The sequence below is a fragment of the Mesocricetus auratus genome, unplaced genomic scaffold (genome assembly GCF_017639785.1).
Source record: "Mesocricetus auratus isolate SY011 unplaced genomic scaffold, BCM_Maur_2.0 Super-Scaffold_100714, whole genome shotgun sequence".
NCBI lineage: Eukaryota > Metazoa > Chordata > Mammalia > Rodentia > Cricetidae > Mesocricetus > Mesocricetus auratus.
Genome location: NW_024429270.1, coordinates 8,478,758 through 8,767,115, shown reverse-complemented (window position 1 = coordinate 8,767,115; position 288,358 = coordinate 8,478,758). Strand labels below are relative to the sequence as shown.

At 38.6% G+C, this 288,358-nt stretch overlaps 1 protein-coding gene and 1 long non-coding RNA gene across 9 annotated transcripts; both read left to right on the top strand.

Moving 5' to 3' along the window:
• Positions 1–106,108: 106,108 nt before the first annotated feature.
• Positions 106,109–111,049, top strand: LOC121137896. Its single transcript, XR_005875162.1, has 3 exons — positions 106,109–106,368; positions 108,207–108,498; positions 110,822–111,049. It is a non-coding gene; the product is annotated as an uncharacterized LOC121137896 (long non-coding RNA).
• A 5,841-nt stretch (positions 111,050–116,890) lies between these two features.
• Cdh11 (cadherin 11) lies at positions 116,891–275,168 on the top strand. Of its 8 annotated transcripts, XM_040740751.1 has the most exons (15): positions 116,894–117,611; positions 118,595–118,733; positions 183,890–184,017; positions 199,158–199,340; positions 230,907–231,306; positions 235,340–235,634; positions 238,555–238,674; positions 240,338–240,505; positions 243,590–243,777; positions 249,658–249,911; positions 257,002–257,138; positions 259,516–259,649; positions 259,896–260,013; positions 271,542–271,793; positions 273,847–275,168. In XM_040740751.1, exons 5-15 carry the CDS (start codon positions 231,079–231,081, stop codon positions 274,341–274,343), a joined length of 2,391 nt encoding a protein of 796 aa, XP_040596685.1. In that variant the 5' UTR covers positions 116,894–117,611; positions 118,595–118,733; positions 183,890–184,017; positions 199,158–199,340; positions 230,907–231,078; the 3' UTR covers positions 274,344–275,168. The 8 variants fall into 8 exon arrangements, with proteins under 8 accessions (XP_040596688.1, XP_040596685.1, XP_012974945.1 ...); XM_013119491.3 differs by lacking the exon at positions 199,158–199,340; XM_040740754.1 differs by lacking the exons at positions 199,158–199,340; positions 271,542–271,793; positions 273,847–275,168 and adding an exon at positions 264,913–268,351 and having other exon boundaries at positions 116,891–117,611.
• The last annotated feature ends 13,190 nt before the right edge of the window (positions 275,169–288,358 follow it).

Here is a 288,358-nt window from a genome sequence, read left to right as displayed (position 1 = left end):
GGTTGATATGGGTCATTGTTACTTACTTGTTTTAGAATACCTTGCCTTTTCCTCCCCAGTATGATATATAGCAAGTACACAACTGAGGGACTTGTTCATTTAGTTGATTCTGTAAGTGGGGATCTTCATAAAGTAGTGGGGTTTATGCATGGTACTGGGATATGGTTCCGGACTCAGGAATGACTGAATTAATCTGACAGTATTGCTGTGCACACAAGTTGATGTATGCTGTGTGCTGTGAGACTTTATGAATTAGTCATGCCACCTTAAGAATACAAGAGCATCAAGGACTAAGACCCCCAAGCTACAGTAACAAGTTGAGATTTCAGGTGATGAACAAGAATTAGAACCAGAGAAATGCTATGCAAACATGTCATTGTGACATATTTGGGGCTTCTGCAAAGTGCATTCACTGAGGCAGGGTTAAGATGCCTTATAATCCATTCTCTTGCCGTTTCTGGCTATCGGTGAAGTTGAAATTGTGTCTGGAATTCTATGAGACCATGAATTCCTCTCCCAGAATCAAAATGTGTACAATTGTAACTGATGTTTTAAAATAACTTCTGAAATTACTATGGACAAAACTTTCAAGGTATAAACTATATATTCCTAAATAACACATAATATTCATTTACTTACATCAACCCAAATGTGGAGGTAAATGAAAGGCATTTTATCACTGAATAACCCATGAGCATAAGAACCTTTGGGGAAATAGAACAACATAGAACCCTAATAGCTAGACTTGTCATTGATCTCTGATAAATGGGAGACTCATGGGGAAATTGTCATTAATACTCAAGAGAGCAAACAACATCCATCATGTCTGTCTCATTTAAAAATATTCAAATATTAGACGTTTCCTGGATAAAATATTTGAATTGGATAAAAAAATGTAAAATTGAAAAATAATATGCTGCTTTGTTGGGGTATGAGGAGCCACAGATTCCCTGCCAATTCTTTCATTGTTGGACACACAGAATCTAACAGGATCCAAACAACTTTAATTTTAACCAACATTAGTAGGAATGTAGAGTGTGATTCAGTCAAGGAAGATCCTTGTGGCAGTGACTGAATGAGGGATAAGGAGGCTGCTGGTAAAGAAATGCGGGTCTTCCTCAGGGAGAGCTCATCATCTCCCCCTAGGACTTGAATTGTATATGATTTTCATATTTTACCCCAAAAGTAGATAGGAAAAGGCTTTGTAAAGAAAACTCTATGACTATATAAGGGAGAAGAGATATGGTGTTGTTGGGAGGAAAACAGTATATAGGGTCAGCAATAGTCCTAGTGGATTCAACAACAGATATGAGGACCTGACAAGTTTCATGGCTGCAAAGCTGGAGAGGCTCCTTAGAGGTCTGCTCAGGACCTCCTTCCAATTATACATAGGAACTTAAAGTTAAGAGGGAACAAAGGGTTACTAGAAGATGCCAAAGATACAAACAGAAAACCAATCAAGAGTTTAAATAGTGTACTTTTCGGTCTTACAAAATGAAACATAAATATAGAAGTCTGCCAAAGCCATTCACAGACCAGTGGTTCTGGAGTTTATGTAAATCTTAACACTACGCTAAGGCATATTATCATATTAATGTTCTCACATAATCTAAGAGTAGGCCCAGCACAGAAAAACAAAAACAATACACTTTTCCTGAACTGTGTCTTTAATGTAAGCACATGCACTTATTGAGAGGAGAGAAAGGTAAGTTGCTAAAGCCAGCCTAATTAACAACTTCTAAATGCTCTTCACGTTGTGCTTATTTATTTAATGTGCATTTGCAGGGGCGGTTCCAGCAGCCTATAGAAGAGCAGTTTGCAGAATATTAAAACACAAGTCATCTCATTGCCAAAAGAAATGTCATATGCACAGACAGGTACCTAAGAGGAGAGTGATATTTGGCTTAAATCCACACTTCAAATTAGTCTGTGCAAAGAAGTTTTAAAGATTTGCATCTGGCAGTGGAAAGATCCAGAGACCAGAGAATCTGGAATTCTTGTTTTTAGAAATTGGGGTTGGGCCTCAGAGAGATGGCTAGATGGTGGCTTAGACCGGCAGAGCATGGCAGCTGGAGGCAAGACTTCCCGAGTGTCATTGAAAAGGGAGGTCGCTGTTATCATTGTTTTTTAAAAGATTTTTTTATTTTTAAATACAAATTGGAAACAAGGTTGATTCACATGTCAATCCCAGCTCCCTCTCTCTCTCCCTCCCCCCCACACACCATCCCACCAAACCTCCCTCCCCCCTCCCCCAATCCTTTATCTCTGTTTCCTTCTTCTCTGCTTTCTCGAGCCAAGATCTCTCTGTGTGGCACAGATTAATATCAAACTTTCAACTCTCCTGCCTAGTCTCTCCAGTACTGAAATAAAAGATACGCATCATCATAGCCATCAAAAGGGCATATTTTATTATAAATGAGCCATGAAACTGGGATTAAAAATGAGAATGACAGGTAGAAGCCACCCATTGCAGCACCAATTAGCACAGGGTAGCATCCACTCAGAATATACAGAAAGGAATCCTCACAAGGAGAAGGATTAGCAATTAGTATCAGGAACCCTCAGGATGCTGCCTGGAGAGGGCTGTTCATAATTATGCTTCCATTAAGTATATTAAATAGTGCTTGGTTCTCATCCTCTGTAGCTCAATTATTTTCAGATATCCCCAGTCTCTTTAAGTCTTGCACTAAAGGCTCCCTCCACATATCACCACAGACAAGGAGGTAAGCAGAGTGGACCTCACCTGACCATGAAAGCCAAGAATTCTAGATGCAAGCTAGCTATGTTCCTAACTCCTTATCATTCCTAAATGCTTATTATTATAACCCAGTCCTTAATAGTAGGTAAATCAGCAGATAAAACACTGAGACTAAAACCAGAAGGAATCAGTAAAAATGATCCATTCTGTTCTCTTGTAATTTTTTCAGAGTAAAAAGTTACTGTCACCCTGTACTAGCTTCTGCATTACAGGACCATGGACATTCACAAGAGAGCATAGCAGAGTTTTCTGCTATGAACACCCACTTCCTGCTGTGACACCCTACATTTCCTGTCCATCTTATTTTCTACTTACCTAGAACCCCCTGCCTTTACCCTGGCTTGCCTTCCCAAACGCTGTGGCCTCCAAATGAACCTGACTCTGCTGAGACAAGATCCCTTTCGTGCTTCCTAAGAAATAACTAGGCCACCTATTACCTTTGTAGGTAATTCCTGTACAAACAGTTGACTGAGGAGAAGCTCTGAGACCACACTAGATGAGGTATCGTCGCTTTAAGGCTTGGTGTAATGAGAGGGGCAGATTAAGAAGAGGAGATCAGCATTGTGAAGTGTGCTGAGGTTGACTACAAAGATCGTGTCAGTGACCTCTAATAGCTGACAAACAATGATATCTGGAGCCAATTTTGGTACTATAATTTTGCCTCGGGCTCTGTAGGAAGCTGCAGTGGAAGCCACATACTCCTAAAGTCACTATCTGGCCTCAGGAAAAGTTTTCCCAGCCAAGTTTAAACCCCTGGAGACTAGGGGTGTATAATTTAAGCACTAATATAAGCTAAGAGGGAAAGCAACAATACTAGCACTCCCGTAATGGAAAGATCATTATTTTTAGTTTGTATAGAAAGCAGAGCTGGCAGCTGTGAAGAAAAATGTGCCCTTTGAAAAGAACCTACCATTGTTATATTTAAGCTGTTGGGATACAGCCTTAGACTCTGAGGCAATTGTCATATGCTCAAAATTACCCCTTGTACAGTCGCTGGCTTAATGATTTTGAAAGTAGCAATATACAAGTAAAGAAAGTGAGGGGCTGGGGCTGAGAAGTGTTTTATGGCCCATTATTTCCTTTGCCTGCTGAAGAATTTGTGACCATATTAGGGGGTTAATAATGACACCCTTTAACTCTCTTTTTTCTCTCCTTTCTTATTCCTCCTCTCTCTTCTTTTTTATAAATATGCACCAATCTTCACTTAGGTAGAATAACAGAGAAGTTAAGAACTTGATTAAATAGGTTTAATTCAAAAACTTGTTTTCCCACTGACTGTGTGAACATGCTTAAATTACTAGGTGCTCTTTTGTTTTCAGTTTTTTGCAAAATAGATAAAATTGAGGCAAGGGTAGCCTTGGTCTCAGAAGGACAATGTGTCATGTTTCATTTGTTTTGTACATATTTACCCCTCCAATTTTATTAGTAACTATCCTGGATCTGTTAATGTGTTGAGTTGTAGGAATATATCAGAGAATGAGACACGGAGATCACTGGTTTGTGGGAGCTTGATAGTGTCATAAATCACAGAAGATAATGCAGCTGTGTATCTTAGCAGGGGACCAACTATAAAGTTGGCACTTTTGAAATGTTTGCCTTTATTCCATGGCAGCATCCCACTGCATAGGCAACTAGATTGAGGAAACGGGATGATCACACCTTTGAGGCCACTTCTACCAAAGAGGATAATTTAGACAGGGTAGGGAATTTAACCTACTGAGTTTATTTCCTTGCCCATGGGAGGAGATTTGTAATAGTATTTACCTCCCAGGGTTGTGACAAGGGTGAGTGGCTCCTGGCATTTGGGGAGGGTTGTGAATCAGGAAACTTTGAAATATTGACAAATTGGTAATGACAAGTAATGAGTTTAATGCTAGATGAATTGAAAAGGCAAGGAAAACAGCTGGCAATATATCTGGTCTCAGTCTGACTTAATGGTCCCTTATTAGCATCTGACATATTCCAGGTACAATTCAGGAAGCTGCAAGGGATACAAAAGTGGAAAGTGCCTTTCTAAGGTCTGGGGTCAGAACTTTCTCCAGACAGAAAAGGTTGGGACTAACTATGGAAGTGGGAGACTCAGTAGGAGCAGTGTAGGAGACAATGTGGGCCACTAGGGACCAGCTCTCACCACACCTCAGCCTTACATCAGTCCAGTGAAGGAGATGCTATTATACTCCAATTTTAAAATGAAGAAACTGGGGTTTAAGGGTCTAATTCATTGGAACAAGACCTCATCATCAGTAAAAAGCAATGCTTTGTTTGCTAATGTCTATGATATCTGTTCCCACAATGCCACAATGTTTCTTGATAGTCACATTCCAGTTTTCCTAGAGGGGAAAAAGTAAGTCAGGGGAAGTATAAACAATTCAATAAATCGATTCCAAGTGCCATCCAAATGAAATGCACTATTATTGTCAAAGGTCAGAAAGAAACACTACATTTATCCAGGCAGAGTAATTTACCAAGGAAAGTGAGGTCACCTTTAGGTCCAGTACTGAAGTCATTTTTGTTTGTTGATACTGCCAAGTCCCTTTAAAGGACATAATCGAGTGTGACCATTAAGCTAGATTTCAAAAGGCAGGAATATGAAACTTGATGTGGAGTATGTATCCAGGATATAATCTTGAGATCAATTTTGTATTTAATGAGCATAATGAAATGTTAATATCATCCAGACACATCTGTGAATTGTAATATAATTGTGCCAGTTGATAGATATTTAAGGACATGTGGATCTATTGCAATTCAAATTCAGGAATAAATGTGTGTAGATTTTCAGTCAAGGCTTAGCATGATGCAAAAGAATTCTGCAGGTTGACCAATGACATCATTAAATCTCATGAATGAATATGTTAAGAAAGGATAAATGTGTAGGTGGAGAGTTCAGCATCTAAGGAGAATAAAGGAAGAATATTATTTTCATTTTTATTGGCTCAATGTTTTCTAGTACAAATTCTTTTCTCTGCTTGCTTCAACTGCCTAAAGAATAATGTGTTTTGTTATTGTTCATTGCTCCTTAACCAATTTGATGCTCATATTAGAATAATTAATATTCAAATGTAGATTATTTGGAATTACATATTTACAGATGCACACATTCATATCCATCTCTTAATAGCTAAAAGACATAGCCTGTAATTATTTAATTATGAATTAACTTATAAGCCCTGTGTCTACACTTTTCGCTCTTGTGATTTTGGTCACTGTGGGTCAGTTCAAGTGGCTGCTGATGACTGAGGGCCTGACAGTTTTTCTGATCTCTTGACACCCAGGCACATCCTTCATCAAAAAGGCAGAAGGAAGAAAGCAATCTTGGAATATCTAGACATCTGGTAGCATCTTCTATTGACATTCAGTTACAACACTCACACATTTTGAAATAACTTGTTTTGTAGAATTTTTTCCAGAACATTTTCTCATAATCTCCCCAGGACTTTTCCCCCTAGTTTAACTTGCTACACTAAGATAGATGCATGGTAAATGATGAATGTGAGAAATCATCAAGGGCTGGAAAAGAGGGAAAAGTAAAAGACCCGAATAGTTAGAGAAATCCAGCCTGAGCCAAGCTGCAGTAACATGAGAGTGAACCTGGCTGGGAGTAATTGAAAAGCACTAGAGAAGACACAATTTAAGAACAAATGGAATAGCTGAAACCAAAAAACCTAAAGAGGAGGCAGAGGCTAGCAAAGGAAATATGTGGAGTAACAGGGTTTTAAAAGTCCCTCTTTTTAAAAGTTTCTTTCACTTGAGTTTATAATTACATTTTCCCTTCTCTAATCATCTTCTAAACCCTCCTATTTACCTCTTGCGGTAGTTTTAAATTAATTGGACTCAATAATTTCATAGTGAGTGGCACTATTAGGAGGTGTGGTTTTGTTGGAATAGGTATGGTCTTGTTGAGTGAGGTGTGTCACTGTGCGGATGGGCTTTGAGGTTTCCTATGCTCAGGACACTGCCCAGTGTCTCCGTAAACTTCCTTTTGCCTGCAAGATGTAGGACTCTCAGCTATTATTCCAGTTCCACATCTGTCTACATGCCGTAATGCTCACCATGCTCATCAGTCCATGATGATAATGGGCTGACTCTCTGAAACTGTAAGTGAGCCATTCCAATTGTTTCTCTCTGTAACAGTTGCAACAGTCATGGTGTCTCCTCACAGCAATTAAAATCCTAAGACACGCCTCTTTTCTCTTTTTTCAAATTCTGCTCAGTCTGTATAAAGTATGCTTTCAAGGATGTCCATTTGATACCGAATAACCAATTGTTACGTTCTTCCCTGAAGACTATTTCTCCTGTTCTCAGCATCTGTGTTGCCCATGGTTCTTCATGTAGGATTGAGGCCTTGTGGTCTTTGCTCTGCCCACATTTTTGTTTTGCAAATCTATTTTTCTCGCCTTTGTTCAGCTAGTGCTGAACAAATCATGGATGTAACTTCTGACATTGCTAGGAGACACAATCTTACAGCAAAGTCTGTAATTTTCTGGGTCTTGCACTCTTTCTGTCTCTGCTTCTGCAAGGTTCTCTGAGTCTTAGGTGTAGAAGTGTTTTGTAGAACAGGACTGGGCTCCATATGCATTTTGGTATGTTATGATTTTCTATAATGGTTACTGTTTTCTGCAAAGAGAAGTCTCCTTGATGAGAGGTAAGGACTACACTTACATGCAGTTATAAGGACAAATATTTAGAATGCAGTTGCAGATTATATTGATTAGTAAAGTGGTGGATGTAGGGACTCCTACAAGAGCCATAACTTCAATAGACCTGGTTAGTTGGCTAGGTTTACAGTATTAGGTGTGACTTTCCTCTTGTCAAGTGGGTCAATGGTCCCATTAGATAGCTGTTAGTTACCCTCAAGGTATTCATGATACTACTGAACCTTTAGAGTTATCATGCCATGATGTCCATAGGTTTCAAAGCTGTGTAGGACCATTGGTTGCCTTTCTCCTTTGGAAGCTTGAATGGTACCATTTGGTAGTATGAAAGCTAGTTCTTGAGAGTATGTACCTGGAACAGCTCTAGATTATGGGTTTATGGGTCCTGTTTTTGAAGCAATACGGGCTTACCTTTCACCTCTGAGGTACAACCAGGGGCAATAGCAATAGTCTATAATATTTGGGGAATCTTTTAGACAGCCATGAACCACAATTCAAAAGAGGGCTTTCTCATGTGTGCAATTAGGTGATTTTTGGGTGGTCTTTGGCTTTTAAATGGAGTATTGCCAGCTCAGACAAGAAAATTGAATTTAAACTGTATATGTATATTTATACACACTCTTGGATAGTAATATATTTGTTTATCTTTTAGGTAGTTTACAGTATTAACCATTATGACTGTTTCATTCACTCTTACTGTTATTTTACCCTCCTTCCTTATTGACTTTCTTCTCTACTCTAATTAGAACACCTCTTTTTTCTCGCTTTCCTAGTCAGATCACATGTACCCTGCTATTTCCCTCTATATTGCTCCCTCTACACCCTACCCTAGCAATGGTTCCTCTTTATTTTCCAGGTTTCAGCAGTAACTCCAAGGTATGTTCTCACATATGAAGACTTGAAGTTGTGGGCCTCTGATTAGAAAAGGATATGGGAAGAGATCTCCTAATTGGATTGGGAGCAGGGGGCAGTGGAGGGGAGAGGGAAATGGGAGAAATAGAGGGACAGAAGAGGGGAGAAGAGGACACGGGAGAGCAGGAAGAGATTAGAGGATAGAAGGATGAAAGATACCACAATAGAGGGAGCCATTATAAGTTGGAGAGATCTGGCACTAGTGAGATCTTCGCAGATCTACAAGAATGACACCAACTGGCATTAAGGCTACCTTAAATGCCCTCCCCTGTAATGAGATTGATGACTAACTTATATGCCATAATAGAACCCTAATCCAATGGCTGATAGAAGCAGAAGCAGACACCCACAGCTAAAAACGAAACTGAACTCCTAGAACCCAGTTGCAAAGAGGAATGATGAGCAAAGGAATCAAGACTAGGCTGATGAAACCCACAGCGTCAGCTGACCTAAACAAGGGGGAACGCATGGACCCCAGACTGATGCCTGAGAGATCAGCATGGGACTGATCCAGACACCACCACCACCCCAAACCTGGGTGTCAGAGAAGAGGCCTCGTTAATCTATGTATGTTTATTCCTAGCATACAAATAGACTCTGGGAGCCCATTCCACATGGAGGGATGCTCTCTCAGCCTGGGCATATGGGGGAGGACCTAGGTCCTGCCCGGGATGATATGGCAAACTCTGAAAATGCCTCATGGAAGCCCTTACCCTCCCTGGGGAGCAGAGGAGGGATGGAGTGGGATGAGGGGGTTGGGAGAGTTGGGGGAGACAGGGGAGAAGAGGAGGGAGAGGGAGAAGAGAGTAACTTGTGTAAAAAGATAAATAAAAACCCCTAGGTAATCTATGGGGCCTTGGGTAGTATTTATCCTTGGCGTACAATAGACTTTGTTGCCCATCCCACAATGAGGGATGTTCTCTCAGCCTGCACTCTTGAAGACCCTACCCTGGATGACATGCCAGACTCTGGAGATCCACCATGGAGGGCCTCACCCTCCCTGGGGATCAGAGTGGAGACTGGGTGGGGGACTGAGGTTTTACAGCTGAATATCATTTCATAATGTTCTATCTACCTCTTTTTCTTTATTCATTCATATATGGAAAGGTATTTAGGTTGTTTCTGTTTCCTAGTTATTATGAACACAGCAATAATGAACAAGCCTGAGCAGGTATTTGTGGAGGAAGATGTAAACTCCTTTGGGTCTATGTCAAGGAATGGTATAGCTGGGCCATAGAGTGGACATACTTTTACCTTTTTTGAGAATTCTCCATAGTGATTTCTATACTGCCTGCACAAGTTTGCAATCCCAATGTGGGCTCCCTTATATCCTGCATCCCCACCAGCATTTGTTATCACTTGTTTCATGGATCTTTACCATTATAACTGGGGTAAGATGAAATCTCAGACTTTTTATTTGCATTTCCATAGGTACTAGGAGTGCTTAATGTTTGGGGGAAATTTCTTAGCATTTTTTCCTATGAAAAGTCTTCATTCAAATTCCAGGTCCATTTTTTGAATGGATCATTTAGCTTTTATATTTGGTGTTTGAGTTATTTATAGATTCTGGATGCTAATTCTGTTAGAAGTAATGTTGGCAAAGATTCTCTCCCATTCTTTAGGCTTCCTCTTCCCCTGGTTGATTGTTTCTTTAGTTATGCAGAGTTGGGTTTTGTTGTTATTTCATTTTGTTTCGATTTTTAGCTTTATACAGTCACACTTGCCAATTGTTGGTCTTAATTGTTGGACAAATGGAATCCTATTTGGAAAGTCCTTTCTCATACCTGCATCTGGTAAGGAACTGCCTATCTTCCAGTAGCTTCAGTTTTTCAGATTTCACATTTAGGGATTGACCAATTGGGGGTTAGCTTTTGTGCAAGGTGATAGGTAGTGCTGAATGTCAATGTTCGTCTGGGCATCTAGCTTTCAGAATGCCATTTGTTGACAATGCTTTTATTCTCCAGTGTACATTTCTGGCATCCTTTTCAAATTTTAAGTGGTTGAAATTATGTGTGTTCATGTAAATTATGAGTGCTCAGGTTTGAGTCTTTGATTTTGTTCCATTGGCCTAGGTATTTCTTTTTGTGTCAGTAACAAGTTTTTATTACTATTACTTGGTAATATATCTTAAAATCTGGAATGGCATTCCCTCCAGTGTTATTCTGTTTGTTCAGGATTGCCTTGATAATCTGGGGTCTTTTACAGTTCCATATGAGGCCTGTATATATATTACTACTTCTGTGAAGAATGGGATAGAGGTTTGGGTTGGGATTGCACTGAATCTCTAAATATCCTTTGGGAAAATGGTTATTTTCACAACATTAATTCTGCCAATCCATGTGCATGCAATATCTTTCCATTTCTAGTACCCTTTTCTGTCTTTTAATTCATAGGTTTAAAGTTTTCATTAGAGATATCCTTTTCTTCTTTAGTTGAGTCTATTTCTTTGACACTATTAGAGCTCATGTTCTACTTCTCTGTATGTTTATTGTTTTATAAAAAAGTTATTGATTTGTGTGAATTAATTCTGTATCTTTCCCGAAACATTGCTGAATATATTTATCATTTCTTGAACTTTGAGGTAAACTTTTGGAAACCTCTACTAAATAATATCTTGTCATCTACAAATAGGGATAGTTTGATTTCTTCTTTTCTTATTTGTATCCCTATAATTTCCTACTCTTCTTTAATTCCCCAGTTACTAATTCCAGCACAATATAGAAAATAAGTGAAAATAACAGCCATCCTTTCTCATTCATGACTTTGGGGAAGGTGTGTTAAGCTTTTCTCCATTTAGAATATTTACTTTGGGTTTCTCATGTTTAGATTATTTTTTATAATTATATTGAGGTATATACCCTCTTAGTCTCTATTCTCTCAGATTTTTATCATGAAGATATGCTTGATTTTGTCAAATACTTTTTCTGTATGTTAAAATGATCATGTGATTAAATGTGGTGTGTCATAATTATTAGCTAGCATATGTTGAACCACCTTTGCGTTTAAGGGATAAAGTCAACTTGATCATGGTGGACAGTTTTTGGTGTATTATCTGTATTCTGTGTGAAAGCATTTTTGACTGTTCTCAAGGACTATTGACCTCTAGTTTTGTTTATTCTTTTGTTTTCACCTGCTTTGTGTATAGAATATTACTGGCTTTGATGAAGTTTTGGAGTGCCTCCTTGGTTTCTTTTCCTTTTTTTTCCTTTTCATAATAGTTTAAGGGTTTTCTGTAGATCTTTGAACATTTGATCAAATTGGTATTTTTAAGTTAAATGTTTACTTGTTATTCCAATATCCTCATTTGTTATGTATCTGTTATGACCTCAACTTCTTGGTTAAATTTTTGATGGATTGGCTAAATCTACATTCTTATGCATTACTTTTAGGTTTTTCAGCATAATGGACTACACATTTTTAAAATATGAATTTCTCTCATATATGTTGTAAGGTTTCCCTATTCATTTTTGACTCTGCCAATATGGTTCTTTCTTTCTTTTGAATAGTTAGGCCAAGGATCTGTCAAACTTGTTTTGTCTCCCCAAAGAACCAACTCTTAGATTTATGGATTCTTCATATTGTTCATATTCTATTTCATTAATGTCTGCTCTGAGTTGTGGTATTTCTAGATGTCAGTCGGGTTTGGACTTGGTTTACTCTTGTTTTTTTCAAATTTTAAGCTCCAAGTTTTTAAGACATTTATTTGTTCTTATCTTCCAATGTAGGTTATTAGGGTCACAAATTTCCATTCTAAGACTGCTTTCAATTTGTCCTACATGTTTTGTGTGTTTTCATTTTCATTTAGTTCCTGGAAACTTTTTCTTGTTTATTTCTTCTTTTACCCACTCATTTAATGATGAAGGAGATAATCTCCATTGGCTTGTATATTTACTAGTGATATTTTTTACTGTCAATTCTTTTTATTGAATTGTGGTCAGATGAAATACAATGAATGATTTCAAAATTTTGAGTTTGCAATGATTTTTGTCTCCCAGAATGAGGTATATTTTATAAATGCATCCTTGTGTTGCTGAGCAGAATGTATATTATTTGGTGTTTGTGTGGAGTATCCTATATATATCTATAAAATCCACTTATGAATGTCAATTCTGATGTTTCTGTTTATTTCTTGTCCAGATGACTTGTCTATTGGTAAAAGTAGAGTATTGAAATCACCTGTTATTTATAGATTGATGTTAATATGTAATGTATAAAAGCAGTACTACATTATTCTTCTAATGAAATTAGATACACCAGCGTTTGGTGCAACTATGTTTAGGATAGTACTGACCTCTCGGTTAACTGTTACCTGGATTAGAATGAAGTTTCCCTCTTTATCTCCTCCAATTATTTTTAGTTTGAAATCCCTTTTGTTAGGAATTAGGATAGTGATGCATGATCGCTTCCTGGTCCCATTTGGTTGGAATATATTTGTCTAACTTTTTACTCTTCAGCGGTAGGTGTCTTTCAAGGTAAGATGTGTTTTGTTTTTTGTTTTTTTGACAACCAATAGATGGTTGTTGTTTCTTGATCTGCTCAATCAATCAGTGTCTTTTGATTGAAGAATTGAGGTAATTGATATTTGAAGTTATTATTGAAATGTGTATATTAATTGTGGTTTTGGTGTTATTGAGTTTTTGTGCTGCTGTTTATATTCTCAGTGGTACTTTGTGTTTGGATAATTGTGTTTTTATAATTCTTTTCAAGGTACTCTGCTATATTCATTCATCTCTTCAGCTTGAATTATTGCCTCCTGTATAGTGTAAAGTTTTATAGTTTGTTGACTATGAAGTTCTTAGTTTGTTGAAATAGTGGAATGCTTTCCTTTCTCCTTTAATTAAGGCAGATAATTATGCTGGGTTTATTAGTATAGGAAGGTTGTCATAGTCTTTAAGGAATTGTAATGTATTGCCCACGGCTCATCTGGCTTTCAATTTTTCAATTGAGAAATCAGCTTTTTCTGGTATGTTTTGCTCTGTATGTGACTTACAGTTTTTCTCTTACACCTTTTAACATACTTTGCTACATGCATTTAGCATTATATCTATATGCTGTGGGGATTTTCTTTTATAGTCTGTTTGTCTTGTCTATCTGGTGTTCTGTGTGTTTCTTGTATCTGCATAGATATGTCTCTTTAGATTGGGGGAGTGTTCTTCTATGATCTTTATGTTTTATTTTGTTGTTTTTTCTTTTTTAATTAATTTTTTCATTTTACATACTAACCCCAGGTCCCCATCTCTCTCTTCTATGCCTCCATCTCACCCAATATCTATACCCTTGGAGAGGGTAAGGCCTCCCTTGAGAAGTCAAAGCCTGGCATACCAAGTTGAGGCAAGACCAAGTCCCCCATCCCTGTATCAAGACTGAGCAAGGAATGGGTTCCAAAAGGCTAGTTCATGCACCCAGAATAAGTCCTAGTTCCACTGCCAAACCCCAAATAGATCAAGCCACATAACTGTCACCCACATTCAGAGGACCTAGTTCAGTCCTATGCAGGATCCACAACTGTCAGTCCAGAATCCATGAACTCCTGCTACCTCTGGTCAGCTGTCTCTATAGTTTTCTCTATCACGATCTTAACCCTCACTTGCTAATATGAACCCTCCTCCCTCTATACAGTTCAATTGAACTTTAGAACCTACATCCAGTAACTGATAGAAGCAGATACAGTTATCTTCTATGACCTTGTTGGAAATCTGGTCTATGCTATCAAGTTGGAATTATTTTGCCTTATCCTATTCCTATAATTAGATGATTTAGATTTTCCATTGTGTCCCATATTTCATGTATGTTCTTTTCCTTTGTTTTGTAATCCCTGATTATTTTCTTTAAATCCTGTTTCATATTTGAATCCTGAAATTCTTGTGCTTAATTCTTTTTATTTGCAAGGCTTTCTTTTGTATCTCATACTTGTATTATTTGGTTTTTCAATTCCAACTACTTTTCATTTTCAGTCCTCTGCAGTGTTTCCAGCTCCTTTTTGAATTCAATTCTCAGGCCTTCATTTGTCTTTGTCATTCTTATTACTCAGCTGTTCATTCTCCTTAGCATTCGTGTTAGCTCTTTCTTCTTAAGTTCATTGAGCTGCTTCTTTGTGTCTTCTTCAAACTCTTTAAATTCTTTGGTGATGTTTACAATTGTCCTTTTATATTATGTGCCTTACGGTTCATCTGGTAAATTTGCATTGCTGAACATTATAGAAAGATACTGGCTTGATAGTTCAGATTGTTTGTATTTTGATGTCTAGGCTTATAGACTTAATTTTTTTCTACCTTTAGTATGGTACAGAGCAAGGTCAGGATTAATAAAGTATGTGCAGGCATGGTGGGTGAGCTTGGAAATGGCTTGGATGAAATGAAGTCAATTGGACAGAGAGGACTGGGCTTGTATAATGTGCCTCCTGGTCTAAACCTGGATGGTAGGTATAGATTTGGCTGAATGGAAAGGCTGGTTTTGGCTTGACAGAAACCTAAAAATTGGTTGTAGTACAAAATGGTTTAGCCAGAGTAGACCATGACACTGGATGTGGAATGCAGACTAGATTTGTCCTGGTGGAGAGGATATGTGGATAGACACTGTCAGGGAAACCCACCATATTAGACCACAGAGAAGAATGTGGGAGAAGAATGTGGGAGAAGAATGTGGAGGATTTGGCTGGTGGGTGCTTAAAATCTCCCTCTTTACTAGATAATTAAGAAAGCCAAGCACATGGACTGGAAAGATGCTCATAGATAGCTCAAGAGGACATTAAATTTGTAAGTCTGACTATCAGATTCTACACAAGAAATGGTTAAGACTGAGCTACAAGTAGACTGGCTAAGTCCCCACACTGACAATCTGCAAATATAAGAAATGTCAAAATTGGGACTGGAGAAATGGCTCAGTGGTTAAGAGAACTGGCTCCTTCTCCAGAGGTCTCAAGTTCAATTCCCAGGACCCACATGGTGGCTCACAACCATCTGTAATAGGATCTGATTCTCTCTTCTTGTGTGCATGAAGACAAGTCACTCATACGTAAAATAAATATTTTAAAAAATAAATGTCAATTTTTTTGCTTTTTTTCTCCTCCTCCTCCTCCTCCTCCTTCTTTCCTGATTCTTCTCTTTCTCTTTCTAGTGGAGAATGGGGCCTCCAATATTTCAGAAAATTCCACCAATAAATTAGAAGAATTAATGAATATTGTAGACTTCACAGAAATGGTAGAGTAATACAAACAACAAAAACCTACAGTATGCAGCAATGATTAAACAAGAGACTCTGATTCTTATTATCTCTATACTATATTACTCAAAATGCCAAGGTTCAGAAAAGGAATCATAAGGCCAGCAAAGAAATGTGCCCATTTTCCTGCTAAGGATAAGAAGTTGCCAAGAATTCTCTCTAAAGAACTTGAGAATTCATTTAATAAATGAGGGCTTTGTTTCATTTTGTTCTGCTGGTGGTAGATGTCAAGCCCTCAGGCCCTCAGTTCAAGTTTCAACTACTGAGCCTTATCACCAGCTACAAGACAAAGTTTCTTAACCAACCATTCCCACAACACCAAAATGTATAGAAAGCTATGAGCAAAATGCCTAAAATAAATCAATAGATTATATCTCAGAAAACAGAGCATATTGATAAAATGATGGCATCACGTAAAATAAGTCAAAGGGAAATTTTGGAATTAAATAATTTAAGTGAATAAAAGAAAAACAGTGGTGTTCAACAGCGCATTTAATTTGGCAGAAGAAAAACCAAATTAGTTGAACCACTCTGAAGGATGCGCAAAGAAAGAGAAATAAAAAGAGCAGTTACTAAATAAAACCTGTGGAACAGAATCAAGTAACTCACATACACATCATGACTTCTTAGAGGAGGAGAGAGAATGTTTGAATATAGGTGTGCTCATCCCGCAGCGTAGAAGTCAGAGGACAGCTTTTAAGGGTCCGATGACAGATTCAGGTCATCTGGCCTTTGACGGCTAATGCTTTTGTTAGCAATTTTACCCACTGAGACATCTCACTAGCTCCAAATTTTCTATTTTTGATAAAATAGATTATCCTGCATATCCAAGAGGTTCAGTGTACTCCCAACAGGAAAGATAGGTTAAAAAGAAGAAAAGAAATAAGAAAGGAAAGGAAAGGAAGGGATGGAGTGAGGGAGGTAGGGAGAAAGGAATGGAGGAAAGTAAGAAAAAAAGGAAGGTAAGAAGAAAGGAAGGAAGGAAGGAAGATCAAAGAGAATTGGGAAGGAAAGAAGGAGAGAAGGGAAGAAGTAATGAAGTAAGGAAGGAGGAAATGAATGAAGGAAGGAAGAATGGAAGGAAAGGCCACCACAAAACGATGACTGCTTCTTATTCTAAAGTTACTGCACCAAGCCAAGAGAGACCTTTGAAAGTAGAGAGAAGTGGCCCACCATGCTTAGATACCATAGAATTCCCAGGTAGACAGGGAAGGGAAAATTTTCTTCAAGTTGCATTACAGAGCTATAGTCCTGAAAACAGTTTGGTACTGGCACAAAAATAGACAGATAGACCAATGGAATCTAATTGAACACCCTGACATTAACCCATACACGTATGAGCACCTAATTTCTGACAAAGAAGCTAAAAATACACAATGGAAAAAAGAAAGCATCTTCAACCAGTGGTGCTGTCATAACTGGAGGTTGACATGTAGAAGACTACAGATAGATCCATGTCTTTCGCCATGCACAAAACTTAAATACAAACGGATCAAAGACCTCATCATAAATCCAGCCACACTGAACCTCTTAGAAGAGAAAGTGGGAGGCACCCTTGAATGAATTGGTACATAACTCCAGTAACACAGACACTAAGATCGACAATTAATGGGACCTCCTAAAACTGAGAAACTTCTGTAAGGCAAAGGACACAGTCAGTAAGACAAAAAAGCAACCAACAGATTGGGAAATGATATCCACTAACCCCAAATCTGATAGAGGACTGATCTCCAAAATTTACAAAGAACTTAGGAAGCAATTCTCCAAAACACCAAAGGAACCAATCAAAAAGTGGGGTATAGAACTAGAGAATTCTCAGTAGAGGAGACTAAAATTGTTGATAGACACTTAAGGAGCTGCTCAACATCCCTAGCCATCCAGGAAATGCAAATCAAAACAACTCTGAGATACCATTTTACTCCTGTCAGATTGGCTAAAATCAAAAACACCAATGACAGTTTATGCTGGCTAGGATGTGGAGAAAGGGGAATACTCCTTCACTGCTGGTGGGAGTGCTGACTCGTACAGCCAGTTTGTAAATCAGTATAGAGATACCTCAGGAAAATGTGAATCAGTCTACAAGACCCAGTAATTACACTCCTAAGCACATTATACCCAAAAGATGCACAATCATACAACAAGGATGTTTGTTCCACTATGTTCATAGCAGCATTATTTGTAACAGCACAAACCTGGAAGCAACCTAAATGCCCCTCAACTGAAGAGTGGATAGAGAAAATGTGGTACTTTTACACAATGGAGTACTATTCAGTGGAAAAAAAACACAATGGAATCTTGAAATTTGCCAGCAAATAGATGGCACTAGAAGAAACCATCCTGAGTGAGGTAACCCAGTCACAAAAAGAGAAACATGGTATGAACTCACTCCTTTATGGATTTTAGATATGAATCAGGGGAGTGCCAGCATACGATCCCGTTGCCAGAGAGTATGGGAAAGAGAACCTTCATCCAGAAACTGGTGAAAGCAGAGGCAGACACCCACAGGTAAACACTGAACTGAACTCCTGGAATCCAGTGTCAGAAAGGGAGAACTGATGAGCAAAGGAGTTAAGAGTGGGATGGTTTAACCAACAGAAACAGTTGACCTGAACAAGGGGGAGCACTTGGACTTCAGATTGATGGCCGTGTGGAAAGCATGGGACTAACGCAGACCCCCTGAATGTAGGTGTCAGTGAGGAGGCCTAGTTAATCGATGGGGCCTTGGGTAGTATTTATCCCTGGCATACAAATAGACTTTGAGTGCCCATCCCATAATGAGGGATGCTTTCTCAGCCTGGACTCTTGAAGGAGGGCCTAGACCCTACCCTTGATGACATACCAGACTCTGGAGATCTACCATGGAGGGCCTCACTTTACCTGGGGATTGGAGTGGAGATTGGGTGGGGGACTAGAGGGGACCTGGTGGGGAGGGATGAGGAGGAAGGGAGGGAGAGGGAGCTAGGATTCACATGTGAAACAAACTTGTTTCTAACTTAAAGAAAAAAATACAATTTATTTGATTATTTGGAAATTGCACACCATGCACCCTAATTGTATTCACATTGCAGCAATACCTAATAGATGGGGGTAGATATTAGGGTGGTACCAACCCAAGGCCTGACTGTGGGTCTGGGTGGGGCACTGGGCCTGATCCCTCAGGTGAGGGGCAGTGCCAGCTCCCCTATGTCCCTGTCATCAGGGTCAGTTCTCCCTCACCCATAGTGAGGAATGGGATCATCTCTCCCAAGCAATAAGTCAGGCAGGGGACCCCAACTCTCCCATGAGGTTTGGGTCCAGTTCTCTTTGATGCAGTGTTTAATGAGAGACATGAACAGCTTGCCCAGGGCCAGCAATGGGCCTCTAATTTTATCACTCTTGGTTCCTATAGCTCCTGAGGGGACATTTGCCACAGACATCAACACAGACACCAGGTGCAGTAGGACCACAGACCCAGATATGTCCTACAGCAGTAACTCCTTCCTGGATGGCATCCTACCTCCAGGTGGAAATACAGGCCACTCTGATCATGATCACTTGGGCAGTGTCACAGTTCCTGGACTCCAACAAGGTCAAAGGTTGCAGCGCTGACTCCTGGTTTTCAATGTGACCTTTGGTGGCAACATGAGCTTGGACTTCAACACAAATCCCTGTTGCAGTAGCACCATGGACACAGACATAGTCATTGGCAGCAGCCAGGTCTGGATGTCACCATGATTGTATTCAGCAGCACAGGCTACCCAGATTGTCATGCTCCCAGTGGCAGTATTGTCCTCTGATGCCAACATGGCCATAGGTGGCATCCCAGACATTGGGCATCCTGGTGGCCTTTGGTGGCAACATGACTCATGGATGTTCATACAGATATTGGCTGTGGTAGGAACCAGTCACGGTTCCCACATCAACCTACTCCTCACTGTATCAACTTCTTCAGTTCCCCCTTTCCCATAGCACATGGACCACACATCAGCTCTTTATAATGTGTCAGGTAGGCCTGTGGAGTGGATACCTCCCTGATAGCCCAGGAATTAAGGGACCAGGCTGTCCTGTGGGTGTCTAGACCCACATGAGTGGAATTGCATCAAGCGGGCTGTAGGATGTCTTCCTATCAGGCAGGTGAAACTTTTAACATGCTGGAAAAGAAAGGAAACAACCAAACAGAAAAACAACGCTCTACTTCTATACTTGGCTTAACTATCTTTGAAGGAGAGGTTAAAACATTGCAAATAAACAAGAATTCAGAACACTGTCAGGAGTGGACCTGTGTTTACCAGAAATGCCACGGGGAGTTATTCAGGCTTGAAAGCTAATATTGTTTATACTAATTATAATTTTAGGTAAAAAAATAGACAGGCTAAATTAAAGCAAGTGCTACAATATTTTAATTATGAACTAGTCTTGGTTTGCTTATATGAATTAAAAATTAAAGGTGGTTCACAATGCACAGACCCTGCAGAAAAGTTAGCAAGAGATGCCATGAGTTCCATCAGTCTCCCCACCGTGTTGCTTGGCTCCCCCAGCAAGACCTGGGGACAGATTCAGGTATTCCTCAGGCCCATGTTTTGAGGAAAAAGCACCAAGCTGATTACAAAAGTCTGGTGCATCCAGATCACCCAAAAAAAGTGCCAGCTCATTAAGCGGCCACATGATATTGTGACATTGGTGGTGCTGACTTCTTCCTTCTTGGTGGCTTTTACTTCTAGTCTTTAGTCTCACAGAGCCCCCACCCCTTACCAAGCCCTCTCCCAGTCCCCACTATGTGCTGAATCCTGACGTCCACTCCCACAACAACCTCCAGAACCGGTCCTTACACAGTTGGCTCTGGTCTTGCTTTGCTCAGAGCCCCAGCCCTGTGACTCAGCTCTTCTTGAGAACCTCTGCTACTTATGCTACATTGTGTAAAACAAACAACTAATATTAAAGTGTGCTACTTGATGAGCAAAAAAGAAAAAGTTATGAAACAATAGTAGCAAATTGACTTTGATTGGTAATAAAGTTGTAAAAATAAAAAAATAATTTGCATCTGATTCAATTAACATTGATTCAAAGCTAGTTGTTATATGTTACAATGTCAGTTATGCTCTCTGGAGTAACCATTGGAAACAAACACTAAACTGTAAAGAGAAAAAGAAATGAGAAGAGAATTAAAATGTTACATACAAAAAATAAATTATACACATTAAAGCCAAGTGGGAGAAACTGAGGAACAAAAGACATGATACCCAAAAAAGAAAACAGGAAGCAAGACGGTAGAAACGAAGTATACTTTAATCAAAATTATTTAAAAATTAAAATGCAAATGAATTAAAATTTCCAAGTAAAAGGCAGAGATCAGCAGATTGGACACAATTAGCAATAAAGAAGAGAACCACAATCAGATGAATTTCAGTGTCGACTTAAAAGCACATGTGAAATTAGGTGATGAGAATGTCATTCTCTGTAACAATACAAATATTAGATAAACAGAGTTTAGGAAAAACTAAAAGATATGAGATATTGTTTGAAATGTTACATTATTAAATGTTATATTTAATATATAAACATTATATATAAGCTGCACATGCAGCAGCAGAGCCTATAAGTAGAAATAAACCATTGATGCTATTTAGGGATGCAATAGAGCTGTAACTAGAGGGGTTACTTCTTCATTTGAAAGTCTAGGCAGAACAAATGGACATGTCAGCAAAGAAAGAGAAGCCCCGAATTCAGCGATGGATGAAGCAACTAGATGGAATAGTCACATAGTCTGCACTCTTTCCAACAGCAGAACAAACAATGTTTTTTGAAATACACTTAAGAATTCAACCAGTTAGGGATACATGTTGATTAACAATCAAACCCAAAAGTGGATACACCTGAAAAACACCCCCATACCTGACATGTAAGGAACACTGTGAAAGAGGAGGGAAGGTTGACAGGGAATCCCAGAAGATCAGGGAATTTATTGTGACATTATGTCACCTAGAAAAGTCAGAAGCTACACTCGTTAGGCTTCCCCAAATGAATGCCCAAATGTTAACTAAACAAGGGTGACAACAAAAAACATGCCAGAGTGGACAGGGGAAAGACTATGAGACCTCATTACTACACAAAATCTACAGGCCACCAAGGAATTCTGAGAGCAGGAGGCGCCATCTTTCCCAAGGAAGAGCACACCAATTGGCTGTCCAGTACCAAAATGTCAGCCCTGAAACCATATATGCAAGCAACATTAGACAGGCTGAGCAAGTTGTATTTAGGAATATGTGTTTATACACAAGCATGCATATATTGTACATATACATGCATGTAACAAGTTAATGTAAAAAGTCATGTGTTTGAAAGAGAGTCAGAAGTAATTTTTGGTTAGTTTTGTAGGAAAAAAAGGGACAGGGGAAAACACTGTAATTATATAATAATCACAAGGATTTTTTAAAAAAGATTTAAAATCATACAAAAAACATCTTTTCTGTATGAACAGGGATGGGATTAGAAAACAGTAACACAGAAAAGGAAAAGTCACAAAAAGCAGAGATTACTGAGCATTATTTTGGGGGGAGTTTAATTATTTCCAAGTTGGAAAGCACTTGCTTTTCCAGAGAGTACAATCTGCAGATGCAATGCCTCGGACACTGGACACGGGTCCCTGGGACATGTGGGGCCTGTGCCCTGTACTGATCAGGGCTGGCTCTGGACACAGGTTCTCTGGACACCTGGGCTGGGTTATCACCATAGGGCATCCATTTATCTGTGGAAGGTTGGCTGCCTACCTTGGGGTTGTCTTGAGCACAGCTAGTGTTTCCTTGTACTATCTTTGATTCTTCAGTAGGAATCCTGTGGTGGCAGAAATGCCGTCTCCCTGAACCGTCAGCTGGTGCTTGGTGCAAATTTGTCTTTGAGGGAGCACACCTATGGTGAACCCCCAATATTTCCTCTAGAATCCATTCAACAGAGGTCGTGAGGTCCTATGCTTCAGTGACCTGTCGGGGCATAAATGGTCTGCTCATTACTGACCCTTGGCTTTGAATCATGGCTGATAGGGCCTTCTCATTTTGTGGGGAGTTCTCCTGTACTTTGCCTTTGGGGTCAAAATCAAAATAGTAAATCTTTATGTCCTGTTCTCAAACTTCTTCTCTGTAATTGAGTAAGAACTGCATTCTTTAGTATTTTACCTGTAGGCTTGGACAGGCCTAGTCCATGAAAGCCATAAGTCCTCCCTGGGACTTCTATAGTCTTTATTTTGGCAGTTGTATCAAAGATATGGCTGCTCCATGGTTCCTGTGATTTGGAAATCTTGAAGACATTCCCTTCTCTTGACAAAAAAGGGTGTCTGTCCTTGGAGGTCGACTTGCTTGTAGGAAACACAATCTTGAAGGTGGACTGGGAGGCACCGGAGTCTAGGATATCTGCAGCAAACAGAACCTCAGGGGCATAGTATTGAAAGTTCCAATGGCTCAGTCCTGCAGCACAGTGGCGAAACAGCGAGGTGTGCTCAGCCCTTAGTTTTCTAGATCCTAGGAAATAGTTCTAAAAGGGGATGAACTTTCACTTGTCTCCAGTTCATTGTTTGAGTTTGCCATCACTCCAGCTTTCATAGGGAGTGACAGGACTCTTCCTCCTCTGCCTCCACAAGCTCCCTGGTGTCCCTGCTACTTGGCGACTGGGATGCCACACTGTTCTCCTGAACTGACAACCCCTTGGAAGATATCTCTTAAAGCCACACCCTCAGTCTCCTGTGACTCATACACACCCTTGATTAGGCCTGTATTAATCTCTAGGTTGCCTGTCCAAGATCCAAGAACCATATCACTGTGCCAGTCTCTGCCCATGAAACTCCATGGGTTGGACACAGGAGGTATATTGACCTCCTAGAAAGTTTTTGGGTCTTCAGATGATCCAGAGTTGTTACAAGGTGGAGTTTTTCTTCAGGAACCTGAGCTGGAGGACAGAAGGAGGGTTCTATGTGGAAAGAGATTCCATAGTGGAAGTTATTTGTCTTTGGGGGCTTTCTGAAAATGTTATTACAGGACACTGGCTGTTTTGACAATTGACTTGTCTCTAGACTTCCAGAACAAGGAAGAGGAACTGGAGGGCTGTGGAAAGGGCAAAGCTGCATTCTTGTTCACATTGAAAACATGTGTGTTCTTGAGGCCTCTGAGAAGCAGGCTCTATCAGTGCCTCAGCAGGTATCTTGTAAGATATGTTTCCAGCACCTTTTGATTGTTTGGATCTACAAAGGAAGTCCTGTTACAAGTTTTCTTGCAGATGGTCAAATCATTCAAGGATGCTTTTTCCAAGTTTCCATATTTGTCTTTATGTTTTCAGGAGGGACCAACACATGGTCCATATGTATTCCATGACAAATGCCCACAGGCACCTTATTATTGTTGGTATGCCTCCATTTGCTTCTTGAGTGGTTTTTCACGGTGCCTTCTAGCTGCTTCTTTCATAGCCCCACCAGGGAAACAGGTCTTGAGTCACTTCTTGGATATCTCATGTTTCCACCTCTGTCTCAGAGATAGCCTCAAGAACTTTTCCTAGGTAACCTGGGCTCCTGTACAGATCTTTCAGAGCTCTTTCAAGATAGTTTGTCAGATCCTTACATGGGTCTCTCCACAGTTGGGATACCTGGAATCTCTTTGATGAGAAACTTTGTGGATGCTGACTGCTTTCATCTGCCAGTGTTGAAGGACATGAAATCCCGTGATTAACTTCTGCCTGTCCCATCCTTGGAAGTTTGCCCTGAGGCTTTATCAGGTCCATCAACAGCTGGACCATGTGAGGCCATTGGTTCTGGTGTTGTGTGAACCTCTTAGTGTTGTTCCAGCTTCTTGCAGAGCTGTAGGTTCATGAAATCCTCTTGGAAGTAGACAACAGACCCTTTACCAGCCAGTGTCCTGTAATAACATTTTCAGAAAGCCCCAAAAGACAAAGTGACTAAAATAACTTCCACTAAAATAACTTTTGGAAGTGAGTTGATTAAATGCTTCCTGTGACTTTTAACCATGATCACAAAATCACTCCCACTTTCTCCGTGCTTCTCCAAAAGATGGCTCTCTAGGTATCAAACAACAGGTGGGAAAATAAGTTCAAATCTTGACATTGTAGAGCTAGAAGCCTCATAATCACTAATTGGAGGTGAATGGTACAGTATCTGGGAGAGAGGATGGGTCACCTGCCTGGATTTGGATTCCAGCCACTAGTGGAAATATGGACCAGGATAACTTTGGAGTCAAAGGTTGGGATCTGACCAAGTGATAAAGTAAGGGCTGCAAAGTAAAGAGCTGTGGAGGTGCATTAGTCTGAACTTGTACTGGGATATAAGTGGAGAATCCTATGAGTAAGATGAAGGGTGGGTTTAATGGGGAACCTGCCATGTTGACAGTAGCCACAAGGGCCTCACTGTGAAGAAAGGCAGGGTCCCAGAAAAGCTGGCTGCATTTCTGCTGTAAATCATTGCCTAAGACCTTCTGGTAGAAGAACTGCTGATGACCCAAAAATTCCTCTGATTTGTTGTTTCTATTCCAGAGGGGGCGTGAGGTGGAGGTGGCCTGCCTGCTGCTCCAGGACTGCAGCATACTGCCATACAGCACAAGGCATGGTCAGATATTTCTTCTCTGTTCCCCTTCCAAAACATTGAGTTCAACCCTCTTGATAATCTGGAGTTCCAGCATCTCCTGGATATAAGGGTTGATGAAAGAGGGCTCCCCAGCCTCTATCTGTTGTCTGCGAGACTTGTCCAGAATGAGGCCTCTTGGAGGCTGCAAGAAAGATACTCTTCAAGGAATCAACATGTGATGAGTTGAAGTGGCATCTGGTTTTGGCAGCTGCCTGGTCCAGGAAGGACCTGAGATAGGTCAAGGCCTGGAATGGTTGAGATAGACCTACTTGAAGGCATAGGGTACTTGAGGTAGGCCTGATTAAGTGGTTAAGGCCTAGGGTGGATGAGATGGGCCTGTTTGAGTGGCCAAGCCTTGAGGTGGTTGAGAAATGCCTGATTCAGTGGTCAAGGCCTGGAGTGATTGAGGTAGACTTGCTTGAGTCATTAAGGTCTGGGGTTATTAGCATGGGAGAAGTGAAACCTGGCAGATGTGTACTCTGTGAGGTCTCCAAGGCTTGTCAGTCACACTGAAAAGCTGCCTTTCTGGGATCTGGCATGGATGGAGGACAAGTCACAAGTTAGGGAGGATGAGGTGGGTGGGAAGGTGCCCATGATGGTGGTAAATGGAGTCTTCCAGAAGTCAAGACCTCTGGTGACTGACAGGCACTCACAGATGACTGTGAATCAATAGAGAATGAGGAATTCATCAGGACAGATGACAAGGTTTTAGAATCTTTGGGCAGCAGGTGTTCCTTGACAGGGAGAGGAAGCCAGTAGGGACAAGTTGGTGACCACAAATTGTGACCTGCCTAGGTGGTAGGTGGGCTTTGGCAGCTTCTGCTTTGGACATTTCACCTTAGGCATCTTACCTTAAGAGCTGGCAAAAGCTGACAGTATCGACAAGCCTCCCTAGCATACTGTGCAGAAGTGAAACCAGTACATTGTCCTCCTTCGGTTCCTTCCTGCTTCCTCTGTAAGCTTTCACGTTTCTGATATTCTTTCTGACCTTGCTGTGCTCTCTCTTCACCACCATTTTGGAGGTGGTGTTTTCCACTGGTGGAGGTGGGGTGACTTAAAGTGGAGGAAGGATAATAATAGGTGGAAGAGCCACAGACCACATCGAAGGCAAAGGTCATCCCCATTGCCCAAGTAGTGAAGCTGGGGGTCATTCATGCTATATCAACACTTTCCAGAAGAGAGAGAAAACTTTCCATCTGAGTCACACTGTTGCTCTCAGGCAACTGAACACTTTGAGTTCTCCCTGGAAGTTGGTAGCTGGGCCCAAGCCCACCTCACAGAACTCCTGTCTCCCTGTCACAAAGGGCTCCTGAGTGTGGGGGAGGGGTGGTAAGAAGAGGTGACAAAACAATCACTCCCAATCCTCCAGCCTCCACGTGTTCTCCATCCTCCACAGCCGTTAGTGTCTCTGTTTCCAATTCCACCAGGACACTCTGTCAGAAATAGAGTCTTGTCCATTTTCTGTTCCTCCCCTACCTCCATAGAGAGGCTTGTCCAAATTCTGTGGGATTTTGAAAACTTTAGGCCTCCTCCACTGATATACATTCTCTAAAAGGTCACACCTCCTAATCCATCACAAATGCCTCCACCAACTGGATACCAAACACTCAAAAATATAAGCTTATGGGGGTTTATTCAAACCACCACATTCCATTACCTGGCCTTCCATAGACTTGTAGTGATATCATAAAACAAAATTAACTTAGTCAAACTTCAAAACTCCCCATAGTTTTCACAGTCTCAGCACTATTTCAAATTCCAAAATCTCTCCCTAGACCTGAGACAATCTCTTAATTATAACCCCCTATAAAACAATCCTCAAATTATTGTCTTAACATGTAGTGTCACAGAGTACATATTCCAATTCCAAAAGGGGGAAAAGAGGGTGTAGTAAGGGAATACTGGACCAAAGCAAGACCAGAACCCATCAGGGCAAACTCCAAACTCTGTGTCTCTATGCCTGATATCAAAGGGCTCTTCAGATCGCCTTCTCCTTTCAGATTTCCTGACTGCAATATGCTTCTCTCTATTGGGTTGTTTCTACTTTCTGTTAGCAGCTTTCCTTGGCAGGCATCCATGGCTCTGGAGTCTCCAACATCTTGGAGTCTCCAATGAAATCTAGGATTTACCTTCACAGCTTCACATAATGGCCTCTCTAGGCCTCCATGCAGGAACAACCCTGACATATGCCTGACCTCAGCAGCTTTCCTTATCCACAGAGGGTAATTCCACAACACATTTACTCATGTTTCCTTCAGAACCATGTGACTAAAATTGCCAAGTTATGCTTCCTGCTTAGAATGAAACCTGGACCTTGGACCCTTCTTGAATTATATTGGCATGAGCTTTGATTTGTTGCTGCTCTTTAAGGCCAAGTCATTCTTAAGGCCTTTTCTTCTCACAAGGTACAGGATTAGCTGGGTGGGGTCTTCCCATTAGGGTACCACTACCTTTATTCCATTTCTCTTTATCTTTTTCAGCACCAACAAAGGCTGCAACATTAAATTTCTTGTGCTTTTTTTCCTTCTCATTTGTATTTCTTTTCACCCTGCATATTCTTTATCATTGTAGATCTGCATAACAATGATCTCTAATAACCATGTAACATCATCTATATTAAACTACCTTGAAATCTTCTCAGTCTAATAAAATCTGTAAAATTAGTCCAAAGCTTTTCAATTTAGCTTCAGGCAGACTCTTTGGACATGGACAGAAACACCCATGTTTTACCCAAAATATGACAAGAGCTGTCTCTAGCCTGGAAGCTAATATTGTTCCCCTCTGGAATCTCTTGATTTGGGCCTACATAGTCCACATTGCTGTCAGCACTACTAGGACTTCCCTTAAAGTCTTGTTTCCAGCATCCAGTCACTTTCTTTGTCCAAAATCCCAAAGTCCACATTCTTCAAAAAGTCAGCATGGTCAGGCCTGTAGCAGCAATACCCCACTTCTGGTACCAACTTCTATTTTAGATGCTTTTCTATTGCTATGAAGAGACACCATGACCAAGGTAACTTATAAAAGAAAGAGTTTGTTGAGACATACATTTTTAGATGGTGGGTCCATGACCATCATAGTAGGGAACAGGGTAGCAGACAGGCAAGCATGGTGCTGAATTGATAGCTAAGAGCTTACATCTGATTGACAAGCAAAAACAGAGAGGACAGGTACACCAAGAGTGGTAGGGGCTTTTGAAACTAACAAGTCCACCCAAAATGACACACTTCCTCCAACAAGGCCACTCCTCCTAGTCCTTCCTAAATAGTTCTACCAGCTGTGGATCAAGTATCCAAATACAAGAGTTTATGGTCCTTTTCATTCAAAAACATTACAACAGTAGATGTTTTTACCCTGAGTCTACATAACAAGACCTGTCATCTTAATAATATTGAGGCTTCTTATCTATGTGAATATGAAGCAGTTGTCTCTGACTCCTTCAATCACAGTGTTGTGCCTTTCCTCATATGGATCCTGCATGTATTTTTTTTATTTGATTATTTACTTTGGGGCTAGTGGGATGCATTTTTTTCAATTTATTTATTTAATGTGATGATAGGAGGAGGAAAATGCTTTTTGTATATCAGTCTTTAAACTTTGTAAGTTCAAGATGATTTCTTCTTGATTCTGTCAGAGTTTGTCTGAAAAAGAGGAAACTTCTTTTCTCCTTTCCAAATCTGCGTGCCTTTTATTTCATTTTCTTATCCCTAGTTTACTTACTAGGGATATCAAAGGAGCATTACAGGAGCTCTTTTTTTTTTCATTTTCATGGGAAAACTCTTTGTTTCCTGCCATTCTAGCAATATTATCTGTCAGTGTTGTCCTTTGTCAAAGTGAGGAATTTGGTTTCCATTTCTAAATTGCTGAGTTTTTATGTCATGAATGGGCATTTACATTTTCTACAGGGGTATTGAATGTTTTTCTTTGCCCCACTGTTCCCCCAGACAGAATTCTCTCCCACTCACAGGTCCCTGCAGCAGCTTATGAAACAAAGACTCAGAGGCTAATATTAAATATAATTGTTTCACCAATGGCTCAGGCTTATTACTGGCTAGCTCTTGCTTATAAATTAAACCATTTTTAATAGTATGTGTATCACCATGTGGCTATGGCTTACCAGTAATGTTCTGGCCTCTTACCCCTTTGGCAGACATATGGTGTCTCTCTGACTCAACCTCCTTTCTTTCTCTATCTCTGTTTGGAATTCCTACTTATCTATATTCTGCTTGTCCATTGGACAAATCAGGTATATTTATCAACAAATTAAAGCAATACATATTCACACCATACAGAAGGACATCCTATATCAGGGGTTGGTTTCCATGGCAACTCTAAATTAAATATCTTTTTTAAAATAAATTTTTATTTAATTAAAAACAATCTTATTTTACACACCAATCTCAGTTCCCTTTCCTTCCCCTCCTCCCCTGCTCCTCACTGACCTCCCATTCCACCCCTTATTTACTCCACAGGGAAGGTGAGGCCTCCCATGAGGGATCATCATGTCTGACACATGATTTAGTGGAGGACTTAGGCCCTCCATAGGGAATGGGTAACTAAGGCCCATTTATTCACTAAGAATAAATACTAGTTTCACTGACAGAGGCCCCATAAACTGCCCAGGGCCCCCAAGTGGCACCCACATTCAGGGGCCCTGGTTCAATGCTATGCTGGTTCCCCAGCTGTCAGACTGCAGCCCTTGATCTTCTATTTGCTCAGGTCAGCTGTTTGGATTTTCCTTGCATGGTGTTGACCCCTTTGTTCATCACTCCTCCCTCTCTACAACTGGATTTCGAGAGTTCCTCTCAGTTCTTGGCTGTGAATCTCTGCTTCTGCTTCCATCAGCTACTGGATTGAGGCTATATAATGTCATTTAAGGTAGTTATCAATCTCATTATAGGGTAAGGGCATTTAAGGTATCCTCCACTATTTCATAGATTCTTAGTTGCGGCCATCATTGTGAATTCCTGAAATTTTCCCTAGTGCCAGATTTCTCTTTAAACCTATAATGGCTCCCTCTATCAAGGTATGACTTTTCTTGCTCTCCTACTTCATTCTTCCCTCAACCTGATCTTCCTCATCCCTTATGTTCTCCTCCCCCCCTTTCCCCTCTTTCTCCTGCCTCCCTCCCCACACCCACAATTTACTCAGGAGATCTTGTCCCTTTCTCCTTCTCCAGGGAACTATGTATGTCTCTCTTAGGGTCCTCCTTGTTTTTTGGTTTCCCTTTTATTTTACTTTGTGGATCATTAGCTTTTCAAGAAATGTATTTGGCTCCTGACTATTAGACTATTAGAACAAATGGGTCTCTAAGGTTTCTTGTTTGTTTGTTTATTTGTTTGTTTGGTTTTTGCCTGTTCTTAGGATTCTTTTCCTCCAGTTTGGTTCTTATGTCTAACTGTGGTATGACTGTTTTTACTTCATTCTATTATAATTTATTTGGTCATGTTTGGTTGTTACTTCCCAGAAACCTGTTCTGTTGCAATGATAGACAGAAAGGGAGGGAAGGTATGGGAGTAAGAAGACTGAATAAATTGAAGAAAGAAGCTGGAGGGTCAAAATGAAGTAAGTCATGACCCTACAGGGACATTAATTACATTTGTGTGATCTTTATATATTTTAATCATGCACAAACTATCACAATATATTTTGAGAAACCCTATTAATGCAGGGTTTCTCTGCATAGCTCTGGCTATACTGGAACTCTCTGTGTAAAACAGACTTGCCTTGAAATTAGAGATCTTCCTGTCTCTGCCTCCTGAGTGCTGAGATTGTGTCCACCACCCCTTTGCTATCTGTCCATCTGTCATTTTAAGAGTGGGGGGTTGGGAGAATTAGTAGAGGTGCAAGGGAGGAGGGGAGAGAGAGGGAACCCCAACATAAAGCAAGCTTGTTTCTAATTTAAATTAAAAAAAGAATGCAGACTAGAAAGAAGCAATAGCTCACTAAAGATTCAGAACAGACACATAAGCAAAAGAAAAGATGTGCCTAATCACATGTTTTGAAAAATATAAAAGAATTTCCTCAGACATGCATTAGAATGACAGAGACTTTTGAAGACTGACACTATCAGACACTGGTGAGACCTAGAGCAACAGGCACCTCACCTCACTAAAGCCTGCTGGCAAACAGCCTGGTATGGTATTGTGGAATGTTGTCTTGGCAGCTTTTATGAATTATTATTCTTAATTAGCACACAGAGAACATAGTACCTGTCTTTTAAAAACAATATTTTTATTCTTTCAAAAGTTTCATAAGTTTGTACAATTTATACTGAGCTTGTACACCAAGGGAGGGAAAGGAGAAGATATTTGTGTTAGTCTACCTGCTTTTCTGCAGGTACACAACTCTTTATGACATTTTCTTGTACAGTGCTTTTGTGAACAGCTTTCTCTCTTTCTCTCTCTCATACACACACACACACACACACACACACACACACACACACACACACAGCCACACAGCTTGTCTCTGAGGAACACTTTCCCTCAGCAGTCCTTAGTTGCCAATAGTTCTTATCTATGGATGTCACCCCATGAGACTCTCCCCTCTCCCTTCCACATTAGCATGTCTGTTAGTACTGTCCTTGTTCCTTTTTTTTTTGTTTATGCAACCAACAGAAATATTGCTGAGATAGCATGGATATAACTTGTAAAATATTTTTTGCGAAGCTTCCCCCATGTTTTCCACAGTATCTACACCATTTTACACTCCCAGCATTAGTGAATAAACATTAGTTTTTCTCTGTATCATCACTTACTGTCATTTGTTTTTTATGATAATTATTACTGGGGAAAGATGAAATCCTAATGCAAATTTAGTTTGCATTACTTTGATGACTAAGGTTATTGAACTCTAAAAATCATGTATTGCTAGCATCTACTGCCATCAGGGTCTTGTTCCCATACTGACTGGGAGAGGTGAGCTCCAGGGCTTCTCCTGTCCCCTCTTTCCCCCTGAATGGAGGCTCTTGACAAGGATGTATCACTCCATCCCACCCACTGAATCCCCAGAGAACTAAGGGAATAACAAACAATCCAGCACCTGCTACCATCAGAGCCTTGGTTCCATACCAACAGGAGAAGCCCCACCTATACCCACTGGAAGAAGAGATGTGAAGACAACAGTATAAGAACAAATTCAACAACATAAAAAGGAATATGACATCACCAGTGTATAGGGGTTATGCACCAACAAGACCTGAACATCCCAGCACAGATGAAGCAAAAGAATATGACCTTAAAAACAACTTTATGAAGATGACAGAGGCCCTTAAATAGGAAATGAGAAGAAAATCCCTTAAAGAAATGGAAGAAAGGACAAACAAAAAATGCAAGTAATCAAAAATCTCTTAAAGAAAGCAAGGACAGACAAAAAAAAAAAAACCAAACAGGTGAAGGAAACAATTCAAACACTGCAGGACTTGAAAACTGAAATAGGGGCGATGAAGAAAACAGTAACTGAAGGAATGGTGGATATAGAAAAGCTGGGTAAATGATCTGGGAACTACAGATGCAAGCATAACCAGCAGAATACATGGAAGAGAGAAATCTCAGGTGTTGAAGATATACTACAGTAAATAGGTTCATTGACCAAAGAAAATGTTACTCCAACAAACCCTTAACACAAAATATCCAGGAAGTATGGGACAGCATGAAAACAGAAATCCTAAGAATAATAGATATAGAAGAAGGGGAAGAAGCCTAACTCAAAGGCACAGAAAACATAATTAACAAAATCATAGAAGAAACCTTTCTAAACCTAAAGAAGGACATGCCTATGAAAGCACAAGAAGATTACAGAACACCAAATGCACTGCACCGAAAAAGCCCCCTCATCACACAATAATCAATACACCAAACATATACAATAAAGAAAGAATATTAAGAACAGCAAAGGAAAAAGGTCAAGTAACATACAAAGGCAGACCTATCAGAATTACACCTGACTTCTTGATGGAAACTCTGAAAGCCAGATAATCTCACATAGATATTCTACAAACACTAAGAGACCATGGATGTCAGCCCAAATTACTATACCCAGGTAACTTTCAATCACTGCAGATGGTGAAAACAAGATAATCCATGACAAAACAAGATTTAAACAATATATATCCACTAATTCAGTCCTACAGAAGGTACTGGATGGAAAACTCAAACTGAAGGAATTTAGCTACACTCACAAAAACATAGGCAATAGATAATCCCACATTACCAAAAGCTAAAAAAGGGGAAACACACACACAATACCACCACCACCACCAAATTCAAAACTAACAAGAATTGACAGTCAGTGGTCATTAATATCCCTTAATACCAGTGGTCTTAATTGCCCTATGTTAAGGCTCAGGCAAATAGAATTGATATAAAGACAGAATCCATCCTTTTGCAGCATACAAGAGAAACATCTCAACTTCAAAGACAGTTGTTACCTCAGAAGAAATGATTGGGAAAAGATTTCCCAATCTAATGGACCTAAGAAATTAAGAAATTAGACTTCAAACTAAAATTAATCAAAAGAGATGAAGAAGGTCATTTCATACTCATCAAAGGAAAAATCCATCAAGATGAAGTCTCAGTTCTGAAAATCTATGTCCCAAATACAAAAGCACCCACATTTGCAAAGGAAGGGCATGTAAGGTAGCATCTACACTATTGCTTAGATTCTTAGTTAGAGTCATCCTTGTGAATCCCTGGAAATCTCCCTAGTGTCAAATTTATCACAAAGCCCATAATGGCTCCTTCTATTAAGGTATCTCTTTCCTTTCTCTCTTTGTCTCTTCTTCCTCCCACTAAACCTTCCTAATCACTCATGTTCTCTTACCGCCTTCTCCCCTCTTCTATTAAGAGGACACACGTTCACACCATATGGACGTCTGTTCAGCTATATTCATAGAAGCATTGTCTGTAATAGTCAGAACCTGGAAGCAACCTAGATGGTTCTCAACCAAAAAATGGATAAGGAAAATGTGATACATTTACACAATGGAGTACTACTCAGCAGAAAAAAACAAAAAAAAACCAAGAAACAATGAAATCTTGAAATTCAAAGGAAAATGGATGGAACTAGAAGGCTGGTTATCCTTTACTCTGTGTCTAATATCCACTTATGACTGGGTACATACTGTGTATTTCTTCTGTGTCTGGGTTACCTCACTCAGGATGGTTTCTTCTGGTTCTATCCATTCTTCACTTGAGGAGCATCTAGGTTCTGCCTATTACAAATAATGCTGCTGTGAACATAGTTGAGAAAATGTCCTTGTTGTATGAATGGGCATCTTTTGGGTATATGCCATTATTGTCAACACTAATAGAGAATTTTTAAGATAGAGAACTTGTGTATAAATATTAAGTTCACACTAAATCTAAAAGTGCCAGTCTGAAATATATACGTACTGTATGAATCTGATATATAAAAATATATTCTAAGAAATACAAAACCACAGATACATCACAAATGGTAGCAAAGTGTGGTGTTGCAGCCAACCCTCGGGAGGCGGAAGCAGGGGAATTTCTGTGAGTTCAAGGATACCCTCATCTAACAAGAACATTTCAGACCAGCCAAAACTATACAGTGAGACCCTTATTTGGGACAAAAAATTGACAGGGTTTTGAATGAGGGGTCTCAGTATAATAGATGAAATACCTCTTCTCTATGACACTGAAGAAGTGGATGTTTGATACCACATATTTAGTAAAATTTACAGAGCTTTGTAAATGAAGCCAAGTTTGACATATTACATGTGAGTTCAAGAAATCTCTGAATGAATATAAAGAATTGGCTAACACATTAAATGACCTCACTGAAGGGGTCAAGGATAAACCAAATGAGAGACGTGTATGAGATAAAGTGATAAGAACCTAAGCACTGCTGTCTGGCAATAATATTTCCCATATTCTCAGTCCAATATTCATTGAAATTGAATAATTAAGTAAAAGTTTGCCCGCTATGGCACCAGACTTGCATTCTGTTGGCATTTTGAGGTGGAAAAAATCACAGAGAGATACACTGGGGAAGAGAATCTTCTTATCAGTGTGGAAACAGATTGTAGGCAGAGACAATAGTAGGAGCAAATGTGAACTTAGCAGAGATGACCATCACAGCTTCTCAAACTCTGGGTCACAGTCGTGCATGCACCTGCATAGTGGAGTGTGGATGTTGGGAAATTCAGGCAAGTAAAAGATTTCTGAATTACAGTAACCAAAGAGTAATTTAGAATTAGACACATGATTAATCTGAGGTGGTCTCAGAAGCTCGCACCCATATTATGTTCATTGAAGCCTTGATTCTAAACTCAAACTATGCCTGGTTTGTACTGCCTAAAGCACTTTAGCTCAAACTCAAGTTAATGCCGTGATGCTGTGCTTTTATGATGCATATACAGTTTTGTTTTTATAGAAAAAATATTTTATTCATTAATTATTTTGTTTTCAATACATCCTGACCACAGTTTACTCTTCCACCACTCGTCCCAACCTCCTCTATCTCCCAAATCTACTCTCCCTGTTTCTTTTCAGAAACAAACAAATGAACAACCCCCTCCAAAAATATAGGCTTTCCAATGATATCCACAGAATTCAGTATAATAAGATACAGAAAGACTAGGCATAGACCCTCACATCAAAGTTGGGAGAGGCAACCCAGTAGAAGGACAAGAGTTCCAAGAGCAGGCAAGAGATCCAGAGACAGCTTCTATTCCCAATGATTTTTACTATTTTCATACTATCTTTCATTAGCATGTATCAAATTATCTTTGGATTGTATTGCAGAGAAAGTGTGATTTAATCATTTCTGTTTGAATTGACTGTTTTTGTCATTTTTAAAAATTAGGTAAGTGAGCTGAGCGGTGGTGGCGCACGCCTTTAATCCCAGCACTCAGGAGCCAGAGGTAGGTGGATCTCTGTGAGTTCGAGGCCAGGCTGGACTGACAGCCTCCAAAACAATACAGAGAAAGCCTGTCTCGTAAAACCAAAAAAAATTAGTTAAGTAGTAGAGATGACCCAGGAAACGAAGATGCTTGCTTCCAACCCTGAAGTTCTGTGTTCAATTCCAGAGACATATCTTGAGGAAGCAGAAAACTGTCTAATGTAAATTCTTCCCTGATTTGGACACATTACCATAGCATGTGCATACCATACATTCTCACACAAACAAACACATGCATGCATGCACACACATGCATGCATACACACAATATAAATAAAATGTAAAAGGTTATTAAATGGTGTTTGCTTTGAAATTCAAGCAAATTTCTGACAATCTCTGAAATAGTCTTAAACATATTTTGCATTCCATGCTACATATTTATATGAAGCAACTTTCTAGGCATTGACAATTATAAAACCAAAATATCAACGCTGCATATCAATTTTAAAAAATGTTGAAGATTCTCAACATCCTGCATCATCAACTATTCAGTCAAGATTTAATTACTTTTATTTGATTGTTTGATTTCTTTCTTCTTTGTGGTGTATGTGTATATATATGTGGATGAATGCATGGCACAGCATGGGAAAAGCTGAAGATTCATCTCTCTCCTTCTACAGTGTGGATTCAGGCACTTACTTCAAGACCTCAGGGCTGGTGTCAAATACCTTTACTTGCTGAGCCATCTACTTAGCCCATAATTTAATTATTTCTACAAAATCAAATAAACATTTCTTTCATGGACAAGTTTACTTTCATCCCTAAGAAATAGTAAAATATATGTATTCCAAAGAATATTTGTTTTTAAACTAAAAAAGGCAAAAATAAATGACAAAGGATTTTGATCATACCCACTTTCTCTTTTCCTCCTATCATTGATCAGATATACTCCCTCTTTTATGCCCCCCTCTTTAAAATAATCCATCAAGTCCCCATTTGTACTTCATGTTTATTTATGAATGTGGGGCCATCTATTACAGAATGATTAACCTACCATGGAGCTCATCCTTTAAGAAAAATGGCTTTCTTTCCTACAGAAGCACCAACTGTCAAGATTCCTGTTGGGAGCAGGGGCTTGTGAAGTTTCCCCACCCCCAACCCCCCATGCTAGCATGATCTTTTTTAAGCCACCGAAGTGCTGTGAACCACCATCATGTCAGATCCAGAAGACACAGTTTCACTCATGTACATCCTAATCTTACAGTATTTCCAGTACCTTTCCTAAGATGGTCTCTCATCCTGGGGTTGGCAGGGCATGTAGATATCCCACATATGACTGAATCCTCCACTAACACCATCTGCACATAGACCAATTGTGAGCTTGTGTGTTAACAAACAGTCCACTGTACAACAAAATTTCTCTGATTAGGACTGAGAGCTGCACTAATCTATGGGTATAGAGACCTGAATTTGGAAGGCAATTTAATACTGTGTCTATTTAGCACCACCACCTCTGTGGTATGTGAGCTCTGCAACCATGGGTTCTTAATTCAATTTATAGTACTAGCCATATATTTTATCTTTGGGAGTGGATCTCAAATCTAACCAAAAAGTAGTTCATTACGTCTTTAACATTCCCACTGTTATTGCACCCAAGAGCATAACCAAAGAATTGTTTTAAAATATTTTTTAAATAATTTACCATCAGCAAACATTTGATTTACATATCTATTTTTTAAATCTACATGTGCTCAGAATACATATGAAAGTTTCTCAGATGAAGAGCACTGGTATAGATTGTGTGTGGGTGTGTGTTTATGTGTAGATTTTTATGTATATACATATGTTTTCTTGCTCTGCCAGCTTCAGATAATTAGATACAGTAACATCCCATGGGAAATAAGAATAACTGGTATCTGGAATATACTTTCTAATACCATTGTCCAATAAAAGAAAACAGTTTCTTGGGGAAATACATTATTCTATAATGGGAACAGAAAAAAAAAAGAGAAAATTGCCAGGATAGGCTTGGAGCGTCTTCTAGGGCCTGGGAGTCAGTAATAATAAGCAAAGTAACAGTAACTAGAGAAGGTTAAAGAGACACTAGAGCCTTTGGGCAATAAAACAGTTATGGATGAAAATTTTGAGGATGAGCATTTATGACTCCAACCTAATGCAAACAAGCTACTGAAGAAGTAAATGAGTTCAGGAGAACTGACATATCTGTAAGGAAGATTCCAAGCAATCCATTTGGACACTTTATCCTGGAAGAGGAACCCTAAACGTCCCCTCCTTTCCCATTTGAACAAATATTTCAGTGCTGAAAAATGACAACTCTACAGTGGAGAAGTTAACAAACACATCTAACCAGATGACCATCATGAACTCTGACAGTGGTGAGTCATCCTGAAGACAGGCAGGCACTCTTGCTATGATGGAAGAATTATATGATGCATTGTCTCTATAGGCTTCCTTCCCAAAACTGAGGGTGTCAGTCAGCCCTCACTTGAGGGGAGACTCCGTAGAATTTTACCAATTAATGCTCATAATCTACTAAGATAATAAAAGACAGGAGAAACCCACTCAATAAACAGGAAATCTTTCCTGGTTCTGAAGCTGTGCCAACTACCTGTGCAGGTGAGGTCATAGACATGAGGGGAGAACCTGCTGCTACCACTTTCCTTAATCAGTATAATTTCTAACTACATTCTAAATGCTCATCCTTATACCCACAGATAGCTATAGCTCTCGCTTCTCATTGAAGAAGCTTCTTTATGCACTATATGAAGACCATCACAGGAATTCCCAACTGGTCAAAAAGCAGAGAACAGCTGGTTGTGAAGTGCCCAAACCCAACTATTCATCTACTACACAATCTCTATACCTAGAGCTCAAAGAATATTGCAGAAGAGGGGTCTGAAAGACAGTAAGAGCCAGGGAACAAGGACAGCTGCTGTGAGATAGTCATGGAATCTCAAAACTATGTTCACCTAAGTAAGAACTGCACAATGATAAATCCAGTTCGCACACCAATGTGGAAGGGGGACATATCATGAGACCCTATGTCTACATGAAGAGGTACAGACAATCAATGCCTCAGTAGATGATCCAACTTCAAGCAGTAAACCCTGAACACATAGACATTTGAGTAGCACCAAGTGAACACACACCAACACACACACAGGTGTGTGTGTATAAGAGAATAATTATATACATATGTGAGACAATAATTAAAGAGGCCAATATCTTATAACTCTCTAACTCCCTTTGATGCTCTTTATTCCCAGTAAGTCATCCTACTTTTTCCATCTTTTTCCTTAATGGTACACTGCCACTGACTTTAATCAAGGATTTTTTCCAATTTTTCATGTATTGAGATATATATATATATATATTATAATGTTCTTATATTTTCCAATTATACATTTTCATATTGTAAGATGCCTATTTAAAATGTTAGAAATGAACAAGTACTATTTATAGAATAGTTATTATATATAGAATAAGTATTATGTATAGTTGTGGCAAAATTTACTCAGTTTTAAAACATCTCTTTCCATGACATATATTTTAATAAAAACTGTTTCTTGAGGATAAGGTATAATTTTGTTTAGTTTTTTGTTTGGTTTTCATGTGGCTTTCCTGGATACGCACAGAGATATGGCCATGTGAAGGGCAGAAATTGAGAAACAGTAGTAGGAGCCAAAGGCAGTGCTTTTCACGAATGAAACTTCAGTTCTTATTAGTTAAAATGTAGATTCTCATTCAGTGACTCTAGGGTGCGGCTTGAGACTTTGCATTTCTAACAACTCCAAACACTGCTGCTCCTGCTGCCACCACAGAGACTGATGAACAACTACCAGTTCTCGAGCATCCATGCTATGGAAACCACTGTGCCTGGATGCAAGTGAGCTTGGTTAACCTACTATGACCATTCCTGGCACACAAGTGGCCATCAAAAGTCATAATATGTCTGAGAAACATACATTCATTTGGCTTCCATTCATTTCTTGGCTACTGTGAATTAAACCATGCACATAAATATATTCTCTCGATGTGGAGAACTAATGATATGCCCCTGCTGTCTCAATTTTTCTGTCTCCCTTTCTCAGATAGTTCACCTCAGCAAATCCCGAACACTGTATCTTGCAACTTTTGCAGAAGTGTCTCAGTCATGTAAGTGGCAACATTGCCAAGACATGCATGAAATGGCTACAGAAACATTAAGGTCCCTACAGTCCTCATTGCCAGGAATCAGACTGTTTAATCCTCATTAGGGCCAATATCATTAGCAGGAAGAGTTAGGAGACATAAGTGGCAATAAAACCAGAGCCTTGTTTTCAAGAAAATTGACAGTCTTAGCAGATCTGGCCAGGGTACGGGCCATTAGGAGTGGAGGAAATATCCTTAAGCAAGAACAAGTCAATCACAGGAAGATGTCAGCACACCTTGTGTTGTCTCAGAAAAGGATGCTCTCAACAGCATCAGGAGCCCGTGAGAATATTCTCCCCCAAATAAGTGAGCATGTTAGGAATTACATTTCTGCCCCTGACTCAATCATCAATTGTAAAGTGACATGTGATCCTACAGTCACAGTTTCTACCCAGACAGATCCAGCTGGCCTTGCCTGTCATAAAGAAGCCACAGGGTCTTTTCATTTATGGAATTGACTTGAACTTAAACATATAAAGCATATCCCATTATCACAAAGTCTTTGTCAGCCCTGATGAATGAGGCTAGATGGATATACGGATGAGTGAATGCATTAAAAAGTGAACAAACAAGTGAATTAATGGAGTGTGAATGAACAATGATTTAGTAGCCCAGTTCCTTGGGATTCCATGAATTAATATGCCAGAAACATCATCAAATCTGCCCTCTAACTAGTATATGAAGAATGCTACATCTAATGGAAAGAAGGCAGATCAAATTTACCTTCACATAAACTGTGAAAAAACGAAAAGAGTAATAAAAATGCTAAAGACTGCCTGATGACCCCACTGGAGCCCCATCTATCACGTCCACTGCTAGGTATCTCGCACCTAGCATAGTTTCTACATGCAACAGAAACATAGTAAATATAATCAGATGAGTGAACATGCAGATGCTTATAACATTTGTAATAACTGTAAGATGTTCGGAAGCATGAATGGGGTACATGCAAAGACTAAATTTCCAAAGTTCCTGACTCCATCTATTACTAATTTCTACAGTAGACATTGCTGGCAGGATGAATTGCATACATACATATGGGGTTTACTGAGTAACCTCATCCAGTCTTTTACAAGGAGTTATATCAATGTAGTCCCTAAATAGGTACTTGCATAACACCCCAATATAGTCCAAAGCTCAATACTGAAAACAGATCTTTGCTTTTAAGCTCAGACCCCTGCCTATGGAATGGTGAGCTTGGCAGCTGTTGTATCAGCTGATAATTCTGTTAAAAATCCACAGTGCAAAACTACATTAGGTTTTCATGGATTTTTTACATGTCCCAACCTTTTTTGAAATATCAGTTAACATGCTTTTTCTCAACCCTAGCCCAACATTGATTTACAGGCAGAAAAAGAGAAACCCTGAGGCACGCAGTATGTAAGCTACATACATACATCATAAATCAGGAGCTAGGATTGAGAGATCAATGTGTAGAACAGCTGTCCTCAATGTGCCCAGTTGCAGGACCGGCTTCCTTCTATACCTGCACTGTTGTTAAATTACACACACTCTCTCTTTCATTTACTTTCCAACCATTGGCTGGTTTATTTTCCAAAATCTACTGGACTCAAAGCCAATTTATACCATGAATTCTAGTTAAAGACTAGGAAAACATTCTCCATGCACTGAAATGAACCAGTGCAGAAATAAACTGGGAAACTATCCACGTTTGAAGCATAGCTTATGTCATTTGTTTTTATTTAATACTTTAGTTTGACAAGGTTGATAAGGCAGGGGGATGTTCTACTTTCATGACGCATGGATTGGGAAAGTGGGAAAAAAGAGGGTTGCAATGTTTTTTATTCTCAAAAAGCACCTGCCCTTTTACTAATGTGATCTCCAAGAGACCTGGTGCCTGGTGGTTGGACAGTTTCAGATAATAGAAGATGTTTTACAAATTGACACTTGCCATTTATTAATGTGTGTTTCCTTTATATATCTTGTATCTTGTTCCAAACTAAATTTAAGAAAATTTAAATGTAACTCAATATGTAAAGGAAAATTATATTGGAAGTAGATAAAGACTCAAATAAAGCCAAGGGGAAACAAGGACACAACCAGAAAATGATGCAAAATATGAGTTCATCCCCATCTGTTCTCCTTTCTATAGAACTCTAGGCAAATCTCAGAGCCCCGAGAATCTGCCCCCTGCCAAATCACCATCTACCATTTCTTTTGCCATGCTGACTTCATCTTGATGACACTGACCATTGTTACTTACACAGAATACCCGGTTCTCTGTTTCATGTGTCTGTCCTGGCCATGATTGTATTGTGGACCTTCATTCACCATTCCCAAGGAAGCTTATTATGACAAAGGTTGAAGGGCCATTCCCAGCTGATTTTGACTGACCATATTTGGTGCAAGCATGATATGAGTGCTGCAGGTCTGCGATTGAGCACTCTTAAAAGAGCATTTCTTTTATGCTTTCCCACTATAGCACACTCACTAGATAAAGATGTGCTTTTTGTGACTTAGAAAGAAAACTATGTTCTTGTGTCTAAGTTTGGTTTAGTTGCTAAGTCTCCGAGCTTCTAATAAAATGGTGTATTTCCAGTTTGTTGATTCAGATGCTCTGCTACAAATCCTTGATAATCACCAGCAAACTTATCATATAGAATTCGTAACTGTGTCTAACATTCTATTCACCCAGATACCTTAACCAATATATTACTTCCATAAGAATGCTGTTAGCTTAAATAATGCCTCCTTTGTTTATACCCTCAGAGTGTCATACCCTTGGCTTAACAACTTGCATCTTTATTGTAATAATATAGGTGTATATGAGAGACAGAGAGAGAGAGACAGAGAGAGAGAGAAAGAGAGAGAGAGAGAGAGGAGAGAGAAAGAAGGAGAGAGAGTGTTAGGAACTATTTTTGCTTTATATGATGCTTTTCTTATGCTATTTGTATTGCTTGAAACTAAAGGAAGCTCTTGCTATTAATGAAATCAGGTTATATATATATACTATATATATATATATATATTGAGTAGATCTTAATTATGAAGGAAATGAGGAAAGAAGAAACTATGAGAAGGAATTTGTGAGGAAGGGAAACGGAAAAAGAAAATGTGATGAAATTTAGTCTTTAGGATAATCTCAAATTATAATTAAATGAATTGTTCAGATTTGGGTTTTTACAGATATCCTTACACTGACCATAAACTTGTAACCTCCTTTCCTTAATACTAAGTGCTAAGATTATAGGCATACATAATTATTTCTGGCACAAATTGGTCAGGCCTTTTACAGCTTTCCTTGATTCTGGTGCTGGGATTAATGTTTATGTGAATCAAACATGCTGATAAGCGATATTTCACAAAGCAAATATTGATGTCACTTCAACTGGAAACCTGAGAATAAGACTTCACCATTATAGTCAATTCCCAAACTAGGCATAGAGAAGAGCTCAAGAGGAGAACATGGAGGTGATGATTGGGGAGCAGAATGCAGAGCTGAAGGCTCTAGACCTGGCTTAATCCATGTTTCATTTAGAGTCTTCATGGAAATAGACAGACAGTATTCCAGGACATATTCCAAGGATATTGCCTATATTTGCCAAACTTTTGGAAGCTTCCTGGCATCACACATAGTGCAGTTCCAATGGGTTCCATTAAATAATGAAACTGTATGCTTAGCCAGTGTAGAGAGAAACCCAAATTTCAGTCAAGCTGTCCTGTGTTAGAAAGAATTTTGTTTATGAACATTTTTATTTATTATCTGTAATGGTTAGTATTGTCAACTTAACAAAGTCTAGAGCAATCTGGGAAACAAACTTCCAGCACAACTATGAGGGATTATTTAATTTCTGAGCATGTCTTGAGGATTATCTTGACTGGGGTAACTGTGGTGGAAATACCCATGGGGAGTGACACCACTTGGAACCCTGAAATAAATAATAGGGAGAAAATGTGCGGAGGTTCAGTATTCATCATTCTCTGCTCTTGACTAGGAATATATTGTGACCAGCTAGCTCAAGTTCTTGCCAAAGGACTTCCTGCCATGATGGGCTCCTCCCTAGTACTATGAGCCAAACCGAACCTTTTCTCCTTTAAATTGCTTTTGTCAGTTTTCTCCACAGCAACAGGAAAAATAACTAAGATATAATCACCTTGAGGATTGAACCCAGTGCTTTGGATACATTAGACCAGTGTTCAGAGGAGCTGTAGCTCTAGCCCTATGATCATGTACAATGCTCATATTCTGACATGCTTAATTTTCAGGCTCAGAATCATTGCAGAAAACTCCCATGGGGCAAAAGTGCAAGAATAGTGGTGGTGTTGGAGTGCCCGAAGTGTGGACCAGAGCAATTTGTAGTCAAATTCTGCATCTGTGTAGCCTTGAGTTCATTATTTGTATTTTTCTTATATTGTTACTAGTTTTTGAGACAGAATCTCTCATATTCCATCCTTGCTTCAAACATGCTATGAAGCCAAGGATTACCTTGAACTTCTGTTCCCCCTGCATTCATCCCCTGAGTGCTAGTAATGCAGGCATGCTCTAACATGCCCTGACCTCTTGAGTACTTTATATAATGCTCCATCTGTACACCTGTGTAAATTATATAAACCTTCCAACCACCCGTTTCATTAACTGAAAATGTGAAAGATGTCTTTTATTCAAAAACCAGAGACAAAAAGTTACTGTATGTCAAGTGCTCAGGGTTCTCAAGTATAATAAATACCATTTTTTGTGTCTTTCACCACTAGTGACTTTAATCAGATGTTATTTTAGGAAACCCAAACCGTGACATAATAGCACAAGTGATGTAACAGGAACTTTAATTTGTGAAGCAAAGCAGTTTTGAGGCCAAGCAAAGCCTGGCTGTTGGTCTTTGTTCTCCTTCTCCTATGTGCCTTGGGAAAGACCCAGTGGATGCTTTTTAGGAACAACTAAAATAGAAAAAAGTGATTCCCCAGGGTCTGGTGGATAGATGACAGGGCCTTCCAGAATCAGACAGCCCACTGCTCTCAGTTGGGTGGTGGCAGGGCAGGCACCTGGGCCCAGCTCATAGACTTTTGTTCAGAGTGCAGTCCAGCAGCTGAAGGTGTTCATGAACATTCTGTAATTCAGGCATTAACCTGGCTTGCTGAGCTGCCAGATTCTCTCCCCAGTGGTTTCTGCAGAGTTTGAAGTTTGTCAGCTCATTTTTCACTGCAGCATCTAACTCTAGATACAGCAAACGGTCTTGGGCTGCCCCCAACACTGATGAGCACACAGAGCATCTTTTTAACAGAATCTTCTGCTTTTAACATTGCTGGGCAAATTGTAAGCAAAAAGCAGCTACTGGCATTAGGAGATAGAATTGGAAAAAAAAGTTTTAAAAAAGGAGATAGACTTGGACCCAACTCTGCCCCAGAAGAATATTCAAGGAGAGGGATGGTGCTTTCAGAGACACAGAGGCAACCAGAGGAACTGGGGAAAGTAGGAAACATTACGAAATCCAGTTTGTCTTAGCCTTTGAAGCACACAGAGGTATGGATGGGGAATGTCATGTGAGGATACTTGGATGACATTGAAGAACCACTGTTGCTACAGGGTTCTTCCCACTATCATAAGATAGAAATTAACACATTGAGGTACTAGTGTGATGGGATTATGATGACAAAATATCATGCTCATGTTTGGAGACTTTGTAAACAATGAAGAGAAAAATGTGGATGGGAACAAAATGAGCACTAGTTAAGAATAGGCTAAAGCCACCTAAGTTTTTAAATCTTTATACACATATCTTTCCTTAAGGGTGCATCATAATTGTCCCCCACCATGCTTATGCACACATGCATGTACACACTACATACTGCACCACACATACACACACAAACACACACACACACACACTCCTATATACACACAGTTTATTCAGAGCAATTTGAGTGATTATGGATAATAGGCATGTATCCCATAGAGATGCATCTTGTAGGGGAAAAATCAGATGACATGAGAAGAAAAACAGAAGCAGGGTAGGATGTGTGCTCAGGTAAGTGAAGTATTTATCATGAAGAAAGCTTTCTCCAATGCTTTTACCTCTAGGGTTTTGGATTTTGTCATTTGAAATGTTAGGATATTGGTAGATAACAATTCTCTTAGAGTGCAAGTGGGTTTGATCATTTGTAAGATTGGTAGATAAGAAGACAGAGTCATGTTGTGGCCCTGTTATGACCAAAGGCCTGTTAAAATAGCCTTTGAATCACCAGGCAAAAGCTACTTTGGAGAGAGAAGGATGATTTTAAGCTCAGTGCTAATGCTTCAAGGCACAGTGTATCATGAAATCCAAAGATGAGAATGTCCACCTGATTAGATAATCCCATAGTCCGTGACAGATAATTGTGGTTTGTCACTGTGATGGGGGCTATTAAATGAAGAGCAAAGGACACCATTTCATAAAACCTGGAGATCTCTGCTGCTTGCCATGAAATTATTCCAAGTCCTTAGGCAGTTTACCAAGGTTATGCAAACTTTATGTCTGTAGACCTAAAACAAGATTATAGATCTCTTCCGAAGTCAGGCTCAAATGAGAGGAAGTAGATTAAATGATAATAAACCACAGAGCTTGACACATTCTAGAACTCGTTTACAGTCCCCCGTTCCTTTTCTTCCATTTGAAGAGTGCAGTCCCATCGAATGCAAGGAACAGCTGATGCTTTCAATGTCAACAATGTGGGAACTCTGCTGTGAGCCTTATGCTTTATCATCCTATGGCTGCCATCTTCTTGTCTGTAAAACGGAGGTGGCAGCAACTCCTTTATGTAGTCTGTGGTGGGTGGGCGATCATCTGCTTCATTTGCCTCTGTTCACTTGTGGTCACAGTAAGTTGTGGTCTCAGTCATTAAATGTATTTCGACATGTAATCTTGCATGGCTGTGGAAGCTTTACTCAACAAAACTTTGAAAAAGAAGATCTGAAAGAGCCCATTTTCAGATTAGCTGAACTGGGGAGGAAGAGACAAGAATCAATAACAACATAGGCCTCCAGAGAACAGTGGAAGTCTACAATACTTTCTTTTTGTATAATTATATGACTTACAGGTATTACAGCAATTCTATGGGCAGCAAATACGCTTCATCGTTGATTAACTATTTTGCTACATGCACAGAATTAGGTTTTAGAAAAAACAAGAGAATGCCCACTGTCGCCCAAGTCTTTGTGGGGTAATGAACCCATAGCCCAATAAGAACAATAATGTCAGTAAGCAATTTGTGTCCTAGAAAATGTGTGGTAACCACTGAATGCTTGGTATTCTTTGTTTTGTCTATGCTGCTATTACCTGCTTTTACAAAGTGTTACTTCCTCAATTCAGAAATACTCAACAGGAGTAAATTCCTGAAATCAGATCCTACCAATCTTTTTTTTTCTTGATAAGAGACTAAATGATAGAAATAACCGAATATGGTGCTTGTCAACCGAGGACCTGACACGGGCACAGAGAGTCCTTGAAAACCTATGAACATAGGGTCCTCATTAAGGGTAAGAGAATGCAATTCCTGTTTCTAAACAAACTTTAATATTTTTCATCTGGAGATACTTCTATAGTGTCAGCAGAAAAAAGTCTTTGCATGTGGTTGTGTATTTATGAGTGAATTTTATCTTTAAAACAGATTTGTAACTAAAAACAGAAATATCTTTTTATGGGAGACAGCTGGTTGGGAGATTAAAGATACACATGGAGAGAAAGGGGTCTCAAATTAACAAACATTCCTAGACATGGAATGTCTGTGAGTATTAGCAATCTTTCAACTTGTGACCTAAAACCATGTAATCTTCATCAGTTTCCCAGCAAAGATTTCAGTCTATTGGGTATGAAGATGAAGGTGAAAAATCTTGGAAAGTCTAGTACAAAGAAAAAGCTATACAATATCTCAAAGAATGGTAGATAACTATAAATACCATGTGAACCAGAAATTGGAATTACGATGTAATTCCATTTATGGAATTCAGAAAAAGAAAAATTAAACAGTCAAATCAGGCCAATTATGGGCTTACTTTTTCTTTCTCTTACTACAAAAAGATGTATGCCTGGAATTTTGAATTTGATCTCTACATTTCAAGCATCTGCCACATGTTTTTGTTGAAAGTTTGGAGAAGTTGAAATTAAATTAGTTGTGTTTATTTTTGAAAGAATGCTCTTAAAATGTGAGTTCACAAGCTTTTTTTGTTGAGGCTGGGTATAATCTTTTGATTGTGAAATTAACCTCAAACTGGATTTAGGATGCCAATGGTAAAAACATCTTTAGTTATTTTCTAACTGGTTCAAGGGCAGGTTACTTTTAGTTTGTTTGTTCATTTCAGTAAACTGTGATCATTTTCCTGGGAACTTGGGTAGAGATTACATGAGGGCCATTACTTCAAGACAGACAAACCCATATTCTAACTCAAACCATACATTCTCTGAACTGATTTTATTTCTGTCAAGAGTGAGCACAGCTGGCTCCATTCGCCAATCCTGCTGAAAAACCAAAATTAGAATAATTACTGTTAGCTGATCCTGGGGGAAATTAATAATATCATTACTCGTATTTTCCTCTTCATCAACATGGGTATTCCTAAGAATTTGATAACATCGTCTTACATTTTAAAATATTAAGAAGATGTTTGTATCTCTAATAAATGGATTATGTTTTAATTGCCATGAGTAGAAGGTTGTTTAAACATAAATACTATGAAAAATGTAAAAATGGTTCCTTCATAAAGATGCCAAGCCAAATACCTACTCTTCATAGAGAAGAAGGTGCACTGGAGGTATGGCTCAGCAGTTAAAGGCTAGGCTCACAACCAACAATATAAGAGTAGAAGGTGCTGTTTAAGAGCAAGTCAGAAAGAGATAGCTAAATGGAAAAGACAAATTTCTAAAAAAGAAGCCATTGACTAGAGTGAAAATGTTATGCTTTATACCAAACATTAAATGTCATGTGTACATGCAAACCAGAACACACATCCTTCAGGCTATTACTGCTTTGTATTCAATTAACAAGAAATCCCTGTTTAAGGAATGGCTATCATACTGTATGGGATCCATTTTACTTAATAAAGTGGATTTCTGGAGTATGCAACCCATACCCAGGTGTTAAGAATAAAGTTGAATTTGTCGATAATGGCAAGAACACCCAGTGTTGATGCCTTCTTTCTTTTCTGTGGGTGATCATTGCTTTCACATCTATTAACTTGGGAGTAGACACACCTTCGCTTCTTCCTTGTCCATTGACACTACCCTCCTCATCTTTCTCATTCTAGAGCGCAGATATAAGGAGAGCCCTTGCCTTTTTCTCATCATTATACTAGTATGCCTAGTACTTCTACCATTGGAAAAACTTTGTTCCTGGAGTCACTCTTTCCACTAGCAGTATGCCTTGAACCACTTGAATGCTTCCTAGTCACCCACCAAGAGCAAAGGACACTTGATGGTAGACACTGCATCTTATACACTTTGAAGAATATATTCATTGAAAATGCATTCTTTGAGATGAGTATGAAATTGATTATTTAGATTATTGGTTATTGATTACTAGCATTGTTTCCAAGAGCAAAGTGATAAGAATAGATATATGGATAAGGTTAACTGCATAATCATACTTCCTTTATAAAACATGATATTCTGAAATGGCATAGCAGATTGAAGAGATGGTTTAGCCATGGCAATCATTTGCTGCTTTTTTCTGTGTCATCTGTATTCTTTTTCTCTCTTTATCATTTAAATTAAAAACAGTTTTACTTTACATACCAATCCAATTTTCCTCTCCTTCCCATCCTCCTACTACTCCCACCCTCTCCCCATCCTGGCCACCATTCACCTCTCAGAGAAGGTGAGGCCTCCCATGGGGAATCATCAAACTCTGTCCCATAATTTGGGCATATCTGAGGCCGTCTCCCCTGTACCTAGGCTGAGCAAGGTATGGGCTTCAAAAAGCCAGTTCATGCACAAAGGATAAATACTGGTTCCACTGCCAGTGATTCCATAGACATCCCAAATTCCCCAACTGACACCCACATTCAGAGGGCCTGGTTTGGTCTTATGCAGGTTCCTCAGCTGTCAGTCTGGAGTCCATGAGCTCCCACATGCCCAGGTCAGCTGTTTCTGTGGGTTTCCCCAGAATGGTCTTGAACCCTGTGCTCACCACTCCTCCCTCTCTACAAATGAACCCCAGGAGTTCAGCTCAGTGCTTAGCTCTGAATCTCTGCTTCTGCTTCCGTCAGCTACTAGATGAAGGCTCTAGAATGGCTTGTAAGGTAGTCATCAATCTCATTATAGGGCAAGGAAATTTAAGGTACCCTCTACACTATTGCTTAGATTCTTAGTTGGCGTCATCCTTGTGGATTCCTGGGAATCTGATCTGTATTCAAAGCCAGGTTCAGGTGATACAGTAAACTCCAGTATCAAATATAAAGACCTTTGTAAACGACTCTCTCTCTCTCCTACAGGACTGGATTTTCACAGCCCTACTTCTCTAGTCTCATTTTGGTTCATTAGCTCCAAGAGTTAACTCCTCACTGATTTTCATTTCCTGACCTCAACCTGCCTGTCTTTGTTCCAAGCTCACCTTAGTTCTGATTAATTTTTAATTTCTCTACAATGTAGAGTTCTTTCAGCAACACTCAGCATTGCAGCTCAGGTTAAGTGTTTTGCTTCCGCAGTAACCCTAAGCCTGTGTTTGTTTTTCCTCAAGTAAGGTTGAGTCCACAACGGGTGGTGGTGGCGCACACCTTTAATCCCAGCACCCGGGAGGCAGAGGCAGGCGGATTTCTGTGAGTTCAGGGCTAGGCTGGACCGACAGCCTCCAAAACAATACAGAGAAACCCTGTCTCGTAAAAACCAAAAAAAAAAAAAAAAAAAAAAAAAAACGTTGAGTCCGAGCTCTCATCTGTGAGCTCAATGGCAGGAGAAAGCTACTCTGGAAAAATATTGATGAAACACCAAAGCAGGGAAATGATTTGTTTATAACTGCCTTATAACAATGATCACAAGTCTGTTCCTATGACACCTTCTTGAAAAAGAAAGCCCTGGTTGTGTGACAAATACTTTGATGCACCACCAACATACTTCCAACAGCAAACTTACTATTGCATTTGTTATCATTCCACAGAGCTTGTTTACAAACTTCAATGGAAAAAGTTTTAATTTGGTTTCCTGACAGACACAAGGTGTCCCTCCACTGTCTTGGTGAGCAACACCTCTAAGAACCATCTGCAAATGCGGCTGGTTTACCCTAAGCATTTATGTGGCATGAAGCCAAAGACAAATGCATAGGAGAAGACTGAACTGTGTTAACATGATTGGTCCTACTCTTGCTAGCACTGTTCCTGGAAGAGCTGATATGGAGCAAAGCATTATTAATTTACTTGCTTAGAATCTCATTTTGGACAGTATTGAAGTTAATATCATGGTCCCATTTTAGAGATTGAAATATTGATGATTTATAAGATTATACAATGTGCCCCTGTATGATTTTCAGATACACACTTTCATGCCTTCAATCTCCAACATATTACCTAATTATGGCTGCTGCTGACAAACCATACAAATTGAAAGTGTGGCTTTCAAATGTGCAGTGACAAGGATGCTAAGAAAATAGTTGGGACAGTTTCCTCACATGTCTGTGCCAGAGCCATCAGGAACGCGGAGGGATTCATTAATAGCATCTCCTTTTCTCTCTCCTGACCACAGCTATGCATATTGCAGAACATGCTGTATCAACACACAGCTGTACCATGTTTTCCAGATATGTTTATTTCTACTGAGCTTTCCTTTCCAAGGCTTTATTTTTATTTTTATTTTTTTAATTTGTGCGTCTAAGTGTGAACAATCATCATTCACATGAAATCCTCCAGCTGCCTCCAGAGTCTTTGGAAGATAATGTCTTAAAGCCATTGTCAACAATGGCCAGCTAGAAGGTCCCTGAGAGCAAGGCCTTGGGGACAAGGACAGGACTGGAAGGGAACAGAAGACAGGAGAAATTACTCTGAAACCTCATTGTCTGAGGGATTCAGGCTGTTGGGATACTTGGCAGTCAAGGAAAAATTTTTACTTCTACTAGTATTTATTTCTCAAGTAATCCTCTTCATTGATTCTGGGATTTTCCTCCAAGTGACTGTCACTTGTCCAAGCTTTCTGGTAGAAGTCTCAACTTCTCACCTGATGAGGAAGAGATGACATCCATCAAATACATTCCAAGTCTACCACATACTGTTGTCAACACTTTAAAAATTATATAAATTTATAAGTTTGAGGATTTTTTCACTGCTATCTTACAGAAAAAAATCCCACAACATGAAATTCATCATCATAACCATTAAAAAATAAAGTTGACTGGACTTCAGAAGGCTACCAATGTTGTGCAACCATCAGCATTATTTAATCAAAAAAAGTTTTCATTGCATTGTCTCACTGAATCCCATCAATATTGCTATGATCTCAAAATTCTAATTTTTTACCGAAGAAAGGGAATCTGAAAGAGGTATGGGGTAATGAACTGGTGTTCAATGCTCATGCTTCACTCTGAGACGGACCTGAGACTGTTCACTGTCCCTGTTCACAGTACAGTCTGCTAACGTGCAGACCGGTTGAGGCACCTTGAAACTGCGCTTCACTTCTTGTAAGGAAGGCGGGCACCCACGGAGGCCTGGGAGAAGCACTCATGTCCTCCAACGGAGCCCTATGAGGCGCTCATGGAGCCATCTCCGGACATTCCTGGACCATCTGGCAGCCTGTGGGGCTGAGGCTGAAGCCGCCTGAGCAAGGACCTTTGCCTGTGCTAGTTCGAGGCCCTGAGAAGCTGTTTTGCTGCCGCGGCCAAGAAAGCCCTGATGGGCAGCACATAGGAGAGCTGTGGGCACAGCTGCCGTGTACGGATGGAGCACGTGGTGTGCTCCGGAAACTGAAAGGAGGTGTGGGCAGGGATGTGTTGATGTTTCTTCCGAGTGTAAACCCTGGGCAGGGCAGGATTTGTTTACCAGTGGTGTGTGTGAGGATCATGATTAACATGCAACAGAAACAGCAATGAAGGTTATTAAATCCAAAAAAAAAAAGACAAATAGAAGAGAAACAATTAGTAGGATCATGATTAAACATATCCTAAAGAAAAACTAGAGATGTAGCAAGTAAAACTCTGCAGGTTGGAGAGGGAAGTTTTAGATTTGATACAAATGAAGAAGCAATGGACATGAACTTAAAAATAAGCAAAAAGTGATATGGGTTCCCACAGAAAGTCTACATATGTGCTCATATGTGCAGCAAGATCCTGCCATACATGTTTTAGTAATTTCACTATAGAACTGTGAAATGTTTATCTGAAGGAGGAAGTTAATTTACACTCTCACTCTTAGCCAGTAACAAAGAATGGAGTCAACAAACCTATCAATTCTTTTAGGATAAGTTCAGGGTTCACATAGATGGGGACCAGTAGGTAAGAAAAATGGATTCAAAATTGAGGACAGTTACTGTGGGAAAGGCATTCACTTAGCATTAGGAGATGAACTGAGGCAGAGAAGACAGGAAGTGGGTGAGCTCTACTGAGGTCCTGAAGCCATACCCACATTTTCTTAATGCATGCATTCTTTCTGTCTCAATCTCTATCTCTGTCTTCCCCTGGCATCCTTAATTTGAAAACCTATTCGCATGGGTCCTTGGCATTCCTAGTACATCATGGTATCCTAAAATGTGGAATGATGGCATTTACACCAACAGTCTTTCATTTGGACTTAAGGTTAGGTCAATAGGAGTAAATTCATACCTAGTACTACCTAGTGCTGTAAACCTAGCTAACTAGACATGGTGAATGAAGTCACAGACCCTTGGAAGGAATCAACTACTGCCACTTTCCTAAATAGGAATAATAATTCCCACTTCTTTTTACAAGAAAACTTAATGTGGACCTTCAGATGGAGTTTCTGTGACTTTTGAATCTCAAGAACAACTTTCCTTCTTCCTATGATCAGTTAGTTCCATAGAGTTTTCTTTCTCGTTGTTATAATTGTATTAGAGTCTGACTTTCTTATATGAGCCTTTTCATCTGAGCCTTCAGTCCTCAACTCTTTTGTTGGTAGCTCACTTTATTTTTAGCTGAACAACTTCTAATCCCTCGGGATTAAAAACTATCAAGATCTTCCCATTCAAAATAAATATTTGCATATGTTTCCTTACCACCCATCATAGCCAGGATGTCAACTTTCTTCAAGTGGATGTTTAGATTGATTTAATTTCTATTACAAAATTCATCAAGTAATTTAATAGACCAGGTAAGATTATTTTAAGTTGACTATTGAAAGGTAAAAGACTTAGAACATATAAAGCAATTTTGAAAAAAAAGAGGTATAAAGAATTCACTGTACCTGCTGCTAAAGCCTTGTGTAGTAGTAGCATTTGGGAGAACTGGTTTGGCAGGAAGAATCACAGCAAGAACATAGAATGTATAACAGTTTTTAGCAAGGCACAAAAGGATAGCCTTGAAACATAATTACCATAGTATTTGAAAATCCACAAATCAAAATCAAAAAGAAAACAACTGGATATTGATATGAAATCCACAATTTTCAAAACACACAAAATACATAAAATATTGAAAAGATACATCTAAGATTGTCAAACATCCCAGAAAGAAAACAGGAAAAGCTATCAGATCATAAGTCTAGACAGACTTTAGACTTAACATCAAAATCGTAAGTCACAAAATAAAAATTTAAATAGGCCATCATTGAACATTTAAAATTTCCCCAATGAAATACAAAAGAGAAGCTATACACTATGAGGAAATAATGGCAATATGCATAAAGGATTAGTATATAAAATATACAGAGAATTCCTGAAACCCAAGAGAAAATATTTAACAAAACAATTCAATTGGAAAACATATTAAAGACAAACACAGTGTTTCATCAAAACTATAAGCAGAGAATGACAAAGAAGAAAGTAAAAGCACCAGCACTGTAAGTGCTTTGTGGAAATCCAAGGGTCAGGGAATGGCTCAAAATCACACCACACAAAAGACCTCATTGAAGAGATTTATTGTGTGTATTGTGGTGGGGGGGATGGAAGCAGGATATGAAAGGCTCCCTCTGGACTGGGATGGAAAAGAGAGGGCAGGCCTTGAAGGTGCTTCCTACGGGGTATGGTGCATGTGTGTATTGAAGAAACAGAGAACCTGACAAAGCAGGATGTCACTAGTCATAGCAGGAAAACAAGAAGAAGGGAGTCAGGAAGGACAGTTTCCAATTCTATGTGACTTTTTCAAATACCCAGGGCCTGGAGGCATGGAGTTGTCCCTTAAAATTTTGAATGTCTGTTCGAAGTTGTTGGATTTTCTTTTTTACTATACCTGATTGATTGACATAGAAGGAGCGTTCCTCATGGAGGAAGGAAATGGAGGCCTAGTCCCGGTCAATTTAGAGTACCACCACTGACAAGTTGGCTTATTCTTGAAGGGTGAATGTGGTTTGCATCACCTATTGAAGTCCTAGATAAACTGGGAACAAAACAGGCTTTCACTCCTGCTTTCCTGGTGATGACATACCCAGTTACTCCTGCAATGGCCACATGGGACAGGTTTTGAACCACTCTTTCATTAGGTCAGGCAGTTAATGCATCTACAACTGGAAACTGTAAGGCCTCTTCTCAATGTATCTCCCTCAACTTGGGGAAGAGAAATACTAGCAAGTAGGCAACGGTAGATTTGAGTGTCATGAGAACACAGGCCTTGCAGATGTTAGGTCACTGGGGCTAAGAGGGCGTGAGTTAGGATATTATTGCCGTCTAAGAAATTTAACACCACTATTTAAAAAAAAGATGTTTGTTACTTAGTATCTCAGTTCCCTCTTCCCATCAATCCCAGGCGAATTCTTGTGGTTTTTCACACTGCTTTGGCCTGTTCTAGGTTATATAGAGGGATTTGGGGTAAATACTCGTGAAAGGCTGTCCCGAAGAACACTAATTCAGTGAAAGATAAGTGAGTAGGAAAATGAGTAACAATTTCCAAAACAGTTTCTAAAATTGTGTTAGGTCTCATGCTTTACTCCTAAACTTCTGTGAGCCTCTAAAAAGGGGAGTTGTTCTGTGGATCTTGCAGAATCTGTCTGAGCTTAAAGCAATCCCCAAAGCATCTTTCTTTCCAGACAAGACTTTCTTACAGGAGCTGATTCATGGGCAATTCCTAAGATAGTAATTAGGGAAATTTCGACGTGGTTGTATAGCCCCCACACCCTCATACCTATGTGCTCATACTCATCATTCTGTTTCATACTCCTTCTCTGAATGCTATTTCTTCATGTTCCACATTTCTGTTCTACTGGTACTTCCCCAAAAGCTCATTGTGCCCACATTAGCAAGCTCCAAACCCACTTCATGTCAATCCACAAAATACAGCTTTCAGAATTTACATTTTTTATTCTGTGTTCTTTCTCTTGGTACTCATTTTATTCAGCTCTATAGTACTTCTCCAAAGTTAATTATGTTATCCATTATTACATATTTGTTTCACAATCACATACTGAGTCAACTCCTAGGTGCCTCAAGTCACCTTTTCGAAAGTTGAACTACAAATGCAAACAATTGTGTCCTTATTAGTTTTTCCATTCAGTAAAATTAACTTCTACTGACGTATTCAGCTAAGTGACATAACTGAGGGGCACTTTGTGCCTTACGGCATCCCTCTGCATAAGATAGTGTTAGAACTAACATTTATGAAGGACTAATATCTTATGTGCAAACTAAAACATATATACTCATTACCTTATGCAAAGAATCAGGTATTCACACCATGGCAATATAATAGACCTATGTTTAGAAGATACCAAGGACCAGATTCTTTGAATTTAATTTTTCTCTGAATTGTATCTTTTACATACATGTAACAATCATTCTTTCATTTCCAATTTCTCTGTGAAGCCCCCTTACTTCTTTTCTAAACACTTGCGGCCCTCTGTGGGCTGATCTTTCTTTTCCAACTTTTCCTCACCCACGTGCTCCTGTTTTACACCACTGGAAGATTTTTATGATCTTTAGAAACATTCATCAGCCCCCACTGGACAGTAAATTAGGGTTACAAATGCCATCTTGTGTTTAAAAGTGATTTGCAATATGTCTGGGTTTCAATTTCCAGTTAAATATTTTAAATTGACTTATTTACTTTCAAAATGATTATTTATATGTGTACATTTGGTTATATATCTATTTACTGGAATAGGCATTTTATATTGAAGGACCTGTGTTTTAATTTCGTTTATTTATTTGTTTATTCTATGTGCTTTTACATCATATATCTCGATCCCATTCATTTCCCCATTTCTCAATCCCTTCGCATCTACTGTCTGCTCTTGCATCCCCCAAAATAAAACAAAATTTAAGAGGAAAAAATAAAAAAATTACAGGGAAACAATAAAAAAATCTCATCATTGAGGCTGTAATGTAACACAGTGAGTGACACCTTAGATCCCTTTGTCCATGTACCTTTACTTACAAGTGTTCATTGCAGAGTCATTGCTCTGATTTGAGGCCTCTGATTTCTACTACGCTATTGATGCTGAGTTCTCACTAAGACTTCCTGGGTCTGCTGTCATTGTCATGTACTATTGAGATCTTGAAGCGTTGGGTTTGTGGACTAGGTTCCTCCACATGGTCCATCAGATCATAGATGAGGTGGAAGTTGGAGCAGGCCACATCCTCGGGGCTGGACATGGACAGATGTAGGATTGGTCTGCCAGAGGAGAAATGGGGATAGATCTCCCATATTTACAAATTTGCCGTTGGCCCAATGACACCTGTGCTGATAGGGTTGACTCTCCTGCTCTTATGATCACAGGGCTAGCTTTCCCACCTGCCCCAGGCATTGGTGCGGGAGGCATGTTTTCAAACTAGTTAGTTTTTGCAAGTTTGATCAAAGAGTCCAAAGAATTGGAAATAATGTGGTAAGAAAAGTCTACAGGAAAGAGTGCATTAGCAAAAAGAGATTGATGGGAATTCAAGTGATTGCTGATATTAATTTCAGGGAAGGGATATAAAAGAATGTGTGAAAAATTGATGTGTTGGTACAATATCCATGAGAAAACAGATACCAGATCTTAATATGTTATTTAGAATAAATCTTAAAATGTGGAACTCCTTTATCTTACAATTTTATATTGAATAAACTTTTTAACAACTCAAATCACCATTCCCAAAGTTTAATTCAAACTCCCCAATTTTAGTTCTATTAGTTTCTTTATTTTAATAAAAGTTCACTTCTACAAATACATTCAGCTAACTGCCCTTTCCATCCAGTCTGAGTTTCTAAGTATAGAGAATTGCCCTTAGTAAGCTAATGCTCTTGAAAAGCTGAAGATGCTGGGATCATTCAAACCCAAATTCTCATACCTCATTCATGACATAGGAGAAGTAACTCTGTCCTCACTATCCCACATGAAACAGGAGGATATGTTGTAAGAACATGAAAGAACAGTGACAGAATCAACTGTTTCACTTCATTGAAGGGTTTCCTATGGATGGCTGGTTCCTTATTATTAAGTTATACCTTAAATGAAGTAAAGGGAGGTTATCATCCTCTATTGATAAGCTGGTTTATGAGTTATCTTCAAGGGAAGTTTTTCCTAACATGGTTTCACTTGCTCTTAATAAATACCAGCTCACTTTCTGCATGAACATGATGTGACCATGGGTATCAGCAGTTCACCTGAATTTACCTTTCCTTTGTGTAGCCCCCTTTGTGTCTTCATTTCTGTTGCCCACCTGAGATGGAAATTAATTCGTTACGAAATTTGTTCAAGAATCCCAGCTATGGAAGGACAAAAAAAGGAAGAATTAGGAAGACAGAAAAATAAACCCCAAGAATAGATTCAGAATGCTTCCCACAGAAAAATTGTGGCTCACTGCAGCCCTATCAGTTTGACTGAAAACATAAGTTCGCATAATCATATGCCAGCTAGACACTGACCACATACTACTCCAGTTCCCTTTAGGCAATGAATTTCCCAAAGATGTCCAACTGCTTAGAATTGTCATTGAAAGACATTTTCAGTAGGCAGCTAAGAGATCCTTTACTCCTAAATGGGTACTTGGGTGGTACACCACAATAATGCATTCTATTTCAAAGTAAAGTTGGATGCCTGGAAATCAGCCTGACAAAGAAATAAGAAGCTTTCTCCTAGACAGTTGCCTTGAATAGTGCTTCAGACATTCCTTTTTTCCCCCTGTGTGGAAAATGATCAGCCACTAGTTACAGATCTCTGTGAATCCCTCAATGTGTTGTCATCAACACTGGCAAAGTCATTTACTGCTTGGAACCTGTGCCTCTTTTACCTTTACTTATCAATTGCCCTCCATTTACAGAGCATCATGTTCTCTCTTTTCTCTTCTTGATTGCTATTGTTCTTATGCATGAGAAATGTTTGAATCAGATAAATTTGTCTTAGTGTATGGACAATTATATGTCAAAAATGAAGACATCATTAGATTTATAGTGATTATTTGATGAAAAGCAATACCAACTGGCCAATTATGTTGAAGTTCTTCTTCTGTTACTTCTGTTGAAATGTCAAGAAGAAAATAACATTGAACCTAGAGCTTTGGTTGGAAAGAAAATAATAGGTTATTTTAAAATTCAAATGCATTGCACTCTGCTCCATTTCTCGTTATTTCCTCACTTTGATTTGGTTTCTTGCAAACACCACCACTTTTCCACTTCTTCGTGGATTATTCATGGACTTTTGTTTCCATGTTATTAATACTTCTCCCACTGCTACTGATTCTTCTTTCCCTGATCCTTTTCCTTCCCCCCCCATTGCCTCCACTTTTCCTCCTTTATAGTAATAAAGATCGTCCACAGAGATTTTCACATCCATTCTTCTTAATCCAAAATAATTATCCTATTAAGCTTGTGTAAAATAATATGCCTTGTTCTCTGATATAAATAAATACTCATTGCCTGGACAATGGGTATCAATGAAAGAAAAAAAATGATCACGAAACTTCATAGCATACCAAAAAAAAGTTACTGCTTCAGAATTTAAAAAGTACTCACAAGATACTTTGTTGTTTGTGACTCTTGTAAAGGGTTATGTCTCTCTGATTTCTCTCTCAGCACATTTATCATCTGTAAATAGTAGAGTTACTGATCTTTTTGAGTTAATCTTGTATCCTGCCACTTTGCTGAAGGTGTTTATCAGCTGTAGGAGCACCTGGTAGAGTTTTTCGCTTCACTTAAGTAAAGTATTATATCATCTGCAGATAATGAAAGTTTGACTTCTTCCTTCCAATTTGTATCCCCTTGACTATCTTTTGTTGTTTTTTGCTTTTATCTTGAGATAACTCTAACCAAACAAGTGAAAGACTTGTATTGCAAGAACTTTGAGTCCTTAAAGAAAGAAATTAAAAAAGATACCAGAAATGGAAAGATCTCCCATGATCTTGGATAGGTACTATCAACATAGTAAAAATGACAATCTTGCCAAGCAATCCACAGATTCAAGGCAATCCCCATCAAAATACAGGCACAAATTTTCACAGACCTTGAAAGAACATTAATCAACTTCATATGGAAAAAAGACCCACAATAGCCAAAATGACCCTGTACAATAAAGGAACTTCTGGAGGCATCACCATTCCTGACTTCAAATTCTATTATAGAGCTACAGTACTGACAACAGCTTGGTATTGGCACAAAAATAGACAGGTAGACAAATCAAAAACCCTGATATTTACACAAGCACCTGATTTTTTGACAAAGAAGCTAAAACTATATAATGGAAAAAAGAAAGTATCTTCAACTGATAGGATAACTGGATGCTGGCATATAGACTATTGCAGATATATCCATAGCTATCACCATGCACAAAACTTAAGTCCAATTGCATCAAATACCTCAACATAAATCCAGCCACATTGAACCTCCTAGAAGAGAAAGTAGGAAATACCCTGAACTAATTGGTACAGGAGAGTGCTTCCTGAACATAACACCAGCAGCACAGACACTGAGATCAACACTTAATAAATGGGACCTCCTGAAACTGAGAAGCTTCTGTAAGACAAAGGATGTAGTCAACAAGATAAAATGGCAGCCCACAGAGTGGGAAAAGACATTTACCAACCCCACATCTGACTGAGGGCTGATCTCCAAAATTTACAAAGAACACAAGAGGCAGTCACCAAAACACCAAAGGATCTAATTAAAAAGTGGGCTACAGAACTAAATAGAGAATTCTCAAGAGAGGGTTCTAAAATGGCTGATAGACAATTAAGAAAGTGCTGAACATCCTTAGAGAAATGCAAATCAAAACAGCTCTGAGATACCATCTTACTCCTGTCAGAATGGCTAAAATCAAAATCACTAAGGACAGTTTATACTGGAAAGGATGTAGAGAAAAGGGAACACTCCTTCATTGCTGGTGGCGGTACCCACTCATACTGGCAATCAGTCCACCATAAGATCCAGCAATCCCACTCTTAGGCATATACCCAAAAGATGCACATTGATACAACAAAGACATCTGTTCCACTGTGTTCATAGCAGCATTATTTATAATATCCAGAACCTAGACGCCGCTCAACTGAAGAATGGATAGAGAAAATGTGGTACATTTACACAATGGGGTACTACTCAGCAGAAAAAAAAGAAACCAGTGGAATTTTGAAATTCACAGGCAAATGGATGGCACTAGAAGAAACCATCCTGAGTGAGGTAACCCAGTCACACAAAGACAAACATGGTATGTACTCACTCATATATGGAATCAGGACATAGAGCAAAGGATTACCAGCCCACATTCCACACTGCCAGAGAAGCTAGGAAACAAAGAGGACCCTAAGAGAGACATACATGGTACCCTGGAGAAGGAGAAACGGACAAGGTCTCCTGAATAATTTTGGGGTTTGGAGGGAGGGGAGAAGGAGCAGGAAGTTTGAGTCAGGAGAAGAAAAGAGGAGAGCAAGATAAGAGATACCATAATAAAGGGAGCCATTATAGGTTTAAAGAGAAATTTGACACTAGGGAAATTTCCAGAGATCTACAAGGATGACCCGAATTAACAATCTAAGCAACAGTGGAGTGGCTACCTTTGATGCCCTTCCCTGATAATGAGATTGATGACTGCCTTATATGTCATCCTAGAGCCTTCTTCCACTAGTTGATGGAAGCAGAGGCAGATGCCCACAGCTAAACACTGAACTGAACTCCTGGAATCCAGTTGTAGAGAGGGAGGAGCGATGTGCCAAGGGGTCAAGACCAGGCTGGTGAAACCCACAAAAACAGCTGTCCTGAACTAGGTAGAGCTCATGGACCCCAGACTGATAGCTGGGAAGCCAGCATAGAACTGATCCAGACCCCCTGTACATTGATGTCAGTGAGGGGGCCTCAGCAATCTAGGGGGCCTCTGGTAGTAGATCAGTATTTATTCCTAGCAAAAGAATGGATTTGGGAGCCCATTCTACGTGGAAGGATACTCTCTCAGCCTAGACTCACAGAGGCGGGCCTAGGCCCTGTTCCAAAGGATATGAAGGACTTTGAAGATTTCCCCATGGAAGGCCTCACCCTCTATGGAAAGCAGGAAGGGGATGGGATAGGGAGTTATTGGGGGACAGGGGAGGAGAGGAGGGAGAGCAAACTGGGATTGACATGTAAAACAAGCTTGTTCCTAATTTAAATTAAAAAGGAGTCACAAATGACCCAAATTAACGTCTCCCTTAAGATGATTATCTGCAGTACAATATGATAATCATTATTCCAAAAAAGTAGTCACAGTAATAGAAAACATATAGTATCCTTTTTTGTATAATAACCAGTTTATTAAGGGGTGAAATAAAAAGACAAACTCACAGACACAGAGCACAGCAGATGCCACTGATGATCTCGCTGCCTTCTTCCAACTGTTCTGCTCCAGGATCAAGAGCACCAACTGTGAAGCCTCTCTGCTGCTTGGTGCCCAACCATGCCAAGTTCCAGCCAGAGTAAGAGATCAAGATAGCCTTCTCCTCCAGCTTCAATTGTCACACAGCAGATAAGACCACACCCTACGGCTGATACTCCAAAGCTATAGGTGGAATGAGTTCCCAAAACACTTCTCTCTTTTGTCTAAATGAGAAGGTTCTAAACCTGATACAAAGTTATGTATAACAAGAAGAGTTATGAAATATTTTCTAGGAGAAAAAAGGGAAAATAGCAAAATTGGAACTACAATCATCAGGAACAACATCAAGCATAATATAGTAACTAAATGTCCAGGTTATAGGTGATTGATTGGCAAATGACAGAGATCATTCCAATATCTGTCCTATTCTGAAGAGTCTAAGTCTTGTACTTGATATGCCTTAGCTAAGATACGAGAGGATAGTAACTATGAATATCTAGTCTTTGACCCCATCGAAACCTGAAAAGGAAAATAATATTACCTGAATAAATAGGAAGTACAAGTAAGGAACTTCCAAAAGATGCAAGAAATGACAGAAACAGCTGTGTTGATTCTTTGGGAATTTCACCCAATTCCCACCCATTTCATAGTCCCTCTGTATCTGCCATTTACCCTTGTAGCATCCCTGCACAAAGGAAAACATAAAAAAGAATAATAGAAATAAAATTAAAGTAAGAAACAAAAGTAAAAATAGGAATGTTAATTTAAAGATCAAAAGACAAAAATGAAAAAAAAAACAAACAGAAAATACTTCACCTCTCTGTCTTTTCTGCCTCTTCATTCCTCTTGGTGGCGTTGGGAGCTGCTGTATATCACACAATATACTCTTTTGTCCAAACTGCTTTACTTTCAAATGTTCATTGTATAATGTGTTGTTGGTCAGGTTCAAGGCCTCTGGTTACTTCTGTATACCATGAACACTGTAAAAGTTTTTAAGATCTGAAAACATGCATATTCATCATTGCAAACCTCTAGGTACGGATAGCTAAAGTGGTGATATTTTAAGACCAGGTGGTAAATATCTCCTGACTGATAGTATGAATCAGGAGTGGTAACAAGGAAATTACAAGGAATTGGAGAATGAGGAAAACCCTGTCCTTCACAGAGACACACATCACCCCTTTTTCAGGTTCAGGTCATCAGAGCATGTTGAGTCAACGAGAGAAAGAACAATGACAGTAGTTATGCTGTGTCACACCCATAATAACACATTCTCAACGTTAAGAGGGGTTTCTTTTTCCATTTTCTTTCCCTTTTCTATTTTGATTTTTTGTCTTGAATCCTGACATTCTTGAGTGTTTTCCTCTTTACAGTAAATGCTCTTATAGTGTGGCTGAAAAAAAAAAGAATTATTTTGCATAGCAATTCTTCTGTGTTTTCAAACCATCAAACCATTGTTTTTGTCAAACATACTTATATTGAGAAGTTTAAGAACAAATTTGATGTCAGTCTTCAAACACTTCCAACGAATTTCAGACACCCAGAAAACAAACATACATTAAAGCTGGATTTGAGCTATTTGTTAGTGAAAGCAAACAGGCTAAATGTGACTTACCAGTTTTTTACTTTAGAAGCAGTCATGACAAGCCAAAGGTGTGCACGTTTCTTTTAAGCTCCATACTAGAGTACTAGACACTATGTTGACTGCAAATTTACTTAGCATATAAAATTCTAAACAAAAATAGTTTCTTACCATCCCCTATTAGAAAAGTGTATTCCCACGAGACTCAACCTATAAAGCACAATTGATTTTCCCATAAATATGTGGTTTTCTCTTTTGTGTGTGTGTGCTTTAAAGTTGTTGTTCATGTGTTCCTTAGTGGCAAATGCTTTCTGTAACAACTTCTCTATGACAATTAACCACTGTCTTCTCAGTCTATATCCTGTGTCTTTTTAATGAGTTATAATTAAAGTTTAGCATGAGGATGTGCATTATAAAATATGCCAAGTTAAATAACTATACAGACTCAAGAGAAAATGAAAGACAGGGAAAGCAATTCTTTGTAAAAGCTTGATGGACTTATGCTTCAGAATTTTGCATTTGTATCATGTTTAGAAACTGGACATAAATATTTGTGTGCAAAATTTTTTATGAAAGAAAGCACTGTAAATAGTTAAGGTTGTGTATGCTGAAGCAGTTAGGGAATGTATACAATTACCTACAGTTTACTTTGAAACATTAAGAAAATAAAACCAGACTGCTTGGTAGAGGGACAGATAATGTGAGTTTAAAATGAAAATAGTAAAATATTAATAATAGAAGGTAGATGGGAGGCATGTGGATGTTCTCTGTAAAATGCTTTCAATTTTGCAATATGCTTGAAAATTTGTATAATGAAATGTTTGGTAGAAATAAAAAAAAGTAAGGTAAAAAATAAAATTTAACCACATAGCAAATAAATATAAACAAGGAAACAGTGGGGTCTCTCCCAACTCAGATATTAAGTACAAACTCCATTATTTTCATTCATTTATTTTTATGTATCTGCTATGGCTCAATATTATGAGTAACTTATGATTCCATTTACATACATGGAAACAAAGTGCCATACAGCCTCAATAATATGCCCAGGAGGAGACTAAAGAATCTGCGTTTGCATCTACTTAAACCTGATTCATCATATTGAACTCTAAGAGCTGCTAAGCAAGAGCAATATTGTCATTGGATTAGAAAGACTCCAAAGGGGTAGAAAAAACATTTGCTACATACTTATGTAGAAGAAGAAGCTGCTGAAGTTCTGTGTTCTCATTCTGACCTAATGTCCATGTATCAGAAATGATAATACAGCTCATAAATAGGGAGCCTAATGTCGATCTCTGTGTATTTTTAAGTGTGAACAGTGACATTTAGTGGAGACAGTCACCCAGGTCCTTTAGTTTTAACATCCAGAAACCATTACATAATTCATATATGATTTTTAAGTATTTAGACTGCAGGGAAATTAATTGAGAATAGATGTAAGATGTAAGCATGACTCTGTGGAAGTCATGTTTGTTATTCCTCTGGTTTTAAATATTCAAAAAGCAAATATAGGTTGACATTGTGAAAAGGGCTGCAATGATGACTCAATGGTTAAGAAGATTTAAAGTTCTTGCAGAAGATCTGGATTCAGTTCTCAGCACACAATGGCTCCCTCATAACCACCTGTAACTCCAGTCTCATGTATCAAACATCCTTTTCTAGAATCTGTAAGCACCAGCATCTACTTTATGCACTTACATACAGGCAGGAAAACACTCATACACACAAAACAAAAAACTGGAAAGGAAATATACTACAGTAAAGGAGAATCAAGTTTACAAGCAGTGTCCGTAATTAGGAAGAGAAGCTAAATAATCAGCGTACCAGGAGGACTGGTTTTCTATGCCTTAGTTGCTTTGTGGTAAAATGACCTTGATCACGTTATTAATTGCAACTAAAACTTAGTTATTAAACACATGTTTGCCTCTAATCCCCTTACAAATTCTCTGACATCATAGTTCAACACTAAGAGGACCAAATGTTTAGTAGCACATAGAAATCAATTCCTGAGTGTAAATAATAGTCAATGACAATGACTAAGATTTCCAAAATCTTAACAAGAATTACATACGTCAGATACATGGACACAGACAGGATAAAAGATGATGGAAACAAAAGAGAAAGCTGTTAGTGAAGAATTTGTTTTTAGATCGAAATAAGAACTAAATGCTACAAAAAATATTCATAGATGAGAAAAGTGGCTTACACCGGGAGCACCATATCAGGAATAAAATTGCAAGCAAAGACAAGGGTAAGAAAAGATATAATGAGAGATTCTTGGCCAGTGTTTAATGTTAATAATTAATGCGAAGGTATTTCATGGAAATAAAATAAAATCTTGAAAATTATTGAATTAAAATGAATGTCTTCCGATTAAAAAGGTACATTGAATGCCTAGTGTGTACAATGGAAAAATACAAATGTCAGAATCAAATTTCAGAATATAAGAATACAGGTGGCGTGTACAGAAAGATGATGGAATAACAAAGCAGTGTGGTGTGTCTGGGGTTATGTTTCACTGGTAGTGTCCTAGCTGCTTCTCAGGAGGACCAGAGTTCAGTTCCCAGCACTCATGTCTGGCAGATCACAAATGCCTGCAACTCTAGCTCCAGAGGATCTGACATTAATTCTGGTTTCTGCTGGCACCTGCATGCAAGTATGAACACACACAAACACACGCACACACACACACCACGTACACAATTAAAAATAACAATAACTCCTCCCAAAGCCACTACTTGGCACCAGTTAAAGTTTGAAGAAAAAGAAGTGCTTTCTAATACTGTAGGATGAAACTATGTCGAGCCTAATGTCCCACATCTACACAAACCAGCAACATACATGACAGAGTTAGAGGATTTTCTTAGGCACAGTCTGAAAATATTATCTGTATGTACCCTGGCTGAGAAAGCTACTGGGAAATGTACAGAATAGAATAAGACAAGAAAGATGAAGACTTGAGATACGGGAGGGTTCCTCTCTGGACAGAGGCAAATTATGGTGTGATATGTCTCAAATACACTAGCAAACAGACTTGAAGGCAGCAATTCCCTGAATAAAACAGACAGGTAACTTCAGAATGTTAGATTTGAGTTTATTCATAGATTTGGGGAATTCATTAATGGAAAGGAGACAAAAACAATAGACTGAAATCCTCACAAAATTATAATAGGTAATGATTAAGTTTAGATATGTGATATTTTTCAAGAAAGGAAATATAACTATCCCAATCATTTCAAGAAATTAAATATAATTATGGCAATGAACATTTATGTATAATGACCTCACACATACCCAAACATAAACTATGAATGCTTGCTTATATAAAGTATTAAGTGCATTTTTTAGTAATATGGATAGACACAGGAGACAGAGAATGATGGAAGAAGCCAGAGAGAAACAGAAAGAGCAAGAGACATAGAGAAAGAGAAAAGGAAAGACAAGAAAAGACAAGAGAAAAGAGGAGAAGAGTGTTTGGCATGGGGCGTTAGATATCAAATAAATGAATCAGGTTCTCATGCCACCAAGTCAGTACAGGTTACAGATGATTAAATATAAGGAGTGCATTATTTAAACATAAAAAGGCAAGTATTTTAAATACCTTGTGAAAATCATCAAGGGATGTAAAAGAAAGTTTCAGGCAGAATATAGCAGGTTCGGAAGGGTGTATTGATTTCTGTTGTCCTTATTGTAGAATTATATGATATTTGAAAATCCATATATTTTTCTTCATAAAAACTACTCAGTATAAGCATACATTGTGGCTTAACAATTTAGATACTGTTGCTTAAGGGTAGAAGTTCTCTAGATAGGATTAACTCTTCAGACTGGTCATTTTGGCTCTTCCTTCTTCAGGAAAATGGCAGACATGGAATTTGTACTCTCATTGATTTGAGTCTCTATAATTAATTAATAACAAGAGCCCATTCCTGGCAGTTCTTTCAAATAATATATACAGACCACAGTTTCACTTTCCTCTCAGTCCCCTCTGTCTTTCCTCCATCCAGTCCTTCTCCATTTCTTTCAGAAAAGGACAGGTATTCAATGGATAGTTTTTAAAAAGGCATGGTATATCAAGTTGCAGAAAGACTAAGTACTTCCCCATGTATTAAGGCTAGGCAAGGTAACCTAGTATAAGGAATAGATTCCTAAAAGCCACTAAATAATTCAGAGACAGCCCATGCTCCCTCTGTTAGGAGTCCCACAAGAAGACCAAGCTACACAAATGTCTTTATATGTAGAGGACCTAGGTGAGTCTCATGCAGACTCCCTTGTTGTCAGTTTAATGTCTTTGAGCTCCTACAAGCCTAGGTGACTTGATTCTGTGGGTTTTCTTGTGAGGTTCTTGATCCTTCTGTCTACCTCGCTCTCATCAGCAGCATTCTCTGACCTTTTTCCCCCCCATCCAGTTCTGTTTGCTTCTATCCTAGGTATATGGGCCATCTAGTTTCTGGGTCCTGGTACCACAGGCAGTGTCAGCAATAGGCTCACACTCTTGATATGGGTCTCAAACTGTACCAGTCATTAGTTGACCACTCTCACAATGTCTGTGCCTCCCTTATCTCAGCACATCCCATATTCAGGGCAGTCAAAATTTGTGTGGCTGGGTGGGTGTACCAATCCTTCCACTGAAATTCTTGGCTGGTCCTAGGAAACAGCAGTTCAGGCTACCTATCTGCAATTGCTGGGAGTCATACCTGGGGCCATCCTTGTAGGTTCCTGGGATTTTCCCTTACAGGAGCTTTCTGCCTGATCCTGAAATGCCCCCCTTTCCAGTCAGCTCTTTTAGTACTCCCCTACCTGATGATCCCTTATTTTTCTATCCCCACCAACACCCAGTCCACCCATGAAATCTCTTTATTTCCCCTTCCCACAGAGATCTGATTTTCCCAATTGGGCCTTCTTTGTTGTCTAGCCTCTCTGTGTCTGTGGATTGTAGCATGGTTATCCTTTACTTTATATCCACTTATGAGTGAGAGTACATACCATGTTTGTCTTTCTGGGTCTGAGTTACCTCACTCAGAATGATTGTTTTCTAATTTTATCCATTTGTCTTTAAGTTTCATGCTGCCATTATTTTTAACAGCTGAGTAATACTCTGTTGTGTAAGTGTACCACATTTTCTTTATCCGTTATTCCCAAACAGATATTTAAAATATAACACTGGAAACTGAATGAATATTACCTATTGTATATTGCTAGAGTACATCATTAGTGAGTCTGTTACATTTTTATTTTTGCTTAGCTATGCATTTTCTGTAATTTCTTATTTTCCATAATGAATATATTTTACTTTCATAATTGGAAATAAAACATTGATTTTTAAATGCAAATGAGCTTTGGAAGATAAATCTGGTTGTCATAGAAATGATGTGAATATTAAATGAGAAATAAAAACATCTGGCATTATCAAACAAAATACTGACTTTTTCGAAAGGTAGCTCTGGAAAACAAGTTGACTTAACTACCATTGTCTAATGTAGACTCCTTTTGAGCTACCATCCAGGCACTAATTGCACCCATCTACAATACTGGGAGAGATTGTCATTCAAAGCCACACTCAACCATGATAAAATGTGTACCAAAAAACATTAGTCATAAACTTCACTATATGCCAATGATGAACATGTAAAAATTTTAATTTGATATAAATGAATGAAGACTATTGGGATCATATTTCTATGCATCTTACCATCTTTTTATTTCAGGTGTAATATGTAAGACAACACACAGGGGATCCTAATTTTATTTCAGTTAGTAACTTTTAACTCCCTACTCATCAGGGAACTATTGAAACCCACCACCAACTACCACCAAGGGGCAATATTACCCATAGGTGTTTTCTCTGGAACTCCACAGTCCTCTGATTTGCTTCTGTTTGCTAATTCCCATTCCTCCCCCACCCTGACCTTCGTTCAGTAGGTCAATCTTTCTTATTAGAGCATTTTTTTTAAACTACATGCATGAACTTTCCTTATTAGGATGCTAGCTTCATTCATTTTACTTTGTGGAAATTAGCATTACAAGGGAAACTCCCTCTCCCCAAAGACAATTGCCAATGTTTTCATCATCAATCTTTCATACTGTCATCCAACAAGTATTGAAAGCATCACTAAAATATGATTTCTAACTTCAGGGAGTGGCAGTATAGGAAAGTGTACCAGCAACTTTACCCATAAATAGTCACAGTTGAGTAGATAGATACCTCAGCAGAGGAAACACCAGCATAAGTTGTGCTAAAAAAGTGAAGCACCTGACTCTGATTACATGTTTCCCTTAATCCTACCACTGCTGTTTTCTCCTCTTCTGTTCTTCTAGGTGAGGTCACTTCTTGACATCAGTCTAAATTATAAAGGCATATTCCACTGGTCCATTGTCACAACCCTCAGACATCAGCATGACTTCACTGCAGAAGTCCCGAGTTTAAACAGATCAAGGGATTTCAATTTAACCTTACCCTTCCCAATCACTTTAAGAAAAAAACAATGAGTTCCATGAACATGTACCAGCACATCTATCTTATTTAATGCTTTTAACAATTCGCATTCCTGTGTCTCATAGAATGGACATTTCATGAACATCAGTTGGATAACTAAGTCAAAGAATGCACTGAAGAAGACTCTCAATGGATGTTTTTATTCACTCATTATTCAAATCAGAGTTAGATAATACGGTTGCTAAGAATTTCTTCAGCTCATGAATGTTTCAATTATATGCCACAAGTGTCTTTTAATAGGAATGTTTTCTTTTTTAGTTATTCTAAATCAGAAACAAGCTTGCTTCACATGGCAATGCCAGCTCCCTCTACTTCCTCTCCTCGTCCAACCCCACCAACCCCCCAACCAATCCCCACTCAACTCTCCAGGGAGCATGGGGGATTTCCAAAGTCTGTCATATCATCCAGGGCACGGCCTAGGCCCTCCCCATGTGTCCAGACTGAGAGAGCCTCCATCCATGTGTAATGGGCTCCCAAAGGCATTTGGATATCAGGGATAAATATTGATCTAGTAGCTGAGGCCCCAAAGATTACCGAGGTCTCCTCACTGACACCCATGCTCAGGCAGTCTGGATCAATCCCATGCTGGCATCTCAGCCATCAGTCTGGGGTCCATGAGCTCCCCCTTGTACTTTCCTGAGCCTTACATCAACTTACTTTCAAAGAAAAAACACCAAACAAAATGTTGAGCTAAAATGCATATGGTAAACAACTTCTGAAAACAATCTGTGTCTTCTGAGACTGACAGATAGATTACAATTTCAGCAGAGTGGAGAAATTAACTTAGTCTAGTTTCAGCACACCAGAACAGCCATTTCTTGCTCATCTCTGTTTCCAGACTAGCATTTTGTGAGTAATAGATAAAACCTTTATTTTTTATAGGAATTTATTAACTTGCCAGGCTGCAAACTTCTACCAATCAAAAAACTAAGAATGTCATCAGATAGCATCTTGGACATATAGAAAAGTATCCTCATCTTGTTGTACCTGCCTCTCTAGTGTATTGACCTTAATTTATGACTTTCTTTGATTTGTAAATCTATAAAAACTTCATGAAACTGCTTTCACATTAGAACATGGAATTTGGCGTCATCTAAGCCTGTGTTCCTGCCCATCCTCAATCAAAATGGTTCCAGAATAAACCATTTCTCCTTAAGATGAGAGTTATGGTTTTTTAATGACAATACAGACCAAAGGTATCACAGAACAGACTTGGTTTCTGGTTCAGGTGTTGCCAGTGGCTAAATGAGAAACCCAAGAGTGAATTTCTGTACTGCTCCTGTATAATATTTAAAATAACAGCAAGGTATGCATGACACACTGGAGGTATTCACTAGGGACATATTTATTTAGTGAATGAACTCAACAGAAGACTAAATGAAATAACCTGTCTATTTCACATGGCAGGGGTGTTCACTTCCCACTTCTACACATTTTACAATTTAATATGTTGATGTTTCCACTGACTTTGCAAGAAGGTGCACATCTTGTCAAATTTTTATAAGAATAAAACCATCTGACTTCTCTACTTTCCAACAGAATTCAAATAGAAAGGAGCAAGTGAAATGAGACGAGCAATTTATTAATCCATTTCACAATGGGCCCATATTACATTATCTTTGAGGTCCTTTAACAAACAAAAATTAATTTCTTAACCGACAAGTTGTTGGCACATTGATAGACTCCTTAATTACAAGGTCTTTGGTTCAGAAAATAATGATTGATTATTTTAGTCTGTATTTCACTTAGTTATGGATGAGACCCTGAATATTTGCACAGAGAAATTATTTCAATGTTATTATGATTAATAAGTGTAAGAGACAGGAAGTGTGAGTTATTGCAAAATCTGAGATATTGAAAATAATTTTCCGGAGTGTCTGAAAAGGCTGTTCTGAGACAGATGACAGGAAACTGGGAAAATGAAATACACTTCTGTTCATTTATTCCACAAATATTTGTACTTGAAACTTACTGATTACCAAACCTAGAGTTGGACATTAGAGATACAAAGATGGATAAGATTCTGAAATGATAAGTGCCATGGATAAACCAATTCTTTTTTTCTTATTTAAATGTACTTTGTACGTATGAGTGCCTGCATGGCAGAAGAGGGTATCAGATCCCATTATAGATGGTTCTGAACCACCATGTGCTGGGAATTGAACCTGGCTCCTCTGGAAGAGCAGTCAGGGATCTTAACCACTGAGGAATCTCTCTAGCCCTTGAGTAAACCAGTTCTTATATAAACAAAATCAATATTGTGAGGGATGAAGAAAATTCCGAATTAGGGCTTAGAAGGGGGTCATATGTGGCAATTTTATCAGATGTTTTCCAAAGCAAACAAACAAGGGCTGCCTTACCGAAAACAGGACATGAGAGAAGAATCTAGAAGAATGCTAGTGGGGATGTCAGGGAAGACACATCAGACTAGGAAACAAACTGAGCAAAACCAGGAAGATAGCCTGCACTGTGCCAAAGGACAACATCCAGGGTCTTAATTCTAGAGTAAGAATATCAATGGATGGGTCTTGTGGTAGGTTTATTCCCATTTTTCTGAGGAATCTCCATACTGATTTCCAAAGTGGCTGAACCAGTTGGCACTCCCACCAGCAATGGAGGAGTGTCCCCCTTTCACCACATCCTCTCCAGCATAAATTGTCATTGGTGTTTTTGATTTTAGCCATTCTGACAGGAGTGAGATGGTATCTGAGAGTTGTTTTGATTTGCAATTCCCGGATGGCTAAGGATGTTGAGCACTTTCTCAAGTGCCTCTCAGCCATTTTAGACTCCTCTATTGAAAACTCTATTTAGTTCTGCAGCCCACTTTTTAATAGGGTCCTGTGGTGTTTTGGAGACTTGCTTCTTGAGTTCTTTGTAAATTTTGGAGATCAACCCTCTGTCAGATGTGGGATTAGTGAATATTTTTTCCCATTCTGTGGGCTGCCTTTTTGTCTTGCTGACTGTGTCCTTTGCTTTACAGAAGCTTCTCAGTTTCAGTAGGTCCCATTTATTAATTGTTGATCTCACTGTCTGTGCTACTGGTGTTATGTTCAGGAAGCTGTCTCCTGTACCAATTCGTTCAAGGGTACCACCCACTTTCTCTTCTAAGAGGTTCAGTGTGGCTGGATTTATGTTGAGGTCTTTGATCCATTTGGACTTAAGTTTTGTGCATGGCGATAAACATGGATCGATCTACATGCCAGTCTCCAATTATGCCAGCACCATTTGTTGAAGATGCTTTCTTTATTCCATTGTATATTTTTAGCTTCTTTGTCAAAAATCAGATGTTCGTACGTGTGTGGGTTAATACCAGGATTTTCAATTCGATTCCATTGGTCTACCTGTCTATTTTTGTGCCAATATCAAGCTGTTTTCAGGACTATAGCTCTATAATAGAGCTTGAGGTCAGGGATGGTGATGCCTCCGGACATTGCCTTGTTGAACAGGGTTGTTTTGGCTATCCTGGGTCTTTTGTTTTTCCATACAAAATTGATTATTGTTCTTTCAAGGTCTGTGAAGAATTGTGCTGGGATTTTAATGGGGATTGCATTGAATCTGTAGATTGCTTTTGGCAGGATTGCCATTTTTACTACATTGATCCTACCTATCCAAGCGCATGGGAGATCTTCCCATTTTCTGAGGGCTTCTTTAATTTCTTTCTTTAAAGATTCAAAGTTCTTACGATACAGGTCTTTCACTTGTTTGGTTAGCATTACCCCAAGGTATTTTATGTTGTCCGTGGCAATTGTAAAGGGTGATGCATAGATCTGGGGAGTGCCAGCCTTCAATCCTATGGCCAGAGAGTCTGGGAAACAGAAACTTTATTTAGTGGCTGATTGAAGAAGAGGCAGACTCCCTTGGTTAAGTACTGAGCTGAACTCAAGAAAGCCAGTAACAGAGAGGGAGGACTGATGATCAAAGGGATTAAGACTGGGCTGGTTTAACCCCCAGAAACAGCTGACCAGACAAAGGTTAACTCTTGAATCCCAGGCATCAGCCTGGGAAGCCAGCATGGGACTGATCAAGACCCCCTGAATCTGGGTGTCAGTGAGGAGGCCTAGGGAATCTATTGAGCCTTGGGCAGCAGATCAGTACCCATCCCAAGTATACACACGGACTTTGGACTCCCATAGAACAATGTGAGGTGCACTCTCACCCGAACTCTTGGGGAAGGGTCTCGGCCCTGCCCTATATGAAATGACAGACTATGCACACCCCCATGGAGGGCCTCACCCTCCCTGGGGAAATGAGGGGATAACGGGGGGGGGAGGGCTCGGGAGGAAGGGAGGGAATGGGAGAGGGACCTGGAACTGACTTGTGAAGCAACCTTGTTTCTTATCCAAATTTAAACTGGAAAATAAAATTAAAAAAAAAAAGAATATCAATGGATGGAAAGCAAAGATAAGGCTGACAGATTGACTTCACTCTTGAAGCTCGTAAAGAGTCAAGGAAAATGGTCACGGTTACATTTTTTTTAACTCTGACAACTTTATATAAGGATATATGAGAATTTTGATCAATATCAGTCACATGACCCTCTTCCACTCCTCTCCTTCTGAAACTCTTCTTCCCTACAAGGCCTCATGTACTTTGATGCCTTTTTACTTTCACATTCCCTTTTCATGACCCACTGAGTTTAATTATGTGCTTTATGAGTATAGGTGTGAGGCTATTCACTGGAGATGGGCAATGGACCAATGAAGACGATGACATCTTCTCCCAAAAGAAATCGTTAAAGCCCATAGTCCTTAGGAAAGACTGAGTCTTCGTAAGCACATCTTCCATGCATGACATAATGTTCATGGATCCAATCTCACTTGTTTCTTATACAGGTAACAACCATAGCAATGCGTTGATGAGGACAAATGCCGTGTCATGCCCTAAAAACACTGCTCCATATCACTTTTCCTCATCCTCTTACACTTTTTCTACTCTTTGTTTTGATGTTCTCTGAATCTCTTGACCATTCTGGTAACAGTATGAAAGCCTGAAGATGTCGTAAGTGGTATCTATGTTACTATGAAAAGATAGAATAAAGAGTATGTGGGTAAAGATTCTGAAATCTAAAGATGTAACTGAAATAAGCATAAATGATGCCAAAGATTCTATCTAAGGAGACTGGACCTGGGTAAAACTTGAGGATATCACAAGCTATGGAATTCAGTAGGAGAAATAATATTAAATAGGATCAGGGATTGCCTGTAGAACAAATATGTTTCTTTCAGGAATGATCAATTCTTTACTAGTTGGCATATAAATTATTTGACAAAGAAACTTTCATTTTAAAAAGTAGATACTGTGATTTTTCTCAAAACTGTTCCTATCATAACTATAAAAAGGTATGACAGAGATGGAGAAATTGCTTAGTGATTAAGAGTACTTGATGGCCTTGCAGAACTCTCAAGAATGGTTCCCAGCACATGTGTTTTGAGTGAGGCACAACTATCTAAAACTTCAGCTCCAGGGGATCTAACACCCTCTTCTGACCTCAGTAGGTGGCTGCCCATATACAATGCAACTCATACACACGTACCCAAAAAATTTAATATACATATTTTTCAAAAGGCATGGTATTTTAAGCATTGCTTTGACAATGGAGAAACCTGGATCACAATAATTTCTATAATGGTTGTTCCTGCTTTAGATTACTTACTATTTAAACATGAAGATATCAGGAGAAAGTCTGATCAGAGATCGAGAAAGTTGTAGAAACATAGCTCTTCCTAAATTAGATTGTACACTAAATTTGTAATTTAAGTAAAATACAAATATTATTTTCTTTTTCATAAATTTATCTCTTATTTGGTATAAGTATGCACCAATAAGAATTACAGGAAAATGAGGTTGTAGTTCCAGGATAACCGGGTGTGACTTCAATATTCTTTCTATTCTAATTGACATGTGGCACTGCTTCACTTATGTCAAATCTTTGGTCTAGAAATTCAAGGAAGCAACAATACCAACAGAGAGATTACTGGAGGTGTGGTGAAGGGTAACTCAGGATAAATAAGAGGGAAAAAACAGGTGAATGAAAGTTTACTGCAATGTATTATAGTTACTGTGTCTTAAGAAATATTCCATGAATTGAAAAATAGCAAAACTCGGAGAAGCAAACTCTGTGCTCTGCAGTGGCAGAGGTCTTCTTTCAGCCCCAGCCTACTGCTATAATACTTTTAGTTCCAGACAACATTTCTTTTTAAATGTAACTTTTTATTGACTCTTTGTGGATTTCACATCATGCACTCAATCCCACTCATGTCACCATCCCTTCGCATATGCCCTCTACCTTTGCAACCCACCTCCCAAAGATAAAACAAAATAAAATTTAAAAGAAAAGAAAAAAAAGAGGAAAAGAAAAATCTCAGCATGGAGGCTGTAGTGTGACACAGTGGGTCACACAATATGTATACCCTTCAGTCCAAACAACTTTACTTGGTGGTGTTCATTGCAATGAGTCATTGGTCTGGTTTGAGGCCTCTGGCTTCTGCTCAATTGTGATGCTGGACCCTCAGTGGATTCTTCTTGGACATCTTCTTGCTGCATTGTGTCATGGAGATCCTGCAGCTTTGGATCTGGAGGACTGACTCCTTCATGTGCTCTGGCAGATCTTAGACGGGGTTAATGTTGGGGTGGGTCAATTCACAGCCCTGGTTCTGGGCCTGGTGGTTGCTGGACTGGAGAGAAAGTTAAGTGTACTGAGAGTCTCAAAGAACAATGTGATTTGGTCCAGCCACTTGGTGCCTGTGACATAGGGACAAGTTGCTTCTGCTCTTGTTTTGCTTATAAATTCATTCATTCACGAAGGTGAGGTAACACACACAATTGGCACTCTTTTGACAGTGCAGCAATGAAGCGATAAATTTACATTTCACAGGTGAGCAAATTAAGGTACTAGGAGGAAACTGAGACTATGAATTTGATTTGGGTTCCACAAAATTACATTTGCATTTTGTCTTTGTCCTAAGACTTTTGTCCTGACGGCTGTGGACCTTTGGGAATTATGTAGACAATAATATCTAAGTAAATTATCAATTATCCACTTTGTTTATGCTGCCTGGCTGTGGCTTGAGTGGGTGTGAAACAAGGAACCTCAAGAAGCCTATCAATCATTCAATCCAGTCTTGTCTTCCATCTGTAGAGATGAGCTAGAGTAGCTACAGGGAAGTGTGTTATCGTTCAGGGAAGAGACAGTATGCAAGCATGGCTGTCCAAGGCACATTCTTTAAAAAAAGAAAGAAAGCTGTTTTTGAATAAGGAGAAGTAATGATTATCAGGGCAAGAACCATGAAATAGTAGATTGGAAATAAAATATGCTTTTATTAAGTCTCAATTTCTATGTTAGCAAAGAAGGAAATAAATAACGAAGTGCAGAGTTATGGGCTGAGAAAATATTGCCAAGGATGGAGTCTAATGTCTTCACTATGAAACAAAAACCTAGCTTTGTAGAGGGTTTACTATATTGGTGAAATCAGAATAATTTTTCCAGTTTCCCATTGACCTGACATGTAATGCTTCTTTATTCCCTTACTCTTAAGCTCCAGATGGACCTTCCTATTTTCTCTTTTGTCCTAATCTCTGTTGATTTCATTTTAAGAAGTACTTAGCTATTGTTAGACTCAAATAAATCCTTGGATTCATTAGGATTCATTGAGAATCTATAATATGGTGTTTTAAATAATACCACAATTAACATTCTTTGTGCTTATGCTTTTATTCTTTCCTAATCTCTCTTTTGTTTCACCTCCAAGTGCTGCCTGGAAGCTATCATAGTCAATTTCAAAGGTTATATATAAATACATATATATGTATTTATATGGTATATTATCTGGGCAAGATTTCGATGGTTTTTGTTTTGTAGGTCACTGCAATATCATATTCATTTTGAAGTCTTTCAGGAACCATGCTTTGTGTTAGAAAAGACACAGAATGTTACTTTTCCTTCTCTTCTAGTCTTTAAAAAAATCTCATTTCTAGCATCTTGATGAATTTATAAATCAGGCTTTAAGGTTTTATTAAGTTTCAGGTAATAGCAAATTAAAATCTCATTCACAGATGCTCCATTAATTTCATTTGCTTTCAATAGATGCAGCTACATGTCTCAATACATTTGAATGTGTCCTATAAATACACATTAATAATGAATTCCCAGCAAGAAATATAACACATTGTTGTGTAAAGCATATTATAATGAAGAATATTTTAAAGCATGTGGTTAATACATAATTTAAATTATCAAAATGTGGGTGTATAAATCATAGCAGAATTTAGAAATGAACTTTCAAATTTGTATATGTAAATTTTTCATAAGAATATTTCTATTTTTCTTGTGACTGTGTGGGTTTGAATAATTGTTTGATAGGCATCCACACATATTAATAGTTTCTAACCATGTCATAATTATTCAGTCCTGAATGTAGTACAAATGTATTCTTTTATTTTTTTCCTTAAATAACTGAAACTGCTACATTAAGTATGATAAATCACATCTACTTGATAAGAATTACTTCTGGACTGAATGAATATTCCCAATACTCTCCTGAGTAGACTGTTATTTTTTTGCTTTTGTGTGACTCAGACTGAAGAATATGAAAATTTCCATATAAAATAAAAAATAGGAACACCCCAGTATTCTAATCTAAGGTGGTCAAAATGAAGATTAGGAGCTAGGAAAGGTGGCTGACATTATTTCTGAGTAGATGAAGTGAGCTCAGACTGTCATAATTGTTGAAATTTCAGCCTCTCGTTGAAAACAACTCAGAATATGTGACCAGTCCAAGCAATTTTCCAATAGGAAGAAGGTTGCCTGAGAAGGAAGGTGTTTGTGTGAAGACAAAACGGCAAAGAAGGCTGCTTCCTTTATCTGGTCCTGCAAGTTTGGTTCGATTTGGTCATTTTACTATTTTGCCCTAGGTCACAGCCTTAATTCTCAGTAATTCTTAAGCCAGCAGACCACATCTTTTTATCCCCCTAGAAAGATTTGTAATTCTGTATGAAATTAACCTAGGGAGTAGTGATTCAAGGTCTTAGGATTCTGAACTTGCAGTGTCTCTGGCAGATTTATTTATTTGGCAACTAGATGCTAAGTTTAGGAAATTAGCCTTGAAATAGAGAGAGTGAAAATTAACTAAAAATTAGATAATAAAGAAAATTAGGCCTTGTAATAGATTGAAATATATCTTCAGAATTTCGCATGCTGATTGTAAGTTCTGCTGCCTCAGAATGAGAACTAGCTTAAGACAGGATCATGTCAAGGACAATTAGTTCCCATGAAGTCACTAGGGTAGAGATTCATCCCTTATGACAGGATTCATTTTAGAAGGAGAGACATTTGACTCGAGAGACAGTAAGGCACACAGGGAAAACACATTGTGGAGACAGAATGTACTTGTTTGGTCAGCGTTACCCCAAGATATTTTATGTTGTTTATAAAGGGGGATGTTTCTCTGACTTCTTTCTCAACCAGTTTATTGTCTGTATAAGGTAGGGCTACTAAGGTTTTTTTTTAGTTAATTTTGTATCCTTCCACTTTGCTAAAAGGATTTACCAGCTGTAGGAGTTCCCTGATAGAGTTTTTCTGGTCACTTATATAAACTATCATATTATCAGCAAAGAGTGAAAGTTTGACTTCTTCCTTTCCAATTTGATCTCCTTTTGTTGTCTTATGTCTCTAGCTAGAACTTCAAGTACAATATTGAAGAGATATGCAGAGAGTGAGCAGACTTGTCTTGTTCTTGATTTTAGAAGAATCACATTTTAAGAAGTACTTAGCTATTGTTAGGCTCAAATAAATCACGTCGAGTTTCTCTACATTTAGAAAGATGGGGCTGTTGCTATATATTGCCTTTATTATGCTTAGGTATGTTGCAGCTATTCCTGATCATTCCAAGACCTTTATCATGAAAGGGTGTTGGATTTGTCAAAGGCTTTTTCAGCATATAGTGAGATGACCATGTGGTTGTTCTTTTTCAGTTTCTTTGTATGTTGGATTACATTGATGGATTTTTGTATGTTGAACGATCCCAGAATCCCTGGGAAGAAGCCTACTTGATCATGTTGGATGATTTTTATGTGTTCTTGGATTCTATTTACCAGTATTTTGATGAGTATTTTTGCATCAATGTTCATGAGGGATATTGGTTTGAAGTTCTCTTTCTTAGTTATGTCTTTGTGTGACTTGGGTACAAAGGTACACATAGCCTGATGAAAACAGGTTGGAAATGTCTCTTCAGTGTCTACTGTGGAACAATTTGAGAAGTACTGGTACTAGCTCTTCTTTGAATTTCTGGGAGAATTCTGCACTGAAACCAAACAAGTGAGATACCTGTATAGTAAGAACTTTGAGTCTTTAAAGAAAGAAATTAAAGGAGATGCCAGGTAATGAAAAGATCTCCCATGACCTTAGATAGGTAGGGTCAACATATTAAAAATGGCAATCTTGCCAATAGCAATCTACAGATTCAATGCAACCCCCATCCAAATGACAGCACAATTCTTCACAAACTTTGAAGGGACAATTCTCAAATTTATATGGAAAAAAAGACTCAGAATAGCTAAAACAACCCTGCTCGACAAAGCAATGTCCAGAAGCATCACCATCTCTTACTTCAAGTTGTATTATAGATCTATAATCCTGGAAAGAGCTTGGTATTGGCACAAAAATAGACAGGTAGAACATTGGAATTGATTGCAAGCTCTGATATTAACCCACACATCTATGAACACCTGATCTTTAACAAAGAAGCTAAAACTATACAATGGAAAAAAGAAAGCATCTTCAACAAGTGGGGCTGGCATTACTGGATGCTGGTATGTAAAAGACAGTAGATAGATCCATATCTATCACCATACACAAAACTTAAGCCCAATTGCATAAAAGACCTCAACATAAATCTAGTCACATTGAACCTCCTAGAAGAGAAAGTGGGAAGTACCCTTAAACCAATTAGTACAGGAGAGTTCTTCCTGAACATAACACCAGTAGCACAGACACTGAGATCCACAATTAATTAATGGGACCACCTGAAACTGAGGAGATTCTGTAAGGCAAAAGACATGGTCAACAGGACAGAAAGACAGCCCACAGAATGGGAAAAGATATTCATTAACCCCACATCTGACAGAGGGCTGATCTCCAAAATTTTTTTTATCATTTTTTATTTTAATTTTAAATAGCTTGTTTTACATGTCAATCCCAGTTCCCTCTCCCTCCCCTCCTCCCGCACTCCCCTTCCCCCCCTCCCTCCCACCCTATTGCCAAATCCTTCCACATAGGGGATATCTAGAGTCTGTCATTTTACTCTTGGTAGGGTCAAGGCACTCCCCTAAGAGTCCAGGCTGAGAGAGCATCTCTCTTTGTGCTATAGGCACATGAAGACAGTTTGTATACCAGGGATAGACACTGATCCACAGCTCAGGGCCCCATAGGTTGCCCAGGCCTTCTCACTGACACTCACATTTGGGGGGTCCAGATCAGTCCCATGCTGGCCTCCCCACTGTCGGTCTGGGGTCCAAGAGCACTCCCCTGTTCAAACTCAAGAAGGCAGTCACCAAAACACCAAAGGGCCCAATTAAAAAGTGGGGTACAAAACTAAATAGAGAATTCTCAATAGAGGATTCTAAAATGGCTGGCAAACACTTAAGAAAGTGTTCAACTTCCTTAACCATTAGGGAATTGCAAATCAAAACAACTCTGAGATACCATCTTACTCCTGCCAGAATGACTAAAACAAAAACACTAATGACAGTTTATGCTGGAGAGAATGTGGAGAAAGGGGAACACTCCTCCACTGCTGGTGGGAGTGCCCACTTGTATAGCCACTTTGGATATCTGTATGGTGATTCCTCAGGAAAATGGGAATCAGCCTACCACAAGATCCAGCAATTCCATTCTTAGGCATATACCCAAAAGATGTACATTCATACAACAAAGACATCTGCTCTACTATGTGCATAGCAGCATTATTTATAATAGCCAGAACTTGGAAACAACCTAGATTCCCCTTAACTGAAGAATGGATAGTGGGATAGAGAAAATGTGGTACATTTACACAATGAAGTACTACTCAGTGGGAAAAAAATCTTGAAATTTGCAGGCAAATGGATGGCACTAAAATAAACCATCATATGTAATGTGCATTCCTCCCATCAGCTGCTTGGGTCCCACTCCTGTTTCAGCTCCCAAATAACACACAAGACACTATATTAATTATGAAGCTGTTGACCGTTTGCTATAGTTTCTCGTTGGCTAGCTGTAATTTAATTATTAACCCATAATTACTAATATATATTTTACAAGAGCTTACCTTTTCAATGACACCCTCCTGACTCATCCTCTTCTCCCAGGAAATCACATGGTGACCCCCCACTCTTAACTACATTTTCCAGAATCCTCCTGAACTCCTAGTCCCACATATCTTGCTTCCCTATTGGCCAGTAGTGCTTTATTTACATATACACAGAAGGACTTCCCCCATCAGTAACCCAGTCACAAAAAGACAAACATGGTATGTACTCACTCATATATGTAGAAGGACATTGCCAGCCTACAATTCCACCACCAGAGAGTCTGGGAAACAGGGAGGACGCTAAGAAAGACATGAATGGTACACTAGAGAAGGGAAAAGGACCAGATCTCCTGAACAGATTGGAAGCATGGGGGAAGGGGAGATGGGCTGGGAGGAAGACAGAGAGAGAAGAGGAGGGTAGAGGAGGACATGGGGAAGCAGGACGGTTGAGTCAGGGGAAGAATAGAGGAGAGCAGGATGAGAGATACCATAATAGAGGGAGCTATTTTAGGTTTGCGGAAAGTTCTGGCACGAGAGAGATTTTCAGAGATCTACAAGGATGACACTAACTGGCAATCTAAGCAATAATGGAGAGGCTACTTTAAATGCCCTTCTCCTACACTGAGATTGATGACTACCTTATATGCCATCCTAGAGCCTTCATCCAGTATCTGTTGGAAGCAGAGGCAGTCACCCACAGCCTGAACTGGAACCCAGCTGCTTAGAGGTAGGATTGACATTCAATGGTATCAAGATCAGGCTGGTGAAATCCACAGAAAAAGCTGACCTGAAAAGGGGGACTTATGGACCCCAGACTGATGACTGAAAGGCCAGCATGGGAGTGACTCAGACCCCCTGAATATGGGTGTCAGTGAGGAGGCCTCAGCAATCTATGGGGCCTTGGATAGTAGATCAATGTTTATCTCTGGCATGTGAATGGACTTTGGGAAACTATTCCATGTGGAATGATGCTCTGTCAGCATTGACACACTGGGGATGGCCTAGACCCTGCCTTGGATGATATGACAGACTTAGGAGATTCCCCCATGGGGGTGTTGGTGGGAGGCAAGGGAGGAGGTGAGGGAAAGGGAGAGGGAGCTGGAACTGAAATGTGAAGCAGTCTTGTTTCTAATTTAAATAGTAAATAATTAAATAAAAAGAAAAATTCTTAACCCATAATAATAAGTAAATAAATAAAATGACAGATGTACAGTAAATTTACCTAAAGAAATTCCAAAATGTAGGAGTAGGAACTGGAATTGATAATTCCCACTGTTTCCATGATGAATATGGCTCAGTGAATACTGAAAATAAGATCTACCATCCCAAAACAATGCCTTATTTTTTTCTCATTTGTTTACTTGAAACTCACAATGTATTTCAACTCATGGATTCTTGTCTCAGTCTCAACAGCTGAGATTACAGGTGTGAAATGTGAGGCACCACAACTGGAAAACTTCTGTTTTTTTTCTTGTTTGCATTTTGAATTTTGTGGTTTGAGACAGAATGTTATGTAGGCCAATCTGCAGTCCTCAGACTCCTGATCCTCATGCCTCTACCACCCAAATGCTGGTGTTATAGGCATGGGCTATCAAATCTAGCTCAAACTTTCATTTTATAGGCTGTATAGTTTAGGTTCTTTATGGCTACATTATCCTTGCTGACTAATACAGGCCTGAAATGAAGGGGTCCTGGTTACTGGCCATTTGTTGTATTCCATCTTATCTAAGAAAGAGACCTAGAAAAACTCTCACATGCAACAGTTTTTCATTTTAATTTAATGTTTTTACATTAAACTTTAGGGACAGAGAGTACCTAAGGATACATTATCAGCATCATTGAAAAAGTTGTTTGTGCTACATGTGTCAGTGAAACTGTCCTAGTGTTCATTTTCCTCTCATAATACACCAAGTTGGGACTAACCCTGAAGAGCCATCTGGACATAAGCTGCTTTCTTGTAAAACAATATTCCCCTTCCATATTTTCACATATCTTGAAAGCAATAATGTAAGTTAAAATATTTCAGGCTGTAAAATAGAAATCAAACCTTTTCTTCTTTTCTGTTCAATGAGAAGATCTCCCAAGACCATGACCTTGCTGATCTTCTTTTCCAGAGAATTCATCATTTCTATGGAGAATAAACCAGGACACCTGACCTCTGGACACAACTAAAATTTGTTTAAGTGGGTTTTGTTTGATTTGAAAACACCTTGTCACTTTTGTTACCTAATATCTTCCTCGTCACCGCTGAAAAATGTCAGCAAGGAACTTGCTCCAACTCTACCTTAAGTAAAAATGGTCCTGGTGCATTTAGCATTTAAAATTTTATGTCTTTCTGTCTGTCTGTCTTTCTTTCTTTCTTTCTATCTATCTATCTATATCTATCTATCTATCTATTTATCTATCCATCAAATTTGTGTGTCCATAGGCATATAGGTGAGTGCTATGGTGTACATGTGGAGGTCAGGAGATAACTAGTGAGTCTATTTTCCCCTTCCACCGTGTGGGTTCCAGGAACCTGACTTAGGTTGCAACACTTGAAAACACCTGCCTTTGCTCACGGAGTTGAGCTGCTGATCTACCTCTCTGACCTCAGTTGCTTCATTATGGATAATGTAATACGATAGACTACTTCATAAGGACCAATTTTTCTTTGCTTTCAATGACTGATTTTTATCATTCTGATCACTAACTTGTCAAATTTTCTGCTACCTTTAATATGAGGGACTTCCAAATTGTGCCTACTTGGAAATTCTAAGCATTTGGCATCTTTATCTTTATGTTTGGTCATCTGATGTACACAGGAAAGAAGTGGGAGAGCTGATCCCAGCACTTGAGAGAGATGGCTCCACCCTGCACTATGGGTGTGGGAGAGCTGGCCCCAGTGGCATGAGCCTATGCGAGTTGGCTCTGTCCCTCAACTGGGGGTGTGTTCCCAATGACCCAGACCAATTAACTGGACTACCACCCAGACTCACACTGTGGGACTTAGGTTGGCCCACCCTAACAAATGGCCCATTTTTGACCTGCTGGAGTGCCCAATTGGACTGTTCCTACAGAATGGGAACCAGAGAGTCTTTATGACTCAGGGCAAGAACAGGATATCTGAGAGAAGTTTTGATGAGGACCAGGAGGTGAATAGGATTGGAGTGCATGATGTGAAATTTCCAAAGAATCAATAATTATGTAGTAAGAGATGAGCCAACACACTTATTATAAACATTAATTTTTCTCTGCTTCATTATTGATACTGCAATGTGACCAGCTGCCTCAGGCTGCTGTCACCATGACATCCCCTGTGACTCAGAATAAGCCCTTCCTCCTTTAGGTTCTTTTTCTTGGGTATTTTGTCACTGAAAGTTGATTCAGGACAGGAACCTATCAAGCTGGTGAGTAAATCTGCATAAGAGGGTGTGTCTTGTCTAGAAGTTAGAGAGGGGATGGCATGGTATGGCTCAGTCTTCCTCAGTTAGAACATTTGCCTCTGTGCTCTTGATAAAATCACATCTCTGAAAACTTTGCATACAAGTATCATTATGGACTCGGGTTACATTTAGGAAAGTACATGTACATGCAAATATACATATGCATGCAATAATTGGTTAAAAATTGGCAATGAATTTGAAGGAAAATGGGAGGGGTTTGATGGAAGTGAATAGAGGAATATTTTAATTAAATTACAGTCTCAAAAATAAGCAAAACAAAGGTAAAAAAATCAGAAGGACCAACTGGAACATCTGAAAAGGGGTGTTAAGATAGAGAGGGAGGAGTGATACCATAAGCAAAGGTGTCAAGACCATAATTGGAAAATCCACAGAAACAGCTGACCTGAGCAAGGGGGAGCTCACTGACTCTAGACTAACAACTGGGGAACCTGCTTATGACCTAACTAGACCCTCTGATGTATGTGACAATTGGTGGGCTTGAGCAGGTTACAGGGCCAAGTAGCAGTACAACCAGTATCTGTAGTACATAAACTGGGTTTTCGGTGCCCATTTCCTATGGAGGGAATACTTGTTCAGCCTAGATACAAGGGAAAGGATTTTGGTCCTGCCTCAAATGATGTGACAGACTTGGATGTTTCCCAATGGGAGGCCTCACTCTCTCTGAGGATTGTATGGGCAGGCGTGGTGGGGAGAAATTGTAGTTTGTGGGAGAACATGAGGGAGAAGGAACTGGGACTGGTATGTAAAATAAGATTGTTTTAAAAATAAAAAGTATTTTGGTTGTGAGCCTAGCCTTTAACGGCTGAGCCATCTCTCCACCGGAAGAGTGGATAGAGAAAATGTGGTACATCTACACAATGGAGTACTATTCAGCAGAAAAAAATAATGGAATCATGAGATTCGCAGGCAAATGGATGACACTAGAAGAAACCATCCTGAGTGAGGTAACCCAGTCACAAAAAGAGAAACATGGCATGTACTCTCTCATATATGGATTTTAGACATAGATCTGGGGAGTGCCAGCCTACAATCCTATGGCCAGAGAGTCTGGGAAACAGAAACTACATTTAGTGGCTGGTTAAGTACTGAGCTGAACTCAAGAAAGCCAGTATCAGAGAGGGAAGACTGATGATCAAAGGGATTAGGACTGGGCTGGTTTAACCCCCAGAAACAGCTGACCAGACAAAGGTTAACTCTTGAATCCCAGGCATCAGCCTGGGAAGCCAGCATGGGACTGATCAAGACCACCTGAATCTGGATGTCAGTGAGGAGGCCTAGGGAATCTATTGAGCCTTGGGCAGCAGATCAGTACCCATCCCAAGTATACACATGGACTTTGGGCTCCCATAGAACAATGTGAGGTGCACTCTCACCCTGAACTCTTGGGGAAGGGTCTAGGCCCTGCCCTATATGAAATGACAGACTATGGACACCCCCATGGAGGGCCTCACCCTCCCTGGGGGAATGAGGGGATAACGGGGGGGGGGATGGGGAGAGGGCACGGGAGGAGGGGAGGGAAAGGGAGAGGGGCCTGGAACTGACTTGTGAAGCAACCTTGTTTCTTTTCTAAATTAAAAAAAAAAGAATAAAAAAATGGCTATAGAAAAAAAAATAAAAATAAAAATAAAAAAATTTAAAAGGTAATTAGAATTCTCTGATATGTTAAATTAGAAAGAACTTATTGTCACTTAATCAATGATAAATCTTTGGGTTATATTTCTATAAATATGTCATTCATGTGTTCCAAAAATTATAGGAAATTCACTGAACATAAAAATCACAGCTCTTCTAGGTAATCCACTAGGGAAGATGTGTATAGCGTAATATGTGAAGAAAGACATTTGTGGGAATTTTTTCTGTCCCCTGTGTTTTACATTCTAATGAAGCTCACCCACATTCCCTAAGTGGAATCCTAATGAAGGAGGCTTTTGACTTTCCCTTTGAACATGTTCAAGCTTTGCTGAAGTGTTTGAAGATTCATTATATTTTATTTAACACCCCACCTTTTGTAAGAAATACAAAATCCCTGATGGAAGTCTAGAATAAGTGTTCTGGGAATTGTAGTCAGCTACAAGAAGGAGACGTTATAAAATAATGTATTGTTTAAAAAATTAATGGAAACAAAAACAAGAAACAACGCAGAAAGGTGGTGTTGTGCACACGTATGTGCACACATATGTGCAAACATTCAGCATCCATGAATTGATACGTGTGCCACTCATGTCAGGGCTGCGTACACCAGTGAAGCATATACCTTGAAATGAGGTTTATCTGCTTTTATTAATAAAGAATGCATGTGGCAAATTACAGAAGAAAAATTTTGGAAGCAGAAAAAGTAAAAAAGTAAGCAATTCAGAAGGGCAACAGAACACAAAGTTGTAGTTAATTATGATTTATCAACTTATTAACTTGCTAAGCATTGTAACAAAGCAAAGAACAAATTTAATTTTAAAAAACATTAGAGTAGCAGAGTTGTCTAGATGAAAACATGAGCTTAGGAAATGTTTTAAAGTCTTGGAAATCACATAATTTTTTAAGGAAATAGCTTAAATGTCACCTTTTAATTCAGCAGCCATTTATTTAACACGGATGCAAGGGGAGACAATACAAAATAATAATGATTCATTTTCAAGATAATTGCTGTTAAGCAAAGTGTATTTTTTTTCTTTCTTTGACAAACTTGGTATACTATTTTCCAAAAAAAAATAGGGGGGGGGGGGGCGGAAGATATAGAAAAAGAAAGGAAGGAAGTAAGAAAGTTAAAAAACTTCCATGACCATAATTTTAAACTCTATTCTTGTCTGCCTAGCTACTCTGTGCAAATTACGGTCTTCTTATACGTTATGCAAGTACAATTAAGCTGCAAAATACATAATATCCTGTTCTTTGAAATCTACAAAAACAAAATCATATAGAAAGGTTGTTTTGTAATCATCTGTATAATATGTGTCAGCGAAGCTAAGTCAGTTAAGTTTGATTGTACAATGTACTCAAATTGAAATACAACTTTGAATTTCCCTGGCATTGCTCACCATCATGTGATCCAAGAGTGAAATTACAGTAGGGCATAAATCAAAATGCTCTTCATCGGTCGCATGCTGCCTGCTAGGGTGCTCAGTCTCAGACAGTAGTTCTCTTCCTGTACCAGCCATTCCAATTTCAAAATGGATTGATGATCAGACAAAGGAGAACAATGACGTGTCACCCTGTACATGAAAGTTTTAAGGGCCTGAAACCTTTATATACTCTTCACCCATTCTTGGTGAGGAACACATTTCCACAGGCCCTCTGGAATTTAGACCTAGTTGCTACCATGTTTTCCCATGGCAGAGCCATCTATGTCCCCAACAACCTCACATTTTCTATTATAATATAATAAAACCACATGTTTACAATTACATACACTTGCCATTATGTTGTTTTTCAGAAATTAGCATAGCAATCCTTTAAGACAGCATAAGTCCATCTCACTGATGGTAAGCCTGAGGATTAGAGACTGTAAGAAGTCTTCCTAAACTCATCAGGCTGAATTGGTGATACCTGAACTGGGTCTTGAATTGGTGGTACCTGGACTGCGTCTCAAAACATCCAATTACGTAGGGTGTATTTAAATGTGTGGGAGTGATGCAGTAGACACTACTTGGTTGAAGGGTGGATGGCCATTGAGTTGGTTAATGGAAACTTTGTTGATTGGTTTTTTTTATGGCTCTCTCATTAGAGTAGGAGCTTTTAAAATGTGAGGACTATAATTTTCCCATTTACTTTAGAAACTTTCATTGCATAGTAGATCGTCAATGTTACTCAGGGTAATTGGGGTATAACAAGGAAGAAAATAGGAAATAAAGTCTACTGTCTCGGGGCTTATTTTCTTGTGAGAAGAAAAGACAAGTGTAAATAAGTATAAAGTATGCATGGGTCCTCAAAGTAATATTCAGAAAACTAACACAAGAAGTAGAATGGGGAGGCCTAGTGGTAAGGAAATAGAGAAGTTATTTCATAAGGTACAAGAGAAGACTTCAAAGTTTATGCTAATTCCATGTAATTGGGCAGTGACTCCAAAAGCCAGGAAGCAGAAACATATGCACTGTGTGAAAGGATACATCAGCAGGAGGAGAGTAGCCTAAGCTGAGTGAGAGTCCTCCCTGTGGTTCTGGAATGTTCAGAGAACAGATTGAAAAGGTGCCCATCAGCTTGGGGCCATTTTGATGCCTTAGCTTTGTTTATGAAGTGCCTGGCATGATTCTCATCCAAGAGGTTTTTATGTTACTTCTAACATAACACTTGACTTTGACCAAGAACAGGCTACTTCTCATCTCTTTGATACGAAATCCATCATCAGGTAAACGATAGGGCTAAGTGATATATTTCTTATCCTCTTCATATGTTATTTTAAATTTTGGAAGCGAATCAATAGTACTATCAAATACATTTCTAAATGGCTTGATGCAATAATTAGTTGTCAACCAAGATCAGTTACAGCTCTAAAGAAGAGATGATCCCAGACTTATCCTCTGTAACTGTGACTAAGAAACTATTCTTTTATGGGCTAAGGGGGTACTCTATGAAGAATTAAATATCATCTAGTAGGTATTGACTCATTTGTACTGGAATAGAATCAAAGGCAGAAAGAGGGCAAGCGAAGAAGAAACAATGATACAAACAACTCTATTTCAAGAAAGCAACATGAACTTCAATGATCAGCCACATGTAAGTCACAGTCTCAGACTTCTTGGACAGAAAGGAAACTGGTGTCTTGACTTTGGGCATATTCTTTCCCTTTCTTCTTGGATTCCCTGACAATTATTCACTGAATTACCGTGTACAAGGGGAGATGGAGCCCATCCTTGGCTTCATGTTCTAGAGCTCCCTGTTTCTAAGGGAAATCTTCATTTCACTAGCTGATAGAGGCAGGAGTGATTTAGTTTGCACACAGTTTACCTGAATCTATAGCTAGAACCTGGGATGTTTTATATGAAGATTTTCTTCATTTCAAGAGGGCATAAACAAGAAAATTCATTCATTTTTGCCTTTGAAGAGAGCTGCATGCACATGCTAAGCTGCAATATTTAGAAAAGCCACATGACAAAGATGGTCAGATATAAATCTGTAAGTTGTAATCCATTGGCATAATGTTGCACCTTGACTAAACCAGCCCTGAATTTGAAATAGAAACATAATAGATGAAATCGTGTTTGATGGATTTCTTTAACTGTTACAACTGAAAGTCATCTAATTAATAAAATTCATATGTGAGGTGATATCTCTCCATTCACCAAATACTTAGAGAACCCAATGAACCGTACTGGAAGTGGAGTATACAATAGAGATGGAATGTCTTAATCCTGCTGATCTTGAATTTACTTATTTGTAAGGTAGTGCAACTGCCACTGACCCCAAATTCTTGCCATTCTTGTTATTATTGCTAATTTTGAGCTTAGCAAAATTGGTTAAGGGATTGCTATAATATTTATAAGTGAAAAATTTGAATGGATACCTCTGGACCATAAAAACTATTCTAGCAAAATTGTTAATAAATGGAATTAATCACTCTCCTGAATATTAAAATCAAGCAAGATGTCTAACGTGGGGACACAGATTAGATTTTTTTTTACTGTGAAGGTCAGGTAGAGACATTGCAGAGTCATAGAAAGAACACATTTTGAAACCCAGAAATTAGAGAGCTCTATGATTTATTCCCACCTGGACTGGAGAAGAAAGTATAATTTCTCTTAATTCACCCAGAAAATAGAAGCTATAAGAGAAGAGAAGTTCCACCTGTGTCCATCACCAAATATAATCAAGTTGCTGCATGTGTGTCCACCTGCTGTTTCTTTACTTACTCTGGTGATAAATGAAGTCACTTTTCTTCGAAGCCAACCTCTGTGATGTGCTGTGAATCTTTCTCTTTCTTCTGTTCAAAGACATCTTTTCTAATGTTACCCACCATCTTTCTTAAATCCTTTGTTCCTGTACCATTCTTTCTCACACAAAAGAACTGTAGCATTTCCCATCGTATTGAAGTTCTCTCTTTACTCCAGACTTCCATTACTGACATTATCTCCACAATGTCATACTACGTCTATGTTGATTCCCTAACTTCCCTCCTCCCTGTTCTCCTTTCCGCTTATTATAATTAAGCTTTCAATGTGACTGTAGCCTATTACCGAACGCCTTGGTCATTTATCAGTTTTTATCACACAGATTGCATTGGAGGTCATTGATATCAGTTCCCTCCATCTTTATATTTCTTGATTTTCCTGGGAACAGCACTTATTTGGTTTTTATCTTACGTCGTTGATCATCACTTTTAAGTTTCCTCTCTTTCTCTCCAGCCCTAAATAAGGATGTGACCTCAGATGAATCCTGGAATTATTTCCTACTTAACTCTACTTGATTCCTAGGTTATCTCATTCTGTCATACCCCAAACTAAACTCCTAGGTTTTTCTCCTGAAAATACCAGATCTGCTCTTTGTACTATCTCTTCTTGTTATATGATGACATTGTATTTTTTAGTTTCCCAGTCACAAAGTTGATACTGGTGATATAAATCCAAAAATAAACCCTACCAGATTCAGTTCTCAGATATTTAAAATCTAAACACCCCCTGCTTTTTTCTGTCTATTTTCCAGTTCGAGCTACTTCTACTTCTCAAAAGTTTCTGACTTACCTATGCAGCTCCCAGTCTCTGTTCCTCACACCAAGCAGAAGGACTCTTTGAAGTGGACGTGCCTCCTCTTAATTCAGGGTCTTCTTTTCCTTCTCCTTCAGTTAAAACAAAACAAAAAATCAACCAAACAAACAAAACTAAAATCCACAACAACCACAAAATTCTGGTGTGGTCACATGATTTTCCCAGCCACTAATCACATTGTCTCTGATGGTTTATAAATTTTTCAACCCTTCTGGCATTCTCTAAGTCAGGTTTGCTTTCTTGAGTCCATAAAGCTTCCAAGTGATCTGTGGGCTTTGCATCTGTGCTGTCTCCTTGAGTGTGGGTTAACAGTTGCTGGCCTAGACATCTCCTTTGCTTTCTTTAGGCTTATTTTCACAGAAACTCTTCTTTTCAACCTATCACAGCCATCCCTTTTCCATAACATTCTCTTCCCATTTCCTATGAAATTTCCCTTTCTGCAAAGCAGTTGGTTTTATGTTTTAAAATATGTGTGATTCTTAAGTAATTAAGACATTTCTTCCTGAGGCCTGGGCACGTGGAAGACAGCTACAGCTCCTCCCCAGGACACAACTACATGAGATCAACTACAAGCCTGTGCCACTGGGTGCTTGGGCACTTTTATGGTAAGTGAGTACATGGTGCGGAAATGGTAGAGAGAGAAGCAGCAAGGCTCATAGTTGTGCCTGTCTTCGCTACCTCAGCACTGGGATGACAGGCATGTACTACCGCCCTAGGCTATTCTTGTGTGGTTGCTAGTGATCAAACTCAGGTTCTCATGCCTGCACTACAAGTACTTCACTGACTGAGCCATCTTTCTTACCAGCTGTCTTCTACTTACTAATTTTTTTCTTTACTTTGCAGCCTAGCCTTGCCTCAAAATTGCTATCTTGCTCAGGCTGCCCTCAAACTTCAGATTTGAATACAGGCTTATACAGGAAAATACTTTTCTTGACTTGAAGGAGCTAAATCACATGTGCATTGATAATTAATGAGTTTCACAAGATTTCTATGTGGGAAACCCTGATATAAACTTACTTGGCTTTCTAGTGTCATGCCATTTCAGAATATAACCAGTCCTAGTCACTTTCCCAGTTCCTTGGTTCACATGTTTATCTACAGTGGACTCCAGCACTTGAAGTAGTTTGCAGAATACATGTCCACACATAAGTCTGGGAATTGCTGTGTATTCCTAGGGAATGCAATGAATTAATAGCACATGGATTCAAACATCAACTCTGCCACCTACTCTTTGAATTTAAGCCAATTCCTAAGTCAGCCTAGACTCAGTTCCTTCATCCATGAGACAAATAGAAAGAACAACATGGGTGTGCAAAGGCTGGGGTCAAAATCACATGATGGTTGGGAACTATCTATAAAATTCTTGAAGACTTACAGAGGTCAGAACTCATTTTGTTTTCTTCAACCACATGTAAATTACAGTCCTTCTTGCTATCTCTTTCAGGTAATTGTTGCAGGAGTATTCCCTGAAGTATAACCTATACTGCTGATCTTGAGGGACCATATGAACTGTTTTGTCCAAGGAAATATGGACAAAGTAATATGAAGTTAATGAATGGAACAAGCCTAGTTTATCATATCATTTAGAACCAAGGAGTCATGACAGCCAAAGGAGAGTGCCTGTTGTCATTGATTCCAGAGCAAAGACTACAGAGAGCAAAATATAACTAGCCTACAAAGGGCATGTGCTATGAGAAAAAAAATGTGCTTACAGTTTTTTAGGTCACGGGGACTTGTGAGATGTTTATTATCACAGCTTGATCTCACCTACCCTGACTGATATTCACCATCTACCCTCTCCCACTTGCCATCAGAAAAGAACCATATAGCCTATTTCAGTGAAAGAAAAGATTAAAACACCATGCTTACTTAGAACCTGTTATGGAAAGGGCTCTTTGTGAGTTATTAAAATTATTTTTAGATGCTATGTGCCCTAAAAGAGATCACAGTCCATTATCTCAGCATATGTTGTTATAAATTATCTTTGTCCTACTCACACAAGGGAAGCTGTTCTCTGACCCGGAAACATGGAGGAGATGTCACAAACTGTCCTTCTGCCTAAAGGGTGTGGAGTGAAGAGAAAATTTCTCATTGTTTCACCACCATATTCTGCATATGTCCCAGAATGACTAGCTCACAGCAGTGTCTGTTATTGCAGAAGGAAAAAAAGCAATCCCACAGCTATTTTAGTTTTCCTAATGGAAAAAACTATATGTGCAGATGAAAGAGTCATTAGAGAAATAAGTCTTAGCTTTTCTATAAAAGCATCCAAAATGGGCTGCATGTCTTGGCTGGTCCATCAGCCTGTGAAGGTGTACATTAACTGGCAGTGTCTCTAATCAAAATATACCTTACATTCAAAGACTTTTTCCCTATAAAGTAGTCAAAGCCAAAGATGGTGAGCCAGAAAAGACTCCTGAACTTAACTGGCTATTTTGGCCTCATTACCAATATAGTTGGTTCCAATGACAGGTAAAAGTCCTAATGCTGAAGTTCCCTGGGTACTTCACAAACCCCTGCTTTTTCTCCTCCCCATCTCAGTAATCTAGTTCCATTCTACTAGTTTCTGGTTTCTGGTGGTTCTTCTCTCTCTCTCTCTCTCTCTCTCTCTCTCTCTCTCTCTCTCTCTCTCTCTCTCTCTCTCTCTCTGCCTCTCTCCCCCCTCTCTCTCTGTCATTTCTGATATCATAATAATATAATTACACCATTTTCCCTCCCTTTCTTACTCCAAACCCTCCTATATACCCCTCCTTGTTCTCTTTTAAATTGATGGCCTTGCTATCATTAATTGTTACTTCCTGCTTCTGTTTTTTTAAGAATTTTCTGACTCTGATCCTTCCCTGTTAACACTTTTTCCATATAAAATTTTGAATCATGGTGATACATATACATACATATATATGTACATACACACACATATAATAGCACTTATCATGTCAACCAATTTTAAATATATAAATCAGTATTACTATATTTGTGTTGCTGTGAAACCAATTTTCCAAACCGCTTCATGTTGAGATGCAGAATTCTGTATCTTTTAGTCAATAATATTCCATCCTGTCTCCCACAGTTCCTAAAACCTATGGTTCTTGATATTTGTTTCTGTAAGTTAGACTGTAGCTCATACCTCATAGATGTATTTGTCATTCTGTGACAGAATTAGTCCACTAAACCTCATATCTTCAAGGATTATACCATGTTGTAGTGTTTGGTTGAATTTCCCTTTTGGATGAATACTATACCAGTGTATGAACATACACTGCCTTGATGATCCTAGTGATGGGTTTCAACTTTTTCTACCTTCTAGTTACTGAGCATAATGCCACTATAGAAATGAATATGTTATTTCTTCTTAATCTTGACTATGTTTAAAACATCAACCCAAAATAAAATGCTATCATTTTCCATCCCAGTTGCAACTGGGCAGGCATCCAGCTGACGAGAAGAGTGTAATACTGCACAGCCATAGAACTGAAGTGGCTTTCTCAAATCCAGAACTCAAATCAAATAACATTTTAATAACTGTTTAAGATGCCATTAAAAGTAAAAAACTTTCATTGTATGCACAGTATTAAGATTTTAAAGACATAGTGTGTAGCAACATTGTGAAGGGGAATATTTGAAATGGATGGAAAATAATTACAACCAGAGATACTAATCCTGCCCTTATATAAAATTTGCCTTCTTTGCTTTCCTAAAAGGTTTATTTTTAAAAAAGAATTTTAAAAAATAACCTGAAATGCAAATCAAAACAACTCTGAGATACCATCTTACTCCTGTCAGAATGGCTAAAATAAAAAACACCAACGGCAATTTATGAGGGAGAGGCTGTGGTGAAAGGGGAACACTCCTCCATTGCTGGTGGGAGTTCCAACTTGTACAGCCACTTTGGAAATCAGTATGGAGATTCCTCAGAAAAATGGGAATAAACCCACCACAAGACCCAGAAACTCCACTCTTATTCATATATCCAAATGATTCACATTCATACAACAAAGATGTCTGTTCCACTAAGTTCATAGCAGCATTATTTGTAACAGCCAGAATTTGGAAGCAACCTAGATGCCCCTCAACCGAAGAGTGGATAGAGAAAATGTGGTACATTTACACAATGGAGTACTATTCAGCAGAAAAAAACAATGGAATCCTGAAATTTGCAGGCAAATGGATAGCACTAGAAGAAACCATCCTGAGTGAGGTAACTCAGTCACAAAAAGAGAAGCATGGCATGTACTCTCTCATATATGGATTTTAGACATAGACCTGGGGAGTGCCCACCTACAATCCCATGGCCAGAGAGTCTGGGAAACAGAACCTTCATTCAGTGGCTGATGGAAGCAGAGGCAGACTCCCATGGCTAAGCACTGAGCTGAACTCAAGAAAGCCAGTGACAGAGAGGGAGGACTGATGACCAAAGGGGTTAAGAGTGGGCTGGTTTAACCCCCAGAAACAGCTGACCTGACAAGGGTTAGCTCTTGAATCCCAGACTGATGTCTGGGAATCCAGCATGGGACTGTTCAAGACCCCCTGAGTGCGGGTGTCAGTGAGGAGGCCTAGGTAATCAAGTGAGCCTTGGGTAGTAGATCAGTATTTATCCTGAGTATACAAATGGACTTTGGAGTCCCATCCAATAATGAAAGATACACTCTCACCCTGGACTCTTGGGGGAGGGTCTAGGCCCTGCCCTGGTTGAAATGACAGACTATGGACACCCCCATGGAGGGCCTCACCCTCCCTGGGGAAATGAGGGGATATTGGGGGAATTGGTTGGAGAGCAAGGGAGGAAGGGAGGGAAAGGGAGAGGGACCTGGAATTGAATGTGAATCAATCGTGTTTCTAATTTAAATTTAAATTTAAAAATAAAAATAAAATAAATGTTAACCCTCGAAGAACAGGGAAATCACTCATACAATCACACTTATAAATATATTGCTTCTATATATTTGAATGAGAAAAAAAGAAAAAATCTGAAATGTTACTATTTTTCTTGATTCCTGGGCCTGTCTATATTCTTAGGGATTGAACTCAAGAATCAATACTATGCAAGTGTACCACCACTGCACTAAGTTCAAATTCTGTGCTTCCAGAGCTTCTGGATAACCCCCTAAATGATGAAACACTTGAGGTTAGATCTTTGCTCTCCCCTCTTGAGTGCCTCCCTGTCAAAAGAATCCCTGTTTGTGTTTCCACTCTCCACTTTATAAAACCAAATCAGATCAAGCTGCACTTAATATCCTTCTAAATAGGAAGCAAGAAAATGTCCAGCCCAAGTTCTCATCAACACAACCCACAGCCCAACCAAATACATCATTGATTGGAATGCCCCCTTTTGTGTAAATAAGCCTTTTGGCCAAATTAGTTTTGTGGGTGATCAGCAGAACACAGCTAATAAGGCATTGCTTGAGAATACCTAGGGAAATATACAGCATGAAGAGAAGTGTAATGATATGACAATATATGGTGTCGATGTCTGAAATAGGTAGAGCATGCAGTATTTCCATATTTGAGAAAGAAATCATTCTTTCCCATAAGTATGCCAGGGTAGCATTTCACACAGTGCATCAGGGAAATGCCTAGACAGTGTTGGGGAAGAGGTCTCGATAAAGGCTGTTACAGAAGATGCACACAGCTTGTGAAGAGGTAAATTGATAATAGGCATGCTGACACAACCTAAAAAATGGTGTCACAACAGAAAGTTGAAAATAGCTCACTTGCCACTCTAAAGGAGGAAAGTTTATGTTGCACGATTTAACATCCCCTGTTGCTTCATGCTAACATGAAGTTTCATGGAGGAAAAATGGGAGCTCTTGTTCACTGCCTTATTATAGCTGCTAGACTGGCATTGACAGAAAAATAGCATTTTGCTAATTTCATTTCAACTTTCATGAAATCGTCATTTAGAGCTGAAAGGTAGGGTCAAAGCTGGCTTAACAAGAAGGTGGGGAAATGAATTGAAATTGATTAACTCAAAGACATGTGGAAAGGCTTCTCTCTTAGAATATAATGGTGAAATCCATTTCTCTGGCTGAGGCAAAGCAGGAGTTTCTTTTTATTAGATATTGACAGCTCAGCAGTCTTAAAGACATCCCATTACAAAAAGTAGACAACGTTTATTGGTTGCTTGCTATATGCCAGATTCTGTGCTAAGCACTTACACAGATTATAGTTTTTAATATTTATGCCAGGCTCATGATAATTATCCCTATTCTCTACAAAATTAAATTAGGTTCAGAGAGGTTAAGTCATTTACCAACTAACAGACCTAGTAAATGATAGAGTTGAGGTTAAAGTCAGAAAACCTGGCTTCAGGGTCAGCTCATAAGTACTAGTGGCTAAGCTGGAAGAGAAAGGAGAGAAGAAAGGAAGAAAAGAACCTAGGGAACAATGGGGGAGGGAGGAGCAAAAGAAGAAAGAGATTTAGGAAGCAAGATTGATCTGCTCAATAAAAATTATTTTATTCATAGGATAGACCCTCACTGGATAGCCCAGGGTGGACTGAAACTGGAGATTTTCTAGATTCGGTTTCCAGAAAGTTCTAGACTTAGAGGCTTGCACTTAGGCTCAGCAAAAATCTTTATTTAATAATCAACTAGAAACCACTATAATTGGCCTCCTGCTTCCATCAAGTTAAGACAGAAATTCTAGGCATTCTGGGCTGTGACCAGCTTACACCATTCCAACTCCAAGGAATGAAATATCAACCTGGAAATGTTAGCATCCACACAATTGCTTTGTGCTTCTCATTCCTACTTTGTATCTTATTAATCAAGAGGAAGACTAAGAAAGGCACTAAGAAACAAAAACATTTCTCTGTCTAAGCCAATGATAAGTACCTCAGACTGTTCCATCAAAGGAGGCATCTTCTCTGAGGCTCATCCACCAGAGCTATGAGTCAGAACAAAGTTTGATGTGTTAGGTTTCTGAAATTTCATAGCTAGTTTGTGACAATGCTTTGCATGACCCATCTCGATAATACATAGCAACTATCAAAGTGACTAAGAAACTAAGAAAAAATATTAGGATGATTGAGTTTCATACTTTTTGATGTCGTAATGTGGGTATGAACCCCAACTCTTATAAAGCCAAAATGTTCTAATGATGGAAAGTTTTTAAAAACATATTGATTGTCAGCTTTATTCCAACTGCCCTCTAATCTGCTTTGCCCCATTGTGTGTGTGTGTGTGTGTGTGTGTGTGTGTGTGTGTGTGTGTGTGTGTGTGTGTGTAAGTATGGGCATATATGTGTATACCCATATGTGTGCATGTGCCAGGGTGTATAGAGCTCACAGATTTTTCTGAGACTTTGTAGTTCTGGTACAATGTAGGTATGAAAATGAGTTGTGAGTTCTAGTTCTACCATGTACTGCTAGTGTACCATTAATAAAATTATTTATTGCTTCTGGAATCTACTTGAAATTAGTTGTAAGTTAGCACCTATTTCTAAGTGAAGAAATGTTCTCAAGGCTGCCAAAATTTATGAAGTGATGCAGTTGAGCTATGTGTATCTCACTTAATTTCTTCTTTTAAGACAGAGTCTTGCTGTGTAGTCTTGTATGGTCTTGAACTCTCAATTCTATGCCTCAGCCTACTGACTTTTGACATTACAGGTATGAATTGCCATGCCCAGTGTGAATGTTTTATCTTAATGTTGATGATGGTGAAGACGATAATGATAAATAGTACCTACTTTACAAAGACATTGGGAGGATTAAATCAAGTAACCATGGTGACCACTCAGTATAATATCTAGTTAAAGATAGTCTTGATAAAAGTAGCTTTTCCTATATTGTTTGCAAACCATAATTTCTTATGTATAATTACAAGAATACCATCTAAAGTTGCAAATACATGAATTCAGATTGGAAGATCTTGGGGAACTCAGATTACTTAAAATTTTAAATATCATTTTATGATCCATTTCTTTTTATTTTACATGCATAGATTCTCATTGTCAAATTTATTTCAAAAATAAATGTATACTTATTCCAAGAGATTTGTGTAAAATATTTGGGTTGATTCTTCAGCTTACCATGAATCATATTTTTACATTTTACAAATAGTGCATGCTCCAATATACATTTTTATGCCAATGCTGTAATTAATCAAGCAAAAAATGAGTGTTGTTTTTCCTAATGATGAATTTGTGCTTGAAAAAAAACCCTTGCCAAGATTTTAACATATCTATACTTTTGATTGTGTCAAAATGTACAATTCTCAACTCTATCTTTACGTTTTACTTGTGATGGGAATTAATAATAAAATGTTTAAGCTGTTAAAATTTGCTTTCAGTAGGTTTCATTTTTGAGCAAGCATTATGGAATAATAATATGTGACACAAAAACCAAAGGACAAAGGGTGCCAAGCATTGCAAATGTATTTGGAAAAGACAGGTGAAGCTGCTAGGAATGTTAATTTACTATAACCTGAGAAAATGCATTTAACTTTAGACTTTAGAAGAAGGAAAAGGCTTTTGCTGTATGAAATGTGTGAACTAAAATATATACTGTTCCATCAGAAAGACTTCATGCAATAATCAAATGCTTTTTGGGACTCTATTTTGTGTGCCTTGTTCTGTATTAGGAATTTTAAGGATGTCAACATTAAGAAAAGCAGTTTCTTTCTTGATTTTGTGTTTGCTATGGTGTGAATTTAATAAGTTATTGTTTTGTCTTTAAAATTCAGAACAAGAACAGCAATCTGTGAAATTAAAAAACATAAAATTAGTGACAGATACCAAACATCAGCTGAAAAGGAGGGTCAGTTCTTCTACAAAGGACAGAGTTGGCTATAGCAAAATTTCACGTCTTCAGATATTTGATGAACAATATGGCTATGAAAAGAGAGGGGAAGAGAGAAATGATATAGCTTATATTGACCGTTGCCCCTTTGACAGAACTGAACCTTTTGGGGAGACGCTCCAAAGTCTACATAGCTGAGACCTCTGAAGCCTCACAGCTTAAAGCCACATGAAAACACACACACATACACACACACACACACACACACATGCATAAATACAACACATACACAGATACACACACACATACACATGCATAAATACAACAGATACACACACACACACACACACAGCTTACTGTCATTAAATTCACACAGTAAATTCCTTGCTAGTATTCAGTTGCTTGCTTTATTATAAGCAGATAGTAAACATATGTCGAATAACTTGTATTTCTAGTTTCTTTTTGTTTAGTTGCTTTAACAATTATAACAGTTTGTCCTCATCATCATCACCATCACATACATATATGTAGCTCAAATGTCTTTTCCTCCTTTTGTTTTTGTGCTTTGGGAAAAACTCCACCTGTGGCAATTTATGTTCACAATTCAGCCCATCTGTAAATATCTCATTCCCTTGAACCTAAAAAACATTATCAAACTTGACATAATTTAATTACAGTTGTCAGCAGGAAAACTGAGTAGTTTGACACTAGTTCTTTATGTTCCATTTTAGATAGTATTCCTTTTCTAATCACTTTCCAGAGAGCCTATTAATAGAATCTCTCTGAAGTTGTTCTGCAGAACATTCTAGCTCCTATAGCTTGGCTTTACCGTGACTCTGCCTACAAGTTTTCCATCTTCTCAATAGTCAACCAAACTAAAAATTTCTTTTGGAGCCGTGATTTACCTGAGATGGTAGTTTAGAATGTATCTTTCTCTCCATGAGCATTTTCTTAATACTCTTAATAATTTCTTAATACCTACTGTGTATGTTGTTTACTTTTTTCACAAAATGCAATGGGGTTTTCTTAGACTGTCTGGGGAGGGAACATCTTCATTACCTTCCAGTTAATTTTATAGTAAGTATCTGTTTTGTCCAGAACCCTTTTTTTCATCATTAAGAGAACTCAAGAAGTAGGAAGATGCAGTCAGTGAGCAAGATAAGCACCACTTCAAGGACTTTAACAAGACAGAATTATTCCATCACCAAAATTGAATGGTAGGTATCGAAATTCACTGTATTCTCCAAGAGGAGTTAAGCTACTTTGGAAAGACTACTGAAGGCCTCTAGTGGGCACTTCCATAGGAACTGAACCCATTACCTGCACGTTTTTCCACCTACAAGGGGAAGGAACACATGCAAATTAGCATGGAAGACCAACAGCATTTGAATCAGTTTCTAACTGAAGTTCCATGGATAACTTCCACAGGAGCTTGAGCAAGAAAAATAGGAACCAGAGAAATAAGCAACAGCTTCCCAGTGATGTTAGACCTTGAGGGAAAATGGACAGAGAATGTGCCATGTAAAAAGGATATCTTTTATGGGAAGGTACGCATGGGCCATTTTGACATGCTTTTCAGACATTTTCTCAATTGTCTAAATCAACTTACCTAACTTGGAGTTTTGAGTATTTTTGTTCATAATCATCTTTCCTTCCTTTCTTCCTTCCTTCCTCTCTTCTTCCTCACTCCTTCCTTCTCTTTTCCTGTTCCTTCTTTCTTTCCTTCTTTTACTTTCTTTTTTTTTTTGATTTTTCAGTTTTGAGGCTAGCTAATTTCATTATTTTTTGTGTACTGATGCTATCTCCAAATTGTTTTCCATTTTTGCACAACTAATTATTTCACAAGTTCTCCAACTTACCCACCTTTATCCCCTCCTGATTTCTCATTGGAGAAATTATATTACCATACAGAAAAGTTGACATATTACCATGTATTTGTCAAATCCATTTTTGCGGATGAAATGATTGTATCAGAAAAAGACCTAAACAAATAAATCTCTCATCAGTAATTTCATATATCCAATTACTTATCTATTAGTGAGATATGCAAGAAACTGGAACATTTTATGAGCCAAATACTACTTTTTCTCAGATTCTGACTTAAGCCTTTGATTATCATTTCTTGTCCCTCCCATTTCTTTCCTTCCCTTCCTCTTTTCCTTTGCTGTTATTTTCCACTGGCCTCACTAAAACAAAAATAGAATTTATGTTTTCATTTCATGCTGCTACCTAGCTATCTATGGGCAGGCAGATGGCTTCACCTTTAACACCATAGTTCCCTAGAGCAGCTAAATGAAATTTGTACCATCAACTACACAAGTTCTTGTAACCACATACAGGTTACATTACATGGCCTTTACAAAATGAAAATTATCAAAAAAGGAATGCATTTCTGGTACAGTCACTACTCAGGAAACTCTCTATTCCATGACTATTAACAGTAACCACAGTAGTGGTGACTGTATAGGAACATTAAGTAGGAAAGGAAAATATCTTTTGTACAAGCCTATACTCTCTAGATATACTTGCTACAATTTCCAATAAAATCTATACGTAGGAGTCATGGCTGTCCAGAGTCTTCTCTACTTTAAAGTAGATGCTCACTGTGACGTATGACAGATTTATCAAGAGGGCATGTAGTCTGAGTCCAAATAATGAATAAAAACCCAAATTATGTGGTCCCAGGAGCATATAACCCTGCAGCAGAGACACAGCTTCCCAGGACTCCCATTGTATCTTGTGCAGAGTTCTCCCTCCCTGAAGATTCCACACATTAGTCCTGGTTTTGGAACCCCTGGGGACAAGAAAAAGTAATAGAATTGCTCTTTGTCAGCCCTTTAGGTATTTGAACAAGGTGATAATATCTCCCTAGCACAATAACTTCTGCAAATTCTACCACTTCAAATTATTTTCCATGTGATTCACATTTTAGAAACTTCTGTTTCTAAACTTCTGATTCTAGGACTGAAAACTTTAACATGGACCATGACAAATTAAAAGGGCATTGAGTTAATATCTGAGTTGTGTATTTATCAATGAGTTAAGCCATCCAAGAGTTGGTCTTGAAAGGAATAGGCTACCAGGTACATAAATCAATAAAATATCCAGAGCTATAATGTGTATACACGGATTGTACTTCTCTCTCTGTCTCTGTCTTTCTGTCTCTCTCTGTCTCTGTCTCTCTCTGTCTGTCTCTCTCTCTCTGTCCTTTCCTCTCTCCTCCCTCCGTCTGTGTCTGTGTCAGTCAGTCTGACTGTCTGTTTCTTCCTCTTTCTCTATTTTCCTTTCTCTTGCAACAAGTAGCCTTTGCCCATAGTTCTTATTTCATGTTTGTTAAGGAAATCAAATGAGTATATGTGTAACCTATTTGTACCATACCTGACATATTTTGTCATCATATATATTGTCTCGTGGATAAATCAATATATACATATAAATATGCATATTCCTCAGGCTTAAAGAAGTAAGAATGTTGGAAGAAAATGTTGAAAATGATGTCTTATTGTCTCTATCTCTAAAGTATAGGGTGCTTAAAGTACAAAGTACAGATTTTAAATCCATACTGATACTCTAAGAAGGGGAACAGAAAGAAATAACAGGTCAATGTTTCTTGAGGTTAAGACACATGAAACCACTTTTTAGAGACTAGTAGGGAGTAAGCCAGAACACCATGGAGAAGCATATTCTAAGAAGGAAGAATAGGATATGCAAAGGTAAAACTGCTCCAGTTGGTTAGTCTTTATGAAGCGATACAATTCAGTAGATTTGCATCAGGATTGTGAATTATGACATCACAAGTTGAGACGTCTTCACGTTACAAGATATTACCAACCCATAAAATTGGATGTTGCTTAGTTTGCTTTTAAGAAAGATCAAGGAATGCAGGGGTAAGACTGTCCAGCATGGATACCCAAGCTCCACAATACCTGAACTGTAAGCACACAACTTCTCACCTGAGTTGTAGCTCCTCCACAGCATCATGGATGTGATAATGCTCTGCATTTCCCTTACGGGGCCTGAGTAGGATGCTGCTGCACCTCATTCTGAAGATGTTTTTTACTTATGACGTGATATTAAGATGGACATTGACCTGGTGAGATGTAAATGTCCCTGAAGCCACATTGTTAACAAAGGAAAGTCAAAGATGTTTACCATGAGAAAGCAATTACTGGTTTCTGGGCCTGAGGATGGGGAGTGGGCTGAGGACAGGCTGCTATTTTTGGCTCTGTTTCTGCTTTGAAATCATAATTCTTTTTACCCAGTAGTCTAGTTAATTTTTTTATTACCAGACTATTGGCAAATATACAAACTTTTAGCTTAAAATAAGTCTCACTTCGTTTTATACAACTGCCCCATCAAAACAGTTTTATCTGATGACTGATTATTTTGTAACACATCTTCCAGCTTTTGCTTCCATGAGTCATCTGACTTAAGGAATGACATCCCGGTTGCCATTCCCCCTTCCTTGGTTAATGTAAACAAAGCTAAAGGACCATCGTGTTTCAGACTACAAATACACATGGAAAATGTTGCTTCTTTTTATAAACATTTGATGACTACATGCTGCGGAGTCAAGAGCGAGGACTACATTTGAAGCAGTCAGTGAATTCTGTTTTTACTATGTGTCATGTGTATTCTATACCATATATTGACACATGAGATTCCACCCCTCCTTCTCTCTTTTCTTTCATCTTCTAGAATCCCTACTTTCAATAACTTTTTAACAATGGCGGTAAGGAGATATTCATTCGATACCCCCTGTATGCCTACATGTTTGAGATAAACCAGTAAAGTACCAATATTAACAGTTACTGGCTTTTACATATCTTTGCATAGACACACACTAGACCTTCAGCATAAGGGATGATACACATATAGAAGACTGAATTATGTGTGAAGTGAGAGTCTTTGAGGAGAAGTGCTATTTTGGTAATGTGTCTCACCTCCCATCTCCATTCTGCATTAGAGTAGGTTCAGAAAGGAGGCAAGAGAGAGCAGAGAGAGGTGAGAGTGGAAGAAAGTACTCATTGAGAATTTGGAACGTTCAGGCTAGAGACATTTTCATTTTCTAAGTAACGACAATTCTCAGAAGGGAGTGTGGAAGGCATTATCATCTTAGAGCTGCAGAAGTCAGAGGCTTCCAGGTCATGTAAGTAAGGAGCACAAACTGAGCTCAAGCCTGAGCCTGTTCAATTTACAAGCCCACGTTCTATGTCCCTGACGTCTGCACTACTGCTGATAGGAACAGAGAACGAAAAATGTGACTCAGCAATTCACAGACATATTAAGTGAGGATCTTTGGATGCTGTGAATCTCAACAAGCTATTGATAAAAGGCCGGTCTGATAACATTAGAGGACTCAGGTGACTTCTACACAGAGATCTGGGCTACCTGAATATCTCTGGTGTTTTCCCATCGTAATCACTGCCTCGCAGCTTTCTTTGCCTGTGTCCCAGAATAGCTCCAACAGATATGAAGTCAATATGTTTAATCTTTGGAGATAGCTTTCAGAAATCATTCTTGGGTTGATTATAATCAGTAATCATGGACTTTTAGAAGGAAGCTGGCACACGAAATCTTTGGGGCAAACTTTTACGTTTTAGAAGATAAAATCCCTCGGAGAGAAAAGGAGTGTCATACAAAGTTCAGAAGCTATATGTCTTGCCTCAGTTATGAAGACTCTGAACTTTTAACCAATTATAGGTGAGGTTACTCTTCTTCTTGACCCAGGAGGAGTCTCTGAGCACCCTCATGTCCAAAATACTTTCATACGACCCCAAGCTTTAGGGTCTTATACCTAATTTCCACTTACATAGTCACACAAGTGATCATCATCCATATTTCTACAAGTCAATCAAGTGTAAATTTAACTAACAGTAACTTTAGTTAGTCCCAAGAAAGTGATTCTCAGTATCCATTTTGTTATTGCAGCTACACTGGTACAATATGAAGACTTGATTGCATACCCAAAGCACATCCAAAATCATCTCATCTATTGTGACTCTTTAGGCTAAATCACAGGCCATCGTCTGCTTAAGTGGCCAGAACTCAGATGTTTATAAACAGAAGAACATTGAAAACAACAAAACATATCCAACAATTGCTAATACATATGGATACAGTTTGGAAATCTTTTCATAATATACAGAGCTCTGGATTCTGTATCTCTGCATTCTAGACTGAAGCTTATCAAGCATAACTTTTATTGATCACCTTTATGTTGGTAAGTACTTATTAAATCATATTTTACATAAGACCTTGCACAATCTATTGCTAGCATATGTATTCCAGGTCTTCTTACACTATAACACTTCCCTTCATCACCTTCCCCATGTAAATTGGGTTTACAGTTACACTGTCTCTAGGACTTGAGCAACTGAACATTATTTAATAATTCACCTATTGACCAGATATTAGCTGACTTGGAGTAAAAATATCCAGTGCTCTGAAATCTCCCATCATTGCTTATAAAGTGTCCACAATTCTCTGTAAGATAATAGGAAAAGTTTGAATGAAAAAAATAATTACTAAAATATTTTTCTTGGCAATGAAATAACTTGCTTATAACGTGCTAGCTGAGCATGCCTGAGCCCTTAGAGTTCTTTGGGTGGTCTATAATTTTCCAAGTGGGCTTGAAGCCTATGCAATGGGGACTGAATCATGTTTTACATCTCACAACTAAGGTAACTAGCAATCAGAATAGACAAATTGTTCCAGAACACATTTTCCTGGAAGAAAGCCCTCAAGCCACCCTTTTAGTCTAAAACTACTCCAGATTTTGGTGCATCTTGGGTTACAAGGGAACACTAGTATTATTAGCCCTTGAGATAGAGAGAAGCTGGGAGAGGGAAGTGTGTTCAGCAACTGGATCAAATATGGAAATTGTCACCTGTTATCCTAAGCAGATTCAACTACCTTGAATCTAGAACATTATGGAAGATTAAGGATGATTTCTGCTTTCCTTTCCCAGTACTGAGTGAAAGGTCATGAAAATTGGAGCACAGATCTCTGTGGAACCTGTTGTCCAAATTGTAAGCTATTTGCAAAGCGGGCCAGTCTCAAACTTGAATACATTTCCCAACTGTTCTCCTGAAGAGCAAACACATTTAAATGCTACTATTCAGCAGTCATTAAAAGGATATAAATGCATGCACATATGAATGTGGAAATAATCTTCTGTAAGGTGTTTCAATAAACCACTTTCCCAGTCCATACAGCAAACAAAGTGAAGTCAAAAAGCAGCAGCAGAGCTGTCATCATGAGTACCTTTATACTTAAGTTAGGGGATTCATACACTCTGGGAAAGTTGTTTGCATCCCATCATTTTGAAAATTGGGCTTTCTTTTAAAAAGAGCTACAGGAGGTAGCTATTTTAACTAGTTTCTTAATGAAACCTTTGGCGAGATGAAGGCTCAGACTTTTTGTAATGCGAATAATTGGCATCATTAAATTCACTTAGAAAACAAGGGATACTCGCACCATGTTTAGATTCAAGCAGATGATCCATCTGCTTTAGGTTTGGGGACTCATTCATTCAGCTAGCATTATTCATGCATTTACTATTCATGAATTCATTCTACAAATATTTACTGAGTACCTACCATATGCCCAATACTGTGTTAGATGCTCAAGTTATAGGAGTGAACAAGGAAGAATATGTATTTTGCCCTCCTGAAGCTTGTATCTTAGTAGGGTGAGACAACCAACAAAAATAAATCAATAAAATAAACAGTGTATTTCTAGTAGATATATTCATATGGATATGGATAAATTTGTCACGATGATAGGAAATGATGGTCTGTGGTGATCTAAGTGATGACTGGGTGCTGATGTTGATGAAAATTAGAGGAATATCCATTAAGTGGGCAAAGTAAGCACAGAGAAGCTAATCTAGAAAAGAAATTCTAGGTATATAAAATACGAGCAACAGATACAGGTGCCTTGAAGTTACTTGAATTTTCCTCAAACAATAGCAAAGAGATATATAGATCCCCAGTCATCAAGGGGGCTGTATGAGGTAAACAAGGGCTGCTCATTTGCACCCAACAGGAAAAGGAGGCCTGTGTGAGACTGTGGAGGTCAGGTAATTGAGTGCTCTCAAACACACAGCTTTATGCGTAACATGGAAAGAGGCCATTTCCACGTACATCTCCATGTGACTGTGCTCCCCGTACAGCTTCCTTCTTACTGTTATACCTTTTCTGTTTACTTTTTAAAGTTTTAAAAAATTATGTTTGTGTGGGCCGTGGGCTGTGAGTCAGAGAAAAGTCTGAGGCTATCAGGGTGATTCCGTGTGAATCAGTGGGGGATGCTAAATTTGGATCCACAGACTTGGAGGCAAACTCCCTTACATATGGAGCCATCTCTCTTCTGTCAACTGTCTCTCTTTCCTGTCTACTTTCCTCCCACCTGATTATCATCTACTCTTCAGTTAATTTACTCATGTATGAGGCAATGTGCCTCAGGATCTGATAGACATTCTCCACCTTTAGAACATGGAACTAAGATTATTTCTCTATCTTCTTCCTTCTCGTTATTGTATCAAGACTGAAGTCCATCATAACATTCTCTACTGAACGGCAGGCTAACGTGGCAGACACCTTGTGAGCCAAACACCTGCAGACTGGAGTTCCAGCTCTCCTGTTTACCAACTATAGTCAACTGGCCAGTGAATTTAACTTCAACTCACAGTTCTCTCATCTGTAAAATAGGCATGATAGGCTTGCAAGAGTGTTTAGAGGATTGTTTTATATACAAATGTTCTGCAATATAAAACAGGCTGAATAAAACCTAGTAGCTATTACTATTACATTATTAAAAAGTTTAACTTCTTCCTTTCTATCATGGACCTTGATAAAAAAAATATGTGAGGGCATAGTCAAAATGATTTGAACTGAGACTGGATGATCTCCCTGTTCAATTGTCTCTAATGTTTCTCAGAACTGTGTTCATGTTTATCACAAGGTACGGGGCCTGGAAACCCAAGATAGCCATCTTGGGCTATGAGAGAGGGATAATGGGAATCTGTTTCCTCCTGTTGGTGAATGTCTCAGCTACTCTAACATTTCACATTCCCCTGTAGGGACTCTTTTCCTTACTCAATTCCAAAGTATCTTCCATGAGGGGAAAAAAAGAATCAGATTCTAGTCTTCCATTTCCTTAACTGTCCATCTTGTCCTATGATGTACATAGGCCAACAGAGTAATTCAGAAGAGAGTCTCCTGTACTGGACCTTAGAACTCAAGAAGTATGTATATTCCCACATGAAGATGTCTTGTTTGGTTTCCTTCACTATTATAATATTACCACATTAATCTAGAAAGTTTGATGAGAAATCCAGAAAGACAAACTGAGTTTTTCTAAGCCAACACACTCTTGACCAAACAAGCCCAAGCAAATCACAGATAAGAGACATAGTAGGTGGAATTTTAAGCTGCTGAGTATGGAGACCATTTCTGATATAATATTAGTATGATGGTATTTAACCAATATCCTGATTTTAATCAACTCAGAAATTCCTCATTCAAAAATATTCTCTGGTTTGTTTTCTTTTGTATGTGTCAGACACTGAGAGAGCTAGTGGAATGGTTGTAGATATTAGCTATCATTTCCCTTACAGTCTAGGTGAGAAGGGAGACACTAAAATATTACTGATAGACCTGCAAAGGAGTTTCCTTGTGAGGAGCTCTTTGTAGTATGAGTTTAGCATGAGATGGTTAGCTGGTTGCTCCTAGTGGCAGAAAAGGGATTTGCACTCCTGAGATACTTATCTATCTATCTATCTATCTATCTATCTATCTATCTATCTATCTATCTATCTATCACATTATATTATATGGGAATGGGTGTTTTGCCTACATGTATATCTCTGTGACGGTGTCATATTTTGGAGATACAGACAGTTGTGAGCTGCCATGTGGGTGATGAGAATAGAACCCATGGAACCAGGGTCCTTTGAAAAATAGCCAGTGATCTTAACCATTGATCCACCTCTCCAGACTGATGTTTTGCTTTTAATGAAGAGGAATACAAGCCCTAAACTTCATCTCCATAAGAATTTCCCATGCCTACTTCAGAGCTCAATTTGGATAAACATTCATTTACAACTATAGGGCATGAGGCTCAGAGAACAGGAATGGCTTATCCAGTTGTGACTGGAGGAATTTGTACCAGACCCAGAGCATTTTTACTGCTGATATTGTCTCTGCAAATTGTAGTGTTAGTACAGCTTTCAACAGCCATAATATTCTAGTCTGAGATTCATATTTCTAATACTTGTAATTATAGTCTTTTTTTTACGAGACAGGGTTGTAATTATAATCTTAATTTTAGCATTGCTTCTTATTCAGTTCAAGGGAAGGACTGATAATCAAATCTATTAATTAATAATAATAGCCAATACCTATTGGTTGAGTCTCTGCTCTAGGTGCAACACTTACCATTTAGAAATGTGGAGATACTGCATCTCCACAGCAATTGTGGTATAGGCAATAATCCCATTTGACAGATCTATAAACTGCATTTGGGAATAGATGAAGGTTTGTTCAAAACCATGCAGCCAGTGAATTATTGCTGTGTAGTAGTTTCCTCTGAGATAAAACAGTACTTTGGAGAGAAGTTCTTAAAGACTTATGGAGAAGCATTTTATCCTCCAGGGAATTTCCTTAACCTCAGGAAGAAATCAATTCAATAGCTTGAGGAAGCTCCTGAAACTGATGAGATTCACTCTGTTTCCCTTTTAGCCAAGTTTATATATAATCAGCCTTAAAGGCCACTGAGAGACACTCTCAGACAAGCTGGGCTGCCTGGAAGTGACACATGGATCTAACTGTTAAGTCATGCAGTGTGCTTCAGAATTCTTTGATGAGCCATGCTGGGCTAGGCTTTTGTCAAGAGTGATCTTTTTGAGACGTTTCTGCTCTTGCAAGTAAATACAACCAACTCACTATCTTACCAAGTTGGAATACATTGCCTTACTTTGGCGTGGAATAGCTTGATGTTTGTTTAAGTGTTGCAAGGAAAAATGGGACATAAGAAAAAGAGATGGGATTCAGAGAAATATCAAAGACAGGCGATTCTTTATCTCTTGCTCTTTCTTTCTTTCTTTCTTTCTTTCTGTTGACTCACAATAGGTTTCTCATTTTATCTTTATGAACCCTCTCTGCTTGAGGAGGGCTTCCTGGAAACTAAATCAGTTTGAGGAAATCTATTCCCTGTTTGAATTTTGCCTCACTTTTAAGGCCATTTACTGAAGGGTTTCTCTAGAGCAAGAACTTTCTAGAAAGTCTGGGGAAGCCTGGGGCTTTTGACTGGAAATGAAGAATAGCAAGCAATGTAGGTTCTGGCTATCTTCAGAGTCTGAGGAGAGACACATCAAAGAGACTTGGTCCCTTTGATGAGGGGAAGGCAGGAAATTATCAGCCCTGCTCCAAAGATAGAGACTGAGACTAGAAGAGGCTCATTTGGGTTTCCTCTGGGTCTGGATTGAACAACACAGGCAACCTAGAACTTTAGTTTTCTCCCTTGAAAAACAAGGCAAAAGCAAGGAAGGTAAACAACAGAACTTGGTAGCTACTAGTGGAATTTGGTGACTTCCTTCTTTTTACTTCTTATTCTTTTCCTTTTACAATCTGAACTGAAATCACACAATACTCCGCCCAAGTGCTTAATATGGATTTCTATGACAGATCCTAACATAGTCATAAAAAAAAAGATTCCCTTCCCTTCTGAAATGCACACTCTGAAATGCTGTGTAGGTGTGCCTAACAAGTCAAGGAGCTAGAATGCCTGATTCTATTTCCTAGGAATTAATCACTTATGAGTCTTAAGGGAGGGTATTAACTTGCTTTAACATTTGTAAAAATCTCCAATGCAGCTGCCAAATCAGAACTTGCCAAATAGACCTATGGCTATCTTCCATAGGAATCAGACTCAGAAAAACTGTTTTTCATTTATTTTTCCCTTTCCAAATGCCTTTCAAGAAGTCCACCCCCTTAAGGGTTTAGTTGCGGGTCACAGAAGGCCCTGAGAATCTTCCTGAAAGAAATGTCGTTTGGCTTTTTATTATCATATGATGTGTTTTAGCAAGTTTATGCATCCATCACTGCTATTCTGTTTATAGCACTTCTGAATAGAAACGGCTTTCTTCCTCATTCTGCAGTACCGATTCCTGGTTGTAACCTCAACCTTGGACCACCAAGATCTATTATCTATATCTGCAAACTTGCCTTTTCAAGACATTACATATTAGTGGAATCATGCAATTTGTGGTATCTTTTTTGGCTTTTACCATATTTTTAAAGTTCCTTCATGATGCAACAAGCATAGGTTTCCCTTTCCTTTCCCCAGCTGAATAATGCTCCATTGAATGGATACATCACCTTTTATGTATTCAACTCATCTATCCATGGGCATTTGCTTTGTTTCCTCTATGTAGAACATTGTAGCTAAGGCAGCTATGAACATTCATTCACATGCTAGTCTTGGTATAGCATGTTTTCTCTGATCTTGAGTAGAAAGACTCCTTGGCATAGTAGCATTGTGTAAAGCACGTGCACTCTGCTATCCACTCCAAACTCTGATTAAATCGTGCAATGCCAGTTTAAATCTACCAAGCAAATTAACTTCCTTTTGAAAATTCGATTATGCTAACATTCATGTAGCAGACAGTTTAGAGAACAAATGTTATTTGATGAATTCTGAAAAGAAAGCAGAGGAAAATTTTCAGCTAAAGTCAGATCACAAGTGAACAGGCTCAGTCTGAGATACATCTCCCACTGGAGTTCATGAGATTTTCCTCATGGGTGCCCTACTCATAATCAGCTCTGAGCCTTTCTTTAGCAAGTGGTTACAGTTACATTGATGTTCGCTGTAGGTTTCCTTTGTTCCCTTCACGTCCACATCCACGCGGAAAGGATGCATAAATCCAGGCAAAGGTTTGTAGCCACTTCGGAACCATGCTGGAGTAAATACCAGAGCAAGTTGGACCTCTTTCCTTCTTCTGTCCAGTAACAAACATCACCTGTACACGGGAATGATTAGGTAGCAGCCTCTCTGTTCTTTTCCAGTGGGGGCTTCGGTGGTGCTTTGGAACCTACCCAAAGTTTTAGGGCTTAGAGCAGATTTCAGATGAAAACAACAAGAGACAGAGAGACCAAGAAGAAAGCAAAACCTAGCCGAATGGTGGAAAGGGTTCGTGTCCCTGCGGCAACAGGAGGAGGCAGAAGCTCACACTCTCCAGAGAAGCACTTGAGGGACCCCTGCACACAGCTGCTACAAGGTGGGCATTGTGGCGGTGAAGGCGGGAGGCCTGGCACTTGGGGCAAGATCGGGAGTGAAGGAAGCAGAGAAATAGGTGAAATAAGTAGCTGGAAGCTTAGCGCCCCCTTTTCCCAGAAGAAGAGTGGGCAGTTTAAAGGCCACGTCCACACAAAGTGACAGAGGCTTCCTTTCCCAGCAGGACTGTGATCCGGGTAGAGGGGATGGTGGGGGACGTCACCCAGTTGCACAGGGACCCCGAGGTGCTGTGGAAAATGCAAGCATGGGGCAGATATTTCTGCAGTCTTGCCTGTCCCTTGGTTCCTGGTCACATTTCCTACATTTCCACGGGAAAACAAGGAATCTGTGAGAGCTCTGTGTCCCCTGGACTGTTAGCTAGGAGCCCTTTTGCTGGAGTTCAGTCACGATCTGCTCTCCCTAGGTCCTCAAGTGTCCTCCCCTTGTGCTGGCTCCTCCCTCTAACTTCTGGTTCCTGTTACTCCCCTCTCCCCTCTCGGTCTTCCTGCTTCTGCTGCATAGCCCAGCCTTTCCCGTGTGCATCTATTTATTTAATTATTTGTTTATTTGATTGTTCTTTTCCTGGGGTCTCACTGCCATGCGACTACACCACGACCCTCCTCGAGATTCCGTTTCAGCTTTCACCTACTGGAAACTTCACCTCTGCTCTCTCCACCATCTTTCAGACTGGAAACTTGTCGTAACCCAAGGTCCCCATTGAAACAGGGATCAGTATTCCAAGTTCACAGTGCCTGCTGGTCCCCCACACTGCTCTAGGTAACAGGAGCGACCTGTCTAGTCCCTGCTGGCTTTCTTTTTCCCTTGGAAGATCCAACCCTTCACCCCAGACACCTCCAGATGGGTAGGAAGTGGCTTGGGGGGGTCTCTCTTGCTGTAGTGTGTCCTTGTGGGAAAGGGGTAAACAGGAGGCTGAATCTGGGAGCGGGTGCAGGCAGTTCTTCATGTAAGGCCATTCTTTAGCAGAATGGCATTGTCTATGGGCCCTTGGGGGCTGTGCGATGACCTGTGGGGGAGGCAACAAGTGAAACTGTGGGGTGGGGTGGGGTGTTGCTTGTACCTGGCTGGGCAGAAGCCAAGGAACCCTCCCGGCAGGGCCGACCCTAAGGAAGCTCTCCAATCGAACCGGCCGAGCCTTTGCATATAAGGTAGAATAAAATTGAGAAAAATCGGAGACTGAGTTTTTTCTTCCAAGTCCAAATGCTTCTTTCCAGTATCTTCACTGCTCTCCCGGACAACCGAGTTCGCAAAGAATAGGTGTTGGGGTGCTGAAGGTACGCGAGGGATGTCTCGGCAGGAGCCGTTAACGGGGAGGGATTTTCAGAGGGTGGAGTGCTAACTGATAAAGAATAGAATGCGCTCTCTAAATCCCGGTTGCCTCCCCTACTTGGGCAATGCCTTCCATCCAATCCACCCTCAGGCCGGCCGGTCAAAGCCCTAGCTTGCCCATCTGGAGCGGATTTCAGGGAAAGAGGAAAATGGGGGCTCCCAAACCCTCTCCAGCTTCTCTCCGTCGCCCTTCCTGATTGGCTGTGCATCCCTGGAGCCCAACTTCAGTCGCTTCAGACTCAGTCTGAGCCTCCACAGGAGACCAAGCGCTGCGACCCGGGGCCGGAGGGGCGGCCACCTATCCCGGGTTTGGCATCTCGAGGTCCCCCGAAGGGAGGGGCCCGGACAGAGTCGGCCCCGTCGTTTCCTCCAGGCCCAATTCTCCACGTCTAGCAGCCTTGGTTCCTCTCCGCCCCCCTCCTCCTCCTTCCCTCCCAGCGGCGGCCTCCCTCCTCCTCCCCCCCTACCCGCCCGCCTGCCCGCCACCTCCCCCCGTTTCTCATTCCTGCCACTAGCGCGCTCCGCAGCTCATTCCGCGGCCGCCGCCAGCTGAGGGGAGCGTCGTGGGCCGAGGAGCAGATGCCGCGGGGGCTGTTCGCAGTCGCCGCAGACTTGTGAATGGGACTCGGACTGGGACCCGAGCTGACACTGCTGCGTTCACCCAGAGCCAGGGACCGCCAGCCGGGAGGTCGCGTTCGCCCGCAAGGGCCCCAGGTGAGGCGCTCTGCCAGTCTCTAGCCCCTGTCTAGATGGGGCTTCTGGAGTAAGCAGAAAGAGGAAAGAATCGCTTTTGGAAGAGACTGTCTACCCTAGAAGGAAGCTTCTTGCTGATGGAGAGCACTAATGCAAAGAGGGAGGGCTTTGGGGGGGGGGATTAAAAGAATATTTGTTTTTAAAATGAGAGAAAAAGACAAGGCAGCCAGCTGTGGGCGCGGGCAGAGCAGGGGGTAGAGGCACCAGATGTGAACTCCCCCGCTCTTTGATGTGTTGTCCCCCCCCGGGGGGGGGTTTGTTGCACCGAGGTTTAGGAATAGGGGGTTTGCTCTGTATTGGGGCAAGGGACTGCAGAGCTGAGCTCTGGACACGCAGACAGCTCCGGTCATGTCTCTAGGGAAAGTCGACCCCTGTGCGGTGCCGCCCGCCAGTGCCGCTCCTGTTTCCCAGACTGGATCACTCTCTGCAGGATTCCTAGGGGATCCTTCAGTACCTCTGCAGACAGCTACCCAAGACACAGTCCCTATGTGGAGAGTGCGGGGAAGCCCTGAAGAGCACGAGCAGCCGGGAGGGGAGCAATGACGGGCAGCACTTTGATAGTGTGGGTCCGTGTCCGCCGACTGTGGCTCCCAGGCCAGCGGCTGCGGAGCGCATCAGCCAGCGCCTCCTCGGGGGCTCTGCTCGCCCTTGCTAAGCTCCCAGCGGTGCAGGGGTTGGTCAGCTAGAGGCTTTGACCCCGGCTAGGCTCCGGCTTGGGCTAGAAGGAAGCTTTCCAGGGTCAATGTTAACTTTGAGAGTCAACCCTTCCCCGAAAGCCTGCGCCTCCTCTCGGAGCGCTCCAAGCCTCCTTAGCTTCCGCACGCTCGGCCTCCCTCCCTGCGCCTGGCCTCAGAGCCTCAGTGCAGGGAGGAACAGGAGTGGCGGTAAGGGGTGGCGGCCCGGGCATCCTCCTCCCTCGCTCCAACCCAGTCTCGCCTTGGCAGGGTCTTCTCTTTCTGGGATGCAAAGAGTCCCTGGAGAAAGTGTGACCAACGAGGCCGCGGGGTCCAGCTTCCTGCTCTGTTTCTTGCCAAGGCCGTGATTTCGCCGTGGTTCTGCGATCCTGCCTTCCGCGGGTGAAAGGTTCGCTTGCTGTTCGAAGAAGCCCTGTTGCTTTTGCTAATAAATGCAGCAGGAATTTCACAGGCTATGGCACTGCTATTAAGAAATTGCATCTTCTAATTATTTAACTGTGCCGTTTCTGCACTAAGTAGGGTCGTCCCTAAGGGCTGGGAGTGGGTTTGTTAATGAAACCTGGTACTGCAGGAGGGTAGAGATTTGTCTAACGTCTCCCCTTCCATTTCTTCTTCAAGAAGTCTTTTACGATGGCTCCCAAATCTTTTCCTATTTTCTTCAGATCGTTCTTATCTGGGTACTAGGAAGCAGTAAGTTTTCGGTTTAATCACAGAGAACCGTGATAATTAATCTGACCAGAAGATAAATCAATTTCTTTATCGCTAGAGCTTACAGCGAGGATATTACGGGGTGTCTGGATTTTCCTGGGGACCATCATGCAGATGTGTTCTCAGGACTGAGGATTCCTGCATATTATCCAGGTTGAGCCTTTAAGGCTAGCAGAGGAAAAAGAGAAGGACTGATCTTTCATTTCAATAATGTTGGAATTGTTTTTTCCTATGAACAGGAGGCAGAAGCCCCCTGAACCTAGACAGAGATGCTCAACCTTTGCTGCAGGCAGCCTGCTTCTCTTCTAGTAGAACAAAGAAATAAAAGTTACAAAACAAAGGGACATAGCTGTGGCCAGTACTAGAGGGACCCTGAAGCCACAGGCATGTTAAGTTCCTTAAACAATCTCTGACTCTTTAAGTTTTAGGGTTGGCCAGATAGGCCCTGGAATTCGAACCCACTGTGCAAAACATCTGTCTTGCCTAGTACAAAGGAATGTGAGCAGACACCAGGCAAAGGCATCCAAAGGCCTGGAAACTTTGCTGGGTGAAAAACAGGCTTTGCATCTTGCTTTCAGAGCCCTTAAATTTTAGAATGTTGCAGTACTTGGAGTCCATACTTTTATTTTATTTTATTTTTAATAGTAAACATCAGGTACTGTCATTTTAATTGTTCGTTCAAACTCTGCCTATACTGGTCTGGATGTTATATGGTAAGGAGAGAGAGACAGACAGACAGACACAGAGACAGAGAAAGGCAGACAGACAGACACGGAGACAGAGAGAGAAACACAGAAAGAACACCATCTCTACCCCTTTGGGTAGGGAGTGAAGAAATAAATGCTTAGGAGAGATGGAAATGGGATAATCTGGTGATACAGGACTTCAAGATTTGTTCAAAGTGGGTTTGTTGCATAGAAAAAAAAAGAAAAAAGAAAGCTTTTTAGAAACAGTCCTTGTGGCAACATTAGGCCATCTTGATAACACCCCACAACTTCCATTATGTTAAGAACGCTTATCAGTGCACCACAGCAAATTACTTGAAACTTAAATTCTATTTTCAATTAAGATGCAATCTTTTGTTAATTTGAAAAAAAATGAAAAGTTACAGCTCTATTTTTTTATGGCACAGAACTCATATTTCCCCATTTACTGTGGTGGCTTCAGAGTATCTATTTGTGGGAGGAGGATGCAGAGTTGGAGAGCTGTGTCATCGTTTGGGAGAATATGGATCAATTTCATGCCCCTTTAATGCACATCCCTTCGTAATTCATGTCTTTTTCTTTCACTTTGAATAGAATTACATGGCTGCTTTGTCAGGATTCAGGTTTGTGGACCCTCATATGGGAATCACCATGACATTGACTTCATGGCTTGATTAACAATGCCAAAAACCACACTCCCACGAGCCTTGTGTGTCTTGAAAGTTCACTATGAGTGTCAATAACTTAGGAAACAGTTTACATAAACTTTGATATGTTATATGTAAATCCGTTTTTTCTGAAGCATCTGAACAAGGTCTACAAATCTGAATTTAATTTGCATCCCCAATGCTATTATCTTAGAAGTTCGAAAGGCATGCTAAGTTTGTGTGAGCTCATTTCCAACACTGACATTTATTTTTTATTTTGATTATAGGCCTACATTTTTATTAGCTAATAATAACAAAATATATTCCATGGAATTGAGAGAAGGCAGTGAACATTTTTGTTTCACAGTCAAGTCCGCAGAATTGCTACCAACTTCAAAGTATTTTCCTTAGAAATGTAAATTCACTTTGTATGTTCCCTAGCTAGTGATTTTAATGCATTAAAATATATTTGCAGTGAGTTTCTCCTTTATGAAACTGGTCATTATTCCATCAAAAGTTGGTTAATTTGTCAGGAACTTTCATTCTTTTTTTAGAATATGAAGTGGTCAAAGTAAATGCTCCAGAAATATACAAAGATATCTAGCCTGTGTAAGACTGGAAGTTAATTTGAAAAGGGAACAAAAGCCACAGGTCTGTTGGAAAAAAAAGGAGAGGAAGAAAGTTGGAAACATTGTGACTTCCCCATCTGAATTCACTGGTGCATGACTGCTGTGGTTGTTATCTGAAGTTTCCTCTCAGAGCAGGAAACACTAAAGATTACAGCGGGGAAGGATAACTAAACATCTTTCTGCTTTAACTTTACACTGTCATTGAGAGCCTTCCTTGTTCATCTCTGGAAATGGACTCCTTTGCGGAAGATTGCACTTTTGGCCACTAGAGGGCAATGGTGACCTTCTCCAACTTCCTCCTTTGGGCCCCTCTGCTTTTGAGGGCACCATGAAAGCAGTTTTGTTACAAGCCTCATCTGCACCTCCGCGGAGAGGACAGATTCCCTCCTCGGAGTCTCAGGCTCCTGATCCGGAAGACTGTGCGCTTGGGTACATTCTGAGGTGGAGGATCTGTCACCTGTTACCGTTACCGGCAGTCTCTTCTCACTGTGCACCTTGTTAGAAAGTTGGAAAATTTTGTGATTTGAGATTGTCTAAGTCAAACCTGAGTGGGGGTTGGGCAGAATTGTTGATAAATAAGGTTATCTCGCTCTGAGGCAGCTATCTGGCAGATAGGTGGATGGATATGTGATAGATGGTGTTTTTTTGTTTTGTTTTGGTTTTGTTTGTTTTTATTTCGTGATAAGAAGGGAGTGTTGATTCTGGGAGGGGGATGGAATGAATTAGAGGTGTGTGTGGAGTAAGTGTTCCTGAGATTTCTGCAATAACATTACCTCTTCTTTCAAGAGGTTTTAAAGACACTTGCAATTTGCAAAAAAAAAATTACAAAGAACTGCAGTTTAATTTTCAGTTAACACTTTGGAGTGTTGAGCTTTAATATAGCAGTAATGCTTTATTCTTACCTTCAAAGCATTTTTGTTATTGCTGTATAAAATCTAACTTTAGCATGGAGTAAAATTTAATTCAAGTTAGGTCCTCAATCACTAGAATTTAATCATTGAGGTTTTTTTTCTTTTCTCAGCGACACGGAAATTATGGTTTATGATTAAATTGCACATTTCAGGCTGCACAAATTTATACAAATTTATATTTGTTACTGTTTGATGATGTCGTTATGAAAGTTCAGAAAAACTGAAAGAACAAATGCTGTTATAATTAAGAGGAAAACTCTATTAAAAGTAAGTACTGTCTTAAGTGGATACATCTGTATTTTTTTAAACTGAGTAGAGTTGTCTCCCTGGTGGTTCCACAGTTCTTTGCAGCTCTGAACTGTGTTGGAATCTGTGGACATTTGAAGAAGCAGGAATCAATGCAAATGGTTATGGGAGGGACTATTTAGTCACTCAGTGAAAAGTAAGATAAAGTGTTTCGTGAACTGATGCTCACGTACTACCAGACAGTTGATTTAACTTTTTTAAGAAGACACTTTTACATTCTAAGGGCTTGTGAACAATGCGCCTTAGACCTGCAAACAGAATTTCCTTGTCATTTAGTTTGGTTAGAGGACATTTGTAGAGATCTGGGATACTTTCCGGGAGAGACTGTTGGCTCCATAGATTGTCAGTTCAAGGTTTCAGCTCAGGCAGAGAATCTGGTATCATAGGGTGTTAAATGAGAAAAGAATCTGAGGGAGAAGGGGAAGAAGAGAGAGACAGAGACAGAGAATGTGAAAGAGACAAATGGGGCTATTTCTCATGGCAGGACAAACACAAGTCTCTAGAGTTCTGCTTCCTATTTTCTCTATCTCGTCTTCACGTAGAACATTTTGAGGGCTGAGCCTGGAAGTTGCTGTAAATGGCTCTATTGGCAGCAGTGAGCAGTGATGTCTCTAGCTGTGTATTCCTTAAACAATATTTGTGAATGAATATTGCTTTCTTGTCAGATTCTCCATGCTGTTGCAGATGGAAGAAAGCCTTTACTTCCTTATCTGGTACATTCCAGTGGAGTGGTTTTTACGTGTTAGTCTCACCTCTCGCTGTTCTGTTCTTTTATACGGAATGGCTTTAGGCCCAGTGACAACCTTGCTGTAATGGTGACCTAATTGTCAGAGCAAGCTGAGTGATAGAAGGCTCCTCCCTAGCCTTAATATGAGACATGCAGAGATCTGTTTCCAGCTTTTATTAGGTTCCAGCTGTGAAGCAGGACTTTGAATAGATGCCTGGCTCTCAATGCTGGATTATCCTTCTCTGTATGAATAAGTTTGGTGCGACCAGCACTGATGATCAAACTGTGGGAACTCAAGATGGTGTTTGCAAACATTTTGCCCATGGTCATGTTGTGGAAAAGTTAAGCTAGTCTTTATCATTACTGAGCCTTGGACCAGTTATGTGAACATGGTGGTAGCCTTGATCCACAGCACGGCTAAGATGACAAAGAATATGAGCTTAGGCATGCCTGTGCATGGTTAAACCTGACCTTATTGAAGATTTTGTCTTTTATTCGTCATGGACTTTTCCAGCCGTCTCTTAAAACAGACTTCTTCATGTGTGTGTAGTTTATATGTACTGATCTTTTACCTGCATTTATGAATGTATATCACATGTGTGCCTGGCACCCATGGAGGACCCAAGAAGGAACGGTATTATCTGGAATGGGAGTTGCAGATAGTTGTGGGTTGCCAGGTGGGTTCTGGAAACTGAACCCAGGTTCTCTGCAAGAGCAGCCAGTGCTGTTAACCACTGTTCTATCTCTCCAGGCCCTTGCCAATAATGTTGACTTTAAAATATAGCATCAAATATTGTTGCTTTTAAGTACTCAGGAACTTGAAAAAAAATCTCCATGCAGGTCCTTCACGGAAAGCACATTATTTGATCATGGTCTCATCTACCTCTGGTCAGAACTTTAAGTATCCTGTATTTAAAGCTCCTTTGTATATGGCTATGTGGTAAAGACTAACCAAAAACTGTGCTAAGACTCGAGTGCCTCTTCTTGGAAGAGGAAAAACAGACCTCATAGTAATATCTGTGATCTGGTGGTGTTATAAAGTTGAATCCCATGCCTAGCGACCTGTTTCCCCAATAATAAATCTGGGAAGTCGGAAGATACATCAGCAAAAGTGCTTGCTGAGTAAAGACAAGGACCTGAGTTCAATCCCTGGAACACACTTTAAAAGCCAGGGGCCGGCTGGTCAGCAAGGCTAGCTTATTAGTGAGCTCTAGGTTCAATGAGAAACCCTGTCTCCAATAGCAAGGTAGATGACACCTGACACAAGGTATTGAAAATTGTCTGTGGCCTCCACAGGCATGCACACAAGCGCGCTCGGGTACAGCCATTCCCTTACACACAGTACTGGGACTGCGCCTTACAGACTAACTGCGACAGCCAGCAGCTCCCCCTTTCAGTGATCAGATGTAAATCTCTGCTCTAGATTGGGGCATCTCTCAGTAAGTGATGGAGTGTTCATCAGTGCCTTCCTGGTTTTTGAATGATTTCGTGTGTTTAAGAGCTCCATCCTTCTTCCATTTACAATGTCCGGGAGACAGTGGAGATTTTCGAGATGGTTACTGCTTCCGGGAAGCACCCGCCTCTTTGTGTATTTATGAGTTTTGTTTCCACTGTTTATTTCACATATGGGTTGCTGTGGGAAGTTACCCTGAAGTAACGTCTTCCCAGGAAAGCTGCCTGAGCGTGTGATGTGGAGATATCCATCAGGGGGCTGCTTTCCTGTAAAAAAAGCTCATTACTATTCCAGGCGAGCTTAAAAGATAATTAGTCTCTTGATAAATTGTCTCAATTTCAAGACTGTTCCTGTTTGTTTTTTCAGGTAAATGTAGTTTGGGATTTCAAGGGGTTTGATCAGTGACAATTTTAACTCCTGAAGAGACAGCAGTTGAAGGAGTTTTTGCCCCACCTGGTGATTTCTGTCTTTTATGGGCCCAGACAAAAACAGTGACTTGACTTCTAGTTAAAAAATCTCAGGGGCCTCGCTCTCCTTATAGGTTTCCCAACTGTTTTTACATCCTATTTCCCAGCCAGCCATGGCTTTGAAAACTCCTGGGCCTCCAAGTTGCCCTGCTGTTTTCCAGCTGTAGCCTACTTGGGGCACCTGTTCTTGCCCCAGGCCAGTGGTGTCTCCTGCTTTTTCATGCCAAGGAACAGGAGTAGCTGTTGTATTCACCTGGCAACAGGGATAGCAGAGAAAACCAACTTTTTGAGGTCCTACTGTGTGCCATGTGCTGACCCTATCCCTCTCTCTTTCTATACAGCCTCTATAGGTGCAGGGACTATAAACTCTTTACCAAGGAGGGAGATAGATATCTCTAAGAGGAACTCAAGATGCTTGAGGCTGAGTTCGCAGACCTACTCTGAGTCCCGGTGCTCAGTAGTTTCCTACTATGTGGGGTGTGTGTCATACGCCTGGGCCTTACCAGAAATCAGGGGCACAATGTTATGACAGAAAATATGAAATAATCATGTGACCTTAGTACCCTGCACAGTCCCAAATCTTATCCATAAACAGAGTCCCCCCACCCTGCCCCAGCTACTGGTTTAACTCTCCTCAGTAGGGTTTCTTTTTGTCAATGATCCCACAAGTATCTTAAATGCCTCTATGGATGGCAGCCTGCTAACCACTTCTCAGAGAAGCTGAGAGGCAGCAGGTGATTTGTTAACTTTGTTCATTAAAATGTTCTGTCTAATGCAGGAGGACCTTAAATGTTTCCTTGTGTAACTTCCTCCAACTACTTATACTTTGTATCCCAGCATAGTTTTCCTCTTTCTTGACAGCCATGCAGATGTTAGAAACTGTGTTTCATAACTTTTGAGGTCCAGAATGTATTGAGCACTAGGCCAGTGTGGCGTTATCCTAAAAGGATTCCGTGTACTCTCAGACTTTCTACTCATAAGCACATTAGGAATTGCAGTCAGCATCCCACAAGAAGAGAAAACATTCATTTCTGGTATTCTACAGCATGTAACAAACAAAGCTAGGATCCAGACCCAGGTACCAGGTACCAAAGCCTGGCTACCATGTCGGGATGTTCCTGGCATCTCGTATCTTACTGGCTGATATATACATATATATATGGCTTTCAGATTTTCCACCAAGCTCATTTCTCATTTTCTTCCACTACTTCACTCCTGAAATTTGACAAAAGGGATGTTACATGATGCTCCAAGCTGTACTCTGACCATTGTGGCTGAGTGGGTGGATTATTGTAATGAGGGCCAAGAGGACTTGGTTTTTATCAAATATACCTCTAGAAATCAGATGTGTGACATCATTACAGAAATTATGCACTATTCCAGCCAGTCTTCCTGTAGATATGAGGTTCTTACATCCAACGGAGAATCCAGAAATCACATAGTTACCCTGAGCAGATGGTAGTACGTTTGCTGACGATGAAGTGAGCTATCCTTGCTATTAACCCAATCTCTTCATTATCTACAAGCAAAAGTCAAAAGTCAAGTTCATTTGGACAAACTAACCTGCTCACACACATACACACACACACACACACACACACACACACACACACACAGAGAGAGAGAGAGAGAGAGAGAGAGAGAGGTATATTTAATTTAAGAATAATTTTAGTAGATATTCTTGAGATCTGTTACTTTTAAAAACATTATTTAGTCTGTGTAAAACACAGCATGTCACATCCTTGGCTAGTAAAGCTGTGAGACTTTATATGACTTATGTAGGAGTCTATAGTCAATTTTTCATGCTATTTGATAATATTTTGTAATTGGTCTTGCCCTTTAGCTCTTTCCTGCTGTGTGGTGATTTTCCCAGGCTATATCCTTTCCATGTTTCTACTGAGGATAAATTGAGAACGCTGCTTGTGACACTCAGCTCTCTAGCACCAACATATTATACCAAGGGTGAATTGTTTATAAAGAGAAAATGTTTATTTGAGCTCACAATTTTAATCCATGATGGATTGGTTCTTTTGGTTTGTCCTTTTGTAAAACAGGCTGTGGTGATCTGAGTGAATACTGGTGTGTTTGTGCATGCGCACGCGTGCACACACACATACATGTGATCTCTTTATTATAAAAAGTAAAATGAAGGAAAAAAGAGATCCAGGTCAGACAGTCCCCTTCAGGAGAACCCCCCCCCAGTCATATTAAGACCTCCCATTAGGCCCCACCTCCCAAATTATCCTTTTATCTCCCAATAGCTTTAGGGAAAGTCTTTCACATCCGTGCATTGACGGTACATTCAAGATCCAAACTTTGGCAGTGGCCTTAATTTACTTACCAAAATCCTGACAAAGGCCCTCTGTTGGCTAGAGATGAATTATTCTGTTATCAAAGGCTATGGATTGAACATCCATTTTCTCAGTGAGTTGATACTATCCATACTGCAGAAAGTCCTCAGTCTCCTATAAAACTTGAGGTTACAGAAGTCAGTGATGCAGAAGAAGGAGACATTAGCACACTGGGTTGAAGAAAGGACAAGGCGCTTCAGTGAGCTTTTAGAAGGTGTGATGGAATCCAACTCCTGCATGTTAGGTAGGGACCTTAGAGGGCAGCTAGACTAAAGAGCTGTGCCCATAGGTGGTCCTGTTTTTACTATCACACCCTAATAATGATGTGGTACCCCTGCTGATGTACAACTCATTATCCTTTTAAGAATACCATTGCAACATTGACACATTCAACTGTTAGAAATACTTCCTTAGACTGAACCAAACTCAGACTCCTTAAAGGGTATGTCTTTGATTTTTTTTTTTTTGGTTTGGTGCCATGTAGAATAAAAGTAATTCCACACTGTGACTATTTGTCATTTACCTTCCATAATGGCTTCTTCTACTCTCTGCATGTTCAGATTACATAGCCCATTCATTTTCCCCTCCAAACTTTTTCACAGAGAAGTACTGTAGACTGAAACCTAGGCAGCTAGACTGTAGATTATCAACTCCCTTCTATACACTTCTTTTATTGCAGCCTGAGGCTACATTACATTAGCTTTTATTGCCAGCCACATCACCCAGAGGACTTAGGCTCCACAGTTTACTTGTTTATTTGTTTTTCCTTATGTGCTGCTATGTCACATATCCCCCCCTGTCCCCATGCACATAAGACACGATAAGCCACCTTCTGCATAGTATAGGCTCTAAAACCAAGCTGCCCTGCTTCAATTCCTTTTCCTGAGATCGACCAGTTTGTGTGAGTATCTTTTTTCTTTCTTCTCTCCCTCCCTCCTTCCTTCCTCCCTCTCTCCCTTCCTCCCTCCCTCTCTCTCTTTCTTTTTTTCTAAGTTTCTCTAGCATGTAGTGATCTACATTTTAAGGTGACATTGACCTGAAATTATATTAATATAAAATTTTATTCAGTGCATAGAGTGGGAGCATATTACTATAAGCACTTTTGTATTCCGTATTGTTACATGATTTTCACTGAAGTGGTGTCAAATATTTTTAAATTTAAATATTATTCTGTTATACAGAATGTGTGTCATCTCTGATAATCTCATTCTTTGGGTTACTTTACAAATGTCTCTTTGCAAAAACAGACTAATGGGACAAAAATAGAGATATCCCAATGCAAGCAGGTATAGAGTCATATTCAGTCATTCAAGATTTGGATTTGAGTGATCCAGTATCCCAAAAGAACCCCTCATGTCTGTAACTCCTCTTAGTGCACACTTATCATTTTGTTTGCCTGATCTTCTATTTGGTCACAGAATCAATCCTCTGTGCTTGGAGTATAGACTCCTATAAAAAGTTCCTATAAAAAGAAAACTTCTTTCTACTAAGAATCTTAAAGGACCAGAAAGTACTTTTACTAGTTTCTTTGGAAGCCAGAACAACAACTCAGCTCACTCCCAACTTTTTTGTGTTTTAAATTTATATGCAATATATAAAATGTGTGCAAATGCAAGGAAAGAGAGGTAAAGAGAAAGAGACAATAAGAGATGGAGGGAGGGAGAAGACAATGGAGGGAGGGTAAGAGAGGAGAGGACAACCATTGATATTGACAATAAGGTATTATTTTACTCATAACAATAGTGGTTTAGGTTTGCCTCCGTAGTGGTAGCTTTCCATTTATGGAGAAGGTAGACACAGTACTTCCCCTATGATTCTATGGCAGGATATGGCCCATAGTTATAATTCTCTACTGTCCTGAGGTTCCTGGTGATTTCCTTAACCCATCTCTCTAGCGTTCCTGCAGAAACTCTTACTACCTATAGGTTTTGAGTTGATTTTTGTTTCTTTCAAGTGAACTTCTTTTCCCCACATGTCTTGCAAGACTCCTGTGAGAATGAATCCACTGAAATACCTAGGTGAGGCATTTGGAGTTTGTGTTCTGCTGGAAGGCTGGACAGAATGTTACGGTATGGAGTAGAACACAAAGAAGCTTTGCTAAACTAGCTTGATTTGGGTTGAGTGTCAGTGTGGTAGGCAGAATCAAATATTAGGGCTGTAGAAGAGTTGCTTAATATAGTTTAGTGGAAAAAGTTTTACTCTGAGGGATACTTACAAGATCCAGTATAACAGATTGTCCTTTGTATGGCAAATGCTTTCTTGCATAGGACAAGGAAATTGTGTGGACAAAATGATCAACAGATTTGAGTTCTATAAGCTATTGCAAAATTCCTCAAAGTTAAAATAGATAGGGATTTTGTGGCATTTGTGAGTGTATCAAAGTAGACCATCATCAGAATGGACAAATAAATCACATCTCAGCTCCTGGACAGAGAAGTCTACAGACCTCTTGGTAGTGTGACAGCCTCTATTTTGGCCATGAATAGCTGACAGTTTTCAGTGCATGAAAGTGGATGAGTGTGAGAGGCAGGGTACACAGTGAGAATGTCTTCTGGAATTTGCTCCATACTATTGCATAGCATGTTTCCTAATTCACTTTTGAACTCAGTAATCTTTTTAGGAACAGAAGCCTCTGCAGTATATCTACTAAGTGATTGAATCATATGAGGGTTTTTTTCTTTTTAAGAAAAGTAACAGCATTCTTTGTCTGAAATAACCAATTTGCAACTAAACTGCCCAAGCTAGGGCTCTTGGAGCCATGCATTTAATTTCCTATGTACTACTTCTGTCTGTTCACCATGAACACATATCCAGACCATGAACAAGGGGAAGTAGGCAAATCTAAATGATGCTACCTGTAAAGCTAGATAATGTCAGCACTTTGCATGGTCTATGTATATTGAAAAGAAAGCATAGTTTGGGACTGGAAAGATGGCTAAGCACTCAAGAATATGCACTGCTTTAGCAGAGGATCTAGGTTCAGTTCCCAGGACCCACACAGCAGCTCAAAATTATCTGTTACTCTAGTCCCAGGGTATCCAATATCTTGTTTTTGCTGCCGTGTAAAAATACATATATGAAAGCAAAACACTCATCCATAAAGATAAAAAAATAATAAAATCTTAGACAATTAAAGGTTTTTAAATGACACATCTTTGACTCTCGTGGCAGAACTAGTTTTAAGCTTCAAAGCCAAACAACAAATTAAGGTACATTTATGGCAATGATTCTAATTCGTAATGTTTTTCCCTAATATACATGAATAGTAAACAGACTTGTCTTGCATCATTTCACTCTACAATATATACATTGTATATAGACACAGCTATAAGACATAGTTTTCGTTTTCACTAATATTTTCTTAATTTTTATTAAAATAAATTGTGTCTTAGAAACATGCATGCATGCTTCACATGTCAATCCCAGCTCCCTCTCCCACCCCTCCTCCCCTGTCACTCCACCAGACCTCCCCCAGCCTGCCATCCACATCATTCCCCAGGGAGGGTGAGGCCCTCCTTGGAGGGATCTCCAGAGTCTGTCATTTCACCCAAGACAGGACCTAGGTCCTTCCCCATGTGTCCAGGCTGAGAGAGCATCCCTCCATGTCGAATGGGCTCCCAAAGTTCATTTGTATGCCATGGCGAACACTAGTCTACTACCCAAGGCCCCAAAGATTTCTGAGGCCTTCTCACTGACACTACATTCATGGAGTCTGGATCAGTGCCCTGTTGGCCTCTCAGCCATCAGTCTAGGGTTCAAGAGCTCCCCCTTTTCGGGTCATCTGTCTTTGTGGGTTTCACCAGCACAGTCTTGATGTCTTTGCTCATCACTCCTCCATCTCTTTCACTGGGTTCCAGGAGTGCAGTTCAGTGTTTAGCTGTGGGTATCCGTCTCTGCTTCCAATAGTCACTGGATGAAGGTTCTAGTTGGTGTCATCCTTGTAGATCTCTGGAGATCTCACTAGTGTCAGTTCTCTCCTCAAACCTATAATGACTCCATCTATTATGGTATCTCTCATCCTGCTCTCCTCTATTCTTACCTCAACTCAATCTTCCTGCCCCCCATGCCTTCTTCTCCCCTTCTCGTCTCCCCCTCTCTTTTTCCTGGTTTCCTCTCCCATCCCCCAATGTTTCCAATCTGCTCAGGAGATCTTGTCTCATTCCACTTCTCTGGGGTATCATGCATATCTCTTGGAAAACTCCCGATTTCCCAGACTCACTGGCACTGGGACTGTAGGCTGACGCTCCCCTGATCCATGTCTAAAATCCATATATGAGTGACTACACACCATGTGAGTCTTTTTTGTGACTGGGTTACCTCACTCAGGAGGGTTTCTTCTAGTGCTATGCATTTGCCTGTAGATTTCAAGATTCCATTGGTTTTTTTCCGCTGAGTAGTACTCCATTGTGTAAATGTACCACATTTTCTCTATCTACTCTTCAGTTGTGGGGCATCTAGGTTGCTTCCAGAATCTAGCTATTACATATAATGCTGCTATATGGAGATTCCTCAGGAAAATGGAAATCAGTCTACCACAAGACCTAGCAACTCCACTCTTAGGCATATACCCAAAAGATGCCCATTCACACAACAAGAATGTCTGTTCAGTATTATATTTTTAGAGACCTGAACAGCACTCTATAAATGAAACTTCACTCTTAGAATTATTATCTTACAGAAAAATCAGTTTAGCTCTCAGCACCAGGCATGCTTCCCTTGAAAGTAATGCACTGTTTGTTGATTCTTATGTTTTGTTCATCATCATTTTGACTGCAAGCATCTCAGAGAATCTCCAACTTCAGTAAATCTTATCAGCATATTTGGGAGTGGCTGTCAGGACCAACTCCAGCCGGAGAGACCATATGTTTGAAATACATAATGGATCATATCACAGGGAATCATTTCAGAAGCCCTCTACCCATCACCCCAACTCCCATAATTCCTTGCATTTCAAGCCTGAGATGTAACTTACACTCCAAACAAAACAAGCCTTATGTCTATTTCTTACTATATGCATACCTTCTGTCCCATTTCTCACAAATAGGCAAAGATTATTTGTCAGCAAGTTTGTGGCCAATTGCTGATAAGTATTTTCCCTAATAGATTGCCCTGAGGCTCTGTCCTACCAGGCAAACCAGAATAGGATTTGCTGATAAATAGCTGTGTGATCATGGAAAGCCAATTAACCTCAGTTTTATCATCCATAAAGTGGAATTTTGGGGACTTTTCAGCTGTATAATAGTCTGGCTGTCAAATTATCAAGAACTCACTTAACATAGTGCTTGCTGACTCTCACATCTTAGGATTCTACAGCAGGAGACATGCAGAAGACAATAGGCGAGTGTGAATACACAGGGGTAGTTTGTCTGAGTTGAGTAGATGTGCTCAGGAAGTAATGGCACCCAATCTTAGTACCCTTTGTGAAAGCTGTACCAAATATCAACTTCAAGACATTGGGCATTATTTCTCAAACCTGGAAAAGTTTTACAGTATATGAAGCAGAAGAGTGTCCAGTGTTTTTGTTAAGTGATTTCTGGACCAGAATGGACAATAACCAATAGGAAGAAGCAAAACTCTATGGAGCGAAATCTCTATGAGGAAGATCATGGGCAGATGCTGCCAACTAGACTGAAGCATTATAGTAACAGCTAAAATGAACATACTGTGCTCAGCACTTTCCATGAATTATCTCCATCCATCTTTAGTACAACATCAATGAGGTGGAAACTGTAATTATCACCACTTATAAAAGGTGGAAAGTAAGATTAGTGATGGCCAAATAACTTTTCTCAGTGTTACATAGTTGAAAAGTAGAGAGACACCAATTTGAGCATAGAGCTCCTGTGTTTTGTATTGTTCTGCTATAGTCGCCAGATTTAGGACACTTCTATGGCTGATTCATGAAGCTTACTACTGGTTGTTCAAGAATCATTATGAAGTACTTGACTGAAACTGGACATCCTGTAATTTTTTCAGTTTTGTCTTGTTCGTCCTATAACAAAAGCCTCAGATGGCATAGAGACAGTTTCAGGAGATTTGAATTCAAACAGAAATTATCTGGAAAGCCTTTCCTGTTTTATTCCTACTTTGTCAGGGATTGATGGGTTCTTGGCTCAATCCCCACCCAGGGTGATTTAAAGATGACACAGAGTGTTATGTTTTCTGTGATGTGTTCACACAACTTAAATATTTTTTTTAAAAAAGTGTTAGTAAGAAGTTGAGTTTCCAAGATTCAGATTCTCTCCTGAAGTTTGGGCTACTGTCCAGCCTTTTCGTGATGAAGGGAGGATGCCATGGAGAGTGTCACATCACAGTATGTATTTAATCGTCAGAGTATACAGTGTGTTTTCATGAGCTGTTAAAGGAAGACACATGCGCTTACTTTTGATCCATCAGTAGTCGCTGTCTACTACGGATGAGATGTGTGTGAAAGATAGAGAAGAAAGTCACATTCTAGGGATTGTGCTACATTTTCATACAGACAAATCTCATTAATGGATTCAAATCAATACTCTAACCTGGATTTCAGGAGTATATTAAGAGGCATCAAAAGTGAAATTTCAAGAAATAATTTCAAAACAAATGTAATTGCCCACCCATGGCACAGATTCATACCAATATACAAAGGTCATCAAATATCTGTGCTTTGTGCTTTGATCTGTCATAATGTTTATTCTTGGGTCTTTTCCATTTGTTTAACCTTGGTTTTACCTTTTTACCAAGTCCTTCATTTTCAACTAGCTCACTGTGTACAAGAAGTAACTTACCTTGTCTGGATCCATATTTCTTTAGTAGAAGACTAGATTGGAAACTACGTGGGAAAACCTGGAAAAGAACAGCTAAACTCTAATGAAAATGTAGAGATAGAAGTTTTTGCGCCTTGCTTGACCAGAGACTCTGTTCCTAATTCAGCTTGTAGGCATCATACTTTCTTTTTGAACAATAAAAATTAAGTGAATGACAGGCCATTAGACACTCAAGAATTTAATTCTCAGCCCTGCATGAAGCTTCCAAAATGTGTTTCCAAGCTCACTTAAGTGAATAGTGTTTGAAACAAAGAAAGTACAAGGTTTATGGGTAAGAATATGAGCTATTAAGTACAAGAAACAGTATTAATCTTGGAGAAATGCTTATGTTTTCTTGTTGTTGAGAATATACATACTACCCAGGTATTGGTCTTCCTGATTTTACACTTGCATATAAAACCATTTAAACAATTTTTTTCAGAAGATGTTTTTTTTTCTGAGGATTTCTCCTCATGGTGCATACTTTCTTGGGTAGTGTTGATTTGGATTTAGAACCAAGCAGTTCTGGGAACACTAGAGTCATGTCTTTTTGAGGCTCGGCTGGCTTTACTACCAAGGAGTACTGAGGATGCAATCATATGACCTCAGAAGTGATAAAATATGCTAATATGTACTTAATTTCGTCATCAAATTGAATAGAAATTAATTTGTTGAAATAATTATGTCTACAGAGGTTCCAGGTTGGATTGCTATGGATACTTGACTGTTGCCCTGTGAGGGGCCCTTGTGTTGTGGGGTATACAGATGGAGGTCTTCTAGTCTTCTGGTCCTAATTATATACTCTATGACACTCTTAGGGACTATTTCTGACTGCAGGCTTATTTCAGCTGAGAGATTTCTTTAAATCTCCCTCTGTATCTAGTTCTCTCTCTCTCTCTCTCTCTCTCTCTCTCTCTCTCTCTCTCTCTCTCTCTCTGCTATTTTCTTAGAAGAGAAAACAAAACAAAACAAAACTACCAACCTTTACAAAAATCTCAGAATTCTTAGTGCATTTTTATCTTACTTCATACAAAAAATCTTGTGACTGGATTCTGGTGCTATAAAGGTAAATCTAGAAATCTATAGTGATTTGGAAGGGAGACCTGGGAAGACTCAAGACTCTTATTATAGTGAACATTCAGGGACCAGGGCCAGTAGCTATAGATAAGGGTTCTTTATAGGTTAATTGTCAAATATCTCTTTTCTAACACTTATTGATCCCTATGTAGGTCACTATTAACATGTCAGAGTTTAAAAAGTTGACTTTTGTTCCTTCTTATATGTTGGAACTTTTCTTTGGGGATTATGGATCAGAATCGTTCAAAGTCAATGACCCATTGTGACAACAGAAACTATAGAAATACACATTCTTTGATCTTGACTTTATGCTCCATCATCTCATTTTGATTTGTTACAGCATGAGAGTCTCATCTACATTTATAGCAATGATTAAAGGTTCAAGTGACAAAGAGTTTGCGATGAATTGTATTCAGTTCCGTTACTCCAATCTTTATCTATGGGGCTCTGAGCACACTGAAGGCTGCAGCTGTTTAACAGAGTTCTCTCATCTGTACAACTAGACTGACGGCAGCACCTTCCAAAGCCAAGTGAGCAGTGAATATCTGTCTTTGTTTTATCTGGTTATGACAAAATATTTGAGGAATTTACACTAAAGAGGGAGGCTTGTTTGGGCTCATGGTTCTGAAGGTTTCAGTTTGTAGTCACAATGTTACTAGCCTGGTGGTAAGACAGAACAGGTGAAGAGAACACGGTGAGCAGAATTTCTCTTCTCCTTGTGGCTGGGAAGTATAGAGAGTGCAGAAGAGGTTTGAGGGATAGGGCATAGACTGTCAGGAATCAACTTCAGCTAAGTCCGACCTGTAGGTTTCCAACACTTACTTGTAGCCCATCTAATTATGAAACTATTAATGGATTAAGCCACTTATAAAAACAGAGCCCTCATATTCCATTTACTTCCCCAAAGTCCCTTCTGAAGACAGTGATGCACTGGGAATCTAGGCTTCAACACATGATTCTTCGGAAGCATTTCAGATTCAAACAGTACTTGACAAGTTGTGGCTGCAATACTGTGTAAGTATACATTTCTGTTCTATGGATAAATGGAGATGCAAAATATTTCTGCCTCTATGCTGAGTTACATGGTTTGAGGGGCACTATGGAATGGTACCAAGTTCAAGTAGTGCAGTGCATTTGCTCCTCTCTGTGAGCTTCACTGAAGCTCATTAAACAACTGCGCCTTCCACACCACACTGTCACTTAGATTTAGGAGAAACTTCTTGTCACCTGTGACCCTTTAATGCTTTCCTTCAGAAAGACATTGACATCTATAATGTTTCCTTCTCAGCATGAACCACATTTGCATAATGCTGTGGATGTTAGGAACTCAATTTTCTCTACCAATTCCTTTGTTTTTGAGCTTTTATGTGATTGTAATTGAAATTTCAGGAGAAATCTTCAACCCAGTGCTGCCAACAAAACTGTAATGCAAGGCATTAGTTAAAATCACATAATTTAAAATTTTCTAGCAATCAGATTTAAGAAAAGAAAGATAAACAGTGATGTTAATTTACACATATATACTTAATTGCATAATTAATTTTTAGATATATATAGTGGTGTTAATTTGTATATCTATGGCATAGATAAAATGATATAATAGGGCACATAACAATGTAAATCATGTATTTAACATTAACCCCATTATTATTTTTCTACTGCATCTTAGACATAAGGCATGTGCTTGGAATTTATAACTCATCTCAGTTTGCATTATACACATTTTAAGTGCTCTATGTCTACCTGCATTTGGTGGAAACTGTGTAAATGTGTGCAGAACTCGGCTCTTAAAGGAACAATTTATACAACATTTAAAAAATAGTACTGGTAAAGGAGAGGCTCTGTTGAACACCTTGTCATGTTGTATTATTTCACAGCCAAAGCATCACTACACTCCCACCCATATCTTTCAGATAAGGTAAAAAAAAAGGAAAAAACTTAAATAAGCTTCTATGGTGTATTCATAATTATTATAAGTGAGAAAGATTCAGAACTTGAATTTATGCTGAAATACTTTGTTTCTCTGTCCAGAATCATTTGTACATCACTATAGCCACTCAAAAATAAAGAGAAAGAAAATGACAAGTGGTGTCAACAGCGCTAACATTAACATAACAACTCAGTTAAAATAGGACATTAATAAATTGGTAACATGTTCTCATACATTTTTCATATCCTCTAGTTTATTAATGTTTCCTGTGTGTTTATGACTGAAATAAATCCCAATGAGTTTGAAAATTTCATAGCTAACCAGAAAGGAAAAGATGAAATAACCCAATAAACTAAGCTACTTCCAATGATGTCAAGTTTGTCTAGGAAATTCTATTCTTGTGAAGAAGCATTGACATAGAGCATGTGAACTGCGAATAATAGCAGGGGATGCTGTGGTAATTTGACAATGTAAATAACTACCATTTATTTGCTTTGGTTTCTGCAACTGAGTCACAGATTCATGGTGACACATTATACCTCTCTGTTTGGTCCCGGAGATGAGGTAGCTAGATTTGGAGTTTAGACTCTAATTCCAAAATATCTCAGGAATAGAGAGCAAGTTAGTATTTACTGGCAGATGAGAGCCTAAATGGAATTTAACTAGACTCTCAAATTTTCAAGCAAATGGCTTCTTGATGATTTAAATCATAGTGGTTGACTTTGAAGGGGAAATAGCTCAAAAAAACACATTTAAAAAGACAGTCTTGGTGTACCTATGTTCATAGTTTCATTATCTCATGTTTGTTTATGCCACATCAACCAAGAGGCCATGATGTGGCTCAGGCCAGAGTCAGTATATAAAGATTTCTACCAAAGAACATGAATAAAATTCAGATTTCACATTTAAAATGAGAAAGCAGACAGCCACAAAAGATACAGATAAGTGAAGAAAGCAATATCTAGCAGTAATAAACATGGTGAATACAGTGCAGGTGGAGTGTGCATCAGTAAGTATCTGACATTTGCAAATCATCATCTCTGTGAGCCCTCGGACAAAGGGAAAGGCAGCAGTGATGTTACTTACTATTATTGGAACATACTGGAAGATAAGTGGACAAAGGAGAAACTGGGAAAGAAAGCAGGAAAATTAAAAACTAGAAAAAAGATTAAAAGTAAGACCAGCAAGGGAAGAAAAGATACTAGTATCATGGCATTCATGTTTATGAATCATGTCCCCCACAATTGTCCTGGGTGTTGGCTCCTTACCTATTGAAGAGAACCCCAGAGGTGGAAAGAACCACAGCATCACAGTCACAGGTATGTCAGGGCCAGGCCTGTCTTCCCCTTGGTTGCTTAAATCCATTCTGACAGGGAAAGTCTACATTAGCACTCATGTGTCAGAAGAGAGACAGACATCTTTTCAGGTTAGAGAGGTCCAGGTTGATGGGAAACAGGTTTGTGTAAATAAATGTTTGGAGAAAAATATTAGACTATAGCCCTCTTGAATAATGGATATCAGTTTTGAGGCAACGTCTAAAAGAAAGCAACTCAAATATATTTGCGGGATTCCTTTGAGAAGGGATGTTATCAGAGAGAGAGAGAGACAGAGAGACAGAGTCAGTCTCTGGATGAGAAAGTTAAATTAAATCTGAACTGCTCCCTTGATAAAAGAAGAGAGCTCTATTTGGAGAGACATGGGATTGTTTTCTCAGAAAGCATTAAACACAGCAATTCTCCATTCATCTTGGGCATCACAAATAAATGCCATTTGGTGTGTGTGGGGTGCCTCTGGCTGTCCTTTGACTCCACCTTCATTAAACTAATTGTCTTTTCATTTATTTCCTTTCTTGGGATGATAAACTTTTCCTTAGTGTTAGCCACCCTCAGATTATTACAATGAAATGCCTGCAACTGCCACTGGTGCTGAAAAAGTAGAGGCTTCTTTGGGCTCAGAGTACAGATGGTCAAATAAAAATCAAATGGACCCATACTTTGGGCCTGCACTAAGCATAGCACATTATGTGAGAAACAGTGATGATATTTCTATTCTGGAAGGAGAAGGAGAAGGGGGAGGAGAGAAAATTAGAAAGAATGGGCCGTGTCCAAATCTCTTTTGAGGGTAGGTTCACAATGACCTAAGGACCCTTACAGGTCCCTCCTCTTCAGGGTCGACAGTTTCAAAAATATTTACATGCCAATTTCCAGCTTTTAACTATAGACTTTTGGGCAATATTAATTTAAACGTCAGCATTTATACTTTCTGAACCATCTTCTCTATTATTCTATTGTTCACTGTTAATCTATTATTTAAGCAGCATTTCTCAGTGCATTTTCTTTAGTGTTTTCTCCAGGAATCCTTTTATACCATATTTTTCAGTTTCTAATGATGAATCCTAAATTTCTGGCATTGTCAGTCATGCTACTAGCTAATACTGTGGCTACCAACATTTAAATATGATCATTTCCTGTCTTCTGTATTCCAATAACATCAATATAATTCACCCAGTTATCCACTCAGAGAAAATTCACAAGCTAAAATTCTATCTTTGAAACTTCATTTTGAATCCATTACTAGTTACTATTAGTTTTTGTTCCTGACATTTTTTTTCAGAGTTTATGCACTTTACTAATGTTAGTGCCTTTCTACAGTTCCAGTCTACCATTTTCTTTCTGAGATTTCCACTTGCTCTTCCATCTGCTCTCCTTCTGCTTGACCCTCAATTCTACTCAACATTCCTCCATGTGAGTGCTGTCCTATGTCAGGTCACATCACCTGTTTATCCATGTTTAGTACAAGGTCTATTGTAGTGGTCATGCGTTACATAATCAGATCAAAAAAGATAAATGACATAAAGAAGAGGTATATCTGGATTTACACTTAAATAGTTCAAACTTGGTCCAGCGTTAGGCAAGAGTAGATACAGGATTTGACCTTAAACTATTAGGAACTCTGTCTTACCAAACTTCTTTCTTTGTACATCTCCATCATTTGCACACATAGACATTTTCTTACTTCTGCCTCCTGTCAAATGTTGACCCCAAACACTATTGCTCATGGAAGGTCTTGCCTACAGAACATAACAATGACTCAATGCCCACTGCACATCCTACAACAAACCTTTTGTGCTTACAGATTATCAAAGCAACCATAAACTATTTTTGTGTCTCTATCAATAAACTTAAGTGAGATTGCCTTATTTGAGTTCTATTTTTGAGAATATTTTCTATGTTGGGAAGGTCCCAACTTAAGTTATGTGTTCAGCCATACAGTGAACAGTGGGATTTGGACGGAAGACAAATCTTACTAACCACACAGATGCTCTAAATTGTTGGGTGGGTAGATAGATGAGTGGATGTATTAATTAATTTTTGGCTTCTCCAAATGTTCCCCGTGTTTTAACTGCTCTGTAGAATTCATTATGATACAGCTTTCTGGGTGTCAAACCATCCCATTTTGGATGATATGAAGTCTGAAGTCTAAACTAGCATATATCCTCACAATCTATAGCATCAACTTTTGGGAAATAGATGGAATGATTTCTTGGTTGATTGAAAGCATGAATAAATATACACAAGCATAAGTAAATGAGAAAATAGTTATAAGATATTGTGCAATTTATGTCCAATATATTGAATTAATATCAAATATCTAAAAGTGACTTTGAGGGTCATTTTACTTTTATATTTCTTTTTATATTGATTTGGGAATAATTGTTTAGAAAAATGTATACGATTAACCTCTAGTCTCATATCATAATGCTGGTAGAACCAAGGGTAAGGCTTAGCACTTTTGGCTTTCTTTTATAGACTGGAATCATGAGTGCTGTAATTGCAGTTTGCTCCACTATGCATAGCTGCACTAATAGTTTTAAATCCTAGTGAGCTACAACCTCTGTTACAAATGTTCTTTTCTCAATAAATGTTCATGTGATAAATAACTACTATATTCCAGACCCAACAAGAAATACCATAGAGATGCTACACCTCTGACTCTTTATAAACACAGACAAATGAGAAGATATTGACAAAGACCATACTACAGAAGCATAAGATACAACAGGGGAGTCTTATTTGCCGGAATATTCAACACTTGCTTTCTTGGGTTTTGTTTTCTGTTCCTTTGTTGCTACTTTTATAAGTATCTACTATACTTAATTTATAGAGACATCTGAAGACTTTTTTGTATTTTCATTTTATGTCTCAGCACTCAAGGATTTAAGAACAAAGGGAGAGGTATATTGTGTCATTAGCTACAGGATTTTTATTACTGAACACTCCACTAATTGTGGTCTCTGAGATGTCACATTGGCAGAGTTGGTCCTTTCTGTCATCACTCTATCCAGCGTTCATGGCTCACTTTTCCTAGTTAGTGTATGGGGGTAATCTCTACACTAGTTTAAGTTAAGCAATTAAGCTGTTTTCAACATGATGGAAAGACAACTGCTGTCATTTCTGTTAAATCCCATCCACTAGTAATCTTTAGCTGAGAACTTGGCACAGCCTAAAGTCACCTGTCACTGAAGTTTCAATTGAGGGATTTCTTTTCTATTTTATATATCAGATTGATCTGTGGATATATCTGGGAGTATCTTAATCATTAATTTATATGGGAGGGTCTATCCCACTGTGGATGGTACCTTTCATGGGCAGGTGTCCTGGGCTGAATGAGAAAATTTAGTTAAATATGAGAATGTGGGTAAGCCAGCACAAAATTCCCCAATGGACTTTGCTTCAAGTTTCTATGTGAGTACCCATGTCTCTGGCATCTTCCAATAGACAACTGCAATCTCAAACCTTAAATAAAACATTTGTTCCCCTAAGCTGATTTTTGTTACAAAGTTTTGTCACAGCAGAAAGCAAACCGGAATGAATCCATAATGCAGACTGTCTGTATGATCTATACTAGCAGGTTTCATTGCTAAAATAAAATACATGAGTCAGACTACATTATAAAAATTATGGATAATTTGGGCTTATATTTATGGATATATAGGTCAAAATAGCAATGCACATTGAGCTTTCTTTAGGTGTATCTCAGTATGGTGAGGACACATATTGTGATAGCTCTTCTTTTTACAAAGCTGCCAGACTTCAGTCATGGGTGTTTAACCCAAACACTAGTCTTTTGTTACTACTTGCTAGAGCTCCCTATCTAGAGCACATAGTTGGATTAATCTTCTACTCAATACTCAGCTGAGTTTGCATGATTATCTCTGTCATTTCCTTGCTTACTCACTTACATGCTCTTGCTCTCTGTCTCAGTTAGATTATTATTCATGCAGAGTTCTGTTACCTGCATTAAGTCACATGGACAACTAGTTTCCAAACCCATCTTCTGAATTTCCTTTCATTTAAAAATGTATGTATATTATTTTTTCCCTGAAAGTTCTCAATTGTGACTGAGAACGGTAAGGGAGTGATGATACTGCTCTGTTTTTTGTTAAAGAGCTGATGACATGGTATGTGTTCTTAATAAAATAAATAGACTAGTTCTGGAGCTTTGGCTTTTCTGTATGTACACTATATTTTAAATTTTCAGAACAGCAAAAAGTAAATACTACTCAAAACCATTTCACATGTAGATGAATGATGGCTTTTTCCACCAGAAGATGTTTAGGAAGATCTGGAAACATTTCTGCTGTCAGATTTGGGAGAGCATGCTGATGGCATGTATTGACTATGGTATGTAATGTACACTGCAAAGGAATTTCTGTCTCTGAAATAGTCTAGCTGTAAGCATCGACAGTGCTGAGGTTGAGAAGTACTACCTAGAGTATGAGAATTAATTTTGAAGATTGATTGCTAAGAGACCATGATGACTTCCATTCACAGATATATATATTCCTCACCCATTTGGGGAATCTGAGGCTAGTATAACACACAGGTAAGAACACAGGTTCTTGTGAAACCCAAATCATTAATGTTTATAATAAATATCCTATTTTGTTTATTATTACTTCTGCAGTACAAAAAATACTTTGAAAACGTATGATTGCTTTTTTTCTTCATAGCTGAAAATGTGTGTGTGTGTGAGTGTATGTTTGTATGTGCGCAAGAGAGAAATAGAGAGAAAGGGGGGAGAGGGGAGAGGGAAACAGCCAGAAATGGTTGTAACTAGAAGCTTTATAAAGATATTATTCACATGGTCTCCTTCAATAATGCCTTTATTGAAACATAATAATAGACCACCATGGATTACTTTTTGCCCAGAGCTTGTCAAAAAAAATATTGCAAGCAGGAAGCACTGCATTCTAGTTATTGAACTAGCTGAAATTTGACCTTTGAATACAGGTAAGGAAACAGCTGTCATTCAGGGAAGATAAAATACAATCTTGGATGCTGTCAGGAGACTAGAAAATGTCTTTTTATTTTATCAAGTTGGAAATCTGATGTTTCCATTTGAAAACAACCCCCACACAATGTATTAGTAATAGTTATAAGGAACAAACCAATAGTGTGTGTTATGCATGCATGCATGCAGACTTAAGCATCTGTAGGTCTAAGCTCATGTGAAACTGCTGTAAAAATGCAAAGACTGGATTTTTTATAACAGAAATTTGGTGACCGCAGTTCTTGTGACAGTAATGTCTAGTAGCTAGATGGTGAGTATTTGGTGTCCACTGAAGCCATGTTATTCAAGATGATGCTTCACATGGTGGAAGAAGGACACAAAATCCCTGAGATCTCTTGTCAGTACAGTACTAAGAGGACAGAATTTCTCTATAACCTCATTTCTTTCCCTAAGGTCTTGTGCTGATTATCACTGCCAGGCATGTTTCAACATATGAATTGATATATGTGGTTTGATAGACTTGTCTGAAATCTGAGAAGGAAACAGTCAGGCATGATAGAGGAGACAATGAAGGACAATAGAAGAATGACATGAAGCTGTAGCCCATGGGAGGATGTTCATTGTCTCAATGGAGGGCTCAGCTTTGCTCATACTAGTTTTCAACTCTCGGGATCAGAACCATCCAGATTACGTAAGGTAATTTTCCTTAAGCTAGACTGGGAATGGATACTATTTATAACACTTAACTTGCTTTTCAATGATACTATTGGGATTGGTAACCTAGGCAAGTTAATAAAGAAGCTCGGCCATGCCTCCAGGTGGAGACATAGATCAGTAGCAGAGTGCCTGTCTATCATACATAAGATCTTGGGTTCCATTCTCAGAACAAAAGAGTAAACTATTTCACACATTTAACTATTTTTTCCAAACAATTTGTTTCAGATGGTAAAACTGGGATAACAAGTCCTGTAGGTATGAAGGAATGCAAATCACACTGTTTATTTTTCCCGGATTGACATTTTTCCATTTGGAGGAGGCATCTCTGTACATCATTAGGTGTATGAAATCTTGTCGTGCACCTCATTTTGATGTCATTTGGAATCCCAATGGGGCAAAATGAAAAGAAAGAGGTTTGAGGAAGGCCTGCACACAGTAGGAAGAGCTATTGGAAAGTAAGCAGGAGATATTAGTTCACTGCTTTGTAGACTTTGGTAAAGTTTATTAAATCTGAGAGTTGCTAAGGCATTGTGTTGGTAAGTTAGATATAGACATATGTACATAGAGCTATGAAAACACACAGTTACTTTATTGAGCATCTATTCATCCATCAAAGTATCTAATATGTAATAGGCATAGTGCTGGATCCTGGGTGCACAAACACAAACCATCATAGCATCTGACTTTCAAGTGTTAGTAGTTGTAAGTGCAAAATCTTAGTGATTTTGTTCTGATGTGTGTAATAATATAGACATTTGAAACCATATAGAAAAACTCTGAAGGTTAAATTATTGAAATCACAATTATTTAGCCACAAATTTATCTTCCAGATGTGTATTTATTGAATGGACTTTCAACTCAGTCTGCCTGAACAAAGAATTGCTGTTGAGCCTTAACTAAATCTGTGCTGGCCTCCCTGGAGAAAGATTAGATTTCCAGCAGCTGGTCATGTGAAAAGTCCAGCCAGGGAGGTCTATGTACTTGTCTGTTCATTTACAGTCTTCTCTACTCTAAAAAGGAATTGAAGTAGCATTCATAAAAAGCAGCAATGAGCTGAGACTTCAACAAGTGGACAGAAGTCAGTGTGAGGGGAAAGTAAAAGTCAAGCTGAAAGGTGGACTGAAGGCCTCCTCTGGAAAGCACACCTTTATGATATAGAACATTATTTCCTAGTATCCAGAGAGACCAAAGAAATAGCAATAGCAAATGTGCTACCACCAAATAAAAACACATTCCTTTACAGGTCAACACTTGATTGCTTAATGACTGAGGCCAGAGGACCTCTCCAAAGAGCTTTATATGGAAATCAACACCAATAGTGAGAACCAAAGGATAATCAGAAACCTCCATATGTATTGATTTAATGCACACAGAGATCAGCATAGCAACTTACTTCCATCTCGGAAACTGTATTTGAGTGACTCTTATTGAGGTCTGAAAGAACTTATCCAGTCCCAGCCTCTCTCATCTTCCTCTCATGTTCCTTTAACCCAGTGCCTTGCAGCAACCTCTCACTAGAGAAGAAGAGACTAACTACAGGTAGTGGAGTAGAAGTGGAGAACAGAGGTGGACATGCTCAAGGGAATCATCACACTGTTCAGAGTCTGACGGTCTCAGATTTTGCCTTGAATTTCTGCACCCTTGCTGCCCATCTCTTCTTGCAGTTACCGACAAGAGATTGCCATTTGTGCACACAGGTGGAGATTTCCACACAGCTAGGAATTTCTGGGCCTCAGATATAAATAGTGAGTAGATGCAGTGTCAGTGACCAGGTGGTTTTTGACATGGGGAGCCTTTCATTGAATTCTTTAAATAAAGAAACTTTTCAAAAATAATATTGAATGCTTTGTGACTTTTTGACAAAAAGCACATCACATTCTCATATAAATATCTTGAGCACAATGTTCTTTTTATTTTCTTTCTTTCTTTCTTTTTATGTGGAAAACATAAAGGCTATTCTCCTGGGAAATGTTTCTCAAGTGAAAGAGAGACCTTAGCCTCCCAGTGTAGAATCATGGTTAATGAACCTGGGTATGAGTATGGGAAAGAACTCTAGTTTGTGCTTAGTTACAAGGGGGAAAAAATGAGATACGTTCCAAAACTGAGTAAGTGGGCACCTGGTTATTGGTCTGCCCTTATTACTTGTCCGTGGCCCATTCTTAGACTTCTTCATATTCTGAGGAGTTACCAACAATAAGAGGAAACAAGTGAGTTTTCTGTCTTTTTCACACACTATGAAAATAGGTGTCAACATGATATCCTACTTGATAGGTATTGGATAGAGCCACTAAAATCTAGAAGAGAGGTTCCAAACAGTTGGCCCAGGTCATTTTATTACTGGACTCAGTGGCTCAGATGGGTCACTATTTGGCAGGTATGGGGAGAGCTCAGGTCTAGGAGTCTGGGATTTTAGATTATTAATTAGATTCTGCTATGTTCACTCAAACATTGGCAAGTCATTTTCCCTCTTGAAATATCTACTTATACACAGTTTTAGATAATGATGACTTTTTTTTGGGTTTTTTTTTGTTTGTTTTGGTTTTTGGTTTTTTGAGACAGGGTTTCTCTGTGGCTTTGGAGGCTGTCCTGGAACTAGCTCTTGTAGACTAGGCTGGTCTCAAACTCACAGAGATCTGCCTGCCTCTGCCTCCCGAGTGTTGGGATTTAAGGTGTGTGCCATCACTGCCCAGCAATAATGATCACTCTTTAAAATGTGACCTTCTAGCCTTTCCAATTCTGAGAGGCTTCCATAGACCATGTTGGTGGAGGTAAACCAGATGCCATTTATGACCACTGCATTCAGTGGAAGTGGCATGAAACTATCCAGGGAAGGGCTATATTAGATGGTGACATTTGTCATGAATTAAAAGAATAGACTCAGCAAAAAAAATTAAAAACGTAATGGCTCCATGTCTCTAACAGAACCTAAGAAGATTTCTGCTATAAGATGCTATGGTTTTAGCTATCTCTGCATCATTGCAAAACCAGTTAAACATGCGTCTAAAGAGTACTGTTTTTTGAAGTAAATAAGTCCTAGCATTAACAGATAGAATTGATTTAGCAAACAATTCCTTTGCCCTAAATTCTTTATGGGATGTGTCAACGAATAAATAAAGGAAACTAAATAGTGAAGAATCTTAGGAACTTCAGTAAGAAATTAATTTCTATAGTTAAAACTGTGATGAAGTTTGACACAGAGCTTTCAAGGTTTGCTAATCAGTTTAGAGAATACTTGTTGAACATCTACTATGGACCAGAATTAAGTTTGATGTGCTTAATGGAAAAGAATTTTCCTCTGATAAGGACTTATTTAGAGATGAAGGTAATATACAGAAATAATTCCTTTCCGAGTGTTGTAACAAGGGTGATATGAAGGAATGTGGGCACTTAGAGACATTGTCATACTGTGAAGCCATCAGCGTGACACAGAAATGCTAAGGATGAATGCCCAGGTAATAAAAATTACAGCAATATTAGTTTGAAATAATAATATTTCTACAGGTATTTCGTTACAACCACGTCACAATATTGTGAAATTAACACTGAATAAACAGCTTCAAAAATATTTTAAGAAGTGGGTAATATGGTAGTGAGATGGTTCAGTGGGTATATATGCTTTCATTCCAACTATGCAAGCCAGCCTAAGTTTTCTTTTCAGAATTTACATAAAGTTGGGAGAGAACTGACTCCACAATATGTCCTCACATGTGACCCAGGGGAATGTGTCTGTATGTGCCCACGTGTTCACACACACACACACACACACACACACACACACACACACACACACACACACTGATGATGGTGATGATGATAGTAAACTTTAAAAGAAAGAAGTGCCTGTCTTCTATTGCTGTGGTTATGGCCACAAGACCTTACCAACTTGGAGAAGACAGAATTTATTTGACTTAGTATTCCATGTCATATTCCATCATTGAGAGAAGTTGGGACAGGATCTCAGGGCAGGAACCTAGAGGCAGGCAATGAAACAGAGTCCTACTTTTCTCCTTTTTTTCCTTACCATGTTCAGGCAGCTTTCCTATATAACCAAAGACCACCTGCCTAGGGATTGCACCTCCCTACAGTGGCTGGACTCTTTCATTTCAATCATCAATCATTAATCAAGAACACGCCCCATCGACTTGCCTAGATGCCAACCTGAGGAAAGGATTTTCTCAATCAAGTTTCCCTCTTCCAAAATGACCTTAGTTTGCATCTATCTGACAAAAAGTTAATCAACACAGTGTCCCACCTATGCCTGTGCCCTAAAAAGGAAAAGAAAAGAAATAAAAAGGAAACTTAGGTATCAAGGGACAGTTAGGCAAATTACATATACTACTATAATCAGTGATTCATTTACTGGGTTTAATAAAGATTTAAATGGATACATGCTTAAATAAAATCTTAAGTTGTATAGAGTAGGTCATTGAATTAGATATTCAATATAAATCTTTGCAGATACCACTGGAACTGTACAGCGCTTATATGCCTGATTTTTGTTTTTATTTTATATTTTAATTTAAAATTCTAAGCTTTTCTCCTTATTCATCACTGTATATTAGTGTTCAAACATAATTTAAATCACTCCATTAGTAGGGTAACTAGAAAGGAATGGAAAAACTTTCTCTTCAAGCTTCTGGGTTATTTTGATGGTTTAGGAGATTTAGTCACCAACCAATGGAAAAGAAGCTGGAGCTTGGATTATAAAAAGATTTTAACTTGAGGCATTTGTGTTATTGCCTCCATTTTTCTTCTCACATTAAAATGAAACAAGAATCAAAAGCATACATGAATTTAGAAGACCTGATTTTATTGTGTTTCTATGGGAATGCCTGAGAGGGCTGGGGAAAAGATGACACGATAATTGTAAATTAGTCTAATATAGTCACTTCATGACCATGAGCCTAAATGTCCCAAAGTTGTACAAAGCACATAGTCACACTGCTGGCTTATAGGTTCATGAGGTGCCATCAAGATACACATGTGGAACATAATGATAAAAAATGAGCGTGGCCAAATCAAATCTTACCTTATGATTATTGTTGATGATCAAGACAGACTAAGGAATCAGGCTCAGTTGGGTGGTACAATATGCTCTGTGATTCAAGTGTGGAATATTCAAATAGTTTTTTTCACAAACACAAGCACGGTGTCATAAAGGGAGTAATGAACCCACTGTCAATCATGGAAAACTCATGATCGAGGTTTAAGCTATGCTTTTCCAAGAAAACACAGAACATGTCAAGTTTCAGAATAGAAATGTTTATCTCCGTATCTGAATTTTAAAATTCGTTGTGCATATGTTCTGTGATTTAAAAGTAACAGTCTTTTCCATTTTTCTCATTCGATTGCAAATTGCAATCGCACCATGTCATCAAAAAGTTATTTAGTGACAACTTATGGGGAGCCAAAAAGTTTCCTGTAATTTGCATATATTTTCCACATTCAGAATGTTAGCGATTAAGTTTTTTTGCCCTGTGTTCACTTAAAATAATATATTATTATTGAAAATAAATATAATAATAAATGTGAAATGTTGGCTGTAACGGCATATGCTAAACATTTTCACAGTGCGACACAGCATATGCTTAGTTCTTCATTAAGAGATTTTTAAAATAACTCGTATTTAGCAAGAATACATTATCTTTTATTCAGAATTAATTATATGCTGTTTTGTGTACCATAATTTAAAGTGCTACCCACTTCTAATATGTAATACCCAGAAGAAACTATGGTTACAATTCATTAGAATTGGCTTCTTTCCTTGGCAATTTAGTGGCATAATGAACACATAGTGCTGAAATGCTGTTTGTTACTTGAATCAAAAGTTACATGAAGTGCTGATAGCTAAGAGTTACAAATCCTTTATTATTTTTTTAAGCACAGCATGCCTCGGGAGAATGGGAGACGTCATGAGAGTAATTCTTGCATAATTAGTCACTTTTCCATTCTTTGGTGGTTTTTAGAGTGTGTTTTCACGGGAGCTATTGGAATTTGAGGGGAGAACATTGAAAAGACATTTCATACTATTCAAACACAAAATGGTTTCAAATTATTTGCTGTGTTGAGACACATACTTTTGTTTTGTTTTTGTTTGTTTTGTGTGTGGAGGCTGTTTTTGCAAGCAAACTTTTATTTTTGATATGACTTTGAGTTCACATGTTTAGTCAATGTGATCTACCTACTTTAAAATGAAGTTGCCTGTCTCAAAAAACAACCTGGACCATCTCTGTTATCTGCTTGGAATTTTATCATTTCCTTCCTGAATTATTATTATTATTATTATTTTGGTTTTACATGACAAGGTTTCTCTGTATTGTTTTGGAGGCTGTCGGTCTAGCCCGGCCTCGAACTCACAGAGATCCGCCTGCCTCTGCCTCCTGAGTGCTGGGATTAAAGGCGTGCGCCACCACCACCCGGTGAATTATTATATTTTTATCATGAGAAAAACAATGCCCTTGAAGTCATAGTGATGTACCTCTTGACTAAGAAGCCATGGTTTGAAATCCAGGTTTTTAGTTTCTATTTGCGCTGTATGCAATGGCCTCAGTTCTCCATCTTAATTATGAATAACATTTTTGTTGAGAGCACTAAGGTGTGATACTGACAACTCACAATGAACATGATGAAGGAGATAGAGGCAAATGATAAGTTAAAACAAAATTTATGAATGCAATTTCCATGTTTCGAATTCTATGTTGACATCTTGAATACATTTTTAATGAAAAAATGACAGAATTAACTAATAGCACTCATCTGGTGGAAACAAGAGGAAAGAGCTAAGTCTCTACCAAGAGGAATAGGATCAGTATTTGGGGGCTTTTGACTGTCTTGACTCTACACGTGCACGGACCATTTACCTTATGTGGTACTCAGCCTTTTTATACTCTAGAAAGCACATAAAGATGGAGGTGTGACGGTAAAGTCCATTCATTTGATTTTTACTCCTTATAAATTTTACTTTGATAAAGCTGCCAAAATTACTATATTTTTTATTCCTTAAACAAGAATGTTGAGGATGTTTCCTCTTTAAAAGGAATATAAGTGGAAACAGTTCATTCCTACAGCTTCACTCTGAGAGGCCACTGCTTATGCTCATTAAGGCATCTCTTACAATCTAGTTTGTTTTAACCCCCTACATGGTCAACATATTGTTCAATGATGATTATTACTTTAAACTAAGGGAAGATCAGTGAGGAGTCATCATGTACAGACATCTTTTCTATGTTTAAAATGACTTGCAGGTAGTTCCCTCTTTCATAGGATTCAACTACAGTTAAATAATGCCTTTTTTTAATAGCCAGGAGAACCTAGTGAAGTATTATTGGCAAAATTTATTATTGGGGATCAACTCTGATACCATGCTAAAGGATTTAGGAGCAATTAATGTAATGTAATTTAATAATTTGCATAACTTTCTTTTTACATCTAGTCAATCATACTTTTATAATTTAGATTATTTTTAGCAACACTCCTTGAAGTGTTTGCTTACTACAGCAGTACAAGGTGGGCAAGTGGAATCAGAATCTAGCATTTCCTGCTTCAGACTTTCTTAGGATTTGAACCTGGGTTCAGGCACAGGAGGTGACTATATTCCCCATGGCCCATTATCTCAATTTGCATATTCCCACGCACAGTACCAGACATTTCTCATACAAAGCCACTTGCATATCTACCACAGCTGCGGACACTTCATAATTCCTAAGGGAAAGGAAAGAACAAAACTAAATTCCCTGGATTCAGAAAGAAAGGCAACGTGATTAAGATGCTTTGCTTGGGCTCTGTTACTGCCATTGTTGGAAGAAGCAATAGATCTGTCAAGTGCAATATTTAATAGTTCTGATTACCTGGTACCAGTCTTCTGGGACATTTACCATTTGCACCTAACTCTAAAACCTTTACTAAATCAAAAGTTTCCAGAGTGTATGGCTCAAGTTTCTCTTTTATCTCAAATGCTATCATTTTTTTCTCATCTAAAATTCACTGTGATGGTCCTAAAATAGAATATTTGATTTAGATTTTCCATGAAAACATTTAGTACGTTTCTTGGTTTTTACACTTTGCTGTGGATGAAGAGTATATAATATTATTGGGCATTAAATCTCTGGACAGCACAGACAATTTTACAGTAAGGGCTGTAGGCCTTTTCTGTATATTATAGTTTGTCTTTGTTTAATAAGAGGTCCCTGTGGACCATCTAATTCAACCTTATTTGTTTCAAAGAAAGTTTCTAGACCAGTACTGGCAATAGTCTTTGAGAAACTACCATGCTATCATGATTTCAGGTAATTATGGGGGTCTTTAAGAAGTAGTAGACTTGGTCCTTTTCATTTACAAAAGAAAACATGTCCCTGGTATTTCATTCTTTATTTAATAGGCAGTAGCTTTCTTTAAACACTGGCATATTCATATAGAGTATGTTAATCAGAAAATCTTAGCTCCATAACAAAATGTATTAGAAAACAATCATTTGCAGAAGGAAGCATTTATGATGACAAGACATGTTGGCTTAAGGTGGACAAGTCAGGAGCATCATAGTGAAAGGGAGTGGCAGAGAAATGCTGTTCATCTTGTGACAGTCAGGAAGTAGACATATGAGCAAGAAGGTGGCCAAGACGAAATATTTCTCTAAGAAAATATCGCACATTTTGTATCCCCACATCTACTAATTCACAGTAACCCATTCAATTTTCATTCCACCAGTGAATTAATCTGTTATCTGAAGCAGAAATGTTATGATTCCATTGCTTTTATCTGCCTGGATCTACAATCAAGGACTATGCCACCTACACATGAGCATTCGAGGTATACATCATATCCAAGCCATAGCACAAAGGTGGATATGCATTCTAATTTCACAACACCAGTAGAAATGGACATAGATGGGGCTGTTTGGCAATGCAATTCCTGGATGAACAGCATCTATATCCTCTAGAAGTAGGGTAGAGGCATGTATTTTTTTTTATTTCATGTTCTAATTTTTGGGACTCGCAAATCCTTAGTGTCATTATTAAACGTCAGGGAATAGAAGTACAGCTCAGTGGTGGAGAACTTGCCTAGCATATGGGGTGCTCTGGGTACAATCTCAAGCATTATGAAAAGAAAATACATCCAGAAAACTGGAGGTTTTTGATGTTTCAGAACCATTGGTCTAAAGTATAATTTTAAGGTCTTCAGAGCAAGCCTCCATTTATTAAGTTGTCTACTTCATCTATGTCTGTCATAGGAGAGGCATCACCTTCTTCCATACCACAATTTCTGTTAGAGAATCCTCCTGAATTTATACCCTTGTAAGAAATTTTAGAATCAATGTCACAAGCAAATACTACCTTTAAAATAGGTAATGGCTCTACTCTGAGAAAGTAATGGCTTGTTCTCCTAAAAGCAGCATCAAAATAGCATGACAAGACCTGTTGGGCCTTAAATTAGATGGCAGGTTTCTAAGTTAAAGCTAATTGAGTTGAATCTTGGTTTTGACATTTACCAGCTGTGGAGCTTTTAGGAAAGTTAAAGAATATCCAGGCACTATATATATATATATATATATATATATATATATATATATATATATGAAAAGGAATAATAATGGTACCTTTTTCTCACATGGCAATTTTGAACATTAAACAAGACAACAAATGGAAAATGCTTTTAAGGACCCAGTAATCAGAAAGGCCTAAAAGAATGTTATAAGACATGTAACTGAAGAGAGGCACTGCCATACTTAGACCCTGGCTTTCCTCATTCTAAGTAGGGAGTGAATGTGGTATCTAAAAGATGATGAATTTCAGCAGCTAAATGGAACAGAGTGTATCTCAGTAAGAACAGAGACTAAGACATTTCTCTGAAAGAGGGAGAGTTTGCTGCCAAAAGCCCCATGCAAAAGATCCAGTCACTCGGCTAACTTATATAGCAGGTAAACAGAGCTGGTACAGGGGGAATGGATGGTGCTTGGGTTCTCTGACTTCAGGGATCCTGCACTTCTCATTCTGTTATGCAGAACAATATTATTAAGCTATGCAGCTTAACTACAAGTGACTTTTTGTCTCCTGATCGCTACACATCAGCATCAGAGGTTAAAACTGATTTCTTTACCATCTATAGAAAAATATGGAGGAAAAGGTGTATTTATATAAATCATTAATGACAATTTTGTAATTCTTTACCTATATGTCAATTAATTTTTAGCCAAAGTGAGAAGAAAAGCCTGTTATTTTGTAGTTTAACTATGTTTTTTAAATTGTAATAGTATTTTCAACCATTGTTCCAGTTTGCTTTTCTATTGCTGCAATAAATACCATGATCGAAAGCAAGTGCGAGAAGGAACCAGTTTAAGGTGCATGGAAACAAGACAAAACGGAAGGTCCAGGCAGGAGCCTGAGGCAGGAATTGAAACAGATATCAATATGATTACTGCTTACAGGGATTGCTTCCCTGCTCACTCTGCCCACCTTTCTACAGATTCCAGACCTACATGCCTAGGGGTGGTACCATCCACAGCAGGCTGGCTCCCTCCACAATAATTAGCAATCTAGAGGATTCCTACAGACATGCACAAAGGCCAGTCTGATGGAGGTGATTCTTCAATTGAAAGACCCTCTTTCCAGGTATACGAAGTTGACAACAAAGAGCAAATATTACAACTACCTGTTTGTTAGAGAAATAATACAGAAAACACTGAGAAAATTGTTAAGCGAAATGACTTACTACCAGGTGGACATCCTCAAGCTACTATCACCTTGCCAGACCATCAGGTCCATCTCTTCTGAATCCTTCTATTTGTACGAGGGTTTCTGTTCTTTTCACATATGCAGTGATCACCCCGTCACTGTCCATGCATGTCTTTTCCAGATGCTACAGCTCAGAATGTCCTTTTTTATCTCCAGATGGATCTTTTTAATTAAACTTAATATACAAGTGCCCTCATTAACCCTCTCATTGAAGAAATACTATTACTTACCATATAGTCCAAGGGTTCTCACATTCAGCATTATAGACTTTTTGAGCGGGAAAATGCTATACCGTGAGGGACTATCCTGTATATTGTGAATGATTATTTGCTTCTCCGGTCTCTACTATTTGAATCTAGTATTGCTTCCTTCCTAGTTGTGACAATCAAAAGTATCTGTAGACACTGCAAAATATCTCTCATGGAACAAAATTGTTTCCACTTAAGAACAGTTGTTGTATATTGTCCATCCTGTACTCTTAATTTTCTGAAAATTGGATCACAAAACTGAGTCTTACTTTATATCCGTTTTATTTATTTACAATTGCTTTCATTGATAAGACTATTTCTTAAGTAGCTTTGGGGACTTTACTCTAGAAGCAGAAAAATTCTTGTACTTTCTCCTGTTGTCATATAGCAACCAGATACACCTGCCACTTAGGACTCTTGTAAGGAGATAGTTTGGAAGATGCTGTCTTTCCAATTTTATCATTCTTTTGTTACTCATGTGTCAGAATATTTTTGTCAGCAAAAGTGGTGTGTCAACTAGTAATCAGGATGATTTGAATAGAAAAGATAAGAGTTCTAGAAGCTTAAGAGCAACTTCTAAGTTACTCAAAAAGAAGAATACAGAATGCTGGGTTATCTCATCTGACTTACCCAGCACCCACTTTTCAGAATTTGTTTTTGAGTTCAAGGTTGTTTACTACAAATCCACTTTTTTTCTAAGGCATTGCACTGATTGTCCAAATTTAGGCGGCATAGATTCAAGGCACAGTGAGAGAAAACTTTGTCACCCTTCATTAGACTGTGTAAGGGAAGGGAGTGGATACAGACTTATGTTGCGGACTATGGTGAATGTCACGCTGAGGCTGGTGAATGTGGGAGTGTTGACTCAATGAGGAGATGGACAGACTTTGCCCCATTTTTCTGCTAAGGTGGTTCTTCCTTCCAAGCTAAAGAAAAGTATGTCATGGGGCAAAGACGGGATAGTTAGTTACTAGGTTTATGATATCCAAAGGAAAAGGCTTGTGCTGCTAGCTTGTGATATGATCATCTCCTCAGGCATGGTCAGATATTGCATGGCACTTATTCTAATCAGCTGTTTCCACTCCTGCAATATGGGGCTTACTGGTTTACCCAGGCCTTCCAGAGAGATTACTGTTTAGCCAGGGAGGAATGCCCTAAGCTGAGCTCCACATTTGGTTAGATTTTATGTTGCCACAGGCAAAACTTTAATTATCACAAACCTGAAAACAAATCTCCAGAAAATATGTGGTTGGGCGAGGTGCTCTGTGGTTCTTTCTTGGGATCAAGAGCTCCTGACAATAGCCTCTGAGTGGGACTTCACCCAGGTGGGAGGTGTGTAGGGAGAAGAGATCCTGGGGCTCCACTGAAAAGAACAGGACCAGTCATCTTCAGATACTCCTCTCCACTCAGGCATGTGATGGAGGCTCTGCATAGCATTTTCTTAAAGGCACTCTGTGCTGAGATCACAAATCACCCTACATTTATGGCACAGGTTGATTTCAGGACACATCAATATGTGTTACTATATGGTTCCTTGAAAGCTTTATTTTAGAATATAACCAGAGGAAACACTTTTGAGTTAGATAATGTCGTTACTGTTTGTTCAAGACAGAAAAATAATCCTCATGTTTACTTTGGGTTATTTGAAGCATTGCTATGGAAAGCTAGCAACACTGTTTCAGAGACAGCCTAAAGTAAGTTAGTGTTTTAATGAATACAATTGCATAGACATGGGTGCCAGAGGCCACCTAGGTATTCTATGTAAGTCAGCAATTGATTGTTATTGCATTGACTGACTTGTCGAGAGACTACTTTTAACTTTTCATACCCGTTTCTGAAATAGATGGTTTAACTATTAAAGAGAAATATTTAAATTCTAAAGATATTCTATTTACATCTATGTGCAATTTTCTGTCAAGATACAAATCAAAGAATGAACATTTGAGCAATACTTTTTATCCTCTTTTATTTCACATGCTGATTTATATTCATTCAAAATTAGAATTACTTTAGAATCACATTACTTCAGGTTTTCCCTTTTCTCACTCAACACTGCCTATGCTCCTCCCTCCAGCCCTTCACATGTCTGTCTTTCCCACTACCTTCAAGTTTTCTTTCTTTCTTTCTTTCCTTTCTTCCTTCTTAGGTTCTTTTCTTCTTCTTAGGTTTCTGTGCCTATTACCATGATGAGAAAGGAATTGTAAAATACATTTAATTATACTTCTGGAGGTACAATAATTAAAACATCATTTCTGGAAAATATTCTTCAATGTGTACATAGAATTGTGAAACCTACCTCTTTTGACCCAGCGATTTCTGTCCTTAGCAAATGTTTTAAAAGAATGAGCAGGAGTGAGGACAGAGATTAATATACAAAACATTTGCTGCGTTGTTACTTATAATAGCAAAATTTAGAAACTACCCAATGCCTTATAGTAACGAGTTGAATGGTTCTGTAGTTTGTTGTTCTGAAAGGCAATTAAACAATCATTAGAAGCGGGGTTCCAAAAGATTTTTGAGAACTGGTGCATGAAATGCCCAGGGTGCTTATTCAGTCAGGTACAATAGATGGAGAAAAATCTCAGTTGTGTTTAAAAAATAGCAAATAAAAAACAGTGAAAAGAAATGTGTGTGTTCTCATTTACCCATTTTATTTTCTAAAATTTTGACACTGAGTATGTATTAATGGGTAATATTAACAATATGTATAAATAAAACCTAAAAAATCCTGTTGATACAAATAGCAACAGGTGAGATGAGAGACATCAGCTGAGGAAAGAGAGGTGTCCAGGCATTCATTCTATTAATTCTTTACAAAGAAACAGAAATGGGGAGAAGAAATGGGTGACAGTTAAGAATTCTCATGTGATTTTTTTTCTAATAGACAAGGAAGATAGTTGTTTCAAAACCTTCAGGAAAATAGACTGTGCAAGTGACATCAGCATAAACACACCTGGATGGATCAAGGAATGAAGTTTATCAGCTGTGACTGGGGCATGGACTTTGCAGTGCCTAGGACTCAATCCAGTCAAGGAAGGCAGAGAAGCACCAGGGGCTGTGAAACATTTTATTTTCCAGTCATGCTAAGGGGGTTAAGCACAAAAAATATAATCAAAAAGACTAGGATACTATAGAATGGTGAATAGGAAACACATATTCAGGCATGTTATATTCAGGCAGACATTGCATTAATGTACAGGCCAAGGACATTATAAATTTTATTGTTACAATCAGAGGAACATCATACATGAAATATATATGTCAATATCGTTCTTAAAACGTCTTGATGACAGGCCAAAGTGTAATTGTTCAGAGGTATCCTGTTTGCCCAGTGCGCTCAGGGCAACACACACACACACACACACACACACACACACACACCACCCAGGGTAGGGGGAGACATCAAAGATTTTTCTGCTCAGAAAAATTCAAAGAAAATTATGTTCTGAAAAATAATGTACTTAAAAGACTATGTCCTCATGCACATAAATATTATTTTTTACCCTTGAAGGCTTTCTTTGGATAAATGTTTATGTTGGAGATACTTCCTGACCAACTACACATTGGTAAGTCTCCTCTTTCACCTGCAATTTGTCAGGAATTACACTTCAGTCCCAAATATCATGCAGATAGAAATCTATTACTGCAACCTTTGTATCACAGCACCTGATATGTAGTTAATTGCTAATTGTTTCCTGAATGGATTATGCAACATCTCATCGTGTAGAAGGTTTTGTCAAACTTCAAGAGTTGCCTTTCTAATTTTCGCTATGACTCAGGCAACTCACTTCTAGTGTAAGAATCGACACTTACATATTTGGCAAATATCATGCCGCTTCTCATATCCAAATTGACGTAGATTTTGACAATTGTTGTTAAGCTTAAAGACAAAGCAGCTGGGTCACAGCTTGTTTGACATCAGGCAGCTAGCTTCCTGGGCTGTGGTGTAGCCTCTGCTTCAAGGTCTCTCCTGCTTTCCACCCCGTTTCATTTTCTCCCTCCTGAAATGAAGATCTGGAATCATTCTGAGCTGTTGGTTCCAGGAGCCTATCCCAGGGTTCTTTATTTTCACCCTGCCTTTTGAATTGTGCTCTGAAGTCAATTGGCAAGCATTATCTGATCAATGCTTGATAACTTACCCATCAAAATCTCTCCTAGAATATGAACCTTCAATAGTGTGAGCTAGAGTATCTGTCACTTTATAACATTTCTGCAAAGTTGTCAGGTAAAACTCACTATAGGAGGAAAGAGTTGCACTATGTCTTAAAGCAAAAGGCTGTCCAGTCTACCGTGAGAATGGTATGCCACTGTCTCCTCTTTGATGCTGCCATCAGTGGTATAGGGGAATAAGCTTGGAGCCACAAGGAACATACATATCATACTTCAAGTGGAATGGATTGTGAGAGGTTGTGAGTGCAGCCAGTTCATACACACTTAATCACTTGTACCTTAACTGTTTTTCTCTACGTGGAAATAGCTACATGAGAACAAGAAACTGTAAAGTCTTGTGGATAAACACAGACACATGTTTAGTTTTCTCTGTTTTATCCTCAATATCAGAGAGAATACTTTTGATATTTCTGTATTGATAGAACATAGCAAATCTCCAAAAGGATGAATGAAAATGCCATCATTGGCTTTCTGAGTTATTGAATCTCATTAGGTGGTGTGAGAGGGTGCTAGAGATGGTGATTATAGTCCAGTTTCTGACACACAAACTATGCATCCATACTTTTTCATCTGCCTGATATTAACCACAAGGACAGTGTGCAGATGTATCCATGGCTCACAGAGACAAAGGTGTGATTCATTGTTAAAATCCACAAGCAAGGAAGACACTTCAGTGCCTTTTAGATGAACAGAACAGCATACCCCAAAATGTGTGATATAAGCCCTTAAACAGTTGTGAAATTTGTTTTTACTGAGTTCTGTGGATGTGTAATAGCTTAATATTCTATTTAAAAGGATTTCTTCCTTTAAGCATACTGTGCTGGATGTAAGTCCCACATGATGTTCTTTTTTACAAAATTGTGTAATTCATATTTTCATTGTCTTGACTATAAACAACACGTTAGGATATTGTGTGGATGAAATGAAACACTTGCTAATTTTAGTTTTCCTTTTCCTTTTTCTCAGTTGTCTGGGTGTCATTAGTGTTGCATCTAGTTAGATGAAGAAATATTATTTCGATTGGTTTAGTTATTCTCTCCATGTCAAAACTTCATTTTTTCTGCCACATGTACCTACAATAAAATGATTTTTTTCTTTTCTGGAGTTAAAAATGGAAGCTACACAAGTTATAGGTTTCTGCAAATAGTGCTCTCTGCTCCATTATCTCATTTTATCCATGTGTAATCATCTATAAAGATGCCCAAATCATTTTTTTCCTTAGATAAGAAAACTGACATTTGGGGAGATCAAGTGATTTTCCGGTGTTCATATGTGGAGTGGTAGAGCCAGAACTTAGACATGCTGGTATCTTTACGATTTTGTGACCTTTGCTTGAAGTATTTGCAGAAGGATGAAAACCAACAGGACCCACCCCATTCCTTAAAATAATTCCATATAATGGAAAGTGTATAAAGGATATGTGCCCAGGCAAATTTCAGCTCTATTTATTGTCAGATAATGTCCTACATGGTATGTGGTGAGTCAGACTATCTTAAGTCCCCATTGATCCTTCAGAGGAGAACTGTCTTTCCAAGTGTTTATAGGATTAGGAATTTTATGTCCCCAGAATGAACTGGATAAGGAGTGGGGGTGTTAGACCCTCTCCTGTCTCTTAGAGTCTACAATCTCCATTTTTCCCAGACTGGGATATGAGGTTATGCTAACTGGAGCTGTCTCTAAGTGAGTTTATGAGGAAAGATTTTCTTTCTGGTTTGTCAGCATCTTTGGGAAACAGAAAAGAAAATGCTAAGACAGCCATGCTCTTTTATGTGGGGATGCAGTTACTAGAAGAGGAGTTTGTAGGAGAGAAATCAAAGAAAATTGTCTTGAATTGGTATAAATGAAACCTGAGTTTAACAAGTGCTGGGGCCAGGAGGTGGGATTTGTGCTTCTCATACTGAGATGCAATTACCACACATGGAAGGGGTCTTTCACTCCTTGGCAAACTCTTGGAAGGTACAGGTGTAGGGATGTCGTTCAGCCTGGGTCTGAGTATTCACAGGTTCTGCTCCCCTGTAAAGGCAAAGCCATAAGGTGTCTGTTAATGCTACTGTTTTCAGGTCATACATCTCTTACCAAAAATAACCAGTTTTCTGTATCAGGCCATACCCCCAAATCAAGATGTATTGTATTCCAGTTAGCATGCATGGCAGACCATAGAGAAAGCCACCTTTCCTCTCTTATGGTTGTTCAGAAAAGTTGGTTAATTCTGTGAGGTCACCCTTTGGGAGAGGACTGGTGGCTCTGATACTGTCTTGTGTGTTTACTGCCTATACAGAGTGCTGCAGTCTCCTGGAAGCATCAGGCAATGCTTGTTTTGTCCAAGGAGATAAATCTTCAGGGCTGGATTGCCTGTCAGAGGTAGATTCTCCTGAAACACTCTTTTGGCTGTCCTGTGAAAGCCTGTGATTCACGGATCCTCGCCAAGGGATCATCATAAATCCTGTTTAGACAGAGAAACCCCTAATGAAAGAAGGGGTCTTTGCAGTGGCCCACAGCCTTGAACAACCATGTCAAGAAGAGGACTGTTTGTAACAATGCTTGAGTGGAGACTGAGAACTTGATTGCATGGGCTGGGACACAGATGGTCTTGTAAGTAGGATTTGATGAGGAGAGCCCCCTCACAACACAGGGCGGGTGGAAAGAGCCTTAGCACAGGATCATCCAAGAAGCCACTGTCACATGTGGGTTCTTCTAATCCTGTCTCAGAATTTCTACATCCTAGTTTTGAAATGAAAAATATTGACTGCTTCTCTGTACTTCTAAGTTGTGAAAATTAAGGTATGCCTCCAGTCATTTCTTTCAGCCCTTATTTTCCTGCCTTTTTCTTTTATTCAGCCAAGAGCCCATGCTGGCAATGATCACTACAAAATGGGGTGTGGAGATGCATTAGCAGCCACAGGAGTTTTTCTTTTCAGGGAGTCAGCCAGTTCAGATCTTCCCAGATCTAATCTATCACGTATAGTAGGATTCAGCTATGTGCTAGAGACAGTAGGATTTCAGGAGGAAGGCAGTGTAGTGTATATGTGTATGCTTGTGCTCAGGGACACTCCCTTTCCTTGTAGTATATTTCAGGTATGTGGATTTTAATACAAAATATTAACCACTTCTTCTGCTTTACGATGGGAGATTACACAATGCTTCTCTGCTCTGACAGTGTTTGCAGTACTTGGTATAATGATTATGAAGTATTAGTCAAGCTTTTCCTTTCTGTCAAAAACATTCCGTTTGCTTTGCTTGACTTTCCCTTTTTCTTACGACCAACTTTCATCTTTCTGCTTCTGTGTTTCTTTGTCATACAAATATCACAATCTGAGAAAGGGCTAGGACTTTGGAGAGGCTTCCCTGGGTGCCTCTCCTGGGGCAATTGGGGGGTGCTTTGGGGGAACTAATGTCATGTTCTTACATGTGAGCTATTTCACAGTAATAATTTTTATAAAGTGGACATTATTGGGATCGCATTCCGGGCTGCAAAAACAAAACCTAACACTGCATTTCAGAGAGGTCACCTGTCTGACATTGTGCAGCAAACAAGTGCTGGGGTCTCATCTGCACTTCAACTCTTGCTCTTCCAGGAGTCTTCCAGAAGGGCAGAAAGGCAGGGAAAGACATTTAATTAGGGTGTATGAAATGAGGGCGTATTTCATTTCTCCCATCAGCCATTCCTCCTCTTTAGATACTCCCTGATTTGATAATGTAAACTGATGCACAGCGCCTCCTCTGTGGCATTCCTACCTCCAATTCTGCAGCCAGGTGAAGAAAAAAAAAAAGAAAGTTAAATGAACTCCCCAATGGCAGCCGCCCAGCATCAGTGGGTATTTGCTTTATTCGATTTGTTGGATTTAGAACAAAACAAAACAGTAAATGTTCCCACCTCTGGGTCCAAGTACTTAAGTACAGATTTAACAAGAGTGGTTATATGAATAATGAAAGAGTTTGCACCTTGTCAGGAAGCAGCCCTGACATCAAAGAGGCACCAAAATGAAGCTACAATGCAAATTTCCTCCCAGCACCTCAGCTTCCTGAAAGGCCTTACTCTCTTGGAGTGTTGTGCCTGGACCATGAGCTTGCTTCCTGTCTCCTGGGGAGTGACCAGTTAGGCGGGACCTCTGGTCCCTGCCTAGACCGCCTAGGCTAGAATTTGTTTAACAATGCAGCCAGGAAACTACACAACTAAGTAACAGAAGCACCTCTCAGCAGAGGAGAGATAATCTGACACTCAGGGCCTGGATACTATGGGATGTGTGAGGCCTTGCTAGCCTTAGTAGGTATATGATTTAAGAAGGGAATACAGGCTGGGCAGTGGTGGTGCACGCCTTTAATCCCAGCACTCTGAAGGCAGAGGCAGGCAGATCTCTGTGACCTCAAGGCCAGCCTGGTTTATAGAGCAAGTTCTGGACAGCCAAAACTGTTCCACAGAGAAACCCTGTCTCCGGAAAAACAAAACAAAACAAACAAACAAAAAACCAAAAACAAAGAAAAAGACGGGGCTATAAAGTATAGTCATCAACATAAACAATATGTGAAAACTTTACATATATGCATTCAATAGACACACATTCACATGTTCTTAGACATCTGTCTTTCCCCTTCTGAATCCTTATGGGAAAAGGCAAGAGAAGTTGGTGGGGATGGGGAGAAATTTCTTTTCTTGTTTTCCTTATACCCTCTTAATTTTCAGCCAGTAAAACTTTACCTAGTCACATGCATTTTAAGCAGCATATCTGCCCACTGTTGGAATTTCAATAACTGGTTTGAAGAACTTAGAATGCTGATCTGAATTTGAAGGTCCAGGTTCAGCTCAGCCTGCTGGAGTCACACTAAGGATGGGACAGTGATCACAGAAGTGGGAAGCTTCAGGGAGCTTTACATGAGTACACCTCATCACTCAGCTCAGCCAGTTTCACAGGACTGCCTAAGTAACAGAGAACCAGTTAATCTGTTTCCACGCTAAGGAGGTGGAGACAGTTCTGAGGTTATCCAGTGAGTAATCTGAGGAGGGATTCAAACACCAAACACCAGCAGGTTACTCCAAATCTCCTTCCTACTCTTCAGTTCTTAACGATCTACAATCTACAAGGGAACTATGTCAAATAAACTTAATCCTATTCAAAATTCTAAAGCAAACACACTTTTTTTTCTTTCTGTGTTTGAGTACTGCATTGCTAAGTACCTTGTTGTTCTGAATATTGACTTCTGTTATTTCTAAGTTAAGTTATTCTTCAGAATAATGAAAGGAGAGCAATGCTTAATGGGAGGTCTGTTTGTGATTTTTGACAGCCGCTTTCCCGATAACTGAGTCGAGGTGGGGGATGGGGATTTCTTCAGTATGAGGAATATAGCTATTTCCAATCCTACAGCTTCTATGGGCTGGAGTCCCGTGTGCCAGGTGGGTCCCACACGCTGCTGCATCACTGTTTGCTTCTCAGCTGCCTCTTCTGCAACGGGCTACTGCGCTGGCCTCTCTGGCTTGTGTCTGTGTGGGACTCATTAGCAGTGGGTATGTGTCTCACACAGTGGTTCATTCACAGGCCTGCTAGCAGTGCCAGGGGCTGGGACGGCCTTTTAAGCCATTCTGGTGGGCTGCTATACAGAACAAAGCTGGGCTGAGCCCTCTCACAGCCCTATGGCCCTCTATTTCCACACGTGAGATCGCTGAGAAGGAAGTCTTTGCAACTCTCCTCCCCAGAGCTGGATCCTGATTCTCTAGGATGACTGTAAGTGGCAACAGTGCTGCTCGTGACCTTGTGATGGTAGAGTGAGTAGGCATTAGATTTATCAGGTCTGGACTTCCCATCTGCTAGCCAATGTGCAGGTGCCAGTCACCGTGCCCAGCACAGGCAGCTCAGATATGGAACAGTGGCTCGTAGATCCTGGCAGAAGGGAGCAGCTTTTGCAAGCTTTACTTTGGCATTGCTGTTTTATTTATGTCCTGCTTGTGTCATTGCAGCTGCCGGCTCAGCATCATTTCCCTATTTTCGGTCCTTTCTCGTTGGGTCATGATTGTCCCTTGATTCAGTTTGTTTTTACTCCACCTCGGTCACTGAAGCCAGAGCTGAGGCTGGGTTGGCCAGGATCATAGATCTTAGGCGCTTCAGAAAGTTTGTTCTGGTCTCTCTGTGAGTGAGATCGTGTGGACTGGGTACTATTGCCAGATTGCAGAGTCCAGGACACGTGCTTGGGGCACGGTTTCCACCTTCTGTCTTTGGTTGCCTCCTCATTAAATCTTTCTGGGCCTGTGGAGTTGACTAGCAATTGGTTTCTGACCTACTTACAGGGAGCCACTGTGTAACCCCTTGCTCCTCACATCCAATGGATCTCAATGCTTTGTTCTTTGTGACTCAAACTGGGCTTTGCCATTTCAGTGTCGTGTTTCAGCCGTTGAGTGTGTGCAGGAGGATGTGTGTATATGTACGATGTGAGCATGGAACAATATGCTTGTGCTTACACAAGCTGGGGGCTGGGGATGAGGGTGAGAGTGGGGGTAGGGATAGGGGTTTGGCATTCAGCTTCCAGAATGAAGCTGGCATTTTTACATTGCTGTGTCTCTGTGCAGAGCAATTAACAGACTCTCTGGTTTCTGAGTCCACCCTTCTTGCATTTTCCGCAGAGAACATTTTCCCTTGAGCACCGGTTCCCACAGCTGCCTGCCACCCACCTCTTGATTTCAACTCTGTTTGCCAGTCTTCTGCCAACGGACACCAGGGAGTTCCTCAAGGGATCCTTTGGACTGTCTGTTGAATGAATGAAGATTTCAGTTGGGACAGTTACAGAGGATAGCACTTGGCTCTAGTTGGTCTCTTTCTCAGGACAGCTGAGCTATGGGTGACTCACCTTTTTGGCTTTTGTTTATACTGAGTTCAACAAGCAAATGTGAGTTTGATTTGTTTAGCATCTCCCTGCATTTGGGATGCCTCGACATCATTTTTGTCACGTGATATAAAACTACTCTACAAACACACTGGATAAAGCAACAACCAAATTATTTTTCCATATTAATCTAATCATATGTATCTGATTGCCAATCAATGTAATAATCAGTATGAGTTTATCAGAACTAGCATTTATTTTCCCCTAAGTCTGACCTAAAGCAAAAACTGGGGAAGTGAAAGGGAAGTACATTCAGCCTCAGCAGGTGTGTCTACTGGTAATACTCTTCTTCTCATCTGTTTGACTCGAACATTTATGAAGAGTACATTGTGTGTTTAGGTTGGAACCGTGTGCTTTTAGTTTATGTTATTATATATTGTGCATCTTGAGTAATATGCCAAAGTCTTTCAGAAGAAGATTTACATGAGGAAGCTGACGTGTATTCAACTGAGTTGGGGTGATGCCCTCTCACACCCTCCCAGAGTAGCACATTTTCTGAGAAAACAGAGGCAATAGTTTCAGCCTAGGACTGGAGTCCCCAACTTCCCCCATAGCTGGGAGTCACTGACTAATACTCTCTGTATTCCTTCCTGTCCAGTGGTGTTACACAGCTGTTTTCTTTTAAGTGTAATGAGCATTGCTCAAGTTTTTCCCATGTTTCATGACTTCTGGTTTAGTCTGAATATATTGGGTAAAAATAAGTCTGTTGCCCCACAAAATAACCGAGCTTCAAGTTAGCAAAGACCTTCATCTTACTCCCCTAGTAATTTTGAAATATGAGAAAAGAGAGGATTGAAATCTTATACTGTTTGCCTGTGGTCATAGGACCTGGACTTGAATTCGATCACCCTTATCGAATTGGGTGGGTTACGATGTATTACTGAGTTTATTCTGAGACTAGATAGATCTCATGTGTTTCCGTTGGCAATGCTATCCAGGCTGCAGAAAGAGCAGCTAAAACTAGGTACAACAGAATCTCATTAGGTACAGGGGTCCAGTATTATCTGTCAGTGTGTCTCTCAACAGCCTCACACATGCAGCAAAGGTGGCCAGATAGATGGATGGATAACTTGGATGAAATGATGGGTCCTCCAGGGACATTCTTCTCATGTTCTCATCATCAGTGTGGTACTTGCTGACCTCCCTTCCTGGATTCTCCAAACACCAGAGAGTATTTTAGACCCAAATTGATGTTATCAATATTTAATTTGACACTTCGATGATTCAGGCATTTAGTGTTGTAAACTATTTTCCTGTTTCTATTTTGAAATAAATTGGCTTGTTCTTTTGGCAGTGTAGGTAGACCATTTCTTCCTGGCTGTTGGAGAAAGTGGTAGAAAAGGTTTAAGATCTCAGGACTGTAGTTCACTCTAGCTGTGGCCAATTCAAAGATCTGTCCTGCAAAAGAAATGTGCCATGTTACACATCGAGGTTAAGATCATGTAGCTTACAACGTTACACACCAATTCCTTTGACAGATAGTAACCTTAACATTGAGGAAGAAGAAAGAAAATTTCACTACATTTTATTCATGGACACTCATAAAATATCTTTTCCTTTTGGTATAAAACTTAGCATCATTTGAGTAGAAATTTTGCTATAGTGAACTAAACCAAAGTAGCCCTGTGTTTTTTCCATTTTGCTCTCCAGGTCATGGAAATTCCAAGGGTGGGAAAGACTTGCTACTACATGAAGTGTGTGGGCAGCACTTTACTTACATGTTCTCTTATTAAAACAAGGCAATTCTAATATTATGTAGATAAAATAATGTAATTTGTTTTATCCATTTGGGTGGACTAGAATGAGACTATTAAGGAATCACTTTATTTATGAAGTGCTTAACATCACATCAGTTACTTCATTCTGAGTCAGACTGCCAAAGCTTTGATGTTTTATTTCTGTAATGAAAGAAAGTCCTTGAAATACGCATAGGGAAAAATTTAGAAATAGTCAATATCAGGATGTTATGGTTATTTTTCCCATATCTTATAATACAAGTAATTGAGATAACTTCAACACAAGAAGCCTCCATGGTTACTAGAAGCATTTCCCTGTTCCTGAAATTGAGTGACATTTCTGCTAGGAGTCAAAATAATACATACAATGCAGGATTAAGCTATTAAAAAATAACCTTGTCTTTAAAATCTATTTCCCATAAACAAACTGGAAGACAGATCACTGATTACATTAAAAGCTTTTGCCTATTTCCAGGTCAGATCTGTAAAGATTAGTCCTTTAATGAGGTAGCAGGGTTTTAGGCTAAGAGTCTAAGAGAGGATATGATAATGGGCTGGGTTCTATGTGAGGGCAGAGAAACTTTTATTATTAACTAAGCTTGCATCATAATTTGGCAGGCTGCTGGAGAGTCTTCTTAGACCACTAAAAATAGACAGTCTCTTAGATCTAACCATGTCATTTTTTCACCTTGTCTTTTCTTTAGTCATTCTATTTTAGTAACCCTCCTTTTTTATGCTGAAGATCTTATCTGAGACCATCTACAGAAGAACCAAAGTCTATGTGATCATGCAGATTTGTGTACGTTTCACATGCTCCTTATAAGAGTCTAACATGAAGGGTGGCTAGTGAGCTGGCTTAGCAAATAAGGATGCTTGTTTCCAAACTTGATAGTCTGTGCTCATTCCCTAGTCCCCACATGATGAAAGGAAAATACTGACTTGCGAAAGTTGTTCTCTAATTCCCACATACACCATCCATACTCTGGCATGTGTATACTCACTCCCCCACGGCCACCCACACACACTACTATAGAAGATTCTATCATGCACAATAATTGTGACTGGCTGTCCACCCAAAGACATTATAAAACATATCAAACAAAGGCAAGCAACATGGAACCAGAGCACAATGTACTGCAGATTGACATGATTGCCAGTGCAAGCCAAACATGACAGCGCATGCTGAGTTAAACAAAACTGAAAGCCTAGCTAAAAGTGAAAAACAAACAAGTCTATAATATAGAGAAAATATCTTAACCCAAAATGCTAACATCTAAAAGCTGTAATGGAGAGAGCTTGTATGAATTAAACTAGAGGAAAAGTGGATGGGACCACCAGCTGTCTCTACCCCACCGTTGCCCTTATTGTAACCTCTGTGATATCTCTGGATTACCCAGACCTTTCTAGGTTCCATTTTAAAGTCACTAGATTATATCTCTGAGTTGCCATTTGGCTCATAGTTGCTGATATTTATGATGTCTCTTAAGTCTGAAGTCTGGGTCTCTGTGTGGTTACAGCAAACACAGCGTTATACAGTAATTGTTGCAGGAACAATAAGTCACATAGCGGATAGAGCCCCTTCATGTCTCCATAACTCTTCATAACTCCATACAGATAAGGTGATTTACTTGTGGTTGAGTTCAAAAGCACATATTTAAGGACAGAAGGTCTTATTGGCTGAGAACAGTTGCTGTGGATAGTACTTTGTATCAGCTGTTTGCAGGGCATGTGTGTCCTAGTGGAAATGGGTACTAGAAAAAAAATCGCAATCCACTCAGTTTCAAAAAGTTTCACATGTTCTCTGTGTCTTGGTCATCTTCTAGTTCTTGTCTGTTTACATGTTTAAGGAATGCTCTGAGGAAAAGTAACCTTCTTTGAGTCCCTAGTGAATTGTCTCATGTCTGGAACAAGGTAGATGCTGAAGTCATGCTCATGGATAAACTGAATGGTCCACATGGATGCTGCCTTTGTGGGGGATATGTGCAAGTGTGCTTGTGTGTGTCCACATAAATTCAATACTATCAGGAAGTATTTAACCCTGGTCTTAATGAACGAGGATTTTATGGAGAAGGGAGTGCTTTCTATACAGAGTAAAATACATGGAGGAAACATGGTGAACAACACAGCAAAACCAGGAGATAAGTGGATTGCTGGCACAGTCTAGCTCAGGTTATGCAGAAGGTCAGCTGAGGCTCACTTGGGAAGAGTCTCCCTGACGGAAGTGTGTACTGCATATCAGGAACAGGACCACTGGAGGAAGACTCCCTGGGGGTGAGTTCCTGTGAGCTATGTGTCTGGACTAAATCATCTTGTGTATTTTAGATATCTCTACTTTCAAATAGGGAAAATAACTGTGACAATCTATTAAAGCATGGCACTTCACATAAAGCAGGGTGTACAAAATAGGAGACTTAAAATAGGACATAGGCAGAAAGAGACTTTGATGTTTTGAAATTAAGAGTAGTATATGCAGGCATATATAGACATGTGAGTGTGCAGCAACTATGTGAGAATGGGCTTTGTTCTCTTGTCTTTCAGGCAACAAAATGATGCTCTGTATCCTTCTTATCTCCACTAACCCAAGCTCAACTCCATGTCCCCACATGCCAATCATGTGTGAGGTACCAAAATTCTGCCTTTGATGACGATGTTTGTTTTCAACGTGACTTGAAAAGAAATGGGATTAATAAAACAGTGACATCAACACCTAGGATGGCTGCAATCAGACTGAACCTGGTTGTGTATGTCTCTGTCCCTTTGAGTGACATAGCACTTGAAGCTGCATGACTTTTGCTAAGAACAAGGTTTGCATTAAAACCTTAGTCCAATTAATTTTGTCATTTTCCCCTTTATAACATCTAATTGTATAAAGCATGATGGTTATTTTGGTACCAAATGTGCCTTGTAGGTAGTCTTAAATTCCATATAGAATAAAGCAGGGCATTATAAATGTGCAAAATGAATGTTGAAGAAAGGAAAGCATGGGGAGAATTCTGGGCTCTGTAATTTCCAACCTCATATCTTCTTTATGAAGACCTAGTTTTCGTGATTTCTTAGACCATGCTCTCTACACATCACTAGGTCAGAACTGACATTGTCTCTGCTTATGTATTTTTTTCTTCCCCCCCCCCCTTGGAAGAGAACTGCCAATCTTCCCATTGGTCCTGCTAGATGTCTCACCTGACTTGTGATGCTAATGCAGCTAAGGCACACAGATTTGGGATTCAAGAAGCAGAATCTATGGCCATTCACATAGCTGCAGGATTTGCTCCTCTTGTACCCTCCTTCCATACCTCAGTTCCTATCCCCTAAAAGTAAACATGGAGTGATAGATAGACCAATATTCCTGAACTCTACAATCATTGTTTCTTTTATTATTTACTCAATATTGTGTTTCTCCTTTTCGTAAATATTTTTGAAGATAATTATATTGTTCTCGTTTTTGGGAAACTAGTGACTTGTTATAAAAAAATGAGGTATCCCATTCTTTAAAGAAGAGCAATGTAGCTGAATTCACTCAGAGCCCCAGGCTCCCTTCTCTCTTTGTCACAGAAAATCACTGAAAATAGTTTCTTTCTGCAGAGATCAAAATTCAAAGAATAGTGTAGGTAACTCTGTAAGTCTTGGTTAGCTGCCATTTAATGCCAGCAGTAATTGCTATTTGTTAAATCCCTATTGAATAAGCCATTGCACCAGTTTATTTTTATAGAGACTTTGTAGTGGAAAAATTATTTACGATAATATCAATTAATATTTAGAAAGCAATGTTTTCCTAAAAAATAGGAATATAATTTACAGAGCTCATCTCCTTTTTCTCAGCACATCTCTGTGAAGTTTATGCTAACTGTGTGACTGGTGAAGACACTGAGTACAAAGTCTTAGGACTGGTGAGACACAGAGTCCCAAATGAGAACCTTTTTGTATTTCTTGTTGAGATCTGTCTGTCACTATAACCAAAGCTTGGTACCTTCATTAATTCCTGCTTTCTGGAAATATAACTCCCTATCACCTTGCCTTCATAGTTTTTTCCATATGAGGTAACCTTTATAGATCATCTTTGTAATATTGAGCTTGGCCTGTGAACCCCCATGACTCATGCTGAACACTAGAGAAGCACAACTTGTAAGAAAACTGCTGCTGCTGGTGAATGTAGATTATTTTTAGCCAGGAGAACTGATGGTAATTCCATAAGAGGGATACTTACTTTCTCTCATATTTACCATGGCTTCTCGTGTCAAATTAACTTGGAAATTTATGGGATACGGGAAACACTGGTTTAAGTGCTTCCAAATATTAGAATATTAGAAATCAAATTATGAGCAGCATTTCTGCTGTGTATGTACAAATTTATATATAAGTTATCCATCAATCTAACATCTGTACATCAAATATCCATCTTGGACAGTTGTAAGCATCAAAGACAAGAATAGCACATTAGGAAAAGCTGAATTAAATCCAGCCTACCTCTCTTGGCTGAAGATGTAAGATGAAGCATTGAGTGAGCATTGCAGAAGAGGGACTTTAAGTAGCCTCCAACCTTTGACTTAAACAGAGCTCCTTCATATATGAGCAGGATTTCTTCTCTGTCATTCTATTGAGAGTGCAATGCAGCCATGTCCAATGACATAACACAGCTCTACAAAACGTTAAACATGTTTTGCTTTTTCTTCTTTCTTCTCAGTTCTTGACAATATTCATAAAATTGGGCATCACTTTTAACCAAACAAGAATTATAAAAGAAGAAAATGTCAGGTGTGGAATTTTGAGGATGCAAGTACCCCAGAGGTAAATCTTGGGGTAACCAGACTATATAATGCTTCCTATGAGAATAGTAGATTCTAGACATTGTCAAGTGATTCTTCTAGGCGCCTTCAAGAACAGCAAATGTATTCATACCAGTGAAGGATGGTATTCCACTAATAAAGTACTGTAGATCACAACTGAAACATGTTAGCAGCCTTGCTCACCAGCCCATCCTGAATAAATTTTGTGCACTTAAGGAACTGAGAGGAAGATCCAGAGCCCCCACTAGACTCCTTACCTTACTCATGTTACCCTTTAGTGGCCATGGCCAGAATCTTATTGTGTCTGAAGAAACTGTCATGCCTTCACTCACTGAAGTCCTTTTAAAAGTGTGGATACCTTTGTGAGAATGTGGTGTCAGGAATTCACTGCCCCTTTACCAGCTAACCTGATCAGATGCTGTTCACTATCACTTAGCTAGTTCCTTTGTAAACCCGGTAGACAATACCTAGCAAAGTAAAAAAGCTTCTCTTTATCCTTTTGAATTTGAAGACTCTTAGGAGTTCTCAAAGCTTTTTTTGTCACAGTATCAAAGAAGAGTTGACTAATGAGATATCTGTTTGCCTTTTACATTTTGCTTATTTTTATTTGAGAAGGAGTGAATATTAGAGGACAATATTGGGAGTCTGTTCTTTCTTCTTACTATGTGGATTTGGGGGAATGATCTCAGATCATGAGGCTTAGCCACAAGCAGTTTTACTTACTGAGCAATTTCTCATCAGCTGGTGATCAGTTTTTCACTGTGAAAGGATAGTCCTACTTCATTTTGAGAATCTTTATTGTATTTCTTTCTGAGCACCATGTCTCCAAAGGGAGTTCCCTCCTAACTTATCTTAAGTCAGTCACATTGCTATGGATACTACAGTATCCCTTTCCTCTGATGAGAAAGTAGTGACAGGCTGTGACAGGGCTAAAACACTGTATTGAGAGTGTTTGTCACAATGCCTCTCTGAACTTGAGCACTGGCATCTGCCTTATTACGAAGTTTGCTGATAATTTTAGATCTTCATTGTGTGAAGTTTTCCTGTGTCTGATCAAATATTAGAGACATTGTCTCTGGTCTTGAGCATGGTTAAAAGTTGGTTCTTCACTCTACTTGTGGGTTCCCTTGTCAGGTCACTTTCTCTGTGTATTACTGCAGCCTTGTAAACTAGTATTGTTCTTACTCATTTTTAAATGATACAGTGATCTATATCTTCAAATATTTGCCCTAATTTATATATAAAGAATACAGTTGAGTTGAGCAGTTAAATGGACTGCTGTAGAATGAAACAGCTTGTTCCTGAATCCTAGACTTCCTGTTTCTTTCTTTCCTTTTTTTTGCACTGTGATTGATGGGCACTTCATACATCTCTTTTGCACCCTAGTTTCTTGCCTATGAAATAGAGGGAGTATATTAACTGACTTTAAGAATCATACATATATATACATATGAACATATATGTATATACACATACACACATATATAATGCATAATATATATGTATATATAGCATAAGGAAAGTACTTAGCCCAGCACTCAATGAATTGCAAGCATTCAATAAATGTTATCAATTTTCAGTGCTTGTTTGGACTAAGCTGAGTCTAAGTAACTCATACCTAAAATTCCTTAGAGAGCTTATGCTATCTATTCATGACTGTGATCATATATCAATTCCCTACAGATTCTGAGATCCCTCACTTGGCAAGTAAAGCACTTGGGAAATATCGCTTATACTTTTCCAAATTCAATATTGGCACAAACACATGCATCTATTGTTAAACAGAAATTACCTGTTGTTTTTGCTACATTTTGCTACTAGCCATATCTTTTGACAAATGATAAACTCTGTCTCTGATTTTAATTATTTTAGGAGCCAAACCAATGAGTGTCATGTTCGATTGTCAAGGCTGAATAATTTGAGCTAAGTGCATATATCATTACAGTCCTTGAAAACTAAAGTTATTCCTGTCATCAAATGCATAAATGGGTAATATTTTTAGTCACACACATATGTATACATACATACAAACACAGTTTTGCTCTCTCAGTCTCTTACATATAAACGTATTTGTTCTCTTTCACTCTTTTTCCTATTGTCATTCATGGACTAGTGCAGTAAGTGAGCCCTGAAGAGGGTAAAAGTCTACTGACCCAAAGGAAAAATAATGAATTATAGTCTTCAGGTAGCTCATAGCTTCTCTGGGTACAAAGGTATGAAGGGTAGATAGTCACAGTAACAAAAAGTTCTTTCTCTTGAGATAAACAATAGGGTATGGTAAGGAACTCCAGTATAGTATGCTAGGAAGATCTTGGAGCTCTCTGAGTTAACATGAGGAAGTAAGATGAAGGTCTAGTGATGTTCTACCAACAGTGACAAAGAGTTTAGATGAAGGAATGGCATGCTCAGAAAGACACAGAGGCCATCATCTGCCATGTCAGTGAACACCAGCACACCTCATGCAGGATATACTGTGGGAAGTTAAAGCTGAGACAGACTCGACAATGAATAGGCTGTGCTAATGAGTGTGGACATTTCCTGACCTGATAAGAAACCACAGAATGGGGGCTCAAGAGATGACACAGTGGTTAAAAGTATTTGCTGCTCATGCAGTGGACCCTAGTTTGGTTTCCATTATGTCAAGCAGCACGTAGCTATCCACAACTCAAACTCCAAGGGAATTGATACCTCCTCTGATCCCTTCAGGAACCTGGATACATGTGGTACACACACAGACAAGCAGCTATATACACATGCACAGAAAATAACTATCAAAAAGGAAATCATTGAGTTTTTAAAAGATAGTTTTAGACACATATATTTATATTTTTAAATATATCCGTGTGTGTGTGTGTGTGTGTGTGTGTGTGTGTGTGTGTGTGTGTACACTGTATTTGTAGTTAGTGGCATATTTTCAAGTTATTTCCTTTATACCAGAGAGAGAAGTTAGCAAAATGAAACAAAGTATAGAAGAAGTTAAGCGGTGTTGTAGAAGACATAGGATCGTGTACACATGTTTGCTTTTTTACATAGGTAATTCTCCATTAAATTTTATTAATAAGCTGTATGGGTGTCTTAAACACTTTCCTTAAGTTTGATTATGTTACTTGTTGACTTTTGCTTATGTAAAAAAAAATACTGGCATTTTAGAGTAAGACTAAAATATACTGTCTTAAACAAATAATTTTAATTTAATTATTTTACCATGTCTTTAGGTTATATAACTACAGGAATATGTTCAGTGTCTCCTCCTGTCCAATTCCAAAGTTATTAGAATGGAATAGAAAGGGCAGGGCCTTTGGAGTCAGGGACACCGAGATTGGAATTTTCATTGTGCTAATTTGCCTGGTTATCTTGGACAAGTTATTGGCCTCTCTGAACTCGGTATCCTTTCTCTTTTGTGAAGTTCACATGAGATAAGCGAAGTCCCTCTGTGCCTTGCTGGGAGCATTAATTAAAAATAAATGCATGCAACAAACCCCAGCTTGTCCTGGGCAATAATATCAAGGATCTACAGTGTTTGGAGAATGATGCCAGATCATCTGATATGTAATTGTTAATCTGTTAAAGAGAGAAAGTGAAACTGTAGTTTGGGCAGGAACTTGTAATAACATGTAGAGGAGCAGGAGGCTACCTCATATGTTAGAATACTGTTTGTTTATTCATTTCTCAGAGATATTACAAAGACTGTGAATATTTATTTAGTTCTGCTCCCAATAGCCCTTCTAATAGGGAATTATTTGGGTACAACGAAAGACATTTGTAAATGCGGCTGATAAGGCTGCCACTGGACAAGGAGTGTTTTGTTGGACACAAGAATTCTATTATCCCTGGCTTCAGTTGTCAAGTGCCCAGGGAACCCAGAATTTATGGTGGCTGCACAATGGGCCTTTCAGAGCCCAGTGAGAGAGCTGTGAGATCCTGCTCCACCGCTTTTCAGGGCTTCTAATCTTTTTATCGGGCCAGGACAATGTCGGATTCAGCTGCTGCCTGAGCCCCCTGACTGTCCACTGGCCATCAGGTATTGTGCAATAATTACCATGGTGACAATAGACTCTCTTCTACGCCTGTCCATCGGCCCTTTAGAAAACAGCAAAGGTTGTCACTTTGTATTAGGTGCTTCTAAAGGCATGGCTTACTTAGGAAAATGACTAAAGGGACATAAAGATAATCGTGTTAAAAGATTCACTTAAAAGGCTGCTGTGTCAAATCCATTTTGAGCCCAGGAACTTTTTGTAAATAGTTTCTTGTAATTACAGTTAGTTTGAGGGCATCATCCCATGGTTCTAGCAGTGAGGAACCAGTCTGGGAGATTTCACAGGGGACATGAAACATGGGTTCCTGGAAGCCCGATCCACACATGGGAGCAGAGGACTAAGTTCAGTCCATGAACATCAAAGTGTTTTAACACTCTTTGAAATTGGGTTTTCTCACATGAAAACAATGGCAATGCTGATCTCACAGATGGTTATTAGCTACATGTTATATGATTGCAAACGTACTATACAAATGCTGATATGTCTACTGATGAGCTTTATGAAAACCAAATATACCATGAAATATCAAACCATAGCCATTGTAAAAACAAAATATGTACCTATATTTTTATAATCACAGCCTATAATTAATTGATGTTTTCAATTTATTCTTACCACTTTTCATGATAATTGTTTTTATCCATATTTTATAAATAGAGAAAGGCCCCAGGCAGTTACTGATTACCCAAACTCAATCTAGTTTTGCGCAGGCAAAACCTGAGCTTTAAGTCATATTTTTGCACAGTGCTTCTCCCTTTCTTCTAAAAATTCATAATCGAAAGGCTTATCTTATAAAATATGCTTCACCATATGGTTTGGGGACTTTGGCAATAACAAGAAAAAAAATAAACACCCAGTGGTGATTATTAATGGCGCTTAATCATCACTTTGACAATGTTGAGAACATGTAACACTCCAAAAAGCTGTAAGCTCCCATCTGTAGACACCTAGAGTGTGCTGCATTCACTGAGCCCCTTCTGCTGCTTGCTGAGCAAGAAAACCACAGAGCAGGATAAGCCACATGCCACTAGTCACTGCTTCTAGACCATAGTAAAGTGTAGTCTTGACAGCTGTTTCACAAACCTGTATTTTAACTCGCTTTTACAGTGATGGCATGCAAAAGCTTAGTCATCATTTGTTTTGATTGACTCCACTCCCATCCATCTTCAGTTCTTTGCTGCAAGCTTACAGCAAATGGAGAAAGTATCTTTGGACACCCAGCAGGAGCAGGCACTGCTTACACTGAGAAGTGGCGCAGGTGTTGGGGCTCTCAGAGCTTATGAGGAGCAGTGGACTTGTGGCAGCCTTGTCCAGTCCTGCTGTTTCCTTGCTGCATGCACTTGCACATTCAGCACAAAACTCAGTTTTTCTATCTGTAAAATGTGGTTGCACTACAATTTCCCCCATTTGCCTATCGTGCTTCCTGCTGCTGCTTTCCTATCAGCGCAGAGGCTGCACTTTAATCTGCTGCTGTTTCAGCCAGCAGTTGCAGCTCTGCAGTTACTGGCCTGCTTCTCTGGCAGTGGCCTGGCCACTCAGGCCTTAGCCTGGCTGAAATACTGTTCCCATAGGCACCAGCTTCATTTCTGCCACCAAATATAGCTTTTAATTAAATCTCTATCATTCTATATATCAATAAGACTCAGGAGTCAAAGGCTGCACTGAAAACCTGCTAGCTCAGATAGGTTGAGAAACAACTACTGGCCTTGTCTTTTCGCTGGTGTCTCCAAACAGAGAGCATCTTTATGCTCTGTCAAAACAACAACAACAACAACAAACTCATACCACACAAAATCCCTCCCTACTACTTCCTATACATCTCTCTATCATCATACAGACACCCAATGACTCTCTATGATTACTTTCTGTCAACTAGTTGTTAACTTTGCCTCCTGACCCAAGGTTGATTTTATTCAATTAATGCAAACTCAAATGAAAAGTCAGGATTCACAGTGCAGTCAAACAACACCACACCCCTCTATGGCAATGATTTCTTTCAGCCCTTGTTCTAGCTGTGACTTTTGTGGTCACAGTACATGCAGACATAGGACTGAAGATACTGATGCATGCATTAATGGAGTAAGTAGAAGAGGGTTACTTTAATATATTCTACACACTTTCATCCACTTCTCTGTCACCACAATGTGGTTGGTTTTTATCAGTATGATGTTGAATGTGCTTTTAGCATATACTTAGCCTTGTTGAGCTTATATTCTAGAAGAGGGCCTACATTAGAAATTGCTCAGTACTTAGGGGTCCTTATTGCATTTATAGAAGTCAGGTGTTCATCTCCTATAGCCCATGGCAGAAGGATTGGAACCTTCTGTAAGTCCAGTTCCAAGGGATGTAATGTACTTTACCAGTCTATGCAGGCACTGCCTCACAGCCAACCCACACATAGACATACAAATGCATACACACTCACACACATATATTTAAAAACATAAAGATAAAGTAGAAGAGTATCCACACATGGTTATCTATAAGCCAAGTCATTAGTTTTAGAGATCTGGAAAGGAAAGAAAAAGACATGAATGCGTGTAAGCCAAACCTTCACATTGGGTTACTTCTTAAGCTATTATTACTTTATTCATCCATCCATCCATCCATCCATCCATCCATCCATTATTTTTTGAGACCAGAAATCATGTTGAGGTCAAGGTTTCTGCCTTTACCTTTTTCTCCCCAGATTCCTGAGTGTAGGAATCACAGGCCTACACATCTATTTTTGTTGAGTGGTCTGACTTTGATATGTATGCATACTGCTTTTTCCTTCACACTTCAAGCCTGTAGCCTTCAGGTGTTCTTGCTCCTGATTTCTTTGTCTCTTAAATCATACATGCCATTTAATGCCTATGTTCCTAAGAGTTTTAGTCCTATGGGTTGGTGGCCATGCGCAGCAATGAAATGGGCTGCACTGTGTAGCTGCACTGGCAGGGGACACGAGTGACCCCTAGAATTGATACATGAAAGAGGAACATCTTAGAGCAAGTAGGGTATGAATGAGGCAAGGGTGGTTTCAGGAGAACAGAAGGCAACACATGATTCCAGGTCAGGGAGACATGGGATGTCTGCCAAAGGACAGAAAATGGGTGTTTTAATATGAATGCTTTTGCAGAAGGCAAAGCTGTAGAGAAAACCCTCACAGGCGGCTGAGACCCAGACACATTGCTAAAAGCTCAAATAACCGTTTCGAGTGTTCATATTTAATATGACATAGCTAGAACACAGCCCTTTCCCTAGAGCTCAAAGCTCCTCATTAGCAAAGTTTTACAGTTAACAGAATTCTAAATGCTTAGATAATGTGCCATCTTTTTGATTGTTTGTTTCTTCCAAAACTTCTCTGTAATCTTTGGATGAAAGGCCTTTCATATGGAAAAACCTGCACGGGGAAGAAGTCAGTCAAAGTGAATGCTCCAAAGTGCTTTCAGTAGATTTAATTGCAGTTTCACAGATAGTGGTAGCCACAGACCATACCATAGCATTATTATTCCAGAGAAGGAAGACAGAAGTAAAAGAGTTAGGACATTTGTCTGGTAGATTCTGACCATACCTCTCTTGTTCTTGGCTGTGGCCTACTGCAATAGTTTTAATCCACTGAGCGGGGCAGGGTGATAATAACAGTGGTATCTCAAATACAAGAGAATGTATTGTAGGTAATTTTGGAAAACGCCTTTTTGATACTGTTTATAACATTTTAGTAATCTACTGCTCATTAACATCCTATTCAGAAATATATTGATGGATAACAATTCATATTTACCTGCTACAGTGTTGAGAGTTGTGTGAACACATGTAGATACTAGGTTACTTGGAGTATCTCAGGTCATGCAATTGGATAAGTAAAGTTATGTAGATTTGAAAAGGTTGAAAATAAAAATTAACTTGTTCACATGGGCCTGGGGAAATCTCTCTCTCTCTCTCTCTCTCTCTCTCTCTCTCTCTCTCTCTCTCTCTCTCTCTCTCTCTCTCTCTCTCTCTCTTTCTCTCTCCAGTCATCTACCTACCTATCTACCTACCTATCTATCTATCAATCCATCTATCTCCTTTTCTGCCTTCTGTGTCTGTATTTCTGTTATGTGAGCAAAAAGTGAAAAGATGACTATCTGAAGGTCATGAAAGGTCATCTCTGGAACCAAATTTACTAGTAGTTTCATCTTGAACTTCTTAAGTCTCTAGACTGTGAGGTAGATATTTAAGCTACTTTTCCTGGAGCAGTCAAAAGAGAGGGAGAGAGAGAGAGAGAGAACATGGATATGATTCTAACCAAGGGAGCCATTTTTCTACCTAAGTATCTCACAAAGATAGCCCCAGCTATTATATTGATTTGAGGAGGTCACATACTTTCAACCTACCAGATTTTATCCTGTCCTCCAATTAATGCCCTTTTTACATGCAAAATATAATCAATCCATTTGATCAGCTTCCTAATCTGACTTGTTTTAAAACTAATTTTATACTTATTTTTATTGAAAATATATTTTATTTTATATAATATATTCTAATTATCATCCCTTCGGCAAATTCTCCCAGATCCTACCTATTTCCCCACCCACCCAAATCCACCCCCCCCTTTATTATTTCTCATCAGAATACATAATGGCATTTAAAAAAAAGATAAAATAAAACCAAATGAACCAGAATAGGAAAAAAACAAACAAAAACACAAAAAAAGTGCCCAAAGGCCAAGAAACACATACAAAAACAGAAACACAAAAACACAAATATGTTCTCATGAAATCTCAAAAGTAGAAGCCCCAATAAATACTCAAAAGGCATGTGAGGTAAAACAACAATAGCAAAGGCCCTGCTATAGTTTTATGAGAAAGTTCCTTTTTTCTTAGTCATCAACTACTAGGCTTAAGAACGGTTTTTGAGGGAGGTCAGTGGTAGCTCATACCTTTAACCCCAGCTCTCAGGAGACAGAGGCAGGCAGATCTTTGTGAGTTCAAGGCCAGCCTGGTCCATAGAGCTAGTTCTCGGACAACTCTTGTATAATCCTATATTGAAAAAGATTGTCCTGACCAGATTGGCATCTAACAGATACACAATAAAAAGAACCCAATCAAAACAGTTGCATACTTGCCTTCGTAAAGCTGAATGAGAATCCATAGAGAAAACTAATATTTCATTTATGAGTAGTTATCAGCTGAAGATAGTTGAAGATGGGGACTCTTGCCCACTTCCTCTTTGAGGTTTGGAATCCCATCTATCCAAGACTTATCAGTTCTATTCATGATGTCACAGTCTCTGTAAGTTCATATGTGTGTGGGTCCTACTGTATTTAGAAGGCCTTTTTTCCTTGGCATCCTCATGCCCTCTGGCTAACACAATCTTTCTACCTTATTTTCTTTAGGGTTCCCTGAACCCTAAGTGATGGCAGGAGGTAGGGTAACAGTAGTTTTAAAGTTCCACTTCTCCTCTAAATTTTTTCTATATCAAACATCGAAGAATCAAATTATAATTCATCTTGAAGCCAAATCCCATATAGCTATAATTTGTAGACCCAAATACATTATGTGCTTCCGTGTTATGGTTTTTTGGGAGGCATAAAGTGAATAAATTTTTCATTCCAAGATGAAGCAAGTAAGGAAGAAAGAGTTATGGGTCCCAAGCAAGTGTAAACCTAAGAGGGAGAAACAATAGTTATGAAGGCTCAAGAAAAATCGGCTTCAATTTGAAAGTTCTATTTTTTCAGATCCATTGTACCAAAGTCACCTCCCCTGAGGTTCCCTTAATGTTATGTAATTGCTTTTGCGGGTCTGGTTGAGATCCAGGTCTTGAGAGCTAAACATGTGATTTATTGGTGGTACTATATTTGCTGCCTGGCTACAACAACTCCATGTTATATGAATGCCTACATGTGTTTCAGGATAAGCCCAGGGCTCTCCTGTCCAGCGGCACATTTTAGATGATTTTTGTTTTGTCTGTTTTATTTTGTTTGAATGTGTTGTATTAAGGATCCATTATATAGAGAAAGGAAAAGCAGATTTTGAAATAAGCATAGCACAATAAATAGTTAATGAAGATTTTGATTAAGGTTCCCTTGCAAGCCGAGCTGGTCATAGAAGGAGGATAGACAAGAGCATCTGTAGGCTGCAGTCTTAAGTATGCTTTAGCAGTCAGCAGCTTCTTGAGTTCAGTGCCTCAGTTTTCAAAGATAACAGCTGTTTAGACACTCCATATACTTTCTGCATTCATTCAACTAATATATATGAACAGCTGCTCTGGGATAGGAAACATGTTAAACACTTCAGTAGATATAAAGTTCAATCAGACCAAAATCTAAGCAGGACACAGCTCCTCCCACACAGAAAATCCAGATTTTGTAGTAGTGAAGGAGAAATGCAAGACTGATGGAGACTGACAAGCATGCCCACTCCTGTCCTCTGATCTTTTACCACTCTCCTTCGTTGTGCTTGAGTAGATCATCCCATGAGAACCTTTCAGTTCCAGAAAGCTCTGCTTCTCACTTTGTGAGGGAATTCATGGCTTTGAATCAGAGTGTATAATAACTAGAAAATTGTCTCTGAATGCTTTTCATATACCATGCAGGTGTTTTTGCAAGTGATGATGGGGGATGTCCTCTGTATGCTGTAAATATATACTTCTCTTATTGGTTGATGAATAAATGCTGATTGGCCAGTAGCCAAGCAGGAAGTATAGGTGGGGCTACCAAACTAGGAGAATGCTGGAAAGAGGAAGGCAGAGAGGAGCTGTGAAGGAGATGCCATGTAGCTACCAAATGAGTAACATACTGGAGCATTAGGGGTAAGCCACAGCCTTGTGACAATACTTAGTTTAAAAGAAATAAGTTAGTAATTAAGAGAGAGCTAGCCAATAAGAAGCCCAAGGCATCAGACAAACAGTTTATAATTAATGTAAGCCTCTCTGTATTTATTTGGGCCTAAAGGGCTGCAGGACCTGGCTGGAAAGAAACTCTGTCTTCAAAGTGGATGTGTCATTCACAGCACAAGCACTTGGATAGTCCCCCAGCTTTATCTTTGTTTTCAAAGTACTAAACACAAATGTGGTTAATCACACTACCCTGGTAATTCTAAATCCACAAGTTTCCCCAGTTTTTCATCCAATTGCAATAGCATATTTATATTTTCTTTGTATGCCTAGGTCATTGTCTTTGAAGAGAAAAGTCTGTCTTATGCAACAGTCTATATCCAATATAAAGCAATATAAAGCAGTGGGTCACTATAGTAATTTCTATGGCATCTATATTACTAATGATGCTTCTTTATATTTTTCTTTCAGGAATCATTGTGCTTTTGGATTTCTGGCCCTGTGAAGACACTCATTTCAGTTGTTGTCTGTTGATTGACCAATCAGATGGGTGGAGTATGTTATAGGAATTGGCAGCAAGTGTCCAATGGGTGAAGAAGGTAAGATGGATCAGCAATATTGAGGGGGTCACATGTTACTATGTCTGTGAAAAATGGGAGTTATGATTACCAGTTACAGTTCTTGTGTCTTGCTTGAGCTGGAATTGCACTAAACCTGAAGTGGAATTTTACAGGATGGGCAATCCATCTCTTTGGCTTTAAGAAGGCAACTATTCAACTGTTTTGGTTGGGTTCTCTTTTTGTGTACCTGTTAGTTGTCAATCTGGGGAGGATAATCTTTTTGACTGAATTCTGTTGGGAAGAAAGGAGAGAGACTATCGATGATCCTACTCTGATGAGGACATGTCCAGACAGACTGATTCAGATGACTGCTATACTGCATTTTGTCATATTCTTTTGAAGGGAGTTCTTAAAATGAAAACAAGGTGACTTACATTCTACAAAAAAAAAAAAAAGGAAAAAAAGAAAAGAAAAGAGAAAGAAAGAAATTGCTAGGAGGCTGGAGCACTCATACCTCAAAGCCAGCAAGGCTCAATTTTGAGCCAGAAGTCTGATTTTAATGCTAGTACCAGCCCTGCTGTTCACTGACTGAATGCCTTTAAGTTAATGAGCTCCTTACTGAGACAATACAGTGATTGGATCCAGAGTCTCTGACAGTTTTTAAGTTCTAGAATTTTCCAAATCCATTTGCCTTCATTCCATTCACTCAGTGATGACTGATATCACTTCCACAGGCAATTGATATTGTATCCCTAGTTAGAAATTTCTATTTCAGATATGGTCTCACTATGTAGCCCTGAGTTACCTGAAACTCACTATATAGACCAGGTTGGCCTCAAATTCATGAAGATCCACCTGCCTCTGTCTTCTGAGTACTGACAGAAATTTTTAACATTAGTTCTTTTGCCAAGGCTTGTTACTTTCTTGGATTCTAGATCTATCTATCCAAATATCTGTGTCCATTGTATATATCTATATATTCCAATATATGTGTACAGGCGAAATAAATGCATATCGCAAATTTTCCTCTAAATCTTCACTATGTCCTATATCTCACATTTCACTGGTAGGATAAATGTTCAACCAGACTAGAAACACAGGACAGATCCCATGTGTGCTTCATTCTTTACCTCTTAAAGCAACTGTTTCTAGTAGATTTCCATACATGCTAGTTTCAATCATTCCTCAATTAATTTTTTTGTTCATCTATTCCAACTGACCCTGTACAATGCGAAGCAAATTATTCTCCAATATTACTGATCTTTAGGCCTCCCTAGCTAGTTTCTTCATTAGCTCAAAGTGTTCCATCCTCCATATACTCCTTGAGAAGTATTTCTAAGTCTGTGCATCTTTCATACACATCTTGAGAAGTGTTTCTAAGTTTGTGTAATATGTTATTCTTCTGGTTCATCCCCTTAAAGATAGAGCTATGAATTCATTGTGATTTTCTTAAGAGATCTCCAGGATCCTGTAATAAGAAAGCCACCCTTTCAGTGACCAGACTCATGTTTCAGCTACTCTTTCTGCACACATACACTTTGTTGTATGTCCCCCCAGTAGCAATCCATTAGGATACAGGCTTATTTTCCCCCAACAATACCATTTCTCTTCTTTTTATATCATAGCTTGGACCTCATTATCCCTAAAGAGATTTGTTTGCTTGTTTTGTTTCATTTTTATTTCCTAAGATCAATTTGTTGTTGACTCCTAGACAATAGTTCAGTGGCCAGGGATTACACCATCCACAGTAATTTCACATCAGGCCATAATTGTCAGCATATGAACCACTTTTCTAGTCACTGTGATCCAACAGGAACAGCTCAAAGGAGGGAAGATTTGTTTTGGCTCATTTTCTCGGGAAACAGAGTTCACTGTGATTGGGAGGGCTGGCTGGAGAGCAAGTCCTTTACAGAACAGATGGATATGACAGAGCACCTCACCTGGTGGCTAAGGGGTGGGAATCGTGGGTGGGATTACTAAAATCAGCTAGCTGGCATTGCAAGCTTGCCCTGTGTCAGGAGCATGCTGTTTCTAGAGGTGCCATCACCTTAGTCCTTGCTTTATGCTGCAGCTACTGTTATTATTCAAAGATTTTACATGAGAAAACACACCCTTAGAGAGGATAAGTTGCCCCTGGCAATATGGGGCAACTTTTTATATTTTTAGTGTGTATCAATGGAATGTCTGACTTTTCTTCTAGCTGTGCCATTTGCCAATCTCCTTCTGCCTTTCCTCTAAATGAATCTGCTAAATTATGAGCGAAAACATTTCTTCTTTGGTCCTTTGAAACTATTGTTAAAAAGACAGTCATCCTTTCTTGACTCCCCATGGGAGGCCTCACCCTCTTCAAGGAGTGGATAGTGGGTGGTGTAGGGGGAGTGGGAGGAAGGGAGGGAATGGGAAGTGGGATTGATATGTAAAATAAAAAACATATCAATTTTTTATTGCTTTAATTTTTTTTAAAAAACAACAAAGTAAATTTCATGGAAAGTTTTTTTTTTTTAAATGATAGTCATCTAGACACCCTGAATGCAATGCATAAGTCTTTGGAGATTTTCTGCATCTTTTTGTCTCATATATTAATGAAAGTCTGTTTTGGGAGAGAATTTCCATTTGAGAAGTCTTCAAACGATCCCCCTTCCCCATGCACTGGTTAACAGTTTATAGGAAAACAAAAACACAAACAAAACCACAGTGCATGAAATAATCAGCAGAGGGAGCAAAGCTGCCTCTCCTGGTGAAGCACCAGCCTGATTAGGAAATTGCCAGGCTGAGGTGGGCTGCCCTGGTGTGGCATCTCCTATGCTCCTTTGCTCTGGAGCCTGGTTGGGCAGATGTTGTGCACTTCTCCTGGGGTCATGCCTGTGAATGCTGATCACCTTGTTTCGGCCCTCTGAATTCTTCACTAGGATGTGCTAATAGCATTTGCTATTTTTCTAGATAGTGGGGACAGGTAGAGGGAGATACAATGAAATAGTTAAAAGTTAAATAGAAAACACTTATAGGAAATCTGTTAGATTTGTTTTTCTACCTAGAGATTAAATGCACCCTTTTCTTTGGGACTTTGCATGACTTTTGTTCAAAATGAGAAAGCAAAATATTTTCATGCCTCCAGAGAAATCATTGAGACCAAGGAGCCTGCTGGCTGCAAGTCCCTATGTAAATTAAAGAACACCACACCACCACAGCGCCCAAAAGCCAGGACACATTCGGAATAGACTTTTCGACTTTTGAGGACAGGGTTCTGATTTTAACGAAAGGGCTTTTATGTCTCAGGTGAGAAGACAGCTTATTAATGCTCATCTTCAAGGAAGAACAAAGCAAAACAAACAAGAAGTTTGACTCAAGACTTAGTGTCTTAACTTTGGGGGCTCAGATAAATCTAGAATATATGTGTTGTTAAATATGGAATAAGGATAGGCGCAATGGATGGAGCCCAAGCCATGGAGAGCATATTAACCATAGTTTATTATAGCGAGACCAAAAGGGGGGAAACAGACATGACAAAGAGAGAAGATGAGAGAGGATGAGACAGAGAAAAAGATGAGAGTAAGAGAGAGAGACGAGAGTAAGAGAGAGAGATGAGAGTAAGAGAGAATGAGATGGGTTGGTGGGAGAGCATGGGAGGAGGGGAGGGAAAAGGAGAGGGACCTGGAATTGATACGTGAAGCAACCTTGTTTCTAATTTAAATTTAAATTTAAAAATAAAAATAAATAAAAAGAGAATGAGATGATGAGAGTAAGAGAAGAGTAAAAGAGAGAGAGACAAGGGTAAGAGAGAGGAAGAAAAGAGTAAAAGAGAGAGTAATCAGGCAGGGGTCAGTCCTTTAAAGGGGTCCTTTGCACCTGCTTGGTTCACACAGCACTCTGGGCTGGCCAGAGTGCAGCCTCAATGCATCCTGCCAGGTAACAGGGCAGGCCAGCATAATGCCTGAATCTTTCATTCCCACCTTTATTTATGATTAAAAAGAAGTGGGGGTGTTAGATAGACATGGCAGGTTAGGGAATAAGGAGGTTGATGTCTTAAGACTGCTTCCTGCTGACCTGGGGACATTGACCATCTTTGGGGAATCTTGAGAAAGTTGGGGTGTTGACACATCCTGAGTAATTGGTTGTTCCATCGCAGTCCTGGCTGTGTGGAACTCTCTGGCACCTCTGTAGATCTGCCAAGATGTTAGCAGAGCAGAGGACAAAGTTAGGTTTAAAATTTTTTTCTTAGGTTCTAGTATTTGAGGGGAAGATTGTAAGATAAGGGAAGGGTTCCGGAAAGGTCCCAAGATGAGGGAAGGGAATCCCGGGATCAGGGAGAGGTTGAATATCTGGAGTGAATCTGACCTGTTTGGATGGGTCCAATTTGGCTTTCTGGAACTTACAAGAATCCTTTGAGTTTATGAAAACAAAAGAATTAGACATATTAACAGCACATTAGAAGTAACTTAGCTGAAAGCATTAACATTTTTAAAACTGACAAATATTTTCAGCACAAGGAAAGCACCTTAATTTTGAGCTTGTAGTTATGATTATATAGTGGTATAGTTGTTTAGCACTCTGTTGAAGTTAGATTAGTAGCTTATAAGAACTTTATTGATTAATGTTAAGACTATGAAAAGTAGTATAATGAAAGAGAAACCTGGAATATTCTTTAATTTTTAATGTCTCAAATTACTTTATTACATTACCATATTATATAGATAAACCTTAGAATACCGGTTCCTGAAAACTGTTTTATGACAGAGCTTTGCCTTGTCTTTTACTTTAAGCTGGCAAAGCTACCCGCCGTCAAAAGCACCAGAGTTCTTGAGAAGGAAAAGATTTTACCTGAGATTGGAGAATGAGAGACTTAGTAGCTGACTGCATGGACAGCCACTCCCAAGGTTCTCCACAGTTGTTGAAGTCAGAGGATACAAGGACACCTGCCTTTTTCTGATAGTGAGACCTGTGGACCCGGGGGCTTTTTAGGAAGGCTTTCCTACCATTGACCTGAGCAATGTGGAGAAAGTCGATTCCATTGTCCTGTAGTCCAGTGAAGAGTCCGTTGAATCAGTTGAGGTGAAGGGCAGGGTTGCTCAGTGGCCAGCGTTGCCACTTTTGTGGGTGGAGTTTCTTCAGTGTCCACCAGTCTTCTTGGAGGAAATGGGGTGGTGCCAGCAACTGCCCTGTCTCTCTGTTATAGAAAGGTTTTAAATAATTTAAATGCCATGTTCTCTAGATCTCTGAGCATTTGAGGACTGTTTGTCTGTTTAATATATCTTAGTAGACAAAATTTATCGTTAGTGACTTATCTTAAGTACATGGGTGACTACAGAAAAATCCCTTATGTAATAGCTTTACCTTTGTAAACAGCTTACAGGAACGGCTAGGTGATATAAATACTTTGTTAATTTGAAATAGACCTTTATAACTTTAAACATAATAAATAAATTTAAATTGATTAAACATAACAATTAAATTTAAGTTGACAGAGATAAGTGGATATCAAACAGGACTGAATAAGAGTAAAAGACAGAACCAGAGTGTAATTTCTGATTTGTAGGTTGTAGCAGACAGACAGGTTTAAAGAGACAGTCAGTGATGAGAAGATAGATCCATTGTAAATAGAACAGGGGACCCTGGAAAGGCACAGTATTCCATAAACAAGCCATGGAAAGCCGAGTCGGTGAAATAAGAAATTAGAGGCAAAAATAAAAGTGCAAAAGAGACAAAAGGTAAATGAATTGTATATGTCAGCAGGCTTTGCCAGCAGAAGTTGGCTGGACTGAGTGGGCGTGCCTAAAGCTAGGTCACTCGGTAAACATGGTGGCTTCAGTAAACACCTTTCCAAGCTAGGCCACATGTTAGGCCGCATGGTTAAGATCACCAAGATGGCAGCCTTCATAGGCACATTTCTGTCTGCCAGGAGAAGTGGCCTTTTTTCTCCACGAGTGAGGCAGAAAGATGTGTGACTACCATAGGTCTAAGAAACGAATGAACGGCCAGTGTCAGGGTATAAAACCCGAGAGTCCCCTCGTGGGTCTGAGCAGTTAAAAAAAAAAAACCTGAAAACCCCAAACCTCATTTGTAGGGAAAAAATAAAAAACTCTCAGAGTGTCCTGAGCAGACACTAAACCAGGATGAACAGAAGAGAGACAAAACAGGACATTCCCAGGTGGAAGGCGGTTCTTGCCCTGAGACAGCTTTAGCCATGATGGGAAATGGCGGGAAGCCTCTGTGGTCACCGGGAGTTTTAGCATGCAGGGAACAGAAAAGTCATAGAAGTGGAGAAGAGTAAAGGCCGCATTTCTTTTTTTTCTTTATTTTATTAATTTAATTTTGAATAGCTTGCTCCACACGTCAATCCCAGTTCCCTCTCCCTCCCCTCCTCCTGCATCCCCCCACCATCCCCCCCCCAGCCTCCCACCCTATCTCCACTTCCTTCCACATAGGGGATATCTAGAGTCAGTCATTTCACTCATGGCAGGGTGCAGGCACTCTCGTAACAGTCCAGGCTGAGAGAGCCTCCCTATTTGTGTTATGGACACATGATGTCTGTTTGTATGCCAGGGATAAACACTGATCCACTGCTCAGGGCCCCATAGGTTGCCCAGGCCTCCTCACTGACTCTCACACTCAGGGGGTCTGGATCAGTCCCATGCTGGCCTCCCAGCTGTCAGTCTGGGTCCAAAAGCTCCCCCTTGTTCAGATCAGCTGTCTCTGCTGGTTTTGCCAGCCCATTCTTTGCCAATTTTCTCGCTCCTCTCTCTCTGTCACTGGGTTCCATGGGTTCAGTTCAGTGTCTAACTGTGGGTGTTTGCCTCTGCTTCCATCAGTCACTGGATGAAGGTTCTAGGATGGCTACAGACATCAAGTTCATCAGGAATGGACATTTAAGGTGGTCTCTCCACTATTGCTTAGCTTGCTAGTTGGTGTCATCCCTTTAGATCACTAGAGGTCTCACTGGTGCCAGATCTGTCTTCTAACCTATGACTCCCTCTTCCCCCTATTCTACCCCCCCACTCAACCTTCCTGTTCCCCCATGATCTACTCTCTCTTCCTCTTCTTGCCACATTTCTAACCATGGATAATTGGTAGATTGTGGGTGTCAAAAAGTAGGCCCATAGGTTGATATGGGGGGGGGGGCAACTTCTATGAGAGAGTAAGAGTATAGGACACAGAAGCCCAAAAAGGCAAAACTGCCAAAAGCTTGTAGCTGAAACCTCATCCATGGGAAGTTATTTCCTGTGAGTGAGGATGAAGATGGCTCAGTACCATCTTAGAACTCATCAGCCTGAGATCTCAGCCAAGGGCGGAAATGACCTAAAAAGCATAGCAATCAGTAAGTCTTAATTCATGGAAGCAAATGGGGATGGGACTCACCAGACATGGCGATGGTGGATGGAAGAATCCAGAGATCCTTAGTTGGAAAAGCCACCAAGTTGAAGTTCTCAGGTTGTTGGCATCTCAGTTAAAGCAAAGGAAGGAGGAGATGCCAGAAAACCTGTCGATTCACTGTATCAAATGTTGTTAAATATGGAATAAGGACCAGCATGATGGATGGAGCACAAACCATGGAGAGCATATTAACCATAGTTTATTATAGCAAGAATAAAAGGTGGTGAAGACTGACATGGCAGACAGAAAAGATGAGAGAGGATTAGATAGAGAGAAAGACGAAAGTAAAAGAGGATGAGATGATGAGAGTAAGAGAGGAGTAAAAGAAAGAGAGACGAGAGTAAGAAAGAGGAAGACAAAAGTAAAAGAGAGAGATGAAAGAAAGAGAGAGGAAGACAAAATAAAAGAGAGTGTAAGCGGACAGGGGTCAGTCCTTTAAAGGGGTTCTTTGCACCTGCTTGGTTCTCACAGAACTCTGGGCTAGCCAGAGTGCTGCCTGAGTGCATCCTGCCAGGTAACAGGGCTGGCCAGCGTAGTGCCTGAACCTTTCAATGTGTCAATTTATTTTCTATAGATTGCCAAATTATGAGGATTTTAGAGATTCTTGATCTGGTCCTTGTGATTTGCCACAAACACAAGTAGAGATGAAAAATACATTTTTCCGTCTTTAAAAGATGCTTGCATCCACATAGATCTGTATGATGTACTCTAATTCAAGAGGTAAGTAATCAGAGTAGAGACTTTCAATATGTGATAGAGACAAGGCTGGGTGGGTACTGAGGAACAGCTCTTGGGTCCACCTCACTGTAGCTTATGCTTCCATCCCTAGCCTGTCTGTAACTCAGGTAGGATTCTCACTTCACCATCGGAATTCCCCAGATGGCTGCAGGATAGATGTCAGCCCTGCAACCCTGCTGGGTACTTAATAGAGCACTGAAACCTGCAAATGAATGTCTTGGAGAAGTGAAAGGGAAGTGTCCTTTGCAGAAAAGCAGTGCAAGAGCACTCACACCCTGCTGAGTAACAATCAGCAGGGGCTTCAGGTCACAGGTCACCCAATTATTCCTCATTTGCATAGAAGTCAATTCCAGAAAGCTGCTTGGAGGGCAGCACACCTGTGCTGCCAAAACCACCAGGCTCTGAATTGTCACTGATGGCTCTAAATGCTGGCAGCCTGCTGCTGTGTCCTTTGTGCCTGCTGGGGCTGTTTGGGAATACACATTTCCTATTTCAGGATGTAGGCCACCGTGGAGAAGGAGGCCAAGTATCTGTCTGCAGCCAGTGTCGCTGGACTCATAAACAGACATTTTGTTCACTTGTTGACTGTATACTGCAGTTCCTTGCTAAGTGTAATATGACAGCTACTCCTTCATTCAAGGAACAAATGCATGATGCTCTTATGGGGCTAGGTCCAGGGAATATCCATTTTTTCCTTCTATGAAATCCAGGCTAAAGGATAAGCTCACATTAAAGTGCAGGGACTTTATCTTGCTTTTTTTAACTCACAACACACAAAATGACCATTTTTAATTATTTTTTATTTGGGGAGGGGGTTTCCGAGACAGGGTTTCTCTGTATTGTTTTGGAGGTTGCCCTGGAACTTGCTCGGTAGACTGTTCTCAAACTCACAGAGATCCGTCTGCCTCTGCCTCCCGAGTGCTGGGATTAAAGCTGTGTGCCACCAACACCCGGCAAAATGACCATTTTCAATAGTAATTTGGTGGTGTTTATTGACCATTGTTTTAAGGCAGGCACAGCCTTACATGATTTGCAGTTATTAGCATGTTGGATGTCACCAAAACTTTGACTGGCTGGTGTATTGCGTTAGGTGTTCTGGCAGATAAGGACACTGAGGTACTTGCAGAAGATCTCAGGACTGACCATGGATAGGTTGGTTCTCTGCCCCTGTGCACATATATAAGTGGGGTATCTCCTAGCCACTGGTTTGCCTCTTCTAAGTCTTTTGCATCTTGATTATCATTCTCAATCAAGTTTTGTGGAAGGAAGTTAGAGGATGATATTTATTACAGTTATTATGGTATAGCCATGTTTGAAAACCTTGTAACAGATTAATAACTTGCATAGTAGGTTCCAGCACCAAATGGGTTCTGGGGAGTTGCTTTTCATCAACCATCTTTCACAGATGAGACTTATTTTATAACTTGAACTAGATACTGAGCCTGATGTAAAAATCAGTGTCTATATATGGATATGACGGTGAAGCTGTAATTGTACCTGTAAAGAATTCTCTACTGAATTCTGTTGAAGCAGGGCTGGCAGAAACATATCCAAAACACAGTCACATCTGTTAATGCTACAAACAGAAAGGCTAACTGTGCTAGACAAAATCAGAAGAGGCTTCAGTGAGGGAGGTAGTCACTGGGTTTAGAGTTGAGTATGGGTAGGACTGACCAAGAGAAGATGAGGAATGATTTGCCAGGTAAAGGGACTACTACAGAAGTTCAGCCACCCTTGGTCATGATTAAAGTATGCTATAAAATTGTTTATGCATAAACAAATAAGATTATAGAATAAAGGTGATTTAAAATTAAAATGGAAAACCTGTTGCTCAGAAAAACTTTGTCCACCATGTGTGCTTTAATGTGCATCCCTGTAGGCCACCACCATGTTTGGTGTATACATAACTGTCGGAAGAATTTCTAAGCAGTTACAGGAAGATGCATTCAAATAGCCATTCATGTTCATGCAGGTACCCAACTGTTGTCTCCTGCATACTCCTCTACATCACATTTTTGTAGAAAGTTGCTTTCTTCTTTTAATTGTGCTTGATTTGGTTAAAACATTTCTGTTTGCTCTATAACAAATTTCAAACCCAAGGAAGTGTTTAAAAAACAATACAAGAAACCATCATGAACCTTTCACCTAGAGTCACTGACTTATGAAAGTCATTTGGTTGTGTTCTACGCAATGGGTTTTATGAACTGTCACTCCAAATCAGGACACAGCTTGTATTTCATTTAAATAGTGACCCAAGTAGGTTTCTGCTTCCATGTTCTTATGGACAGAAATAGCCCTGATGCATTGGCAACTAAGAGCATATTTCTTGACCTGCCAGAAGTAGTTGGACTGCCCTGAAAATACTTGTAGACAAAGGAGACCATGTTTGGGGACCTTAACCTTTGGGGAAGAATTTGACCCTGACTTAATTGATCATCAAGGGCAACCATTTTGGGAAGAAGGACATATTCCCTGTGCTTGTCTTATGTGCTCAGTGGTCCATAGAAGCAACAGACAGTTCATTTGAAATCCAATCTCTTCATTTTCGACAAGCAGCCATTTACATGGCATTATCTTTTTTTTTATTTTATTTTTCAGTTTAAATTTAGATAAGAAACGAGGTTGCTTCACACGTCAGCTCCAGGTCCCTCTCCCATTCCCTCCCCTCCTCCCGTGCCCTCCCCCCAACCCCCCCCCCCGTTATCCCCTCATTCCCCCAGGGAGGGTGAGGCCCTCCATGGGGGTGTCCAGGCATTATCTTTTCTGTTGTGCTTGTCAGTGTCGACACAGCATCTCAAAGGCTGGTATAGGATTCCCTCTTTTGAAAGATCAAAGCATCTCAGCATTTCTCAAGTTATCTCTAAATAGCAGGACAGGCAGGAAATAACCCAAAAAGCCAATGTGACAGTGTTTTGTAGCCATGTGATCTAGATATAAAATGATTGCTCTCAGGTCTGTTTCTTTTTTTTCTCACAGAAAACAATTCCTGAAAGCATTCAGGGCACACTTTTTCATGGTCTTTACAGGACATAGTTGCTTCTTTTTTTTTTTTTTTTTTTTTTTTTTTTTTTAGCTCCAAGGGGGTTCTTTCAGGAGAGGAAAGTGAGAAAAAGATATTTCTCAGTTGAAGAAAGGATTAAATCTGAGCACAATAAGGTGGAATTTAGAGGAATAATTTCCTGGACATTCATTCTAGCTCATTTAGACAATAGACACACATGTATTGGGTGCTAAATTTGTATTAGCACCTGCCAATAAGTTAATGATACTTCCTAACCTAAGGGAACTCATAAATCTAAGCAGGCATCCTTTGTCCCTTTCTAACTCTGCTGTTCCCTTAGGGTGGAATCTATAAGACATTTCATCTGTCCCTAGATAGTTTCTGAAGGAAATCAAGCCTTTGCTCGTATGTCCTCCATGGAATCACATGGTTCCTAAACCACAAGATTATCTTTCCCTCTAGAGGCTACTAACCCAGATTACCCTTTACCCTATGGAGAACTCAGAGATGAAGGCAATGAGAGAAGAAAGGACTGGGAAAGAAAGGTAACAAGTCATATTAAATCTGTCACCAATTCTTTGTGTCTGTGGAGGATCCAGAAGGTTACAGTGAGACACCTGGCAGATGCCTCCAATTGGAAGCTTCAGAGAAATTTTGAAGGGGCCAGTGAGTTCACCCTTTTGAGAAGCTCTGAATTTTAGTGTGTGAGCACCATGCCAAACACTGTTAGGTTGCCATAGTAACACTTCCTATACTTTGTACTTCACAGAAAAAGCATTTAAGAAATTGGTTACATACATGCGAAAGCTAGTGGTAAGTACCTCTCTAAATCAATGTGTGGTTGGTTTCCCCAGCATCATATTTCTACCCATTGCAGATATCATGCTGAATCTCTTGACACCTCTAATCATATGTCTTAATTCATACTTAATAAACATACCCAGGCATATACCTAGGTAGTAGATTGCTTTTCTAGCATGCACAAGGCCCTAGGTTTAATCTCTGGCATTGCCATTCCCAGAAATGATTGGAAAAGATACAAAAAGACTCGTGTTGATTGGCCTAAAGTATGCACATTATTCCTGAGCAATGAAAGGCAAAGCTTGAGGCTTGAATAGTTTCATTCTCTGCAAGGCTTGAGGCTGGACAAGCCTTCACACTACTGCAACGCTGAGCTGAGCAGAATGACTAGTGCTCAGAGTTAAAGAACATTAATTTTACATTTTCCTCCTTGGTGCATCTTCACTGGGATGCAATGTGGCTTTTTTAGTGCACATTACATCTAGTCGCTTTAGTTTGAGGCATAAGATTTAGAAACTTGCACCCTTTCATAAGATGCATTTCCAAGATCATTGCCTGGTATATTAGACTGATATGAGTCCTACATCTACTGGATGCATCTCCAGAAGCCCTCCTCCCTCCTACCAAGTAGCCTTCCAGCCACATGTTGCTGTTTGTTCTTGATCCTCCATGATTCTTTGAACCTGACATTCTCCCACCCACACGCTTCTCTCTGCACCCATTCGTCTAGATTTGAACATGAAATCCTCTCTTCTTTGTAGAGATTTCAGATCCTATGATAGTGATGACAACTTCTTAACCGTGTTCACAGAGATCTTGGTTCCTCACGATCTCACTGTAAGTTCCACAGACCCTTTCCCCTCATAGACTCTTTTATCCATTAAAATGCTGAAATTATGTTTTACAACTCTTTTGGCATAAAAATAAGTATAATATTCTTCTCTTCAAAATTTTATTTTATTAATTAATATTTTTCATTTATTTTATACACTGACCACAGTTGAACTTAATTTTTCTGGTTACTGCCATTGCTCTTAGCTGCTCACCATAACTCTTGGTAATACTCTATTGTTAATGTCATTGCATACTTATGTCCATATACTAAGGCCATAGAGGAATCAATATCAAACTAGCTTGGAAATTTCCCATCTGCTTGTTAGTTTTTATAGATTCAGAAAGTTCTCTTCAGGCTGCTGGAAATACAACATAACTGCTCTATCCAGTGTTGTACCCTAGCACAGATGGGTATATAATCTCCAAGCTCCTCCTCACACTGAAGAGCAATTGGCACTGGGTAGTTACCAAGTAAAGAGGCTCATTCTTTACTGAGGATATGGACCCTGGTCATTTTTGTATGTACCGGTGGATGGCCCTGTCTCCACAGCAACCCACATACAAAAACATAAATTAAACATATTGAGTTATTAAACAAACAAACAGAAAACACCAAACAAGCCCTATGTGTTTTAAATTGTAAAATAACAAATAATGGTAAATTCCATTTTTCCTTTTGACTTTAAAAGAAATTAGAACCTTTTTGTTGATCTCTAAGTGACTATGAGCCCTAACTTCATACTTACTGTGCTTAATGGAGAAGTCAGTCAGTGCTGCTCTTCCTCTGTTAATCCACTACCATTTAGTTTTCTTCAAGTTTGCAAGGTTTGGGAGAATACCCTTTGGGCATTTAATAGCATAGTATCTGCTGGGGTATATGTGCATGCTTGCTTGGTGAACAGGCTTTGAAAGCATGAGACTTAGTACCTAATCACCTGATTTTCCACTGCTGTTAATTTTGGCAGACTAACCGCTAGGATAATGGTTTCAAACCTATTTTTTTAAAGGGACAGACAGGATTTGTTCCTCACACTAACTGAGTAGCCCTTAAAAGTTTGCATTGCACTTTCTGTAAACTTTCCACTCTAGCTACATGAATTAGCATCTAATTCATCTCACTGTATGGAGGAGCAAACTGAAGCTGAGAGTGCTTAAGCAGAATCTAAAAGCAGAGTTGTGTCTGTACAGGGTCCAATACACTATAATATGCAATGAAGACAGAATTTAATATTTATCTCTCACTCACAAAACAAAATTGGTGTTTCTCCTGAATAGACAGCAACTAATCAAATTAAGCCAAAAAACTGTTTCATTTTTCCTTTAACTATTTTGTCAGTACCAAAATATTTGAGAAACTGAAGATACCAAACGAGTGGTATTCTTTTTAAACTAAGTAGTAGAAAGGTGTTATGCTTCTCAAATACCTTGAGATAAAACATTTACATGGAAGATAGTTTATTTGTCCCTCAGATCTATAGATTGCAGTGCCTGGCTGTCTCTGTTGCTTTATATCTGTGGCACAGTAGAACACCATGACTGCAGTGCATTCTGTAGCAAAGCTGATCACTTACTGGTGACTGGGAAGCTAGAAAGAGAAAAAGGAAGCTATCCCCAGACTCTGTTTAGGAAATGCTTCAGTTAGCTACCTTTCTTCCCTAGATCACACCACTGTTTGTCATAGTAGTTTGAATGACACTTGAGATTCAGCTCTATCACTATGTTACCCAGTGTCTCTCCTTCACTACAGGATTTATGGTCCTCGGTTTTGGTGGAGAACCTTCTTCAGCTTAGCCACTTCAAGGCTTGCTTTGAATGTAGGTTCCATCTTACTTAGGGAGACAGAGTTTCCATTTCCTGGGTTAACATACACTGGAAGAGTGAGAAGGAAATCCTGGGCCAACTCATCTCTAGTAGAGACAAATACGATGGATCAAGTCTTTCTAGCCTAGAGGACCATGCAGGGTGATCAGAGCTACTGTGAGACCACATCACACCTCACATCACTTCAAGAGTGCCTTGGTGTCTGTTTGTTTTCTTTTCCAGGTGTTGTTACCAAGAGTGTACCCTAGTTAGAATACAAATGCTAAATTTCATCTCAATCCAATCTGTCACAGACTCTGGTATATATTGCAATAAGCCTTCTATGTTCTTGAATGAATCTATAAGATTAACTTTTTCCATCCCTGTTTTCATTGACAACTTAATAATCAGATGCTTATTATGGTGATAAGAACAAAACTACAACTGTGATCAGAATGTCTGGTCACACAGAAATTTACTGACATCTGCTCTGGACACAGAATTTAAACCTGCATCTGTACTCTGTGCCTCTTCCCAAGCATTTTGGCTGTCCTGTCCTTTGAAGGAAGGTTAAGAGAAATTTCCTATTACCTGGGTTCTGTTCATTGTAACTTAGGAAAAATGCTGTTTCCAACAGACCAGAAGCCATGTTGGGATGACCTTGCCCTACTCTGTATGAAGTGCATGAAGGAGTGTGGGTTAAGAGGGTCATGAAACAGCAGGAAATCAAGTGTGAGATGGTTCCTCAGAAGGGTATGGAAATGTAACACTGGCATGCCAGTTAAAATCACTGCCAGAGTCAAAAGGTATGATGAAACAGGTAAGATAAATTATGATGGAGGAGAAACAGATTTTATTTTAACTTCCAGCCATATGGAATAAGGGTAGAGAGTAGGTTTCCTTGTACTTCTTATGGCTGCAGTGAAAAACCATTTAATGGCTTTGCAGCTGAATTGGAATCGGGAATCAAGCCAGATGCTAACTGTGCTGCCCATGTCCCCCTTTCTATGATTACTCTTTGCCCCATCCATTAGTTTTAGGGCCTATTGCTGTTAAATGGCACACCTACTTCTTCAGGGACTCTGCTGATACCATGTTATCAGCATGGAGAGTCTCTTTGAAGTCTAATTATTTCACTGTTGACTTACATGCCGCCTTTTGAGAGGATTTCTCTTACTTCACAGAAAATACCCACTTGGTACTCATTATGCCCCTCTTCCATATTTCATTATTCCATGTAAGCATTTAAAGACTGTAATCATTGGTGAATAATAATCTTTGTGTTGTCTAAGTCACTTCTGTCATTGGCAACCCTCAAAGTTCTAGATATCTGTCCTTGTCTGCGTTCAGAGGGCCAAGGGAAGTATGATCCACACCAGTTACCTTTCTAAATACTTCTAGAGTAAATGACAGAGCAAGCATAAAATCTTTGAATGGTTCCATAGGATTGCATGGCTGCGTTGATTTACTAAACAAAGGATGTAGATCTTGGGTTCATCTGAATTTCTTGGGTGGGCAGAATCTTTGGACATCTCTGAGTTCCTCCTGGATCATCAGTCAGATGTGAGTGGCAGTCAGTCCTGGAACACTCCACTCCCAGGATGGCAATGACTGCAAAATCGTTTCCCTATGTGTGCATTTGTGTATTAACCCTGGCCTTTTGTGCTTTCCTGATGTATCTCCCTGCAGGAAAGATTACATCTGTAATACTGTGGGAAATTGGGGCTGACGTGTAGTATGGTACCCAAAGTGGTTTCACTTGAACAAGCAGAGAATAATAGTCATGCACTTAAATGTTTATAAAGCCTGTTAGCATGAATTTTTGAAACAGCACTTATAATACTTTATTCTTGACAAATGGTGTTTGTAGCCATTGAGATATTTTATTTCAATTATATGCCAGCATTACACAGAGAATTCTAACAATAGCCAGGCATAAGCCATTTTTATTGTATTCCGATCACTATTCCAGTTGTTAAATTCAACTGGACAGTTCATTAGGATGAAAAATTAACAACACATGTTAGGGGAAAATAATCATGGAACATGACAGCTTGTGGAAGCTTGCCTATTCAGGAAAGCAGACAGATGACAAACATGCCAATATTTGGAAGAAATGGCATGAGCCTATTATTCCTTATTCATGTGCTTACCAAACTTGTATTCAAGGCTGTGGGAAAAAATAGACATGACCATTGCTAATAATGAACCTACAATTGAGTTTGGAAGACTAGAGAGACTTCTGCTGTCAATTGCTTGGCATTCCAGAAAGTTGTATGAGTGCTTCAAAGATTTTTTATTAATATTTATGTTTTCTTGTGTAGGCGCCTTTAGAGGTAAGAAGAGGGGGTCAAATTCCCTGCAGCTTGCATTGTGGACAGTTATGTTCCATCTGACATGAGTGTTGGGATCAGAACTTGGTTCTTCTGGAGCAGGGATTTCTCTTAACTGCTTAACACTGTTTGTAGCCCAAATGTATACACATTCTATAACTTAGAAATAATTTATTCTGGACTTAGGAAAAAACTTTTAGGCCTTGAAGAGTAGAGAGATGCTGATTAGCAATGTATGTTCTAGAAACCTTAACTGCTAATGACTAAGATGTGTTGCTTTTGAGGGACAGGGACACTGTCTAGAATTAGATAGAGAGGAATTCACACATTATTTCATCATAAAGACTAGCTAAGTCTTTACTTTCAAAATGGACAATTTGTGACACTTGAATATTATTTTAATCCATGATTTTAAAATGTGTTATGCATCATACACATAAATTATAGCAGATTTGTTACATATCTGGAGAGTTGGGATAAACTGACCCATTCTGAAAGCATATAGCAGGTTGATTGAAGATTTCAAACGCGTCATGTAGTAAAATGGGGAAACATATTCATTCTGTGGATAAGGAGCCAAGTACAAGATCAGTGTGATTTGTCCAAGAAGCTTCAAATCTGGGGCCTCATCTCCAGTCTTCATTGCTACAATGTCCAAATTCTTCCTACTTTATCCTACTGGTTCCAAGAAAATACATACCCTGGAATGTAGAAATAAGATGGATATGAGCAACAGCAGCTAGGATTTGTTCCTGCAGAAGGTTTTAAGCTTTGGAAAGCTGCATCTCGTCATTTCACTCATCTTTTCTTATAGCACTTCTGTGAGACCCTTGTATATGTATCTGCAGAGTTTAGGGATACCCCAACTGCTTTAAAAAATATTTTTTTGTATGTGTAGGGGATACTAGGCTGTCCTTCTCAGGTATTCGAGTATCTCTTTTGGTCTTCCGCATCCATTTTCAGCACCATCTCTCTGTAAACTAGTCTATGCATCTCATGTCCCTGATGCCAGGGACATTTTTTAAGTGAAACCCTAGAGATGTGGGACCCGTGGGCCTTTAGAAACAAGGCTTAAAATGAGATTGCTTGTCTGTCAACTACTGAAGCGAGTGCTGCCTAGTTTGTCCTTTGTAAAGAGAGAAGATATGTGTTTCCATTGTAACATGCATGTCTAGATTAAAGCCACTTAAGTCATTATCTCCCCTGCATTCATGAGAGAGCTTTGATGTCATTCTCACCTTCCTAACTTCAATAAGGGTCAGATTCTCATCCCGCTAAACAGGATTTGTAAACTCAGGATTTGTAAACAGTGCTGGGTTTCCCTTTCTTTTAGGGAGCATTTTCTTCCCCTGCAGACAGAGGAACAGCAGCAGCACCAGGTTTCAGCTGAGAAGTCAGGATGCATTAACCTAAGCAGTAAGATCAGAACAAAAGCTCTGTTTGTGATCCGCCAGAGCTCAGTTGAGGCAGTCCCTGCTGGTTAGATGAATTCAAGAAGCATAAATATAATTAGATCTTCCAGAATGAAAGGGAACTGGGACTTAGTAAATGGAAATTTTAAGGAGTAAATGGTCTCTTTCCCCATTTCTCTGCAGTTTGGTTGGCGTTGAAGGAACTACAGGAAATTGGTATCTACCCACCCATCAGTTGTTTCTCTATCACTATTTAAAGGATTGGGATTTCCTGAAATAGGTCCTGGTAATCTTGGAACATTTTCCCACCACTGATGGGCTCATAGCCGGAGTAATGACACCTGGATTCCAATCTTCATCTACCAGGCTACTGATTGTATAATTATAATACCTAAGTTACTGAAATTTTGTAACTATTAGAGGAAGCATATCTCTGATATACCCAGACTAATGCTTGTCAATGGGAAGCCTCCCTGAACAGGAAAAGAGTGATAATCATGGCAAGATGTAGGTGTCAAAATCATGAAATCCGGGTGTTTCCAACTTTGGGATTATGTAGACAAAATCTGGAAAAATTCATAGACTCTAGATCATATCTGAGTTTCGGAGGATGTGTAGGAGCTATCTCAGTTCATGCAGGTGTTGTAAATCAGGTTCCTCCATGGATCTCTGTGGCTGCAGTTTGTTGGATGCAGTGGGCAAAAGCTTTGCCTAGCAGAAGGATAGTGTCTATGATAATGTTCTGCAGACTTCAGAAGCATCAGGATGTGTGGGGCTAGCAGTGAGTCAGGATATGTTGGACTTTCACTGGAATTTTTCACATGCTTCTTTGTTACTTTGAATCTCTGGGAGCCACACTTTCTTGCACACAAAGAGAAAAGAGTGGAAAACTTTTTTCAGGGTTGAGGACAGACTTGCGGTTTTTGTACCATGAAAGAAATTGTATTTGTTTTCTCCTTTCCCAAAGTACTATAGTACTTTGCATAAGAGCAGGAGCTGTGGAAACATGTTGCATTCATTATGTCAATTAATTTGGGACCTCAGCCAAATAATTACACCCCGTGGAGTTTCCACTTTTTTAATCTTTCAAATGGCTGTTTTAGCTTGCAGCTGACCCTGTAGCAAAATACCACGTTAGGCTCAACATACTAAGAATTTTATCTTACTGTTTGGAAAAAACACACAATTCACAATGGGTCCTCGAGATTGAAGTTAAGTTGTAGGCAGGGCTGGAGGGCTTTGTTCCATTTGAAGATGTAGAGAAGGATCGATCATCCTGATTTTGTCCTTTGGGCATCTAAGATGCCTCCTTCCCCCTTTGGATCATGCTCTCTGCCTCCACCTTCAGAGAGCATCACCATGACCTCCCTTCTCTCTCCATTTTTTGTCTTGTCTTCTTGCTGTCCTCTCATAAGGACCTATGTAATTGCGCTGAATACACCAGATCAAACCAGATTAATCCCCACTTCAAGATCTTTTAATTTATTTTTTATGAGGAAAGATTTTATAGTGTAGCTCATTGTCTTCCGCAAATTCTCTATCTTCAGTCTCAGCCACCAATTATCAGATTATAGGAAAGAACTACCATCAAAATCAATAAGTCAATCTATTGGTCAAATATCCTTTCACATATAAGATCATGTATTCAAAAATTCTTAGAATTTATTGTGAGGTATCTTTGGGGAAATACTATTATTTCTAGGATGTTTGCAAGGATCAGATGAGATATTATAAGTAGAACATCAATCTAGGTTCCCTAGTACATAGTAACAACTCAGAAAATAATTTGGGATTATTGATGATGAGACCTGCTTACACACAATCTTGTAGTCAGACAGTTTACTATAGCTTTGTCCTCTGACAGCACTTCTCCCTGTCCAGTAATGGCTGGAGGGAAACTGGCTTGCAGAGAAGGCACTCTCTGGATGAAACTTCTGTTGCCTTGGTCAAGTGTTGCCTCTTATTTGAGCATTGACTTTTGTTTGTAAACTCAAAGAAGTCTATGGTGGTTGAGGGATTGCCTCTAGAGTTTTGTGTTCCACTGAAAAAAAGTCTATGAACTGTAATAAGTGATACTAAAAGGATTGATGGATGTGTGGTTGTTTTTGTGATAGGTTAACTAGCTTCCTATTACAAAATAGTGATAGTGGCACAAGAAAAAAAAAATGTCATTCTTTGCAGCCACCAGTAGCATTAATAACAAGGCTTCCCAATCATTAGTATTTCTTTTTCAAGGGTAAGAAATACCATGTGAAATAGGTTAGCATTGGGTGATTTTTCATTTTTGAATGGATATGAATTCAGGTTTCCCAGGCTAGGGTTAAAGCTGAATATTTCTATTAAAAAAAGTACATCCTTTGTAGATAAATGACTGAATAGGCAAAATGTGAAAAGAGGAGGAAACACATTGAGATTTCAAAAGCATGCTGCATACCACCCTTATACTTAATTTATACGATGTTGGCCATTGTGGGGAAGGAGAACAGAAAGAAATACTTATTCATTTGCATAGTATTCTGAGGCTGGTGACAAAAGGCAGAGTTTGAACTGATAATACACATCCAAGAAGAGATTTTTCGATCTTCAGCACAGGACCCACTTTCACCAAGCTGTCATGTTTCTCTCTCATGGGATGACACACATGGCAGGCCCTAGGATGGGACTCAGTTGTCCCCTTGATATCTGACAAATGTCCAAGGCCACTTGCTTCAGTGTTTTCTTTTAAATACATCTTCATCTGCCTTGTAATCTTAGTTTTGCTGCTTGTCTTTCTATCTTAAACTTCTTCCTTTCTAGTTTTAGGGAGAGTCAAATGACTGCTTGAATGAAAACAGATTGTGATTTCAGCATCTGAATGACCCTAGTTAGGTTCCAAGTTCATTGCTCATTAACAGTGGAAAGAGTTCTTGTAACTTGTCTTTGAATTGAATATTTTGGGTTCTGTTTACACGAGTATGCGAATTTTCTGAAGCTATGACAAGTGACTGCATTGCAGGAGCATAGAATATGCCTCTTTCCATGAGTTGTGGCAACAGTGATGTGTCACCTAAAAGAGACAGAGGGAGGGGGGCAGACCTTTATTTTGTGACTTAATGTTATCTCCTGCAGTACATTTGAATACAATTGTTTCTGTTGTTAGCACATAGTTCATTTCTTTTGCCCCAAACAACAGTCTATGGGGGATTGAATTCAATTTTCCTCTTCCTACAAGCATCTAGAGTTTCCTAGTTTGCTAGAAGTCCAAAGCCAACACTGTGCACCAAAATCCACATCGTACTTCTGACCTGATAAAAGCCGCAGGTTAATTCAAGAGATTCTTGATTTACAAAGTAACTGATAAAACAACATAAAAAAAATGAGGGTATTAAAGGGGCTGGTCAGATAGGGCCATTTGTGGAAGTCCAATAATGATAAAGAAACCTTTAATATCAGTTGATCAAGCCATAGTAATATGAATTTGGGTGAGTTATAAAAACTTTTTTTAAAGATTTTTTGTTGGAAGCTTAAAATAATTTAATACTGCATTCAACATGTTATATTGCATGACCTTTAATTTTTCTCAATATATGTTTTTATTTAAATTAGAAATGTGAATGTTTCACATGTCAGTCCCAGCTTCCTCTCCCATCCCTCCTCCCTTGTTCCTCCACCAGACCCCAGACCCCCACCCAACCCCCACATCATTCCCCAGGGAGGGTGAGGCCCTCCTTGGGGGGAATCTCTAAAGTCTGTCATTTCATCCTGGGCAGGACCTAGGCCCTTCCCCATGTGTTCAGGATGAGAGAGCATCCCTCTATTTGGAATGGGCTCCCAAAGATCATTCATAAACCATGGTAAACACTGATCTACTACCCAAGGCCCCAGTGGTTTCTATGGCTTTCCCTGCCACTACATTAATGGAGTCTGGATCAGTTCCCTGTTGGCCTCTCAGCCATCAGTCTGGGATTCAAGAGCTCCCCCTTATCCGGTCAGCTGTCTTTGTGGGTTTTATCATCATGGTCTTGACCCCTTTTCTCATCACTCCTCCATCTCTGTCACTAGGCTCCAGGAGTTCAGTTCAGTGTTTAACTGTGGGTATCTGTCCCTTGATGAAGGTTCTAGGATGGCATATAGGATAGTCTTCAACCCTATCATCAAGGAGGTGCTATTAGTATAGTCTCTCCACTATTGTTTAGTTTGCCAGTAGGTGTTATCCTTGTAGATCTCTGGAGATTTATTTGTTTATTACATATACAGTGTTCTGCCAGAAGAGGCACCAGATTGAATTGTAGATGGTTGTGAGCCACCATGTGGTTGCTTAGAATTGAACTCGGGACCTCTGGAAGAGCCGTCAGTGCTCTTAACCTTTGAGCCACCTCTCCAGTCCTATAAAAACTTTAAAGCAAGCCGGGCGTTGGTGGCGAACGCCTTTAATCCCAGCACTTGGGAGGCAGAGGCAGGCGGATCTCTGTGAGTTCGAGGCTGGGCTGGACCGATAGCCTCCAAAACAATACAGAGAAACCCTGTCTCGTAAAAACCAAAAAACCAAAAAACTTTAAAGCTTCATTTTTTCCATCCATGAGATGTGAATAAGATGAGTAAAAATCCCGTAATACTGTGAATACATCGATGAACAGTGTGTGTTGAGAACTCTGCATAACATTGAGATTCAACTAAGATTCACAAGTCTAAGTCAGTGTCATCACTGACTTTTCAATTCTGCACATCATGGACACTAAAAACAAGTCTCTGTGGAAGGTGCCTTCTCATTTCTTGAGGAAAAAATTTCCAGCATCAGCAATAGTTATCAAATAACAAATATCTACTCACTAGAATCTGAGCACTAAAGACTATATCTGGCTGATTCTTTGCTCCATTGACTTAATTAGGAGAAACATAACCCTCATCTTTGTCATTCAGCTGATGTATAAAATGATAAAATGTTCATAAAAGTCTATTGTCAATTGCAAAGTACATCAGAGCATGCTATATTATCTTAATTGTGCCACTAAAGATATTCCATAGTGTGAATACTACCTGCATTCATAAAGCATTTGTGTCTTGTTAAGCATGTATGTATAAACTACTAGCAGATGGGCTTGTAATGCAATCTTCTAATTTCAGCATCAGCACCTGCTCATTACAAACCACTTTGTAGCAGTGGCCTTCTAGTGGATGCTGTGGGTGCTAGCAGGCCACGGGTCACTATAGTTAGTTTTGACATTCTGTGATTCTGCTAGATTTGGATTCCAAGTACTGATGTACTTCATAACTTAGCCTAATTGCCAACCATCTTCTGGATTCCCTTCCTCATTTGCAAAAACAAAAGGTAGAAATAAATACCAATCTCATTGAGAATCTGAGGAGAGTAAACAAGATAGTGACTACAAAGCCAGATTATATTCCTTAGTTTCAGGGGCTGGAAAACCTGAGTGCAGCTGAACCCTTTTCTGTGATTGACAGAAAATCCCTCTTCTCTTATCAGGCCATTCAGTAAATACTAATTAGAGTTTGCGTCCTCTTCTTTATTTGGGTTCCCAAGAGTCCAATGTCATAGATGTCTGAGTTCTGTCTCTCTACTTCCAGTCCTTCACTGACTCTGTTGAATGTCAGTTTCCCCAGGTCAGTTCCAACACAGTGAGATTTCTGCAGATTCCAGTGTCTCTTCTTGGTAAATTGAGAAATGGGAAGAGAATGAGAATGGAAGAAATGGAGCAGAACAGATCCACTATTAAAGTCAGGATGTACAGTTATTCCCCATAAATGACAAAGGACCTATATAAACACTACCCGCATGACAAGCCTGCTCCCTGTAGCCCAACTAAATCCAAATTGATGCTACTAGAATAAGAATTATGGGAAATATGACATCATTATATTTGGAGGCTAAGACTTTGATGCTGATAATTATAGAACACAGTTATTTGATGAGCATTTATTGTATAAAATTACTTCTATGATGTTATAAATTATCTGTTTGACTCTTGTATTAATGCAAAGAAATTTCAGACTTTAAATGGGGACTCATAATAAGGAATAACAAAGTGGGATGTTGGTCAGACTGCAGGGAGCTGGTGGTTAGTGGGCAGGATAATGGAGAGATGAGGGACATCAGAGCACTAGGACCTTCTCCAGGTTAACTCAGTCTGCAATCTGTCCTTCTCTGTTTGTATTAATGTCTGTGGTTGCCATAGTAACAACAGACCACATAGTCATGGCTTAAAGAACTGAAATTTATTGTTCCTCAGTCCTGCTGGAAGTATCAGGTCAAAGCATAGTCAGAATTGGTTTCTACTATGGGCTTTGAGGAAGAGTGGGTTCATGCCTCCCCTTCATTTCCAGAATCTTCTCACTTGCCTTTATTTGTAATCAATAATTTCTTGATGTCAGTTCCTTCTTTTCTATTGCAATGAGTCATATTAGATTTTCTTATTGGCAAATTTGATAGTTTATCTTAATGTAAGCATTTGCAAAGATCCTATATTCAAATAAGGCCATATCCAGGGTATTAGGAGATAGGACATCAACGTCTTTTGGGATGACAAAATCGACATTTTAATATCATTCAATGTTGTTTCTAGATATTCCATTCAGGCACAAATGTGTATAGATCTATATCTTTTTCCCTTGCACATTCATTCATCAAACACCCACTGAAGTGTGTTTACATACGCAATTCTATGCTACTGGTAGACATAAGGTGACAAACCCAGTACCTCTGATCTTCATCCGTATGAAGAATCTCATGTTTATCATATCACCAGAGCCAGACTTTTTAATCGTTAACATTGAATGCTTATCTAAGAAGAAAAGTGAATGAGTTCTACTTAATTTTTCTGAATAAATCTTGAGAGAATAACCAGGAGCCCAGTATTAACATTTGATACCTCTTATTTGCATGTTCATAGCTGTGATTTATGTGTGGTGTTGCATAGTTCTTGGCACTCTGTGTGTGGCTTTTGTAGTTTACCTGTTAGGTGTCATTCCAGGCCTCTCAGACCACGCCTCACATGCAGGATGGGCTTAACCAGGGTGTATCACTTATTAGATGGAAGAGTGATTAGCCCGTGCTCTGCTTAATTAAGCCTTACTTAATGGGCAAGCATTTCTTTTAACAGGCTTGCTGTCACTTCATCAGTTATTTAAGGCAGTTCATTTCACAGCAGGGGGAAAAGAAAGAAAGAAGGAAAAAAGTCCTCATTTGCTCAAACTCAGTTGGTTTGAGGAAAAGCGTGGCTGTCTCGAAGGTGCCTAATTGCTGCTGTGATCATCTGCTTATTCTCTATTTAGTCCCAGCATTCTTATTGAAACGCTAATCAGGCTTAGGTTTCACCTCTTGATGAATGATTTTGTAAAAACTTGATATTCGTCATCTTAGCAAGGAATGTCTGCATGCAAGTCTAATGCCGCTGAGGCTGAATGGTAGGATAACTAATGCCCTTAATTTTGCAAAGAGCCCCATGATTTGATACATACAGCACAGATCAGGGGAAATCAGAATGAAATTAATTTCCTTCTTTGCATAGGCATCACCTCTGTTACACCAAGAGCTACTTTTCATTGGATGTTTTTGCTGGAGACATAGAGAATGAATGCCTGGCATACTTGTGTGTGTGTGTGTGTGTGTGTGTGTGTGTGTGTGTGTGTGTGTAGGGGGTTTATTTCTGTCACTGGGGTCAAATTCAGGTTATGCCCTTTTATCTGGTGTCAGAAGTTGGGGGAACTTAAAAGTTTTCTAATTCTGTGTGTCAAGGAAGGAATTACAATTGCTCTCTCACAAGACTGCAAGGATTAAATATAATTCATGCTCCTAGATCCAGGTCTTACATGGTTGGTGTACAATATAATGCTCACTCTCCAAATGTGCTCTCTGTTTGCTCCTGCACTAGCTCTCAAAAGGTAAGACACAGACATTTTGTTAACTTCCAGCAGCCACAGATATATCCTTAGTCTGAGACACAGACACTGTGCTTATTCTGGGTTGTAATTTAATCCATCCAAAAAAAGGGTTGGATAACTGAAAGAGAACATCCAATTATTTTGATGCAGGGACACAAACATGATGGACATTTGGCCTTTTTTGCATGCTATTTTGATTTATTTCCATCTTTGCCAGTTTCAGCATAGCTCTTTTCTTCACTTACATTCATCAGAGTTGCTATTGTTATAATTTCATTCATCACTTATTATTCTTGTGTGTTTTTCACTGTCTGTCCATGTATACTAGCTTACCCATTTCCTGTTCCTTGAACAGCCAGTGCTTGTAATTTATATCCCAAAATTCTGGTGGTCATCTATACACAGGATCTATTTTCAGTGTTTTGTGTATCATTGTTGTTCCCTCTGCCTGGAACTCCTTGCAACATTTGGTTTCTTCACATAAGTCAAAATTTAATTCAAACATCCCTGTTTGCCCATTATACCTTCCCAATTAACTCTTTGTTAGCAGACCAGGTTTGTATGACTTTTTTGTGAACCCTGCATCATCCCTCATCAAAACACATTTCACATTGCATTTGTACTTATCTAAGATCTGGTCTGATTCCCAGCCTACACCATCAAGTTATCTCTTCTAATTTTCTAGTTACTGTCATAAGGTCATAAGATCTCGCTCTCTCTCTCTCTCTCTCTCTCCCTCCCTCCCTCCCTCCCTCCCTCCCTCTCTCTCTCTCTCTCTCTCTCTCTCTCTCTCTCTCCCTGTCTCCCTCTCTCTCTCTCAGCCCATTAGCCTAAATATGAGGAATGAATACATTTCTACTACTTTGCAATGTCTGTGAATGAATATCTATGAGTGCTGCTTCCTGAAAAGGCCTCAGTAGTTCCTCACTAATCCAGTATGGCAATTGTCCTAATGTGCTATAAATGATCTTGACTCGAGGATTATAGCATCAGTTGTTTTCTAAAACTGGTGTCAACTCAGAGGATGAAAGAGGACTCCTAATTCCACAACCAATTAGCATCAAAGATAATCCTTTTATCCTTAAGTTTCTTACACTGCAGGTCATCTGTCAATAGGAAGGGCTATTCTGTTTTCTCTAGGATAATCAGATTCCAAAGGGAGTTTTTCTGACCTCAGATCACTGCATGTGAAAAGTTCTCAAACTGTCAACTTTTCCTCCAAATTTTATCTCTTCTGGACTTTGAAGCAGTCTCTTTGGGGATGACACAGAGCATCTTGAGTTCACAGAGATGAGAGTTGGAAAGAAACTGACTGAGATTAGAATTATAGTAATTTGGAGCTTGAAGGTTGGTTTACTTAGTTCAGTTCATTATTTCAGTTTCCAAAAGGGTTACTAGGCAAAATATAGACCACCAGTTACAACTGAATTTCATATAAACAGCAGTGATTTTTTTGTATAGATCCCCAAAACTATATGAATATCAAGGAAGAAAAACATGAAACACTAGTGCTATTTATCTAGTACAGAAATTTAATTAGAAGACTTGCATTTAATTTCCTAAAACTGATTTTCTGTTTTCCATGTATGTCTATAACTTTGATTTTACTATAGGAGAGTCTTGATATAATGTCTGAACCATTATCTAGCTAGGATTTCTGAGTCCCAAGCCACTACTTGTTGTGGAAGTCTTGTGATCCTGAGAGGAAATCTTTCAAACCCACTACAAAATGCCTTTTGCAAATTGGTTATGATTATTTCTAGGATAGTTAGAAATCTTTTTTTCAGTGTTTGTTCTACATGGTCCCCAAAACTAGAGAAATGATTCATCCTAAAACAGATTGGGAATATTTGTGACAGCTTCTCAATTAGTCTTTCTGACAACATCAGAGTAGTTTTCTCTGAGAACATTACATTACTATATATAACACTGGAAATTTTGTTGTGTAGGACACTGAACAAGATGCAAAAGGGAATCTACTGGGTAAAACCTAAACCACACTATAGAACAAGGAGAAGGCAGCAATGGGGAGTTTTTTACTTGGCTCTATATTTGGTGGACATTCTCATCATATAAACTTTTATTTCTTCAGGCTCACCACATAGCTAACACAAAACAAAGTTCTTTAGTAATTGGTAAGGGAAAGAATTGTCATTACTCTTCTGCAACCTCGGTGTCTCCTCTTTGAGCTCTCTTTTTTCCAGGATGGCTTAAGGGGAGACAGAAAACAACACCACTACAGCAAGGCCTTTATTACTCTTTGAAGAATTTCATTTTCATTTTTTGAAATTTGCATTCTCAAAGTTCAATGCCAGTGCCATGTTTTTTTTTAATTTTCATGTTTTGAAGATTTTTCTTCTTTAAAATATGATTAGCAACACGACTGCTGTGTTTTCTCTTGATCCCAGGAACATCTATTTCCTCTGGCTCTTGGTTAGATACTGACATACTTCACTCAGAGCTTTCTCAGAGTGACACCTATGTCCCTCCATGTCAAGAAGTCAATAATCTTCTCACAATATGGTTATTAGTGCAACACTTAAATCTTTCTTATTTAAGAGAAAAATTTCATTTAAATACATTTTACTTGCATATAATTGTTTTCCTGAGATAAAAACACCATGATACTTACATTATATTTTATAAACTGTATTTATAGTATTGTTTACTTTAGATATGATGTTGTATAGCAGAACTCGAGGAATGTGCTCGTTTTGTTCAACTGACATTTATATTTGTTGCTCAAGGAATTGATATCAGTCTTTTAGATACTTCATATAAATAGGACCATGTGAAATGTGTCATTCTTTGATTGTATTATTTCATTCTGTATCATATCCTGAAGTTTTATCCATTTGCTACATATTATGAAAGAAGATCTCAAAACTCACCCAAGTACCAAGAGCTGGCTATTTGCTGCAATGATTATGCAAACTAGAAAATATTACTTGAAAAAAAAGCACTTACGCTGAACAGCAGTGGAGAGCTCCGTTCATTCTGTACCATACAAAGAGGCATTCAATAATATCTTACAAAGATTTAGGCATAGAGCGAGCTACAGAGTGTGGAGAATGAAAAGACAGTGAGACTTGGACATAGGCATCTGGGGGAGGGTTGTGGTGGTGGTAGGGGTGTGTAGCTACATTAGCTATTAAACTATACACACTCTTAAGATCCCTAGTGTCTTGTATCTTGTTTATCCATAGAATGCTCATTTGGGGGTGGTGTATAACGCAGCAGAGATATATAGACACAGGCAGGACATGCCTTCTCTCTTCTATCTTCTCAATCTAGATACATGTGAAACCCCAAGGCACAGGAAGACTCCAGGTCTTTCTCTAGCAGACCTCAAGCTCTCTAAGTATTTGAGCTGAGTTCTCAGTAGGGAAGTGGTCACAGTGACAACCAGATGCTTGGTTGCAGGAAAATGTGATTCTAATGCACAGTCATAGAAGAGAGATGGGGTATAGAACAACAGTGTGTCTTCCTTCCATTTCTACTTTGAAAGCTTCTACCTATGTTTTCTGTATCTAGGTACTTTGTGATGCTTCATGTAATCCTTAATGTATCTTCACTTGTCTTAGTGTGATATTAATTTGATCAACTGGCTTGCTCTGGACAGTTAGTCATTTCCTCTGGGTGAATATTTATTGATTCAACCAACTTTCAGAAAGTGGCTTCCCCTTCTCTTTGAGAGGGCGATCTAGATTTGCCCATGCCTGAAGGATTTAAACCCTGGAGACATCTTATCTGCAAATAGAAGAGATGAAGGATACCTTCATGTTACACAGTCAGCACAATTTTAATGTTTAGATTGAGAAGCAGTGAGAGCCTTTGAACCGTGACACCAAGAGCCACGTTTCATTGGTTTCCAGGTTAGACAGCCTTCACTTGCATGGGTTCTTATTTCCAGTATAGATACTTTACCAGAAAGGCTGCCAGTCCTGATAGGCAGTTCATGATTTATTGATCTTTTGCAATCTGCTTCTTGCTTGATTGGGGTCACTGTGACTGAAGGGAGCTTTTCCTTAGGAAGTATTGCCAAAGGGCATTTTTAACCAGTGGTGCCATAGATTGCAAATTTAGCCTTTCAGAAAATCGCTTTAGAAGATGTAATTGGTTAGTAGGCTCTAAGACCTCTAAACCAAAGGTCATATCCATCTTTTTCCAAATATGTTCCTCCTGGGGAGACATTACAATATTAACACTACTTAACTCTTATTTTGTGAACAAAATGCCCTATCTCTTGGACAGTGATTAGCTCATGACATCTCACAGAACTGTCTCCTGTTAAGTGGGCTCCATTTGATAGAAGGTACTTACCATCTGGTTGACTTCCTACAGTTCCTTGCACTGCTTGTATCTGCTACTTATTAGCACATTCTTAGGAGACTTGAGTAGTGAGGGATGCACAGAAACATTTTGTTGTAATTTTAAAATGGTCCATGGAAGGAGTTCGAAAATAAATCATGACTTATTCATTTGGGAACTGTTTCAGGGAGTGGGTTAAGATCGAAAACATCTGTGGCATGACTGAGGATTCTTCTAATCCAGTATGGGCATTGCTTGATGTGGAGAATATAAAATCCTGCAGGAGAACATCTATTATCTTAGAATTCTAGGAACCCATAAGTTCCTTGACCACAAAGTATATTTCACTGTAGTTTTTTGCTACATTATTTCAGAAATTCCATTCTCTACCAGTATTTCTTAAATGGTTATAATGTAGGAAAAGACCTAGCTGAATTCTGAGTTCCCCTTAGAGGCAAATTTTATAAGTATTTCAGTATAATATATCTTTGCAAAATGCTAAAGGATAGCTGGGCAAGAGGTTCTGAGTGGGCATGTATAGCTTCAAAATCTATTTTAAGAACTAGGTAGCCAACTGAAAATAAATGTGTCCTATGGCCTTGTTTCTTTATCTGGGCAGCAGAAGCAATAACGCTATCATGATAAAGATGCTGTAGAGAAACTGGTGATTCAGAATAGATGTAAAGCACTTGCCACAGTGCCTGTCGCATAGAAGATATGCAGCAAAAAAAAAAAAAGCTGATTGATAGAGAATGCACTAACAGGCTGTTGTGTAAGGCCAAGAAAATGATCTGCAATGGCTAATCTTGGGGTTTTGAATAATATGTATACTTAGTGTATAAAAACCAACAGTGAAAGAATAAATAGCAAGTAGCAAGGAGATAGACAGAATGGTTGTTAGCAAACGTCAGTGGAACTGATAGAGAGTCCAGCAGAGACTGGGGTAGTTCGATTAGAAGAACAAGTAATTAACACTATCAAATTGGGGGCTTACAGACAGATCAGCTGGGAAGGCTGAGACAGCTAGACTTAGTTTTGATCAGAGTTTTCTTTCAGGGTTGAGCTTCTGCTCAGAGCAGTATCTGAAAGTAGTAAGAGGGGAATACAGAAAGTGAAAATTGTTAAAATTTGCTATATAAACATATGAAACTGTTGAACAATAAAAAGAAGTTAATTGAAAGTGCAGTTCTGGGAGCTAAAATATTCTTAAAGGGTCAGAGAAAACATTCAAACACAGAAGATTCCAAAAGATCTTTTGGTAAAAGATTCACTTACATTTTAATGAAACCCAGATAAATATATTAATGTAAAGCAAACCACACAAGATACATCATAGCTGAATTACTGAAAGCTAAAATGAAGTGTCACATCCAGAGAAACAGAAATTAAATGATATCCAGTGCCTTGTGAGAAAAATTTGAGGCCAGAGACAGCAGAATAATATCCTGAGAGACCTGAAAGAGTAAAAGAGCTGCCAACTCCAAATTTTATATTCGGGGGAAAATATCCTCCTAAAATAAAGATATTTTCAGTTAATGGAAATTGCAAAGATGAATCTCCAGCCAGCTTTGTAATATGAGAAGTATGAGGAGGATTCATGCCAAAGGACATCAAGGCAGCTGGAGATTTGGACGCTTAAGAAGAAGGGGAGCATGAGAAGGGGGCTGGATGGACAAGTGAGAAGATCATCCTTGTGTCTTAATTTCCACAAAAATTAAGACTATTTACAACAAAAGTTATAGTCATGGCTAGTTGTCACTATATGTAAATATAGCACAAGTGATAGTTATTTTAAAAAAAAAGAATCAAGCGTTTCAACAAACCAACGCCTTTATTAGGGTTCTAAACTTTTCATATAAAGTTGGGGAAGATTGTATAGCTTCTAATAGAACTCTGTGTGTAGGCCAGAGAAAGAGAAAGCAGAGTCACATCATTGTTTTACAATGGTTCTTTCTAAAAGAAATACCTGCATCTGTCAATGAATATTCTGTGGGGGTTTGTGTGAAACAGACTGGGCTTTGCAGGTAGAATGCAAGTTGCATAATGGTTATATTAAATTCATTAAAAAAGATTTTGTGTTAGATAAAATGCAACAACAATGACAATGTAAGTATTATAAGGAAGAAGCACACACACATACACACACACACACACACACACAAACACACTCACGTCTCTGGACAAGATAGTTTATACCAACTTCCCGTCAGCTTTGCCTCTTCTCATGATTGCTTGATTTTCATCCCATATCATGGAAAACTTGAATGGCTCAGAATCTCTACAGAGAACCTTGTGGTTTAGGTCTCCTTAGAGCTGGTGATTCATATGTCACAGCTTTCCTATTGGAATCTTACCTCCACCCTGTGGTCACCACACAGCATCTCACATGGAGGAACTGAGGTCACAGTGGGATTCATGGGTTCTGGGGCAAACAGAAAGGAAGCATGTAGGTATAAAAGGGACCTATTTTCAGCATCTAGGAGATTTTATATTTTTATCTGAGAAAAATGAAAGAAACACATAACTGTCTGGCAATGGTAAAGGATAATGTACATTTATCTACAATTCACAATGCTGAAGATTAAAAGTCAAAGACTTTTAAAATTAGCTGAAGAAGTCCAAGGTGTCACAGCTGTCAGCATTTTTCACCTTTATTCTCACCTATATAACCCACATTATGCTTTCATAAAAGCTTCTTTACCCATTATCCTGTTAGAATCTGGAGTTAACAAGAGAGCAAGGGAGGTCAGACGACATTCATCTTGTTCCTCGTACGAGAAAACAGGCTGGATGGAGGGAAGTGAGTTGTCAGGTGTCAGTGCTGCCACCATGTCCTGAGTGGATGCCTCTTCCTTATGCCGGGAGATTATGGGCATTGAAGCAAGAATTTCTTAACCTGCTGAGACGAGGAACCCACTAGGTATCAAGATATCGTAAATGCTTTTGCTTTTCCTTATTTTTTATATAATAAAGCAGAGCTGGTTTACAACAAGAAATTTTATTGAATCCAGCTTTCTGCTCTCTGAGGAATGTACAGGGAGTCAGCTCAGGCGTCTCCACACATTGCAGTCCTTCCTACCTAGGTCTTTCTGCTGATTCCCTTCGGTGAACCACCCAAGCAACAAAGCCCTTCACTTCACAGACATGAAGACTAAGGTGTGGGGACATGACATGGTGAGTTAGTGACTGATCTTAGATGCCTAATATAGCCTCCTTTGTGTACCTCCATTCATCAAACAAACATTACCTGTTTCAGAGGGTAAATTTCACATCGAAGACAAAAATTGGCTAATAAGACCATTCTCAAGGACTTAAATATGTATTTGCAATGACTTAACATTGATTTAAATTGAACTAGTATATTAAGATATTTGGTACTAAGAAAATTTAAAAGCTATAGACAATGGAATCCCCTTAGGTCTTCAAAAATACTATATTCTGGGCTTACTTTATTTTTGTTTGTCTTATCGTATGATAAGGAATTTACTGGGTTCCTCATGTGTTTCTATTGTTCAATCACGGTTGGAAGTAGAATGTCTAGGTATTCAGTTTGGTCTATAGTCATTTGCATACACTATGAAGGAATGCAATGAGGAGTTGGCTATTGTCTAAGTTTACAGATAATATAATGTCTCCTGCATGTCTTTGTAAGGTCAGAAAAAATTTTGAAATATTCTATTTGAGTATATTAATTAACAGTGTGATCCAACGGAAAGGAAGTTGTCACTTCTGCTTGAGGAAAAAGAAAGGAGGACTGGTTCTTTGTATTAGTTATTATAGCAATAAATTAAAAAGAAGGTATATGGTTTTTTGATTTTTTTACACGAAATGTGTTTAGAACAATGAATTATTCTTCCAGGTAAGTGAAAATTCACATCAGTGATTAAGTGAGGATTATAGAAAATGTAATTAAATGGACCATACTGTCTGAGACCCACAAAAGACACTTGACGTTGCTTTCAAAAGTCCTGTCTGTCTTGTGCTAGGCTCATGCTTCAGCAAATACTCCACAAACATGGGAGGCACTGGTGAGTTTGCTGTATTCTATTGCTTTTCTTTCATCATGACTTAAAATTTTTAACATTCTTTCTGATAAATGGTATTAATTTACTGGAAAAATGTGTTTCAAAGGTTGGATTTATTGAAACAACAATGGGATAATTATGAAGCTTTCTAAAAATAAGTGGTTGAAACATCCTTTCTAATATGTATGGGAATATAAAAGAGCCATTTAAATATGACCCAGGGTTTATTTAGACTGCTCTGAGCATGTTGGGGTGGTCCAGACATGAGCATTAAGAAAGATAACTCTGAAACAGCCCACCCACACTCTGGTGAAAATCAGGCCTCTGGTAATTGGAATCACATTGACTGCATTCCTCGCTCCTTGTAAGACCATCCACACATTGGTTTAGTTCTAGTGATGCCTGTGGATCTCAGCGGATAGGGCTGTGGAATATATGTCTAGTGACTTCAGGAACTTTCTTCCCTGGTTGAAGTGATCAGTTTGCAAGATGAAGTACAACTTCAAGGAATCCTTCCTCCCTTGATTTATCTATCAGAGAGCACACTGTTTGGCAGCAGCTCTGTGCAGGACCTCGGGTACCAGGGAGATTATGCAGATTAATAACTCTTGTTTCTTTTGCCCCCAACCCTGAAAGGAACACTCTTAGATTACCTAGGAACATGTTTCCCTTTTTGAATCTGAATTTCTTGTTTACACAGAAATGACTTTCATGGAAAACTACATTCAGGCCAGGAGACATCTCTAGTATGAAAATTGTCTTTCACCTCCTGATATTTTCTCTTTCTCTATGGAGTGAGGAGTCCAGGTTTTGTTCACTTAATCTAATTTTCAAAGTTACCCATCACCTCTGTTTAATTAAAGAGGAAAAATCCCTCAATAGTTGAAGTTTCTGCCTTATCATGCAATTCTTAAGTTCTGGATATTGACAATGTAACAGAATCTCCCCCCTGAAACAGAGGTTACATTGAGGATAGCTACTCTGGGAAGAACTTTGGGAAGTACAGAGTTTACAAGATCAAAGTGTTTAAAATCCAATGTTCTTGTATGGAATCCATCTGTTCTACTGAGCCTAAGGCCTTCAGCATCCTCCCCTGTGTCTACTTTCTTCATGCATTGTGCTGGATATGTGAGTTCCAAAGGCTACCTGTGTATTTTCTTGAACAGTTCCTTACCTACTATCACAACCTTATTTTTCTAGTTCTTACTTGACGTATTCTCGTTATTAGGAAGTCTTGTATGATATACCTTCTTTTATCAAGAGCTTTCTATTATTCTGATTTTTTTTTCAGTCTACTCATGGCTACTCAGCTCTTAAAATGTGGCTACTTTAACCTGTGACTTAAGTATGAAATAAACACTGAACCAAAACCAAAATAACAAAACAAAAGCAGAATAAGATAGCTTATTACTTTATATATTTTGATATTGTAGTACATATACTACAGTTATCTGATGCAGGCATCAGGAGTATGATAAAATATGCTGTTAAAATTAACTTCCTTAATATTTTTCAATTTCCAAAATGTGTTATTTTCTGAAAATTCAAATTTACCTCTGTGATTTCTATTATAGTTTCTGTAGATATTGCAGTACTACTTTATCTTAAACACCTTACACATGTTAGTTGTTATGTTTACCTTTGCCTGGTGGAAACACTGGCTCCTTGTTTCTGCTTATGTGCAGCAGTGAGTCCTTGGAATATTTTGGAGCAAGTACGCTACTGTATCAGGGCTAATATAATGAATGTGTTGTTAGTCTTCCTTGTTGTTTCTTGGGTACTAGACCATGTCCTGTATAACAGTAATGGGGAGCAAAGGGACCCTTTGCCTTCTCCGACTATATTTTTGTGCTTATCAGTTAATGAGAGACAAGTACAGTATGGATCTCACTATGCATGAGTGTGTATATGCATGGTCACATGTGTGTGAGCACATATGTACGTGCATGTGCACATGTGTGCATGTCCACATAGAGGCCCAGAGTTGATGTAGAGAGTCCCTCTTGATCACTCTCAACCTAATTTACTGAGATAGTATCTAAACTGAACCCATATCTCCATGATACAGACTATTCCAGCTAGTCAGAATCCTGCAGGGGACTTGTGTCTCTGCTTTCTGAATGCCAAGATAATATATGGGACACCATACCTGCCTGGCATTTAGGAAGGATCTGGAAAGCCTACTATCCCCTAAGCATGAAGGCTGCAAACTAACTTTTTTTAATGCATGCCACATATATACAAGAGTACTCTTAATTTAAATGTATTTTAATTGAAAGTTAATTACATACCCTTCATTTCTTCATTCAGCACTTACCATTAGCCACACTTGAAACAGTTTGACATGTTCCCTCCATTCTGAAGTCAATAGCAAAAGGACTAAGAAGACATATTAAAAGTATGAATGAACTTTAAATATAATATTTAAAAATCTATCATTTTTATTTAAATTAGAAACAACCTTGCTTCACATGTCAATCCCAGCTCCCTCTCCCTTCCCTGATCTCCCACCCCCATCAGGCCCCCAAGCCCCCCACCCAATCCCTACTCCACTCCCCAGGAAGGGTAAGGCCTTCCATGGGGGATCTCCAGAGTCTGTCATTTCATTCAGGGCAGAGCCTAGGTCCTCCCCCAAGAGTCCAGGATGATAAAGCATCCCTCATTGTGGGATGGGCACCCAAAATCCATTTATGTGGCAGGGATAAATACTGATATACTACCCAGGGCCCTATAGATTTCCTAGGCCTTCTCACTGACACCCACATTCAGGGGGTCTGGATCAGTTCCATGCTGGCCTCTCTGCCATCAGTCCGTGGTCCAAGAACTCCCACTTGTTCAGGTCAGCCGTTTCTGTCGGTTAAACCAGCCCAGTCTTGACCCCTTTGCTCATCAGTCCTCCCTCTGTCCCTGGATTCCAGGAGTTCAGTTCAGTGTTTAGCTGTGGGTGTCTGCCTCTGCTTCCATCAGTCACTGGATGAAGATTCTGTTTCCCAGTCTCTCTCGCAGTGGAATTGTAGGCTGGCACTCCCCTGGTCCATGTCTAAAATTCATATATGAATGGGTACATACCATGTTTGTCTTTTTTTGATTGGGTTACCTCACTCAGGATGGTTTCTTCTAGAAGTACAGTACTCTTGTTGCACCACTTTAAAAAAAATCTTGCTTTCCCCTATTGAGACTGGTCTGACAATTTTTGCCATTTTTTACTATGGTGGCCTGAAGACTCACTGATGCTATTCAACAGCCAGTGAGTGGTAACTGAGCTGTTGACATCAAACTCCTGACACCTGAGCTTATGCTCAGTTTTACCAGAGCTGAGGAATCAGCTCTGTTTCACCAGTATTCCTCTAAGAAGCCGATACCACTAATAACCTTCTCAGTATTCATTAATGAATTCTTTTCATTAACTAAGAAATTCTAACTCATTTTGCTTAGATTCAGGACTGGTCATGTCAGGAGGTGTCTCCTTTGTCCAGTGCTAGGGGTCACTTTCTCTGCATTTCAATGAAATCTATGTTAGTGAGCCCTCATGGAGCACCATAAGAGTAGATCTAATGGCTGGCCTTACGCCATTACCACAGGTTAAAAACTCCCATCCAAGGAAACATTGACCTACAGATTCTTTCAGATGGAAACATTTAATCAACTGTTTCTGGACGTCTATTTTAGAGGAGAAACTTAGTCCCAAGGAAGGAGTAATTTATCTAAGCTGCCCGGTCCGGTACTAACAGAACCTATGTATGCTACAGTGTATGCATCTTGGCTTTTAGTCTAGAGATCTTTGGCCCAATCTTCTTTAGAAATTCAGAGATAAATAAATGACATTTTATACAATTGTACTAATGCTCTTCTCTAGTGACTTGTCACTTTGGGTCAGAAAAAGAACTGCCAACTCTTTTCTTTCAGATTACTATACATTTCCAGATTTACTGTTGGAGTGATAAAACAAAACACTCAGGCTAGCTCATGCACAGGAGGTAGATTGTTATCTTATAGGTAGGGCCTTGAACAGTGAGTGGGTTTGGCCCAGGGTGAGGGTACTACAAGGACAGTTACATAGGTCTTCAGAAAAACAAGTTTACATTTTGCGTCATTTGCATGGTTCTTGGAGCAATGCAATGGTTTCTCTTTTGCTTCTAGTTGGGTTGGTCATGGCCTTGAATTTATTGAAGCCTGGACAGCTGTGTATCGCTTTGTGGCTCCTCTCTCTTTTAGGTGCTTCCTAATCTGACTGTGCCTGGCCTTTCACTAATTACAAATGAGTTCTGTTGTCTTTCATTCAAGTTCCTGGGAAATCTTATTTTCCTAGACTGTCATTTGAATACAGGTGATGCTGGTTGTAATCACCAATGATTAGTTTATGGTTTACTTGTTGGTATAGCAGCAACGGATTAATCAACCATAGTTAAGTGTAGTAGTAGACAAGGCATCCGAGGCTGTGACTATGGCTGTTTCCTTTGAAGGGACTAGAGCAAGCAGGTACTACAGGGATGACTGATGTGTCACAAGATCATGTGTCAAGATGACAGCAGTTACTGACTCCTCTGTGCTTTGTATATAATGTTGTTTGTGCAGATCTTTCTTTTACTACTTGGGGCACAGGTATCACTGAGGAAATCTAAGAATCAGAAGTACACTGCCACCTATGTAGTCTCAAGGTTCCAGCAAGGTTTGACCCTGAATTAATGAGGCAGAAAATAAAGACCACTTTCTGCATATTTACTGTTTGGAGACATAGGGAAGTCTGCACCCGTGCCTTTCATATCACTGATGACATTACATTAAGCTAAGTATCTGCTTATCGTTGCCACTTCGGGCTGATATTCCATCAGGTAGTTTAGTTCATGCCAAAGAAAAGTTGAAAGTGAAATCTATTTCTTTCCACACATTCCTAGGGAGCACTTAGTCTGACTAGAGCAGACACTGCTCACAATGTTGCTTCCTGTACGTGTTGATGTGTTTTGTTTATATTAATGACTAACATTCAAAAAGTATTGCAGTGAGAAAGACTGTCCTAAGACTTGAATGAAGCATGAATAATATGTTCTTCTTTGTATACACTGGACATAAACATGATTAAATTATTGTGAGACATGAGGTCTTAGCTTAGTTTCCCATGAAACCTAATGGCTGTGAGAAACCAAGAGTAACATATACTAAATATGCTGAAAATGCAAAGAAATGTTGTATTGAAAGCTCTCCCCTGCTGGCCAGTATTACAAAATCAGTTGGCTTGGAAAGGATGAAACTACTACCATCACTTCTACTTAAATTTATGAATTCTGTAAGGAATTTAACCAGATTTTGGACCAGAGTTTGCACAACTCATAGGTTATCAAATGTTATTCCTACTTCCAGAACTGTGCTCCCATGGTTCTTTAGATATCAGGAAGGAAAGAGAGAGACTTATCTTTGAGCCTTTGTAAAAATTCCATTTAAGTTTAGAAAATGTCTTCATTGTTTTTACTTGCTGTAACAAACTATAGTATTTGATTTTGGCATTTGATGATGGGTCAACATATATCATGATACTTTTACAGTGCCCAATGTATATTTTGCACCTGAGAAGAAGTGGTTATTCCAAACTTAGGCCTTGCTCCACATGCAGAATTCTGAGACAGAGAATTATGTTTCAACAGTTCTTGCAATACTTCCTCTCAACCCTCTCTATGATTTTCACAGACAAGGCATAATTCCTGTGATTTGATTTGAAATGAGAAACCAGCTCTGCACTGAGTGATGAGATCTGAGCGGGGAATAAAATATTCTTGAATTAATTTGCATAATAGAATCCGATTGGTTACAAAGCTGTGTTTGTTGAAGGAGAGACCAGAGTCCCTGAGCTCACCCACAAGGGAGCATTGCAGATACAAAAATAGGATTTTGAGCTCTGGTGGGAACCTTGATAATATTCTTAGCGTAATGATAACCTGTCTTTAGATGTAAATTAGCTAGCTGGAAATAAAAAGAATAGGTCAGTATGCCTGATCCTTGCAGCTCTGTGAGGAGGAGAAGGCTGAAAACCAAATCTGCTTGCTTTTTGCTAAGCGTTTTTGTCTTTCATTCTCTACCAGATAACAATTTCCAGCAGGAATCCAAATACACTTAAACACCCATATATGTCATTTTCTTTTATGGAGACAAAAGCAGGCGCAGCAGGAATGTTTTATGCTCAAGGCGCAGTCACTTATGACGGACTATCTGCTCTCCAGATAGAGGGGTGAGCCTTCCACTTAGAACTGGTGTTTTTGCAAATCCATTTTCCTGTCATGTTATTACTCCTGTGACTTTCAACAACATTTATTTTTCCCTCCAAGCAAATGTGCTCCCATCATAAAATAAAGTCTTATATGTGTTAGTGGAACCCCAATGCTGAGGCATCCTGGCAGCTGATAGAAAGTACTTTAATGGAAAGATTGCTCAAGAACTGCCTTGGGGGGTCGTTATTAATACTAATTAGAGCATTGATATATTTCCCTAATTATTCCCCATGTCAAGGCCTCCCTAGGAGGGCAGCATCCTATTAATTTTTGTGTGAGATTCGTGCTAAATTTCTACTGCATTCATCAATCCATTCTTGAGATTCTCCAGGTCTTTCTTATAAAAATCCCATAATTATATAAATAAAGCTCCCTGAACACATACCTCACTTAAGGCCTATCTTTAGAAATTTTGAGATAGAAATTCAAGGATAAAGAAATAAAGATTAACTACACCACATTGTAAGACTTGATGGTGATAATTTCTCACCTCCTATCCTTCTTCACTTTGGATTCTTCTTTGAAATTCCTTCTCTCTTACTTTTTAGTTTGGCTAATTTTGTTTAAGAATTATAGTCTATGCACTCACCTCAGGCTCTCTAATCTTAAATGACTATTGAGATGAGGTGATTTCGTAAGTATAGAGACATCTCTCTGTGTTTGGTCTTTGGTGTTCTCTTAGATATGCTGGATCAAGTAAGGGGTGGAATCCATGTTTGGAAAGTCTGGGAACCATCATCCTACAGGGGTCAATCCCATCATTCTCTCTAGGTGTCTCTGATACCTTACAAAAGGGACTTCATCTGTGTGTGTTGTATTCCGCTTGCATATGCAATGGAGATGACAATAATACTGTCGTTTATATGGTTTTTTTGATTAGTTAGCTCAAGAAAATTCCTTTTAAGTTTAGGCAGATAATACTAACAACACTAGTTAATTGTTTTTGTCATAGTCTTGTTATTGCTTTGTGACTAATTCCAGCCATGTGAACTTATATACTGCATTTTGATATCTTCTAGATTATTCTTTCAATTCCTTTTGATCTTTAAAAGCAGACAAAGGGAAGAGAATGTAATGTTCACTTGTTCAAAATACACAAGGAAGGGATGGATTCAAATTTCAGTCTAGCTATCCCCAGAAACTTGCCATAGGACAAGTTGTGTTTAATTTGTCTGGCCCTCAATGTTCATATATTTTAAAAAGTATTATTTATAGTTCCATTAAAAGTATTGATGTGTTAATCAATAGATGATCTAATAATTGTGACATTTTGAATGGTGGCTAATAAAAACTAATTTGCTCAATAGATTTTTATTCTGAAGTGAGTAAATGACTTAAAATTCAAGTTACATAATTCAAGAATTAATTATTAAGATATGCAACATATTGTATATGGTCATATAAGCATTTCAAAATCATATGACTAATTAGTTACTTTAAAAGGTTAGTTTTGCTATTGTTTTCAACAGAAAATTGATAATGTTATCTTTTTATAAAAAGAGTAAAGTTTATTGTTTATTGGTCACATTGAAACTCTTATTCATTAGTATGAAACTAGACTTTTTTTAAAAGTAGAAAAGTTGTCATGTAGTTTCAGCACTTTGGTGTCAGAAATAATTGTGCTTTACAGCAAAATGGCAGTCAGAAAAAAGGAGGTGCAGAAATATCAACTTTAATTAAACCCTTTCTTTCAAATACACTTCACAGTTTATATGCTGGAATAATTTATCACCTTGTGAATGAACACTTAATACTCGGCGTGGTACAAAATGGGCAGAGACCTTGCACCATATGTTCTTTCCTTTCTTTTCCAGAATTTCTACAGAGGCAGCATTAAGTCTCAAGTTCAAGTGTGTACTTGAACTCATGCTTTGAACTGCTATGGATGGCCTCTTTGAACTCAGATCCTAGACATGTGTAATAAGTATAACCTTAACTATTAAGAGGTTACCAGTCTGACAAAAACACAGAATAGAAATTAGAAAAACACCCTCCATAGTCTTTCACTAAAACCTCAATAACATGCAAGAAGAAGGAAGCCTCTGAAAGACAATTTTATTCAAGCTTCCATTTTACCAATGGGGAGGCAGAGTCATACAGAGGGGAACTGAAGTGGTCCAAGACAAATTAGCGTTGGAGCTGTGTTTCCTTAGCTAAACCCACTGCTCTCACTGTTGTTTCTTAGGACCTCACTTTAATATTTCCTCCCTGTTGATGGCATTTTCTATGCTTTTGCTACATAGTGCTCTGGCATTGCTAAAAACAAAATTTGGTGGATTATTAAAATGGTGAGTGTTGTGGCTAGGAAGATGGTTCAGTGGTTAAGAGCATTTGCTGCTTTTGCAAAGGACTTTAGTTGTGCTACCAACACTCATTTCTAGCAGCCCCTAACTACCTAGAACTCCAGTTTCAGGGGATCTGAAGGCTTCTGGCCTTTGTGAGCATCTGAACTCATGTACACCATTCACACAGAGTGTGGGGGAGAGATAGTTAAAAATACAATATTAAAATGATGAATATTAATGAGAAAAGAAGTTGATGTGTGACAGCACTGCCTTTTTAACCTCCTTCCTTCTTACTGAATTTTGCACATTCCAATGCATATTATTGCATTTTACATATTCCAATGCATGCAATGCAATACAACAAATGCTAAAGGCTTCAACTCCTCCTTTCGAAGAAACTGGAACAATACTATTATAAACTTTTACTTGGATGATAGAACCTCCAACTCTGTGTCTGCAGCCTCTTCAGAAATTATTTTGGCTATGACAAAGGCTTGGATAGGCCAAGTCAAAGACTGACAAGGAAACAGGATTTGCTCTATGAAAATATTCTACAAGCCCATTTATATCTTAGACTACTAAGGACAAATGGCTACCGTGTTCCCTGTAACACTTATTTCTTCCTTCCTCTCTAAGTGCCTCACCGCTCTCCTTGTGTCTTCTCCACTTTTAAGGCACAAGCATACAATCTGGTGAGCAGCAAAGAGTGAAAGGCTTGCATTTTCTACCATGGGAAAAGAGGAAGAATCCCAGGTCCTACTTGGTGTTTGTCCCTGGGTAGTGGAGAATAGAGAATACATGTGTTTCTGAGAGCTAGCTGGCTTAAGCCTGTATTCCAGATGCCATCAATAGAGACCATATACTTTTATTCAATGAAACATGAGATATAAGAAAGCAGAATGAACAAAGAATGTCATACAAGGAAAAAGTTATTTCCAGTACTAAAACTCAAAAAGAAGTCTAGAGACTTTAGGTCAGATATATACATGATGTTTGGAAACGTAAACTATGTAATGGTTCCTTCCTACTGCATGATGATTGGGTTTGTGGAAGCAATATTGGGCCTGTTACAGGTTTCCTGTTCAAATTTTCTTCTTATGATTGGAGTGAAGTTGGAAAGCATCATATGTAGAACTGTCAAATGATACAGGGTACTGAGGTGATGAGGGAGACTTCAGACCATAAAAAGAAAAACAGAACAAACAAAACAAAAAAAGAAGTTGATGGTGCAGCTTTAATTGACTTCTATAGCTTTAATAAATCCACCAGTGAGTCAATGAGAATTTGACCTATTAGTGGACACTGTAGTGTTAATTGATCACTATAATTATAATTAATTGATCAACAAAGCTCAATAGAGACTTGACCTTTTAAATATTTTCTTTTTAAACACAGCATCCTGATAGGTAGGGCTGGCCTGGAATTCACTATGCAGCTCAGATTAGATCAAAATAGCCTCAAATTTCTTTGTATTCTTTTTATTAATTATTCCCTCATATATTGTGTCCCAGCTGTAGTTTTCTGTCCCTATTCTCCTACCAGTCCTCATCTCTCCCACCTCTCCTCTCCACCATATCTACTTCTCCTCTGTTCTTCAAAAAAGGACAGTCCTCCTCTCCCTGGATCATCAACCAAATAAAGCATATTGAGTTGCAATATGACTAGGCATATCCCCTTATGCTAAATTTGAACCAGATAACCCAGTATGAAGAGAAGGGTCTCAAAAGCAGACAAAAGAGTCAGAGATACCTGGCTCCCATTGTTCGGAGTGCCACAAGAACACCAAGCTGCACAAGCATAACATATGTGCAGAGGATCTTTCTCAGATGCATGCAGAGTTCCTGATAGTCAATTCAGTCTCCATGAAACCTTATAAGCCGTGATTGGTTGATTCTATCAGTTTTCTTGTCCTTGATCCATCCAACTTCTACACGCCTTCATCCCCCCATCCACAGGATTTCCTGATCTATGCCTAATGTTTGATTGTGAATGTCACCATTTGCTTCCATCAGTTGATGGATGAAGCCTCTCTGGTGATGGTTATGCTAGGTAGAATATTTGGAATAATTTCACTGACTATTATTTTGCCAGTTGTGTTTGGTTCTATCTTATATCTTTGTGCTGTCCAGCTTTTGGTTCCTGACCCTCCAGGCAATGTCAGGCATGAACTGCATCTTGTGGCGTGGTTCTCAAGCTGGCCAGTGATTGGTTAGCCAATACCACACGTTCTATGCCACCTTTGCTGCAGCACATCTTGCAAGCAGGGCAAACTGTAGATCTAAGGTTCTGTGGCTGAGTTGGGTTCCCAGTCCTTTTATTGGAACCCTTGCCTAGTTACCGAAGATTGCAATGGCAGGCTGCCTCCTTATCCCCCATTACTAGGCTTTAGATCTCATTATTTGATATTTTCAATAACTACTGTCTTGAATTCTTCATACATTTTGCATATTAGCTCTCTTTCAGAAGTGGAGTTGGTGATAATATCTTCCCATTCTGTAGGCTGCTTGCTGTTTTGTCCTATTGATAGTGTCATTTGCTTTAAAGAAGTTTGTCGGTTTTATGAGGTTCCATTTATTGACTCTGATATTAGTGCCTTTGCTATTGGTTGTCTTTTCTGAAGTTGTCTCCAGCACCAATGTGTTGAAGACTATTTCCCACATTCTGCTCTAACAGGTTTAATGTATCTGGTTTAATGTTGAGGTCTGTGAACCACTTGAACTTTATTTTATACAGGGAGATAGATGCATATCTATTTGCATTCTTTTGCATACTGACATCCATTTAGCCCAGTGCCATTTGTTGAAGATGCTTTTATTATCCTGGGTTCATTTCTGATTTCTTTATCAAAAACAGGTGTCCAAAAGTATGTAAATTTACATCTGAGTCTTTGATTTAATTCCATTGACCTACCATGAGGTTATTTGTTTGTTTGTTTGTTTTTAAATAGCAATAGCTGTGTAGCAGAGTTTGAAATCAGGGATGGTGACACTTCAAGACTTTTTTTTCTTTCTTTTTTACTCTACAGGATTGTTTTATCTATCCTGGCTGTTTTGTTTTTCTATGTGAAGTTATGTGCTGGGATCTGGTGTTGAAGGGAGGAGGTCTATTGGCAGGAAATGGGCATGCTCTGAGAAGTGTTGGAGGTCTTCAGGTAGGGTTCTGCCTGAGGTTCTGGGTACCAACATGACCTCTGGTAGATCCTCAAACTTCATAAACTTGGCATCATCTTGAGTCTGTCTACTGAGTGCTGGATTTCAGACCTGTGTCCCCCCACACCTTGACCATTTATTTCTTTATTGTTCATTTTCATTACCATCGTCTTCCCTTTCATCTAAGAGTCTGTGACATAAATTCCTTATATTTTCCATTTGTGCTAATGTCTTGGTATATGCTGTGGTTAACTACCCAGAATGGCTGGGGAATTGTGGTGTTTTTACTCATGGTAGCCTATTCCCTCCATTCTTAACTTAGTAGACTTCACATCAGTATTCAACCTAGCTGCTACATTCTCTAAGAAGTCTCCCTAAACTTGGACAGCCTCTGGCATAATTACTGTGAATACTGTGTTACTCTGCTGGGATTCCTTAATATCCTTAGTTTCTCTAGCACATGATCATAGCCAAACACACTTATGATCAATTAATTGTAAAAATCTTTCTGTGTGCCAGACAGTTTTAGGGGCCTTATATTCAGATCTTTGCTGCAACATTTCGATGAATACTATTCTTATATACATTTCATAAAATGAGCAAGAGGGGTTCAGAGAAAGCAGTCAGTTTCCCAGAGCTGTCATATGTAAACTGATATTCATACCAACATGGTTGCTAAATGGAAATGAAATGATGTGAGGATGAAGCTAACCCAACATCTCTCTGCTTGCAGAAGCTGACTGGGGAAGTGGGCAGCCCTGATGTGATGTCCTCAGTACGTGAAGATACTCCATTCCAGAGGAGGTCTACTTGACACATCTGGGAGGCCGCCACCCGAAAGCCTGCCACTCTGTTGGTGTAGGGAGTGACAGCTGCATTCTCCTGTGCCTGCTGCATTACCAAAAATGAAGGAGAACTACTGTTTACAAGCTGCCCTGGTGTGCCTGAGCATGCTATACCACAGCCAGGCATTTGCCCTGGAGCGACGAAACCACCTACGGCCCTCATTCCATGGACACCATGAGAAGGGCAAGGAGGGCCAGGTGCTGCAGCGCTCCAAGAGAGGCTGGGTCTGGAACCAGTTCTTTGTGATAGAAGAATACACAGGGCCTGACCCTGTGCTTGTGGGCAGGGTAAGATTGCTTATATTCAATATTGATCAATCTGTATGTCTTCATCATACGAAGCACTTGACCAAGACAAAAATTAAGCAAAAAACAGGCAAACTAATGAACAGGCAAAAGCAAGACCCAATAAAACAAAAACAATCAAATAAAAGCCAATTTAGACATCACTAATGACCTGCTGTCATGGAAAAGATAACCACATTTTACATATATTATATATATATATTCAGTTTTTCTATCTCATTCATAGACTTATCCACACTGAGAAAGCTTCTAATGTCCTCTTATACCATAAGAACACCATTTGTAAAAATTGCTTTGTAGCCTATTGAAAGAAATGATACCTTAATTTACTGAACCATTCTTCACCTGGAGGAATTTCTCTGATTATATCCTAACCCCAACTTGCTTGTCCCCATTTTAATGTCCTCATGTCTCTCTGTACCCTTTCATTATAGCTTTCTTTTCTGTTTGACTTCTTCCTAAACCAAATTTCATTCTACTTTGTATGAGGCATTAGATTACCTTTGAATCCTCAAATCTTGATCTTATCTTTGAAGGCAAGGATATGAATAAATGTGCACCATTAGGATAGGAGTGATTTTATCCTTATTGCCTTCAGATATGGTTATACTAGAGCTAGATTTCGATTTCTCCTTAGGTATTGAATTTGTTATGCAAACTCATCAAAAATATAAATGCAGAGAGTCCAAAAATTTATTTGGCAAACTGACCTCCTACCACTTATTAAGATAACACTTGTGGCTCTTTTAGATAATACTAGCATTAATTTTTAGGAGACAGGTATTTTCATACACACAAATTGAAGCAGTACTTTGTGGAGAAGTAGTGATAGGCGGAGGATAAATCAGGGTAAAGCAATACCTGACCTCAAATAACATAGAGAAAAGGAGGTAGTCATGCATTCAATTAAAGAAAAAAATTCCAGCTAGAATGAGAAGGGTAATAAAATTCAATTTAATAATTTGAATTTATGTCCCTAGCACTAGTCATAACTTCTGAACTGAAAGATAAATATAAATAGTTCAACATAGAGGCATCGAAGTAAGCATAGGTGGTAGAGATATACATCTTTGAACTGCAAAGATGTCAACTAAGTTTCCTTACTTATTCTTTTATATGAAAACAGCATTCTATTTTTATATAATTGATTTTTATACTCAGTGAGTGTTCATGATGATTTTACCATAATTCATAACTGAGAATATATTTTCTAGAAATGATGTACTAAATAATTTAATTAATGTATTCATAAAGTGAAAATATGTAGGAATAATTTTGATAAAATGGAAAAACAGGGAAATATTCTACAAGCACTTTGTAGTCTGAAGTATTATGCTAGTTTACAGAAAGGAAAAAGACAGTTCAGAAAGGTAGGGCAACCTAGCCCAAGCAATGTTCAGAGCTGGGCTTGAATTGCTCTGAGAGAATGACCTTCTGCTTTGTCTCTGCCTTAGAGGGGAACAGTGTTGAGACTTGGAGGTTACAGAGATGACAGCATTTAATGAGTCAGATGAGATTTCTTCTCTCTGGATCTAGCAAATGTTGTATTGCTAGAGAGATACAGGAATAAAAAGGAGAAGGTAAAACCTGGCATCATCCCCTGTCTGATCTTGAAAATTTAGGCTACTAAAGCAATGTTGATTAGATGGTGTGTGTGTGTGTGTGTGTGTGTGTGTGTGTGTGTGTGTGTGTGTGTGTGCGTTCAGTTGGATCGCACAGTTCCTTTTCCTTTTGACATGGTGCTGAGATGGATCTCCCTTAAGTAGGAGGAATGGTTGACTTTTTCTCTAACAACATTTGAATGGTGACATTCAAGGTTGAATGCTTTAAAATTCCCTGAAAAGGTAGAATTTACCAAAGAAAATAGACTTACAGTTCTCATGTCAGAAATTTAGCCTGTGTCATGCTGTTCTGTGCAAAGAGAGAAGCCATCAGTCTCTGGCATCAGGATCTGGCTGTGCATACCTCAGCAACTGGACCCTTGATAGGGCTTGCTGTGTTCCCAAACTGCTTTTGTGTGGAACCTAATAAATAGTATTGTCAGTATAATAGATTATCTTTGTGTGAGAGGAAAACTAGGGAATGCTTATCCAACTTGTAAATCTTGGAGGGAGCAGAAACAAAGGAGAAACATGATGAACATAATGCTTTGTAAAAGTTTCAGGTACGTGGCTCATTATGAAATGCATTTCTCTGTTTTACTATGCAATGTGTGAGGATGCTGGAAACTTTCAATGGCTTGACATTCATTTTTACTTCTTCAGCCATCATTCATGGGACTAAACCTCTACCTTTAGACACTTGTGAAGCAAAGGTGGGGGGGAAGGAACACAACAATCTTAGGCAGGATACGGGAGAGGAACACAGACAATGAAGAAAATTGAATGATGATTGTTTGCTAAAGTCCATGAAATAACTTCATGTGGCCAAACTCTTAAATACATCAGACATATTTCATTGAAATGGTGGATTATAACAAGTTCTGAAATAAAATTTATATGCTTTCCCTGCTCCAGAATTCCTGGAGTCTACAACCAAAGTGCTCTTTGTATTCACCTCTGAGCTGAAATATTTGATGTTTCGCTAAACCACTACAAATAAATTAGATATCTTTTGGGAAATTTAAATGGTACAAACATCTTAAAAGTTGTACATTCAGGTTGTTGGGTTGTTTTTTTGTGAATCTTGAGCAAGCTGTATAGACCTTAGATTCATCATAGAAATTTTGCTAAAAGTAAGAAAGTGATATTTGTAAAAATATTAAATCAATTGATATTAAATGAAAATTAGTAATACTTTTTATTATTGTGAAGTTAATTTTTGCTGAATTTTCATAAGCAAAAGTTTTACTCAATGGATATTTTTAAACCTCTTAGCTATTTTTCAGTAGTATAAGACAATGGAAATAACATTTACATTTTCCTTCAAGAGGAGATAATGGAGGCCAAGGGACACAGAAATCTTGATGAAGGAAAGGGAGTGCAGGGAGTTTACTTCTGAAGGAAAATTAGTGAGGTGTTTTCTGAATCACAGAGCAGAATTGGGTCAGAGCTAGTAGAAAAGGTGTCTAACAGAACAGAGTGTATTCTTGACCATAGTCAGTATAGATTTAGGCAAAAAATGACTCTAGATCCTCTGGAAAATTGGAACTATCCAAGGATGCTGGGCATTATTCCAAGGGTCTAAGGACTACATGCGTATCACCCTGTTCCACCATCCTTTGTGGTCTAAGAAGATAACAGCTCCCGATGTTAGACCCTGAGTACTAGGCAGCAGATCTGTAAAAGTCTGATTAGTTGAATTACTTGTAGTCACAAAAGCCTGAGCAATATAAGTGTCTTTTGAGGAGAATTTCTGAAAGAATTGACAACAATATCAAGTGGAGTATCATGAGGAAGCCCTTGAATGTTGTTGTTGAAGGGGCTACAGATGTTACAATTAAAGGAAGCTACAAGAATAATATGCAAGAATAACATGTAGTCTCTGGCCTGGTATTATGTGAAATTAAGTGAGGAACACTTGTGAATCTCTGAAGATACGCTTGTATATGTATCATAGAGGGGTCATAAGAAGTCTGTAAAAATAGTATTTCTACTTAGAGAAGAAAAGGGAGTAAACATTGAGAGAAAGATACTGCATGAATTCATGTTTACCTGTGTTCAAAATACATGCATGCGTTTCTTTCAAAATAAATATTGAGGCAGATATGTACACATCTATTTTATATTATGCATATATATAATATATGAAATGGAGAGACAAAGAACATTGAATCTCAGAATTAAAAATTAACTTATGTATTAGCCCTATCAGAACCCAGCTTAATGACCTTGGCCATGGTAGTATTCTAAGACCAGATTTTATCATTCAGAAAATGATTGTGGAAATGACTAGCTCTCATGATATATGTGTGAGTGTGTGTATGTGTACATATGTGTACATAGTGCAACAATCAGTCTGTGAGTTTTCATTGTGTTCCTCATGAAATTACAAATCCTGTTTTCTCTTTTTCTAGCTTCATTCTGATATTGACTCTGGTGATGGGAACATTAAATACATTCTCTCAGGTGAAGGAGCCGGAACCATTTTTGTGATTGATGACAAATCAGGGAACATTCATGCCACGAAGACACTGGACCGAGAAGAGAGAGCCCAGTACACACTGATGGCTCAGGCAGTGGACAGGGACACCAACAGGCCACTGGAACCACCATCAGAATTCATTGTCAAGGTCCAGGACATTAATGACAACCCTCCGGAGTTTCTGCATGAAACCTATCACGCCAATGTGCCTGAGAGGTCCAATGTGGGTGCGTAAGTGGGGGTCACCTACTCCACTTGTAGCTGATGTCTCTGTAGGTGGACAGGCTAGTGCTTGTCCTCCCAATTCAGGAGCCAGGGCCTGCCTTGCATCTTTATTTCACATTGACAAAAAAATTTGCCTAATTGGATTTTTCTTTTATTAAAAACAGTTTCCTTTCTTACACAATATATCCTGATTATGGTTCCCTCTTTTTCTACTCCTCCAAGTTCATCCCCATATCCCCCCTCTGAATTCCTCCTATTTCTATCTCTCAATAGAAAACAAATAGGTTACTAAGGATAACGATAAAAGAAAATATTATAATAAGATGAAATAAAAGCTAATGCTTGGGATTAGGACAAAAGAAACAAACTGAAGGGAAAGGACCCATGCAAAGTTGCATAAAAACAGATATAGACACAGAAACTTGAATTTTTAAATGTTCATAACAAACTTGAGGTTGTGAAGTCAATAGATATTAACCATGAAGAGTCAAAGTGGGGTATTATGTAACAGTTTATCAAATTCTGACTTGGAGTATTAGCTGATTGTTGTGACACCAGTTAATATAATTTCTTCCCTTGTAGAATGGGACTAGCAATTTGCCATCCTCAAAGAGTATTGATAATAAGTATCCAATCACTAAAGCATATTGATGTCCAATAAGTAACAGCAATTATAATGTTAGTTGCATATGGGATTTGTGTTAATTGATTGTGTACCTATACTATTGTGTTTAACTTGGCTATAATTAAACTTTGCAAAGCAGTTGATCTAGTTTGTCATGTAAAAATGAGAAACAAAAGCAGAAAGAGATTAGCTAATTTTACAGGGTCACTTGTGCTACTTAGTCCATTCAGCATGCATTCAACACTGTCATCATCTGATGATCTCAATACGCTTAAATACACATTGCTATTTTCAGTGATGGAATTCTAAAAGTTTCTTCAAGTAGCTGCCTCCTAGGTATCACTTCCACGTGAATTTACAGAATATGCATGGTTATGGTCTTTTGAGGCTGTCTGATCCATGAGCCTGAGTGAGTATAAAGACAATCAGGGGTAGGGTTTTCATTTCACAAATGAGAAAAACAAGCACCGAAGATGACGGTTAGCTTACTCAAGAGAGACAGCTGTGACCTTAGACGTTTAAGGTCCTTCCAGTATGTGGGTAGAGCCTCTTATGAAATAAATGCCATTGCCCTCCATGCAAACTAAGGCCTTCTTTTACTGAGCAAACCCAGGCTGATTCTCCTCCCTCCATCCTATCCCTTTTTCTTGGCCTGTTTTTTTTTTTTTTTTTTTTTTGGTCTACTCTGTCTTCACTCTTGAATTCTAATGAGAAGCAGCAGGATTAGGAAGTGTAGCTAGCTAGGCATCCAAACTCATAACCCAGGGGACTTGTTATAGTTCTCTTCAGGGCACACTTTGGTGTTTAGGACAGTGACCAGACATTCTACTATACCATATGAAATTATTGACTTTTTTTTGTCAGACAATTATGTGAACTTTGGCTCCTTTGTGTACCTCCCTAAATTATTGTCTTTTCAACTATGAAATTAGGTTAATATTTTCCATTGAGAGTGAAGTAAATAAGCAAAATAGAAAGATTTGACAACAACTTAGCAAAATTGTAGAATTAAATGAAATCATAATGGTTAGTAACTTCCTTGGGTATTCCATAAAGATTTTGTTATAGTTTCCATTTTCTATAATAGTCCCTGGTTTGTGATAAATAGCTCAAAAATACAATGGTATATATATATATAAGGATAAAAACCTTATTTTGAAGAGAGTATTTGGAAGAGTGAGATTTTTCTTGTGTTTCTCGTGGAAGTCATAGAAAACCCCGTGAGGTAGGGAGGGGACAACTATCTGTAAGCCATGTAGATGAGTTCTGTATCCTGACAGGAGGAACCGTGCCTCTGCGGGACAATGTCAGAGAAGGAACTTGGGTCTTATTATTGCTGGAACTGGATTAGACTCCTGACTCTGACAATAAATAACCTTGGAAGAGATTTCAAAATGTCATATCCTCACACCAAATATTCTCCAAGTCAGATAGATGTAAAAAATGTCTAGCAGAGGAATGTTAACACTTTACATGGAATTTAACCCAAACACTGCTTGGCAGAGATAAACTGGATAATTGCTTCTCCCCTCCTTCTGTCTCCTTTCTCTCTACTCTAATGATCAGCATACCCTTTCCCAGACTGTTACTGTGACAATGAAGCTTTAAAAGAAAAAGCAATGAGATTCTTCCCTCCTATTCCTGATTTCCCTTTCTTCTGACCTAGGAATTTGTCAATTAGATCCCATTGGGTACTCACTGATGATTTCTATTGCGTAGCTAACAGACCCAACGATGATGAGAAAATGCAATTTTCATGCCAGTAAGGAACAGAATTTCATATAATATTTATAACCATAAATTAATTAAAATTTAGTATTAGCAGTAATTTTATTACAGGCAAAGCAACAATAAAATGATGTATTTGTTGTTACAGATAGCAGGGTGCACTCTGTCCTTTCATGAAAAGCAATTCATTGTTAATTATCATTTATTACACTCTCTGGGAAGATTTTTATTTAATTGTCTGATACACTGAATATTTCCATCACATAGTTCTAAGAATTTTTGACAAGGATTTTCATATTATTATTTTAATTACACAGCCAGACAGGAGGCCCTGTGAATATAGAAAGTTTAGTTTTAAGCCCTGAGAGTTAAAAAGAAAAGGAAGAGGAAAATGAGAAAAGGAAGAAGAAATGGAGTGGAGTGTTTTGCCCTTGAACTTTAGGAAAACAATAACATATTAACTAATTGTGGGCCTCTGTTCAGCATTTGAGATTAAAGGAACCCCTGTAAACACTAATGTATTTGAAATGTTTAGTGGGTATTGCTCATTTTGTTCTTTCTCTTTTTAGGAACATCAGTAATCCAAGTGACAGCCTCTGATGCAGACGACCCCACTTACGGAAATAGTGCCAAGTTAGTGTATAGTATTCTTGAAGGACAACCCTACTTCTCAGTGGAGGCCCAGACAGGTATAGAGGATTGCACATTGGAGTCAATAAGGAGTCAATGTCTGTTCCTTTAATTGCTTTGACTATAAAATTCCTTATACTTGACAGAAATAAAGGGGACACTCTGCATGGTTGGTATGAGGGCCTGACAGCCTATGTACATGCTGGGCATATGGTTGAATGGAGTAAAACATATTTATTAGTGTTCTAGCTCATAACAATAAATTTTTAAAAGTTCAACTCATGAGAAAGAATTGTTCTGAATTTTGGATCCATATTAAAAGACACAGAAACTGTTATAAAGTAGTTAACTTTCAAATTATCCTTGGAAGGCCACTGGGTAAACTCAGGAGTGTCAGGAGTAGTAGTTAATGTTTATGTTACAGGAAGATTCAGCACATTTCCAATGACTCTTACTGTGCGCATAGGTTCCCAATGGATGTTATGAAATAAAGAGCAAACAAATAAAACGAATCAATGCACAACACAAACTATAACCATGTTATGATTCATTTATACGAAAAGTGATTCTCAACAAGAATAAACACTATAATCCTATAAAATTGATCTTCCATAGTATTATAACAGGGACCTTTTCTTTCTCCATAGTATGTTACACACTTTTTAGAAGAGGTTTTCAGACAATTTTTAGCTTTTACATATTGTTTCCCAATTTGGTACTTTCTCAGTTGTTTTTTAATTACTACTTTTCTATGCATTAATTCATTTTCACTGCTTTTCTCCAAACAACAACTTGTAAAGTTATTGTCTATAGTGTCATAAACCCATTTACCACTAGTCATTGAGTTAAACCAAGGATAAATATGGAATTGATCTAGAGTTTTAGAGATGTTGAAAAACTCTAATCTTGGGAAACCAGGGCTAGTAATTACCAATTGAAACATACAAAACTATCTAGCAGATGAGGAAAATAAGGTCTCAGGAACTCCAGGCTATTGCAAAGAAACATGTCAACATTGAGAAGGCATATCAAAGACCAATGTTTCCTCTTTGCTCTTTGTATTTATTCTACAAATATTACCTTATTCAATGAGTGTGAACACTTCAATGTGATCCCTGGAGGTGCATGTAAGCATGTTTTTTCACACAAATAGTGTTTCAATGTACAGAGTTCATAAATAATTCAATAATTTATCATGCTTGTCAGTGACAGCTGTTGTAGACTGAATCTTTGTACAAGATTTGCACATCTTCCTTAGTCATCAGTTCACTTATTTAAAAATTAATATTAGGATATTAATGCATTGCATAAAATTTATGGCTCCTCTGTAAACTTTGTATAGGATGTAGAAATGTTTCTAATAATTTCATGTAGGACTAGCTTTCTGAATGTTTCTGCTATAAGTCCAGAAATGTGTATACACACTAGGTATTTGTCCTTTCAATGGTCAAGATTGTTGTGTCTGAGAATGAGATTGTTATTTGCATGCCTAGTGAAAAACAAAGCTGATTAGTACTATGTAAGTAGCTTTATTATTTGCTTGACAATAGATGCTTTGGGCAGGAGTTCTTTCCGATAAAATTGTTGTGTTAAAATGACTTTTCTTTGAACAAATAGACTCTTTTTATGTATATACCTTCCCAAGATCTAAAATATCTTTCTTGTTGAAAGTTTGTCATGAATGAATAGCTGTGATTTTTTTTTTAATTGCTTACCTTCCAGGTATCATCAGAACAGCCCTTCCCAATATGGACAGAGAAGCCAAGGAGGAGTACCATGTGGTGATCCAGGCCAAGGACATGGGTGGACACATGGGAGGACTCTCAGGGACAACCAAAGTGACGATCACACTGACTGATGTCAATGATAACCCACCAAAGTTTCCACAGAGTAAGTAGTTGAAATTGGTCAAGTTGTCATTTTACTACTGTACAGTCAGATCATCGTCTTTTCACTCATTCTGAATTTATTCAGCTTTCAAAAAGAAAAGTCTGGAAAACCAAGAACCATTTTCATCATTCTTGTTAAAGACTAAAACAAGATAACTTACTCACAAACACACAAAAGAGTTAGATATTATAGAGATAATGAGAAGAAAGGAAGATATTAATAGCTCTGTAACTCTAGAGACAAAAAAAATCTGTGTTTTTAGGTATTTTACTTACTAGGTTATTAGTCATGCGAGGTAGAAATCAATTACCCTTTCTCTCCGTGTCTTCATTAATACCCTGCATGGTAGCAGTACCTTGCTCTGTTGTTTATTGTTCCAAAACAAACTGCCCCAAATCTTGGTGATTTAAAATAATAATTTATTTGTGTCTTGACTTTTCAATTTGTGCAGAGCTTAGGTGAGATTGATCCTTTATTTTCACTCCAGTATTGGCTGGTGACAGCCTGCCTGAGGCTGAAAGCCCCACTTCTAAGACAACTTACAGGGCTGCAAGTTGAGATTGACTTTTACTTCCTCTTGGCATGAGCTTTTCTGTGACTGAGTTCTGGTCATAAGAACTCCAAGACCACAGGAACCTACTGTTTTGCCTTTTCTGAAATTACTACAGAAGTCACGTGGCTTCTTTCACGGTAACCATAAAGCTGCCAAAATTTAAGAGTTCATCCAGACCTCAGCTTTCTATGGAAAGACCATAAAATAATGCTGAAGAGAGGCCTGTAGGATGAGAGATATTCTTGTCTGTTTTTTAGAAGACAACATGTTAGTATCTAATTTAAATATAATTATCACTATATGGATTAACCCAGCAAGTGTTGATTCTTACATCATCTGAAAAAAACTGGCAATAATTATTTAGCTATTGTTATTTTGATTATTGTACAAAATTTATGAAATTAATGTGGGAAATAAAGATGAATAAAGTGATGAAGAGATGGCTTTGTAGTTAAGAATAAATAATACTTTTTTGAACACTGATGTTGGTGGCTCTTATCTGCCTGTAATTCATCTTCAGGAGGATCTGTCTCCCTCTTCTGGTCTCTGCTGTATCTGCACTCTTGTGTACATAGATACAAACATATACTTAACTGAAAATCAGATAAACTTTTATATTTATTATTTTAAATTATGTGTTTATGAATGTGCCTATGTGGGGATACATGTATCTATGTGAAGGTACCCACAGAAGCCAGAGATGCCAGAGTTCCTTGAAGCTGTAACTATAAGTGTTTATAAGTTGACTGGTTTAAGTGCTAGGAACCACTCTCTGGTACACAGAAAGAAAAACATGAGCTCTTATCCATAAGCAATCTTTCCAGCACCAAATAAAACAACTCTTTAGATAAAATGATATTTAAATACTGAAATTAATAATAGCTGCTAATTGCACCATCATTTGATTAGTGATTACTAATATTATAAGTATCTAACATAAGCCTACATTTTATAGATAAAAATGTGATTGCACAGAAAGTGTAATGAGCAGCCTAAGGAATTTCCAAAGCCATACTTTAACACAAATATGCGTGTGTACAAATGTGAACATAGTTATAACATTATCATAATGACTCTGTGGTTTCTAGTAATGGAAAAAACAGCTATAATGAGAATCTTTTTCATTAGAGCCTCTTCCAGTAAAGGACTTGAGATCAGTGACTAGCACCCATATCAGGCAGCTCAAAATTTACTCATATCTCCAGATACAGAGCAACTGACCCCCTTTCTCTTCTCTGCAAGCACCTCCCCTGACACATAATGTGCGCTCAAAGAAATATATACACATACCCAGACTCAATCTTAAAAATATAAATAAGCAGAAAGTAAGGCAATTAGGTATGGCAATTAAGGAGACACCTTGGTTATTCAAAGGAATCCAAAGGTAGCAATCTACTCAATAGAGATATTAAAGGAGAAGACTATGAGACACATATTAGATTTTGAGGATTCCAAAAGAGGAAGGAAAACCTACCAATACCAAACAGTGATATATGCCCACTCACATTCATCTGCATAGAAAAACATCTATCTCATACATCCATATGTACAGTCACTCATATATAGCATATATAGCAGAGGCACAAACTTAATTGCCTACCGTCTTGTATAGCTTAAATACTCCTAAACATACACACACACACACACACACACACACACACACAGACATACAGACACACACAGACACACACCCACACATACACACACGCACACACACACACACACACACACCCCTTTATCCCTTACCACAAATTATTACTTAGCCTATAACATCATAGTGTATATTGATACATTTTCTTAATTCTGTACCTCTGTTAAGGGAAGAATCATAAAGTTCCTTTTATTACTGAGTTTCAGAGCCAAAGGAGTATGTTACATCATTTCCATCCCTGATAAATATACATTTGAGTGTCTGACATCATTTATACTTTTGATTAATATAAATATAAGTATAGAGGGAGTAAACTATCTAAGTGCTTCCAGAGAATTCACTGCTTGACCTACTGGGAAGGGTGTAGTGTAAGATGAGAGACAAACATATCTGTAAAAAAGAAACATTCTTGAAAGATTTTATTTGTCTCTAAAATAATTATGAAGTGCTAGAAGGCTTCTAAATGTAGGAGTGATTGTGGTTTTCTTTTTTTGCTCCCCAAGCAATTAGCAGTTGTACAGGGAAACCTGGGAATTAACTTATGGGATATAATGAAAAAGCAAAAAGGAAGACTCAACTGTTCATATATGTGGAGTCTTTCATAGTTCTCCATCACTTGTTTCCTTCCTCTCATGTAACAGGTGACCCCATCGTCTCACTCAGGACCCCAATATCATTTTATCGTTTTGTAAAGAACACATTCTTCTAGCAAGCAGACCACCTGGGACCCTCTTCCCATCCATCTACTTCTCTTCTGTGTTCTACCAATAGAAAGTTCAATTTTAAACCCTTTGAGAAATGTACTGAGATTCAATGAAATCTCAAGTCTTACAGCTGCCAAAAAAAAAGGAAAATAAAAGTAGATGTCTTCTTCTTTCAGGCGTGTACCAGATGTCTGTTTCAGAAGCAGCTGTCCCGGGGGAGGAAGTAGGAAGAGTGAAGGCTAAAGACCCAGACATTGGAGAAAATGGCTTAGTCACATACAATATCGTTGATGGAGATGGCATAGAAATGTTTGAAATCACAACAGACTATGAAACACAGGAAGGTGTGGTGAAGCTGAAAAAGGTAGGTTAGAGGAATCAGACGTGTCAGTCAGGTGATCTGTGTTGCCCAGGCAATCTGAAGAAGAAAGGGGCCTGATGGGTAAGAAATGAACTTGTGAAAGACTGAGGGATGACCTCATCAATTTGCAGCTGAGGCCTGAACTCTGGGGAGATAAGAGAAGTCTTTTTCCTACCAATGCTGTAGAAAGTGCTGGCAAAAGAACAGATTATAACTGTCTGAAGTGGCTTACTTGTTCTCCTGTGTTTTGACAAAATTATCTGGTGGGAGAAAAGACAGCTTGAAATCCTGGGATTTGGAAAAGCAACTCTAATTTCCTTGAGATCTGTCAGCCTAAGTCAACTGATATAGGCTATACAGTGGTCTTATTTTAAACATCCCTAGTTCACTGCACTGTGGGAATTTCCATGAAATTCTAGCCAATCTCCATTTTTCTTTCCTTTCAAATATGATCTTGAAATAACAGTAATGATTCTTCCTCCTTATTCAGCTAAATTAACGTCAGAAACAAAACCTGTCCCTCCTCTGGATTGATTACACATCTGAGCTTATTACTTCATTCTGTTTGGCTTTATATAAATCAATTTCATATTTACTCAGTACTGACTATTGGACAGAAGAAGCCCACCACTCATTCATTTTTAACATGAGAAAACCATATGAAATAAATTGCTCCAAGAACCAATAATCCCTAACTTATTGTTGAAATTGAGATTCAGACAGACTCAGTCACAGACACATAGATACATGTATAATTCAAATATAGATGGCATTGGAGCAATGTTCCTCTTAAGACCCTTTGAAAGCAACTGAGACAGAAAGTCAGATAAGATTTGCTTTAAAGTGAAGAAACAATTACAAGGCATTCAAAAGCAGTTCCCTCCTGATTTACCACTTGAGAAATCAACACCTCTCCATCATCACAATATATGGAGTATTAAATGTGAATTGGTTGAGCGGATTACCTTGGTTTTAATCAAGCATTCATTTTCTACTTGGTTTTATAATATGGCTATTAAGCTTCTGGTGTGATAGAAAATATTGGATTATAACATTTAGAGAAAAAATTAAAGTGAAGAGCCAATAAAGAAATTAGTAGCTGGAGAGGAGGAGAAGTTGGCCCTGGGAAACATTCTTAGCAGGTGGAACATGCGTGGCTGACATTTCACTGTAATATAATGCATATTGGGTGGATGAAAAATGCTTAGGGGACAGAGAACTAACAAAATGTAGGTGACTATACTGAATGAGCAATGAAATCTCAGATGGAAATTGAGGTAAGGCTCAGATATTTGCAAAAAGTTTCCACTTCAGACTATGAGTTTCATGACCAAAGTTGTCTAATTATCAGCCACAGGAGGGTGGAAAGCTGATCTTTCTGGGGTCTCTTTTGAAAAGTAGCTCTGTGAACTGTGTGTAGCTGTCAACTTTCTTTGTTAATTAATATTACAATTCTTCTTGTATGACACTGACATGTGAAAGTTTACATCAGCAATTCCTGCCTCCCATCCTTTGTTGTTCAAGTAATTGGATAGTTGATTATACAAAGGTTGTCACCTGTTTTGAGTGTATTCAGGGCATAAACACATACTGTTCTTTAAAATCCTGAAACATTTAAATCACTCCCATGAAACTCATACATAACAAATGAGCTCTCTGCATATGATTAATTTGTGCACTTTCCCCCAATTCACTGTTATTATAGGCATCAGGACAAGCTTTTACAAAGTACTGACATTTAGTTTAAAACAATGTGGGCTGTTGTTTAATTTGGAAGAGAAGATTTGCCTTAACTTGTACCATGAAGTTCCAAATGCCCACCAGAAAAAGCAATCAAATGTGAAATTAGTAGACTAAATATATGGGTCCTTTTGGAAGACATTACATAAAATTTAATAATATAAAGACACATGGAAAATCATAGAAATATTCATATATTTTAAATATTTTCTTTAATATGAAATTTTCATCTACTTCTTGATTCACTTGTTTATTTTCTTCTGAGTTAATCAGTTCTAATTATTTTTCAGGCAGGCTTGGGTAAAATCTGGGAATCTAGTATGTAAGAAATTGAATGCTAGCCACAGGGAATCACAGATTAACAGGGGAGTTTAGTTAAAACTTGGTTATGATGAGAGGAATTTCTTCAGCATTGACATTATTGATGTTTCTGGCTTGATAAATCATGGTTGTAGGGGATGTTCTATACAATGCAGGATATTTTACAGAACCAGGACTGTCTTTGTGTACAGGTTAATAGACATGTATTTTCTCTCACCCCACCATTTGTATAATAGTTAAAATACTGCTCTAGTTTTTACCGAATACCTTTCTAGTGACTGGGAGAAAAGCAGTCCCCATTTGAAAACTCAATTACAGTAAAATGTGTGAGATCATTCCTAAGGGTCAGGAATGGCTTTCAAGAGGAATGCATTCTGAGTTGATTCCTGACAGTTGAGCAGCAATTTCCCAGTTTGACAAGGAGAAAAGAAGGCAAGAACAGGACTCAGGAAAGACTGGTTTCAGAGCAAACGGTCCTAATGGAGAGACTGAGAGAGGACAGACACAGTAGTAACAGGGGATAATCTGTTGCTAGGATAAAAGGGGGGTTTTTCAAAAGGATGACTGTTGAATAGTGAGGATAAGATGTCAGGATTCATGAAGATTTGGGGAACTACCTCCAGTCATGTTTGGAAGGATGGGAATAGATCTTTAACTTGGTGCTCATAGTCAAAATGGTCTATGTACAAAACCACGTGGTACAGTCATTTGATAGATTCATTTTTAAAATCAGAGTTTCTTGGCAAAGAAGAAGAAAACTGCTTTGAATATTTAACCACTCTCTGTAGAGTTATGTGCAGAACACTGTAAAACACAGATTAGCCTCTGGGTGGCTTGGTGCTCTTAGTAAGGAAAACACCTTCCTGTCCATTACAGTGTCCTCAGCCAGGTGGAAATCCCATCCACTATAAATAAATGCCCGCACAGCTTCTAAGCTGTTCATTTTCAACCAAATAAACTTGTGAGGTAGTATAGGGACAGCAATAGAAGACAGTTGAAGCACTCCTTGTTGTAATTAATGTTATGTCGTTTTTAAAATTTTCTTTGGTCTGTGTATTTGTACACATAGATGTGGATATATAACATTTGCTTGCTTCCAGTCATAGGGTGATTTGATTTGTTAACTTAATGTCACATCATAAACACTTTACATGCTGTTATATAACACATATAATTATTTTTAATGACTACATTACATCCCATCCTATCTATGGACTGTGATTTCCTTAATAAAATCTCACAGTTGGATTTGTTGTTCTATGTGTACATTTACCCAGTTTACATATAACTTTCTATTATATCTAACGAACATTATGCATTTTTCAATATTGTTTGTTTGCACTTTCTGTTGAATAAATCCCTCAGGGAGAATTTTCAGAGGTGAGGTTTAGTAAGCTGGGGTGGGCATTAAGAATTTTATTGCTTATGCAGTGTGTTGCCTCATTTAGTTTTATTTCAACTATTCATAACATGAGTATAAATGTCCACATGGGGAACTACCTCAAATCCTGCTTGGAAGGAGAAAGGGAATTATTGTAAGTAAATGCTTAAATGTTATCCAGTCATTAGCCCTGCTGTTCATTCAGTAAAATGATTGATGCACATAACTACATGATGCAGTCATTCCTAGGTATTGTGAGACCAAAACCCAACAAGGGCCAGTAGATTCCTTGGGTCTGTTCCCCTTTAGTAGGAAAGGGCAGCGATAAGAGAACCCACGGCTGTTTGGGGCTGTTGAACAGGATGTCTCAAGGCAATGAAGCTGGGCTAACTTCCAGGGCACTTAGGAGAGTCTTACAAGAGTGGAAAAAGATGTTTGAGACAAACTATTGAAAATATTTGGAGATTATAGCATGGAATGATCTAAAAGAAGCAAATTAGTTAAACTGCAGCATGACCACATATTACTCAAGAGAAACAGGGATTTATAGAGGTAACATGTAACTGGGTACTTAGGTATATATCTCCATTTTGTTCTAAAAGGTTTTGCTTTAGGAATATTAACAGAAATAGATTTCACCATTTTTATTACAAATTACCTGGTCTCAGAATGATCGTATTTCAATGTGTGATTCAGTTTAGTCATTACAGAGATTTCTGAGAAACTGTAGCATTTTGTATTGCCAATCGGTAAATATTTATTTCTGCTTCTCACAATAAATCCACAGATCCAGGAGCTATTGGGTCCCACCTGGGAAGATAGAATAATGGATAATTAGAGGGCATGTTCAGCAATAGGAAAAGGGAGTGGTCCATGATTGCAGGGAAACGAAGGTAGGAGGTAACAGAGTCAAGGATGTTGAATATGTTTAAACTTTCTGAAATGAGCACGGTCTTGGGTTTGGAGCAGTGCAGAAATGGGTCAGTCTAAGCCTTGTGACTGTATGTCCATTTTGAATAAGTATTTACTAGGCAAATGGCAACTGCATGGAAGGCAGATGCCGACCTCAAAAGTTCAAGCTTGTTCCAAATATTTGTTGACTCTGCCTCATTGGAATACTGCTGAGAAAGTTGTTTTCACATGCTACAGCTTATTTTTGTGCTACAATTTTGCTTTTCACCCTTTGCTAACTCTCTGTATTTTTTATATGGAAGTAAAGGGCACTCACCATCAATCTCCCTATGACAGTGTCCATTCAAATGCTACCTGTGAGCTTTTTTTTTTTTTTTTGCTTACGTGTGCAAAAATATGTACTGCTTATACTTGTTATTCTGTGAATGGACCAATTTGTCATTTATGTGTTCTGACCAAAACGAAAGACTGTCTTCAGTGTCAATCACTTATTCCTAAAAAGGTAACCTAATATTGAATGGACTCAGAACAAAAGTATGGCATTGCATTTTAACTAGAAAGCAGTGAACATCTTTCAAAAGGAGGACTGGAAAAGCACAAGAGATATGATTTTTTAAAGCCCTGAGACATTCAGGAAGCAAAATTATGTCAATATGTAAGTAGTAAGATTTCTCAGTGGTTAGAGAACTTGGTACATTAACACTAGGCATGGAGACAGGTATTCAGATACCCTGAACCTATAAGAAAAAGGGGGTTAGTTGAACAATCTGCTTGCAGTTCTACTGCTATGAAGGAAGAGACAGGGATCTTGGAGCAGGCTGACTAGCTAGACTATTGGCATTGTATAAATGAACTCTGAGTTCAGTTGAGAAGCCTTGTGTCATGTCCATGTGTAAGATGGAGGAAATCTTTCTATGTCAGCTTAAAATACATGCACAAACATACACACATACACATAAAAATGGGGGGGGAGTAAGTTATTGTTATCTAACATTTCCACCTACAAAAATCTATCCATAAACTATGTATGACAAATAACTATATGTATATGCTCATAAGGTCACAGTGATTGGGAAACACAATCTACTCAAAACTAAGCAAAAGAAATGTTCAGTATGATGAAGCTAAGTTGTTGTGTATTTGTGCAGCAAGCAGGATAAGGCAGTTGTTCAGTAAAACACACCCAAGTCTTTTGGCCAAGGAACAATGTGTCTTTTTATTACCAGATTTGTAGCATTTCACAGAGTGGGCACCAGATGGTTATTATCTCCCTTCTTGGTGGCTTCAGAGAATGAGGTTTACTTTATGTGGGTAGGTGCTTCTTTATTTACCATGTTCTTTGCATCATGTACACCTTGAACTGTGTTTCAATAACTGATTACTCTGAATTTTGAAATCATGGATATTGAATCAGCATAGATTTTCTCTCTTTGAGAAACTGTCTGCTTCACTCAGTGAACCAATCAGGTCTTTATCTTCCATTATTCTTTCAAGGAACTGGTTGTCAATCTTCTCTTCATTCTTACCAGCCTGTAGATTTTGAAACCAAAAGAGCATATAGCTTGAAGGTAGAGGCCGCCAATGTACACATTGATCCGAAGTTCATCAGCAACGGACCTTTCAAGGATACTGTGACAGTCAAGATTGCAGTAGAAGATGCTGATGAGCCTCCCATGTTCTTGGCTCCAAGTTATATCCATGAAGTCCAAGAAAATGCAGCTGCTGGCACTGTGGTTGGGAGAGTACATGCCAAAGACCCGGATGCTGCCAACAGCCCAATAAGGTACATGTGAATTTATCTTAAGAACACACATTGGAAACGTTTGAGGCAGGAAGTTTGGAAAGAGTCTTATAGGAACCAAAGAAAATATACCAAAAACCAAGAAACATTTTAAATATATCAAGGTTCAACAGATTTAAAGCAAAGTTAAGATGTACCAGATATGAGTCCACTTCATTTCTCTTACTAACATTTTGGTTAGGCTTCAAGCTACATTAGTTACTTCTCTCTGAAACAGTTTCCTAATTTATACTAGCTGATATAACCAATAGCCAGGTCTACCTGTCTTCTGAAATTGGGATATATTATAAAGAATTACTATGAAATAATTATAGTAATTATCTTGTGTTTAGTATCTTCTTAAGCACCAATGATTTTAGTACATGTATTAGATTTTTGATCAAATTTATCTTCTAGACATTGTTGTTTTATGAACTGTAGTCTCTTAAACTGATCACAAATTGGGGTTCTGCAGGATTCAATGAGCAGGATTTATGAGCTGTTACAAGTCATAGGGAATCTCTAATCCCCACTTAGCATTTTGAAAAGGTAACAGAATGACCATCACATGATTTTATTTCTGTTAATCAGAAAAAATATGCATACTTCTGCCTGTCCTTCCCACAATTTACTACATCTACTGAGCCATGAGGCTGATGAGCAAGAGGGTTTTGTAATGAGAATGAGGCTGAGAAGTGATTTTAACCATCGATGTAAGACATTTGTGGGGAGCAAATGTGAAATTGTGTGGTCCAGTTCCATAGGCTGGATACTCTTCTGTTCTCTACATAGCCCTCCTTTATCTGCTTTCTTCTATCTGACTCCTCAGGATCTCTCTGCCTCCAAGCTCTCAAGTATCATAATGATATTAACCTTATAGCCAAAATGACTCATATAAAATGCACATGGAAATATCATATCATTAAAAAGCAGAAAAGCTCTGTGACTGAATAATCTCTCATTAATTTCCCCTTCCATAATAATATAGTGTCTTATTTAAAGATCTTCTTCAATCTCCAGACTGAGTTTAATCATTCTCTAAAGCAAGTGTGCTAACTCTTATTTCTTACCTTTATATGTTCTGTCTTCAAAATGAAATCTCTTCTTTCCAAGTTGTATTATAATAAGATGGGCTTATTATGCTCATCTCAAATGGAGTTGTGAATGTCTCATCTAAGCTTCATCCTTTTAGCCTAATCCAAATACCATTTTCTCTTATTCTTCATTTTCCCTCTCCTTTCTCATATCCATCCTTTCATCCTTTGCTTCATTGCTTATGTCGCTATGGAAAAATTCCATTTTGTAAAGTATAGTTCACATCCTTTCAAAGGTATTTAATTTCATTCAAGTAAGCTAAATACCACATGCAATATTCAATAGCTGGATGTTTCCAAATAGTTTCTTTTGGATAATCATCACTGCTGTAGATTATACCTAAAATTCATTTTTATAGCCAAATAATATTCTACCTATGAATACACAGTATCTTGTTTATCTATGTGTCATTTGTATGGATATTCATGTACTCTTAACTGTTGGGTTTTACAGATACAGCTTCTGTTTACACTGTTCCACAAATCATTGATATATGTATGGTCTTTCTCTTGCTTATGCAACTAGAATCATAATTGCTTAGTCATGTAGCAAACCTGGGTTTAAATTTCTTAGAAGCTGCCAAATGTTTCCAAAATTCTTGCAGCACTTTCTATGGTGTCAGCTGTGTGGCTTATATCTTTTGATTTTAGGCATCTCAGTAAATTCCAAACCACACAACATACTTGATTCTCTGATAGCTACTAGTAAGAAGTACCCATGTAGACATCCACATATTGACAGATTCTATCTTCTAGAAAAAAAACTATTTAAATCATTTTCCCATTATGTAGTTGTACTAGCCATCTTTTTATTATTGAATTATAAAAGTTCATTATATATTCTGGCTGTCATTGCTTTGCAAATGTTTTCTCTCATTTTGTGAGTTGTCTCCAATTTTTTCTGACTGTTTTTTTTAGAGGTAAAACTTTTTAGTTACAATTAACTCCAATTTTTTTCCTTCTTGGTTGTTTCCACTTTACTTGTGAGATATAAGAAATTGTGGCCTATTTTACACAAACTCAAACGCATTTCACCTATATTTCCTTTGAAGAAATTTTATACATTTAGATTTTTATTTAGAGCCTTGATTTATTTCAAATTGATTTCTGGGTGTCATGGGGAGAAGATCATAGACTTAACATTACAGTTAGATAGAATAAACTCTGGTGTCTTGTTGCACAGTAACATGACCATCACTAATATACACAATCTGAATACTTTAAGTATCTTTAAAGGGGTTTGAATATTTGTAATGGAAGATTTGATGTTTAAGTTGAAGAAATGCTAATGGCTTGGATTTGCAAATTGCAAAATGTAAACATTTACTGAAGCACCATCAAAACCATTCATATCTACAATTGTTACGTAAAAATAAAACCAATTCTCTACAAAGCTGTAACATCAGAAAAGATCCCTAGAAATATGGAGATATAAATATGAAGAAATTTGCAATAGGCCATGATATATATATACAATTGATAAAGGAAATTTGGGACTCAGAGTGTAGCTCAGTTGGTAGAACTGGTGCCTAGCATACCTGAGGCCCTCAGTTTGATCTGAAAGCAGAGAATACATGGGATACAGAGGTGTGGATATGTAATCCCATTCCTAGTTCTTCTGAGGTGGCAGCTGAAGGATCAGATGTACATGGTCATCCTGGGATACATGCTAAATTTGAGTCAGTTCTGGGATATATGAGAATTCTTTTAACCCATGTACAAAAATGAAAAAAAACACAGCAGGATAGAAGATTATTTATTATATTTTAGAATATTATCCGTACAAATGAGAGATACCATTTTGAACCTTTTCTTAGAATCAGAACAATATGTTTATGGCAATCTTTGAGACTGTGACTACTTCAGCAGTCAGTGGATGGGAATACTACCCTCAGGGGGATAATATGACTTGTTTAAGTTCATGTAATCAGTTTGGAGACTGAATTTTAATCCAGATTCTATTTTAGCTTCAATTTGCTCTCTTAGACATAGGCAACTGGTAACAGAAATGTTTCTTCAGAAATATCTGACTATACCATTCCTTTGGTAAAAGAAGCTATTTATGTAATGGCAGGAGACCCTTCTTGTGCCTCCAACTGCTTCAAGATGTTCATAGTTATGAGTTAATACATTTAATTTTTGAATTAGAACACCAAGGTGTTATGGGAACCTTTTAGAGGAACAACAATATAAAGACACATGGAGCAACTGCTTATTTTCCCTGCAATTTGTTGTTTCCAGGAATCCAAGTCTGCAATCCATTTATTTGGGTCATGTGTTCAGTGGTAGCTTTTCCATGCATAGAGGCAATTTCCAAGTCTATAATTGTCCACAGATTCTCAATAACCAAGTAGAGCCAAGTGCCTGCCCTATCAACTTGTATTTCTGTTCCTAGAAATGTCAGACAAATTACAGGTAGACTCACAAGTTTATACTGAGTGTACTTCTTACCATCTAATGTACTTATTATACTCTCCATCGTTACACGTATTTGTTAATTTGGACATGAAGTTAAAACTTTATACTATCATTTAGACACTTGAAAAGTGTGTGTGTGTGTGTGTATGTGTGTGTGTGTGCATGTATTGGGTATATGTGTATGTGTTTTCACATGAGGACACACATATACCTGTTCACATGTACATCTACATGTCAGAAGTCAATGCTGTCTTTTCACATCTGTTAATCTCCACATTAATTTCTTTTGAGGTAGAGCTTCTTACTGAACATACAGCTCACCACCAATTGGTTAGACTGGCTGGATAGTAAACACTAAGGATCTGTCTGTCTTTGTGACACCAGCGCTGGTGTTGCAAATGAGATAGGCCTTTATGTGGGTGATGAGAATCTGAATTCAGGTCATCTTGCACATGTAACAAGCTCTTTACTGACTGAGGCATCTCACAACACAGGACCAAAACTCTGAGCCTCTTGCATATTTGCAGATCTCCTTTTCAGATTCTATATAGCATTTAACACATTTTTGGGTAGCATTATTTTTTTTACTGAAATACTCTCTCTCCATGGTTTCCTTCATACTCACTCTTTTTTTTGCCTCTTACCTGTTGTCTTGTTTAGTATTTGATCATTTTCCAACCACTAGAAGCTCCCTAATGCTCAGTGTCCAGTCTCCTATAGGATTTCACTCATGCTGTGATTGAATTGAGTTGGTGTTTCATATTCTTTGCCTCTGGGTAGATTTTTCTCATGATTCTAATTCTGAATTTATGAGAATATATACTGTTAATTTTATCCTTTATTGTTTTTTCTTCACTGACTTATTCTTCCTAAAGGTATAGATCAGCGATAGACAGTCTGGAAAACATCAACAATGCCATGAGTTCAGGTTTCAGTTAAGTATAAACACAATAGAGATATCTGTGAGTTCATATTTACTGTGCCTTATAAATAGAAAGAAGAGCATAGGTACATCTTAGTAAAGTCCTTACTTGAGAATCAAGATGATCTGAGTTTGATCCCAGGAACCCACATGAAAATGCTGATTATGGTAGATCACACTTACAATTCTAGTGCTGAAGAAGAGGATAAATATGGATCCCAGGATTTTGTGGCCATAAGCCTCACACTTATTTGGAGAGTCCCAGGCTTGTGACAGACTCTGTCTCCAAAAATGTGGCGTACAGTTCTTTAACACTAATAATCAAGGTTTTCCTTGAGCCTTTAAATGCACATGTACATACAAGTATCTTTCGCTGCACACATGCATCTGTATATGCACAAATGCACCCCCCACACAGTCATCACATCACGTAGCTGATTTTATCTCTGCACATCATAGAATTGAATCTTTGCTCTCTTAATGTACGACCTTTTCATCATTGACTTCAACATCTATTTTCTGATAAATTAACTTAATGTTGTGTCTTCCCATTATGTTGTGATTTCCCAGACAGTCAGGCCAGAAAGTTAGAAAATTCTCCTAGCCAAACCAGATATCTAATTCTCAGCTGACTCCTACTGCTACTCAATTCATCACATAGTTTTCAATCCCTCGGGCCTTTCAGTGGCTATTTCACTTATTTTGAAAACTACAGCTAATTACTAAATATTCTCTGCTCTCTCTTTTTCTGACCATATTCTATACTACCTCAATGATTACTCAGTTGTCTTGATTTCCTTTATTTGCTTCTTTGCTGAAAGGTCTTCATGGTTTCTCATTGGCTTCAGGGTGCAGGTTACGCTATGACATTCAAGAGCTTTCATATTTTCTCCTCAGTACAACAGGAGCAGGAGCAAAAACTAAAACAACAGCTCCTTTGGGTTGCATTGCTTAATATGGTTGAAGTGTGAGGATTCTTCACTTAATTCTCACATAGAATATAAAGTTAGCTGCAATTGCTGTTCTGGTGCAAAGATAAATATGCTGAAGTTAAGCCATTTTAAGTGACTTTTTCAAAATTATATTACTCAGAGTATGTGCAGTGGGGCATGACTGGAGTTAAGAGTTTGCAAAATCCACATCCATGGACCATTTTATATATTTAGAATTATGTCTTGCTTTATCACTATCCTTATTGTATATGCACTTCCATGTTACTTAAGGAGGAAGATGCTTTATGTTTAAAAAATTCTGTTATTGTACATAGAATTATTTGCTGAGGACTCCACTGCAGTAATTCTGTTAGCTTTGATGATAAGCAAGATCAAGTTGAAGTTCATCCCCAGGAGAAAGGAAAACTATTCATTCCTCATAAGGGGATGTAGATTCAAGTCCATTATAAATAATGTCATGTTTTGAATACTGTAAAGTATTGCTCCATGAGTTATTGTGTTTCCTGGGAATGATATCAAAGATCTGAAATTGGAAGATCTGGTTTACAACATTGGTTCCTCAGAAACAAGACATATACCATTTTCCAATCCAGTCCTGCATAAATTTAGGAGAGTAGGCTCACTGATATCCAGAATCCTCACTTCTTCAGATATTTTTACATTTTTAACTATCACTAATGCCTTAAAACACACATATTCTATACATTTTAGAACAACATGCACAAAACTTCTAAGAACTGAAAACTACCCATTAATAAAGTCCAGAATGGTGTTGGTGTGAACAAAATCCATCTTTATTCTTCTCCACTTTGGAGTTGATGTGATGAAATGAATTATTGGGAACCTTATAGCTTAGCAGACCTATTAAAACTAAGTTGCTAGTATGTGCCAAATCTGACTCACTTATTTTACTTCACCTCAATCTCAGAAAAGTTTCTTTTCCCAACTCCCACCTGACCTTACAGTAAAGACATCGTTCATAATGATCCGAGAATCTGCTTTTGGTTGTTTGAAAGAGACAAATTCTGAGTGAGTAGGACTTGGTAAACTTTGTTCTTTACTGTGAAGCACAGAACAATCAGTAAGCTGTGAAGAGGATGACCTACAAGTAACCGGATAAACCTTGTTTGTTTCTGCATCTTCAGAACCAAATTGCCTATAGGTCTCTATAACCAGAAAAACAAAATAAAACAAAAACCATGCAAAATTCAGCAAGCACTTTTCTTCAAACATGGAAACTCCTGATGTTTAGAGCTATAAATGATAGTGGATGACGAATTTAAATAAAGATGAAACGATTTAATATTTCATATGCCAAAATTTGGCAAAGGTTTGATTCATTTGTGACTTTCTGAGTAGTTTTGGAGTGAGACAAATTCATTCCCCAAATGCAATTTCATAAATATTCAGAAGGTGTGTGATTATAGTAAATATGGAGAAATATGCAACACATTATTATACTTCTCAATCAAATATGCTAAACAGCATTTTCATTCATTGTACTGAATGAGAAGTCCAATGTACCATAATGATTTCTATAAAAGATTCATGTGTAAATTTTGAAAACTAAATTTGATTAAAAAGAAAGCCTAAGTCATGAGATCAGATGGAAAAAAAGTTGCTGTAAATATAACATGGAGAAAATATTCAAATATTAAGCTTCTCTGAATGTCTGGATCTAATTGCCTGATTTGCATTCTGCTTAGGTATTCAATTGATCGTCATACTGACCTCGACAGGTTTTTCACAATTAATCCAGAGGATGGTTTTATTAAAACCACAAAACCTCTAGATAGAGAGGAAACTGCCTGGCTCAACATCTCTGTCTTTGCAGCAGAAATCCGTAAGTATTCTCCTAAGGGCTTTGATTTGACTATGCTAAATATTAATTCTTCTGACTCTAGGCTATAAAATAAAATTGATGAGATGGAGTTTTGTTTTGTGTTGGATTTTTTAAATTCCTTTTATTGAAAATAGATCTTTTTCCTTCACATAATATATCTTCATTACATTTCCCCTCCCTCTACTGTTCTCAGTTCCTCTCCACCTACCCTCCCATTGGGATCCACCTGCTTTCTGTCTCTCATTAGTAAACAAATGGGCTTCTAAGGGATAATAACAAAATAAGATATAGTAAGATAAAACAAAATGTAACACATTTGAATTGGACAAAACAAACCAACAGAAGAAAAAGAGTCCCAGATAAGGCACAAGTATCAGATGCTTAGGAACCTCATAAACTCACCAACCTGAAGGCCATATATATAATCAGACCTCTGAAGTGCAGACCTAATTCAATCCCTTGCCAGCCTTGTGCATGCTGTGTCAGTCTTTAGGAGTTCATAGGAACTTTCAGGTTAATTTAGATGGCCTTGTGCAGTGTCTTCCAACCCCTTTTGTTCTTACCTTCCCCATGCCTCTTCTGCAGGATTTCCTGAGGCCTAGGGGAGGTATTTGATGTAGAAATACCTTTTAGAGATAAGTATGCCAATCTCTTTCACTCTCTGCATACTCCCTGACTGTGTATCTCTGTATGTGTTCCCATCTGCTGTAGGAGGAACTTTCTGATGATGATTAATCAAGGCATTGATCTAAGATTATATCAGAATATCTTTAGGAGTCATTTTGCTGTTACATTTTATTATATGTTTATTTATCTGTCTATTTACTTTTGGGGCAGTTTTATTTGGTTTTACCCAGGTCCTTGAAGTTATTATTATAATTATTTTTACAGGCTTTAAATTTTGTTTGTAGTTGTGCATGTAAGAAAGATAATCAGCCAAGTAGAAATGATTTCATTTTCTTTTTTGTGTGTACACTCAGAAAGATGGTTTACTAGTAGGGTTCTCAAGGATCCAGTAGCTGTGTGGTTCCCCAGGCTGGATGTTTTAGTTTTTCTCCCAAATGTACTGAAATCCTGAAGTAGGCTCTAATGCCAGTGAAGGATTGACCTTGCAAGGAAGGGTGATGGCAATCAGGCAATGAGAGAGAGAGCTTTCTTCTTTAATGTTCTTTCTTTTAATGCCACTAACAAAATGTGTGGTCCAAATTAAAGTTGGCTCGTTCCACTCAGAAGATCTGGATTAAAGGTTTATATTTCTACCTCGCAGATCCAGTTTAACAGTATGTCTTCCCACTTCAGATGATTTAATTAGGAAAAAAATCCCTCACAAGTGTGCCTACTCATTTGGGTTTTAGTTAATTCTAGGTGTAGTCAACTTGACTACAGAAAACAGCCATAATAGATGGCTTACATCCTTTAGAAGTTTAAAACTTATGATCAACATGTCAAACTTGAGGCACTTTGCATAGATATTAACTACTAATTCTTGAAGTTGATCATATATCAAGCTCTCTCAACACATCTCATAGCTGGCACATCCTAACAAAGGTTTTTAAACCCATATTTAGAGCCCCAGATTCAACAGATCTGCCTTAGAGTCCAGTAATTTGTATGAGCAAGAAATGGCCACGTGCATCTGATGCTACACGTGGGACCCCACTTGGAGAGTCATGAAAATAAACTACTTTCTAGAAGGAGTGGTTTCAATTAACAACCTTTAGAATTATTCTCAGCCAATGTAGGAAGATGGTTTAGTATTTCCTGGTTTAGGCATGACATTTATTCCAGGGATCCTTCCACAGAATTTCACACACTTCAGTGCTGAGATAGCTTTTGTGCCAAAAATGCATATGTTAGTTTTTTCCCCCCAGTTCTGTAAGAAGTACTCAGGAGAATAACTTAAAGGGAAGAGCAATTTATTTGTGCCCACAGATTCTGAGTTTCATCCCAGGGTCTGCTTGCTCCATTTCTGCCAGCCTGTAAGGAGGTGGAGCATTGTTTTGGACAAAATGCTACAGAGCAAAGATGCTTATGTCTTCGTAGACATGAAGCATGCTCCAGCGATATCATTCCTTTAACTCGGCCCTACCCTCTACTTTTGATTATTTTCCTAGTAATACCACAATACTACAAAACCATCAATAGATACTTAATTACATCAGAGCCCTCTGTATCAAATCTCTTCCCAAAGCCCATGAACTGGAAACCAGCTCCTAAATATATGAATATGCCTGAACATTTCCTAGTCAAACCATAGTTATTCATTTCTTAGAACTGCATATTTAGGTGGAAGAAGCTTTCTCACTCTGATAATTACCATGGACCATTATATGCTCTTACTTGGTATGTGTTTACTGACTGAATTCTCTTTTCCCAGACAACAGACATCAGGAAGCCAAAGTCCCAGTGGCCATCAAGATCCTTGATGTCAATGACAATGCTCCTAAATTGACTGCCCCTCATGAAGGTTTTATTTGTGAGAGTGATCAGACCAAGCCACTCTCCAACCAGGTAAGGCTGGCTTCCCGTGTCCTGGACATATATGCAATGTATTTGAATGAGACTTTTGTTGTTGTTGTTGTTTTGTTCTATAGTCATCAACTCGATTTACCTCCCTGTGTCCAAAAAGTTTTCATGTCTTAGTACTGCTTTTAAGAGATTTTAAGATCAGAATTTGTATCCTGATAGGAAATTCTAAATAAATGGTATGCTGGTATCATCATCATGATTTACTTACAAACCACCCTTCTCTTTCAGCCAATAGTTACAGTTAGTGCAGATGACCAGGATGACACAGCCAATGGACCAAGATTTATCTTCAGTCTACCCCCTGAAATCATTCACAACCCAAATTTCACAGTCAGAGACAACAGAGGTTTGTACTAAAATTCCTATGCATTCAGAGAAGTAGAAATGGAAAACAAATGCCTTTCCTATCACACAGCACAAACATTTTCACTAATCTAGTAATACCTTCCTGTTGAAGAATAAACAAGGAATAATAACGCCACTTCTGTTTTGACACATGGGTTCATTTGCTACATATGAATAAGAGAGTCTAATTTTGTTTTCATCTCGTGTGTCTGTGTGTGTGTATGTGTGTGTGTGTGTGTGTGTGTGTGTGTGTGTGTTGGCTTTGATATTCATGAAGCAGCAGGGAAACCAAGTGGGAAAGCTTACAGGGTCAATATGCAAACAACTCCATTTATCTAATTTTTAAAAAGAGATTGATAAACCCTTCAGGGGAAGCATGGCTTTATGAATATTGATATCAAGTAAAGCATTAAAAGAGATTAGTTCAACTTTGTAAGGCAGCATAATCTTTCACATACAGACTTTTCCCTCCAAACATAGTTGCAATGCAGTGTGGCTGGCAGAGGAGCTCCATATCTAAAAGTGCTGACAGTGGAATTGCCAGAAGGGGTTAAAATGAAACACTGTTTATCCACTGCAAAAACACATGATAGTATTCAATGTAATTCTTGATTTTCATTCTGTCAGTCAAGGAGGCTACAGACTAGCAGTGTGTTAGAAGGTGATGCTTTGATTGTAGAGGCCTGAAGTGACACAGACTATGGACAAAGTCAGTGGCAGAGTCAGGGGTGAAGAATAAGGGATCATTTTGATTCACAGACCTTTCTGCTATGCTCTTAGTATTACTTCTCAGTGGAAATTGTACATGTAAATCTGTGACAGTGCCAGCCTATGAAAGGGGGAGGCCAGTGCATCCAACCAGGATATGAAACAGAGGTAGGCCTTCTTGATATAGATGTTTTAATAGCTCCATGCTATCCATGCAAAGTATTCATTTGCTTCTTTCCTTATGGCTGAAAAAAGACTAAATGCAGAGGTCTTAAGCTAACGTAAGACCAGTTATTTCCCTATCACGGTTATGTTTGACATCAGTACCATAATGTCAGTAGCTATGATCCAAGCACTATGTTGAGATTCCTCACCTACTCTGCTAACTTAATCTTCATTACACCACAGGCAGTAGTTATTATTAGCATTCCCATTAGACAGATGAGTACAATAAAGCACAAAACCATTAAACAATTTGCCTAAACTTAACCATGCACTTAGAAAGGAGAGTGGAGTTTTAAACTGTGTAGTCCAGGTTGATGTTACAGTTTTAACTTCTTCCTGAACTACTATTAAAGCAGAGCAACATTCCTTATTCTCCAAGGATCTGGAGGGAATATGATTTGACATATTTTAATATTTTGTGAACTGACTATAACATTTAATTATGGGACGAATAAATTAAGCATATATCAAAATGAGACTACAAGTGAAAATTCCTGAGGTATTATGACAGGGGCTTTTCTCAGACAAAGCAAGGCAAGTACTCTGCAGATACGGGTTTTTTAAAAATCTCAGAATAAACCCAGGGTTCACTTTTAAAATAACCCTTATCATTTCAAAACTCATTCTTTATTTTGCATCCTTTTACTTTGTCCATAACCTTCAACTTCAAGGCTTTATGTGTAAGCTCCCTCAGAACCTGTGACCCAGGCCTATAATTTCCTCTGCTCTGAAGTTGAGACAGGAGGATTGCAAATTCAAGGACTTCCTAAACCACAATGTGTTTAAGGAAAGCTTACACCATGTAGCAAAATCTGTCTCCAAAACAAAGTTAACTAAAAGGGCTCAAGATATAGCTATAAGCAAGTGTTTTCATGGTCTGCAAGAGACACTAAGGTCAAAGGTTCAAACCACAGTAAAGGAGATGTGGTGGAAGGAGGGTGGCAGAGAAGAAAGGAGGGAGAGAGAGGTGGGGGGATTCGAGAAAACACTAGGGTAGAAAGCAGTTTTCAGTCAAGGGCACATTCCTTCAGTTGGTACAGAGAGGAGTAATATAGGAACTTACTTTTGTCATGATGTTTCTCCATTAGAGGAGACAGGAGTGCAGGTGAGAACTTAATCAAGATGTTCTTTGCTAAGCTGAGATATATCTACATAAAATTTGCTTAAGGATTTCTGAGGTATTGGTGTGTCTGTATTTTAGCACAAGAGAATCCCTGCCTTAATTGGTAGAAGTTGTCATCTTCCCAAACTAGTTACCAATACTACTTTGGATTGATAACTTGTTTTGTTTTCCCATTTTCAGGGTTAATATTAGTTTAGTTTTCACTTACCTTCGTCAGTAGTGAGGAGACTTGATCAGTTGTCCAGGAAACACCTGTATGTTCATATAATCCCCAAATTACATTTGACATCTAAAGCTTTACTCTATTCCCAACAAGTTCTACATTTACAGCATGTTTTCTGCACGCAGCAGGCTCTTCCAGGCTTCTTCTTCATCACCTGCTTTGTGTGTGTGTGTGTGTGTGTGTGTGTGTGTGTGTGTGATCATATTTTGTCTCCATTAACCTCTGTAAACACTAAACTGTGTCATATTGTTCTCAGGAGGTTTGTACGTATTTTATTTTACCACGGTACTCTGTGGATGCCTTCTATAATTTCACAGAGATTATTTTACCACTGACAAGCCAGCCAACTACACAATCCATCTCCACTACCTTCTCTTTCAGGAGACTAATCTTACTATTGAGCTATACTTTTGTAGAGAATTGCTACTTCTTAAGAAAAATTACTTTATTAACTATGGCAAACAGTTAATGAAAACTTGCATGTTTAGTGCTATTACAGAATCTCAAAGCAAATGCAGTCCTATAATTATCATTTAATAGAGTTACTTTCTGCCGGCTCCTAAAAGTAATTACATATTGAAGTAATCCAAAAGGAATAATCACATTCCACATCCTATTAATAGCCTACTGAGTTACCAAATTTCTCGGCAGAGACCATTTTCCATAGAAAATAAGAGATAATGGTTTAGATCATGCTGAGTAAAAGTATCAAGTCACTTTCTCCTTGAGTGTTTACTTCTGTTATGCAGTATAAATAAGCACTATTGTTTGCCGAAAGTCTTTCTAAGCATCTTTAGAGACATAAGAGGAAAACCCTCTTAGTACAAATCAGCCTTTTATTTCATTTCATCTTACTCTATTCTGTAGTCCCACCTTTAAAGCTGGATCAGCGGGGATAAAGAAAGAACACTAGGTTGCTCTTCAACATGTGTGTCCACCTCAAGCTATTACTATCTGGAATGGTGTTGTTTGTACAGATAAATAGTCAGTGCACTGAGCCCATTGAGATGCATGTACTTTGAAACTGCCAGACTTAATGACATCCCTGAGAATACAAGGAATGCATAATGGATAAGAAAACGACAAGGGTGGAAAAAGACAGGGGATAATCCTTCTCATTCTGCCAGTTCTTTCACTGCCTTATAAAATCTTTTCAGTACGATTTTCACCCAATTCATCAAAGGACCCATAAGGATGTGTTTTATGTCTTTAGTCACAATTTCAAATGAGGCAAGAACATGAATTGCCCAAGAGCAGTGATCTGTCCAAGGTCATACTCCCTAGTCAGTCTTGAAATCAAGTCTAAATATTTGGAAGTAATTGCTTAGTGCATGTGAAATACTGGAGCGTACAAAGAAAACTGTGGTATTTTGTAGTTAATTCTCTTCTGTCTTTGTTTGCTGCCCAGTTAAATGAGAACAAGCCACAGAGATGAAAGATTTATAGTTCTGTCCATGAGTCTAGTATTCAGGGAACGTATGAAGAGAAAGTGAAAATGAGTTTGATTTCCATTTCAATCATAGCCATAATAATTTTGGTAAAATATGATTTCAAAGAATCTTAGGATGTTTCTATTGCATAATTAATACATACCCCTTGTAGAAAAATTTGAAAACACAAGCAACAGAAATAAGATTAAAAATAATAAAAATAACGTGGTGTGCTATAAAAAAATCACTGTTGTTTGTATTATGTTTTAGCTGGGTTTTTTTCTTAATTTTTTTTTTATGAAAAGCAACTTAAGCATCTTTTTTCCACTCAGCATGTGCCATATAATGGTCTGCACCAGAACACTGTTGTCAGTGCCTTCTAACTATGGTCCAGTTCACTAAAGGATAGCATTAGGCTGTTATTTTTAAATTCATCACTTTTGCACACCTTTGCCAGTTATGTGATTAACTCTTTTAGGATGAAATCTTAGAATGAATTCTGTAGACCAAAAGCACTTTTTGGTATTTTTTTCTATTTTACTTTTATTACAAATGGATTTTTTCATATAATATACTTTGATTTCTCCCTAATAGGCCCAGTGTACATTGGGAATGTTTATACCCCTCCAGCATAGAGAAAATTGAACAAATATCACAAAGTAGTTTAGCATGAGAAATGTAATAAACTGTAACTATTCATATTCTGTCAATGTCAACACACAATATTCACATAGATGTCTCAAAGGTGCTTCTTTGAATTAAGTAACTACACACAGGCAATTATGGCTTCCATGTGTACTTTATAGTAATTTTTATTTTATTTTGTAGATTCTGGAGCATAATTCCCCCAGAAGTGTACAAATTCTTATTTCTTCTTAGTGTCATTGGAGCCACCACAGCTTTGAATCATCTTTTACATTAGCAATTTAAAAGCCATCTTATTTATAATTTGCCTTATTTTAGTATTCCTTTCATTGCAAAATACTGGTTAAATAAAACATTTTGTCTGGCTTCTGTTCATTTTTTAGGAGGCTGGGTATGCATGTGAACTTCTGACAAACCTGTGGGATAAGAGGCATTCTGTGTGTACTTTTGATTCCTTTTCTCTCTCTGCAACAAAGACTTTAGATTTTTAAGAGAATTTTTTTTAATTCTTACTGTTGTTTTTGGTTTTTGTGTCTTTTCCTCTAGATCATGAAGCTTGGTGGTTCTTCAACTAAGATAGAGATCATTTTTTACAATCTATGGAGGAAATTAGCTTAATTGACATACAACCTTATACTATGCAAAGATGAGCTGTGGACAAATGAAATGCACTGAAAAGTAGAAAATGTGAATTCTGTCTTTATTTGCATTTCCATGTTATTGTGAGAAATGTTTCTTTCTTTTTTTTCTTTGTGATAAATTCTTTGGGACATCATATATAGAAGCAATAATGTATGGAGCTTACCCATATTAAAAGCTCAATAAATATTGCCTGGTTGATTCTACCACCTAAACAATAGTAAAGGAATGATGTCATTAAAAGACACAGCAGTTACTAGAAGAAATTTTGATAGCCTTATGTAGTATTACATGTTTATAATTCCAGTTATTAAGAGTGTGGGGCTTTAGCAGCCATCCTAAGCTACATAGTGATTTCTAGGCCACCATAGGCAACAGAATTCAGCCTTGTCCTGAAACAAAAGTAGAAAAAAGAAGACAAAGGAGTAATATATACAGTATAATTATAGATGGCATAGGTCAGATTAGATTTGAAAGTAAGTAATATGAGGAGATAAACTGGCAAGTTCTGACCATAAAAATGCTAGATCAGTATGTGGTGAATCAAAAACAGTAGCCTTGTAGGAGCTGGTGAGATGATAAATTGGGTAAGAGAACTTTCTGTGCAATGAAAAGAACCTGAGTTTGAATCCCCAGTGTCTACATAAAAAAGTCTTGAATGTCCTTGTATGCCTGCGACTCCCATGTTGCAAGACTGAGATGGTGAGGACATAGGCGCTTGCTAGTCATCCTTAGGTTTAGTGAGGAACTCTGTATCAAGGGAATAATGTTGCAAATGTTAGAGCAAGACAATCTTTGTCTTCTAATGGCCTCTGTAGGTGTGCCCACAACTCACCTACACACACATACACCTACTTTAGAATATTCCCTTATGCACACAGAGGCATATATTCTTACAGATATGCACACACAGGTACACACACCTACATTTATGCTCACATAGAATTCCACAACTTCAAATATGCATACACAGGCACATATACACAAATACCAGATAAGAAAAATGTAGTGCATTTTTTTATTGTTTTGGTCTTCTTTTCTTTTCTTTTTGCCCTTTATTCCCTGTGGGCCCACCACACAGTTCCCAAATGTATATACAGAGACTTATTCTTACTTAGGAATGTCTGGCCTTAGCTTGGCTTGTTTCTAGCCAGCTTTCTGAACTTAAATTATCCCATCTGCCTTTCAACTCTGGGCTTTTACCTCTCCCTATTGTCTCTATCTTCCTTTATTTCTTATTCCATGTCTGGCTGTGTGACTGGGTGACTGGTTCCTGGAATCCTTCTCTCCCTCTCCATTTTTCACTCCTCTTCTCTTCTCTTTCTATTTTTTTATATCCATGCTAATCCCACCTATCCCTCTCCTGCCTAACTACTGACTGCTCCGCTCTTTATTAGACCAATCTGGTATGTTACACAAGCAAAGTATCACAGCTTCACAGAGCTAAACAAATACAACATAAAAGAATTCACCACATCTTTGCATCATTAAACACATATTCCATAGCATAAATTAATGTAGCACATCTTAAAATAATATTCCACAACAGTGTAGAAACACATGAAATCATTTGTTCTACCAACACATAGAATACTACAGACATACAGAGATCAACAAAACAGTGAGTAAAACAAATTTGGGAACTCTGTATTTTTATGGAGACCACAGGCATTCAAACAGTTTATTGTGGGCAGTGAAATACTAATTTACCACACCTAGAGCAAAAGATCCTAGTATATTTAAAAAGGCAAGAAAGTGAGACTATATAAGGTCAATAAGTTCATCTTTGAACACACATATGCACAGTATAGAATTTACAAGTACTATATTAATTTCTAATATTTGTGCCACTTAGTTTGATATGACAACCTGCCTGATGCACCAACTTTAAGCAAATTATTAAAAACACACAAATTTAAATAAGCATAAAAATAATTGTGTAAAGTTAAACTTTCTAATGATATTCATGTAATTCTATTTCATACTGCTTTCTGAAATTATTAACTTAAATCTTCTCCAAGACTGTTGGGTCACATATATTCTCCCTCCCTCCCTCCATACACACACACACACACACACACACACACACACACACACACACACACACACACAGAGAGAGAATACTTATCCTAGGGAAAATGGAGCCCAATAGAAAGTAAATAAATATTTGTTCTGCTAGTGACTTGATAATGAACTTCCTGAATATATGGAAGAGTTTTTACTAAAGTATATGGATCGACTTTGTCCCTAAGTGTGTGATGAATTGGTAAAACTGGTAAATTTAGGTGAGAAGGGAAGAAAACATCTCCCTAAGAACAAGGCCTACTTTAACTTCCCCAAATATTTAATTAGCTCAAGAGCAAATTCTCAGAGTAAACTATCTATAGAGTCTTATAAATAGCGAGAAAGCTTCAATTGGTCCCTAAATGAGGAATATTCACCCCTACAGACTGGAAGGACAGAGAACAAAGAGTAGCAAGGAAAAATTCACCTCTGATGTTAACATAGAAACAACATAATATTTTAGTCCCTTTCTCTCATGCTTCCTTAGATCATATTTTCACATGCATGAGCTATGCCTTTTTCTGGCAATATGTTTTAGATTAATACAAGATTTGATACCCAGTACAGCCCCATATCAAGAGCATCTCTCTATGAGAATTATCCCTTTTGGTGTCATATTTTATGTATCTCCCCATTGGGCTAAATCATCATCATAATGCTTATGTAAGCATCCCAACCAGGTGCCATGGAGACTATTATCATTAGGAAACTTTGAATTTTGTTAGTATAATGAAAAACTGTGCAGGTAAAAGCAGCACAAATTTAGGAGTCTACGTTTTAGACATAAAATTTCTAAACTTGAATTTATTTTCTCCATTTATAGAAACACTAAAATCTGTGCATGTCATATACCAGTAATTAATGGCAACATTTGCAAAGTTTTGCCTAAGTGGGGAAAAAGTATAACTGGTTACCTATCTGCATCCAGAGATGAAAATATTGAGCATCAGTATAAAAAACCAAGGTGCTTGAAAACAATTTTTATTCTGGGCAAATATATAACCTAGAACTGACACATAAGCTAGTTCCTTACTTATGGAATATTAGCCCTTCTTCGTAGGCAGTTGTATTAGAAACTATAGTGACATTTCTAAGAATTCACATTCTCTTCTCTGTTAGTCTCCTACTCAAAGAGGAGCATGTCCAGGAAGGAATGAATATTCTCCTAGCGTCATCAACAGATCAACACCGCACTAAGTACTTTTGTGAATGGAAGCACAGTTCATTTTAAATATATTAATTTTATGTTGAAAATCAAATAAAAAACATGCAGAAGATTCAAGATATGAATTACTACTCTTTGATCCTTAAGACTGAGAAGTTTTTCTCTTTAAAGACTTTTCATAGGTAGAAAAAAGGATCTATGAAGTCTCAAAATACAACATTTAAAATGAATTCAACATTCATCTTTTTATGGTTCCTCTTAGTTATCATGTTGAAATCTATTCTTCTCTGTAAATATGTCCACACTTAATCTCTTTACTTTCTTAAATCCCAACTAAGGGCACGTTCAAAGACAGAGTGTGAGTGGCCAGTTATTTAGAATAATTCAGATAAAAAGTAAACATAGTCATTCTTAGAATGCAGCACTTGTTCTAAGTAGGAAAGGAGTCTTCCTATTGTTAGTTTATTTCTTTTCCCATTAGTGCTTTTATAACTGACTTTCCTTTGTTCCTGACCATACTGTCTTTTTTTCTGACCATGTTTGGATGGATCACAAGAAATATCATCATATGGAAAAGTTCATACTCCTGTGAGAGGTAGGGCAATGAGGACTTAGAGTTAATTTAAGCAGCTTAGATAGGTCAGATTGGTAGACAAGTCTCCTGTCTATAACCTTAACTCTTCATTAAGGCCCATGGATGGTCTTGTCTCTGGGTGTTAAGGTTTTGGTTGGCAGATTCTGTGGGTTCTCTGGAAGACGAACCAGCCTAGAGGACATTTGGTGGAGTGTATTACATCATTTAGTTCCAGTAACCACTCAATGTTTCAGTAGATTTTCTTGTTTTAAAGATAAGCAGTAAAGACTCTAGACGGGGGAAAAACATTCATTATTGAAACTTGCAATTAACATTTCTGGAAGACTCATAGTCCACTTCTTTCCTATCCCTAGAACTGATCCTAATCTCTGTGTGTATAAACATCCTTTACCAGAAGAGATTTTAAAAGGACTTTTAGAGATCCTGCTGTTCTATCACCCAGAGTCTGGACCTGAGTCAGTTAACCTGGAACTCGGATGAGCTTTTCTGTAATAATTTCAGTGTCTCTGAGAACAGCTGGCTTTACAGAAAATGACTCACCTCAGACTCACATATTCCTGTGTTTATAAAACTATGTTACACTAATGTTTGAGTTTCAACTACTCTTGTGTAGGTTGACTGCTATGATCTGAACAGGCAAACCTGCATGGATGACTGGTTAAAAAATAGATTTCAAATAATGGTTTGCAAAAGTTTATGAAAACAGAAAGAAAAATTCTCGGTTCACATTCTTTTTAGCCATGATTTCATGGTACCAGAGTAGAATCTTCATAGTTAAACTCCACCCATTTTATAGCTACTTTAATCAAGACATTTAATCTACTTGCTTGTATTTATGAATTTTTAATATTTATTTCATTCATAATGTCTATAATGGTATTTCAAGTCATTAAAATGGAGTAAAGATTGTAAATTTTTAGTTGTGAAAATCTTATTTAAACACAGATAAGCAGAAAATAGACAATGTGTTTAAATAATTTATTATAGACACATACATTTAATATGAAGTGAGACACAGTGGTTTCACCATGAACAGAAGATCATCATCAAGAGACTAACTTTTGTTTGGCTAGTTTATTTTTCACCCTATTTTATGTAGTATATATAACTTTTCTCCAATTATAAAATCGTAGTATTCCAATCACACAAAATCCAGAAAATATAGAAATGAGAGACCCAGGCATTCTACCTTGGCTTGGTTTAGCTGGCAGTGCAAGGCTGAGAAACCATCATCATAAAGATTGCCAAAGTTGGTGACTAAAATGTATCAGATCTATCAAACAGACCAAGTAAAATAAATTACATTTTCTTTTACCTAAAACCCATCAATTTTACTTCAAGATTCTTGGATATATTTTTCCTACTATAGTAATGAATTTATGACCCTATCAACCTAGTTTAAGCTTGTCAGCTAGGCAGCCTTGCTCTTGGCCATAGCATTCACTCTGCTATAAATTGCCGCTTTTTAACCTACAAATGGCCAGGCCATACCAGCAGATCAGGGTGCCACACACAATTTGATGGAGAACTTTGACTTTCTTTTTTCTTTTTTGTTAATTTAACTTTTTGCACATGTCACTCTCAGTTCCCTCCCCCTCCCCTCCTCCCCCTAAATTTCTACTCATTAAAAGAAACAATGTTTTCTCTAACAGGAAAAAGTATGCCGTATTGGATTTTTGCCTGGAGAGAGAACATGATGAGGAAGCATTGAAGAATAGAGGTTATAAAACATGGAGAAACATGAAAGCCAACATCTGGAGATTTGGTTAAACTTTTCCCAGGACCGAGTTACACGATTTGCTCAGCAAATATTTATTAAGTGCCTGCTGTGCATCTGACAGTAAAGAGCTTGAGATGAATCAGATAAAATCCTCCACTCTCTGGAAATCCCCAATCTCATTGAGGTCAAAGTGGTTATGTCAGCAAATCCTGAGAGATGTGTAGAATATGTACTTTTATAGAAATAGGAATATAGAGTATGATGATTCACAATAGACAGGGGTAATGGAGAGGTTCAGAGGGAATCCTTCAGGGATGACTTTGAGATGTATTTTTGAGCCAGGAGAAGTATGACTTTCCTTATAGAAAATAGCTATTTGATGTGAGAAAACACTGGAAGGAAAGACAAGGCATATTCAGTGGTGCTTGGAACACAAGTGCGTTCTCCGTGTTGAGCTGAACTGGTTCATTTGGGATGGCAGCATTTGTCAACTGGGAAAACATGCTTAAGTCTAGGTAAAGAAAATGCAGTGTTCTGCTTTGCAGTCTTGGGCAATGTGGGTGACAGAGAGAGCTGTTGAATTCAATACGGTGACACGCTTAAGGACTTGGTCGCTGAGGCTTGTTTGAGTTTCAAAGAAACAAGAATGAGCTGCACAGTTAATCACATATTTCTACTTTCCTGAAGAAATTTTCCGGTGGTTTATGAGTGGGTTTGTGATTTGAGTGTGGAAGGATGTGGAATATTTTAGAAAATACAATCTGCCAAATACAAACCTTAAAAAGCCAATTTCTCCAAAATGTAGAGTTAATTCTGTCATAGGATCATGACATACCATGGCCTCTGTAAACATCTAGATGAATGAACAAATGAGAAAGGCTCTAACTTTGACTTTGGTAACACAAAATATGTCTTCAAAGCTGGAAAGTGGTTGGCAACTGTGATTGGTTTGGCCCTATGATGAAAACACACCGTCTCTCTTCTTCAAACAGATAACACTGCAGGCGTATACGCTCGGCGTGGAGGGTTCAGTCGACAGAAGCAGGACTTTTACCTCCTGCCCATTGTGATCAGCGATGGTGGCATCCCACCCATGAGTAGCACCAATACCCTCACTATTAAAGTCTGTGGGTGTGATGTGAATGGGGTACTGCTCTCCTGTAATGCTGAGGCCTACATCCTGAAAGCTGGCTTGAGCACCGGGGCACTTATCGCCATCCTTGCCTGCATTGTCATTCTCCTGGGTAAGGATTTCTCTGCTCTTTGGTACAACCAATGTACACCCTTCAAATGATTTATCCAGGACAGGATGGTCACAAGTACTGTACTGGGTACATTCACATAGTTTAAAACAAACCACAAGGGGTGGCATCCCTCATGAATTCTATTGCAAAATGAGTAGAGCATGGGAATGGACAAATTTTGCAGAAAGAGTCTAAGGAAGGTCATGATGAACATTTTACTTTATATGATAGGACTGTAGGGCAGATTTCTTCCGTAAGCTGGAGGGACATGGGAGATAGTTTTGTAGCTGAAATATATAGGCAGAAACCTGTTATCTGAGGGAGGTTTTCTCCATACAAACAAGCAAGCAATAAAGACTAGGCACAATGGAGCAGAAAGAGTAATTATTGCCGTGATGGATCACTGAAGAAGATAAAACAGCCAAAAGAAGCTGAGCTGTGACTTCCTAATTATCTGCAACATATATCTGCATGCCTCAGCTTATGGTGATCCCTGTGAGCTTCTCTTGTAGTTTCTGGAGAGGTAGCCCTCATCATCAGCTAATGTCTTAACATTTCAGAACCAGTAAGTACTATGATAAAACTTCAAGGCCAAGGAGTCTAACATCAAACATATCCATTTTCCATTGAATAAATTAATAGGTAGGAAATTGGGCAGGCAATTTGGTTCAGCAATTAGTAGGTGTTATCTGAGAGTCAGATCCTATGGGAAACTCTGAGAGATAGTCCTTATTTTGGAAATAATTCATGATTAAATAGAGGCACACAGTAGACTTAATGATTGAGACATGGGGTAGTATAGATTTAGGTTAGACAACATCTAACATTTCCCAAGAATGCCCGACACATATTCCTAGAGTAGATATATAAATTCTGGAGCAGAGTTTTATCGCTAATGTAAGCGGCTGCACTGCATGGGTATTCCAAACAAGATGAAGGCTCTATCAAGAATTAATACTGGGCTGAGGTAGATGCATGCACCAAAATACAGTGATAAAAACTGTGATGTCATGGTACTGAAACCAATAGGCCTTTCTCATATCTGGTATGGGATAAAAAGAAATGTTCCGTAAATGAATGACAAAAGCAAACACATGCAAGTGTAACAACAATCCCACTAGTTTGCCAAAGCAAAACAAACAAGTAAGTAAATATATAAATAAATGTAAAAAGGAGTGTTTTGGTCTGGTGAATATACTACAGCAAGTCACAGGGCTCTGGAGACCTTCTGAAATCTGAGTGTAGTATCTCATTACCAAATCCCAGAATGTATGACCTCAAATGAACTCTCACTCCATTTGCCAAATACAGCTACAAACCTTGTTTTCAGTCTTGCTGATGATGTGCAGGTGTCTTCAAACAAAAGTTTGTTGGAGCCTGCTGATAGAAGTGGGGAGGACACAGAATCAATAAAGAAAAAGAGTTTAGTGTTCCTTATAAATGATTGCTTGCCCTGGCAAGTGAGTGCCCAAGCCTAATGGAATGCCTCTCCCAGAAAAAAACAGGATTGTTTCACCTGTGCTTTTAAGTGATAATCTATTTCTATGTTCAAATAGATGGCATATTTTTCCCCTGAGGGTTTTCGTAGTTGTCCTCTCTCCCACCCTTTATGATAAGGTTTCCTTTTGTATTATAGAGTAAGGACTTGGGACAGGAGTCTATTTTTGCCTCAGAAAGTTAAGTTCTGGGTGCTCTGAGAATTCTAATATTCAGAGAAAACTTGTTAGGAAACAAGTTAGGAAAACTTGGAGAAGCCTGTTCCATCCTTCTTCAGGAAATGGTAGTCCTCACTGCTTCTTAAGAGGACAGCCAAATAGCATTGGGATTCATTTGCAAAACATTCAATGTAACTCTAATCTATCAGGTCACAGGGCATGATACTCTCATTTTAGACTCTCCTGATAGAGGCAGGTCACAGTGGAGTTCTTGGAGTCTTCTGGAAAAGAGATCATTTTCTCACCATTCCAGGTTTTGAAGCAGAGTCCCTCTGGGAAGACTAACCAGGGAAGTTGGGCTTAATCTTTGCTGACTTTTTCTTTTTCTTTTCCTACAGTCATTGTTGTATTGTTTGTGACTCTGAGGAGGCAAAAGAAAGAACCACTCATTGTGTTTGAGGAAGAGGATGTCCGTGAGAACATCATAACCTATGATGATGAAGGGGGTGGTGAGGAAGACACAGAAGCCTTTGACATCGCTACACTCCAGAATCCTGATGGTATCAATGGATTTATCCCTCGCAAAGACATCAAACCTGAGTATCAATACATGCCTAGACCGGGGCTGCGACCAGCACCCAACAGTGTGGATGTAGATGACTTCATCAACACAAGAATACAGGAGGCAGATAATGACCCCACAGCCCCTCCCTATGACTCCATCCAAATCTATGGGTATGAGGGTAGGGGTTCTGTGGCAGGGTCCCTGAGCTCCTTAGAGTCTGCCACTACAGATTCAGACCTGGACTACGACTATCTCCAGAACTGGGGACCTCGCTTTAAGAAACTAGCAGACTTGTATGGCTCCAAAGACACTTTTGATGATGACTCTTAACAATAATGATACAAATTTGGCCTTAAGAACTGTGTCTGGCATTCTCAAGAATCTAGAAGATGTGTAAACAGGTATTTTTTTAAAACAAGGAAAGGCTCATTTAAAACAAGCAGAGTTTTACAGAGAGGAAACATTAATAAAACTGCAAGGACATCAAAGTGGTAAATACTGTGAAGTACCTTTTCCCACTAAAAAAACAAATACTGAAGTTGTTTACCAACTTCATTAGAGAAAAACCACTTGGCACACAAAATATTTAAAGGAAGGAAAAGTCTACAGCGAACTTACAATGAAGGGAAATCGTCTATATGTTACGAACATCTAAGTCTCTCTTACTTTATTTTTTAATTTGTCAAAGAAGCTTCCACAAAATTAGAAAGGACAACAGTTCTGAGCTGTAATTTCGCCTTAAACTATGGACACTCTATCTGTAGTGCATTTTTAAACTTGAAATATATAATATCCAGCCAGCTTAAACCCATACAATGTTATGTACATTACAATGTACAATTATGTCTCTTGAGCATCAATCTTGTTACTGCTGATTCTTGTAAATCTTTTTGCTTCTACTTTCATCCTAAACTAATACGTGCCAGATATAACTGTCTTGTTTCAGTGAGGAGCACCCTATTTCTATGTCAATTTTAATGTATCTATTTGTACAATTTTAAAGTTCTTATTTTAGTATACATACAAATATCAGTATTCTGACATGTACGGAAATGTTACAGCATCACACTTATATTTTATGAACATTGTACTGTTGCTTTAATATGAGCTTCAATATAAGAAGCAACCTTTGAAATAAAAAAGATTCTTTTTTAATTCTGGGTTTGATTCTTAACGTTGAAAACACAAGGGTTTCTAATGATCCATTTATATTTCTAATTTAATTGTGATCTTTTAATAACCCTATTTATGATCTGTTATAGTCTGCTGCTCTATTTGTTTATTTAAATCAAATATGTTTGACTTTTTAAGATAAGATTCTGTAACTTCATGTAAATTATTTTTTGTACGTTTTGGTTTTACATCCTGGCTTTTCCTCAAGAATAGCTTCTAAAGAAGGATGTTAGGGATCTAGACTAGCCTATGATTAGCCTATGATTTTATAATATGTTATACAATATGCATTTAACCTGTGAACTCATAATTATGAGAGACAAAATTCATGAGGATTGTCAGACCTCTTGATGTTCTAGATATAGATTTGATACCCCACCTTGAGATTGTAGAGTTGGAGGAGAAAATAGTCAAAACACACATTACTCTGGTTTTCTTTATGTAAAATTTATTAGGATAAAGTAAGATGACTGGCAGTTGAAAGTGCTCATTTTTCCTCCTGTAATTTTATTTTGTCTTAAAATAATAGGAAATTTCAAGTCTTCATGAGAGAAAGGACAATTCACTTAGAGACTTTTATTTTAGAAGATGTTTGGGCCATGTGCTCACAATGAGATCAGGGACCAAGTTAAACATTGAAGGTTGATGTCATTTGATCTGTGCTTAAGTCGCAGTCATCTGCAGTCACCTAGTTTCCTGGGGATTGGAACTTCTGTGAAGGACATTTCACTTATACAGAGGACCAAAGGTCCAGACAAAAAGCAATACTTGGGGAGACAACACACAGTATCACACTGCAAATACGTCTGCTTTTCTTGAAACACGGGGCACATACTTTATTTCTTGTATTGTGGGAAATTTTGATTACTTTTTTATTTTATTGTGATTACTTCATGACACTCTGTTATATACTATTTTTTATGGCTCAGTCAAAATGCATAGAAAAAGAAATGATATTATGATGTCCTCACTCCTAATTTACTTCACATTGAAATCAAATCAGTTGAATAATTCAATGGGATAAACTCAGTGAACACTGCCACCTTGGAGACTTTTATTCCAGGAAGGAATGTGTAATTGTATAATTGCTGGTTGCATTCATTTTTTAGACAGACTTTGTAATCCAAAGAATATTTTGCTAGGTTTGTGAAGATCTCCAATTGAATTTGAAATGAATGAATAACTCAAAAAGGAAAGGAACATCACTTTCTCAGCTGGAAGTCACCCCACCCAAACAATGATCAATTTTACTAATATAGGAATGTAGTCAGAATTGAGCTGACAGCAACATTTTCACCTTTTTATGTCGAGGGTTTTTTTGTTTTTCAGGATTGTCTACTTTTCAATAGTTGAAAAGACTTGCTTTTCTCCTTTTCTTTTCTTTTTTACTTTAAGGCTCTTAATGTTGTAGAACTCTCATAGAAGCTTGGAAATAAAATGTCTTTCCCAACTCATGGAATCCTTTTTCATTTGGAACATGTTGCCTTGAAAGCAATCTTATCTAAAGTGGTTCTTCCTTATTTGGAAATAAAGCAATCACAACTTTATGAGACTGGCATATACATACATGAAAATGAATGCAGTTTTGTGCTACCTGTCCTTGCGTAATGGTTTATGTCCATCATTCATTCATTCATTCATTCATTCCTTCATCAATTTACTGATGCATTCATTCACCAGAATCTAATTTTGCATGCCCTGTAGTAGCTACTTGAAGCTGTAAAATAATCCTTGCTGCCTTTTTTGACATTGTTTATTCTTCCCAATTATAGTCCAATGTTTCGTTGTCTTCACCTGTTTTATGTTTTGATGCCCCAACTCTGGAGACAATGCAATGCATGATGAAATGCATAGTATGGGATAAGATGGAGGGTGCATTCATTACAGCTGTTATGGGCAGAGATTCTGAGAATGATGTGGAAATATGAGAACAGAATATCTACATTTATTGGAGAACATACTAAAGATATTGATTCATAATCCCCAGTGAATACAGCTCTCTCAGTCAGGTGGGATCTGGTTTTTGAAATTACTCTTGGGTCATTTTGTTACATACTTCCCTACTTTATGAGCATCTTTATGGTTCAATCAAAAATGATATAGAGAAATTGGACTGCTGAAGGAAGAGTACCACACATTATGGAACAAGCAACTCAGGACAGATTAGAAGTATATATACACAGAAACAGCACATGTATCTTTAGGAAGACCAAATAAGATATATTGAGAAGGAGAAAAGGAAAGAGCCTCTGTTGCTCAAGCATGACTAGGCTAGACTATGCTGTGTTGGCTGTGGCCTACAAGACTTACTTTCACTCTTGGTTATTCTCCACAGAGTAGCTACATTTTGATAAAATAACTCAGATCACAGGGCTCCATATTTTAATCCCAATTTTTATTTTCCTGAATACTTAAGAAGAATTTTGATTCCTTTTCTTTATTTATTTGTGAGACTGTCTCTGTAAATCGTTTTAATTTTGTCTTAGTTCATCCTGTTGTCAGTGCTTGATGATGCAACCACATTTTAGTTCTCATGCAGATAATATGTGCCTCCCTTTATTTGGTCAGTTAATGGTCAATTTGTCTGTGGTCACTCATTAAGGTTACTTTTCATATAACTTTTTTCCTGTAGCTTTTATGACCACCATTGAGAATGTAAGGAGGCAGGGCTCTTGCTTGCTGGCTATGATAGAACAACAAATATTTGCTATAGATGAGAGCACATCATTATGATTTTAAATTTCCTTTACTGAAAAAAATTGGTCTACTCTGACCTTGATACCTCAGAAAAAAGAGAATGAGATTGGAGAAAAGAAGTTCAGTTAAATATCTTTGAATCAGAGATGTTGTGACAGCTAGGTTATTACCAAGTAGGAACTCATAAGCACAGGTGTCTAAGCTTTAGCTGGAGAATCAGGGTGAGCTTAGTTTGAGGAATTATTGAGTGGGCACAAAACTCAGCAGTTTCTTCTAATTGACTCTTACTACTCACTCCTAACTTTAAAAGACCATTTCAATTAGGATAGGGACCTATGGTTTTCAAGAATAATACAGATTTTATTTTTGTTTTTATTACTTTTACATATAAAAGACTGAAAAGTAGAAAGGGAGTATTACTTAGTGTGCTGAATATTCCCTTAAATTAGAGAAACATCCGAACTCTATTATCATATGGATGTCATGTGCTAATAAATATAAATACATATTTTCTTTCTGTGGGAACTGAAACCTTGTGTTACAGTGAAGAAGGCTGCAGTTTTGAAATGCTAAATATCTCCCCCCAAAATCGCAGAACCCATGTTAAGTTTGCATAGGAAAGAGTTTCAGCTCTCCTATGCTGACTGGGGGTTCCCATTCTCTAAACTTAAGCTGATGGTGTCACTGGAAATGGCTGTTCCTTAGGATCTATAGCTTTGTTGATAGACTGGTGATGAGAAGTTGGAAGGAGATGGAGGCTTCCTCACATTCATTTGCTCAGCTTACTAGTTGTGGTTTTAGAACACACTGGTATCAAACCTCTGAGGACTCCGCTGCCTGCTAGATCCAAAGTAGCTTAGGAGCCATGTTTGTGATTAGTACTGCTAGAAATTCCATCAAATAGAAATGGGAGTAATAAGACAACCCACAGGTGTTCATGTTGTGTTTCATAGAGAAGTCTGATATTTCATCTTTTATGGAATTAAAATGTACACAAGCAATGAAAATTTCTCACTAGAGGTCCTGCAAGCTCTTATTGGGAGAAAGGACATTTGCAGCCCATCTCCTTTAGAGGAAAGTCTTTGTTTCCTTTGTCTAATTAATTATTTCATTGTTCTTTAGAACTTTTAGGAAATGTTGGTCAACACTTGAATATCTCTCACTGGTTCACAGAGGCAAAATGCATTAAAGCTCAGGACTCACAGAGCTTACTTCTTTATCAAAAGTTTTTTTTTTGTTGTTGTTGCTTTTCTCCTCTCTTTTTTAATTTATTAATTTTTTAGATTTTTTTATTATTTTAATTTTAAATAGCTTGTTTTACATGTCAATCCCAGTTCCCTCTCCCTCCCTTCTCTCTTTTTAAATTTAAATTAGAAGCAATCTTTTTTTACATGTCAATCCTTGTTCCCTCTCCTTCCCCTCCTTTCCTATCCCCCCCACTGACTCCTTATCCCATTACCTTTCTGTTCCCCAGGGAGGGTGAGGCCTTCCTTGGGGAATCTTCAAAGTCTGTCAAGTCTTTTGGAGCAGGGCCTACCCCAATACCCCCCTCCCCCGTGGTGTGTCTAGTCTGAGAGAGTATCCCTTTATGTGGAATGGGCTCCCAAAGTCCAATCATACACTAGGGATAAATACTGACCCAATGTCAGAGGCCCCATAGACTATCCAGGCCTGCTAACTGACACCCAAAACAGTCTATCTCAAATTAGATGTGGTTGCCCTTCAATACTTACTGTAAAAAGCACCCCAACATATAACAGCTCTGTGACTTTATGTGTGTATCTTGACCCCTCTTGACTTAAATTCTCCCAATGTATGATGAAAATAGCAGTGTCTAATTTACCAGCAGTGTCTAAAAAAAATTAACTCCTGTTTCTAGATTCGTTAAGTGTGCCCAGGATTCTCCAGAACATCTTATAAGTACCGTTATTGTTTTCCCAACTTGAGGCTGTAGAACAATGAATGAAAGGGAAGATTAACCCTTTAGGCATCTAGCTTTCTTCTCTGTTTAGAAATGAATTCATTCCCTCTTTTTCCCTTTCTCCTGAATCCAAACAGGTAACAAATGTCTTGACGCAATCATAGCTTGGTTTAGGCTCCTACACCAAAAGACAAAAAACAAAGCAACAACATGATTACTTTTTCAGTGAATGCATGTATTTTTGTGTAAACAAAGTAGCATAATACTGGAAAAGAAAGATATAAAATAGCTTTTAAGTATTTGGTTCAAAATACAAATTCCATATTTACACAATATATATGCAGATATATGAAGTTGGTGCATTGATGCTATGCTTACTGTGGACAAATACTCTGAAGAAACCATTTTGGAGAGATTTTTTTGGTCAGACTCAGAGATCAGTCCATGGAAGAGACAATGTGGTGGCATAGAACAGCTCTTGTCACAGCAATCAGAAAGCAGAGCAGGAGCCACAGCATGAAAGGACCAGGGCAAGACAGAGCCCCATGGATGCATATCTAGTAACCTTCCTTCATCCATGCTCTACATGCCATAACCGCACCACTTCCCAGGAGGATACTAAATGTCCACATTTGTCAGGAAGTCAGAGCCCTCATGTCTGAACTGTATAAGAAAATAGTAACACAGACACATGAAGAGATGGGCTTCCCTAACCTTCTAGTCCTATTTTAATTCACTGAAATTGACAATCACAATTACTCAGGGCAATTGGATAGGAAATATGTATCAACTGATATTTTAAATTTGATTGCACTTGTCAAGAATTGCACAAAGTTTGACAACTCCAACATAAGCAATTTCATGTTTGATATATTTTTGCCTCATTGTTCAAGTAATGGTGCTGACGTTTATTAGACACATAACTCTTCTCTAAAAATATTTAGATTTTAAGACATACAATTAGAATCCTGTTTTCATTACAAGTCTAATGAGTTTAACTACAATACTTCCATCATTTCAGTGCTTGGAAAATTGGAATCATTGTATTCTTTGGTGACATTCTCCCCACTTCCCCTTATTCCCAAGCAGTAAATCAGAAAAATAATGGCATAACTATATTTTAAACTATATATATAATTAGCAAACTGTTTTTTCTTATTATTTAGTAAGCAGATTATCAGCTTGATAATGCCATGTAAGGACATACTCAAGGATATCAAGAACTGCTAGTGGGCTCTTATGGAATACCCATTTCACTTTTATTTAAATTTACATTTTTAGATTAGTAGCACAGACCAGGTATTGATCAAATATTAGAGTTGCAAACTTGGGCATGGATAGATGAAGGGGATTGGAAAATACTTTGGTCATTTCTTGTACTATGTACAACAGCGTTCTAAGCCACTGGAGTAGCAAAACTCTTAGTTTGTACAGGTGGCTTTCCTTTCCTAGATCTCCCATTGTATTAGTACCATTATGGCACCATGGAATTCTGTGATACAGAATTGAAGATCATGCATAATGAAACATTACTCACTCCACTGAACAGATCCATAAAATGACATTGATCATCTGTAGGAAGTTCATCATATCTGTAAGTCCCCTTTTATCTGCATATACAGTAGGGTTATGTGTCTGTTTGTGGCATTCTCCCAAGAACGTTGACCTAGAATAGAAAATTTAGAAAAGCAAATGTATAACTCACTGAGTAATTTAATTATCTCTACTGCTGTAAAACAGAGCTATCTAGTACTTGTAAAATATTTAGAAGAAAGCCTCAGATGAAAAGACAAAATTGAGGGGTCCGTGGCTTCCCCTTTTAAGACTCTGGTGATAACTGCTTCTGAAAGATGGATCGTGTCATTTGATGGGTAAGGATGGTCAAAACAAGAGTTCCTTTTTCTCAGCACCACACTCTAGTCCCTTCTGTTAGAAACTAATGTCTCGAAAAGTCTGGGCTGTGGGGAAATACCCCTCTGGCTTCAGTGTTTAGTATGTCTGAATTGTGTCTATTTCATCACTGGCTGTTGGAAAAAAAATAGTAGTAAGTGATATTTTAGAGAAAAAAATACAGCCCCCTTTAAATTAGTAAGCTTAAACAGCTCTCCCTCAGCGTCCCAGCCAAATCGCCCTGCATAAGTTCTTTCTCTGTCCCCTCCAGATCTGTCTACCATGTTTTTGTCTCTGGATACTCATCTCTTTAGAATATTTTCACTGTCTTTCTTTGCAGACACAAGGAAAGATGGCTGTAAGCAGCAGCAAAGATTTGTTTTCCCAGTGTGTCCCAGGGCCTTGAATTTTGTGACTGCTCATAACTAATCACTGGTGATGGGGGCATGTTAGCAAAGGTTACATAACTTCTTCTGATTGGTTAAATCCCAAGCCGGGACTGTGTGGCTAACCATTATAAAACCCTGTTGCTGTAAAGGATTAAGATTAACAGCTAAAATCTTCAGCAACAAATTTGTTCAGAAGACACCCAGTATAATTATTTTCCTCTTTATTTATGAAAGCTTCTACCGACAGAAATGATAGCACATTTCCTTTCAAAATGCGTTCCTTTCAGTACAAAAAAACAATTTAAATATGTACAGGCCAAGCGAATATTGTGTCTGTTACTTTAACATGTTATGGAAAAGAAGGATATTGCTGAATTCAAGTGGGTCCTTAGCATTTGGACTCAAAAAGCCTGACCAGGATGTATTAGTTACTTTTTCATCACTGTGACAAAATACCTCACAGAAACAAGTTAAGGGAGGGATTATTCATTTTGACTTAAAATTTCAGAGGGTTCTGTCCCTTGTTCCTTGAATCTGTGTGCCTGAAAAAGGCCACAGGGAATGATGGGAAACAGAGTTGAGAAAGTGGCTCAAAGCAGACAGGTATAATACACCCATGGTGACATTCTCCCAGTGACCTCCTTTCTCATGTTAGGTACCACTTCCCCGAAGTACCCAGAGCCTCCCAAAATGGCATCAGCAACTGGGACCAAACCCTTAAAACAAGAGCTTTTGGGAGACGTTCTATACTTAATCGCTGTGGGCGGGAACTACAATTACGAAAACCAAGCAAAGATGATTCACGAGGACAAAGGAAGAGGACTTAGAAAGTTCATATGTTCTACTGTGACCTCACTGTCACACAAAGGGATCTGTTAGTCTTTGAGAAAGTTCTTTATCCTGTGGTTTTCATTGCATCATCTCATGTCCAGAAGCAGACATTTCCCTTCCCCTTCTATCCATTACTGAGCTCCTTGAAATATCACCTTCTTAAAAAGACCTCTGTTGATCATGTCTGTAAAAGAAGTGGTTTCTCTCTGACAGTCTTCCTAAAATCTTACATTTTAAAATTTTTATTAATTCACATAGATATTTATTAATCACATAGATTGCAGTCACATGAATTACACACACACACACACACACACACACACACACACACACACACACCACCACACCATACCACCTCACAGCGCAATGAACATTCCACCAAGAGAGTAGCTTGATTTGTACTTCTCAGTACAAGAATGCAAAACCATACCTGGTACTTATAGTCATCCTAATAAATATGCACTTAACAAGTGAGTGAATAATAAGCATTACCAAAACCTGACTCTTAAGCTTTAGTTGCATAGTTTGAGTGTTTTCAGACAACCTCTTATATTAATCCTCTTCATTAATACAAATGAATTAGTACATTAATATAAAATGTGGGCCAAGGAAAAATGGCTGAGCTGTATTCCCTTCCAGAGAATCTATAGGAAAGCAGACTGATCAGCTAATGTTAATTCCTTCTCAGAGTTTGCTTTGCAGCTTTCTTAGTGTCCAAAGAGCCAGGTTACCAGAAATCAAATATCTCCTGTGCTACAAAAGTGTCTGCAGATGAAGGGAATGCAGATATGTGATTTGGCCAAGAGTTCTTATAGACAGCTTTGCTCAGGATCTGAATATTTAAACAAAAGGAGGTTTCAAATGCCTATTCTAATATCCCACAGCAATATGGAATCTGCTGCCATGAAGTTTCCTTGTGGTCAATGTGATGAACTTCTGCTCTAATTTTGATGTATTGTGGAGTCCATAGATTACATAAATAAAAGTAAATCAGTGCTAGTCATTGTAGTAAATATGTGTTGTTGTGTGATGTTGGATGATATATATGTGACTCACACCCTAAAATATCAAATGGGCAATTTATTTATTGCCCACTGCATTCTAAATATTGGGTCATTTAGAAATTCTTAGGGAACTCTCTTTAAATGGCTCTTTTTATGTAAAATGTATAGTATCTATGATGCTGCAGAGTTTATAGATGCTGTTTCTTTGGTGATATTCCTGGCAAGATAGTTTTTTAGTTTGTTTTATACTTTTTGTATTTTTGCATTTACTTTGTATAGGAGTGGTGCATGCATGTGAGGGCTCACTTGTGGAAGTCAGAAAACAACTGTTGAAAATCGCCTCTCTTCTTCCGCTATGTGAATTCAAGGTGATTGAACTCAGGTCCTCACTTCTAGGAGCATAGCCCCTTGTCTTCTGAACCATCTTGCCAGCTCATGATTTTGGCTATTGAAAAAAGTGGTCTTATTTATCTCAGGCTAGCATTAGACTCACAAAGTAGTGGGTGACAATCGGGAAGTACCGATCTTCCTGCTGCTTCCCAAGTATTAAGACTGCATGTGTGTGCTACTACACCTAAAGAAATGATTGAAGTGCTAAGGATCTACATTTATCACAACAGTACCATTTCCTGTTTATTTGTCCACTAGAGACAGATTGGACCAGAATATTTCTTATGTGTGTTGCTAATGTCAATGGTCAGTGGTTGTCTTATTTCTCCCTAAGATAGTCTTATGTTCATAGTTTTAGAGTAACTTTAGATAGTGCCACTTTAATTCCCTAAACTGACCCATTACACTTAATAAATAATATAGTTCTAATACTGTGTTTGTAGTCAACTTGGTCTCTGATGGTCCAAGGAAAGAATTAAAAGGGGCAGAAACTTTGATCTCTTTAATCTTCTAAAAACATTTCCACTCTTTGCAGCTTTAAGGTTTAGTGGTGACTTAATGATTGCTCAATTACAAATTATGTGGAGAAATCACTATTGAACTACAAAATTCCCTAACATCTTTGACCAAAAGACTGAGCTTATGACAAGTTGAATGCTGGTTAGGGCACAAGGAAAATAGCAGTAACAAAATGGACCAAGTCCCTGCCTTCTGGCCAATCCAGAATGTCCAGATGGAAAATGAAGTACTAGCAGAGGTATATAACGAAAACCTGTAATTATAGAGGACATAGAAGCAATCCATTATAATTAGAATGGAAATCCGTTTGCCCCTTTCCAGTATTATATGTAACATTCAAATTAATATATATTTACACAGTTTTTGGCTTTGATTTTTCCCTTTGGATGGGTTCCCAGAAGTGACTCTGAGAAGAGAAACAGGGAATCAATGTACAAACTTCATTTTTTGGAATTTGAACACATTTATTTCTAGAAAAAGGGTTTTTTTTCCTTTAGTCTTTCAGTGGCAAAGTATGTGACATCAAGTGTTAGGGTAGTGGCATGCATTTGCTGTTCTTATTCTTGAAGCATAAGAATGTATTTATTGGACTTGCAGTGAAACATCACATTCCTTATGTTTAATAATTTCTGGTTGCTGTCTTCAAACTCACACTATGTTTCATGTCCTCTGGCCCCACTTGAAGTTCTTTTTCTTCTTCTCATTTAATCTTAGGTTTATGAGCCTTCTTTCCTTGATAATATTGTGAAGATTATGTCTATTATTTGATTAAAACATCTTTCCTGTTTTAAGTTTGATGTTAAGCCTGTGCTTTTAATAATAGACACCAAAATGCTATTCTCAGAAGCACTTGTGATACTTTCTTCCCAATGTCCCTATTGTTTTCATATGAAATTAATTTTTTGTACTGTGACATGAGAGTTCAGATCTTCTTATTTGACTTTCCAACCAAGGAATCTCCTTTATTGAAAATATTCAAATCAGGCCAAGCTTCCAGAAGAACAAATCAGTGCCTAGCCCAATCATCATTCAGAAAGGCTTCATCCAGCAACTAATTGGAGCAATGCAGAGACCCATGACCAAACATTATATGCAGCTTGGAGAATTTCATGGAAGTGGGGGAGGAAGAATTGCAGGATCCAGAGAGGTGAAGGACACCAGAAGAACAAATGCCATGGAATCAACTAAATGGGGCTTATAGGAACTCAGAAAGACTGAAGGAACAATCACGGAACATGTATGGGCCTGAGATAGGTCCTCTGGATATCTGGATATATGTTATGGTTGTGTAGCTTGCTGTTCTGGTGGGACTCCTAACAGTGGGAGTGAGGGACTATCTCTGACTCTCTGTCATGCTCTTGGGACACATTTCCTCCTACTAGGTTGCCTAAATCCAGCCTTAATATGAGGGTTTTTGCCTAGTCTTATTGTAACTTATTATACTATGTTAGGTTGATATTCCTAATAAGCCTGCTGTTTTCTGAAGGAAATGGAGGGGTAGTAGATCTGTGGAAAAGGGATGTGGGAGAGGATTGAGAAGAGTGAAGGTGGGGGAATTGCAGTTAGTATGTACTATATGAAAGAAGAACACATTTAAAAAAGTAATATTCGTTCGGGTGGCGGCATCAGGTACAACAGGCCCAGCTTCTGGGCCTGTGTTCCAGTGCCTGGGGATCACCTGGAACTGCGCAGAGCTTCCAATCCTGGCAGGAGACAAACACCCCAGACTCCAGGACTTCCCTCCCACCAATGAGACCAGGAAACTAGAGGAGCCAGGGAGACCAAGGTAGCAGCTGTTCCGGCCACAGGATCAGGTACAACAGGATCCAGCAAAACGTCCAGGGGACCAGGTCGGAGGCTAAGCACCCCAGATTCCTGTTCTTCTTCTCCACCCATGGAACCAGAATGAGGACAAGGAATAGAAGAACCACCAGATTATTGGACTTGCTAGCACCCAACAAAAGGGAACTCTGGTCCCCTAAACACCAGATCAGTAAGGGGCTCTTTCTGCACCCACTAGAAGAAGAGATGGGAAAGAGACAATACAAAAACACACTCAGGAACAGAAACAAATATGACACCACCAGATTCTAGAGACTCCACACCAACAAGACTCCAACATTCCAATGCAAACGAAGCAGAAGAGAATGACCTTAAAACCACTTTCATAAAAATGTTAGAGGCCCTAAAAGAAGATATAGGAAAATCCCTCAAATAAATGGAAGAAAAAACAAACCAAAAAATGCAAGAATTTGAAGAAAAAACAAACCAAAAAAGGCAGGAAATGGAAGAAAAAGCAAAGCAAAAAATGAAAGAAATGGAAGAAGAAACTAACCAAAAAAGGCAGGAAATGGGAGAAGAAACAAATCAAAAAATTCAAGAAATGGAAGAAAAAGCAAACCAAAAATTGCAAGAAATGGAAGAAAGAACAAACCAAAAAATTCATAAAAGGCAACAAATGGATGAAAAGATAAACCGAAAATTGCAAGAAGCAATGCAAACACTGCAAGGGTTGAAAACTGAAATAGAGACAATAAAAAAAAACACGATCTAAATAAAGGCAGGATATAGAAAAGCTGGGCAAACAGTCAGGTACTACCGATACAAGAATTACCAACAGAATAGAAGAGATGGAAGAAAAAATCTCAAGTGTTGAAGATACACTAGGAGAAATGGATACATCAACCAAAGAAAACCTTAAGTCCAACAAATCCTTAACACAAAACATCCAGGAAATATGGGACACCATGAAAAGACCAAACCTAAGAATAATAGGTATAGAAGAAGGAGAAGAAAACCACCTCAAAGGGGCAGAAAACATATTCGACAAAATCATAGAAGAAAACTGTCCCAACCTTAAGAAAGATATGCAAATGAAGGTACAAGAAGCTTACAGAACACCAAATAGAGTGAACCACAAAAAGGTCCCCATGCCACATAATAATCAAGACCCCAAATATACAGAATAAAGAAAGAATATTAAGAGCAGCTAAGGAAAAAGGCCAAGTAACATATAAAGGCAGACCTATCAGAATTACACCTGACTTCTCCATGGAAACTCTGAAAGCCACAAGGTCCTGGATATATATTCTACCAACTCTAAGAGACCATGGATGCCAGCCCAGACTACTATACCCGGCAAAGCTATCAATCACTATAGATGGAGAAAACAAGATATTCCATGACAAAACTAGATTCAAGCAATACGTATCCACTAACCCAGCCCTACAGAAAAGTTTTGGAAGGAAAACTCCAACCCAAGGAATCTAACTACAACCAGAAAAACATAGGCATTAGAGAATCCATCTCTACCAACAGCCAAAAGAACAAAGGGGTGAAATTCCACACATAATTTCACCAACAACCATTGCAAATCGAAGAAGGATGAGCAATCAATGGTCATTAATATCCCTCAACATTAATGGGTTAACTCACCAATAAAAAGACACAGGCTAGCAGAATGGATTCGAAGACAGAACCCTTCCTTCTGCTGCATACAAGAAACACACCTCACCCTCAAAGACAGACATT

Bases quoted from the DNA above. Each gene is read 5' to 3' on its own strand.
- Cdh11 (XM_005078646.4), top strand. From the start codon at position 231,079: ATGAAGGAGAACTACTGTTTACAAGCTGCCCTGGTGTGCCTGAGCATG. The intron at 240,506-243,589 runs GTAAGTAGTTGA...TTCTTCTTTCAG, and splicing joins CCCACCAAAGTTTCCACAGA to GCGTGTACCAGATGTCTGTT. The intron at 257,139-259,515 runs GTAAGTATTCTC...CTCTTTTCCCAG, and splicing joins TGTCTTTGCAGCAGAAATCC to ACAACAGACATCAGGAAGCC.